Source organism: Anoplolepis gracilipes, chromosome 12 (genome assembly GCF_047496725.1).
Source record: "Anoplolepis gracilipes chromosome 12, ASM4749672v1, whole genome shotgun sequence".
Lineage (NCBI taxonomy): Eukaryota > Metazoa > Arthropoda > Insecta > Hymenoptera > Formicidae > Anoplolepis > Anoplolepis gracilipes.
In genome coordinates, this window is record NC_132981.1 from 2,190,566 (window position 1) to 2,420,542 (window position 229,977).

Consider the following 229,977-nt stretch of genomic DNA (forward strand, 5'->3'; position numbering starts at 1 on the left):
GAGATCTTCCTCACAGATATCCCTTTTCTCGCGCCATTTCTTTACATTACGAACTACGCCCGTGTGTATAAGAGCGAGCCACGACCGCAGGACACGAGTGGCCATGGAGGATACTGCCTGTCGATGGTCGACGGCCGTTGTAACATAGTATCCGGTAAAGCAGTCGGCGGCACCTCGGTGGTGAACTTCATGATCTACTCGAGAGGTTCGCCAGCTGACTTCGATGGTTGGGCGGCGTTGAATAATCCGGGCTGGAGTTACGAAGAAGTGCTGCCATATTTCATCAAGTCCGAGAAGTGCATGCTGATGAATGAAGACGCAAGGTATGTGTCTTCATAGATCAGAAATTACACAATTATCCCAATCTCTCTCGTGCTTGTGGGAAGTAGGAAGTTTTAGTGACACTTGTTATATAAGTTCTATTGTATTACGAAATTTTTTAGCAGTAATATTATTTCTTCTTTTCTTCATTTCCTTTTCTCTTGATCTCTTTATAGTTTCACCTTTTCAACTCTTCTTCTTTTCTTTTCTTCATCACTTCTTTCCTCAGATTCCATGGATATCATGGATACCTGGATGTCACGAATCTTTCTTACGCTACTACGTTGAAAGAACATTGGTTGGAGGCCGGCCAAGAGCTCGGTTACAATCTGATAGATTATAATAGTGACAGACTGGTAGGCTTCTCGACCCTGCAGGTAACTCTGCGAAATGGGCACAGAGTTAGCGCCAGCAAGGCCTTCCTCAGGCCGATCCGTGGCCGAGCAAACTTGTATTTATCCAAACTTTCGACGGTGACGAAAATTGTTATTAATCCAACGACGAAAAGAGCCGTGGGCGTTGAATTCGTAAAGAATGATAGAACGTACTTTGTCACTGTTTCTAAAGAGATCATACTCTCTGCAGGTATATATTTAAGATATCGTTATAGAATCGAAAAAAATGTGATTTTATCATCTACATAAAGTGAATGCACTTGAGAAACGAATTTAATATAATATTTAATAAAAAAAGTTATTTTAATAGATAAATTAGTTTGTTATTTGTACTTAAATAAATGCTTTCTTATTACACAGGTGCTCTCAGTTCACCGCAGTTATTAATGCTGTCCGGAATAGGTCCAAAGGATCACTTGAGCATCCGTGTAATCGAAGACCTTCCGGTAGGTTTTAATTTACAGGATCACGTGAGCATGTCAGGTTTAGTGTTTCTAGTCAACGAGAACGTGTCTACTTCCCAACAACGTTTAACTATCAGTCCGACTAGTTTCCTTGACTACCTGATACGTGGTAATGGTCCTTTGACGGTACCAAACATCGAAGGATTAGCTTTTATTAACACTAAGGCCAATTTGGAAAATGTACGCGAAAATAACAAACGACATGGTAAGTTTTTGATGACGATTATTTTGAAAAATTTCTACGTCGATATAAAAAATCGCTAGAATTTTTTGTCTTTAAAATATTTTGGCATTTAAATTGGTTAAGACTGGAACAAGAAATGCAGAGGTCACACATTATTTCTCGACGCTTGGATTGTTCTCAATGCAACTTTTGTCATCGTCAACCATGATATTCTTAAAATATATGCTAACAAGAACAAATCATTTACAGAAGACGACTATCCCGATATCGAGCTGCTGTTCAGCACAATCTCACTAGCAACCGATACTTTTGGAGTTTTTAACGATATATTCGCAATATCGAAAGAGTTTCACAAAGAAGTTTATAGCGGTTACGAGGACTTCGACTCGTTCACGATTATACCTGTGCTTTTGCGACCCAAAAGTCGAGGTAGAATCACTTTGAGGAACACCGATCCGTTGGATTCGCCGATCATCGATTTGAATTATTACGATGATGAGGACGACCTAAATACGATGGTGCAAGGTTTAAAAATGGTAAAAATCCTTATATATTAATATACAAAGTAATTTATTTTAATGTGAATAATAGTAGAAATATTTGGAAATCACGCAAAATATAGAGAAAAAATTTTCAAACAAAATTAACTGATAGTGGTTTGCAAGGTGAAAAAAAATTGAAGATTTTAAATTTTAATTTTTTTAAAATCATGTAAAAATTAATTAGTTTTTAAAATGGAACCACATTAATTTTTTTTATATAAAACAATTCTTCACATTATTTATATAAAAGAATTGATGTAAAATCATCGAAAATTGAATATTTTACAAGAAATTTCCTAATCTATCTAAAACTATATGTTAAATTAAAGTATAAAATCTCATAAACTATTTAAATTTTAATCATCTTTCGCATCACCTTTATAACGTTTTACACTGAAAATTACGAATAATCGATTTAAAAAAATTGGAATAGTATTCAAAAAAAATCTAAATTGATCTTCTTTTTTTCTTCAAAAGCCTATCAATTTTGTCTGAAATATTTTTTCTACAACTCTATAATTACCTAATATTTGACTCAAAAGATTAACTGAATCACTCTTATAAGCCACGTTAAACAATATATTTTTTTTTAATTTTATATTTACTTTAAATTGTATTCTTTATACTAATTAATTTTTTTATACATTTTTTTCCAGGCGATCAAAGTAGCCTCCACGGAAGCGTTCAAACGTTACAATACTACTCTGCTCTCGGTACCGTTACCGGGATGCAAACACATTGCCTTCAATAGCGATCCGTACTGGGCCTGCGTCGCCCGTCACATGTCGACGTGTATATTTCATTTCTCAGGTACGTGTAAGATGTCCACGCGGAAGAATTCGGGTGTGGTGGACCACAGATTACGAGTGCACGGGATCAGCGGTCTCAGGGTCGTGGATGCCAGTATCATGCCAACCATAATCGCCGGTCACACGACGGCGCCTACGTACATGATCGCCGAGAAAGCCAGCGACATGATAAAGGAGGACTGGAAAGTTTCTGCTCCGTGAATCACGTACACTTGTGAGAAGCAAAAAACTGGAGGATACAGGGTGTCTTGTAATTAATAGTAGAAAACCAGTTAATGACAGATTCTTGAGAGCATTTCGATTTTTTTTCAGCAAAAATGTCGAGGCATCAATAATTTACGATTGTTATGATTGAAAGAAAGGCGCCCTTCGCAAACTAAATTTTTTGGATTTTTAAAAGGTTACCAAAATTACATTCTTCAGTTAATTTATCGGATAGCGTTTACTCCAATAGAATTTTAATTTAAGGTTTAACACATTATATCGTAGAGGGACTTTAATTAAATGAAAATTATCTTTAGCAGGAAAGCGATAATAAAAGGATCTTTGTGTCACAAAAATTTGTAAAATTTTTGAGAAGACTTTTAAGGGATCATGCTCAATCAGAAATTTTGAAAAAAAAAATCGATATTTGGATTTTGACATTTTCTGTAGATATAATATTTAGAGAATATTTCCTGTAAATTTTTTTTTCAAGTTAATCCGAATAAAATTGAGGATTAACGGAGTTACTAGCGTTCAAAGTATACTTAATCGTTAGGAGCAAGTATAGTGTAAGTTTAGAGGCTTCTTCCGAAAATTTATTATATGGGCCTGAAATGATTCTATGTAAGTTAAAAAAATAAATATTTTACTTAAGTGTAAATCTGTCTTGAAATTTTAAACGTGTTTTTCTCAAAACCGCGTTTTTAAAATCGGTGACCAAGATAACTCAAGAACTATTGCATCATTTTATTTCAAACTTTATAGGCTTAGTTTAGATATAACAAGCTCGTCTTTGAAGGATTTTTTTTAATTGATATTAATGACGAAAAATGATCGACTTTTTCATCGAAAATCAGAAGTTGAACTTTAGACGTCCGTCATTTTGTTCCAAATCAATATTTCGATAAACTGTTCGTTCAAGGACCAGATACTTTAATTTATTAAATAATTCTTTACGAATTTTTTATTTCGGATGATCCAGAGCAGCAGTGGTCACCGTAAAACAAGTGTTTCAAAAGGACCTCCGAAAAAATTGTTATATCTTTTTTATTTATTAATATTTTTTAATAAAAAAATTATGTGAAATTTATAAAAACGTACTCTTTTCAAATATAAAAACTTTTTTTTTTAAGTTTTACGGTTTTTGAGGAAAAAATTCCCAAAAATCATGGTTTTTTCGGCTTTTTAACTGAGCAGAACCTCTATGAATGAAGAAAGCTATAGGTATTAGAATATTATATTAGAAGACAAACTTTTTAGAAAATTTGTATACTTTTTAAGTAGAATATTATATTATTCTCTATGATATAGAAATACAGAACATATATAATTACGTACAATTATTATACGTTTGATTTACATGCGTAGAGATGACGTTCTGCTAAAGTGTGTAAGCTAGTCAAATGACTATATTTTCTAGTTAGTACGTCTGAAAAATAGAACAGTACCGTTAAAATGATCTAACAGATTCGCTGCCTTCTCGACTTGAGAAAACGCGCTGATTCTCTTTGGCTGCTTATGGTTGAACTCTGCTAATTAAAATACTAAATTTACTTAATTAATCAAGCGCAGTTTAAATAAATATACAACGTTACACACATGTTTAAACTAAATAGATAAATTATTAAAGCTCTAAGACTATATATATTTAATCTTTCAATTAATAAATCGAGAAGTTTATCGAAAACACTGATCGTTATCATGTTTTTAGTACACAAGAAATTTCGCAATAAAAATGATAAAAAAAAGTGTTCCATACGCTTGCCATCCTGTTGCACCTACGGAAATAAAAAAAAAAAATATTGAAGTAAATAAATTTTAACATTAATAATTAAATCGATGAAAATAATAAGATTAATTTGAGACGGCGTCAACTCAAAATTTTAAATAAAATAGATACCGTTATCACTGAATTGAACACAATCCTGTAGCTCCTCCATTAATGTATAACCATCGGTACAAGTACAGAAACCTGCGAATAGACAAAATCCTTTAGGGCTGTCGAATTTTATTAAATACGATTATATCGTGTATTTAACATTACGTACCGTCAACACAATCCACTTTCGATTTCCACGTCGAATTGGAGTCCCTCAAACTTCCGGTGATACAATGATGATGAGTTTCGCAGCGACCGCCCAGTTCTAAAATTGTAAAATTTTTCATGCATTATTTTCGACGACGAAAATGCACATAATAAAACTTGCGTATGCAAATATATTTTTCTCGAATTTAACGATAATTCTAATTCTAAACTTGTCTTATCTCACACGAAAGATCTCAAGGAATTTATCATATAATCTGTCATTTAAAATAAAGATAATTAATAAATATCGAATTTTTACGTTTCTTATTTTTTTTATAAAGCAGATTGAAAAATGAATCAAAACAAAATAAAAATTTTTTTATTGTAGGAAAAAACATTGTAATTCATTCTAAAAATTCTTATTTAATTGTGCATATTTATATATATTTTATAAAGTTAGTGTTCTTTCTCAGATAAAACAATTTTCTCATCACAAATTTACAATCTCCAGTCTTGAGAAATTATTAGTTTTTTGTTATTATGCTTTAAATTGTAATTCTCGATAAAATTTTAAGAATTATATAAAATTTTAATCACTTTGTAATATTTTTCAAAAATTTTTTGATGAATATATAAATTTTCAAACTAATTGTGTTAATTTTATTAATTGCGTCAATATAAGTAAAATAATATTTAAAAAGAAAATACTTTAAAATGTATTTACTCAGTTCTAGAGATGAAAAACATTCATGTGTAGTAACATAAATAAATATTTTTAATAAAAAAGTTAATAAATATTTTTACCAAAAAACAATATTTTCACCTAAATATATCTTGCAAATTTAATGCATATTGTTTTACATATATTTTGTAGAAAATGCATATGTATTAATATAAATATGTTGGATATTATAAACAAGATAAAGATTGTAGTTATTAATTTTCTTTTTCCAATATGCTAAATTTTTGCATGAAAAATCCGATGTCTATTAATCAAAGCCGAAATCGTCGCGTCTGAGACATATATAATACTCGCCGACATCGACGTAACATTGACGGCCACGTTTGTGAGAACCAGCTACGCAATCGCACGTCCCGTTCGCGCCGCATTGGCTATGCTTCAAGATCATCTGGCATTGAGATTGCTGCTCGCACTCTTCGCCAATCCAGGAAGCGGCTTTCAAACATCGTTGGCCGCCCTCGGCCAGCACGTAGTCCACTTTGCAGTCGCATCTGCTGTGCATGCACTTCGAGTTTTCTACGATGCATTCATCGTCGCTGTGGCAGTATTCGTTCAGTTCTAAAAGAAAGAAATGCGTTATTAGATATATAATTTCAAATAAATACAGTGACTTTTTATTTCAGTAATCGACTGTCTTTTTCATATCTTATATATTTTATTTCATTTTATTTTATTTTAATTTTTTTAATTTTATTTTGTGCGTCATTGTTAAAGGTTCAGTTTATTTTTTTAGAGAGTCAAAAAATGGACTTTTTTATATTTTCTTAAAGGTATGATGTCTGAAAAATGTCTTTCAAATTTTATTAAAAATTTCGCAAAATTGACGGAATTACTATTTAAGCCTCAATAAAAATATATATGTCAAAAATGTCAAAAGAATCATTTTGTAATATTCTTTAAAAATTTTTTAATTATTAATTTTTTGTATTGGTAGAAAAAATATTAGATTTATATGGCAGTCTCTATCGATTGTTATGACACTTACTGGCGCTCGGTAGACAGCCGGTGTTGTCAGGATTCGCGTGATGACGCAAACCGCAAGTACAGAAACCGTATTCGCAGAAAGTATTCCTGATGTAGCAATTGCGATTCGAACGACACCGCTTGCCCAAACCTATAATCGAGTAGAAAATAACACCAATATTTTTAATTAATCGAATATATACTACGCAAAAAAATTAAAGAGCCACTTTCTGCCGTATAAAAAAAGGCCAGTCTTCAAGTAATTGCTACTTCCTTAAGGATAATCGGAATAAGATCAATAAAAAAGCGTTTCAAAGCTTGAAGTTTCTAGTTTCAGAATCTTTAAATAAATTTCAATTCTTTCTATTCGTCACAAAATTACATTGTAAGAAAGCGACGTCCGTCGATTGACCAAATGTTTTAAAAGTTTGTCGAAGAATATCGAATTAAAAAAAAATCCTAGCACAATTTCATTAATTGGATATTAAAGAATAGAGTTTTAGCTTTAATTCTTCGTTTAACGAATGTTTCATTATTTTTTTCGCCGAGATATTTATTATTAAAGCAAAATTAAACTATTGACGTTGAACGCTTACAACTAGTGAAAAAATGGTCATACAATAATCATTAATTTAAGTTTTCGAAATGTACAGAAAAAACTTAACACCCTTTGTACAAGTAACTGGAATGCCTCTTATTTGTAAATGTTGTAAAATGCATGAAAATTTTAGCGTCTTTTCGTTACCTTTCATTGATTTAAATAGAAAAGGATAAAAGTGCAATTTTTATTTAATTTTTAAATAACAATTACAATTTAAAAATAAATAATGATAAAAAAAGCGATAGCATTTTAAAGTGCTAACTTTTTATTTTAAATTGCTTTCCTAATGATTATTGTATGATCATTTTTTCACTAGTTGTAAGCGGTCAAAGTCAATAGCTCGATTTTGCTTTAATAATGAATATCTCGGCGAAGAAAAATCATAGAACATTCGATAAAAAAATAAATTAAAGCTAAAACTCTGCTTTTTAACATACAATTAATGAAATCGTGCTAGGATTTTTTTTTTAATTCGGTATTGTGTCTGTGAAGTTCGCACGACATTTTATTAATTTTTAAAAAATAATAGCAGTTCCAGTAGCACTTTTCATAGTTCTATAGTTCCTGATAAACATTAAAAAAAGTTCCGCATTTTTATATCAAAAATATCGAAAATAAAAAATTACGTGCTAACTTCACGTTCCAGCATGGCACATCCTCCTCTAAAGTACAAGAAAACATCGAAAATCAAGATGTTTATTAAGAGTTCTCGTTAGTTATGTACCAATTCTATAATTATATATCATTTAAAGGCAAAATTCCAACAAATTACCAAAAAAATCAAAAATAAAGAATGACGCGCTAACTTCGCGAATTTAGCATGACACTCTCCTCTCTAAGTACTAAAACGAATTAAAAATTCTTATTTTTTACAAAAGTTCCCGATAGTTCTGATTGAGAGTCGCATATATATATATATATATAATTTCAGATCAATATTCCACCAATTAACTTTTAAACAATTTACGTTTTAATTGCGTATTACGACACTTAGTAAAAATGTGTCGTGCTGATGATTTTCGGCAATTCTGACGATAGTTTTCGACAGGTCTGCAAGAGTTTTATGCATTAAAATCAGTTTTAAACAGAGTCCCGATCATTATTTATTTTAAAAACAATTTTTAACTATTACGTCCAGCACGCCACTTAGTAAAAATGTACTGTCAGAACTGCCGAAAATCATCAGCACATTTTTACTAAGTGGCGTGCTGGACGTAATTGTTAAAAATTGTTTTAAAAATAAATAATAATCGGAACTTTGTTTAAAACTGATTTTAATACATAGAACTCTTGCAGACCTGTCGAAAACTATCGTTAGAATTGCCGAAAATCATCAACACGACACATTTTTACAAAGTGTCGTAATACGCAATTAAAACGTAAATTGTTTAAAAGTTAATTGGTGGAACGTGAAGTTAGCACGTCATTTTTTATTTTCGATATTTTTGATATTAAAAATGCGGAACTTTTTTTAATGTTTATCAGGAACTATAGAACTATGAAAAGTGCTACTGGAATTGCCATTATTTTTTAAAAATTAATAAAATGTCGTGACTTCACAGACACTTCGATATTCTTGGGCAAACTTTTCAAAACTTTGTTCAATGGACGGACGTTGCTTTCTTACAATGTAATTTTGTAACGAAAAGAAAAAAATTGAAATCCATTTGAAGATTCTAAAACTAGAAACTTGAAGCTTTGAAATGCTTTTTAATTGAACTTATTCCGATTATTTTGAAGAAAGTTGCAACTACTTGACAATTGACCTTTTTTCATATGCAAGAAAGTGGTCCTTTAATTTTTTTACGTAGTGTATATATGTATATATCGATCAATTCTACACGTATGCATATTTATTTTCATCAATCCCTTGTTTGATTTTAATCACAATCCCTTGGTGGAAGATGCACAGACGTATCGTAAGCATAACAAACTGAATAAACTTTTCCATTGTGTCTCCTCCACTCTATTATTTCGCGGGATATTTATTTTTCCCATAAATATGCATAATGAAGAGGGCGACTTGAGACGTTTTCTCAGGAAAGCAACACTCACCGACGGACTCGTAACACCTTCCATCCGTGAAGTGAGAATCGTGGGCGCATTGACAAGTGCCTTCTCGACATTCCGACTGTGGTGTAAATGTAAACTCACACTGGATGTCTTCCTCGCATGGATCGCCGATGCGAGTGGCCACTGTCGAAATAACATTTCCCATGGGTAACCCGTTCACAAATTTACATCCGTACTTGTTATAGAAATTTCTTCTATTTTATTAATAGTTAAAAATATCAACGGCCAACCTTTTCCTATTTACTAACTTGATTTAATTAGGAGGTAATTTAACGAAAATTATTCGTTGGCGAACGAAATATCTGTAGGATATCTCGCGATGTTAGTTTTAACGGTCTGGAATATTTGATAAATTTTAGTCGACTTTATAATCCAATTTAAAAGTGTCTTTTATTGCGCGTCGAAAGGGCTGTATCTGAGGATTTACGGCGTTCTGACTCATTCATAGAAATTATATTATTCGTGATCTCTGTCGGCTCAACGAGCACGACGAACGACACGCTCCGGGTGAGACGGGATCGTGAGAAAGGAATAGGGATGGATGATTATCTCCTCGGGATCTCATTTCTCGAGGTCGACGACATCGATCTCTCGAATATTCAAAAGTAATTAGACTGAAATTTAGAGCGCGGTTTATCTCATCTCTTTCAACTTTTTCTTTAATTATAATTTTATACCTGTGGTAAAAAATTGCCGTATTAATATTAATAATTAATTGGATCAAGTACCTCTTAGACATCTGTAGTTGTTGTTAATCCTGAATTCGATGTGATTTTCTTTGCACGAGCAGGTTTGTTGATTTTTGCAAAACGCATTCGCAATACAGTCGACATCGTATTTACACAGTGAGAATGTTTCTGAAAAATATTCCTTTTGTTCGCGTGATTCGATATATTACTCTTTATACATTACAGAAAAAAAGTTTCTTAAAATTATAAAATATATGTATTTCTGTATACATTTTTAATTAAATTGAAAAAAAGCACTAGTAATTTACATATTCGTTGATCAAATTGACTGTGATATTCATCAATTAAAAGCGATCTGTGAAGAATGCACGGAAAAATCTTTGTGTTGTACTACGTCATTTTGTTATTTTTATTGTTAAGGGCTCAATCTACTCTGACAGTAAGAAAAATTGATGATTCTTTTTTTTAATAATACTAGAAATTAATATTTTTTGCGTTTTATTTAAATAGTTTGAATATTTACCCGAAATCAATTAGTATTTTTAAAACTTGAATATTTTTATATGAAATAAATCTGAATCTTTAGATATTTTATCTAAAATGAAAAAACTCGGTTTAGTTTTATTTTGTAGGATATTTTTGGAATAGTAAACCTAATTTTATAAAGAAATTGAAAACTAACAAAGTATCATTTAAAAATTTTAAAATTAGTGTCGTTTTAAAATTAAATATTTCAATTTTGCCGAAATTTTTTATTTCTTAAAAATAAGAAAAATATTAATTATTATTTTTTTCTGTTTATTTTAATTAAATTCAGTATCCTAAAAATATCCTACGGAATAAAATTAAACCGAGTGTTTTCATTTCAAACAATTAAAACAAAAAAAAGTTAAATATCTAAAATTTTAAAATATCAACGTACTATTTAACATCAATAAAACTATATATAAAACACCAAAAAAATTAATAAAATTTCTTTAAAAAAATAAAAAGTTGATGATTTTTAGAAATTTTTTTTTTTTAAGAATATTAGAAATCTTTTTGACGTTTTACATATATTTTTATAAATGTATAAATATGTAAATGTTTACGTCAGTATTTTTAAATCTTTTTGTAAATTTGAAATGTTCATTTTGAATAGTTTGTCTAAAATGAAAAAAATTCAATCTAGTTTTATTCCGTCTTAAGATACTGAACCTAATTTTATTAGAAAAGGGTGGAAAAATAATAAAGTGTCATTTTAAAATTAAATATTTAAATTTTGCTAATTTTTTTTCATTTCTTGAAAAAAAATAAGAAAAATCAATTATAACTAGCCCAATCCTTTATAAGTGTAAAAAAATATTAAATATTAATTTTTTAAATTCCAATTAACTTCAGTATCTCTAAAAATATCCTATGAATATCCTATGTTCTATAGGAATAAAATTAGACCGTGTTTTTTATTTCGGACAATTAAAACTAAAAAAGCTAAAAATCTAACATTTAAAAATAAATCAATAAAACTATATGTAAAGCACCAAAAATCAATTTCTTTAAAAAAAAATTCGTAAAAATCATTTTTCATGCTAGATTGGGTCCTTAATTCGCGTATAATGAAACGTGAATTGCGAGGTATCTTATTCGTAAAAATTGCTTACTATTGCTACTGCGATTATTATTACGATCGTTGCATCGCGACGGGTCCTCGTTGCTGTTGACGTAGGTGATCGTCGCGCAGACGGTAACGGGTACGAGGACGAGGAGCCCCGTGAAGCCGCTTACCGTCCACGTCTTCGTCATCCTCGCGATGACGGCGGGCAAACGCCGCGTCCAGAACGTTGTTTCATCACCAACAAAACCGCCGGTCGACTCGTTGTCATTTTCGGTCCCCGTCACGGGACAATCCGATCCGATTCGATCCGATCCGATCGGCTCGAAGGCCGCCACGTCACGATCGAGCACACAGCCGGGGCCCCGTTTAGTTCAACTTTTACGACGATGCTCTCATTGTTTCCTCTCGATGCCTAAGTTGCGCAATCGCAATATAGGCAGAAAACACGTACACGAGCTACACCCTCCAACGGATATCATCGAGGCGTATCCCGCATAATCATCCTCCGCCCATATGTATCCGCTTGGTGCGTCGATCACTTCTTCGCTCGCTCGAGGCGAGACATTAGTGAAAAAAGACTTATCGTTTAGAGTCGATCTTGGATGAATCAATCTGAAATTTTGTCCGAATCATCAGACGGTTATTATTATATAAACGTCCTCTACGAAATTATTTCAACGCTTGTTGCGATAAATTAACTTTTATTTTCTATATTATTCTTTTCAAATAAATATACTTTTTCAGATTTTTTTTCCCGATAATAAAAGAATTAATATAGTAAAAGAAATTAATATTTTAATTATATATTTTATATTAACTAACATATATATATATATATATTTTATATGTGTATTAATCAATTTATTTATTTGAATTAATTATGTTATATTTGTAAATTAATTATTAGTTAATTATAGATTTTTTATAAAGAATTTAAATTCGCTTTATGAACTTGATTAATTCGCTAGCAAAGAGATCTTTATTTCATTTCACGGTCAAAAGAATATTTACTTCTATTTCAAGTTTAAATTAAAGAGCACAATACGTGTGATATTTTTTAATTTTATTGTATTATTCTGGTATTTTTTTCCTTTAGTTAGTTACACGCACAAGCCTAGTTTGAGACGTTCTAGTTTACAAATGATCGCGTGCGAGCGAGCTCGTCGCTATAGAATCACCTTGTTTCGTCGATTTCTCGACGAAAGGAGGAAATTATAGTTGAGCACGCGCACCCCACAGAGAAATTGACTTTGATTTAAACAAAAAAAAAAAAAAAAAAAAAAAAGATGTGCACATTCATCGGCGGTAATCATCGCGAATAATTTTATACGCTGACTTGTCACCGGCAAACCAGTAGAACAGATGCTAAACCGTTCTAATGCACCTTGCGGTCCCGTTCGACTTCCTCCGACTTAAAATACCATCTAATTTAACTGCGACGTACTAATACTTATTATTACAGGGTGTTTAATTAAATTCAATAACATCTCTTTGATAGATCTAAAACCTGAAAATAATTTATACAGCTGCAAAAATCTAAAGTAGCTTTTTTAATTTTCTAAGATTATATAAATTTATTAATATATATATATATATAATTTTTTAAATTTTCTAAAAATATATTTATGATTTTCTTTCATTTTCAATTTAATTTATATATTTCTATAAATTTACATTTAAATCCATTTTAAATAAAATTTTTTCCAATTAAATTAAATGTAACTCTGTAAAACCTTAATTATTTTACATTTCTTGATTCGAATTTCAATGTTTTAGTTTTCTAGAAATATATAATGTGATTTCTTTTTTTTTAGTTTTCTAAGAATATACGTATATGAGGTCTGTGTGTAATTAATTTTCAAAATCTAATATCTTGTTGCAATATTTTATTTAGAATTGCTGTATTGATTTTTTTCAAACAATGATACAGCGCGATTTAAATCGAGTCAATATCATAAAATCGTGGGCGAAGTTCCCGCTTTGGATTTCAACGACGGTCCCGTAAATGCTCGAAGGTCGATCGTGGCAAACAAACACACACATACACATGAACGAACGAGTTTAGCGCCCTTTCTATAGTTTGAGTTTGTGTTGCGCAACACACGCGGTGCTGTAACAGCCAGAAGCCATTGTCGTATATGTCGATTTACAGTGCCGTATATTTAGGGAAAGCTATTCAAACTGGAATCGTAATCGAATGGTGTTTCCGAATCTCCGAAATTCGTCGAATACAAAGCGGAAAATAAGAATTGTCAATAAATAATCGTCTTCAAAGGAACATTGCTACGTTCACATAAGTCGCAATTAAATGCGGATTAAATTATGATAATGATTAGTGGAATGTAATTAAAATGTCATTTTAAATGGCAATCATGTCCGGCGTGATTATTTACAGAAAGAAGTTTGCGCAAGAGTATAAGGCTTTTTTAATGAAGACTCGGAATGTTGTAATATCCCTCGAGTCCAAAACGCATTGTTAAATCGGAATAGCAGGCGAGCGCGAAGGAAACGGGGCCCCCCTTTGTTCTTTAATTATGTGATCGCCGTATTCTCTACTCGACATTCACCTAACTGTGAGAACCAGGAGCGTAGATCCGGTCTCCGTGACTCGCCACGATCTTCGCCAAGATTCCCCACGAAGGAGAGGAAGACATTACTGGGTCATAAAAATGCTATCCTTAAAACATGTTGTCTTCTGATTGTCAAATTTGTCAAAACGCGAATTTTGTATTTTATATTTGCCCCGGCAGTCGAATCAATTAATCAATAGTCTAATTGAATAATCAATGCGTAATCGTGATTTGATCTTTTTTTAATTAAAGCGGTATTGAATATTATTATTATTATTAACTAATTTAATATTATTATTATTATCTTTATGCGTTTCTACAGAGCTTTACAATTTTATATTTGTCCAGCAATTACATTAGTTAATCAATAATCTGTAATTGAATATTCAACATATAATTGTGATTTTTTTTTAATTGATGTTATATTGAATATTATTACTAAACACTTTTGACACATCAACTAATGATTAGGAGAGAGAGTCTTATGACACTTTATTTTATAAAATAGTAGCTTAAATTATATATTTTATTAGTATGTTAAATTATATATGCTTAAATTATAATTTAAGTTACTAATATGATAAAACGCTATTTTTAATTTACATTTGTTATTAATAACGTAAAGTTACGTTAACGGACATTTTCATTAATTTTGGAAACGTTGGAATGACATCTCAATGAATTCTTCAAGCTCGCTTTAGAGTCGTGTGTGTGATTACGATTTTAATTTTAATCCGCATAATTTTCACTGAAAATTTCTTTCAATATTCAACATCACTCGGTTTACACACTCGCGACTATTGTATTATTAATAATCATTGTGCATTAAAGTGCAATCTAATTAGTTTCTCAAAGAAATACTTTCCTTGAGTTTTTTAAGCTTCTCAATGATTTTATTTTATTTTATTTTATTTTTTTTTTTTTTTGCTTAAGTAATCCTTAAGTTTTTTTTTTGGGCGCCTATTTTTATTCTACGATACTGCAGCTATTTTTCTTTAATCGATGTGTAATTTTCGCGTAAAAAATCTCGATATTTTCGAGCCTGCTTATTCGCAATACCCGTGCGTTGTACTTGACGTTTACACTCACGTCGACGAGACGGACGCTTGCGCTGGCCGTGCGCGTCGGCGACTGCGATCTGTAGAGCAAAGCAAAGCGAGATTGACAGTACAAGAGTCCGCAGCTCCCTCACCGGGAGGCCCTCCGTTCTCCCGCCATTTCTTCGAAGAATTTGTTGCTTATATTCCCGGACAAAAAATCTACCGTCTCATGAAAATTCGCTAGACACTCAGTCGTGATCGCTCTAGGCTTTTATCGCGTCTTCTCCTCAGCAATAATTTCTCTTATTTATTATCTCGGTGATTGAATGAATACCCGGATGTAATGATAGGAGCCAGAATTGGGCCTTCCGCCGATGGATGGTATTGTACAATAGATGTCTTCGCAAGATATTTCTTTTTTTGTGCGTCATTCTATTATTACGTTCTTTGTTTTTTCACCAAAATGCTGTGGGAATAATAATCAACAATTGTTGAGAAAACTCGTTTCTTTGGTCGAGTTTTCTATCGAAAATATATGACTTGCATATCTCTAAAAACAATGTTTTTTTTTTTTTTTAATTATGAGTCAAAGACGTAACGCAGAATATATGATAAATATATTTTTTACTGTAGTAATAGCGGTGGTATTTGATAATTGTATATTAATTATTATCGAATTTCGAGCTTATCAATTTTAAAACTTTGTAATATATATAATAATCATACTTAATTAAACAATATTGGCCATTTATTCGAACAAAAGAAGAGGAAAAATGAGATTCATACAAAAAGAGATTCATACAAATATGTAAAATGTAAAAAACTAAACGCTTTGAAAAATCACGCATCTGGAAAATTGCGCGTACTGTATAACATTTAAAAGTACAGATATATTAATTAGTTTTATAATAAAACATTTACTAAGAGCAATTTCACTCAATGAAAATTTCATCGAAAAAAATATTCTCATTCAAATAGCACAAGAATATCTCGATATCTATTGGATAAACGCAAAGAAAAACTTCAAAATTCATACATTTTTTACTTTAAAAAAGCCAATGCCAAATCTTCGTGATACACAATTTACATTATGTTCTTGTATGTGTATAAACAAAATTTATACAATCTACGATGTACAATATATTCCGTACGAAAATCTGGACATTGGACTTTTTACAGCCGAGTTACAGAGATATATACTTATACCTCATTAAAAGCATAGAAAGAAATTTTATTAGCGTTGAGATTTTATTTTCTTTAAATATATTCTTATTCTCATAATTTTTAATAAGCGCGAAAATAATGTAATAAAAAATTATTACGATATCTGTGGCTCAATAGAGCGGAAGAAAATTAAGGTCTCAAGCAGCAGTTGACTTTTTTACACGCGCTCGTGAATTTCATCCAGTTTAAGAGGCAGCGAGAACCGCTGTAAAGCTGTACTATCAACATCTGCATTTTAATAACCGCGTTAATTAAATGCACGCGAGAGTGGAAGGCTTTAAAACGCGCTAGTTAAAACTGTCGCCTTTGCTGTGAATTTTATTACGTAATTACACACAACGGCAATTTTAATATTGCAATTTCGTTTTCGCGCCAATTTCTTTTACCCTGTTTTTCCGCAATTGTTTCGAAAAATGAAGCCTTTGCGTTAAAAGATGAAAATAAAACTAACCATAGAAACGGCCAATTTTTATACAACATTTTGCGATTAAAGAAATATCGCGATTTATATATATAATTATAAATATATAAATATATTCTAAAAAATTATATCACAACTCATTACAAATACAAATCATCTAGATCCAATGTGCAACAGGATTCTTAATATCTTACCGAAAGAGTAATACCACGTACTGGTCTCTTTATTTTTTTTTTATATTTCTCACTCTTGAACTGTCATCGTGACAGACCTACGAACACGCATATATTTATATAGAAAGTCCATGCAACCGCATGCATCTTTGATTTGTGAAGTACTGTTTGTCTAAATTTCATGTTAAAGTAAATATTCCTATTGTTTGTGAAAAATTTCTGACTTCTTAAATTCAATTCTAAGAAGAATTCTCACAATAATGTAATAACACAAATACAGGATATCTGAGAACATATGGTGAAGTCTTGATTGATTTTATAAATAATACAAACTGAATATGAAAATTGGAATATTTTAATAATATAAATTATAAAATATGAATATTTTAATAATATAAATTATAAAATATGAGTATTTTAATAATATAAATTATAAAATTTTTAATAATATAATATTATATAAAATATGAATTTTTTTAATAATATAATTAACAAATCTATCAGTTTTATTCCTATTCAGTAAATTTCTATATATACTTCATTAATAGAGGCATATCAAATCTACTAATGGTAATAAAATTGTTTGAGTTATTGATTATTATTTAAAAAGAAGTCATACCAATATTCAGTATTATTTATAAAAATCGATCGAATCATTCATTCTCGAATATTCATTCGTTTTCTGTAATTGCAATCTCCCCGCAAGAAAATATTTACTTTTGACAACAGCACCTCTGATTGCGTTTTCTCCTTGAAATTTTCTTACAAATAATATATACATAATATTAGGATTAGCAAAAATTTACCTTTTGACTTGCAATGATCGTGTGTTTCTTCGCGGAAGAATAATATTTTACAATAATAAAGTGCTGCAAAGTAACGTTATCACAGAAACGATTATTGACGTCTCGAGCAATGACGAACCTGCAGATGAAAATTGCACTTGAATGAATAAAATCAAGGCGTTTCTTCTCTAATAAAATTATTAAGTTAATTAATAATTAATAATTGTAATTTTCATCTTAATATAATTAATATATATTAAATATAATATATTAATATAATTAACTTCATCTTAATGAGATACAAAAAATGGATTATTAAAGAAATATATATCATTTTCATCCACTTACCGGCGCTCACGCATTTGTCCTCTTGCCTGACAAAATTTTCGACACACGTGCATCTGTTAGCCTCGCACATGACAGACTTGATCGGCGAACTAAAATTATTCTCGTAATCCTCGGCTTGATAACAGTAGTAATTATTCGCACACTCGTCGTCGAGAGCTGTAAAATAATACTGACAGATGTAAACGATCCTTTGATATTTACACTGTAAGAAATTGTCTAAGAATTTAGATATATTTTTTATTTAAAGTTTCAGAATGTCAAAGTAATTTCAGACAATCTATTTTAATCATTAGAATTATTTTTCTGAAAGTTCAAAAGATTGTGTGAAAATTCGAACACTCCTCTGAAAATTGTCAATGTGTCTGTAAAGAACAGTTATTTTTGTACAGAGTACTAAATCACTTTTGTCACATTTTTGTCTGAATTTTCAGGCAATCAAATCTAAACAAAAATGCGTCTGAATGTTTAAGCAATTTTGTTACAGTGCATATATATTTTATTTTTTTCGACACTTAATATCATTTATCGCTCTTGCAATACAAAACGAATCTATGGATTTACCTTTGTTGGGGAAACATCTCGTCAATTCGTGCTCGTAATGATAACCCGATTCGCACTGGCATTTTTTGTCGAGACACAACGAGTTGGCGAACGTCGCCGAGCACTGGGCCGATTCCACGCAATCGTCCTCAATCTTCATCGCAGCTGTCAAACACTTCATGCCGTCCATATTCAACACCGTTCCGGATGCGCATTCGCATATCATATTCGCACAAATCACACCCTCGATATGCGAGCACTCCTGATTTTTCCTGCAAGGCCGCCTGTATCCTGCGAATATAATTACCCCAGAGAATTTCAGAGATTAATATATGTATATTACACTACGCAAAAAAATTAAAGAGCTTTCTTTAATATAAAAAAGGCCAATTTTCAAGTAGGGTCAACTTTCTTAAAACTAAACGGCATAAGATCAATAAAAAAGCGTTTCAAAGCTTGAAGAGTTTAGTTTCAGAATCTTTATAATTATATTAATTATATTAAATTTTTTTTTTTTAATTCGGTATTCTTGGACAAACTTTTGAAAAATTTGTTTAATCGACGGACGTTGCTTTCTTACAATGTAATTTTGTAACGTATAGAAAGAATTGATATTCATTTAAAGATTCTAAAACTAGAAACTTCAAGCTTTAAGGATGTTTAGTACCTATTTTTTAAAATATAGGAATTTAATAAAATTTGCACAGATTCTTCTGATATATGTTCAGAGATTTATAAAAAAACCTAGAGTTAATTCACTGAAGCAATCAAAAGTTATAAGGATTTTAATTTGTAATGAATTTACCCGTCGATATTATTATAAATATAATTATTTTGTGGATCTAATTATAAGTAAAAGTATTAATATAATTATAAATATAATTATTTATAAAAATAAGTATAAATATAATTATTTCTGTCCTTTTTAGCCCTTAAATTGATACGATTACAGATTTTCTATCTTATAAAAAAACCTGTGATCGTGTTGATTTAAGAGCTAAAATAGATAGAAATAATAATAGGAGTTTATTCAAAATTTGCAAAAGTATAGTATAAATATAGAGGAAATATTTAATCACATAATTTTGGTCAAATACTGACTAGTTCAAAAGATATTGAATATAATTTTCTCAATTTCCTCCTATTATCCGAGATGACATTATATTTATTGTGAAAACGTGGCAACATAGCATTCAGCTGAGCCTTCTTTTGACATTTTAAATAATCTATCTTTTCATCTGAAGCCTCTATATACAAACGTGTAAGCGAGAAGCGACTAGGCCTCATATGTCAATTTGCAATTTGACCAACTTATGAAAAATTACCATGTTGCCACACATTTCTTTCTTCTCGGAGAAATGACAAATTATTAAATTTATCAAAGAAATAGTTAAAAATCTTCTATATTTTGTCATTATTCATTATTATAATTTTTATTTTGACATTTTAAATTACTCTGTACGAGTAAATTCTTTTATTTTTATAATTCAAATTTTGTTCTGTAATGTTGAAATCGAGGTACCGTCAATGATAAAAGTTTCTCATTATAATTTAAGAAACACGAAAATTCTCCGAAAAAAAGCAACAGAAATTCGAAAATACATTTCTACACTCTAGCTATGAATAAATAAAAAGATTTTATGCAATCTTTATAATAATCATATATTCAGATATATGAGAAAAGTATATATTCGTCAATTTCGACTACTTTTTGCTCCGATTGTAGGTGCTAAACAAACGCTTTTTATTGATCTTATTTCAATTATTTTTAAGGAAGATGCAACTATTTGAAAATCGGCCTTTATTCATACGAAAGAAAGTGGCTCTTTAATTTTTTTGCGTAGTGTATTTAGCGAGAAAAAAAATTATAATTTATATTATTACTATAAATATATTATTACTCACCGGCTTTTCTCCAACATGCGTGCTCTACGTAATGATAACCAGATATGCAAACACATTTCTCATTCTCACAAGTGGTGTTCGCCAGAAACGTAGAACACTGATTTTCGTCTGTGCAAGCAGCGCCAATCGCTCGGACTTCTATAAATGTAAAAATCATACAAATCAATAATATATCAATGTACTAAAGCAAATAAAGTCCACTTTACACAGTCTTTGATTCGCGATAGAATTCAAGATAAATTTATATACATTTTCAGTGTATTTTAACATAGATTGTATATAGATATATTTTAATATGAATAACTTTACAGATGTATATATTTTAAATTTTCCAATGTTTTTATTAGAAATAGATTTTTTTCGTCGCAATTAAAAAGCGGACTCAATATCAAAATATATATATATATATATATATATATATATATAAAATATCTATTCAAATAAAAAGTGAAAAAAAAAATTAAAATAAAAATCATTTTTATTTTTATTTTAATTAATTAATTTATTTATTTAATTTTTTTAATTATTCACTTAATTTATTTTTTTCCAAAAACAAGCATTTTTGTGCAACCATTCTTCTGCACTTACTTCTGACACAGTGTTGCTTATCCGTCGCCGGCACATAATCCTTCACGCAATCGCATTGGCTAATAGTTTTATTGCAGAATCCGCCCATGTACTTACAATCCTGATGGAGTTTGCACGTTCGATAGAACAACGGACCTGAAAGAAAAACATTTTATCACTCGCGCGGTCGTTATCGGTAAATCTCCTAAAAATATTTAAATCATGTCGATTATGTCACCTGAAATTTTAGTCTCTTGCACGTGAAAGCTCGAGCAGAAATTAACTCCGTTATCTACATTCGGGCACATGCAATATCCATCCGTGCAAAAAGCGTCTACCTGAAGTTCTAGTTTTGTGCTCCTACAATCTGACGTGTTTCCGCAGGGGATAGGCGTGTCTGCAACCCGGATCGGTCGTTTCAGAAAGGACGCGTGTCATAAAATTTATAAAGGATAAAATGAAGATTTCATGAGTAAATTTGTCTCTATATTATATATTACATTCTTCTTTTTAAGAAAATTATTACAAACAAAGTACAAAATAAATATTCACACATTCGACAGACAACACATTTCTAGAAAGAGATAAATTAATTGCTTCGATTTTGATCGTAAGATTCTACGACAAAAATTCAATTCGAGATGAACTTAAAATTAATTTAATTTGTTTGTAATATAAATTATATAATATTTGTGTGAAATTTACGCGTGATCGCAAACTTGAAGAAGATAGATACTTTTGGAAGCAAAGATAAATAACATCGTCTTGACATTCGCAGGAAAAATATTTGTCTGAATATTCTACAAGTGTTGTCAAGTACGAAGTAATTAATTTTAAAGACACGTATAAATATTATAATAAACGATCGATTGTGTTATGTATAATTAATATATATACATAATAAAATACATGTGTCATAATAAAAATAATAAATTTAATAACATGTGACAATAATAAGTCTATCCTGTGACATATAATTAGTATCTACCTACGTGTAGAGAAAGCTAGTGATTTATTCAATGACTATGTTTTGCTTAATTAATAAGGAAATACAAAATTGGAAAGGTAAACGTACTTGACGGCGAGATGGAGAAAAAAAAATGATAAGATTAACGATAAGAAAATGCTATGTTATTATGATTCATATGCCGTAGTCATAACCGTTAAACATATCAAATATCATGCTCAGATGATTCAAATGTTATTAAAGATGACTAAAAATTTTTTCAGACATTAGTCAATTTGGAGTTGATTTTCCCGTAAATAAAGAAATTAAGGAAAACTCAATAACTTGACCCCGACAGCACACAATATTTATGATAAAGATTTATAAATATTTATGAAAATATATATTTTTAATATATTATATTATATATATATATTGTATACATATATTTTATACATATTTTATAAAAATCTTTATTCGACCTATTTTTAGAATATAGATGAAATATTTTATATAATATTTATGATAAATAAAAAATAAAAATTTATAGTAATTATTTTGTAAATATTTCTCAAATATTTACTAGGATATTTATGATAAATATTTATAATCTATTTAATCTAAAATCTTAAAAATATTTAAATAATAATTATAAATATTTTATGCTGTCTAGGATATAATGTAGACTTTTAATTATATACAAAAATATTATTATTATTATTACTTTTACATCATAATTCACTTAATCAGAATAAAAATTATTTATATTTTTAATTAATTAATCAGAATTATAATATGTTACGTATATTTCGTGCGACATATACTCATTAGATATAAAGAAAAAAAATACAAAATTCCACGAAATCTCTTTCGGAAGAAAAGGTCACCCGTGTCACTTTGGATGTTTACGTGGCAGCGTAAATGTTATTTCACCATTCCACATAATTATATACCAAGCGTGTCGAGAGACAGTGAGTCTTTCAAGAACCGTGCTGGCAAATTCAAATCAGCGAATTAATCGGCGGATTAATTAAAAGCGATTAGACTCACCGATCCTTTCCGCACTACTGAGATATCCGATCGTCAGCATCATGACCATCATGCTTGCTAATGGAAGCAGCTTCCCTCCTCTCGTCGAGATCGATACCATCTTGTAATACTTGTTCGTTCACCGAGTAGTCCTTAGTTCAGTCTTATCTTCTGGACTGGACGTGGATCATCAGTCCCTCCCCACGATCAGCTTATGTTGGAGCCTTCGCGCGCGACTGACGAAGGCGAAACCAAAGACGTCCCGTTTGTTGTCACTCAACCCCGCTCGCAAACATACATTCTGTATGTTTGTCCCTCTCTAAGTCTCTGTCTCTGCACTCTCCCTCCACTTACGATGTTAGTTAATTTTGTCCCGACTTCGAAACCAAGTCCAGTGAATTCGATCGGGCCTTTTCATAAAAATATTCAATTGAATTATTTTATTGAACCCTCTGACATCACAAGGCCGCTGTTGAACAACTGCGTCGTTTTATAACGTCTTTATTCTTTCTTCGTGCCTAACTATCCTAACTCGTTAAGCCATATGTTTCACAAGAAGCTAAATAAATAGTTTTCAAGTAAAAACCTCAAGCAAAAATGTAACGGTATATTTGTACAAAAAATCGCTTTTTATTGGAAAATATTCCTCCATGAAATTATTAATAGTACAAAATTTTATGATAATTTTTGGCTAATGTTTTTTATCATTTTTTTAATCATTTCTAATAATTATGATTTAACTCTCTTTCTTCACATATTTATTCATTTCATTTATGTTCATTAATTCACTTACTTACTATATCGTTTATTTTGAACATACGTATTCATTCATTTGCTTACTTCGTCGTTTGCGGCTCTTCTCTTTTAATTAATTTTAATTCTTGTTAACGCGAAAACCAGACAAAACCAGAAATTTTAATAAAACTTTAAACTTCTACGCTTCGCGATTGTCATATGTGTTACTAATTAAAATTTAATAATTATGACCTACAGTGTCGCAAAATCTTGAAATTTGTCTTCGGGTTTTCTGGCTTTTCTTGGAAACAATTTTGAGTAAAAATATCGAGAAAGATCATCATTTTTTACAAGCTTTCAATTTTTATTGGTATATCTCTTTGTAATTAAGCCTCTTAAATTAAAAGTTTCCTAAAGTAAACCTGAAATTAACTAAAGAATATAATTAATTGTCTGTTAATCTTTCAACTCTACAAAATTTATTTTTTTTTTTAGGAAGAGCTTATAACATTTTCATCTTTAAGAAATAATTCGCCTTTAAAAGAAAATTCAAAGATTTTAGAACATCCTATATATTTTAAACATGCATGTTATTTATTTATTGTATCTTATATTTCCTCGTAATTTTCACATTTTAACAGGAAGTATTTGGTGTGCATTGAATTCTACGATTTGTCAATAGGAAGCGCAATTCGTGGAAAGATAAAAGCGTAAACTTTACGTGCGCACGAGTGTGAATGAATATATAAGGCCACGTCTCACATTGTAAACATAATGATAATGAAGAATAATATATGTAACACGATAAAGTTGAATTTGCAAAATTATTGCTATCACGGCAGGAACTTTCGTTGAATGAACTTGATCAATCGCTTTATTATAGAATTAACGTGTTACTCGCCCGTATATCTTATCACACCTCATTTTGTTAAAAATATTTTCTTTATCTAATCGACACCAGGAAAAGTTCCATTTAAATTTTTTTAATTAGAAAAAGTAATAATTCTAATAACATTATGACAGTAATACTACTTCTACATAAATTCTTATATAAAAAATAAATAACGTTAATTAAACGCGAATACCTTTCGCTGTTTTCAGCTTCATTATACCTACGTGTCGTCGGAAATTCATAAATCGATGATCGATATGTTTGGTGTTTTTCTTTTACACAGTAATAACGAGAAACGTGAGACAAGAGGTTTCGAGTCTGCAATTTATCGCGGTTTGAAAGGTATTCAGTTGTTTGAATTATTTCTGTTTCTGTCGCGAAATATAAATTATTGGCGCAGAAATCGCAAGTAAGAGATGTGGAGAGCATCGTTCCTCGCTTGAATAAAGTAAATCAATCTATCAAGCGTTCGCCAAATGAAACCTCTGATTCATTTCAGAGGAGATAGCGCTATAGGTACGCCTAAGAGATAAGACGTTTATCTGTAGACGAGGGCGTACGTCGCAACACGAAACGTGTGATGTTTTCGATCTCGTCTCCAGTCACCTGGATATGTTTCACGTTCGCATCTGATTTTGGATCTCCAATGACGACTCTTCTTGTCCGCATCTCGCTCGTCCTGCGCGCGTTCGCCGGTTATTCCCGCTGTCAGCAGACTCGTGAGTGTTCCCTCTTCATAATTTATCGCCTTCACAAATATTCCCCGACGTAGCAGAGCCGTAAAAGATAACGTTGCACTCGACGACACAAGACAGAAAAATGTCTGAAGAACAGAGACCTAATTTGTGTATTAGATTCTCATTCTTCTCAGATGTCACTTGGAGATATTTAGAAGATATATATTATATTTTGGATCATTTTTTTTCTCGCTAAACATGCTTAAAATGTTTTAAAATGCGTCGACGTAGCAGAGCCGTAAGAGATAACGTTGCATTCGACGACACAAGACAGAAAAATGTCTGAAGAACAGAGACCTAATTTGTGTATTAGATTCTCATTCTTCTCAGATGTCACTTGGAGATATTGAAAAGATATATATTATATTTTGGATTATTTTTTTCTCGCTAAACATGTTTAAAAAGTCTTAACCTTTTCAATTTTTCAGATATCCCTCAAACATTCTAATCTAATGGAGATTCTTTAAAATATCCTTTAGACCCAGGTAGAACATAAAACTCATAATGATATCATTATGACGTCATCATGATTTTATTTATTACTTAAAAGTTACCTAAACAAAAATGATTAAAAAATGAGTTAAAAATGACCAAAAGGATCATGAATTTTTAAGTTCAATAATCGCACATATAATTTTAAAAAGATTATGTTGGTTAAATATAATTAAAATATACATGAATAATTAAATAAACTAGTAATTGCGTAATATATATATAAAAAATGATATTATAATATCAGAAATAAGTCACCAAAACATTACCAAAAGTATATCAAATGAGATCATTATGATTTTTCTAAAATGACTTTTAGGTGACGTCATAATGATGTCATTATGAGTTTTTATGTTCTACCTGGGTACTCTTTTTTAGAATATTAAAATTATATAGAATTTGTCGCGTCAAAGTATCTGTTACTTATCAATATATTGGATAAAGCTCCACCGTTTCACTTTTCAATAATTCGTGATCCATTTTTTCCTGCATAATTAATCGATTCTTATTTCCTACTAATTTATTGCTCGTTTTAGAAGAGCACGTGAACGTGCACATCGGTGGTAACTGTGAGAGGGACGCCGAATGTATCCAGAATGGATTTTGCCGATGGCAACAAAATTGTCTGTGCAATCCGTATTACTCGCCGAGTCCCGATAAATCGAGGTGCATCGCCAGTGAGTGTTTGTGCTAGAAAATCTTTGTCGCACGTGGGACAAAACGGTGGTTACGCGAAAAGCGCGTTATGTATATTGTTCGTCAAGAAGTAGCTTCTACGAGTAAATTAACTTCGAGATGCTGATGGCATGATAATTCGTGTTTTTCATATTCTCCACATGTTTGCATAAAATCAGAGACAGCATTAGACCCACAAGCTCTGCGTCTACTAAATATGCTTGCACTTTTTTCATATTTATTTTGACGCTTTGCCAATGCTTATTTCACGTTTTCCTGAATAACAAGAGTGCTTTTTTTCTTCTTTTCTTCTTTTTCTAGCCATCGGACTGAGCTGCGACGATCATATAACGTGTCAAACTATAGCGAATAGCGAATGCAGGCAAGGTAAATGTGCCTGCAAAGACGATTTCTTCTTAGACAGCAGTAATTCGTCAAACTGCATTCCCAGTGAGTAATCGCATGATTTTGATCGTTGAACGAAGAGATGTCGAAAGTTACATCTTGTAACTTTGAGTTCCGCAAGCGGTTAAAAAAAAAGGAAAAAAAAATTATTACAGGACCTATGAAGATGGGCGATCGCTGTCAAATAACGACGATATGCCAGGAGAGTTTCGACTATTCGTTATGCGTCAACGAACAATGCCAGTGTTACACTGGCTATCATTTTGTAAATGCGACGCACGCTTGCGTTCCGAATAAAGGTAATATGCAGATTCTTTTCATATTTTGTATTAAAATACTAAAAAAAAAAAAAAAAAAATATATATACATATATTAAAGTGAGAAATATATACATTAATAGTGTATATTGTTTCAGACTTATACACCGCTTGTAATTATGACTACGAGTGTTATGTGGACGAGAAGTCCCCGGACATCTTGGAGTGTAAGAATGGTCAATGCGTGTGCAAGGAAGGAGAACCGCGATGTGCCAAAGGTTAATTGCGCTTAATTATATCGTTACAAGCTAATTCGGCCAAGTCCGAGACTCTATTTCCAGACTATTTGTTTTTACCTCCTTTTCTTCTTCTCGCAGGCTCGCTTTTCACAGCTGCCGGAACGATCGTAACAATCTCGTTGTTGCTGCAACGAATCGCTCAATAGCGACTAATATAATATATATCTATAGATATTTCATTCGTTTAATTTTACAATGCCATTATTTAACGCGTAAAATGAACAAATCCGCGTAAGTCATTAAACTATGCTTTCGAATTTATATGTATAAAGATTTCTTAAAGATTTTATCATATCCCATTTTTGTATTTGTATTGCATTTGTACCTCTAATAAATGTATTTAACAAGAGAAAGAAAGAAAGAGAGAGACACGTAATAGAATTTCATAAAAATTCTGGGATGGTTTTTGAAACAAGAAAAAGTAATCACGTGTAAATATTTGTTTGGCAATTATCTCTTTCAATTGTATTCTTTTCTTATAGTTTTTCCATCATCTAAATTTCAACGATTCTGCATATTTCTAATTTCAAATATTAAAGAAAAAAGATACAAATTATCTACAATAATTTCTAAAGTAAAAAAAAAATAAATAAATAAAAGCTTTGCATTCTTTCTTACATTTAAGATGAAAGATACACGTTTAGATTTTGATGAAAAAAAACTTGTGTTTCACAATTTCAGATAGCACACAATATTCATAAAATACATACCACATATTCAAATAATTACTCGAATATTTTATAAACATCTATCAAAATATTTCATAAATATTTTTGTAATCTTAAATTAAACACATTATATAAAATTTATAAATACTAGGAAATATTTGAGAAAAAGAAAAACTTACAAAATATTACTATATAAATATATATTTTTTTACTGACCATAAAATATTATAAAAATATTTAATCTATATATATTTTAAACATGTTAAATACGATTCGTATTTTTTTCTCTGTAAATATATGTATTAAAATATTTATGTAATATTAAAAAAAATAAATAATAAAAATATTTATGAATAGTTTTCATATGTTTTTAAATATCATGTGTTCTCTAACAATAAGATAAATAGCTGTCACGATAAAAATTATTAATATGCGCATATGTACATTCAAATGTACGTCATCATTGATACTGTCAATTAAACGACCGAAGTAAATGCTAAATGCGTAGAGCGCAAACGCATTTAACTACGCACGCGCGACTTTTGCTTTACTGCTAATCAGCTGATGGCGGTGACTTAACCGTGCTGATTGTATTTTTCAAAGTCGGAACTCCGATTGTATCTCACATAAATAACGAATTCTAGTGCATGTGATACGTAATAAAGGAAGGTAAGCTTTATCAGCGTTTAATTAATAAAGCAAGAAATAATATGCAATCTATACTTAACGAAAAGTATATGATGTAAAAAAAGGCTTAGGTTATGTTTGATATAAATTGTACATATTTTTCTGTTATTACTTCAAGTTTCTATATCGCAATTGAGAGAAATCACATGACAGATTATCTGTCAAAGTTTAAGTTTTGTCAGTTTAATGTTTAATTAATAAATTAGCAAGCAATGTATAATATAATCTGTACCTAGAGTATCTAATGTGAAAGGCTGAGGTTATGTTTGATATAAAATGTTTATATTTATTACAAATTATATATATTTATTTTACGTCAAGTTTCCTTATCATAATCGAGACGAATCATCTGACAGATCACCTGTCAAAGTTGCTTCATCGTCAGTTTAATGTCTCTCATTCTCTCTCCTCAGCTTCATGTCTTGGATCGTGAATTCCGTGCGAGCCATTGTAAACACATGGACGCCAAGAGTGACCCCGGTGCGATTTCGCTATCACGCGGACAAGGTAGCCAGAGGCCCGCTGATAAGGCGATACGGATACAAGGATCCCATAGACATGCGAGGGCTTCTACCACGCGTGAGCGATAAACGAATACTGCAGATGCCGATCTATCGGCCAAAAGATTGCTGGTCCGAAAAGAGAGCCTTGTTCGGACAGAACGACTACATCGACATCCTGGGCTCCGACAAACTCCATCCGACGAGAATTCTCTACAACGTGCCCGCGTGGTTGCGTGGTGTCAAGGGCAACGAGTATCAAGTCCTGTTGAGGAAGAAAAAGATATGGAAGAAGGGGATATTTCCAATTGCGAGACCAACAAAGTGGAACGACCTGCAGAAGAGACTACGTTACTTGTACAAATTCCTAAATCGTAAGACGAAACAATAATAAAACAATTAGCTTGAACCTGTGCGATGTAACTGTGTAATTAAATTTTAATTTAAAATATAGCTGTACTGCGTTTCCAGTACTCCAACAGAGTATTTTGTCGACTTCTTTTGTGTGCGCAATATTAATTATAGATACAATTCACTTCTTTCAGTAATTTTCAGTAATGTGGTTATGGAAAATATAAAATAATGAATTTATTTATTGACAAATTATCCATCGGATATACGATTATTTCACAACATTGAAGAACGCAAATATTTTTTTATGCTGATTTTCGCCGTAGAAAGATAAGAGAGAGAAGTACGTAATTATTTTATCAGTAATCACGCACGTTATATGTACATAGTCACAGTTGGGGTATTCATGTTTAATGGTTCAACATATATTGCGAAATGATCGCGAAACAGAAACACGCCATCTCCGAACAGTAATCTTTCTGGTACACTATTGTCAATAAATTGAGTATTTTGTCCATTCCCCTAAAAATTATTCAAAAGTAATCAATATTATCACGATTGTAAATCTCAACAATAATTGATTTTAAAAAATGTTACTTCGAATGTATGTTTTTACGCGCGTTTCATGATATTTTCAAATTAACTTTGCATAGTCGGCATATATGTGTATAAATCACACATTATAAATTCCTTGCTAGAAGTTCGTCTTGGTATTAATTATATGCAATATGTCATACGCAATACATTGCGTTATTGCGAATACCCTTTGCATTGAAAATGTAATACTATCTTAAAAGCCCCTTAGAGAGAGGCACACATTTTTTTGTACAGAAATTAATACAGATACTTGATGAGATGTTGTTCAGATGTCTGAACAGAGAGTATCTGATGATCTGACTATTTAAAAGTATCTTATGTTTTCTTGTGTGTACATAAATTAATGGCAGTAAACTCTCGTTTGAACAAACTACTACCAAACAATGTAAGAAACACAAGAGAACGTCGGTTCATAAATGATTTTGCAAAAAGGACAGCAAGGTTGTCTCGTAGTGCTTGCTGGCGTCCAGGCTTCTTAGGCTGTGCCTCTCATTGGGATAAACTTGCAACTGATACGGTTTACCGATTTTTACGAGGGCGTTGATCAACTGACTCGTGTGAAAGAAATGTACATTCTCGTCTATAAGACCGTGAATGATCAACAATCTGTTCTCCTCGTCGGGGAATTTGTTTACGTATGTCAGGATTGATCCGGCCATGTAACCGTGAAGATTGTTCTGTGGCAGATCCATATAACGCTCGGTATATCCGGTGTCGTAAAAATTCCACGAAGTAACCGGAGCACCAGCAATGGCCAGCTGTGACGTAAAGATATTTTTGTGAATACGTTTTTAAAAAAATATACAATGAAGTATCGCACACAATACGTACCTTGAAAACATCAGGATACTGTATCAGGCCCATCAGACTTAAGTATCCGCCGTAAGACCAGCCGTGAAGGGCCACGCGATTCAGATCTATGTATCCGGTAGTTTCTGCAAGCCATCTCAGTACTTCGACTTGATCGTTTAGCTCTACCGTTCCCATTCTACGTCGCAAGTGGCTCTCGAACATCAGACCTCTATGCTGCGATCCGCGAGAATCGATTAAAACTACGCAATAGCCTTGAGCAGCTAACATGTGCATTCGTAAGTGCCTTAACCCCTGCAAGAAGCGTGAAATTAAATCTATTTGTTTTTTTATAAATTTCGTGCATCTATATTCATATATTGAATTGAAGAAGAGTATCTTAAATTGCTTTAAATTGCATTTACCTTAAATGTGTTTGATACAAGTTGGACTTCAGGTCCTCCATAAACGTTCAATATTGTAGGATATTTGACCCCAGCTTGAAAATTATGAGGCTTGAATATCATTGAATAGATTGTGTCGCCTGACTTAATTTTATGCGTACAAATCTTCGGCGTGAACAACTCGGACTCCGGTGTCGACGGTTCTAGAAGGTAACCTACAGGTGTGAGCGATATACTTTCCACTGTCCAGTCGGTTTGCAATATTTTGAATACCTGCAACAATAAAGAGAATAATTATCGACAATCGTACAAGTTTTAAAAATTAATCGTGTAAAATCAGCGAAAATTCGTTGGATGGAAGAACGTACTTGACAAGTGGGCAGGGTTTTAATGGAACTATAAACGGTGACCAACATCGTGCACTCCTTGTTAAAATATACATTGTTGTAACTGTAACCCGGCCGCGTCAAGAGTCGTATCTCTAGTGGTCGTCGCAAGGAAACTGCGTAAACATGTTGTTCCAACGGTCCTTCTTGTAATCCGCAAAAATACACGATGGAATTGACCTCGTCGACCCAGATTTTCTTCCCCAGCACTTCCCAATCGCCCTGCGTCAGGGCCACCTTGGAAGTGATGCGTGGTCGAAGGAATATGCTGTCCATTCGATCCAAAGGCTCTTCCACTCCATTACTCAAACCTTTTATGAGAAAAATATATTAGACAAAAAGAATATCGGACAACGAATAACGGTAAATTCATTTTACAAACCTGCTATACTGGATGTTATAAGATACAAATGTCGAAACTCGGATTCCTCGCTACCCCAGATAAATTTGACCTCGTTCGCGTCATCAGACTTGAGAAAGTACAACAGATCGTTCACGTTGATCCAAGTCGGATTCTGTTCCGAGTATATCACTTGAACGCTCGCTGACGCGGGCGTAAAATGATTTTCCGTGTTGTACGTGTTGGGTGGTGGTTCGCAAAAGTTGTCTATGGATAATAGGACCAGCTCGAGTCTCTGTTGTTTCCTATCTAGCAGTTGCACCCAGACACTACGCATCAAATGAAGTAGCACATTACCATCTTTTATTAATTAATATACAACGTGTTTTACATATGTAGTTTCCAACTTACTACTGAGCGTCCGGAGTCCAGCCGACTCTTACCATGTACTCCATCCAAGGAAACATTATGTGAAGAGGATATTGAAGCTCTAGTATTTCGATATCGACAATCTGCAATGATTCCGTCAGACGGAACTGCACCATCTTCAAGTTACTCCTAGCATTCGGCATACCTGCTCTAGGAAATCTAAATTCGTCCACTTCGTAGGAATTTGCCGAGGGAAAGCAATATACCTTGACATCGCTTTCATCCACTTCTTCATATACTATTCTGTAGATTCCGTCGTACATGGACTTTGGCTGCCACCAATAGCCGATATATCTAAGACAGGGGAAATAAATTTTCTAATTTTTTCATATGTTTTTAGTATACAAATATCCAATAATAAAGGGACCAACCTTGTAAATTCCTCCTGCATGACGTAAGAAGGAGTGCCAGCCGTGAGTGGATCATCCACCAGACTTCTGCCACCTTTCTTAGCATGAGTCAATCGAACTGAGGAGCCTGTGATGCTGTGAGAGAGGTATAGATCTCCGGAACATGTATGCGCAATCAATGCATTGTTCCAGGGACAGATCTGAGGACACAGTTTCGCTCCAGTGGTAGACATTCTGATTTCTGATGGAAAGAGCGGTCCAGGCTGGTGGAAAGATTGTATACATTTAGACACTTTGTCCCATTATAATCACAATGATATCTCAATAACCACATGTTACCATGAATCCAGTATCCACGCATTGATAAAGGCTGCTAGCAGCTGGAAAGACTAATTTTCCACTCTCTGCATGGATCTCGTAACTGGTTATACCCCAGGTAGCAAGTCTCTTTCTCTCCCACAATAATTGCTCCTCCTTTGACAGTCTGTTTGTGCTCGATACACTAAAATCATTGCATGACAGATCCTGTTGTCTCTATTGACGGATAATACAAAAGCATATTGAATGTTTTAATCTACACAGCGGTGCATACCTCTGGAAATTTGCCTCTATGACAGGTTGCCAGTGTAGACGATAGCCATTAGCATGATCTGCATGCGCAATGTCTACATACAAGAGCGTGGTCTCCCATCCGTTACTCGGTGTACTGAGAAAATAAATTCTGGTTCTGAAAGAGAAGGGGAAAAAGAAGAATATAAACACATGTTAAAACTCGACACAATATTCGACTTACAGTACGAATGACAAGTTTGCTTACCGGCCGTCCGGGAGTGAACGGAAAGTTATGGAACCGGGCACGGAACCGGCGGACACGCCGGACAGCTTCCTCCTGAGATCGCTGACGACGGCGCGGAGCTCGGACCAGGATTTCCGCGGTACCGTGCTGTCAGGTGTAGCCTGCTGCTCCAAGGGGCTCGCCTCGTTGCCACTCGTCGTGGTCTCCATATTTTCCATACGACCCTACCGCCAAATCATTCAACGTCGTTCTAGCCAACGTGTCGTCCGCGGTCTCATGTCGAGAGAGTGCTCGACAACCAAGAGAGGCAATGACGGGAGGAAACTTGAACTTGAAGCGATGACGGATATCCTGCCGCGCCGATCACGCAGACTTGAGGGGGCTCTATTTTGAGGTTAGGTAGCTGCCGTGGTTGCCGCCGCGAAGCCGTGACAAAAACCTAACTTTCACCTTCTCCTTCTCCCTAGAGTTCCTCGACGGCCTCCTCGCAGCACCTCGGCGGTCTCTCTCCCACCTCCCGGTTCCACGCGCGACGTTGTAAATTCCCGAAACCGCGTACTTACACGTCCACCACCACGACCGCCATCACCACCACCACCACCACCACCAGCAGCAGCAGCAGCATCACCACCACCACCACCACCACTACCACCAGCATCACTGCCGCCGCCGCCGCCGCGCGATTCCTCGTGCCAAGAAAAGATTTCTCGCGAAGAGGAATCGCCAAAGTTCGACCTGTCATCCGAGCGCTCGCACATGACAGTAATAACCCACGTTGCCGTCACCGTCCTCGGCGGGATTCGGGCATCGGTCCGTGATGCGTCGTTCCCGATTCGCAGCTGATTCGTATCGCGTGCGGCGAAGCACGTGAGACGGCCAAACACGTGAGGAGGCAAAGCATGTGAGAGAGACGTGTGTGTGTATGTGTGTGTATGTATATATATGTGTTTGTATGTATGTACGTGTGTATCGTACACATGCGCGGAGACGGTAACGCGTCGACCTGGTCGCACGCAACCTTTTTATGAATCATTTTGAGAGAAATTTTGACAGATGTAAAATTATATTTTGACAGGTGTGAAATTATTCCGATGTCCATCCACGAAGAAAAAAATCTTTCTTTTTCCATCCAACTGTGTCATCTCTTTCCCACCTGCTGCTTTTTTCTCAAAAGCTGTTTTCTGGTTAATAAATCGTATTATAATTTTTTTGTTGGCTATCCATTCATGTTATTGATTTGTGGTCACTCAACGAGTTATTAACTCGCGTGTTGATTTATCGCAAATAATTGCATATCAGCATGTTTTAATAGAAAGTGTAGAAAAATATTTTGTTTGCCAATATCAATATACTTATACTTAATTATATAAATGCCTTTGAAGATCATGCAAATGTGCGCTTACACGAGAATAATGATGTTTAAAAGGAATCGTGTTTATAAAAGTGTTTTAATTAACGTTGGACTGTGAAAAAAGAGAAGATAAAATGCAGTCGAGGATATTTTTTGAATCAGAATTTAATGAATTCTGTCTTCCACGAGATGATAGAGAAATTTGTATAAAGACAGATATTTATTTAACTGAATTGAATTAATTTTATTTTATTTATTCAATGTCTGTGACGGTTATCTTGATTAAATTTATATTAAAATCTAGAAGCTCTGATATTACATCTAATATAAAATTAAAAGAAGATAAAGTGCAGTGAAGACATTTCTTAATCAAATTAAATAAAGAATTTTATCTTCCACGAAATATCGGAAATTTACGTAAATGATTGTTTTATCTAATTGAAATGAATTGATTTAATTTAATCTTATTTTATTTAGTTTTATTTATTTAATGTGACTGTTATCTTGTTTGTAAAATCTTGAGACTCTGATAATATATTTAATATAAGATTGAAAAAAAGAGCAGTAGTACCTACTTTTTTCCTGATGTAACACAATGTAATATAAGATGTCACGAATTCATGACGTATGTACGGTTTAAAGGAAGAAATTCCCTCGAACAAATTTCGACCATACGTGTGCAACCACGTTGGCGTTGTACTTACATATTTTAATCCATAGCTCCACTCGGTCGTGACAGCCTTATTTCGTCCCGACGTGTTCCTGAATAATTTTCTTCATCGTCGGCGGCAGCGCGATTACGTAAAAAAATCCAGCCGCTATAATATAAGAATTTTTTCCTCGAGGAAAAATCGTGGAACTTTAACGATTCGATGATTTATCCGACTGATATTCGCGAGAGAGAAAACTCGTTTCCTATAAATCTATCCAGGTCGCTATTTGTGGACTACTTCGACCCGAGTACAGCGATAAATACTGCCGAGTCGTCTGATAAATGATGGTCGAGATGTACATACACGTGTGTGCACGTTTTTCGTTTCATGGAATATTCACGTCTCCAAATGTGTGTGTGTGTGTGCGTATGTATCCTTATGTATTTTAATATTTGATTCCCAAATCTCTCTATTTTATTTTAAATAATAAAAGAAAAAATTATTATTTTAAATAATAAAATTATTAATAATGAAAATATTTATTTCAAATAATGGAGAAAAACATGGATAATATATTTCATATCCTCTCTCTTGAGAATTTTTTTCTCCATTATTTGAAATAAATAATTTTATTATTTAAAATAAAATTTTTATTACATTTCTTTTTGTTTAAATTGCAAAAAAAAGAATTTTTACATTTATTTTTTATCCCAGAAAACTGCTGCGTTTTTGTCTTCTTTCCTGTTTGACGAAGGTCCTGAATAACAAAATATATTTATGTTCGAGAAATAGATGCGGAATAATCGAGCAAATTCCTTTCGTTCCTGCAATCAAGGATTTACTTCGACCATGTAATGCGGTTTCATTTTAACATACCTATTACTATACAGTCATTATCGTAAACGTGCACAAGTTATGCACGTACGCCGCGAACACGTGCGATTTGAGGATAACCGCGACAGAAGAGAGTCACGATTAACAAACGAGGAATGCGCAATTTCTCTGACAAGGCACGTACTGACAGCATTCGCGTATATCAATTTATCGAAATTCGTTCTAGCCACGTCATCACGCAAGAGTACAAACGTACAAAGAGTACAACGTTACAACCCACAAATAACTCATTCCGGGTAAGCAAAAGATTATATTTTTATTTCTCATCACTTTACATCACAGAAAATTATTATCTTTCTTGGCAAAACTTCTCTTTATAAGATACAAAAGTACTTTATTGAATAAAAATTACGCTCAATTAAACTTTGAAGCGATTGTAATCAAATTTTTATTATAAAATAATATTTAAAAATAAAATGCTGTTATCGAATGATATTTAAAATTGAAAAATAATTTTGTAAAATGTTTAAAAATAAAATGATATTTAAAAATTGAATTAGAGATTTAACACAATTAATAATCGCATGTCGATTTAAATTTTTAAATGTCAGTGAATATGTTTAATAGATTGATCTGTGCTTCATTTCTTTTATAAAGATTTCTTTACAGTCTCTCTTACAAAGACATTGTGAAATGTTCGGTGGCTCGGGATTATTGGGATATGGTCGTAAAGCTGTTAAATCCAAATTCCTGTTTACACTCGAGAGTTTCAAGAGAAATTGGGAGGTGAGCCGCGTTAATACGATTTACTGTTAATTTAAGAATAGAAATTGGATATTTAATTGAGCGATTCAATTATATTGAAGGCATCCAACTCTAAAATCTCTTATCCATTTTCTCTTTCTTTGCCAAAGATGTACCCATTCAAAACAAATTTTAATATATATATATATATATATATATATATATATATATATATATATATATATATATATTTAAATATATATAAATTTAATCTTAATTTTTCGAAAATTTCCTTTCATGAAAGTATATTCTTAACGTTAATTGATTGAATTTTAATTCACATTCACGTCGAAAATTAACAGAATATTCACTTACCTTTTAATCTTCCTTCCTTGGGAGACTAATTGGATTATCGGGAGATTTACCTAAAAGGGGATTTAATCACTCAAATACAGACATATATATTGGTTGCTCGTCGCGCAAAACTGTCTTTCCCTCCGAAATTTTTATCCCTGAATTAAACTTTTATTTTATAGAATTGTTTCATTCTATACTCTGCACGTAACGGGGATCGAATGTCCACACGTAGGTAGAATTTTCCGACGGAAAACACCAACCACCCTCCTCGGCCGACCCCCTTCGACCGCTCCCTTCGCTCGCGTCTGCACGAGGGCCCCGTATCTTTCCTGAGATACGTTCCAGCAGTGCCGAGCATCGTCCAAAATTCTCACGGGATAGAGACCGAATCCCTTTTTCCCCCGTGTCCTTTAAGTATTAACGTGGCGAATTTTGTAGGCGGTTCGGTAAAATTTTCATGAATTAATTCGATATGATTCTCCGAATCTTCGATTTAATATAGCGTATAATGGATGATAAATAAAGCTTTGCCATGGATCTTTTTTTATCAAACGAAAAAGATAATACAATTATTTTTTTATATGTAATTATTTCAGGAAGTTCGGATCAGTTGAATTGTAGGTAAAGTATTGATGGCTTGGGACAAGATGTCGGCTGTATTTCTCGATTGAAACCCATCAAATATTTAGTATGCGTATTTCGCTACCTTGTCGCGCGTATTCTTCACCCACGGAGAAAAAATCACTTGACGTTTCAGTATCCTTTTTTTTTTTTTTTTTATTTCGTTTTCCATCGTAGAAATCGTGGAGCGAACCGTTCGACAGAAATACGAGGAAAATTACAGCGATGTTGTTTGTTTGAAAAATAGAAAGGTTTTTAAAAGCAATATTTATATCGTTCTAAAGAATCAGTATTTACGAGATAATCCGATAAAACCAGCAAATCTAAAAAATGTCGAAGCAGAAAGAAAGAAAGGGAGGATATTGTTAATCGCAAAAAAATCTTACAGGCAAAATATAATATTAGTCATAAAAAAGAAAGGGGGGAGAGAAATTAGTAGTAGTCACTTTCCGATTCCGATTACATCCGCGTGTTTTATACCCCCTTTGGTACAAGACCGAGGAATGTGCTCGCAGTCACTCGGAATCACTGACACCACCTGGGAAGAGGGAGTCAGGTATCACGTAGTAGTTGGCATGCAGAGCCGAGCTCGCGGGCGTACTTTACTCACTTCAACTTTCCCCCCCCCCCTCCCTCTTTCCTCCCCTCGCTCCAACACCCTGTCCGAACTCCCGCCATGTAATGCAGCCGGAGCGCACTTTATTGAATATTTCGCCGCGGTAAAATGATAAAGAAATCCTCAGCAAGCTTCCTCGGACTTATGTGGATATAGAGAGCTGGCTTTCTTCCGAAACGAAGAGGTAGAGCGTGCTTTCCCTTGGTGTCGACAACCACCAACAAACGGCCATTGTTGAGGGTTGGTCATTGATTTCAAGCCTAAGAGAAAATTGTGCACGCGTTGTGCGTATCGCTGAGAACTTTTCTCAGAATCCATTTCTACGTCCTTCAAATTCGAGATGAATAATTTAATCAGAACCGTTTTATTATTTGAATGTAAAAATGATTTTTCTTCGTCATTAAATTTTTTTTGTATTTTCATTGAAAGTGTTTGAAAAAAAATTTTTTCTTAAGGTATACGCGATTTAAAAATTAACTTAACACGTTTTATCATCCGATTATAAAAGTATTTTCTCTCTGTTGTTAAATTTTTTATATCTGTAATATGCATGTTCACTTTTTGCGTAAATAATATTTATGTGGACTCTACTCGTCCTGTTATTGGCACGGTATCTGCAGCTATTGATAAATTTCATCTCTCTCTCTCTCTCTCGCGTTCCATAAATGTATAAATAATATTCTTTGCACAGGTAATGTTCTCCTCATACCTTCTAAGACGTAACGCGAGCGGAATAATAGCAAAGGGAATTCCTCCTAAAAGCCTTTACGATCGTGGCTACAGGACCATTCACGTGACGTGGCTGTTCAAATTTTCCTCGTAAATGTGACGTTGTCAATGTAATATTTAATATTATTCTCAAAGCTATATCTGTTTTTAGTGCTTTGCATGTCGCATATCAATTAATTATTTCTGGATACAAAAGTAATTAATAATTACGATATTACAACACATATGACATGTATAATATCATACATCACATATATGTACGTCGGAAACGAACTGTCAAATTTTAATACCCCTTACTCAATATGAAAAAGATTATTGCCGTTCGTACTTTCATGATTGAAACAATCTCAAATACAAAATACAGAAGAACAAGTGTACTATATTTTCGCATTACGTAATATGTTAATTATATGCATGAGTACTTAGAATCGGTCTAATTATTCTAATGAGCCAGCCACTCGCTGCCTAGCAATGTCAGTATACGTCCAAAGAGAATATATTACGTGAAAATTTCAAGGGTCTGGACGATGCTATATAGAGAAAGACATTTTCCACAGCACAGCGAGACATTTAAAGCGTCCCGAGTCCCAACGGTATCCGCTTCAAGTATAGCGTATAGTCTCACGGTATAGAGCCATTTCAATATTGAAAGACCGAATGACACCCCTTAGAGGATAAAGAACACTCGTGTGAAAAATTAGAAATTTTCTCCGTCCTTCTCTTACGAGATGTCTCTCCTCAATCTGTAACTTTTTTCCTCGCAAAAGGACAAAAAAAATCGGATTTTTGCTCGCTGCACATTTTATAACTTTTTTAATAGTTCAATCTTGACATAATTAATTGACATTCTTGGAATTTATTTTTCGCTGAAGATGAACCAAAAAACAGCCGTAATTAATGCATACTTTGTGAATAATTTATATTTTTAATCGTACTTTTACTATTAAAGAAACTTATTATTTTTATTAGTAAAAAAAAAAAAAAAGAACAAATCGGAAAGAATTTCAAGTGACGCGAACAATTGGATAAGGGAGTCGATAAGTGTCGATTTTCTTTTTGAAAGGGAGGGAAAAACGAAAAGGCTACGGAATTTCCGGAACAGCTTTTGAGCACGGAATAGGGTAGGAGCTGCACTTTAGTTGACACGGGCGTACGTAACGCGTGCCCCTAGGGGGTCACAATATCGATCTCCTCTCTTTCCCTCCCCCCCCCCTCCTCCTCCGCGTCACCCTCCACCTCTGTGTCCATTCGCGTTTTGCGGCATATCAACAGCGGACAGCTCGAATTGTACAAACCTAATGGAATATATGCCTTCCGCATAGAAGCCTGTCGTCCTTCCGGTGAGAGTTCAGAGTTGAAGCTGGAAATCCGCGCATCCGACGATAAAATATTCAAATCTAAATGTCGAAATAAAAAAAAGAGAACATTTTTGAAGGAGCGTTGGATGCGATCGTTCGAATCTCTATTTTTTATTTCTGATACTTTTTTTTGGGGGGGGGGGGACAATATAATGAAAGGGAAATTAGGATTTTTTAAACTGGAATCTGGTTCTATATCTTGATTTCTTAAACGTCTCAAGCTCTGAAAAAAATCGAGTATATCTATCTTTAAAATAATGTGAAAAAAATGATACAATTTCATTTAATCATTCAAAGGAGCGGGGAAGCGTATACGAAGAAAGGTTTAGACACGACATGTGTTGATTAAAATATATGTATATGTATATATGTACATATTATATAGCGGTAATAATAATAATATTATTAGTAATAAAGTTAATATTATATGATATATAATGAGAGATGTCAAGTGATTCCCTCGCGAGAAGGGAACAGTTGACGATTCGTTGCTACCGTGACACCTCCCGAGGATGATTTATAGACACCCCTGCTCTTCTCTCGTTGTTCACCTCTTCTCGGTCGCGTTGTAGAATCCTTGGGAAGGGTGGATGTCTTTTTTTTTTTTTTTGCGACACTTTACGGCTTCTCCGCGACGTACGCTGTTACGATTTTGAAAAAAGCCCTTGATCATCCAGCCAGCTAAAACTTGGATTAAACTTGCAAAGGGTATCGATCTCTCGCCGGCGATATATATTACTAAGAGAATTAAATATCACTATATTATAGAGCCCAAGACCTCGCAGGGTTCGATTATGCCGTGATCTGTGCAGTCTTAACACGTCGACTATCGAATCGCAATTTACGGGAGAATATTTCTCCCCCTTTCTTATAGTCGATATATCTTGAGATCACATGACACATGTCAATGAAATAGTCGACATGTTAATAGACAACCACGCGCGCACAAGCAAAGACTACTATTACGTAATACAGTCTATCATTACAATTACTTTCCGTCGTTTTAGGGCCAACGACCTCGGAATTTCTGTTTTAGTTTCAGTTTTAATTGTTAGTATAATTCTAATCTAAAATCATCCCATTCTCATGTGTGAGTCACTTACGAGTATATATACTATATGCACACGATTTGTACTTGGAGTAATATAATATATCAAAGCGTTCATCTATATCGCTAGCTCCCCTAGTGCTGGTGAACATAATGCACGTGTCGGGTGCACAAGAAAATAATATTTAAGATCCTTGGAGGTCGTTCTTTTTTTTTTTTTATCTCTGTTGGCGTCATCTTTATCCGTGGAGGTACACAATCGAGTGATACATCGAGTTTCTATCTGTTGGTTCGCTTTACTTGTTCCCCTAAGCGTGATTCGATAGAAAATGTAATTAATGCAATTCCTGTGACAGGCATCGTAATATGTGATTAGTAAAAGAATAGGATTACTAGAGTACAAAGTATCCGACTACACTAGAGTATTCATTGATATCTCGCTGGTTCTATCACAGGCAAAGACACCGAGACGCGTCTTTAATTTTTATTCGACATCTTGACTTGAAAATGCCGGATAGAGATGTAAAAGAAATTATTTTCTTTTCCAATTAAGAAGAAAATAATGTTTCATTGGAAAAAAAAACAAATTTTTTATTTTTTTTTTAAATATATCGATATATTTCTTTTTTCTTATTGTAAAAAATATAATAAAAAAAAATTAAATTAAAAAAACTTCTTATACTTTTAGTTTATCTTTTTTTCGAAAGTAATTTTGATGGATAATAAAACTTTTGCAACAAATTACACCAAACATGACACAATTAACATTATTATTTTCAATTAAATATACAAATTTTTAATAAAAATTTTTATTAAACTAATATAAATTCATCTAACTAAAAATTATACGAATTATATCGTGTTTAATATTATTTTTAAAAAATTTCACAAAATTTTCGCAAAAATCTCTTTAATCCATTAAAATTTCTTTTGAAAAACAATTAATTAAAAATATAAGAACTTTAGTTTTTTTAGTGATGTAAAATTTTTAAATTACATAAGTATATTAAATATGTACATAACTAGTCAATTGGAATGCGATCTAAATTTAAAATAGTGCTGGTTAGTTAAAACTTTTTATCTGAATAGTTAAAAATAATTTTTAAAAATCAACTTATATATAATAATCAAAATATAAAAATAATAAATATTTGGGAAAAAAATTCCATAAAACAAACGAGGTTCTTTTTTTCACAAAAAATCATATTTTACGAAAAAAAAAAATTAACCTTTTTTTTCTATTCACATCTCCATCATCGGATAAAAACCTCAAACCTCGTTATATAATTTTTAAGTAACCAGGTATAATTTGTGTGATCATTTTTTCAATTATAATTTTCGATATTGAAAATTAAGCCCAGTTGAAAAATTTGTAGTCAGAGTTAAGGGCGATCGTCATAAATATCTGCCGAAAACATTTTAGCGTCGTATGGTTTCTCGATTTTTTTATATGTATATGTATATTTGTATATATATCACATAAAGTTTTTTGTTTGTCTCACTTCCCCCAATAAGAATTCCTCAAACATGCGATTCCCGCTCAATTTACGATATTTCTAATTGTCTACTAATTAACTACTAATCTACTATTGAAAAAAGTTTTATCAAACTTTTACAGAAAATTCTACTGATTCGTCCTAATATCGGGAATTCTTGTTTTGCATTAGGCCATACATCATGAATGATGATATCGGTGATATTAAGTCTCGACCGATAGTTTGATATAATTGATTAAACTTTCCCATTCTGGTCTCGTTAACAAAATTCTCTCTCATCTGTCAATTCCTGACGCTTCGTTGACAAATTTCGCAATATTATGCAAATTCTCATTCTATTCTATATCGCAATAAAAATCATCTCCCAATATCCTACATATATTATCATAATTTTCGATCGATAATCTCACGCCGAGATTCGTCATCTTACAACGCGCAAACGCTGATACACGAAAATCGATATATACGATAGCGTAAAAAGGTGCTGGTCGTCGACGAAGGGATTATTTCATCAACATTAATTAAACATCGAGTCGCATCGAATATCGCGATATCACGCGTGATACTGTCAAGCTTCTGACACGTTGGGCTGTCAACGTTATTAACGGTATATTATATCGATATAAACGGAAGAATGAAAATTATACATACATACACGCAATGAGGTATCGCGTCGCGAGAAAATAATTCCAGATTATACAGGTCAGCCATTAATGGAAATTGCGCGTGTCAAAGAATGTCGCGTCATGAATCCATCCGTGACAAATGACTTTCACGACGCGAGTATCCGTGACTTCTCGAAAGACTTCCGAAACTATATATATAATACACAATTAATCGATTATGCGAATTATTTTCTGTGAGAGAGCAATTTGCGTGTGTGTTCGATCGATTTTAACGACGAGCGCAAGGAGGGGAAAATTGTGATGAGGGGAAAAAATTATTCCTAAAAAAAAAAAAAAGATTACAATCAATCCCCCTCCCCCCCCCCTCCACCCTGACAGTCGACACTCACCTCTGACGTTCTTCGCTGCTTCGGAGCACCCGCGACAGTATATATGTACTCTCTTTTCTATTTATACTTTCGTATGTATATCAATTATAATATAAATATATCTCTACTAATATCATAAATCTACTTTAATATATATATATATATATACTTGTTAAAAAAATTAAGAATAATTACGTTAAGAGAGACATGCTCCTCGAATGATTACTCCGAATGATTAGTTCGGATTTCGCAGGAAAGGAAGGGAGAAGGGGATAATAATACGATATACGGGTTAATTAGCTACTACAGCAAGAGATACTGATATTTATATATATATATATATATATATATATATATGTGTGTGTGTGTATGTACATATACATACGCGCGCATACGTGGTTGCGAATCGATCGATCCACACGTGTTGCTGAATGCGAATTCCACGCGTGATGAGATCGCAGCTTTGTTTAAATTTAACTCCCCTTTTCTCTCCTTTTCTCGGAATAAAATCCAACAATCTTGTCCCCCAAAGATATTTTTTTTCTTCTCGGAGAAAGTTCCCTGCGTAATATTATACAATATCTAATACATATACAAATTTGATAGGCACCATTTCAAAGATATAGGTAAACTAGATGTAAAGATACTATATGTTAGTATATCTTACTTTAGGTAAAATTGTTTTAAAAATCTATATAGGATTTATATAAATATATAATCACTGTCTACTTGTCTACGAAGAATACTCTCTACAATACTTCGGATTCACGAGATAAACGCGTCGAAAGAACCGACACACTATATATATTTTTTTTTTTTTTGTATTGCTCAGCTGAGATCAGAGAAAGTTGTAGAATTTTTTATTTATGCATTAAAATAAATTTTCTTTTATTTTATATTTAATATAAAAATCTTTTCTCTAATAGAAATTTTTATTTATATATTAAAATAAAGTTTATTTGTACATTTTAAAGATTATAAAATATAGAAAAAAAAAGTTTGCCAAGTATTTTATATTTAATATAAAAATTCTTTTTTTTTTAATTTATTTTTTTTTTTAGTATTTTTTATCAGCAAAGTTTTGCTTTAATGAGTTGCTAACAAATCTAGGTTAAATCTAAGTATAATATAATATCGCGTAGCGACGTGAAAAATTATGTAGGAAAATTTTTTTCCCAAAAGATTTATTATTATTATTATTTCTCGGGAAATTATTCCCGAGTTAATTCACTCGCATTTATTTCGTGACCCGATTGTTCGAGACTGATTTCAATTATAGGACAATCACTTTTATATAGATTTGTGGTGACAGGGGGGGGGGGGCGGGGGCAGGGAGATGGAAACAAAGTTTTAGTAAAGCGATTATAGCGTGGAATAAGAGTATTTTTAATGATTTTCAACAACAACAGGTACAGTAACCAGTGTTTACCTGTAGTAAATACGTTGGTAATTATTTTGTTTCTCTCACAATTCTCTCTCTCCCTCTCTCTTTCTCTCTTCTCACGGTGTTTTTTTCTTTGTCTCGCAATTATATTCCTACTGTCGCTTAAATCTAATCTTTATTACCGTCTTTTGCGCTTACCCATCTATATATATATATATATATATATATATATATATATATATATATATATATGTATATGGATAACCAAATTATTTACGTGATTAACTACTAATATTTTTACTAGTCGGCTGTCTAGCTAGCTAACTATTCTAGTTGTGTGTGTGTATGTGTGTGTATGTGTGTGTGTTTGTGTGTGTGTTGCATAGTTCGGGTTTTTCTACTGGCAATGATTTTATCATTTTTCTTATCGTCCTCCTGTTGTTTTATGAGTACGTCGGTGAAGATGTATTTTCCAAGAGAGATTAAAGTTAAATAAAGTTCGAAATAAGATGAGTGTAGTTAGTACCATGCGGATCAATACTGTGTGTCTTATCATTTTTGCATTAGCGTCTCGCGTTTTTTTTTTTTTTTTTTTTTTTTTTACGAACTTTGCGAAAGAAAATAATGAAATCATTGTCAGTGAACTGGGCGAAATAGAGAATTGCTACATCAAAGTTTCTCCGAAGGGAAAAAGAAAACGGAAGAAATATATCAGTCGCAACTTTGTTTCTCTCTGCATTAATTAATTAATTAATTTACTACGGCATTCGATACTCTCGAGTCCTCTCTCTCTCTCTCTCTCTCTCTCTCTCTCTCTCTCTCAAATTAAATAAATGATTATAAAATGATCATCACAAATATATACGACACTCTCTTCGTACACATCATGTGACCTCCTCACTTCTCGAGATAAATAATAATACTAATAATAATCAACGAATATAAATCGGAAGAATATGTACTGGAAGCGAATCCGAATTTCGAAACGTCTTCCGGTCAACCTACATTTTTTTTTTTCGAGGAAGAAGAAAAAAGCCTTCCCTCTGCAAGTATAATTTTGCGACGAGAATTTTCGAAGATTCGGATTTCGCTCCCCGATCATTTTCTGTCATCCGCTGTCAAAGTTGTCGGCTCCTCCGACACAATGTTTGCATCTCATATTCGTTTAATATGCATGACTATATATTGCTGACTATACCGTCTGACTATATTCGTCTCTTAAGAAGACTCTTCTTTCAAAATTGCGTGTAATCGCAATAATCGTTCGATATCCTGACGGAATTAAAAATAAAAAAGAGAAGAAAATTGACGTAGAGCGAGCAGCGGCTCGCGAAAGCCGACTGCTATTTATCACGTTTTTTTATAACGCTTTATATGAAATTAACGAACCTACTAACGCTCTCTTAGTTCATTTTCTCACTCTCAATTCTAATAAATATTGTTCGATATCTCGAGAGAAAAATATTTACATCTCGTATAATATTCGAAGAGAAAAAGAGTATTTACAAGTGTGAATCATATAAAAGAATAAAATACTTCTCTCTCTCTCTCTCTCTCTCGCTATAATCATGCTCTCTATAATCACGTACGAAAATTCAACGTGTGAAAGTTAAGGCGGTGCGATAAGATTTCAACGTAAAGCCGCTCTTGTCGTGCGAAAGATACACGAGTACATTATTTTTTTATTTTCTTTTTTTTTTGGAAGACCGCGTTTTTGATTGATTTCCGAATATTGCGAGTTTGGACGAATCGTCCTGACTCGTCGTTCGATAAAAGTATTGTTTGACATTTTATAATAAATGTTTATTACACACTACACTCTTATGACGTAGGATACACGATTCGCAAGGAGAAATCACGGTAAAAAAAATCGAAACTAAATTGTCAAAGTGACAAGTAGGTGGATTGTCGCGTAAAGATTGGAGTTTACCGTAATAATTAAAATATAAATGGAATTAAATAATTGTGTAAATTACGCAGTAATCTTATGTGCGAGCGCAAGAGTGTCAATAAATATTTCTTAAACCCGCAATTATTTATGCGCGTCGCGTCGTATTGATCGTATCAAATATCAATATGTATCGTCTTTTTTAAGTAAACAACGTGTGTGAAAAAATTTATTTAAGTAATATTATAAAAAAAAGATTGTTATCGTACTTAATATAATTGCGAGAAATTTCATGTTTATTTCGCGTTGATTTTATGAAATTTTTCGCGACAGTAGATAATAAATGAAAAAAGACATCGCTCGCGAGAAAATTATTCTTCAGAATTTGTTACCCGTTTTTTTTTTTTTTTTTTTTTTTTTTTTTTTCTTCAAAATTATGAGACAACTCGAGTTAAAAGTTATGATTCCGAACGAATTATTTATCGCGTTCAGGAAACTAATGAGCTTGAGTTATCTAGTTGACAGATTGAGTAGACGGGCAAGTATCGAAAATCATAAAATTTGTAATTTTTAAAATATCGCGAGCTTCGTTAAAATCACACGCGACGCTTCGTCAATTAAATTACGACACGTCTATAACACTTTTATCTCGCTTATTAAAATTTCTTCCGCTCCAAGTATCTACGATGCGTTTTTTATCTATCGACATATTTATCGTTATATGAAATGCTAAATATGTATATTCAATATTACGTGATAACGATGATATCGACATTCGCGTAAGAATATATTATCACAATATTACATATCATTAATATCGACCTCGATTTATATTTATAAGACACATATCTACGCGTATATAACAGAACAGCTGATTTGAATATAAATATGTCAATTGGTAAAATTCAAAAATGATCGAAATTTTTCTCAGAAAACATGCAATCTCAAAATACGTAGCAATTACTTGGCAAGAAATTCTCGCGTAAAGAGTATTCAATATCTTTCGAACGACGTGATAAAATATTGCACGCTTTTGAAATATTCTTATCGGTCGATTAATGCTTAGTATCATCGAACTAGTTTTATGAGACACAATGAACAAAGAGGCACGATGTCGATTCGTTGGCGAAGCGTCGCGTAACAAGACGATGACACTTTTTCCTTGGATGAAGAATCAAACGCTTTTTCGTTAAATCTACGTTTATCTTAACGCACGCTCGGCTTCTTTGCCCTTATTAACCGTAAAACTGTTATATACGCATAAAAGTATATGTATATATGTATAATATATATATATATATATATATATATATATATGTATAGATCAATTTTTATAATATAATATCTATATACTTTATATAATTTTGTTTTTATATAATTATTTATATAATTGCGTGTGTACATAATATGTAAATGTCAATGTCTATGTGTGCATGCATATGCAGATATGTGTATATGTGTGTGTGTATAATATATACGTATATATTGGAAGAACAAGACGCCGTCGCACGACGCTTAATCGTGTCCGGCCTTAAAAAAGCGCTATGAAAAACGCGTGGGTCCCTTTTTCGAAAAAGTCACTCGAAAAGTAAAAGAGCAGTCATGGTGCACGTCTTTTACGTCTTACACGATGCATGATATCGTTTCGATGCTCCTTCTTGCGATTTATTGTCGTGTCGCGCGACAATACGTCTTCTCGTCTTCGGTCTCGCCGAAAAAAATTTTTTTTTTTTTTTTATAAAAAAAAAACTTTTGATTCGCGCATCGTTCTTCACAGGGTGATTCGTCAAAGGAATTTTTTTTCTCTCGCGCGAACCGATGGAGATCCATCACGAATTTTTTCTCACGTCGTTCGAATTTCCAACGCGTCTCGCAATTATTTTCCGCAACCTACGCACCTTCAAGTATCATTGAAGTACTTTAAAATGAAGAAAATTATCTTGGGGGAAAAAAAAGGAGATTAAATCATGTTCGATCACCCGTGTAAAAATCGATGTGTGAGTGCACCACGTGAGTCTTTCACGCGAGACTTTAAAATCGACAATCTCTTTTGCTGGTAAATGTAACAATGTGATGAGAGATTGACGACGATGATGGTGAGAGTGTTAGATAACGAGATGATTACAGATATTTAATGATATATATTCTTGTTTAAATCACACATGCGACTATGTAAGGCCTCATTGCCTCTTATGACGCGACTGTCTCGCAACAGTAATGCATCACAATTATGCTACATATTCGTGGATTTTTTTTTCAGATAAATAAAAATATATAAATTAAATATAAATTCAAATAAATTAATAATAAAAATTTCAAGTAAATTAATAATAATAGTACTAACGCAAAAAATTCGTGAGACTTTGACAATTGCACTTTGTAATATATAGTGATAGAAGATGAAAAATGACAAATATAAATAATTCTCTAAGTTGGTCAAAAATTATTTCGGCAAAATGCAAACAGGTTCCCCAATCAAACTTTCGAGACAATATTGCGACACGAAAAAAATACAGTATTGATTATATACGTTGACAGGTTAATCGCGAACGCGAGACAGCCGCTCAAAAATATGTTAATATATACAAATCGTTACGCATGCACGATGCATTCTCGTAGCCTCGATATAAACGTTTCCCCGTCAACGAGAAGATAACTTCCCCGACACTGGTATTTTATAATAGTAGACACTATCGGAAGCGTAGGAACGATACGTCTCCATTGACTATCGTATATGAATCACAAAATCACTCTCGAATCATACTGATAAATAGGACAAAAAAAATGTGGTTGTAAATACAAATCTTTTTCCGATTGAAATCTAATGCCCTTCCTTGACTTTTTGCCCGCATAAAAGAACGGAAAATGTTGTGTTGTGGGAAATTTAAAAAATGTACCTAATTATATATAGTCACGATTGAAACGCAGTCGTCTCCACGTGGTATCAGTCAATAATGTAATGCCAGAATCGGATTCGAAAAAACGTCGGATATTTTCCAAATGTCACACGCTTTTACCTCTTTGACAGATCTCTACTTTGACAAATCTCACACACACACTAAATATTTGTTGACAGAGATTCCCGAAAGTCTTCTCCGACGAGTCCTTCGAGTCCGGTCTCGCCGAATTACTCTCAAATTTTATGCACATAACTACGCCTACATCACCGACTCGATTCTCTATCGCTAGTACTACGAACGACATTTATATATTTATATATTATACAATACGTGATACATCTTCTTTTCTCGTGTTAACAGCGAGGAGTAGTAAGGTACACTGGAAACGATATTGTTATTCGATAACACCAATGCTCGCTATCAGAGGCCCGCGTGCATCGCATCCATCTTTACGGAATATATACGCATATATTTTAAAAATATACTAGACACCCGTTGATCAATGCCAATCCAAAAGGTTGGCAAAACACGATAACTGTAGCACAGTTCAATATCAACCTTTCCTTTTTTATCAGCCAAGAAAGGTTTAAAGCGTACAATTATAATTATTTATTTCGTTAATAATTATGATAAAACATCAAATCGATATGTACGTTGGAGATATATTCGTTTACAATTCTAGTATAGGGAAATTTATGAAAAATTGCAGGAGATTAAAAATGTTATTCGAAAATTACATTAGTCCGGGGCTCTTTGTCTTTACACATGAAAAATCGTGATAAAATGCGTATGCGAGACCGCCTCCGGCGAACACGTACCGTACTGACGGATGCAATGTTTCTTCAAAACTCCAAACATACATATTAGTTACGTAATGTCCGAACGCAGTGTTTTTCAAATACTATTCCCTCGCTCCGGGAACTCTTCATTCAAGTAGTCTCGGTGGATAACAATTCCGCCGCTCGTTCATTTCGTTTTACATTCAAACAAAACATGTGATGTTTTAAATTAAATCCGTTATATTTATATATAAATAAGGTATGCTAAATATTAAGTATATTTTAAAAACAAATCAACTTTTTTTTTGGATTTAAGACTGTTTGAAAGTAAGCTTTCTCGACTCGATCGAGGATGTTCTACCGCGCGGTAGACTATGGGAAAAGTGTTCCAATTGAAAAACACCAGCTCGACGTGTCTAGATAAGATCTACAAGGGTAATATCGAGGTATAAGATGTAAAACACAAAACAAACAAAGAGTTAGAGAAAAAGAATGAAGGAAAAAAAGAATCAAAAAGTAGTCCTTACCTGGATCCCGCCGTTTGCGCGCCCTTTTGGGTCCTCTCCTTCAGGGGAACAGTCCTCTCGCCAGCCTCGTGTTCTCGCGCGTTCTCTCTAGCAATCGACACTCAATTCTACTGCCTATAGAAATTAATATGCGTCTAAATCGCGGGTGTTTCGAAGCTTTCCCTTCCATTTCTCTTCTCTCGTTAGTCGTGTATACGTGTGTATGTGTGTAAATGTCCGTGTGGAGAGCAAGATGGGCAATAGAGATCGGATTTAAGGCACTCGGGTTATATCGAATCGATTATTCCAACCGGGGAGAGTACACACTGTAAAAAACAACTGCAGACAAAAATGTCTGCAATTTTCATACAGACACACCCTATCCGAATTTTCAGAAAAATGATGATTAAGACAGATTGTCTGAAATCACTTTCAGACACGCAGATCTGAAACTTCAGACAGCAAATGTGTCTGAATTCTTAGAACAATTTCTTACAGCGTAGGAAGGAAGAAGAAGAGGGTTAATAATGAGGGTGAAGTTTGCACGGAGAAAGTGGTCAAAGTGAAACGAGCGTGGTGGTACAAGATGTTGTATAGGTGGAGGATGTTGTATACTTTCGTTTTTTATTTCTCTTTCCGGGTACACTTCTCCAAAAGATCACACGAGGAGGGAGAGTGTAAAGGGGAGGAGGAAATGACGATCGTGGGAGAGTGTAACCGCTTCCTCGATTTTTCAAAACATACCTCCTTTTCGGCGAATAACGAATCTTTCTTTTTTCCTCCCTTCGGACGAAGAAGTGAATCGGGGTCGATAAAAGAGCAGTACGGATATAAAGCAATCGCTTTAATCCTCGGCTCGCTGCCTTCGGCTCTCGCTTTTTATTGCTTCTATACAACGTCCGTCGAAGAGAAGAGACTCACTCTACTATCACATTTAGCGAGAATATTCTTGGCTCTCGCGTGCCGTACCCCTATTAGCGGGGGAGGGAGGGGGGAGGGGGAAGAAAGGGGTGGAAAGAAGTGATACAGAGTAGGCGCGTGTATCGTCGTGCTGCCGACACACGCGTGTGTAAAAAATTCACTACAATCTATTTAGAGTATTCCCGGTTCGACTAATTACTTCTTCTCTCACTCTCTCTTTCTCTCTCTCTCTTTTTCACTACTGGTTGTTTTACTTACGATTAACAAGATTGACGAGATCGCGATGTACGCGTGAGATCACTTTTTTTTCTTTTTTTTTTTTTCTTTTTTTTTTTTAATTTAATTTAAAGGCAAGACAATATATGTCATACGATCTCTGTCGGATATATTGGGAATATAAATTTGCAATGTAACACTACCGGTCGCTGTTTGAACTAATCAAGATGGCCGTCGCTTACTTACATTTAGGTTATTACATAAATGATTTAGCTAATTTATTGAAATTTATTTAAAATAAAATGAAAATTTGATGCAACGCCTAAAAGTATAAAGTGACAATAATTTTTAAAATAAGTTTTACGTGAGAGCAATGGAGTTTTCACCACACATAGAAAAAAAAAAAAAAAGGTGATAGAGGAAAGTGGTGAAGACTAAATAACGTGTACATAATGTATCTAACCGCGGTAAAAGTATATCTTTTGATTTTTTTTTTTTTTTCAGTACAATTGCATTTCTTGTTAATTTTGTCCATAAGAGTATATGTAAAATGTGGGTACGCGTCGGCCATGTTTGTTTTCCTACACTAGCGCCTCTCTATCCGCGGTGTTAATTTTTTATCCCAATATCGTGTCTCTCGATTGCCAGGACACGCGAGTAAAGTACCGTGACAACGGAAGGAAAAGCGCAATCGCTTCGCGACTATTTATTAGATTGTTTCCTTTTGCGTTCGGAAAACTGTTTGGGTGCTCTCTCATTTCTGTGTTTTCTTCAAAGTGACACTTCGGGACTTGGAGGAGTTTTTCTTTCTCCGTGCTGTGGTGGAGCCGATACGCCTCGCATCAAAGCAAAGCGCATCTACCGATGGGCGAATTCATCATCTTCTCTCGCGCTCAGCCAACAATGAATCATTTATATCCGCTGGTCTTTTCGATTCAAACCGTTCTAAGGATTGCAATTGCACTTTCATCTTAAACAGCTAATCGATTACCTTCTCTGTCGCGTAAAAAAGTCAAAAGGTTTCATCGTATTTTCTCTTCATAAATGCAATAAATATTTTATTAACAAAATATATATATATATATATATATATATATATATATATAAATTATCCGTAAGAAATATCTAAATTTTCGATCAGCAGGGAACTTTTAATATCGAAAAAAAATTAATATTTTTGCAGAGATTCGCTCATCGATAGACACGCTTTTCTGATCGAGCGAGTAAGTAAAAGAATCGATGGTTTGAGGGAGTGGAAATATATATATCAGGAATAATCTCTGGCTTTTTCATACAACGAAAATACGCCTACGCGCCTCCAAAAGCTAGTAGAACACACATCTACTTTGATATATAAATGTAGCAAAATTGTACGCGGATTGTCCGGCTATACCGGACACGTATATTATTTATACCCGTCAGGGGAGAAAATAGGAAAAGGAGAGGTACTACGGACAAAAAACTGGGACAGGGTAGAAGGACAATGTGTGAGGAACGCGTATAGCTGCGTATATAGCGTAAATCGATTATTTCTGTATTTTCTATACAGAACTCTCTGCGCGCATATTTTTATGAAACACGCAAAGTAGATTTGTTATGTATCGTTACACAAATTCGCGCTAATAATCGCCCTTTTTTTTCTTTCCAAATGTTAATTCTACATTTATTATAAATCCATTTGTTCCGCTGTGATTTAATTTTTATCAAAGTTTTATTAACGCTTTATTCTTTGGGCAATTTTTTTGCGCAGGATTTAATTAAATCCGTAAAATTTAATTAAATCGTTTTTACATGATAAAGACAATTTCATATATACACGTATCCTGCTTTTCCTCTACTATTAAAATTTTACAAAATTTTGAAATAGATATGTAAACAATTAGCACTATACCTCGTTGCAGCTATATCGTTTTTCTTTTTTTCTTTTTTTTTTTTTTTTTTTAGAAAAGGATGATTCTTTGCTCGCAATCGGTATTAATGTTACAAAAGAGCGAGATGAAAACTAGTTAACTGCGTTATTTTTACGCGGGAACTAATGGGAAATCAAGAAGGGGGATGTCAATAAAAATACGTCGAGAGATATATACTCTTACTTGCCGATTAGAGTGCGCCAGAGGTGGTCTAACTAAGATGCATGCGCTACAACAAATTCGCCGACTGTTTTAAACCATTTAAAAAGCATATGGGGTGGCAAGGGAACGGGAGACATAATCATCAAGATGGTACTACCTAGAGAAAAAAATGGGCGATACTCTCTGGTCGGTTGAAACAGACATGGGAAAGTTTTCGAGCAATTTGTCTCTTCGATCGAGTTTCTTTAATCATTTTTCAATTATCGTATAACTTTTTTCTTTCACCCCCAAAATTCTTCAAAACACCAATTTCAAGGAAAAATTAAAAAGGTGGCACTTTTAATTTTTCCACATCTTAACTGAACGAAAATGACTTCTAGTAAAATAAACTTCAGCGAAAATAAATAATAAAATCATATATTCAAATATCAGACTTTGGCAGTATTTTAAACTTGAAATTTAATTAAAAAGACTTATAATATTAAAAAATGTAAAATTGTACACGAGGGAGAAAATAATTTTTTCTCGTTGTCACCGGTAGCGGAAAAAGTCTTAAAAAAGAAGCTGTGGTTGAAAGACATCTGACATTTCCAGAACACGCTGTATAGCGTGCACGTCAGTAAGTAATCCTCTTTACACACGGAAGAGCAAATAGAGCAACAAGTGATATCAAAGTTGAAAGTCGAGCGGCGTTACCAAAGTAAATGTAATATTCTTCTTTACGAGATTTGCAAGGGTTTTTGATATTTCTCATATATTTGAGAGGTACAAACTTTGTCAGAAGGAAAAGTCACGATTGAAAATTCTAGAAGAGATGTACCTTCGAAAGTCTAACATTTTAAAGGTACCACGGCGTGACATGATAAATTCAGTTATTAAAAAAAAAATCTTACATCCTCTCACCATACATTGGACTCGTATAAATTTATTATATTATTATGTATTTTGATAGGAAACAATTTAAACTATTTTTTGCTTATGACATAAGAATTATTAAATTTTTTATTTAATTAATTTAAGGAGTAATAGTACTATATTTGGGAGCAAATTCAAAAATTTTTAAAAATTAATTAAATTAGACTCACATAATTCACACGTAAAGAATTATTTTTGCAACATAACAAAACTACATAAAAATTATCTATTCGTCCATTTTAGCCGCTTTAGAAATTTGATGTATCTTGTTTTGCTCCAGATTCCGGAGAAACAATTTTTATCCCTCGGCGTCCTCTCGTACCTCTCGACGAGAACGCGACGCGAAATGTGCCACGAGAGTTTGGACCAATCAGAGAGCGGCTCGAAACGAGCGCCCAGCGGGGTTAACGAGACTATAATTACGATTTAATATTAATTAGCCAATTTAGGGCGGGTTGCCACCCCCGCGGGGCGCGCATGTTCTACCGGGGCGTAAAACACAGGCGTTTGATTGAGCGTTAGTGATAAGAGAATTCAAAACAATGATTATTACTGAGGAATAGTAATAAGAAGGCCGATATATTATACAATATTTATATGCTAAGTATATATACATACATACATATATATATATATATATATATATATATATATATATGTATGTATGTATATATAATGTACTATATATGTATATTTGACTAAATAGACAGTAGAAAGGAACAAATAAACATACTATACGTAATAAATAAGATAGAATAATCAAGTATATATATAGTACGTAAATTACTTTTTGCCAACAAGTTAGGCAAGAAAGATACGAGGGGGTTTATCAATAATAAATTACAAGGGGTGGATCGCAAATATATGAACTGGGAATTCCTGGGAAGGAAATCTATAGCTATAAATGATTGAAGGATATGGGGGACAGAGGGGGAGTGGCGGGGGCGGGAGGGGATGGGGGACCAAGTGAGAAAATACAAAGGAGAGATACACAAATAGATGGTTAGCTACAAGTTTTAAACGACTACTTTATTGGCAATTTTTTTTCTAGGCATCAACCTATACTAATTTTACGTTACGTTTTTCGTTTCGTGTTGTTGTCATACTTGGCGTGCGCCATCGAGCGTACTCTTGCGTTAACGTCATACATTTTTCTGTCCTCGTGTATGCGTGTGTGTGTGTGTGTGTGTGTGTGTGTATGTCGATACACACGTGTTCATCGCGCGCGTGCTCTGACGTAAACGTAAAAAAATCATTACCGGATAACCGTTTTTTTTCTTTTTTTTTTTTTTTTTCTTCTTCTTTTGTCCAATCGAGATAACTCAAAATAAGCGAATCGAGCAGAGCAAAAGGAGAAACTAAACTAAAGGACAAACAAAATGGAAACGCGAATAGAAAATGAAAGAGAGCTCGAACGTCGCGTTTACATTGGCCTCGCAATTACAATTGATCTGAGAGGGGAGGGGAAGGAGAGAAAAGAAAACGAGAGAGTTTGGTGACGTTGGTTAAATAAACGGAGGGGTGTGAGAGCCCCCATCATCGATCATTGTCTTCATCCCCGGGTGACTTTACATCTCTCTCTCTCTCTCTCTCTCTCTCTCTCTCTCTCTCTCTCTCGCACACCCTCTTTCCTTCGCTTTTCTTTTCCCTTTCACTCTCTTTTCGAGAAACGAATCGGGTTGCGACGCGTTTTGTCAATATCAGCCCATCTATCAATTATCTCCTTTATGGCACGCACGTGTGTGGCTGACACTAAGAATCTAATAACGACAACGCAAAGTAACGGTAAATAAGGGAACATTTTTGAGGAAACTGCGATTCGCGGGCACGCACGTGATGTTGTCACGTGTCGATATGAATATAAGAAACTTTGTGTGTATGTGTGTGTACGTGTTTTGTATTTATGTAAGAGTCACTAATAATAATGATAATAATCATAATAATCGTAATAATAATGACAAGCACAATAATGATGCTGAATAATAATAATAATAATAATAATAATAGTAATAATTGATAATAATAGTAATAATAATAAGAATTATGAGAGATAATGGCGGTAATGATAATGAGTAGTAGTAATAATAGTAATGCGATTCGAGCATCGAGTATCAGCGCTTACGCAATTAAGACGTCGGGAGATTTCAGGGGGGGGGGGGGCGTGCGTATGTTGTACCCATACATGACAGTTTGGTTTCGTTCTCCGTCTTCATCTCTCCCTCTCTCTCTCTCTCTCTCTCTCTCTCTCTCTTCTCCCTCGGATTCTTCCCGCATATATTTTATATCAATCTCTAAGACAATTTCTCGGTTTTTGTCCGTAACGTTCCACAGTCGGGCAGAAGTTGCTTGGATCGGGGAAGGGGAAATTAAGTAACTAGGTGAAAACCGGAAGTGAAAAGATTGTTAAACTACTCGCGTTTAGATATCCGGATCTTTTCGACATTGTTCGTTCGCTCGTCAACGAAAAATCCGAAAAATTCTATACCAGAGACAAGAAAGATTTACGAACGCTCGTAATATCTATCAGAATTATCGTAATCGCGATTTAAACGATTAAGAACAAGCAATTAATCAGTAAAAAATTATAAAGCTTAAATACTGAAAGAGTACGTTATCTTTTTTTTTTGTTTTTTATTTTTTTCCTTCTTTATTTCATCTTTTTGTTCTATTCTCTCTTGAATAATATTCGAGCGATGACGTTCGTTATCGACGGGAAAGCGGAAACGCAAACGAATCGTAATAAGAAGAGTGGAAGACGGGGAGGAAGAGATTTCGGAGGAGGGTCCAAAAAGGTGGATGAGACGATTAGGAGGAAAGATATTTCAACCAGCATGCTTCACCTACATTTCATACACAACTAGTGATGGTTAGAGCGCTCATCAAAAAATACCAGCTACGCTAATAATTACTAACAACATTCGCAATATATATATATATAATATGTATATGAGATACACAATTGTCAGACTGAGATACAAAATATATATATGTATATATAATAAATATTTTATATATATATATATATATATATATATATATATATAAAATGTATGTATATATACTAAGGAGTATTACGTGGAACTGGAAAAAATCGGGGGAGATCGAAAAGGAAGAAGGGTGAGTGTTAATCGGAAGAGAGAGGTGGTGACATTTCTTTTCTTTTCCTCGACAATGACAATGTTATCTTTGCCATTGTAGATATCAGATATCAGATGGTGAAAACACCAGACAAGACGAGAGAGACTCGATCAGATCCCGATATTATTGATGTGGATTTTTCGCCGCGCGTGCGAAAATCGTGAAACTTATTTGTCACCGTTTGTCGACGCGATAACGATTTCACACGTCGGTGAAAATTGCAACAAAATTACCGGAGAACGAAAATACGCGACGACCCGCGATTTACGAGACGAGATTATCGGCAGACACGAGTCTCCAACCCTTTATAGGGCATCGATATATAATTGTAATTAATTAATTAAGTACAATTATATAATAATTAACAATATGTAATTTATATAATTATGAAATAATATAATTTATATATTAATTAAGTAATATATAATTGTATTTAATTGCAAGTGTGATGTGTTTGATAATTGAAAAAAAAAAAAGAAAGGGAAAAATGTGTACTAAAAAATTAGCATTTTACATTCCCCAAATAAAATAGTATTTTGCTATTTGTTAATATTAATTATAGTTTAAAAAAAATTATTCTCGATTTTCTGCCCTGTAAAGAGTTACATTACTAAAGCTACGATCGATCTCGTCTCTAGTGTTTGACGCCCCCAGATTTGTTTGCGATGCATCTCTCAACGACGTTACAGTACATCGTATGTCATGGGCTATAATGGATTAGACACTACTAGTATCGATCGTACGATTATGACTCGATTAGACTTATGAATTAATTATAATTGCATATTCGAAATGCAAGGAATAATTAGCGGAACGAATTGACATGTGCGCGATGTTAACTTGTCGCGAGTTTATGCAAAATCGTTACAGGGAGCGCTCGGTGAAATTATCACGTTTCTTTTTCTCTCTCTCTCTCTCTCTCTCGTTGGGATACATTTTTTTCCGAAATGAACAAATCAGGGAAACGTCGGACTCTGACGCTTCGCGACGCGACTCGTACGGCTAAATTTATTGCTGAGAAATTTTTTTTTTTTTTACGAGTAACCATCCTGCTTTGTCGAGCCGAGAAGAGTAGAGCGAAGTTCCGAGATACGCGAGAAACAGTCTCGATGACGATCCGACCCGGAAGTAATCGCTTGAGGCTTGATTCGAATCGTAATGGAACGTAGGCGAGAAACACTCGACTTTTTTTTCCAACCGGAAGTTTTGTTAAAAAAAAAAAAAAAAAAAACTCGAGGCAAGGATTTCGGCGAGGTCAAAAAAATCTCCGAAAATACACTGTAAAAAAGAAACTGTTACAGAATTACAGGACACGCGCTATCCGAACCTTCGGACAGAACCTTTCAAGAGGGTGTGTCTGAATTTTCAGAAAAATGACAGAGACAGATTGTCTAAAATTACTTTCGGACATCCAGATCTGAAAATTCGGACAGAAACGCGTCTGAATTCTTAGGCAATTTTTTACAATGACTATTCTCGACGAGTTTCCCCGTCGAAAAAGATTGACCTCACGGAAATCACTCTCCCGATTTCTCGCATTTCGAGTGAGTTTCGCGATATCGTCGAGCGTCCGTCTCGGGATTTCTTCGCTTCCAGAAGGCAACTTTGAAAATAAATACAGATCGGGAGGACGCGTCGACGACACCGGCTCGAAAGACCTCCTCGGGAAAACACCCCCAAATAGAGTGCCCTCTCTCTCTTTCTTTCTCTCTCTCTCTCTCTCTCTCTATTTCTTTATCCTTTTCATGCTGTCAAAGAAACACTATAATACTCGACCAGATGTTTTCGAAATTTTTTGCGAGCAAAAAAAGAGAGAGAAAGAGAGAGAGAGAGAGAGAGAGAGAGAGAGAGAGAGAGAGAAAGAATGATGGAAGAAGAGGATGGACCAAAGACGGAGGAGGAAAGCGGGGTCCGCGGGGGTGTCTTATCCATTCGGGAGAGAGGTTCGTTAAATACGTCCCCATTCCCGCATGTTATTGACATTACACAGAGAGTTATCGGGAATGAAAAATGCGACAAGACCTGCGTACAAGACCTCGTCTTCTCGCTCGCGTTACTTTGTCTCCTCGTCCCTTGTTCTCGTTTCGTCCATTTTCTTTCACTTAACGTTACTCTCGTCTCCTCTAACTTTTCCTCTACGGTTTTCGTATTCTTACTTTTTTGTATAATATCCCCTTAATACGTCATAAATATCACTCGCGAGTTTTGTTATCCTTAGCGTTACGGTGTACGTATATAATTATATATTTTTTTTTTTTTGTTCATATATATATGTATATTAAAGTATATATATATATGTAGTATCACTAGAGAATATTACTTGTTTCGGAAGGATCGGCTCCTTCCAAATTTCCAACGCTCTCGGATCCTTCCATCGCTCGTTTTATTATTATCCAAATCCTTTCGCATTTCGAATATTCATTCGCTTTATCTATATATACATATATATATATATATATATATATATATATATATATATATATATATATATATGCCTAGGAGATTATCTTCTCTATCGATTACGCGCGCAAATAAAAGCGCCGACGCATTTTGTATTTTCGTAATAATAATACTCGTAATAATAGTGTAGTTTAAAGTTTGAGTCAATCGCTTATTGCTCGAAATTTCTCACATCCTTCAATAACTGACTCCTCGGGTCGAAGAAACGCCCCGGGTTCGTCTCGCCGACAATCCGATCTGAATTTTCCATTTTTCCCCAGAAAAAAAGAGACTATTGAAAGTTATATCATTCGCGCGGAGATATATTCGGGATACTTCGTCGATACCGATCGGCGAAAAATGAGATCATCATTCGGGCGGTATATGCCCCCTCCCCTGCACTTGACACCCTTACAAACTATCGATATAATAAAGAAAATAAATTAAGCGAATATAATCCGCGTGGCGATAATCTACGGTCGCGTGACACAACACTTGGAAAGTTCCTTACAGACTAAGACACAAAATCGACAATTTAAATAATAAAAGCGAAAAAAAAAAAAAAAAAATATGTAAAAGTAATAGATTGAAGGAAACTTGACGTATTTACACGAGAACTTGACAGATGACAGATGACAGATACGCCAACTTATAGTATAAAAAAAAGTCGCGGCGAGTCGACCTCGGGGCGTAATAAATTAAATATCCATCTCTCTCTCTCTCTCTCTCTCTCTCTCTCTCTCTCTCTCTCTCTCTCTTTCTCCCTTCTTTCACGAATATCTTTATAATAATACCTTCCTAACGAATGCCTTAACTTACGACTTAATTCCTAATTTATAGCTTGAGTTTTACGTGAGCTAATCTCAATCTTGAATTCCCGTTTTTTCTCGCAGTTTAATTAAACGCACAGTCGCACAAATTCTCTTAAGTGTATTTATAAAGATGCGTAATATAATAATAATATCTCTTAAGTATCTGTCTCTCTCTCGCGCGCGCGTCCAGGGGGAGGGCGCCTCCTCCCCCCTTGTATTCCTTATTGTTACGAGTTATTCACTTAAGTATCTATATCCGCTATCATCAATAATGCTATCTGTGTATGTGTACGTGTGTATGTGTATGCTTAAAATTAACTTAAATAAAACTGCCGACTCGCTCTTTCTTAGGAGCTCATTAAGTGACGCCGATATCGCTCGTGACATAACTTATGTCGCGAACATATGATACTGTCAATTAATTTCTTAACAACTATTACGATTACAATCGCATTACACTCGTGTGTTGCTAAAAGTCTTATTTGTTTAACGCGATTTGAATTTCATCAAATTACGTGCGCATGTTTTGTGTGTACGTGTTTATACGTGTGTATGTGTGTGCTAGTCTTATTTAACGCGATGGAGAGCGGAGAAATATTGTCTTCCATTATTTGAAGAAAAATATATATATATATTTATATATATATATATGCGTGTATATATACGTGTGTATATGTATCTATACATTATACATATAGTTATATATACGTGTGTCTCTCGTGTTGTTGCTCATGTACGTACATATGTAATCTCGAAGGAGAGTCTGCTCGCTCGCGCGAAATGGATTGTATGTGTCGTGACCTGTTGCCTCTGGAAAAGCGAGAGCCCGCCGAGAAAACGACGAGTTTGGAAGCGCGATGCGACGAAGAGGGATGATCGGTGAAGGTGTCCGTCGTCGAGTCGTTGTCATCATCGTCATCATCGCTCGGACCTCGGAAAAAGACGCGAGAAAGTTAAATGCCTCCCTTCCGTTACGTTCGTTTGGCACTTGACGCGAATCTAGTCTTTCTAACATTAGTTTTTCGTTATTCGACTCGCGTTGTCGAGGAAAAGAGTCCGAGCAAATGTGTGTGTGTGAGTGAGTGAGTGAGTGAGTGAGTGTGTGTAGGTGTTTTACTTTGAAGATTCCTTCAAGACTCTAAGAGCGACATATTCGATATTCCGTTTATTTTCTCGTTCGACGCATCGCACATTCGTAGTTTGAGTTAGTCTCTGGTGAAGGCAACTCGACACCATGTATTTTGGCGGAATATGGTATACATATATGTATATCATCATCAATAAGAGGTGTATGTAAAAAAAAAAAAAAAAAAAAGGTAGATGTAACGAGAGGCAAGAAGAACGGAAGGAGGGAAACGAGCGAAATTTTTGTCTCGAACTTTGCGGCGTAAATCGTTCACCGCCTCCCCGGTTTGTCTCTTTTTATTGCTTCGTGGGCCGAGGAAACGGCCGTGGTGAGAACAAGTAGGAAACTAACAGACTATCGCGAACGTCGCTAATGGATCGCGTTAATTAATCGCGGTGATTAACGTGACGGGCGCGGCGACGTAGATGATGACTTTTCGCGATTCGTCCAAGTCTTATATAATGCGCACGCGTTAATCTAAATAGGAACCAAAGTATGCTGAAACGTAATTGATGACTCGTGATGACATGAGAAAAAAAAATGGTATAAATCGAAGATCACGATCACGAAAGACGAATGGGACTTGAAACATTAACATATGCAATGAGCTTCATTAGCCTCGATCCTGCGACGCTCGTAAATAAATTAAGTAATTAAGTATGATGTAAGTTAAACTCACAGATATGTTCGACTTTAGGAAAATGATCCAACAGAATATACGATTATACACGGATGACTCTGAGCTTTCGAGTTTTGCCTCGCGAGCCTAATCCTATTCATCATTCGCTGGATTTCCACACGTCAAAGAAACCTTTTATTCCCTTGACAATCTTTACTCTTCGCTCGAAGACGAATCGATTGGAATTTCAGCTTTCTTCATTGGATCCGTTCCGCTTGTACGCTTTTCCGTGTGTATATATGTACGTGTATGTATCTACGTGTATGTGTTTGTTTGTGTGTGTGTGTGTGTGTGTGTGTGTGTGTGTGTGTGTGTGAGATTCCATTCCGTAACAAAAGTATCGAAGAATCCATCTCTACTAAAATCGTTTCTCGGTGACGCGAGAACGACCGGTGAAATGGCGATCGGAAGCATCAAGTCGGAAGTTGTCTTCGTCGAGTATCATCATCATCATAATCATCTATCGTATTTTGCAGTGCGAGCGGTGGGCCATTTTTCTCCAGAGACACTTTGAACTCCCCCGTATCGGGAGAATGGAAAGGCAGGGGCCATGATGAACCTCGGGAGAGAGAAAGAAACTCCTCCTCCCTGGTGTTCGATGGCGATGTGTCCTCCTGTTTAAACGTACATTCCCATTCCGTACATGGATCCCCAGTCGACGCCCTGGAAGCTCGACATGTCGACGTTGGTGAGCGAGTAGCCCTGATAGGGATTGCCGGGCGCGGCGGCAGCGGCAGCGGCCGGTGACGTGGCCGCCGCCGCGGCTGCGGCCGCGGCCGCGGCTGCACCGTGTGTCGGCGCGGGTGCCGCGGGTGCTGCCGGCGCTGCGGCTGCCGCGGCCGCGGCTACCGCGGCCGGTATCGGATACGGCGCATATCGATACGCTGAGAGAGTCGGGTAAGCGCCAGTGGCGGCGAACAGCTTGCCGTAACCCGCGACCGCGTTCTGCACCTGCGCCGCCGCTGCCGCGGCTGCGGCTGCCTGCACCTGCGCGGCCTGCGCTTGCGCGGCCACCAGCTGCGAGGCGGCCGCCGCGACCGGCAACGGCGGTTGCGGCGCGAGCCGCACGCCCAGGGCGCCTAGAACCACCCGTTTGCCGAGGGCGAGCGCGCCCGGTTGTACGGCCTCCTTGGGCTGCGCCTTCTTGCACTCGACCTTCTTGTTCTTGATGGTGTGGAAGTGTATCTCGCACACGCGGTCCACCACGTCCTCGTTCTCGAACGTGACGAAGCCGAAGCCGCGATGCCGCTTGGTCTGCTGATCCATCAGCATCACCGTCTCCTCGACCTTGCCGAACTGATTGAAGTAGGCCTTGACCTCGTCGCTGCTCGTGTCCTGACTGACACCGCCCACAAAGATCTTCTTGGTGCGATTGGCCTGTTTCGCGCGATTCTTTGGCGTCGCGTGCTTCGGATCGATCTTCTTGCCATCCAGGGTGTGGATGGGACACTTGAGGACTTTGTCGACGCTGCCGGGCTCGGCGAACGTGATGAAGCCGAAACCGCGGCTACGCTGCAACCGAACAAGCCGAGAACCGGCACGATGCACATGGACCGTCTTTCTTGCGACTGTTTTTCTCTCTCGCTCTCGCGATCAAACAACGCTCCGACGTTCCGACTCTCATCGAGGGGATACCGCGTCTCCTATCTCCACCTTCGCTTCGCTTATCGCAAAAGCCTCACGCGACTTTAGGATGAGTTTTCGTGACCACGTAAAAAATCATCCAGACGCGTTAACACGACTAAATTATCCATTATTAAAAACAAGTAACGGAATATCATTCTCATAAATAATTCTCATTATGCATTTATTTATTTATTTATTTACAGTTTGCTAGAATGATCACCAAAACTGATCCGTTCTCTTCATCCTCTCCTAACGAATCGTTCTCGATCCGAATGTAAGATCGCTTCCTGATTCATTGCAAAATTATCCTGCTCTTTACCCTGTCGTTGGTGATCTCGTAGCTCTTGTTATAAACGGTTAACTAGTGCTACCAAACTACCATTTGCATGCAAGACACTGTCCAAGCCAATGTTTAAGACAAACATTCTAATGTTACGTGAAACAAAGACTGCGATAAGACTCAAATCCATTACGAACGTTAAGGAGCTACTAATATATAATATATATACATGTAAATGTATATACGTATTACATCTTTCTCTGCCCCACCCTCTCGTACGCGAAATATCCGTTATTCTACCCACATTCGATATTTTCTCCCGCCTGCAAGTCCGACAAGAAAAAGAAAAAAAAAAAAAAGAAAAAAAAAAAAATAGCAACTGCTGCCTTTCCCCACCTTCTTTCAATATAAATGCGATTAATAATACCTAATACAATCTACTCTCTTCTCTTGATACTTTATATCAGCAATTAATTACACCGATTAGTACAACTTCTCATCTACTACGGTCTACTACGTATATAGTTTCGTGCAAAAAGTGGAAGGAGAGATTGCTTGGTGCATCGAATCCTGTCGAGGTAAAACTCCTTTCTCTCGCGACTTCTTCGCGGCCGTACCCCGCGATGCACGAGAGTCGGGGTGGGCCCGAAAACCGGCAAAATAATAAACTGGCGCGGTTTGATAGAAACGCGATTTGGAAACGCGTGGGCAACTCGTGTATACGAGGCTGTTTTCGCAATAATTGAATAATGCAAACTTGATTATCCCGAAAGTAACGCGCATTTCGTTATCATCAATCATCAAAATGTTACCCCCTACATTAAAAAAAAAATCAAGGCATCGCATGGAAATTGTGTCTGAGATATTAAAAAAGCTTTCTAATAAATATTAAATGAATTTAAACATTTCAAATAATTCCCTCAAAAAAGTCTACGCTTGCCTTTTCTCAGTCGATTGGTCTCGAAACCATTTGACGCGATCGGTGAAGACGTTAATGAGGCGTTAATCGTTAGCGGCGAATTAACAATAAGTGTCAAACAGCCTCGTACGACAAGACAATAAAACCGGTAATTGATCGGGCGAGCAAGCCGAGAGTTATGCTCAGGATTAGGTAGACCGACCTGCGTGACCGGATCCTTCATGATGAGAACGTCGGTGACGGTACCAAACATGCCAAAGTACTCCCGCAGCTTCTCGCTGCTCGTCTGCCAAGAGAGGCCGCCCACGAAGAGCTTGCCCGGCGCCGGGTCGCCGCCGTTCGGCGTACTCCTACCGGAGCTGCCCGAATGGCTACCGTTTATCGGCACCAGCGTGTTGTGAAAGTCGTGCTCGATCGCGCCGTTCGTCGCCTCCATGCCGGCGCTGTGAACAATCCAAGATAGATCGATCGTTAGGAAACATGAGATACGAGTCGTGGTCTTGTTGACACACTCGACTGACAAGGAGACCCTACCAACCCCCAGAAGAACTCTCATTTTCATAAAACTTTACACGCGCGTAAGGAGAAAGGGGTAAATAGATGAATTTAGAGTTGTGCCGCTCGAAAAAAGTGAAAGGCTTTTTTTGCTTTTCTCGATATTAATAATTTTGATTAATAAAAAAATTCAAATTGAAAAATTATTTTTTCAAACTTTTATTATAATATAGTTAAATCGAGGTGTTTTTTTTATCGTGAGAAACTTTTGTATAAAATATTCCGTTACATCTCGAATAATTTTCGAAATATATTGAGAAAAGACAAAAATCGTTGTAATAAAAAAATTTCTAAATTCATTTATTTACTTTTCCCCCTGTGACACGTGTGCAAAGTTTCATCGAGATCAAAATTATCGATCTTTATTTTAGAGAGTTAGATTTTTTTTTTTTTTTACATTTTCTAAAAAGATGATGTCAAAAAATATGTTTTTTATCGAAAAATTTACAAACTTATAAGATGTCAAATAAAATAACGTGCAAATCTTTAAATAGGCTTGCGAAACTTTAAACGTGTTTTTCTCAAAATACTGTTTTTTTTAGTAACAAACATCTTAAAAATTAATGGACCGAATAATTCTTCTTTTTTTACTTTTTTATTTTTTTTTTTTTTTTATAATGAAAGAACACTTTTCAGGATATTGAACCTAAATAGAATTAAAACAATTGTATACATACAATCTTAAAGAAATAAATAATTTTCAGCAAAATTAAAATATAATTTTAAAATGACGCTACTTTAATATTTTTCAACTTCCTCTAATAAAATTAGATTCAGTAGCCCATATTTTATAGAATAAAAGATCGTTTATTCATTTCAGATAATTACACGAGAATCAACAAGTCAACTATACATTTTTTGCTACTCGAGTAGAGGTTTAGAGGTGTAGAGATTTAAAAGTGTACTAATGTACTGTTTAAACATCAATAAAAACATACATAAAACACAAAAAACCGATCAACTTCTATTAGTATTTTTTACAAAAAATTTTTAAAAATTATTAATATTACTAGAGCAGATTGGGCCCTTCATTTTACAGGAATATTTGCTGTAAACGTACTTTTACTATTTTTCCTATTTCGTGTAACAAACATTTTAAACTGCGTGCCCAATTTTATGCAGAGATTTACGTTTAATTTAACAAAGTACTTGCGTTAGTAATTGATATGTGTGAGCTAAACAATATTCGTGCGCGATTACATCGCACTCCACAATAGCTGTGACAACCCTCTACTTATCATGTTGTAACTAGTTTGTGAGAGAAAAGCATTCGTGCAGATGGCGATAAGCATCTGACAAATATCGACAGCTTTATTAAAAGTTTGCCCGCTCACGCTTTTTTTTCCTCTTTCAGTTAATACCGCTAGCCTTCGTATCAACTTGCGCGGCGCTCGCTGTACCTTTCATGACATACCATAGATTGTTCGTTTCCACGATTGACGTCCAGTAAGTTTCTCATAATGTTTTTCTACTACCAAGTTTTCTCGGTAAAGTAAAAAAAAAAAAAAAAAAAAATAAAATTTTTTACCTCGCGCGATGAGATGTAGAAATAATATGTGTCGTTTCGCAAAAATAAACGTCAAACTCGAAAATAGCACTGTGTCCCGACCTGTTTTTCTATTTCTGAAAACAAATCCATGTACAACGATAATGTGCTAAGGTCACCGGGAGTTGACGGCCTTGAATTTCTGTTTTACATCCGCCAACTTTTACTCACGCCGTGTCACGGGCGGCCGCCCGTTTGCTAAAAAAACGCGAATAAATTTTGCAGTAAAAACGAGAGAGCGGTTACGAAAAACAATATTGTTTCTCGAATATCGTATACATGCTTTCGTTAAATAAGCACGGAAAAAGAATTTCTCGTCATTTCTAGGATGACCGATTATCAGAGATTCGAAATTCCGTCCGTACCGAGATTTTACGATCTGCGAAACCCACGTTCCTTAAAGGTAAGACGCTTCCTTTATTCGTAAAAATTATTTAAAAAATAATTTTTATTTATATCAAGAAATATCTATTTTTATATTAAATAGAATTTTTCATGTCCAATACGAATCATAAAAATTCCAAAAAAATATTTTTTTAAATAGAATTTTTTTATGTCTATAATAATCATAAAAATTCCAAAAAAATATTTTTAAAATTTTTATGATTATTATAGACATAAAAAAATTCTATTTCTTAAGATTAGATCCTACACACTCTTCTGCTTGCGTCCTATAATTTCATGAAAAAAAAAAAATAATATACTTATGTCTTTTACGATATTAATAAATATCCGATCAGTTATTGTGATTCTAAATACGCTTATATTTAATTAGCAGGGACAGGAATATAAACGCCAATGTCTGATTAATTATTGCGCACGATGCAAAATATTCGTTTAAAACAATTAATTAAAAGTAACATTGATAATTGATACGTAGTTTTTAAACGAGTCAAGGAAGAGGCAATCCTGACGACGTCCTATACCATATCGTCCTTAACCTGTATTAATTATTTTTACAATTATATTGATTATCGCGTTATCGTTGCCTTGCCTACTACGTTCGTTTATATTTGGCTTGGTCGCTAAATAATTCACGTTGCAACTGCGTTTTGCGAATGCGCCAGGTGTGTATGTCGAAAAATCCGCTGCAAATATATTTTCGAGAGTATCTTTCCTGTAAATCGGTAAATAAATTGCAAAAGCTTTCGCTGCAATTTTCCAAATCAAAAGGCAAAATTAGAAACTCGAACGTCAAACGACTTTATCAATGACAATAATAAACAAATGCTATATATTATACATGTCGCGTTGCTACCCCCGTCATAAAGCGACAGACAAAATTCTCGCGCGCGTCGGATGTGGATCGTACACATCCTCCTTTCTCGGTCAGAGATCTCATATCGTGCAGGGAGGAGAGCGGGCGGCAACAAACCAATACCACCACCAGCCCAAGGTGGTTGGATCTTCGCAAACGTAACGTAAGAGAGAACCTACGGTCGTTTCGTCCGTGTATATATCTAACCGGAGATGTATATATATATATATATATATATATATATATATATATACCCGTCGCGATACCTTTTCCCTCAGGATTCCGCACAACGCGTCGTACATTCACCAGCACCGGCGGCGATGGCCGTACGCCGGGTGTACGCGGGGTGGATGGCGAGGTGGATGAGACGAGTAGCAAAAAGCGAGAGAGAGAGAGAGAGAGAGAGAGAGAGAGAGAGAGAGAGAGAGAGAGAGAGAGAGAGAGAAAGAGAGACGGTTGCGCGTTAGCCCGGTTCGGATATATCGCCGCGAGCGGCATGGTCGACATGCGCGTTGCAAAGAGGGTGCTGCGGGTGTTGGGAGGGTTGGAGCGGGATGGAGAAGGCAAGGTGGCAGGGAAGGTTTCAAATACGCGAGAGAGAGAGAGAGAGGGCCGGGAGGGTCGAAGCGAAACTAGCGAGTCGTGTGGGGTTGGGAGTGGCGCGGTGGAGGGATGAAGTGGTGGGGGGGGCAGGGGGTGAGAAGGAGGGAGCGACGCCGACGAGAACAGCTGGTGGATCAATACACCCACCCCTCCGCGGGCGCGCAGATCCTCTCGCTCGGCTCCGCTCCGCTCCGCTTTGCTCCGCTCGGCTCGGCTCGGCTCGGTCATGTTTTGTCGGCCATCCCCCTCCCTCTTCGCGATCTCTCGCTTCTTTCTTCCCCCTTTACTCTCTGTCTGCCTCACAACTTTCTGCTCCGCGAGAGCTCGGAGCGGAAAACGTCTTACGACCACCGTCCGTCGGCAAGTCTCTTCCTCCTCGAGTCGTTTTCCTTTCTCTCGCCTTTTCCGACGTGATTATTAAACTCCTTCTTTCTATTCTGCCCCTCTTCATTTCCTCCGTCAGCCCTTCACCAGAGACGTTTATTGCCGCCGATATCGGAATTCTCGCAGACAGTTTTTCTTTTTCCCCTAGATCCGCGAGGAAGATGCAGGTCGGAGGAAAATGAGTTCGAGGACGCGGGATATATCGAGTTTGAGTTTTTTTTTTCCCCTCCCTTGCACCGTTAAATGATGCTCGTCTCTTAATCACCTCAAAATGTCGTTTCTTAAAGCAGAATATTTTCAAGACGCGATGGTGTCTTTTGTTTAGTCCGGAAGAAAAATTGATCGCATTTGAATTACAAAAATCCCCGGGAAATATCTCGACGAAATGCCATGAAATAAAGCTAAAGAGGTTCGTGGATTCACATCGTTTCATCGACGAAAGCTATATCGATCCTTAGAGTTTCCGCGATTTTCGCGTTTTCAGCGAATTTCCTTCGAACGACATTTTATGCATTGTGCTTGCGGTTGTTATCGGCTCGTTATCTCGTTGTTTTGCGAATTTAAATTCTCGCGTTGCAAAGTAATAATTCCGCGTTGCGCAGATTTAATTTTCCTGCTGTGCGCTTCGCGGTTATCGAACGTTCGCGAAATTGAGATATTACCCCCCTCCTCCCCCGTAAACTGTGAGATTAAAAAACGTTTAACGCGGCAGCAATGAATTCCGCGATTGAACAATCAGCTGGCATGATGTGGCTCGCTGATTGTTTAATCAGGGGCCGCATCGTTATCGAGAAATCGGTATATACATATATGTATATTCATCTGGATAAATATATCGGTCCCCTGGGATAATACGTGATCGTAGTTGATTCGATGGAAACGATCAAACGCGCGTTATCAAATTCGCAAGCGTCCACAATAGGCGAGGAGGCAAACAAGTATCCTCTTTCTCCACCGATGACCTCGATCGTCTTACACATTACAACGACGAGGACGAAGCGTACAGGTGTAAAAGCAAACGATGGAGACAAAAAAAGAAAAAGCATAAAGAAAGAAAAAGGAGAGAGGGAGAAAGAGAGAGAGAGAGAGAGAAAGAGAGAAGGGGGTAATACATACGCGCGCAAACACACACGGGAGGGCTGGACAGGGGGATGGCGGCTGGTACAGTGAAAGAGCGTGTGTAGTTTCAGTATTTTCAGTATCGCCAGACATCCCAGCAGCAGCAGCAGCAGCAGCAGCAGCAGCAGCAGCAGCAGCAGCAGCAGCAGCAGCAGCAGCAGTCTCCGCGTCCGCCCCCAGCAACGTCGAGGGGTTGTACTCTCGCGTTCCCCTCTCGCGCCAGTGCTATTCTTCTCCGCGCCCTAAACCCCCCTTATTTCTCCCGTTGTGCCGATATAGGTACACATATACAAATACACACACACACACACACCATATACACGCGCAAGTTTTCTCCCCGTCTCTCGCGCATGCGTGAGTACGTACACGTTCATATCGAAGACGAAGGGGGCGAATTTCCCCCACGGTAGGAGAGGCTCCAAGAGCCCAGTCCTAGTGGGGGTGGGTGGGTGGTGGACGGGGAGAGGGTGCGGAGGCGCCGCCGCCACCGAGCGACGCAGTGCCGTCGGGACGCTCGACCGAATGATACGGCCTTCGCAAAGGGGTGTTTTTCGCCGGCCGCCATATCTCGCTCGGCAACCCGCTCGACCCGGTCGCAGCCGAGAATCATCACCACGGGAAGAGGGAAAGAGAGAGATAGGATAGGGAAAGAGATAGAGAGAGAGAGAGAGAGAGAGAGAGAGAGAGAAAGAGAAAGAGAGAGAGAGAGAGCGCACCAAAAGGATCGAGGAAGGAAGATATCCGGCGAGAAATCAGCCCATCGGCCGGGGATATTGTCCTGTCACAGCAGTACGCCTTTAAAGAGTTACTGGTGTGATGGGACATTGTCCTCGTCCTGGTGGTCCACTTCCCATTTTCCTCATCGTCGTCGATTCCCATCAATGCTACAGGATGTGGAAAGTGTGTCCCGGTTATATATGTATATATGTATATGTATCTGTATGTTGTCGATCGGTGTCGCTTCGACATTCGTCGCGATCGCAGGGAGAGGGCGGAGAGGGTGAAGAACCCAGTGGGGCGACACGGACGAGGGATTTTTACAAACGACGACGACGACGACGACGACGACGACGAAACGACGACAACGACGACGACGACGACGACGACGACGACGACAACGACGGTGGATTATCGCACGCGGTGGAAACGCCCGGTCCCAACTCTTATTGTGCCTCGACATTTTCAGAGAAAGGATTACGAAAAATTCGCGAGTCGCCAGCGTGGATACGCCATGGTGTTTCCAGTCGATAAAGCAGCCTCCAAGAGGCGCGGCTGGTGGTCGATTGAAGGACTCTCTTTTTCACGTCGCCAGCTCTTCATCTCTCGTCGACGACTTTTTTTTCTTGGATTTTCTCTTCCTCCCTCCCTATAACTTAAAAACGCGGGAATCTCCCTGTCGAAAAATTCGCGAGGTCGTTCTCGCAACTTGCTTGACGTGGACCGTTCAACCTGTCAGGAGTAACAAAATCACGGCGATTCGGAATGACAGAGGCGTCCCGTTATCGGGACGCATCTACGTTGTGCCTATAGCCCGCAAAATGGCCGGAGCGCGTTCGCGGATATTCCTGCGCGTTATCGTCGCGCAGTGACCCCCCTCGTCGAGCATATAATAACGTATCGCGTGTTAAAAAAAATGAGAAAAAAACGTACGTGGATTCGTCGTGAACCTCCCAACGTTATTCGGAAATTCTCTCGACCGTCATCGATCATCGGCGTGGACAAAAAAAAGTCCGATCGAAAGTCGAAATTGGAGAAAGGTCACAAGTTCCTGTAATACAGTTTCGGTAGAGGTCGAATGTGTCTACTCGCCTCGTGTGAGATCGATACCCAAATAGAGACAGAGAGAACTAACGAGGGACATATATTTTGCCAACCGACTAGTGTGATTTGCGTGAAAAATAGACTCTGCAAAGAAAAAACAAGGACGGTAATAACATGTAAAATTCATGGAAATTTATTTTCGCTATTGTTACGCGTTATACTTTCTGTGTCTCTTTCATTATGTACGCGTTCGATATTCCCTACTAATTGCGATTAAAAAGGCAGCATGGCCTATAGTTTGCCCGTAGTTGTTTATTTTCTTCTATTAATTCTGCGCCTACAATAACCGCGCGGGGCCATTTACTGAAGTAATGAATCGGCCTTGTTTCCGTTTACGACTTAGCACACGGAATTAGAGCGACGCTACGAAGGGGTGGCAACAACGGGGTCGATGAAAAGGTTAACGCTGGGTTGAGGTCGATCGGTAGGCCTTCTATCTCTTCTCCTCCTCCCTTGTCTCTCTTTCTTCTCTGTTTATTATCTTTTTTTTTCTCTTAATTGAATTATTTCAATTTTGACGAGGAGAAGTGTTAGTTTTTATCAAAGCCATCTATCTCTTCGATCTAGTTTTTCTAAAGCCCGTAGTCTATTTATCCTCCAAGTGTTTCACATTGCTCCATATAGCATCGTAAAAAAAAGAAAAAAAAAGAAAAATTCGAGAATCTCATCAGACACTGTAAACAAATGAGCCTTGGCACAGGTTTCTGGTGAAACCAAAGCGTACCATCTTCTCGCTTTCCTATTTTCTGTTGTGAACGTGTTCGTGAAAAAGAATCGAAATATTTTTTGTCGTCAAGCCGGAAATATCATTGATTATCCAATTTAGTCCGTAACGTTTCAGTGCTCCAGAAAGTTTCCGTCGATCGAGTTAGTTAGAAGGCAGTAAATATCGATTGTTACATTTCCATAAGCGTGAACGTATGAAATGGATTGGCGGAGAAAAATATTGTTCTTTAATAATGTACGACACGAAAATATCGTCTGCTCGCGTTAGAATTTATCGCATTTTATTCAATCGGATGAAGAGAGTTTAAGAAGAAAGTTTGTCGCGTGTGATCCATTTGACGAAACTTTGAAGAAATATCAAAGATCAAAGAGGAAGCCTCGCTGCTGCTCATAAATTCCAATATTTGCATAAATTACTTCAGCTTCTGTCGCGAGAATTTAACGTAATATTCTTCCATGATCATCAATCTTGCTTTATATAATCCATAACATCACCGTGTTCTTTATGCAATATATTTTTACGATAATTCAAAAGCACTCGGAGATTGTCGGATCTGTATCTGATCTCATCTTTTATTCAGTAGCGTTAAAGTGCACAACCATCGTGTGTCTCGAGAATCACGTTCCTAGGAAATCGAACGAAAAGTTGCGAGATAAGATCGGTGATAAACCAAGAGAACCGATGTGTATTCGAAATGAAATAGCAAGTTGAAAGGAGGCAAATCCGAAGACAAAGCGACGGCGCCAAGCCCTCGTTCGATTTGAACATTATTATTCCTTGATTAGTCATTAATCGGACAAAGCATGTCAGCGGGTCGAAGGAGTCGAGCAACCCGTCATCGTCGTCGTCGTCGTCGTCGTCGTCGTCGTCGTCGTCGTGACGCGCCGGTGGAGCTAAATTTCACACGGTCGGTGGTGGTGACGCGATAGTGTGTTCGTTCATGATGCAAGTGGGGGTCGCGGACGGAGGGAGCGACGGGGTGGATTTACAACCCTCCTAGTCCGCAGGGGAAAGGTGACTCAGGGCACCGCCACCAGACGGCGACACTGCCTGCCTTCAAGAAGGGAACGCGTTGCTCCTCGCGTGGAGCAACTCCAGGAACCTCCAGCAATTGCCCGCTCTCGTCGCAGAAGAAGGATACATTCGCGGAATGGCAATTCCACGGATTTCTTTAGGCGGATTCTTTGAGCTTTGAGGAAAAGGAGAAATGGTGGAGGATCGAGAAGGACTCTCTGGACCGGCATCGCTCACATCGGCAGGAAAAGAAAGACAGGGGGAGAAGGGGAAAAGCCTCGCCATGTTTAAATCCCCGTGAGAGCCTTTAGATAGAGAATCCTATAAGTGTGTAGCGTATAGAGTATACACTATCTGGCACTCGCAGATGTGTGTTTTTGTGTAGTCTCTTAGATTATTATATATTAGATATTCTCCGCTGTATAAAAAAAAAAAAAAAAAAAGGGAAAAAAAACAGTTCTGTACTATTATATTGAATAAATTTTAATCGATCGGAATTTTTGTTGCTTACTAAAGCGCTTTTTATAACCGCTCCAATTCCGCTTTCGATTAGACTCGATCGAATTATCGATAACTTGAATTATCTCTCAACTCGATTTGCCAATCAGGCTGACCCGTTACTAAAAAAATGTCTCATTTCGTTAACTTTAATTTTTAAAATATAGGTAATTTTAAGTAATATATATCACACAACTTTCTGTGAAAATTTTCCAAAGATTTATGTTTCTCCAAAAGTTCATCCATAATAAAAGTATCGTAAGATCGAAGATAAAGGTAATAAATTATAAAGACGTTAGAAAGATTAATATGTTCTCCTTCGAGCAATGCATGCTTTGCACGTTGCGATTAAAGTTGCAATTAGACTGTGCACATATTCCATAAATATGTTGGACACCATATATTATAAAGCAATGCACATATCCCTCTCTCGTTTTTTACTCTACACTTCTTACCTGCATTTCGCTAAACGTCCTTCTACTCGTAAAAAAATAATTACTGCGGACGGAGGGGGGGGGGGGGGGAGGATTAAGGGGAAAGTAGTCGGTCCGTTCAAATGTCACAAAAAACCGGCAAAATTTCAATAAAGGAAAAAAAAGGGAAAAGGGTAAGATCGAGAAAAAAATTCCGGAGTGATCTTCGAAGCGTGAAAAAAATTAGAGCAAAAGCGATTACAGACTAACGTACATCTCTTCCTTTCTCTCTCGTGTGACAACTCGCGCGTGAAAACGTCATGTACCTGTTCTTTTAGCGCCAGTCTTTTAAAGACGGTCCTTAAAAAAAAAAATGGACGACACCGAGTGCCAGCGGAACCGTGTGGAGCGAAGGGTCGCCGGCGGCGCGCGTCTCAATTTATTTTAATTTGGAATGATATTAGTTTTAATTACGGCGCGAAATTAACGCGAAACACGTTGGCCTGGCTCGCGACACGACACGCGGGAAAAGCGAGAGACAAAAATAATTCCAGAATTACGGAAGAGCTTGGAGGGATGAGTCGCGTCCGAGAGTGTAAATACTAATTGCATATTCGTTGAGGAAAAAAAAAAAATGACTCGTTCGTGATTTTTATATCATATTAATACTCGACTATTGGAATTTGCGCGACAATTATCGACATAATGTAGAAAAAATCGGCACACGTGTATGAAACAAGGACACAGAGTTTGTTAGAAGGACGTGTCGATTAATATCTCGCTGTGAAATTCAATATGACAGGACACAATAAACGCGGGAAAAAAATCGATAAGAAAAATTGGATCAGGATTTTTTCCTTCAAAAAAATTTTTTTCTTGCCATCGAGTCTCTCTTGCAAGACTCTCTTCACCTTCGAAATTTAATATTATATCATTTCGTTTGTATTTTCACTTATACCTAATTTATTTTCCTTTTCTTACGTAACTCGTAATAACACGGTAACGTCGAAAACTCGCTCCGAAGAGTTTTCCGTATCTTTTTTCCACCTCTTTCTCCCGGGTATCGCTCTTCCCAAGTTTTTCCCTCTCTCATGTATCCGGCACTCACGTTATTGGATCAATACGCGAGGTTCCAATTAATCCACAGGGGGTATTCCCCTCGACAGATGGCCAACGGAAAACATTATGGCTTGCCATACCGACCCTCCCAAAACCGCATCATCGTCTTACGCGTTATTCTCAACGCACGGTAAATGTCTCGAAAAAATATATCCTCATGTCGAGAGTATAATTGATACATACGGGTAGCTTAGTGCACGATATGTATTATTACACTTCATTTTTTTGTCTTAAACAGCGAAGTAGAGCGTAACGTTCGACGGCAAAAAGTCAATTTATTGCAAAGTAATATATTACTTGTATGATTGGTGTTCTTCGTTTGATGTTTTTTTATTCTCTCTATTTTTGTATAAAAAATGTTTAAAAATTGCCTCGAGAAATGTTTAGACACTGTGATGTGCGCGGCTGAAGCAATGGAATCGCATAAAAGAAATTGTCACTTAAATAAATAGAGCGAGAGAAGGTCACAATTGAAATGTCAAAGATATTATTCGCCTTTTTAATTTTTTTTAAAATACCTATTTTTTCTTTTAAAAGGATAAAATTTGTGATAAAGATCTCTCTTTCTCTCTCGATAGACGCTGTGAAATTTTATAATATATTACGAGCGTAGATTTTGGTTATTATGTGACTGGCGCGAATGCAAATTGCGGGAAATACTTTCGTCCTTTTTTTCAACCGAGATTGGCAACAGTCTCGTGCTAATGGCATCATTAAGCAGATCGATCGGAGACGATTTTCATCCGTAATTCCCCGCAATTCACCCTCCTATTAATGGCGCTTCCATCATGAAGCGAAAACCTCATGGTCGACTAATCTAACATTTTTACTTTTCCTTTTAACCGAATCTATCATCGAGATGAATTCTTCAGAATATCGTCCATGACGTTCGTTTAATGAGAACTTTTCCTCCCCCCCCCCCTCTCTCTCTCTCTCTCTCTCTCTTTATAATTTCCCGATCAATTTCATATAAATCTTTTTGCAGAGTCTAGTTAAAATTTCACGTTATCATCCCTCGTTTAAACGTCCGCGAGTCTTCATTAACGGCGAGGGTGTGTATTTTAAGATTGATAGCCGGCAAAAAAGGGAAAGTCACTCCCTCCAAATGACAGGATGCCGGCCTACATTTGCCGCGAGATCACGCGTGTCCCTCGGAGAATCGCGGTGGCATCACGTGTCGCTGAGCAGTTAATATGATGACCGCGCCACCGGTTACATGTATATTCGCCCACCTCGCGCTTCCCCGAACGTGGGCGTGGCAGTGTTTGCATTTAATTAATCATCTTGGCGCGGCACAATACCACCAGGGTAATTCTATCGATCCACGCCGCGTCTGTCTCGAAATCATTTATTATCTGGCATTATGTACGTCGCATTCCGCCGGATATTTTGCGCGACCTACAGTTAAATTTAATTTGCCACGAATCTCGCGTACACAAATAACTCTTAAATAACTATTTGCAAGTAATAACTTTGAAAACTTATATATATTCGCACACACACACACACAAAAACGTAATGGAATTAATTAAAATAATAATTACGTGTGCTGTGATTATTTCCAGTAACATAATTGATAAGGCACTTCTTCGAAATTTTACAACGTTTATTAAATAAACATTAATATTAAATAAATAAATAATTAATCATAATTAAATAAATAATTAATTAATTAATAAAATAAATTGTATTCTTTCGGAAGTTTTTTTTTTTTTTTTTTTTTTTTTTTGCTATCGAAAAATATTCGTGTCGAATGTCATATATTTATTCCATCTTATTTAAACTATCCCAATCGGTTTTCTAAAAGTAGAAGTTAATATAAATATATCAACGCATCAAAATAGATCTCTGTCCATTTTATATTAATATACTTCGCACCTTGAATCATGCACTAATTATACCATCGAGTCGCAACGAGCGATTTGTGGTAAAAAGAAATGGACATTCGATAAATGCACGCGTTTTACGTACGAGAGAAAGAAACGCGCGACAGGAAGCTGGTGTGATGAAATTATCCGTGGCAGGTAAGGTAAAGGTATAAGGCCGGCAATGTTACTACAGTCTTCCTACGTTGCCGACACGCGCGTTTTTGTTCCGTTTATATACCTACCGATGGATGCTGATAAACATCGAACGATATCAAAGTTTTGGATACGCACACTCGCATATATATATATATATACATATAATAATATAACACAGTGTATTTATCACATTATTAGAATATTATTTTAATTATCAATTTATTTTTGCATTAATGTTGTGAATTAATGTTTCAATTAATTTTACACACAATAGATACATTAATGACTATGTAAATTAACTGATTAAAAATTTTATATATATATATATATATATATATATATTCGATTAAAAATTATGTTAAATAACAGAATTCTGGGAATGGCTAATAAACACCCAAAACACGCAGTAGCAGGGGATTAATACAAGTTATTCGAAATAGTTTCCCTCAAAGGAGATTAATAGCGGATACCAGTGCGGGAAACTGTAAGCTACTATAAGCTATTCAATAGTCATTCGACTATTTTGGTTGTATCGATCAGTTATAGGGCATTCTTCGGCTATTATCGACAAGAGAATTACGAGAATGCAATTTGATTAAGACTCGCGATTCGAGCTGAAAAATGCCGCATTAAATAATAAATCTAATTTATTAAAAAAATTTTCTGTAGTATTTTACGTTATTTATTAAAGAAAAAGAGTGTTCTCTCTTTCTTTTTTCTGAAAGAAAACTTATTTAACTAACCCAAATTGGCTGTGAGTGATATTTTTATTTAGACCATTGCATCGTTGATAAAAAATTCTTTTCATTTCTACAAAGAAATAAAATTATACTAAATATGTAATACCAAAGTGTTATACTAAATTGGCTAGCGTCAATTTTTCAAACTCTTGATATGTGTAAATTTTATATAAACTACATTTTTGTTTTTTGCAAGAAAAAAATTCTTACATTTATTTAACAGCTTTTAGATATTTTTCGAAAGATTTTTTTTCTTTATAATAAAAACCTCTATATTTTCAGAGTCTTTGTTATTATATTATATTAGCACTGTGTCATTGAAGACAAATATTTACGCAACTCCCAGGGAAGAACCCGGGCACCAAAAAGGGTAATCTCAAGTGTTCTAATTAAATGTGTAAACATTTGCATTCCTCGGGATATCATAATCATCGATGGGTTAATAAAAATAACAAATCGTTAAAACAGAGGTCTTACTATGTAGATTTATAAATGTGCGATTCACTTTTCAGACATAAACAATAAAATACTAATATTAATTAACGCGACTTGATCACGATTGCATTTATCTAGACACACATGCACCTGTTTCTCCCTTGTCGCTATTAATTGATATTATTTTTAATGTTTAAATTTTATTAAATGTGTAAAATGTTTATTTTCTTTTCTAACATTGTTCATTAAATAATTAATTTCAGAAACACGCATTTATAATTATTATTATTAATTTGAGAATATTCATTAATTAATATTTTCAACTTAATTCATTTCCGCAATCAAATTAAAATGAAATTTCTTTTTACGATAACTAAAAAGTTTCTTCGCGAAGTAATAAAATGTTAAGATTAAGTTGAAATTAAGAAAACGTTAAGATCTCAAACAAGCTACTCATTCATCATAAAGTATATATAATTATTTCTATCTAACCATCTAATTTCTAAATAAACTTTCGTTGGCTAATTCAATTAACGATCTAAGAGAACCAATGGATTCTTCGAGATTCGTCAAAAGATATTCGCTACGAAACCTACATCAACTTTGTAACGAATAATAAGGAAATGACAATTAAATGCGCTACTGCAACGTTCCTCTTATCGTATATGAAAATTCAACCTACTGCAATACGATATTCGATAATCGAAGAAAGAGAGGAAGCTAATAAAAAAAAATTAAAAAGAGAAAGTTAGAAAGAAAGTAAACGCTGGTATTAAAACCACTCACAAAATCACAAACGATGCAAACAGACACATATACAGAGAAAGGAACGAGATACACTAATCTCTGTGTGTGTGTGTGTGTGTGTACGATATTATAATTAGTCTATGGAAATCGATAGAGCTACTGTTAAATGAAAAATCCAGGGAGGTCTGCGAAAGAAAGAAAGAAAGGGAGAATCTACAACTGTCAGTCACTTTGCTAATGCTTTTACTGACCTACCCGAAGACACTCTCTCAGCCAATCGGAGGCGGATAATACGAGTGTATTGACACCATCGTCCTCTTCATCTCTACCACGTGGTCATCTCCGACTCGATCGAGTGTGCAAAAAATATCTTTCTTTCGAAGATCGCGGGGTGTCTGCTCAATCTCTCGTGGATCTCCCGCCGATCGTTTTCGCGTCTTATCACGTCGATCGCCCCCTTTCTTCACTCGAGATCTCGAATTTGCTCGGGCTATTTCGTGCGTGTCGAGGAGGCTCCAACTTGGTTTTTTCCTTCCCTCTTTCTTTCACAGACACGGTGAAGCCAAGTATAAAAGTCGCGAGAGAGAAGAAAGAGAGGAGAGGAGGCCTTGTGTGTGTCAACCCTCTTACGGGGAGTGGAAGGAAATGAGTCGCCCTCACAAACACCTTTGAGCATCTCTCTCTCTCTCTCTTTCTTTTTCTTACAACGGGCTTTGTGCTCGCTCTTTCAGTGTGCGTCAAGTCCTGCATCAAGTCCAAATAGAAAATCACTTTACAGTAGGATACTACAAGTTGACAGCTAATTTATTCCGCAAAAACTTGGTTGGTTTTTCAAAGGAATGAGAATCGCACGATAAATATATTATGAAATTGTTTTCATAGAGAGATTTAGAAGAGTCATTTTTCGATAACACCTGTACGCTTCGATCTACGTATAGTGTAAACGGGGCGTTTAAATGTGAAACACCTGCGTGTATGTTCGTGTTACTTATATTATAAATATAAACGTTTATAAAAAGCTGCTCGGGAAAAGAGTTGAAGCGCTCAAAGAGATAATTATAGCGATGGGAAAATCTTGCCGAGCATTACACAACTTATTTCAAGAACACGTTTCTTATAAAGTCTATATAGAAAATTAACCGTAAAATTATAAAGATACGTGACGTTGGAAAATTGGAACGATTGTGCGCGACAACAAATGATGTCGATTTCAGATCGACTGATCGAACAACGTCATTAAATAAAATGTCTACTGAAATCTTGTTAAAAAATTCCCTGATCTTTCAGATATTTTTATTCAGAATTCCAGGTAAAGGGAATATTTGAATAATTTTTCTTTGGTGCATTTATCTCTAAAATAAAATTTTTTATTGTATGCATTTTCTTTTCACTCTAGCTAAGTTTCAAGTGCTAGATTTGCGAATGTGCTGCAAAAAAAAACTGAATCGCGTTTTTCATGAAATATTTTTCACTTAAATAAAATTTTTATTTTTCACTTAAATAAAAATCTTAATTTTCTTAAAATAGGAAAATTTTAATTTTCACTTAAATAAAATTTTTATTTTACAGAGACATAAATATATATTTATAATATTTTCAAAACAATTCACTTGGCTTACCGACTGTTTATATAATAATAATATTATATAAGAGAGAGAGGAAAATTATAAGAGAATATTTTTAAAAATTTCATCAGTCCCAATAAAAATTCCACGAGAATTCTCCGATCTTTCCAAGTGCAAAAGAAATCCCTGAGAATTTCACCAGGTTTTTCATGTCTTTTTCCAGGGTGTAGACATCCTGTTAAGTAATCTAAATGAAGCACCATAGTTGAACTACCGAACGTGAAAATAATTCTCACGCGTCTAAAGAAAATTGTAATAGTCTCAGTTTCCTGCTTGAAACACGAGAAACTGATTATCGGTTTAAATCGCCCGGATCGAAGCAGGTCGAGCGCGGAAATCGTGCGACTTTCTACGATCTCAGCAATATTTCCCGCCGCGTATTTCCCTTGGTCTTTCTTTGCTGGCGATAGTCGACGTGCAACGCAATTGTGGCCTTTGAAAAGAGAGAGAGAGAGAGAGCAACAGGGCTTATCGTTACGATCTAATTGCTCGGAACGAAGGAATCGATTCTCAAAGGGAATATACAAGACATATATAACGCTAAATGGGAGATTAGAGAAAGAAAAAATCAATTTACACGAGGATATCTCGACGCGCGAATATGGAAAATTACATTCTCAGTTTCTTCCTCGACGGATGAAAATAAAAATCGACGAACAAAGTTAAACAAAAATAGTTTATAAAATAGCAGTATAAACAATTGATGGTTTTTAGGAATTTAAAAAAAAATATTAGAAATTAATCCTTTTGACGTTTCACTTTTAATGTTTTTGCAGTTAGCTTTTTTTTTTTTTTTGTTTAACACAAGTCTTTGTATTAAAAAATGAGGATGTGAAAGGTTGTTCCTCGTGTAATTATCTGAAATAAAAAAAACTCAGTCTATTTTTATTTCGTAGGATATTTTTAAAATGCTGTATCTAATTAAAATTAATATTTAATGTTCTTCTAATGTTCAAGAAATAAAAAAATTTGAAAAATTGAAATTTTTAAATAACACTGCTTTGTTATTTTTTAATTTTTCATAATAAAATTATGATTAAAAAATACTTACTGTAAACATCAAAGAACTCAGTCCACTTTTATTTCGTAGGATATTTTTAAGATCCTGAACCTAATTGGAATTAATAAAATTAATCTTTTCCTGGTGTTTAAAAAATAAAAAAAAATGCAAAATTGAAATATCTAATTTTTAAGTAACACTGCTTTGTTACTTTTTAATTTTTTAATAATAAAATTAGATTTAAAAATACGCACTGTTGTAAACATCAATAAAAACATGTAAAAATTTCTAATATTCTTAAAAAAAAAGAAAAAAATTCCAAAAAATCTTTACTTTTTCCTACTAACAAGGTAGACTGACAATGAGCTCTTACATGCGAATTAATAATATCGGTAGCTAAAAAAGAGGCACACTATTATATTCCGTTACGCTTTGGTAAGGAACGCACGGTACTAATCCGCTTTGAAAGTCGCTTAGGGAGGATTAACTCCTCCCGTGCGTTAATTCAGAAATAACGTTTGCAAAAGTCGGGGACGCATCGCGCCGGAAACTCTCGCCGCGTACAGTTTCCCCGTTCGTGGATATTGTAGATAGACAAACTCGTTATCGGGAAGCCAATTAAACATGCTTCCTCTCTCTCTCTTTCTCTCTCTCTCTTGCGCGCGCGCGCACGTGTATTTTGTGTGTGTATGTCATAAATGTTTGCGCTAACACCAACACATACAGCGGACAATGTACCACACATACGCGCTGTTCGACCAGATCTAACGGTCCATAATCTAGGTCACTCCAAGATGATTCTCATCGCTATTTTATGTACACGGTGTCCCGGACCTATCAAGCCTGATCTAATATATATTTACGGGCTCCTTAATTAATTGGAGGTCGCGAGTGAATCAGAGTCGGAGGATCAAGAGTTCTTTTCAGTGATAAAATTGCGATTAAAATGGATTAGACTTGAGTTTCTAGAATCTTTTAAGATGGTAAAGGTCATTCCAAGATGATTCGCATCGCTATTTTACGTACAAGGTGTCCCGAACCTATCAAGCCTGATCTGATATATATTTACGGACTCTTTAATTATATGGAAGTCGCGAGTGGATCAGGAGTTTTTTCAGAATGATGAAATTGCAATTAAAATTGCATGGTCCTGACTCTCTGGAGTCTTTTAGAATGATAAAAACTATCGATTATTTTTGAATTTAGTGCATTTTATTAAGGTAGAGTTAAAATTTAATTTTATTAAAATAATTTATATGTTTTGCGATAAACCTTCGTAGAAACTATCGCCGAGAGATTTTGGTCCGTAGATAAAAATTATCTTGCTCGATCTAAAACACTCTATATATCCAGTACTCGTAATTTCTTCTAGTTTATCAAAGCATTACCCTACTTTAATAATCGTGGCAAAGAGACAAAAAGGAGAAAGGGGAGCCAGGTGAAAGAAAAAAAAAAAAAAAAAAAAAGAGATAAAAAGGGAGCAAGGAAATTTAGTGCACGTACACACTAAACACGAATTTGTGTGAGAGCCAAAGATACAACTGCGACGAACAAGAAAGCAGATGAAGAGAGAAAGGCAAAGAAGAAAGATAAAGAGAGAACAGAGACGAATGTGAAAGCGATCGATAAGAGCAACTTGGAATCCTGATATCGCCCAACCAGCCATTATAGAAAAATTGCACTAATCAAATCCGGTAATCGAGCGTGTCAGATCATCGAAGCGAGAGATGCCCTATACTTTATTTAAGTATAATTAACGCGAAAAACTTCAAACTCGTATTCATCGCCGAGCGAAAATAATTAACAGATAATTCCTCCCTTTTACTCGCACTTTCAACGTGTGATAACGCAATAATATACTTTAGAACGCATCTATAAAGATCTATAAAGATCTGCGATTCGATAAAGCATACAAATTTCTTCAACCGCGCGCGTATAAAATGAAAATTCTCATTAATTTCAAAATTAATTTATCGCTTAAATTATTGATATTTAACGACAGCATTCTCTCTCTCTCTCTCTCTCTCTCTCTCTCTCTCTCTCTCGCTCTCTCTTGTAATCATAAAGGAACCGGCTATAAAATATTAATAAAATCCAACACATATCCTCGATACGTGCCTGCCTGCGTGTATAATAACGGTATATAAAACACACACATACGCGAAAGCGATTCGACGCACGCGACGAGAAACACCGATAACAAATAACAGCAAATTACAATGTTGCATAGAACGAGATTTGAATCCGCAGCGGTCAAAGGGTTACGCGCGTGTGTATGATAATCAGGCTGCAATTTCAGCCACGAGCGAATTCGTTTGCATCTAATTTTCTTGCGAGGAAAAGGGGAAAGAGACACGACGTGTCTCACACCATTTGACGTTTGCGACGACCCTGCCTGCCTGCCTGCCTGCCTGCCGCCGCCCCTCCCCCCCTCCCCCTCGCCTTCTGCGCGCACCCTCCCTGCCCTCTTGCCTTTCTCTCTTTACCTGGAATATATCAAGAGTCCGGGGGGGTCTCTTGGCACACAATGTGATTAGGAGGGAACTCACGAGAGTTAATGCACCGCGTCCCGATGGTCACCGATGATCCGTCGCCCGTCGCCGCACCTGGTGGTCCACCGGCGCGACTTTACCACCAGCAGACCCGGCGAATCGTACCTGCATCCTTGAAAAAAAGAGACAACAGGGATTCTCAGCCTCACTTTTTTGCAGTGGGTGCCTTGTGGGGTGGTGGTAGTAGTAGTAGTAGTAGTAGTAGTAGTAATAGTAGTAGTAATAGTAGTAGTAATAGTAGTAGTAGTAGTAGTAGTAGTAGTAGTAGTAGTAGTAGTAGTAGTAGTAGTAGTAGTAGTAGTAGTAGTAGCAGTAGCAGTAGTAGTAGTAGTAGCAGTAGCAGTAGCAGTAGTAGTAGTAGTAGTAGTAGTAGTAGTAGTAGTAGTAGTAGTAGTAGTAGTAGTAGTAGTAGTAGTAGTAGTAGTAGTAGTAGTAGTAGTAGTAGTAGTAGTAGTAGTAGTAGTAGTAGTAGTAGTAGTAGTAGTAGTAGTAGTAGTAGTAGTAGTAGTAGTAGTAGTAGTAGTAGTAGTAGTAGTAGTAGTAGTAGTAGTAGTAGTAGTAGTAGTAGTAGTAGTAGTAGTAGTAGTAGTAGTAGTAGTAGTAGTAGTAGTAGTAGTAGTAGTAGTAGTAGTAGTAGTAGTAGTAGTAGTAGTAGTAGTAGTAGTAGTAGTAGTAGTAGTAGTAGTAGTAGTAGTAGTAGTAGTAGTAGTAGTAGTAGTAGTAGTAGTAGTAGTAGTAGTAGTAGTAGTAGTAGTAGTAGTAGTAGTAGTAGTAGTAGTAGTAGTAGTAGTAGTAGTAGTAGTAGTAGTAGTAGTAGTAGTAGTAGTAGTAGTAGTAGTAGTAGTAGTAGTAGTAGTAGTAGTAGTAGTAGTAGTAGTAGTAGTAGTAGTAGTAGTAGTAGTAGTAGTAGTAGTAGTAGTAGTAGTAGTAGTAGTAGTAGTAGTAGTAGTAGTAGTAGTAGTAGTAGTAGTAGTAGTAGTAGTAGTAGTAGTAGTAGTAGTAGTAGTAGTAGTAGTAGTAGTAGTAGTAGTAGTAGTAGTAGTAGTAGTAGTAGTAGTAGTAGTAGTAGTAGTAGTAGTAGTAGTAGTAGTAGTAGTAGTAGTAGTAGTAGTAGTAGTAGTAGTAGTAGTAGTAGTAGTAGTAGTAGTAGTAGTAGTAGTAGTAGTAGTAGTAGTAGTAGTAGTAGTAGTAGTAGTAGTAGTAGTAGTAGTAGTAGTAGTAGTAGTAGTAGTAGTAGTAGTAGTAGTAGTAGTAGTAGTAGTAGTAGTAGTAGTAGTAGTAGTAGTAGTAGTAGTAGTAGTAGTAGTAGTAGTAGTAGTAGTAGTAGTAGTAGTAGTAGTAGTAGTAGTAGTAGTAGTAGTAGTAGTAGTAGTAGTAGTAGTAGTAGTAGTAGTAGTAGTAGTAGTAGTAGTAGTAGTAGTAGTAGTAGTAGTAGTAGTAGTAGTAGTAGTAGTAGTAGTAGTAGTAGTAGTAGTAGTAGTAGTAGTAGTAGTAGTAGTAGTAGTAGTAGTAGTAGTAGTAGTAGTAGTAGTAGTAGTAGTAGTAGTAGTAGTAGTAGTAGTAGTAGTAGTAGTAGTAGTAGTAGTAGTAGTAGTAGTAGTAGTAGTAGTAGTGGTCTTCTAAGTCGCGTATCTCCTCTCTTTTCGCCGAAAGGAATCATCTCTCGCGCGAAAGACAAATAATCGCGCCGGAGAAAAACGAGTTACGCGATCGTCGAAAAGAGTGTGTGACTCTATACATACATATATATATAATATATATAATGTGAGAAAAAGAGAGAGAAACAGAGAGAGAAAAAGAGAGAGAGAGAGAGAGAGAGAGATGCTAATAAAATGGCGGCGCTGAATGAATAAACACATCGATCACTAATCAACTACTAAATATTTAGGGCGCGTATATTATCACTATCACGCGAAAATAATAGCTCCAATGCAAGCGATATTGTTTCTCTATACCATTTCGCCAGCACTACCAGACACATAATGTTTGTGTGTGTGTGTGTGTGTGTGTGTGTGTGTGTTTGTGCATATATTGCGTCAATACTAAATTACCAAGAAGACTCGCAGATCAAAGTAAAACATAGTTCTCTCAGCTACAAGCGGTATTAATCTACAACAGCGATTGTCGTTTGTATCCTCATCAGTTTACAGTCACACCGAAACGTTTCCCAACTCGCTATAGTTTTCGTCATAGTCGGTCTTTTCGTCGTACAAAGCTGACAGATCGATACTAAACACTCGCAGCACGCAGTTGCAAACTAATCAGCGTTTCTACAAGGAGGAATTTTCGTCAAAATCACTAATACTAATGGACCTATTTCTAGAACCACGCCTCCTCGCCTTCCCCTGGCAATCGTTCAACTCGATATACATATATCGATTTTTCTTTGCGTGTGTGTAATCTGTGTGTATACACCCAAAATTATACTACGAAAAAATTTTTACCTAATCTCTAAGCTACTCCATCAAAAAAAAAAAAAAAAAAAAAAAAAAAACCAAATAATCTATAATTATAAAGATTAGAGAAAAAAAAAAAAGAGAAAGAGAAAGAGGGAGCAGGGAAAAAGATATTAAAATATTTTCTATCAAAATGTTTGTCTAAAATGAAGGCAAATTAAATTTATATATTAAAGGTCAACTGATCACGTTGCCAAATCTCTGAAACGTGTAAAGCGTCAAACGAATGTATAACAAGAGCGGGATGAAATCAATATATTGTAATAAGGCTACGCGGCGATAGAGGAGCAATGAAGCAAATTACGGCGAAATAAATCGCGCGATCGCGTTCGTTTCGGCCGACCCGGGGATAACGTCGTTGGCGGGAAAATCGGGGTCATCCGGGGGCGAAGGATTTCCCCGGAAAATCTGCGCCGCGCCTCCGATGCAAGGTCGGAGGAGGCGAATAATGCACGTGGAGAGCGGCAAACCCACGCGCCGCTGCCTACGCGGCTACCGGTTATTCCCGGTGATGGCGACGAGAGAGGGTGGACGGGAGAAGGGAGTTTAGACCGCACCGGTTGGGTCGATACTCCTCCTCAGGATCGAGGAAATTCCAGTCCGTGACTTGGCTAATCCGACCGACCGACGGAACCGACTTCTGGCCTCCCGACAGTGTCCGTCAAACGACTAAAAGGGCTTCCGATTAACTGACATCGGACGTCACGTGTCTCGCGCGATCTACTCGACACAATCTTGATTAAACGATCATGTGGATTTGAAGCTGTTTAAGTATCGCGAGGATTGAATCCTAGTCCAGAGTGCTCAAATTTGATTAAAATTCCCTGATCTTCCCAGGTATTTTTATTCAAAATTCTAGGCAAAGGGAATATTTTGAAAATTTTTTTATACAACTTTTTTTCTAAATTTTCTAATCTTTTTTACTCGTACAAAGGAAAAACACAAATTTCAAGTCGGGATGTCTACTCAAATTTTGTAAAAAATTCCCTGAAAATTCCCTGATCTTTTAAGTATTTTTGTTCAAAATTCCAGGTAAAGAAAATATTTTCACCATTTTTTTCGGACAATTTTCTAAAATTTTTTTATTGTACGCGTTTTCTAATACTTTTCACTTATACGAAAGAAAAACACAAAATCATTTAAGTGCTATTTACAAATGTAATACAAAAACTGAACAGCTTTCGTTGAGATCAAAATTTTTAACTTTTGTAACATTTTAATTTTTTATCATGTAAAATTAAAATAAATAAAATATATTGCATATTCAATATTTTGTTAAGACATTTAATATATGCAAATTGAATATATAAACAAGAAATAGATAAAATTAAAAAAAGAACTTGTTTTCAAATTAAGTCCCGATAAAATCTCATAATTGCCTGACATTTGCAGGTATAAAAAATTTCCTGAGAATTCCAAGTTTTTCATGTTTGTCTAAAAAGTATACACCGTGCAAGTAGATTTGTAAATCTACTGAAAAAACTGAATAACTTTCATTAAATAAATCATTAAAAATCACAAAAAATATATATTGCACAGATTCAATATCTTGACCATTTAATATATAAACAAAAATAGATATGTATTTATAATATATTTTAAACGCAGAATTTGCTTGATTTATGACTGTTTACAATATGACAGCAAAATTATTAAAGAGCAAGATTTCTTTAAATTCCCTGAATGCCAATAAATTTCCATGAGAATTCCCCGATTTTTCCAGGTAAAAGAAATTCTTGAGAATTTTAGGTTTTCTAGAGAGTAGACACTTTATATTCACGACTAGATCTCAAAAGCGAAATGTAACATCTTGTAATAATATATTAAATTCTACTTAAAAAAATAATAAAAATAAAATTTTATTTGCAATATATGCATAATTAGAGAGAGATAAAAAGAGAGCTCTTACTGAAAAAAACACAGACATGGTTAAGCCGTTATAAAATTGAATGAAAGGACGTCGAGATAAGTTTTTATCTGTCTATAGTAGAACATTTATTGAACGCTAAATCACCTTATAGGCAAATTTCCGAGTGATAAAATTCCATTCACACTCAATGACGTCGGTCATTCCCTCGCTACATGTTAACGAATCTCATAAACTTGCAAACGAGTATATGCGCGCGCGTTTAAAATTATTTTATATAGAAAGAAAGAATTTAATTATCTCTAACATTAGGATGAAAAAGGACTTGTGCAAAATAATTAAATTTTAAACCCCTATTATACTTTTTGCTGCACGTTATTTTATTTTATTTTTTTTAAGGAAATAAATGTATATAAAATAAGATGTACCATCAGATATTAATCTAAACCGTGTATAACGTTCGCGGAGAAAAATTTTGCGAGAAAACATTTTCCACGATACAATGTATATTTTTCATCGACACACTCGACTACAAATAATTACGTTCGCGCATGTATAGTTAATGCGCAAGCTGGTAAAGGTAATTTGCGAGTCTCATCGTAATCGGAAAAATATCCAATTTAATGAAATGAATAAACATAATTTAATGGTACGTGTAATTAAAAATTTACGTAACGAGAGTGCAGAATAAATTATATGCTGTTTAACATGTCGATTACAACACAAGAGGCGATATATCAGATGGATATATCGCGTAAACAAACTTTCGCGGGTTCATTTGCAACGATATCCCCTTTTTTTATCGGCTTCTTCGAGAAGCGAGTCGAAAACGCAAATGCAGTTACCAAGATAGTACTTGGGTGGATCTCCTCAAAAGCGATTCAAAACGTGACGTACGCGAGGCCGACGGTGGATTGAGAACCACCTGCGGATCTGTCTGATTCCAGACCACCACCCTCCCCCCTCCCCCGCCCATCGCCACCACCAGCACCACCATCACCATCGGCAGCACCCTCTCGCAACCTCGCTCTCTCTCCTCCCCCTCCCCTTCGCCCTCCGGCCACGAAATGTTTCCACTCCCTCGCCGGCGTGCTTCCTTCCAAGGAGAAGGTGAATACATGTGAACCCCTCTCCCCCCCCACACACACACATATACATATACAGTTGTGAACGAACCGCCATGCAAAAGGGAACGGCGACTGTATTGCAGATCTGTAATACTCCTACCCCTTCTGAGAGAACAGAGCGGGCGAACTCGGTTTGCTACCTCTTCGTCTTCGCCCTCCTCCCCCTCCTCGTCCCTCCCTCTCCTCCCCCCCCGGCTACGGTTTCGAACCACCGTCGTCGTCTCTCGACACCGCCTCTTTCCACCCTCCAACCTCCTGACGAGAAGCCGACTTCCTGGTCAATAACCTCGGTCGGCTACATAATCGTCAACGTTCACGATCGGGGTAAATATTCCCTTCGGAAGCACCCCCTCCCTCCTGCCACCACCACTCCCCCCCTCCGGCGTTAATCCGGTAGCCTTCGAACGATGCTCGTTTGCACCTTTTACCCTGCGAATAAACACGAGGAGAAGGGGGCTCTGTGTGTAATATTTTACAATGCTCTCTTTCTCACGCGGAGATCGTTCATCAGATCTCTTGGCATCAAGTTCTCAGCATCTGATGCTGCTGCTGCTGCAAAAAAAAAAGAATACATATCTCTTCATCAGAGAGTTGTCAGTGTAAATAAACGCATAAAGGATTACTCTTGGCTGTTTATAACATCGAGGTATGAACTTGCCGGTCGTGTTTCACGAGCGTCGTTGTTTTTCTCTCTGTCTCTCTTTCCCTCTCCATATTTTTATCGTACGACGTATACAATAAGGACCTCTCCTCGGAACTTTGTAATATCGTGCCATGCGAGAAGATAATAAAAACGGCTTCCCGCAAGGTGAGCTTTCGAAAGTTTTGCGCGGTACATCCGGAAAGTTTTCTTATTTATGTCTGTCTCTTATTAATTATTATGGAATGTAAGCACGAAGTTAATACAAAGTTGGGGCCGCGGGTAGCTTGTAGTAAAGCGCCGGCGAGAATTTTATACAAGATAAACACTTTTCGTTTTTACTCCAAAGTACAAAGTGCCATCGTGCTCCCCGCAAATCCGATATAAGGGATATAAACTCCATCCACGTAGAATTGCGATCAATTAGAAACGCGATAAGAGAGACAGAGAGAGAGAGAGAGAGAGAAAGAGAGAGAGAGAGAGAGAGAGAGAGATATTCGCGTTGAAAAATATATTTTAATTTCTTCAAAAATATCGATAAATTAGGTTTTAATATTTTCATACTTAAATGTGTATATAATAATTTTTCAGAGATTTCAGACATTCTTCAATTTTTCTGTTGTGTTTAATAATTTTATAAATATATTTCGAGTAAATAAAAATGAAAAAAAAAAAAAAAAAAAGAGAGATAAAATAATTTTGTCTGACTTCAATAAATTCGGTTTCTGTGAAGAGGCCAGGCTATTATTTATTTACACGATATTCACACGCGAAATATGTGCAACATTTCGAGTCAGTGGTACGCAATAAATTCGAGGAGAGCTCTCGTCGAGGTTGCAAGGTGATGCCATCTATGGCACTTGGCGCGAAACTCGTCTTAAAAATCATCCCCCCCTGAGATCAATACGCCGTAGGGGTAGACAGCAGGTCTGCGAAATACAACGTACTGCTCTCCAGAAATTTAGACGCTCGCGCGTTTAATCCCTCGCTCGATCTAAGAAGGGGGTTGGGGGGAGAGGGCGACATGCGGGGGAGGGAAGAAGGAGCGCAAAATATCGCCCTCCTCCCTCTTTATATTATTTATTAAATTATAAATACTCCCTACGGCCAAATATTTTCTCTTCTCCTCCCCCGTTCTTTTCTTGGTGCGATCGCGTGTCGTTAACTTTCCGCGAAATACGTTTGAATTATTATTGCTGTACCGTAAATGAACCCTGTGTATTTTTCGAAGCTCCCTCCGGAGATTAAAAACTCGATAGAGCAGTTTGACAGGCGTTGGAAAGTCTTAATATACGTCAAGTTTTAATACACGTCGCACGTGTATTATAGAGCGACGCGACTTATGGCGAAGGGGCGGGAGAGGGTTTAGAGGGGGTGCACACTTACGGGGCACACTTGGGAATCCACGAAAGTTACACAGGTCTCGTACCTTGGCTCTTCTCTCTCGCCGGATATTAGATATTTAGTTTAAAGTCTATTGGAATCTGATCAGCTGATCCGAGACACACGTATACGAGGAACTCTACCAAGGTGCGCGTGTGGGGTGACTTTATACGGTGGATAAATAACGAACCAACACGTGCATACGCTATGTGTGTTTAGTGTATATATGATTTACAGAATACCTACAATTCTCCGCATAATGCTTTTTAGATGAAATAGAAAAAGGAAAGAAATTTCTCTCTCTCTCTCTCTCTCATTCTTTCTTTCTCTTTCCCTATTGTTTGCACGTCTTTGAATATGCCGTTCTCATAAATATTAATTAACGCTAATCATTTCACCGACTTTCCGCTTGAATATAAACGGAAACCAGACGGAGGATTGATTAAATCTCGATTAACTTTAACTAAAATTTATGGAAAAGGCGAGAGGTAAAATAAGCGGGAAAGTCGCGATTTGCGAGTATTATACTTTAGCGCGAGCCTTTAAGACTTTAATTACGAAAACAGATTAAGTGCAAGGTTACGCAATCAACGAGAATCAATTGAGAGACCTGTTTCCAAACAAATATGCTAATTCTCGCGACACTTTGCGGACATGTTGTCATTGATTTAATGAGATGGCAAAATAAAATTTGTCCACGATTTCATTCTACGAAAGAAAAATATAATTTAAATCGTATTATTCAATATTTGTAATTTAGATTGCGTAGAATAGTTCGATCGTGAAAGAAACCATAAAAAATTTTTTAAAAAAAGGGGAAAACGGCGATCGAATGACCCGGCGAAGACCCGGGTGTGTATTCGGGTCAGGCATTTGGCTTACCGGCAAGGGTTTTGCAAAGGTTTCCACACGAATGGTGGGTGTCTCTTTTGCGGCTTCTAATGAGATAATTCGATTTCCGTCCTGCCGCATTAAATCCATATTCGGCCAAGTTGCGCGTGCGCGCGCCTTTCGCCACACATGCTCTCTCTCTCTCTCTCTCTCTCTCTCTCTCTCTCTCTCTCTCTCTCTCTCTCTCTCTCTCTCTCTTTTAAGGAAGAACTAGACGGATTAACTAATAAATGTCAAAAGTTAATAAACTAATTAATTTCGAACTTCATTTCAATTTCATGTTTTTTTTTTCAGAATATAAAATTAAATAATTAATTTGTAGGTTAAAGTAAAGATTTGAAATTTTAATTTCCATGAATATTTTTGCGTACAGTCATATAAAAGTAAAAAGGACGAAATTTATGATTGTCTAAGAATTCTGATATATTTTTGTCTGAATTTTCAAATCTGGCTATCTGAAAGTAATTTCGGACAATTTATTTTAATCATCAGAGTTATTTTTCTGAACCGGAAAAAAAAAAAAAAAAAAAAAAAAAAAAAACTACTGAACTTTGATGATTTAAAATAGATTGTTTAAAATTACTTTAGAGAGATCGGAAAATTACGATTTTGACATTCATAAAATTTTGACATTTATTAAATTATATCCTACACACTAAGCAATTATTAATATTATTAAATTCATATCTTAAAAGACTAAAAGAGTACTTTATGTCAGCTTTACGAATCTCGAAATGTAATTATTACTAACTTTTAATGTAGCTTTTGATTCGTTCAGTTCCTCCTTAAACTTCCTCACCTTTCACCAAACGATTTCGCATTCACGCAAATATCCCCGTTGCCAATCGACGTTACTACCGATCTACGATCGCGTTTCTGACTAGGATTTCGTAAACGATCGTCGTCACGCTTTCTACTCGTAGCGAAAAAATTCCATTCTCTGTCCAAAAAAAAAAAAAAAAAAAAAAAAAAAAGTAGGCCGCGCTTCGATCGCTCCGTTCCTCTTGATTTGCGCCCAAGTAAACTTCGCGAAATTAATTAACGCTCGCAAAAACGGCAATCTCGCCCTCTCTCTCTCTCTCTCTATCTATCTCTTTTTCTCTTCGAAGGCGCGCCCGGAGAGCTTCGACGACTGTCATTATTTTAAACAATAAAGACAAGCCTTTTCGCGACGACAAAACTCGACGATGAGAGAGCTACAACGAATCTCGTTTAGTGAGGGGTCCCTGGCGCGCGAAGTCGGCGGCCATTGCTCCGACTCCGGGGATGGCTTTTGTGCTTTTTGTTCGACCAAGCCCTCACCCTCCCCCCTCTCACCCCTTTCACATCGCGCCATCCCTCCGCGCACACAAAAGAACTCGAGTAAATACGAGAAACGGCGCGCAGGCACGTCGCTCGCACGTCCAACTCGAAAAAATCTCTTATCGATAACGAATGTCGATGCTTTAAAAGAGAGCTGTGACCCCTCGTTCATGCGATCGCGAGATAAACAGGACCCTCGACGGTGTAACAAAGTGTGTGTGTGTGAGAGAGAGAGAGAGAGAGAGAGAGAACCTTCGTTCGCGATATAGATAAAAAAAAAATATATAAAAAAATATGTCAGCGCATCTATAACAGCTTCTGCCCTTCACAAACAACTATCCGTTTATCACGCGATATTTCGACGACCGGACGACGATTTAATACGCACGAGAGACTAGACGACGAGAGAGAATCGCGATATTTTTTATCCCCGCGACTGTTGGAACGATTAATGTCGCCGAGGTCATAATGGCCCTCGTAACTATTGTCACCATCGGTAGACGAGACGTAGGTCGGTTTAATATTGACAGCCGCAACAACGAGAAAGTTCATAGCCTGGAGGGATAGAGACGGCTCGCGAGGGAGGAGGGGAAGTACACGAGGTAAGCGGCTTATTGCGAGCGACGTCGTCGGGATTTTCGGTAACGAAACTGCATGATTGTCACGTCGGCTTTTCAACGATAATGCACCGTCGCTGTTCTTTTCTGTCTTTCATTAAGAACCTTGTGTCATAAATGGAGACTGTAAGATGTGTTCAGGGAGTTCACTTAACACATTTCAGGGATAATTTATCGACAGCCGAGCCAATTATTTAGCAACAATTATTTAGAAAATAAAATTTCGCAATAGTAATTTAAAACATAAAATTTCCAATCGATCGGCAAAATTATTTAGCTTCTTGTCCCGCTATTACGATCGTATTTTTGTGCGCAATTTTACGTTAAATGATGTGAAATATCGTATATTATTGTTGGGATATGATAATACACAAAGTTGACATGTAAATAATAATATTAAATTTGTATACATATATATACATATATTGCTGCTAGAAGCATTTGCTCTCTTGCTGATAATTATTTCATTGTTAACAATATCAAATAAATCTTTTGCGAGTTAAACGCTCGTAAAAATATGTTCATTTTCTATGTTCTCTGTTTCAGCTGATAACATTTACCGAGTACAAACCGGCCATCCATTTGGACAATCGATACAGATTAATGAGACATGAACCGATGTTGGACGCCGAAGGCAAGGAGACCAATAAAATTGGAGAAGATCATTAATCGTGAGAAACGTGAAAAAAATTGCAAGCCAAAGGAAGGCCTCGAAATTAAATATATATGTGTAATTGTTGGCTATTCGATTAATGACATTTAACAAAAATATGTGATTAATATGTGGGGAGGGGGGGGCAGGACTTTTTTTTTTTTAAATGAATAAAACGAGAATCGCAACCTATTATATGAGTTTGTCTCTCGTTCTACGCGTATCGAATATTATTTCCAAAGGACGTCAATCGAACGCGATACCACGTGAGTCGTCTCTTTGACTACCGTTCAGGTTTATTTATGAATCGATCCGTCCCCTACCCTTGGCCGTTCTTCCCTCCTCCTGCAGAAGTGATGCGATGCAAAAATACCGCATATCACTTTCAGGATACTACGAATTTTAGCGATCGCTCGCTCTCGTAAGCGGATAAAGCGCTAATTTCGCGGGTAATTGTGCGAATAATAGCGCGCATACAACGTATATATAATACTTGTTTTAGTATTTAAACTGACATATTTTAACCTCCATATTTATCCTCTCATACACTTAATGCGAAATATTATTTCTGTATCCTGCAGCTTGACACATGTATACGTGTAACGTGTTTTATTTTTAACGTGTGTATGTATATATATATATATATATATATATATATTTTAATAAAGGTTCTCTCTCTTTGGGGAAAATTCGCACTAAATCCGTTTTAAAACTAAAACTGAAAAATTGAGAATTTTATCTCTGAAAAAAAAAAAAAAAAAAAAAAAAACTCTATATAATTCGCTGTTATTGCTCGGAAAATAACGACGACGTTGCTCGGTTTTCCAGTTGATATACACGTTATACGTACGTTATACTCTTTCCTAATGGTCCTCCCTGTATAATATATAGCGTCGAGAGAAAAGGAGAGGCGCGCGAAAGCACGAGAGTACCGAGGATCGAATCGAATCTCCGACGATAAACCGCCACGTGGTAATGGAAGGCCTGGTGGTCTGTGTCAGGAGGAGGAAAGGAGGGGAAGGGGGGAGGGGAGGGAGGGCCAGGTGGGTAAAGTTCGTGCGGATCCAGAGAGTCGACCCTTACCCACTCTACCCTATAATACACGGCAGCCACGCGACAGCTGTTGATCGTCATTCAACAGCTAGACTGTATTCGATGCAGACTTGTAGAAAGACAATGATAGAGAGAGAGAGAGAGAGAGAGAGAGAGAGAGAGAGAGGGGGGGGGTCGGGATACCAGTCTCCGGGGTGGGTTCTTCTCCAACTACTACGACTATAACGACTCGCTCTCCGAAATCCTTCTTCCCTGACCCCCCTCCACCCCTCCTTCTGCCGATACACGGAGGTTCCATGAGAGTGTTTGGGAGCCGGTGTCGACGCCATCATCGCGCGCGGTGTTCATCGAACGGGCCGACACAAAGGGCCCATTCAATTCGACGTACAACGATCCTCTCTGGGGACTGTGCCCCGATGCCAGGCCACCGCCTCAGGTTCTTGCCCGGCCACAATACGGCCTTTGGCAGATGCAGTGCGCGACGTGCATGCGCGGCTTGGAATGCAATTTCTACAAAACTCGCCGCGTCGCTTTTTCTCGCGAAAGTTGAGTAAGGAAAGAGACCAAAAGAGAAAGCTCGTATAAAAATAAGCAATTATTACTTATTAAAATAAATCTTATACCGATATGTATCTTTTACATATGAATATAAAATTAAATGTTCAATATTAAAAGGAGAGAGATTAAGTATAGAGTCAAATATTTTTCTCTTATCATAACTTTCACGAATACTAATCGTTAAAAAAAAAAATTTTAATCTGGTAAAATAAAATTAGCATTCTATATATTTTTTAAAAGTATTTAAAAGTTTATAAAATTGTACAATTTAAAAAAAAAAAGAGATCCAAGTATTCAGTAAAAGTAAGATATATTTTTTCTTCGTGATTTACGCGAGTATGACTGATTTTGTTTGCTCGACGCATAATTATCAGAGATTCGATAACAAAACGAATGTCACGTAATTTTTAAAATTATCCAATTATCAAGCGCATAGTAAACATTTGTACGCGGTAAAAACAGTGCTAATGATTAATTACGCAAAATTCTTGAGGCTGAAGAAAAAAAAATTCCCCTTTAGAAAGAAGTTTCTCAAGGATAATTTGCGGTGAATATATTTGCAGAAAGTGAGAGCGGAGGAAGAAGGAGAGATGAAAAAAGAGAGCCCTGCGAGTGAGAAAGTGACCAATTTAACTGCGGATTGGACGGATTAAATGCAGCCGATGTGTCGGCTTAATCAGTGACACTGCTGAATAGAATCGCGGCTGCAAGTTGCATACCGTGCAGAAAACAAAATAGCCGGGAAAAAAGAGCGCGCCTCTCTTTCTCGTGTTGCGTAAATTTTTATCGCACGATTTTATTCAACGTTAAATTGCCAGACATTTTGGTAATTTGATTTAGCCGATCGATTTAGTTCAATTATTATTCGGTCAACTATTTTTATTAATTAGTTACTCTGCATTAATCGATCGATGCAATTACACACACAGGATACTAGGGTAGGAGGAAATTAGGATAGGTATATTCCTGTTTTCCCTTAATCATGTAATCGATTCGATTTACAACGATTTCCTTCGGAGTCGTCGCAATAGCGTTCGACAGACACGATTAGGCACTTTCCGGAGCAACCGTACGTTCCTGCACCGGAAGAGACCGTGCCAGCTGGTAAACGAAGCAAGTACCTACGCGGGTCGTGTTCGACGTCGGAGATCAGCAGGACTTTCCTTGTAATATGTTCGTGTAGTTTATTAGATTTTGAAATATTCCTTCAACAAAAAAAGATACTATAGTATTTTTTTTTTATATTAAATTTTTTAATAAACTAGAAAAAAATTTCAAAAGCTAAATCAATGTATTCCCTGCTCATTGATTTAAAAAAATAACAAAATTTATCAATACACTAAAATATTTTTAATAAAATAAAGAGCGTTAAAAATAAATCTTATTAAAAATTTGATATCTTTCATAAATATTTTATATGTAATTTAAAAAATATTAAATACTCAATAGAGTTTACTATTTTTTTTTTTTTTTTCTTATTACATTGCACGACAAAAATATAAAGCGTTGACAAAATTTTAAACAAAATTCTTATCTTTTATATATATTTTCATAAATATATTTTATATATTTTTATAAATATTTTATATATATTTTCACAAACATTTTTAATAAAAAGAAAAATTGAGAGAACCTTAGTGTTCAGTAGAGTAAGATATTTTTGTTCTTCGTGATTTACGCGTCGCAATGACTGTATCATTACGTTCGGATAAGAAGAAGGAGAAAACGGCTGTGGCGAAGTGCGGCTTGGTAGGGCGATAAATCTATTTCGCATTCGTCATCTTTAAATAAAATGCATCTCGTGCCAGCGAGTGTAGAAAGAAGTTTTGCACGTATCCCCAACGCGGCGAGAGAGAGCAGCTGTTCCCGCACACCTGGCAGAGATTTTGGAGCCCCCGGGACCACGGGTCGGCTGCTCGTAATTCCTCCGGAAACCCACTGCCGAAATTCTGCACAAGCCTTGAACCTCGAGCTTCCAGAGGAGCAAATCGCGATCTCCATCTAATCACGGCGCATAATGTATATATTTAATCGGATATATTGATAAACATTTCCTTGCTTAGTCTGTGATGACCTAAAGCGATTCGATCAATACAATTTACGTATGATTCGTCGCAGTTTTAGTAATAATATATACCATTTTATTATATTATTCATTCTAAATAGCAGAAAAATTGATAAATCGTAGATTTTTTTTTAATGTTAGAAATTGATTTTTCTTTTTCACGTTTTACACATTAATTTTATCGATGTTTGAATAGTATCTGAAATTAAAACACTCGGACTAATTTTGTTCTGTAGAATATTTTTGAGATACTCAACCTAATAACAATTTAAAAAATTAATATTTAATACTTTTCTAAACTTTAAGAAATAAAAAAATTTCAAGCCAAATGAAAATATTTAATTTTATTATTTAAATTTTTTCCAATTAGGTTTTTACTATCCTAAAAATATCCTACGAAATAAGACCGTTTTCATATCAGGCAACATATTTAAAGATCATTTCAGAGTTATTTCATCAGATATAAAATACCCATTAAAAATACTGATGTACTATTTAAACATCAATAAAAATATGGTAATATAAGTAAGATTCCAAAAAGATCAATTTCTAATATTCTTGAAAAAAATCCTAAAAATCATTAATTTTTCCCTATTGCTAGACTGAACTCTTAAAGAGGATAAAAAATGTATTAATATTTCTGCGGATAAAAAATTGATCACATCGGCTATTTCAGAGATATATATAGTCTCCGAATAAACTTATAACTCGTCCCTACGTATTCTATTTTAATAATTAAAGTTCTAAAAAGGACAAACAATTTATACTGTCTTAAAATTGCCAAAAATATAATATTCAAAGTCTCATAGGGGTGAAAATTTTTATCGGAAATCGATACTTTTGTTGAAAGTTTTAGTAACCCTCCAAAGAGTTCTAACAATTAACCTTCATAACTTGAAATTGATAACAAAAAAGTTACTTTTTAAAACTGATAAAGAATTCTTAGATTAGGGCAATCCTAATAATTTTTAAAAATTTTTGACAATAAAAATAATGGGTCAATTTCACATACGTCTCGTTCTCCAAAAATCGATTATTCTGCATCGCAGGCGTAAAAGAGACTCCCCAAATTATTAACAAAGCGCATAAATAATACGCAATTAATCTACGGTAATTAAGAATACTTCATAAACGCGAATCCGGATAGTTCGTTTCGACGTTCGCGTGCGAACTTAATCCACATCGAAGTGAATAATTCATTATAATTGGCAGCCATCACAATCGAGAAATCGGATTAGTGTTAATTACCAGGGTATAATTGACACAAAGCGATTGGACGAATATAATTTCTTTGACGACAACAACGTTAAGATACTTATTGATATTCGCTCTTATCGGATTAAGTAATTGCCGATCGCTCGCAGCAAAGAAACTTATGTAAATGGTTTGTATAAATTTAATGAAAGATTATCATTTATTAGGATTCGAAAATAGTAATCGAATCCAAAATGTCTCTTTAATGCGGATTTAATATATATGCTCGTTCAAAAAATAGAGAAGAGATTCAATTTCGACTTTTAATTAATATATTATTCTCAATATTAATTTCACGATAATATATAATAGTTAGAAGATGAAATTATTCTATGCAAGAATAATTTGCGTCACACTCGAATTAATCTCTTCTCTCTTTCAACAAAGTTTTCGTCTTTGTTAGAGGAACGAGGCGAGATCTCATTGTTTCGGCTATCGATTCTGCAGAAACGCGGCTCGAGAGGAAAGCAGAAGGCACAGCCGAAGAGCCACTAAATAAAGGAAGAAATCGGCGAGGACCGTCGTGCGGTGAATCGGACAGAGAGATGGGGAAAGAAACGAAAAAGAGAAAAGAGAGGGAGGAGACGGACAAAGGAAAGAGAGATGAGAGAAACCGGTGGGGCCAAAGAGGCAAATAAAGAAGCAAAAATCGAGCGAGGTGAAGGAATGCTCGACCTTGGCGTCTCGTTCGCGAAGACTGTGGCACCTTTTCTCAATGAGAGGCTGGATGAAAAGTCGAGAAAGAGGGAAAGAGAGAAAGAGAGAGAGAGAGAGAGAGAGAGAAACTCTGGATGCTTTTATCGCAGCGTTATCTTTTATTGATATACCACGTTTTCGAGCATTTTACGATTGTCAAGTACCGATTGCATTAAAGATCTACAAGTTTCTTACTTATTCAAGCAAACACATTTCTTTTTCTGAAGCAGCAAGCACGTGTACATTATAGATAAAACAATATATTTTTCTGAAAAGAGCGATGTAGGGTGCCTACTGAAAGCTTGTAAAAAAAAAAAGCCTATGAAAATTACTTAATCTTTCAAGTATTTTTGTTCAAAATTCCAGGTGAACGGAATATTTTTAAGATTCTTTTTCTTGCAACTTTCTAAAATAAATTTAATGTTTTGCACAAAACACGAAGCCACGTTAAGTTTCAAGTTCTAGATTTACAAATGTACTACTAAAGGAAAAAAAAAAAAAGCTGAATATCTTTCGTTAAGAAAAATTTTTAATTTTTATAACATTTTTTTATCACTAAAAATTAAAATAAAGAATATACTGCATATTCAACATTTTATTAAAACATAAAATATATAAACAGAGACAGATAAGAAGAAAATTATCAAAGGAAAAAATTATTTTTAAATTTCCCTGAGTCTTAATAAAATTCCATGAGAATTTCTCCCATGTAAAAAAATTCTCTGCAAATTCCATGTTTTTCTAGGAATTATGTACACTCTAGATATCGAGACCAGATCCCTCGGCAGTTTTAAATTTTGTCAAACTTTTACCTATCTCTCTTTCTCTCTATCATATATGAGAGGCATAATTTTATCCATTTTTTCCATTAATTAGAACATTTTTGTTTATGCCACACGGAGTCTGCTGCGAGTTAATTAAAACTGTTGATGCTAACTAAGTTAAATTCCAACGAGAGGAACAGTATGTTTTCTCGTCCAGCAGCTTGTTTTTCCATTTTAGGTATATAATGTACACAGTAGCGACGAATCAAGATATTTCGAGGCTACAGAGGCGGAAATTCGATAACAATAAAATTTCAACGCGCTGTTGATGCGAAATACATATCGACGCGTATGGCAAGCGATCGCGAACGACGAACAAAGTGTGACGAAATGTAGAATGTAACGCGCGCATGTGCGTACGTGTGCGTGTACGCGTACGTATATACGCATGAATGCATGCGATCGGTGCACGTGTAGCTTTTGACCGGCTGTACGCATCTCTCGCTCCGCGAATCTCCAGTAATCTCTCTCTTTCTCTCTCTCTCTCTCTCTTGCGCGCAAGTGGATGCAGGAAAAAAACGCGTTTGTTTCATAAATCATTCGGCATACGCGGGGGGGGGGGGGGGAGGAAAAACGCTACGAATATCGGCCACGAAGGGGGGCTCTCTTCACCCAGTTGGCTAGAATGTCCGTTGAAACGGCACACATTTTTTTGCGACGAATGCAGATTTTGCGTCGTCATTGAAAACCGTGGGGGAAAAAAATGAACGCAAAGAAAACACGGCCGAAAATTGCCTCGCAGCGATATGTATGTATTTAACGTAGATACTCGGACTTTCCTCAAAGAGTATCGATCGCGCGATTTTCACTTTGTGCCGTAAAAAAAAGAAAAAAATAAAAAAAAAATAGGAGCCTCTCGCACAGAGGGCTCGCTCGACGTAGAAACGCCATTGTCGTCGTTGATTTCAAGAGCGCACAATTCAGAAAGATAAAAGAGAATGCGAGAGAAACGACGCATCGTAGATACGCGACATTATTCGGATAAGAATGTGTAAGTACTTGTCGAATGATGTAAATATCGGGAAAAAGCTTCTTTGTTACTTTAAGGAGAAAGGCTGGATTCAGCTATGTGAAAAATTAATAAATGTAGTACGTTTTCATGTATTTCATCATTTTTTCATAATATAAAATTAATTTGTGAGTTAACGTAAAGATTTGCCCGTAATATATATACTTTAATCTCCTAATCATTAATATCATATTAAACTTTTTTTTTTATGATGATTGTAGCACGAAAATTTTAATTCTTTACTTCAACTCACAAATTAATTATTAATTTTAAAGGTTCATCAAAGGTAATTTCAAACTATTAATTTTAAAGGGCTAAGAATTATATCTGGAAAAATGAGAGAATTTTCATAGAATTTTATTGAAGCTCAGGAAAATTTAAAAAAAATTTTTCTCTTTGATAATTTTACTCTTTTAAATTATAAATGTATACTTATCTCTGTTTATATATCCAATGTCTTAATAAAATATTGGAGATGCAGTATATTCTTTATTTTAATTTTTAATTTAATTTTTTATAAGAAATGAAAACGTTATGAAAGTGAAATATTTTTATCTTAACGAAAGCTATGCAATTTTTCTAGTACATTTAAATGTTAGATTTATAAATATACTGAGAGCTTTAATAAGGCTTTGTTTTGCCTTCAGTGAAAAGCATTAAAATTATTTTGTTTTGAACAATGTCAAATTCGCGAATCTCAAAATGTATTATATTCATTAACTTTTGACGTAGCTGACCCGTGCTCATTAATTTATGTAATAACGCGAGAAACATTTGTCAATTATTAACTCCGCTATTGTCGCTTCCAACACGATTAATTTATTATAATGAGTTGATAATTATTAATTCCTTTCAATTGAATCATTTCTTGGTAAACCGTTGATTAAAAGACAAATTCGATCGCGCGCTTTGAAAGAAACAATAGTAAAGAAAGGATGGAAGGGAAATATGATGCAATTCCGCGAAATAAATGAGAATGCGAAAACGCCCAAGGAATTTTGCAGTACGAAACAGTGCTCGTCACGTGATTGCATAATATCGATCTGCAGCGAGTACAAGATTGTGGAACGTGGTGTGTGCAGGTTTACCGAAGCCGTGCCGAGTAACCCGATCCTCGGGTAAAGGTACCACCATCGAGTCACGTTTCCAAGTAGCATTACGCAAGAGGCAAATGTCGTCGCCATAACAGCTTTATGATCGATAAAACGGATTCGATCAAATAAGTATTCAAACTATACCTCCTGATCCTGAAAATTAATTTCAACTAGTTCCACGAGCAAAAGCTTTTACATCATGGAGAAGCATTATCAATACCGGTCGCGAGGAGAAGTGACTAGAAAGAACTACGAGCCTCGGTTGAATGACGATAAATCTCCGTTAATCGATCACGATTGCAGACATTTTTATATCGAAACGTAGTTTCGATGGAGAAAAACTTTTCAACGCGTGACTTTTACACTGACGCAAGGTAAGCTAATAAATAAATGTGTGGATAGAGCAACGTATTATTTCCACGCACCATGTATCATTAATCTTATAACGTATAAATCAACTTTGTGAAACGTGAGAAATTAAAAAAAAAGAAAATTTGCATCATTTATATTAAGACTTTTAATCCTTAAAGATCACGTCATTTTAATCTTATCAATATTTTAACAACAGAATATGTAAATAATTATTTTAAAAAATATTTAAAATTTATTTCTTGACATTATTATATAAGGAAATGTAAAAATTTCTGTAGATTCCTTTTTCAAGCGTTTTGAGCCAGCTGAAACTGCGACAAGATATTGTGACCTATACATGACTAGAAAAACAAAACTAAAATGTGCGACTTCAATGGATTAAGAATTTACATTAAAATACACATTTTCTCGTATTTTTACCAATACCTATTTTTTTCAATATTTTATTTCCAGATTAATTTAAATAAATGACGGTAATGAATATAATTATGTAAATCTTAATGAGATGAGATACATTGTACAAAAACCGTTGAGCTGGTATTTGGTATTTAAAAAAGTCTACATGTACATACCTTTTTCCCGCAATTATTAGAATCACAAATAAAACGATAAAACATGTAGTTTTTAGCGGATAGACACGTTCGACATTTTGCTGAGCGCGTTACAACTCCAATTAGTCACGCGGTGTCCTATGACTAAAATACAATTATAGATTAACCGCACGATTGTAACGTTATATGTAACATCGACGCATATAAGCCGATTAAATGACAAAATCTCATATGTCAATTATAATTTAACGCTCTTGATATACAACAACGCAATTTCAATGTCACATGCGTACATCAGGTGTAAATGCGTTACAACTCTTCCACAGTACTCGGAGTATTAACCGCCAGCTCCTCGCAAATTCACTTAATCATACAGTCTACTAAAATCTTCTAAAGAAAAAAATCCCTGAAAATTCCCTAATCTTCCAGGCATTTTTATTCAAAATTCTAGGTAAAGAGAATATTTTCAAGGTTTCTTCTGCAATTCTTTTAAATAAGTTTTTTATTGCATTTCTAATGCCTTTCACTCATCTATAAAAAAAAAAAAAAAATACAAAGCTACTGAAAAAATTGAATAGCTTTCGTTAAGATAAAAATTTTTAATTTGCATAAAAATTTCATTTTTCATCGCAAAAATTAAAATCAAAATATACTGCATATTCAATATTTTATTAATGGTAAGACACCGAATATATAAATAGATATTTATAATGTAGATAGAATATTTTACAGTATAAGAGCAAAATTATCAGAGAGAATTTATTTTAAACTCCCTGAATTCCAATAAAATTCCATGAGAATTTCCTGATTTTTCCAAATGCAAAAAAAATTCGTATCACATAACGTGTAAAGTTTAAGGTGTACAAATGATGGTACTTTTTATACGAGATACTGTTATTCAATTTATTTATGGAGAATTGTTTTCTATTCGCGCAGAGATCTTATAGGACACACAAAAAAGGAGGAAGGAAAGCAATCAGCGAAAAAAGCGAAGAGAGTAGAAGCGAAACTCTCGAAGATAAAAGAGGAGGGAGAAGGGGGGAGGGGAGATGGAAAGCGCCGCGGAAAGAGAAGCCCCGATAATGTTGCACATCGACCAAGGTCTATGTCATTGGAAACTGACGGGATCGATTTCCTCGCCCTGTTTTTCCGCTTTCTATCTCTTTTCTTTTCTTTTTTTTTTTTTTTTTTTACATGAATATTCTCTCTCTCTCTCTCTCTCTCTCTCTCTCTCTCTCTCTCTCTCTCTATCGAGAATAGCCGGGGTATCGCGTTTCGAAGGACTCTTCGATACGGATGTCGGGCAAAAGTCATCGAGAAACGAGGGGCGCCTTTTGTCGTGCGCGCAGAATATCGCTCGCATTCAATTTTTAGAATATCTATACACACGTTTTTATAAATCACATACACGCGAAACTCTATCGACAGCTGAAGTCGTGAAAAATGCAAAACATTTTCTGCGAGATTTATATAAATTGCTCATATCTCGCTGCATTCAATGCATCTCTCTCTCTTTCAGAATTACTAGAAACTTTTTTTTTCCCACCCGCACGTAAAAGAGACCCTACATTATTTTTATATATCGTTATATTACTTGTAATTAGAGAAAATAGATTAGACATTCGTTATGGACATTAAAAATTTATAACAAGCTCGATAAAAAAAACCCATCTGATTTAAATCACCACAGTAGAAAAAGGAATTAAAAAATAGAAAAAAAAAATATATTAGGTTTTACAAACTGACGAATGAATCTATTGCAAGATTGACGAAATATTTTCGTGTAGAGTCAGCGTCAAAATTCTTCTCGCTTATTACTACTGAATATTCCGTGTCGAGACACCTTGTTTTGACATCGCCATGACGACCCGATCTCATAGGAGAGAGAGAGAAAGAGAGAAAAGGAAGAATGAAGGAGCTACCGACCTAACCTAACCCAACGTGATCGTGACAGCTCGTCGTCTCGTGCTCTCTCCCCGCCATCGCGCGACATCGCGTTCCCATGACAACCAAGAAAGCTTTCAACGAAAAGTAGCGAGAAGAGAGCGATCGCCGTCGTCCGGCGGAAAAGAAAAAAGATAGCGTGCGTCATACTTTTTCTTCCTTCTTCCCTCTTTTTTCGCACAGAGATCAGCATGACGACCGACGACCATTTGATCCCTGTCGAATCGACTCAATCGTAATTCGCTTACGAAGCGCGATTCCTCGAGGAAGAGCATCGTCGAGGAAACGAGTCAACGCGCGTGGAAAAAAAAAAAAAAAAAAAAAAAAGAAGCTAAAGAAGTAACAGACGAATACTGTTCGAGATGAAGGAGAGACTGGCAGAGAAGCAAGGACATGGGTCATACATATCGGGTGTTATAAATACACTAATTAGACTATGTAAAGAAACGTATTATTTTGTAAATTGATGAACATTATTTTTATATATATTTTTCCAACCTCTCGGCGATAATTTTCGATAGCTGGGATTTAAATGATTGTAATAAAAATGTTAAATATTTATATTTGAAAATTAGAACGAGCAGAAATTCTTCGAGTATGTACAATAAATGTAATACGATAATAAATATACATTCTGATTTTAAATGTGATGGATTTGTTAAGGCTTATTGTTAGTAACGGAACATGCTTATGATTACGTGCCTCTCGAAGGAAATAAACTGTTTAAGCGAAATACGCCGACAATGAGCGGATACGTAAACAAAGCCGCGATTTCAGAGCGTGACAACGCGATAAAAACAAAGCGAAGAAAGGTCGAGGGAATTTCAAGGAAAGCAGGCGCGACTACGTCTCACGGATTTACAACATAAATATGTACGTGCTCGAAGATTTTTTTTTTTAAACTGTCGTATTTGACCAGTGTCTTTCTCTCTGTTATCTTATTCGTGTACTGACCACCATCTCGTCAGAGGGGAGTGGTTTTCATTGTTTCCAAACAAAATAGAAACGCACCGCCGGAACGCGGATGTTTTCATGGAAAGAATCATTCCCGAAAGCTATGAATCCTTGACAAAATTTCGTATTTTTGGAATAAAATTCATATCAGTGGTAAAAACTGGTTTCTAGCAAAAACTAGTTTTTCAACTAAAAATGTTAAAATAACTCGATGCATTTTTATCAATTTTTTTCAATTGAGAAAAATTATGAATCGGCGCAGCAAAAAGTTTTTTTTTTTTTTTTTTTTGTTAAAAGATGTTGAAAAGTAAACATGAATTAAATTTATATTGATGAAAATTATTCTTATTGAATTAAAAATTAATGTAGAATTCAGTAACATGAAAGTTTTCGTTTTAAAAATTTCACATATTAATTTGAATTAACAAAGACTTTATTACTATATTGATTTCATCTGTTTAAATTATAGCGATTTATTAATTAGAGTAAAAATACATTTTTTTATTAGTAATTTTTATAGTTTATTCCCCATTCAATAAAGCCTGAGAAAAAGCAGGATTTGTCATGGTTTTTTTTCCATTCACTAAACCTTTCCCAGTCAATCTTGATCCTCGAAAATCCTCAAAAATGTTTACAAAATTCACGATCGGTTCACGCGCGTGATAACCGACATAAAAGACGGGAAAACAAAATGATAACATTTTTCAGAATCGCTCGATCGGCAGAATCGTCGAGCTCGCCGGCCGAGGAAACCCGGGCCGGAGAACACCTGGCCCTGTCGTCGACGCGATAAAAAAACGCGCCATCGGATGTTTCCACAGGCGGCATGAAAACACAAGCACTCCCGAAAAATATCCGTACGGAAAATATAATATCCGGAAGAACCGGAATTCATACACATTCTAGACGAACAATACAAATCACGGATATAAGAAAAAAAAAAACTTGCGTGAGAGAGACTGCTTACCCCACTGGAAAGGGTGCGTATGAAAACATCCTTGTTCACATCCAGGATCCCGACGTCGCACCCGACACTCTCTCTCTCTCTCTCTCTCTCCCTCTTCTTCTCCCTTGTTCTCCCACCCTCGATGTCGTCTCTCGAGGAGAGGGCGATCGGCCGTGGAATAAGCGCGCACACACACACACACAAACACACACACGCACAAGTTCAAGGTCACAATAGGATAAGTAAACGATCCGGCAGCTCGCACGCACAATACTGGAAAAATATCACGTGTCAGAGACAAAGAGCACTCCGATCATCGCAATCCGTGACAAGGAAAAAATCCGCCGACGCGAGGCGACGGCGTCGGCAGAGAAACGCGCGCGCCAAACAAAGGAACAGTTTCGGCAACGAAGGGCAGCAGTAGCAGCAGCAGCACCAGCAGCAGCAGCAGCACCACCACCACCACCACCACCACCACCACCACCGGCGAGACGCACCGCGTTAGACGCCGGGTCGCGGCACCCACGCCGGCACCTCGGGGCGTCTCGGTGATTTTTAGGTTAGCGGCCCGACCGGCCAGACACACGGGGAAACGACGACAACGAGGCGTCGATGCGCGGTCTCGCGTCTCTTCACGACGGGCTTCGCGCACTCGGCTGTAGCGGCAGCTGTAACGCTCTCTCCAGACGTCCGTACGGCACGATGGTGGGGCGGCGACTGAGGGGAGTGGTGGGGATAGCGGGGATCAGCCGGCCGCGCCGCGCCGCGGCCGCGTGGTGGGGATAGGCTGGGAAGAGAAGACCGGCGCGCCCCCTTGGCGGCGGCCGGGCGTACTACTTGCCGTCTCTCACGGCGAGCGGCACGTGTGTGTAGGTAGGAAGGTAGGATTTGTTGCATGCGCTTCTTGTGCATGCGGATGACGTATCTGTATGGGTATCGCGTAAACGGAATAGAATGTGTGCCGATAATGCCTATACCACCGGTTTCGCGTGCTCTGCCCTTCGCTCCGTTAAAAGACTGGCGTGCCATATGCGCGCGCGAACACCCAAGGAGTCCTCATAAAGCAGTGATGCTCATCTGTCAATGTCGCCTAATCTCGCAATTTCGTGTTTAAAGGATGTTAAAAATAGGCAGAAAAATAATTCACAAAATGGGGACATAATTGGAGAAAATTATTCCGAGTCTCCTTGATTTCTGCGAGATTTTTTTATTGTTGATAGAAAGGAATATATATAATCCCCTTTTTTAAAATATACATAGTTTTTTTTAATACTATTTGGATTTAATAAACCACACACGCGTCAAATATATCGATTGCATCATCAATCAATTTACTTCTTTCTTAATATCGCGCGCTTTTGTAAGATCGTAAAATGTTGCGGCATTCCTGCGTAAAAACATAACAAATATATCTCATATTTGCTAATTAATAGCAAGCTTCAATTAACCGGTCTGCGACCACACCTGCCTTCTTCCCCCTTTCTGCTCGATTACATACTAGAAAATTGATAGTGGATAAAATCTCCAATACCGCGCCTAGAGTATAATCAATTTTACAATATCGAATGCTTAATTAGGGCGAGCGAATCTATAGGATATTTTAAAGTTATCAAAGATTTAATTTAAGAAAAAAAAATACTCTCAATACTGTACTTAACTCGTACGGTACAATTTAATTATGTTTAATTTAGCTGTTTTAAAAATCTAATTGCAAGTTGGATAATTTATAATATATTCGCTACTATATTTTCCGTTATATAGTTCACGCTTGCAGTCGGCGACAATTTCCACAAGAAACGACTCGAGAAAATTGCCGCTTCGGTATTGTTGCAAATCCGGATATGTGCGTGCAGACACAAAGGGACGTGGGCTTGACGAGTATAAGAAACCAGTATGGAAACCATGAAGCGAAAGGATATTGCTAGCTTGACACCATTCGTTATGCAACTATGAATGTACATATTGCACTATAATATAGGTATACGACAAACGCACAAGAAATATTATTCGAATGAGAGTTATTCCATTATGTCAGATCGAAATATTCAAAAATTATTTACTTTCTTGTCGGGTTTAATCTTTTTATTTATTTATTTTTAATAAATAAAAATTATTAATAATTTAATATATAATAAATATTATAATTTATAATATCAATAACATATTAACGATAAATAATAATATGTATTAAACAATAATTCTTCATACTAATTAATTTAAAAACTGTCGGCTCGTTGAGTATTTTCGACTCCTATCTTCGCAATCTTTGTCCAATCCCTGGCTTCGATAAGGACCATATCCGTATCCTCTTAATTCGTATAAACAAGTTTGAAAAACTCCACCGCAAGTTTCTCGAGAGATAAGAAAGGTATACCCGCATAAGAGAGTCGTCCGTTTAGGAAAATGTCACTTTGCTCGCTAGGATTTTGCATAACCAAGACCGTAAGAACCGGAGCGGGTGGGAAGGAGAGGGAGGCTGATAGCGCGCAGCACGAACGTGTTTGGGATGCGGAACAACAATGGCTTTATGCGAACAGTCGGCTTGTCGTTGCAGACAGGCGGTTATATCGGTCCGACTGCCCGTTTTTCCGCAAAACACACCCACGTAATCGCTTTCACGCGTTCCCGCTCTCTCTCTCTCTCTCTCTCTCTCTCTCTCTCTCTCTCTCTCTCTCTGTCTGTCTCTCTCTCTCTCTCTCTCTCTCTCTCTCTCTCTCTCTCTCTCTCTTTCTCGAGCAAACTCGCGTGGCACGAGATCGTACGGGAATGTAACGTAGGAAATGTATATCGCGCACTATACGGGAACAGGTCAGGATTCAGCCCGTGTTGGCTCCTGTCCAAATCGCCGAGCCGATCAGATTCCGGACGTGAATGTAGACTAAGAAACCTGGGGAGCAAATAAGCCACCCTCGTTAAACGAATGTGTATATAGTCGGGGCAAAAACGCTTATTTTTTCCCCCCTCTCTCTTTCTTTCTCTCTCTTTCGTAAATAACGTTTACGAATGTATATTTCTATGAGTTCGTAAATGAAATGAAAAGACGACGAGACTAGTCATTGAGTAGTATAGTGACACTTCTGTTTCTGAAGAATACTAATGAAGTAGTATTCAGCAGGTCTCGTTTTTTGACTTGCTAAATAGAAAGTGGCTTGATTATTCAGACGTCAATTTCGTAACTATGGCTATTTCTCGAGAAAATATCCTTCTTGCAAAATAACATTTTGCAAACGTCGTTACGACAAACGCGATCAAGTGTCTTGTAATAACGACACTTTTACAACTTTGTGAGAAACATTATATACAAAATACACTAAAAACGTTTATAAAAAGAGAGAGAAAGAGAGAGAGAGAGAGAGCCTCTCTCAGGAAAGACATTTCCCTCGTATTAAGATTGACGTTCGCCTGCACGTGTATGAATCTTTGAACGCGCTTTTGCCTCTGACTTTCCGCAATTTTACATCTCCGGCGAGAATAAGAGATCGCGGAAGACGATTTCACCCCCAGACGAGGGCGGGGTCCGCCGCGAAAGGATTTCGCGGATCGTATCACGCGGCTATAACAGACTCGCGAACAACACGCATACACTCGGCGGTGTTCGCTCTCGCGAGCGATTTCCGCGCGAATCGTTCAAGACAAAGAGCCGGAAATGCTGCTGCTCTCTCTCCGGCAGCCCCCTCGTGTAACTCGACGCTAGTCGTGAGAGATGAGACAGACACCTGGGGATTTACCTCTAGCACTCGTGGCGCTTCCACGCTTCTCGTTCGAGAGGGCAGAATAGGAGAGAGGTGGGGGTGGGGGGAAAAGTTTGCAGCGCAACGTGGAGAAGGTCCGCTTCCGTAAAGGGGGACAGAGACTCTCTTGCCGAGTTGCGAGTTCCGAGCTCTGAGCTCCGGAATCGCTCGATTTTATTACGTAAATTCAATTTGCATAGCGCGACGGTACGAATAGATAGCTCCTCCTCTCCGAAGGGGTTCCCGATGCATGTTGTCGCTTTATAACAACCGTTTCTTTCCTCTGGGAGATAACAACGCGCGTCGCACTAACGAACTATATTCAAATTGATTTTACCCAAACGAGAAGTATGACAATGAAAGAGAAAGAGAGGATGAGTCTCATTATAAAGGTATCGAATTGCCAGCCACGAAGAGAACGCGGTTTTAAAATCCTTATCCAATATACATGTTATTTTTAACAGTGTATGTATACAATGTTAAAAAATTACCTAAGAATTCCCACACATTTTGCTCTGCATTTTTAGATATGGATGTATAATTTTCTAAAAAAAATTTCACACAATCTATTATCATCAACAGACACTTCTTCTGAAAATTCTGTCTAAATATTCAAACAGTGTGTAAGAAAACTTCAGAATTCTTTTAAGCTTTGGAAAAAAATGACTCTGATGATTAAGACAGATTGTCTGAAAATTCAAACGTCAAATGTTAAAAAATATAAAAATTCTAATGTCAAAAAATTATCTAAGATCTCCGACACATTTTGGTCTGAATTTTCAAATATGGATGTATAATTTTCTAGAAAAAATTTCACACAATCTATTATCATCTGGACGTTCAGACATTCTTCTGAAAATTCTGTCTAAACAGTATGTGAGAAAACTTCAAACACTTGTCTGCAGTTATTTTTTACAGTGTCAATTTCTTACAGACACGCTGTCTGAATTTTCAGACAGAATATTCAAACATTCTTCTAAGCTTTGAAAAAAATTATTCTGATGATTAAGACAGATTGTCTGAAAATTCAAATGTCAAAAAATACATCTGACATGAATTCTGACAATTTCTTATAGTATATTTCTGTAAAATATATACCATCTGCGAATAAAAATATTTCGAATAATTTCCTTTAATCACATAACTTTCAGACGGAATATTCAAACATTCTTCTAAACTTCCGGAAAAATGACTCTGATGATTAAGACAGATTGTCTGAAAAGTCAAATGTCAAGAAATATATTTGACAAGAATTCTAACAATTTCTCATAGTGAATTTTTGCAAAATATATACTGCGAATAAAAATATTTCCAATAATTAACTTTAATCACACATCACATACACACACACACACACACACACACACACACTGTTCTAATGATGTATATATTGTGTGTATGTATATATTTGAAATATACATATGTATACGGAATATATGTATAAAGTTGGTTTAAATTAATATTCCACCGTTCTCCAAGCACAAGTAACAGGCGTATGTATATTTGGCAGGGATTGTGCGCTGTGTATTGTGTACGTACTCGTCTCGTGAAAACTCCATCGAGATCGTTTCTAGGACGCGCACAGTCCGGGCTACAATGTTTTGATAAATATCACGACCCGTGCGCGAACGACGGAGAAAAGCGACAAAATTATCAAAGATATACAACAAAACTGTATCGTGAAAATGAAACTGAATTAGTAAACATTCATTTGTGTTTTAATTCTTTGTAGTGATGAATATTTGTACATCCGTGCAGATGTTTAAAAAAAATGCGAATGAAATTCACGCGATTTAAAATCATTATTCAATAACAGAAACTGTAGGGTGGAAAAAATTTTTTTTATTATTAATTGTATTCAGACCGGTATGTATACGCGTGATTTTCTAGATTTTCATAGTTTGCATAACCAATTAGAATGCACCAACAATGGGCATAGTTATTTTATTATTGTCCGCGCTTTGGAATAATAAAAAAAATATCTGCGAAAATTCTCGTGCCTGTACGCAAGCGAGCATTTGGACTGGCGGGTGGCGAGGATTTTAGCCGACGTCGAGTCGTTTAAATATCGCGGAAATTGAACCTATAAATTTCTAAATGCCATAAATTGGCCGACTTACCGGCAGTAAATGGCGACCCTCTCTCTTTCATCCTCCTATACCTACGTTTCCTACCTTCGAAAACAGATCGCAAGATGCCGAGATATCGAGGCGAGAAATACGAAGTTGGTGGTGTATACATCGCTTCCAGAATACAGGAAAGCAAATAAGAACCTCATAAGTAAAGTAACAATTACGAGGTTGACATTGAAATAAATATACGTGCAATACTTGAAAGTGTTAATTATTTAATTATCCTTTGCATTTTTTTTTTTATTATCTTTTTTGTTTCTGTCAAGTTACGTTGCAACGTTTATATTTCACAAAATTCGATTTTTTTTAAGTCTTTCAGGTTCAATAAAATATATATATACATATATAAAATATATAGAAATAATAAAACGTGCGTAGAAAAATATTATGTTTTTTTTAACATTTTTCAAAATAATTTAAAAAATATTGTCAACACATTTTAACGAAAAATCGTTAAAATTTGTTCACCACTTTGAAATACGAGCGACGGTGAAATAACCAAAAAGTAGGAAGACGTTACACGCGAAGGCATAAACTGGTTGTAAGAAAAGAGCTTTTACTAAAGAGAAAGACAGGGGCTGGGGGTTAAAGTGTACACCATCGTATTCGAAGAAAAAAAAAACCGTGCTTTAACCCCTCGGCAAAAATACTCTCTCGTAAAAAACGGAGTTTTTCCCTTATTGTCTCTAATTAAAAAGTATTTTTATGAAAAACAAAACTTGCTGCAAAAATTATCATCTTCTTCATTAGTAAATATAAATTCCAATTTATAATTCATATTTTTAATTATTTTATTATTTTATATCTATACTTTATATTTTATAATTTATATAAATTATAATTTAAACTTATTGTATAATTTTTAAAGAGCCTTACGCGGAATAAAAACCAGTATGATTGCGATAAATTTATACATATACATATATAATAACTGGTCTGTTATTTTTTTATATAAATACGTGGCTTTAATATATAATATATTTAATAATAGTTTCTAGATTACGAGGGATCGTTTTCAATTTTTTGAAGCAGAAACGAGTACAAATATGATGAAATAAACAAGTTCTCGCGATTTCTAGAGCATATCCGTACGTATCGTTTTACATTAAATTGGACTTGATACATTGGGTTTTGCGAAACTCCCCAAATTTAAATGGCACTCATATTCTGGAGAACCGGACGCAATAACGATCCGTGACATCTCGCGATATAACTAGGCTAGAATTAGTTGGCAGGGGTTTGATATTACGCGTCGTCATAATCAATTTAACGGCTCGCTCGCAGCGTGAAATACTTACGTACACGTTCACGTTAAAGCGCAGCCCATTTGTATAGTATTAAGAGAGTCGTAATTTTTTTTGTCGTATTTTTACTCTACTCTCTAGTTAAACGCAAAAGTGAAACGTAATAATGGATGTTTGATACGAAGTGAAAAGAAACGGTCGCAAGAGCGAGAGGAGATTCTCGCAAGTAGTACAACCAGCCATGTGCCTGGCGTGCCAGCTGGTACACGTCGCGGTGAGTTTTCCCTTAGGGACAGCTATTCACCACGCTCTGGTATCTTCATTGTATAAAGCAATGAAAGAAACATATAATTATAGTGTCGTGACGCGAAATAAATAGACGATTTACGTTTAAATGGAAAACATTTTTAGCCAACTGTAATTATACCATTCGAGACGTTTAATAATACGTCAATTAAAAATCGATAACCGATGCTAAACATCAAGTGGCAACGAAATTCTCGAAATACTCTTGAATTTATCCTGTAGAAAATAAGAGACAACTAAATTTATACTGTTATACTTAGGCTTCAAATTATTCAATAAAAAATAATATATAATAAAATAATAAATAAAAATTAATAATAATATAATAAAATATATAATATAATGTAATAAATAATAATATATAAATAAATTATACAATAAAAGTTTAACAATACATTAGACAACAAGTCTCTTTAAATTACAATTTATATTTAATGATGAAAAAGATAATATTTTAATCACGCACATTAGAAACAGCGACATGATAAAAACAGATGACGCTCTTGTTTAATTAAGAGGCATCGTAGAATGCAAAAATATTTTCACATCTTACTTTTCGAATTCTTTTTTTTTTTTTTTTTTTTTTTTTTTTACGCGAGCTTTTATCAACAATGACATCAAGGACAAGCTGGCGGAAAAGGTGAAGTTAACAACGTGGATTATTCGCGTGTGTCGCAGCCGCCATCGGTTTTTGATATCCTGGCACCGATATCACTCGGCAAGTCGTTACCAAAAGCTCGTTGTAACACGGACTCCCCGCTTCAAGCTTGTCAAGCTTGATATCATATCGACCTGCGAGGTCACCGCAAAAAAGAAATCGAAACGGATATTTCTGGTACTTCCGTGAGACTTTCTTACAGGACGTGACACGAAAATCTCTAATTTATTTTTATTCCGTAAATTAATGCATCGCGTTTCCAGAGTTTAAGAGTCTTATAAAATGTAATGCAAAACTGGCTCTTATTTAATAGACAATTTTTGGAGATCAGAAATGTCATTTTATCACAAAGACATAATTTCAAAGCAAAGATCCCTAATATATTGTAATATTGTAAAAAAATAAAATACCTGAAGTTTTCTTGCAGACACACGAATTTCAAATTTTCAGAAGAATATCTCACAATCAAGCAAACTCGAAAATTCGAAATTTTGATCGACTTGGCAAAGTAAAGGGGGTCAATAGATAAATTTAGAAAGTTTTAGTTGCTGTTAAAAAACGGTTCTAAGGGATGAAACTAGCTCTCATATGTAGAACGATTTTTCGATTTTCTCGATATATCTCGAAAATTATTCAAAGTACAAAAAAAGTTTCAAAAAATTATTTTTTTTTCAAAAATGTTTGGAAATTAAAAAAAAAATGTTTAATTATATTTATGTGCTTAATATTCGAGATATAAAGAAATGTTTCATACAAAAGTTTTATGATAAAATCATCTCTATTTAACCACATAAATATAATTAAACATTTTTTTTTAATTTCCAAAAATTTTTGAAAAAAAAATAATTTTTTGAAACTTTTTTTGTACTTTGAAGAAGGTTACCCCTATAATTGTTTTTTTAGTAACAACTGAAATATTTTAAATTCATCCATTTACATGTGTGTAAAGTTACATTAAAAATCAAAATTATCGGGTTTGTGAGCTTCCCTTGTCAAACATTCTTCTAAAATTTCAAAAAAAAAAAAGACTCTAATGATTAAGACAAATTGCCTAAGGAAATTATCTTCCGATATTCAAGAAAATTCAGACAAAAATGTGAAATTCTTTCTCAATTTTTTTTACAATGTATGTGTACAACGATCCCCATTACGGTTATTTAATTCAATGTGTCAATAATGCATTATATCATATCAAGAGTCAATTAGGAACGTAATGGAATAAATGGTCGATAAATTACAGGATATATAATATACAGGATGGTCGTAATAAAACGTCGAAATAATATATCGGTTGCATCGATAGTTTATCGGTGGCGATTTTAGACACGGGGATATAATGCAGAACAGATTGCGGTGTCATGTGGTGTACCATGGGCAAAGGCGTTACCGGCCGTGGCAATCCTGCAACACCGGAAACTCGTGGGGTTTCTCGAACCACTTCCACCGAAACTCGTTTATACGACCCTGCCGTGCGGTATGTAGGGCCATCGCTGTGGTTTCCACCACAGCCAGCCGGGCGCTGGAACGAGAGTGCGAGCACGATACAAGAGAGGCCATTTCACCCTCCATCTTAAGCCACTAAGATAGTCCCGGGGATTGTCCCTCTGTGAGCACAGATTACTCAATAAAAGTGATTTCACGCAATTTACCCGCAGAGAGTCTTGATAAGACTATATAATATTTATTTATTGTCACTGTAGAGATCACGTGCTTCTGTTACCCAAGTTTTCCTTTTTATTTTCGATCGACAAAAACAAGATGTTTACTCAAATTTTGTAAAAAAAATTCCCTGATCTTCCAGATATTTTTGTTCAAAATTCTAGGCGAAGGAATTCTTTTTTGTACAATTTTTAAAATAATTTTTTATTGTATGTATTTTCTAAATGTTTTAACTCTCATACAAAGAGAAAAAAAACATAAAGAAATGCTAGGTCTATTTACAAACATACCGACTAAAAAAACTGAACAGATTTTGTTAAAATAAAAATTTTTAACTTTTGTAACAAATAAAAGATTAAAATAAAAAATATGTCTTCGATATTTTATTAAGACATTAAATACATAAACGTAGATAGATATATATTTATAATTGACAGTAATAAGAGTGAAATATCAAATCAAAGGGAGACATTAAATACATAAACGTAGATAGATATATATTTATAATTGACAGTAATACGAGTGAAATATCAAATCAAAGGGGGAATTTTCTTTTTAAATTCTCCGATAAAATTACATGAAAACTCCTTGATTTCTCCAGGTAGAAAAAAATTTCCTGAATATTGCAGGATTTTCATATTTTTGTCAAGGAGTATACACTCCTGAACAAGAATGGCTATATATATCTAACTAATTTTTACGATGGATTTTAATATTAATTGTTATAAATTGTAATCGTTCTGCGGACATGTTGAGCTATCAAGTGTAGTAGTACCTCCATTAAAAGATAGCTTTATTTTCACAGCAATAAATTTCTTCGACTAGTCAACGCGAGAGTGCTCTCCATTTGGCTACCGGGAATTCTTGTTCCGGATTTGCTTTCGCGCTTTTGAGGGATTACACGTGGGCGCATCGGCCTGTATAAAATTCAAGATAATAGTACTGCGATGTGCAAATCATAGTCGGGCGCGAATTAATCTCGTTCGCGCTAATAGAATTCCTGACGAAGATCTTATACCGCGATGGAACGGAAATCGATTGAGTGATAAAGGTTTTATCTTATTAAATTTTCTGGATATGGTATGAAAAAATCCTATCCTTTCAAAGATATTTTAAAATTATTAAATTCTTTATTTAATATTAATTATTAGACATTACTTTGCTTTCCAGAGAAATAAATCTTTTGTAATTTCAGCAAAAATACTCGTTGCATAAAATTGGTTTAGATAAATTAGTTAGATTAAATTATAAATAATTAAACAAATACTGAATATAAAAAAAATGGATCAGATAACATTAGTAAGTGATTAAATTATTTAATATTTTTACTTTGCAATATTAAATCTCCTACAGCATCAGAGCAGAAATAGTCGTTGGATAAAATTGGCAGCGAAAAAATGACATCGCGAGTAAAAAAAGAGGAAGCGGAAACAAATGTCTGTGTGTTGTACGTTTTATCGATACAATAGCCGTAATAGATTTAAATAAAAGAGAACGTACAAACGAGAAATACGGCGCGATATATATATATATATATATATATATGTCCGCGAATTTATCAAATATTTAAACTCGTTGAGAAGAGTTCCTCGACCGAGTTCGAGAGACCGACTGTCGAGCGCGCGGCTGACATCGCGATACGACTGTGACTGCCGCCACTTGCAGTCACCTCCGTCGATCCTCTGGAAAACTCGGCCACAGCAGATATTTCAATCTCCATTTCCGCCGTCGGTGCGCAAATTAATTCCGCAAGCCTCTAACAAAAAAAAAAAAAAAAAAAAAGAAAAAAGAAAAAAAAAATCCGCACGGTTTGTCACCCACCAAGCGCGTAAGTCCCGTTGGCGTAATATCAATTTATTATAGGTATATACATACGTATACGCACGCGCTAACATCGTCTTCTAATTGTGGACGCCACCCACTTTATCTCGTCGACCAATATACATCGCGTGGGCGACCTCGCACCTGCTGTCAGTTTCGCGCACACACACACACACACACACACACACACACACACACACACACACACACACACACACACACGCAAGGTGTCAAAGTCAGTCGCGAAGGAACCAAGTCAACGCACATGGCTGTCAGCGAGCGCGATTGCCCACCCTCCTCTGAATGAACTGTCCGAAAATATAAGCGCTATCTCTCGCATTCAACCAAGTACGCAATGTACGCAACGAGAGAACGAAACCCGCCCCGCGGCTTGTATATGTCATTTAATATCCGCTCATTACGCGTACGTTCATAACGAGAAAACGGCCAAATGCCAAATGTACCGACCAACGTGGGTGGAAAACCCGCTGTAAAAACACGCTCGCAAATGGACCGCTCTCTGTTTGAAATCTGAAGAATGTTTAAGCGAGATAACATTTAAACGCCAAAATTTTACGAAATGTAACATGACTCAAAATACATTATAATATTGTGAAAATATAGATTATCAGAAATTGTCTAGAAAAGTATACGAATAAGAACCGCGTTAAAATACGTCCGAAAATTTTTTTCCTCCGATTTTGAATGGTAAATATAACTGCGAAGCATGTTACGCAAAATCCATCTATTATTAAATTCTTTTAACGAGAGATCAACGTAGTAAGTATATATACCCGAATATTCGAATCACCGCGAATCAATGGCGATGAATGATATAATCCTTCACGTTAATACCGCTAATCGACATTCGACCGATCGCCATGTGGCATTTAATCGCCATAATGAAAAGCGAAGCGGCCCGATTGCACGTATAATTATAAATAAAATCGCGAATATTTCACGATTGTACATCATCACATAATGTGTATCCAGATTTACATACAATTATAAATACAACTTCTCAATCCCTATTTCAGGACTTTAAAATTGGATCCAAAGTGTTATGACATTTCATGCGTAATATCGCGACGTCTCCTGTTTAGCGATCAGTAATATAATCAGACACATAGCAATAATTCATATATGTATATGTGCCTGTTGTGAGAGTAAATTAGCGTACAATTTTAGCTGAAGAGCTCAGACTATTCTAACAGTATGAAAAATTGATAATTTTAAGTAATTTTTTGAAGAATTGGAAATTAATTTTATTAGCTTTTTATACATGGTTCTATTAATGTTTAAATAATACGTCAGTATTTTAAAATTTTGGATATTAGCTTTTTCTGTTCAACGAGCTTTTGCGCGGAGCAGCATCAAAAATGCATGATTCGACGGCATGCTATTGTGCTTGTGTTTAATTGTCTAAAATGAAAAAAGTCTAATTTTAAAGGATATTTTTGGAGATAATAAATCTAATTTCGTTAGAAAAAATTTAAAAAATTACAAATGTGATTTTAAAATTAGATATTTCCATTTTGTTGAAATTTTTGTATTTCTTGAAGTTTAAAAAAATATTAGTTTTTTAAATTTTAATTAAATTCAGTAAAATCCCAAAAATATCATAGGCCGAGAATTTTCATTTCAGACAATTATACGAGAGACAACACGTCACATCGTCATTTTTTAATACTTTTATTAAATAAAACAAATATTCAGGATTTTAAAGTACTGTTTAAACATTAATAAAAACATGTACTATGTAAAACGCTAAAAAAAGATTTACAATTATATAAAGTATATAAAAACACAATTTATAATAAAAAAAATCAATTTATAATTTATATTTATTAAAGTCATTTTTTTTTCATTTTTACACTCTTAAAAAAAATCATGCATTTTTCATTTACATTTTCCAAAAAAATTCCTAGAAACCTATTTTTCATACTGCTAGAGTAGACTGGGCCAGTTCTCGAGAAAACACACAAAACGATCCTTCCTGATTACTATTCTCCTTCGATCTTAGGCGTGCGAGGTTCGCGGGTCAGGAACAAAGAAGGGCGCGCCGCACAAAAAGGACCTAATCACGGGCTTGCCTTGTTTCCCTTTTGGCTAGAGAATCGCGGGAGAATACGGGTAAAGAAAGGGGAGTAATGCGAAAGTACGTGCGTGGCGCACGAATTTTCATCTCGGTATGCATAATATGAATGTACGTATGTATGGCGGAAAGAATCTCTATGTTCGTTCTCTTCCTAAAAGGAACTTTAATCAAAACTGGAAAATAGAAGAAACCTACTTTTCATTCCCCGCCGCCGCCGCCGTCGCTGCTGCAACCCCATTCCAATCCACCTCCCCTCCCCCGCCCCGCGACGGGCGGACGATAATACGGCATCTGACCTTCCGTGTGCAAGATATCTTGCACGAAACTCGTGTATACAACAATGCCGTATTGTCTAAGCCACTTTATTGTGCCAGGTGACGTACAAATATCATGACCGAATCTCTCGGATACTCGGGGGATGATTTGCGACGACTAACGTATGCGGGGGAGGCGGTAGAGATTCCTTAATTAAGATTAAAACGGAATTAACGAGAAATGAGAATGAATTCTTGCGCGACTTTTTAAGACTGAAAATCAAGCGACAGAATATCATTCCCTCATTAAATTTGAATTGAATCTCGCATTTTAATTACCAGTTCAATTACCTATATACATTACGCAAAAAAGTTAAAGAGCCACTTTCTTCCATATAAAAATAAAAGGCCAATTTCCAAGCAGTTGCAACTTCCATAAAATAATCAATAAGATCAATAAAAAAGCATTTCAAAGCTTTCTAGTTTTAGAATCTCTGAATGAATTTCAATTCTTTCGATTTTTTTTTTTACAAAATTACATTGTAAGAAAGTGACGTCCGTCGATTGAACAAATTTGTCAAAAGTTTGTTCAAGAATACGGAATTTAAAAAAATCCTAGCACAATTTTATTAATTGAGTGTTAAAGAGTAAAAGTTTTAGATTATTAGACTATGATTTTTTTTTGCCGAGATATTTATTATTAAAGCAAAATTGAACTATTGACTTTAAAGCGCTTTATAAGTAGTGAAAAAATGATCGTACAATAATCATTGATTTAATTTTTTGACATGTACAAAAAACTTAACACTTTGGCCTTTTATACTAGTAACTGAATGTAACTTTTTACTTGTAAACGTTGTAGAGTGCATGGCAATTTTAGCGTTTTTTCTTCGTTAACTTTCATTGATTTAAATAAAAAAAGATAAAAGTGCAATTTTTACTTGATTTTTAAGTAACAATTACGCTTTAAAAATGAATAATGATTGAAAAATCGATAAGAGCATTTTAAAGCGCTAACTTTGTCCTTTAAGTTGCTTTTCTAATGATTATTGTACGATCATTTTTTCACTAATTATAAGCGTTCAAAGTCAATAGTTCGATTTTGCTTTAATAATGAATATCTCGGCAAAAAAAAATTATAGAACATTCGTTAAAAAAAGAAATTAAAGCTAAAACTTTGCTCTTTAACACGCAATTAATGAAATCGTGCTAGGATTTTTTTTTTAATTCGGTATTCTTGGACAAACTTTTGAAAAATTTGTTCAATCGACGGGCGTAGCTTTCTTACAATGTAATTTTGTAACGAATAGAAGGAATTGATATTTATTTAAAGATTCTAAAACTAGAAAGTTCAAGCTTCGAAATGCTTTTTTATTGATTTTATTCCGATTATTTTTAAGGAAGTTGCAACTACTTGAAAATTGGCCTTTTTTCATGTGGAAGAAATTGGCCGTTTAATTTTTTTGCGTAGTGTATTTAATATGTTCAAAGTTATATAGTTCCAATATATAAACAACGATGATTAATCATCTCTCGCAACATTCTTGGCAAAATGTCAAGAGCGATGGTTCACTCAATATTACAGATATAATTGATCGTTGTTCAATTAGGATATGATACATTTAATAGTACGAAAATGCAAATGAAATAATTTCGTTAAGCTGGTTGAGACTCTATATCGCCATCTGATCGTTGATGGGAATGTATAATATATTCTTACAGTGTGTCGAATCGTGCACTGTGTATACAACGATCGTGAAAGAGCTTGAGACAGGAAGTATACAGGTTTACGCATTACAGTGAATAACCGACATGCAATGAGACATAGCATAAGCCTACTCTATTTGCTTGATTAAAGCTCTGAGTTTTCATGCATTCGAATTTAATTATATCCTCGATGATCGCGTTTATTAAATATGTGTATTTCTAAAATCAATATTGTTAATTAAACGATGAGATATTTATAACCCAGCAATAACGGCAGTCTCGACAAATTTAACAGGTAAATTTATTGTAACTCTTGTTTTTTTTTTTTTTTTTTATCCAACGCTAATCAATTGAAAGCAATTTAATAAACGGAAAGCTGATTCAAGAACAAAAATCGGTTGTAATTTGATTCGATACAACTTCCGCTACATTTATCATTAATTACAATCAATTACTAAATTATTGATGTTTTGAAGGTCGATATTGTAAAAGTATTCATTTTATAAAATTGCATCGTAAATATTGATACACGTCGGAATAAGATCTCAAGCTTTTCCGATATTCACAGAAACAAACTCGATTTATATAATAAATATTATATATGTATAAAAAAAAATACACTTACCAATTCTCTAATACACCAACGTTCGAAAAGTTTGGAGGAAAACTCGCGGCCGCCATCGATGGTCGCGACTAATGCCCGCTAGTTCTGTCACTTTCGGATCTTTTTCACAGCCCTAACACGTCACTGAAACAGATAAAAAAGACGGATTAATAATTAAAATTAGTAAATTAAATCAAAGTTTAAAAAGAAGTCATATCGATTGACAAAGCTGAATTCAATTTCCTCGAAAAGATATTAATTATTAATTATTAAAATATTAATATTAATTGTTGAAATAATTTATATTAATTTATTCTATAATTAATTTATTTTATATTAATTTATAATTAAATAACAATTATAAATTTGCAAGATAATTAATCAAATTTTGGTCAAAAAAATACAAATATACAGTAATATAAATATACAAAGACAACATAGATTTCGTATTGAAAAAAACTAATATAAAATATAAAAATATAAATATATATATTTATTATAATAATAAAATATATATCAAAGAAAAAATATATATTTATATATATAATTATATGTATATAAATGTATAAAATAAGATAAATATATATATATATATATATATATATATAAATATAGATAAAATATAATATAATATATATGTATAATAAAAAAAAGGAATAAAAATAAGAATAAGAATGAAAATATAATTATATCCGTCTCTCTCGCACGTTGCAATGTTCGGTATTCGTTACTAATGATCCTTTGCACATCTATCGGTCTATGTTTTTTCAATATGTATGCATGATCGCTATGATTAAATTGTCGGAGCGATTTTAAAGTTAAAGCAATCGGGCGCGATTTCACCCGTAATTGTGATCTATGAAGCTCTGCTCTTCAAAGATATGGAGATCCGAAGCATAATGATAGCGTATCGACCATCTCTTTTAAAAATCACCGCCATTTCACGCCCGCCTTTCATATCCGTTATAAACGTGTTTGCGAGATGAAACACATACAAATACAACCCCACACGCACGTCTTACACCCCCTTTTTCACATCACTATCTTTCCTCTTTTCGGGCGCTCCGGTATCGGTAATGAACGATCTATTGTGTGCCGGTAGATGCTCTCTTTCAAGACGAAAAAAGAGAGAGAGAGCGAGACGCATAGTCAGCTAAGAGTGGATGCTGAGGATTGAAAGAGAGATAGCGAGAGTGCACGAGAACGTCTGGCATGGAAAAGGTTTGCAAACGGCACTCGTTAATGGATTCCCGGGTACTTCTTCACTGTCTTCTTCGTCTTCCTTTCCTCTGTCCCGTACTCTTTTTCGCTCTCCTCGGTTTTTAACTACTCTCGAAAGGGATGCAAAAGGGGAGGGCGGAGGAATTTGCTCGTTAGACACGTAAATCCTGAAAGCTAAATCCGGAATACATCGCGACTGATACACATTTGATCGGATAAATGGCCGAGTAATTCTTGACAAGCCATAGATCTCAATGCCGGGTATGACAGGGCGAATTATTCGGCCGTCTATTCCACCCTCCGCTGTATATAATAACGAGGAGATCATCTCTGCCGCGTGGAAATCTCGTCGAGGCTTCCCGGGGTGATTTCCTGGAGCAAAGGGTTAACTCTCTCTCGATTAGTGGATTAGTAGAGACTATTGTATGTATCTCCCGCGTGTGTGTATGTGTGTGTATACAGGATGTCTGAAAACTTCCGAATTTCCTTTCAACGGCAGATTCTCTGACCAATTTCGAGGCGATTTTTTTTCAGCGAAAATGTCAAGGGAGGTTATCACTTTTTCGTGAGTTTCCAATTTTTTCCATTATATATATTTGTAACTAAGCCCTTAAATTTATTAAAATAAACGTCATCTAAAATTAACTGAAAAATATAGTTAATCTTTTAATTTCACACAAATATACAGGATGTCCGAAAACTTCCGAATTTCCTTTCAACGGCAGATTCTCTGACCAATTTCGAGGCGATTTTTTTTTCAAGCAAAAATGTCAAGGGAGGTGACCACTTTTCGCGAATTTCGAATTTTTTCCATCGTATATATTTGTAACTAAGTCCTTAAATTTATTAAAATAAACGTCATCTAAAATTGATTGAAAAATACAGTTGATCTTTTAGTTTCACGCAATTTAATTTATGAAAAATCCTTTTCTTCAACTCGAAAATTATGAATCGCTCTGAAAAAAAATTGGGACACTTTATATATCACGAAGTAAGAAATAAAATATAAAAGATGAAATCGCCATGAAAAATTTAAATAGAATCGCGAAGGGAAATTTTCAAGCGAAGAAATTTTGAATTCGCTTTCGCGAAAGATGAAAAATTGCGTTCAACCTAATCATACAGAAACTCTTGGCGGGCTGAATGTCGAAGAGCGGGAAACGATGTATTATATCGCTAATTAGCGAGAATATATGAGTGCGGGCGACGAGAAAGAGAGAGAGAGAGAGAGAGAGAGACATCGCGTCGACAGACGGATTAGAGAATACGACAAAATCCATTGTCGTCGATCTAGGCACTGCCATTGTCCGCCACCATTGTTTGTCACAGCTCATACGGCAGTGATAAGGAGCACGATTCCGACGAGAGACGATGCCATTATCTCTACAAAATGTCTGACGGTAGAAGAGTGGGAGGGGGAAGAACCGTTGAAATATTTTCAACGACAAAACACATTTTGAAGATAAAATTGGCGATGCAAAAAATGACAAGAGGAGTCATATACAGGCTGAGGAAAAAGTATGGAAACCCGGAAGAATCTCGAAAAATATAAGTTTTACAGAAAAATATTTCAGGCAAAAGTTGTATGGTTTCGAGAGGGACATAAGATGGGTGTGTCATTGATTTGATCTTGAATAGTTGCTTGAAGGTCACCTTATTTTTAATTGCATAGTCTTGTTACCTTGAAAGCTTTCCAAAAGACTATAATAAAATTTCTTTTAGTTAAGAATTTCCTGAGATATTTTGAAGTTTATTATGATACTTTTTAATATAAAATATGAACGAAAAATGAAAAAATTAAACAGATCTTGCTTAGATTTTTTGTCTGTAAAACTTATGATTTTTCAGGATTTCCATACTTTTTCCTCACCCAGTATACGTTCATCTCGTTATACGTTCTCTCTCCGCAAATCAGCGCGAAATTGATTTCTTACAAATTGCAGGTGTAAAGAAAAATGGACGGATGATGGAGTTGATGTGTTTTTTGCCCTCAGGAAATTACAAGTACGAACACCCCTGGCGTTTTCGATTCCGGAAATGCAATATGCCGTGACGAAGGTCCGTTAAGGCGCGTTCTCCGCCAATGATAATTTCCAACCGCAATGATTATCCGCGTTAATATCAACTTGATATATATGGGGAACGGAAGCGTGATATTCGCCAAAGTTTACGATGCGAACTTTGCTTGGCGAACGGAAATCTCAACCGTATACATATGCGAAACGTACATGCGAGAAACATAAGCTGGGAGCGGTCTAATCAACATTGACAGGCTGGTCAAAGTGCTTTAATTAATGCAGCCGGTGCGCCACGTATGTATAATGAAAATACCTCTCTTGCATCAATTCGTCTCTCGAAATCAATTTCGATCCGTGTCAGTCTCGATCGCAAACGCGAAATAGTCGCGATACATTTGATCCCAGATACACATAGTGTTTACTCAAATCTTGCAAAAAAATTTCCTGAGCTTGCAGGTATTTTTATTCAATATTCCAGATAAAAAATATTTTTGAAGATTTTTAATACAACTTTCTCCAAAATCAATTTTTTTTATTCAATGCATTTTCTAATGTTTTTCACTCTCATATAAAGGAAAAAAATATAAAGAAAAACCTCTTAATTTTCAAATGCTAGATTTATAAACGTAATGAAAAAAAAAAACAAAAAAAAATTAAAAATACTTTTCTTAAGATAAACATTTCTCACTTGCATAAATTTTCATTTTTTTATCGCTAACAGTTACGTTAAAGAATATCTACTATATATTTAATATTCTGGTCAAAATTCCAACTAAAAAGAATATTTTTTTTTGGGTACATTTTTCTAAAATCATATTTTTTGTTGCATGGGCTTTCAAATGTTTTTTTTATACATACGAAGAAAAAACACTGAAAAAAACTAAAAATAACTTTCGTAAGATAAACATTTTCATCTTTTTATAACTAAAAATTAAAATAAAGAATATGTGCTGCATATTCAATATCTTGTTAAGATATTGAATATGCAGCACATATTCTTTATTTTAATTTTAGCTCTTAACAAGATATTGAATACGTGTATGTAAATAGAAATAGATATATATTTATAATATATTTTAAACGCGCATAATTCACTTGGAATGCTGACTTATAATACAAGAGCAAAAGTCTCTTAATTATAAAAATCTTAATTAGAATAAAAAGAGAAAGAATCTTAATTATAAATCTTAATTATAAAGGTAGAATTTAAAAAAAAATCTCAATAAAATTCCACGAGAATTCCCTGATTTTTCCGGGTACAAAGAAAATCTTTGAGAGACTCAGGTTTTCCATACTTTTTCCAAGAGTAAACACTCTAACGCAATGTCCTCTGATCGCGTAAAAATTCGACGGCGAATGGAAATGGAATTGTACACGGATTATAACGCTTTTCGCGCTTCAACGCGGTAGAATAAAATTAAATATTTCCCGCTTGACATCGTTTGCGAAAAAAAGCGCGATGTTATAGTCGTTAAGAAACGAAACAGCCATTACACGCCAGCGGGTCGCTCGCTTGACTATAAACGGAAGACGGTGCGCCCGCGTCTACTTTCTCCCATCTCCGGGACTTCGACTAGGAAGTCGTAAATCCTCCTTTACCATTTGCGCTAGACGCAGACATTTTATGCAGTGTATACCGCGGCAATAAAGCGAACGAATGCAATTCGAGAATCGGTGCCAGGACACGGACGCCGTTCCTTCTCCCTCTCTCCCCCCCCCTTTCTCTCTCGCGATCTCGTATATCGCGTGTCTCGCAACTTTTCCGTAGACAATAATAACGGACGGTAAGAAAAAAGGTACGATAAGTCGAGTGTGTTTGCGCGATCGAGTTTTCGCAATAGGGAGTTTGCATTAAAAAAAAAAAAATACTTTTTTTATATATGTAATTTAAATATATATTATTATAAATTTATTTATAAGAAAATTTTGAATTTTAATCAATAGGAAGGTATTAAAAAGTTAAATTAAATTTAATTTAATAAAATTTAAATTGTGAGAAAACGATTTTGATTGATTGGAGTGCGTGCAACGTCACAGTGCAATAGTTTCAAACGTTTGTTTTCTGTATTCTGTATTGCGATATTCGGTCATTCTTGATCTCGAGGTACAAAGAAAAACAATTTATCGGGTGTTTTTTTATTATTGATTTTCTCGCTTAATTTGCATTAAAAAATTACGAAAAAAATAATTACATTCAAAACTATATATAAATTATAAAATGTAATTGTTTTTCAAAATCATGCAAACTCCCTAGTCAGGGAAACCGGGGGTGAAATTTCGCGTCATCGCGATTTATCATCCCACGTGAGTAATATGTCAAAATTAAAATGTCAAAACGATCATGAGAATTTATATATAGCACGAACACGAGGTTGCAGCCGCGAAGGCGCGAAGCTGCGGCAAATCGTAAATGATCCCTTTCGAAAAATCCTGCTGACTATAAATAACGAATATAGTGGTGGGAAGAATCCGCCGCGATTTACGGGCCCTTTTCACCGGACTATAAAACTCGCCAATGCATTATCGGACAAACGACAAAATTGATTTTATTTCACGTAGACTGGAGATTCCTTGAGACCCCTATAGTTCCATGAAGTTTTCATCGATACGAATGGTCCCCCTCGGCATTTTCATCTCCATCCATCGGCGGGGATCGACGTATCGAGGGCTCCGAGAGGCCCGCCAGATCGCCCATTGCTCCGAATTAGCGTAGCGAGTATATTTGGATTTAATCTTCTGTGCTGTTTGAACGAAATCGAGTGCCGCCGCTGTCGGCGATCCATCATTGGCGTCGCGAAAGTCAACGACAGACCCGTGCCAGAATCATCATCGTCGTCGTCGCCGTCTTTGTCACGTGGGCGAACCAGAATGGGCACGGTTTCTCGTTGGTCATGGTCCACGTACCACGCGGCCCGATTAAACGTCATTCGCGGTCGAAAGACACGCTCTCTCTCTCTCTCTCGCCAAGCTTCCCCCTCCTTCCCCTTCTACCCTCATCTTTTCTCGTCTAATATATTTATTTCAACTGCAGCTTTCAATTTTCCAGTTATACCGTATAGCATTGTTAATACGGTTACGTATAGGTAATAATCGAATACATAATTAATATCATTTAGAAATAATTAGGATGCTTTCAATTAATCGCGTATAAATTGTTTTAATTAACGTGAATATTAATATTATAATATAGGAATTTCTGCATATTATTATGACATTTATGCTTTATTTGTTTCGCTTTCCGACGCGCCAAAGAGATCGAAATCGTATTTTTAATGAAAAAACATAAATAATAAATAAAATAGAAATTCTTTAAATAAATTATCTAAATAAAAATTTTAATAAAAGGCGAAATAAAAATTCTTTTAAATAAAAAAAAATCTAAACACATCGAGGAAGACGTATATGTCGTTGGAAAAAAAATTGCAGAATTATACTTGCGAATAAATTCTAGCACAACACGTGGAAAACTCGCGGCTGAGGGGAGAAGGGGTGGGGGGACTGAGAGAATCGTGTGAGTAATATTTAATTTTAGAAAATTTGAAAAGCCGCAGGAACTTTAATGGATTTCCCGGGTGCCGCGTGTACTTTCGCCTGCCGTTTTACCTCCGCAAATTGGGTTAGTCTCCTCGGTCGCTCGCGCGAGCAGCTCCCCCGAGTCCCACCTGTCGTCTTCGCGACGACGTTCGACGACGATGTAACGAAGCGGAAGACGCGGGAAAAAGGGAACTCGGAGGGGAAAGAGAGAACGGCCCCGGCGATCGAGCGCCGATCTTTTAATCCGACCCCGGTTACCTTATAGACCGCGAAGTCTATTAAAGGTGAACGATTAAGATCTCTTAACGGGCTTAAATAAATGACGAGGAAAGAGTGAACTGTCCCTGCGATTTTCTCCTCCGACCATCTCGGTTTTAGTAATTGACACGTCCGTCGTGTCCGGATCCTTCTTGAATCTTCGCGAACTTGAAATGTCGATGGACTTTCCTCTCCAAGCTAATATCTTGATCTCATCTCGCGCGAATTAATCAGATTCGACAAAATGATGATTTTGGCAAACAATTAAATAATTTTAGTTCCTCCCTCAAAGAGGAAAAAAATGAAATTAAACATACGAGGCGATCCGTACACCGTAAGCAATTGCGTAAAAATTCACTTCAAATTTTTGTCTGAATTTTCAGATTGATTTGTTTTAATCGTCAGAGTCATTTCTCTCAAAGTTTAGAAGAATGCTTGAACATTCAAACGCCCTTTTAAAAATCTTCAAACAGTAAGAAAACTTTTAAGACCCTTTGCGCTCTGCACTTATTTTTTACAATACAATTTTTTATCTAAATTTTCTGATCCGGGTGTCTGAAAGTAATTGCAGACGATCTATCTTAATCATTTGAAAAGTAATTTCAAATTTTAGTTTTCTGAAAGTTCAGAAAACTCGGACAAAAATGTGTCCGGATTCTTAAACAATGTTTTACAACACTATAAAAAAAAAATAACAAAAAGTTTCTGAAGTTTTTCTTACAAGTACCCCATCTACATTTTTCGAGGCAGAGAATATAAATTTTCATAAATTTTTTAAACTGTCAGAAAAATGACTTTGATAATTAAGAGAGATTATCCGAAGTTACTTCCACATCTGAAAATTTAAGCAAAAATGTACCTGAATTCTTAGTCAATTTCTTACAGTGTAAATTAATTGCTGATAAAGCGATAAAGCCTGAATTTATGAAACATCTCGTTCAGGGTGAGACGCTCAAGTGGAGATAAATAAGAAATTGGCAAGAACGACAACGCCGCATAAATTTTTCACCTCGGCATCGTATCGTAGCGTCAAATGCTATAAAGCTCTTGGAGCCATTAAACGCGGATGATAATTATGAAACGGGGACGTCGATCGAAAATGACACCGACGGTATCGATCGTTTGTTCGCGTCTCCATTCTTATCGGAGTATCATCCGGATAACAAATGGTGTCTCCTGATACCTACCTCGCGATATTCATGTTCGGATCGAGTTCTCCATTTATGAATACGTTTCTCGATTTATCGTTTTAATGGTAAAGAAATTCGGACAGATTTATCGCGGATCTCGTGAGCAAGGAGCTGGAGAAAAAAATTGGCACAAGCCAAGAAAACGTTCAAATCTACCAGGTCGAACTGGATAATCCCGTCGCTTTTGAATATCTGCCAAATCTTTCCCGTGCACGTGCATTTAATTTCTACAGATTAAAAAACAAGATAGCCACTCTCTCTTTCTCTTTCTTTCTCTCTTTCTGCCCTCAATATTTACCCTATTATTCTTCCCGCAAAGATATCGAAAGAGATACGGGCTTATGATACGGGTCTTTGTGGCTGGCTACTATTTAATTTAGACCTCATCAGTTCGCGAAATCTCTCTCTGTTCGGCGACGAAGTGACGCGACCGCACGAAACTCCACGTCCTAAGGTAGGAAACAAGACAAGGCAGGAACCTGATGACGTAATATTGACACTTTGTAACCTCGTTTTAGTTGTGTTCTCAATCTCGACACGAGAGTGAGAAAGAGAGAGAGAGAGAGATATGACCGAACGGCGGAGGAAGCACAAGAGGGAGGAGGGAGGAAGGAGGGGAATGAGCACAACGAGAGGCGAAAAAAGGGACAACTGTTCCCTTTTTCCAAGAATCTGCGACGAAAAAGTCATCGAGCATTGTCGGTACTCATCGCGAAACAATCGCGATAATGAGAAAGCTACGCAGCCGAAGATTGTTTCGCTTCCGTTCCCTCCTCCCCCCCCAAACCCCTTTTTTTCCACCTCCTCCCACCCCAACTTTTTCACTCGAGCTGCACTCCAGCAACTCTCTTGCATCGCATTTGTCCTCGAAAACCGACGACAACTTTCATTGTCGCGTATATGTCATTGAAAACTGCAAGAAACTAAACCATTAACGTTATCGTGGCTCGCATTTTGTGACATTAACGTAAAAACGCAACAATTCGCGAGCAGGTTTCTTATTTTTAACCCTTTGAGTCACAGCAGGTTACCCAGAGATCCACCTTTTTTTTCGTAATTTTTTATTGTTTTAACTACTTTTTTTATCAATAAATACCGGATTTTTTGTTTCTACAGAGTCTCTAGAACATCAATAAGTGTAAAAAAAAAATATGAACAGTCATTAATTGTTAATTGCAAAAATACCATATATAAACAAACAGTCAAAATTAATACTTTTTTACGAAAAAATGCAAATTTTCTACTAATCTATTATGATAATAAATACGGCAATTTTTTTATAATCTTAGTACACTCTAAAGTATTTTTCAGAATTTTTTTTAGAATTTTCCACCGTGTTGTTTTTGTTAAATCCTCCTTTTTTGATAAAAAATATATAAAAAAACAATATTTTCTGTTTTAAATTAAAAGTGACAGTTGTATTCTTTTTTAAATTTTTTCTCTGAAGATTTTTTAGATCGCAGAATCTGAATCTAAAGAAAAAAAAATTTAATTTCCAAAATTTAATATAGGGATCCAATATAGCGGAAGTAAAATTTTAAAAATCTCGTCTGCCATATTGGATCCGCCATCTTAAATTTTGAAAATCTGACAATGGATTGGCAATCAGCGACCCCAAAAATCCTTATGTATCAAATTTTATAAAATATTGACAATTAGAAAAATTCGTGACTCAAAGGGTTAATACAACGTCACATTTCGACGATATTCAGGGGTACAAATGTAGCAAGCTTGATAAGATCAAAAAATTACCCCTCGGACAATTAAAAATTCATATGTAAAATTGCATAAAGTGCCTTAAATAATTAACAACAATAATCCTACAATTATACAATATGTAGAATTTGCCTTCAAATGAATATATATTATGAGAAATACTTGCTTTGACAAAAATAAATGTGTATAGTCGTCAAGTTAATTATAATATTTTGGTCTCTAGTCGCCTTCGTGAAAAATGATCCAGTTAGGTATCTTCTGACACATCCTTGTCATGATCGTATTTCGAAAGATAATGCGACAGTCACGACCTTTCCCCTCCATGTCTCACCAAGCGAATGACAGCGAGGCGTGTGTACAGTATTGACAATAATTCACCGGAAAATTCGGCGTGCCTTTTTTTAACATTATCATCCACGATTAACTTTCATGATAAAGATATCAAGATAATATGACTCTACTTATTTTAAAGCAAATATTTAAGCTGCGAATTTTTCGCTGATTTAAATGTAATTTGCCTGTCACTTTTGCAATCGTACACACGAATCGCCGAATCGAATAAAAGAAAATCGGGAAACGGTCGTCAATCGTTTATTAACAATTAATTTGAAATTTAACAAGATAAAATATTCCATATAAATTTATGTCATACAAAATCATGTTTAAATATTTCATGCAAACGACGAATTAACTGTTATACAATTTCCGATCTTCGTAAACATTCGTACAATTTTAATATTCACGCACGCGTATACGCGTGTTCATTTCAAATAAACATACATGTATTGTGAGAAAAATATTTGCTCTCAGAGAGATAATGCGACATTTTTCACTCGTAAACATTAGCGAGCTGCCTGTTTACATGCCTTGGTTTTGTTATCATTCGAACGGCAAAGCCACGACATATCGAACTCTATCGAATTATCCTTCGAAAGGCGATCGTGATAAGTATAAAAAAAAAATGCCGTATATTTATTATCAATTATATCGATTGGCGGATTAATTAATTCCCAACTAACAACTCGAAGCGGCGTCCTTTGTATGTATACATTATCAGTAAAAATTGAAGCGACAGGGAATAGAAATTGCAAGTTATCGTTTTATTGCAATCTTTATACGGGCAATGTGTATTATTTATTAATAACGAAAGAGTAACGTCGCGGCCAGCGACGCGTGAATTTCGTAGAAATTATATAGCTTTGTAACAATCATAATTTGCCACGACAATGCAATAAGATTCGCGTCATGTGTGATCCATGTCGATATAATGCAGTGCAAAGTCTCGTATTCTGCTAATTAGAGTGCGCGATCGTAATTAACTATGTTTTCGCGAGTGAGTGTCGAGTGTCATCAAAAAACAGCAAAGGACGAAGAGAGGAACCAAGAGAGAGAGAGAGAGAGAGAGAGAGAGAGAGAAGGGGGGGTGGCATCGGAAAGGGAGCAGATGACGTTGGAGCAACTGTGAAGGTAAGTAATTATTAATTTATTCAATTCATTATTTGCGAAATTAATTACTCGCGGTAATGATTCATTTATATAATATAATATATGTAAAATATATTCTAGGTTTTTATTATAAAATATACATTATAAAGTATATTCGAAGCATTTATAAAATAATAAATATTTTTATATAAATATGTGCATGAAATATTTCAACATATTATATTTAAGATTTATATGTACGATATTATCTGCATTTTTTACGTAACAATTAAATTTCTGTTTATCGTATTTCATAAAATGTTTACAAATTTTATTTCTAAAAAAAAAAGAAAAAAAAAAAAAAACCTTTTTTCGGGACTTATGTAATTTTCATATCAAATATCTATTTAAACAGTAAATGAAAAAAAAAATAAATAAATAAAATAAAATAAAATTCAATTGAGGATATTTTTTTTTAATATATTAATTATTATTGTAAACACACTTTCTCTCTATGCTTTATAATTTGAATATAATTGGATTTCGCACATTTTACATTGTAGCTCATATCGCGTGAGTTTAAATAATTCTTTATTTTAATCTCGAGTAAAGTCCAAAGTGATTGGTCGCTCCGTAAACTTGAACGTTCGATTCGGTCAGTTTTATCGATAAAACCGAAACGACAATAGATCGTCTCTCAGGTTGGCATCCAAGGCAAGATTCGGCCCGGGATTGGCTGCCTCGTACGTACGTATAAATATCTAGGAAACAAAATCGCGGCGAGCCTTTCGTTACTCTTTGTTTTCCGTTCTCTCTAAGCTTTACAAAGGTCCGGCCTTTCAACGAAAGATAAATGTATTTGAACAAGTGGAATACAGACGATACAGTGAGCATTTACAATTTGCACGCGCAAAAGGTAAAAAAAACTCACAAATATCATATATCGAATTACTTTGCTATATTGTTTTTATTCGCATCTTGCGCGAGTGAATAAATATATAACAAACAAATAAATAAATAACGAAATAAATAAATAAAATTTTTCTCCAAAATAAATAAAAAAATTCTACATTTAATGGAGTTATTTTAACGATCCTTTTAACTCGTTAAAGGTAAATTGAAAAGGTTGAACATGTAGGTCACGTCAAGTCTTCCAATGAAAGGTACATAATGACATACGCACAATGTGTCAACAACAGTAATCGAAATTTCGTGTATGTAGTTTCCGTTCCCTCGAAAGAGCCGGTAAAAATTTCGAGACAGGCTGGTGTAACATAAAGATCGTCGATTCCTTCACAACCTTCGAATCCCTCCGAAACTCAATCATTTCGAAACGGAGATTCGAGCGCGCGTCTCTCAACCGCTCTAAGAAATGCTTCTTATGCCACTTGACGTTCCGCCAGAAATATACACGCGCTGTCCGTCGTCACCGCACGCGCGCGGATTTACATTGCAAATGCGGCGAATAAGCAATGAGATGAAGCGCGATAGATCCGTCAGAATCCACAATGACGCTGTTATTATTCCTTTAAGGAGGATCTGGACGGATCAGCCGCGTCAAAAGTTAATAACATTTCGAGATTTATGAATTTGACATTGCACACTTTAGCCTTTTAAAATATAAAATTAATAATTAATTTGTGAGTTAAAGAATTTGCTCTGTAAAATTAAAATTTTTATTTTCATCAACTTTTTGTGTACAGTTTCTTTCTCTATAAAATTTTCATGATGTAATCACTGTAAGAAAACAGACTTTAGTGTTCGATATAATATATTTACAATTTTTTAAGATAAAATATTCTACAGGGCAAATTTTTATTTTAATTTGTACATTAATTATTAATTAATTATTCCTTTAAGGAGGATCTGAACGAATCAGACACGTCCAAAGTTAATAAATCTAATACGGTTCGAGATTCATGAATTTGATTATTGCACACTTTACCTTTTAAAATATAAAATTAATAATTAATTTGTTGCTGAGTTAAAATAAAGATTTGCTATAGAATTAAAATTTTTATTTTTATGGATTTTTTTGTTTACAGTTACTTTATAAAATTTTCGTGATGTAATCGCTGTAAGGGTAAAGAGAGTTTAGTTCGATATAACGATACATTTACAATTTTTTTAGATGAAATTATATCCTAAAAAGTAAGTTTTTATTTTGAATTTGACATTACACCCTTTAGCCTTTTGAAATATAAAATTAATAATTAATTTGTCAGTTAAAGATTTGCTCTGTAAAATTAAAATTTATATTTTCATGAATTTTTTGTTTACAGTTATTCTATAAAATTTTCGTTACGTAATCGCTGTAAGAAAAGAGAGTTCAGTTCGATATAATATATTTACAATCTTTTAAGATGAAATTATATCCTACAGAGCAAATTTTTATTTTAAATTAATTATTAAGTAAGTATTGCTTTAAGAAGGATCTGAACGGATCAACCACGTCAAAAGTTAATAAATCTAATATGTTTCGAGGTTCATGAATTTTGACATTACACACTTTAGCCTTTTAAAGTATAAAATTAATAATTGCTTTGTGAGTTAAAGGATTTGCTCTGTAAAATTAAAATTTATATTTTCATGAATTTTTTGTTTACAGTTATTCTATACAATTTTCGTGATGTAATCGCTGTAAGAAAAGAGAGTTTAGTTCGATATAATATATTTACAATTTTTTAAGATGAATTTATATCCTACAAGGCAAATTTTTATTTTACTTTATAAATTAATTATTAATCAAACTTTTCTTTTTATATTTACATTGTCAACAATTTAAGAAAAAAAAAAAAAGATAAAATTGGTATAAAATTGTAAAGTTCGCTCTCTTTTGTTCCGTAAAAATCTTGAAAGATCTTATCGATACACACATCTTAGTTTAGACAGAAGGATAGGAATGTGGATGTGTTTCGACGGTGTGTTTTGACGGTGACAGAGCAATTGGAGTAGCGGTAATAGTAGTAGGGATAGAAAATGGCGTTGCATGGTGGTGTACCGAGAAACGAGAAGGCGGAGGGAGGGGGAGGGCGAGAGGGAAAGATCCATGTCGGCGGATGGTACGGATTTAGACAACATCTGGTCCAGTCTGTTTCGCCGGTTCGGCGGGCAAAAGCACCACCGATCGGATTCGAAATAACTATCATCTCGTCTCCGTGTGTCTCGCGATTCCGACGTCTTCACCGTGTGCATGTATGTATATTGTACGCGTGCAAAACCAATCCAATAAGACACGTCCGTCTCAGGAGAGGATACACTTCCTTAATCGGGAATACAGAATGCACATCGAAGCTTCCCTCCCGATCGATCGATCAAAGCGACAAGAATTCGAGATTTTGTCAGCTCGCGTCTCTTTGACATTATAAAAATATATTTTTTCGTCGCTAAACAAAACTGCCGGGATTTTTATATAAATAAATATGTGTTTTATATACTTAAATAAATAAATACATATATATATATATATATATATATATATATATATTATATAAAATTATTTCCTAAAAATTTGCAATCAAACAATCGCGCGTTGCAAAATTGAATCTCTATCGAAAGATCCACGTGTGCGCGCGGATAACATCGGGTGGATTATGTAAATTTATTATGTACTGGGATATACCTACATAGAGCTGATAGAACGATGTTAAAACAACGTTGATCGATGGCGAGTTTCGGAGATGCATCGGTGCAATTGGGATTGCACCTCGGGTTATGGTCTCTCTGTATGCGCTGTATATGCTTCTCTTTCTCTCGCTCTCTCTCTCTCTCTCTCTTCCTTTCTTGTGAGCCTCAGTTATGCGCAGCGATCGCCATTCCTGGGAAATCACACGCTTTTCTGTTTTATCTTCCTCTCGTTTCCAACCTGTATTTTCTATTCATCATTCAACGGCGCGTAAACGGATTAGTGATCTACACGATCGAACGCACGTGCGAACTTCGTTAACCTATGTCAATCGGGAGAGGCACGTGACTCCGTTCTCTCTTTCTCGCTTTACGATGATGCGACAAAGACCGAAGGCAATTTAGCGTGTCACAACGAAGCCGAGATTTGCATAGTGTCGAGCCATCGGACGATGAGGTTGATTTTTTAGTCTTTACATAATTACCTGTTGTATAGTGATACGACAATTACGTGATAATCGATCGAAAGACAAAACGATATATATATCGGTAAATCGCGCGCTTCACCCTTAAATTTAATGTAATCTTTTTCATACATATAAAGTTTCCAAAACAAAATTGTTGAATTCTGAAATGACAATATTCAATTGATGCAAGTTGATTAATATAATATAAATAATGCATGAAATTATATAAAATTAATTAATGCAAATAATACGTGCAACCATACAACGTGTGTATTAATAATTATAATCGCTTGAAACAGAGACGTAAAATATATATAAAATGGGAAGAAATATAAATCTTTATTTAAAATCTCTGAAATATATACACGCAGAAAAAGAGAGAGAGAAAGAGAGAGAGAGAGAGAGAGAGAGAGAGAGACAGGAATGAATAAATATTCCAGTGGCATCTTCCAAGTCCCATCTGCTCTTGACATCCTCAAATATTAGAATTCTCATTAGAAATTTAAGAGTTAAACGTATACGTTACAACGATCCGGTGGCGTCGCGTCGCATCTGCCAGAACGTTTCGTGTGCCTGCTCTCTCCCTCTCCCCTTTTCCTTCTCCCTCCCTCCTTCCCCTCCCCCCACCCCGGGTTATCGATTTCGGCTCACGCACGTATACGAATCTTCCGGTATATCCCGGTATATCAGATTGGGAAAGGACGAAAGCGTTTTCTCTCGTCAAGAGAATTCAGCTGGATCACCGATATCGGTGAGGAAGAGAAGGGAAGGGGGGGATACTTCAAAGTTCCATGAGCAAGGTATACATATTACATGGACACGGACACACACACACACACACACACACCCCCCCCCCCCCACATCCACACACGAGGAAATCGCGATACATACAACGTCGAGATAACGCGAGAAAATCCGTTATCGGCGGGTAAGAATGCAACAAAAATATGCACGATTCCGCGAAAAAAAAAAAAGGAGACGAGAATATTTTTAGGAGGGATGAGAGACGAACCTGACATGCCTCTCCCTCCCTCTCTCTCTCTCTCTCTCTCTCTCTCTCTCTCTCTCTCTCTGTTTTTCTTGCCCCTTGTCTTATCGTATCGCGCGACGTGTCACGTCAATAACAACAACAATAACAACAACAACGAAACAACGATAAGCGCGCACGAGCGCTACACGATATTCGGCTCGCGACTGAGTTTGACATCAGCGTCGCCGTCGCCGTCGAGGGTGTCCCACGAAGAAGAGAGAGAAAGAGAAAGAGAGAGAGAGAGAGGGGGGAGGGGGAAGAGAGAAAGAGAGAGGGGGAGGGGGAAGAGAGAAAGAGAGAGCGAGAGAGCTCAACCCCCACCGTTGCACCGCTCAGGCGCCACATGGACCCTGGCGCTGGGGGGATGGAGTGCCGGGAACCCCCTCTCGATAGAGAGAGAGTAGTACGTACAAAGCCCCCCCCTCTCCCCTCTCAACCCCTTCGCCCTCTATCACCCCGTCGAGAGAGAGAGAGAGAGAGAGATATAACGTTAGTGCGCCTGCGTCCTCTCGCTCTCGTGCGTACTCTCGCACACACGTCCTCTTCTCCCCTCCCCCCCCCCCGCCCCGGTCTCTCCTCTCACTCTGCTAGCTTTGCTACAAAGTGGCAACCGGTGGGTAACGGGCTGCAAAACGTCGCCGGGTATTTATGTACAGACGATGCACATCGACGTCACGCTAATGGGCCAGGAGCCCGCAAGCAAGCCTGAGAGATACACGACGTAGTCGCGAGGCTCTTCTCCCCCTTTTGTGTAGCTCTGCGAGCATCGACGATGCACTTCCTCCCCTCTTTCACTCTCTCTCTTCCGCCCTTTCCTTCCCTCGGAGGGAAGACGCCGCGATGCTACGTACTTAACCCTTTATTCGATGAAACGTCGCACCGTCTTTCTCTTTCTCGTGAGTTTTCTTATCTATCCTCTGCCTACACCGCAAGCTGTCGCGGTCGAATTTTGATTCCATGTTGTTGCCAAGTTACAAGCTATTACAAGCATAACCTACGGGCTCTCGGCACAGTCAGTTTTCTAGATCGGAAAATAGTGTTTTCAGGTCGGCTATACATCATATTTTTCTGTATATAATTAACAGTTGCGATAAATCGAGGTGAGAATTTTGACGAATCTCTAAGGATGCCAAAGCAGCAACATTATATATCACCCTTTAATCCCAGAGTGAATTCCAGCGAAATTATGTATGATATTGAAAAACAGTATTAATGTAGGAATAATATACATATATTATATAACATAAAATATAATATATAATAAAAAAATGTATATGAATGACTCTGATACAAACCCAAAGTCGATTTCGAGTTATTAAAAGATTGAGATACAGACAATGCAATCTACCATCCACCCATCATAACTATGTATTACACTGAATTCGCTCACTTTCATGATCAATCAGATTGCATAATTAAATTATTTTTATGTACACTGCTGCTAATGAAAAAAACGAACGCAAAGGTCCTTATTTCTCAAATTTTTTTGCTTTTTAAACTCGTACAACTTGACACATTTGAGCCACTCATATTATAATATATAAAATTAACACATAAGAAATATATATTTATATTTTATTATTTATATAAAAAATAATATATTTGTTGGAAAGACTCGAGAAAAAATGTTCGAGGCAAAAGATATAAAGAAGAAATTAGCGAAGGAAAAATTATTTCAGTTTTCGCACACCTATTAGTGGGCAGTCCATATATCAATATGCTGAGAGCGAGTATGACGTTACCACATGGCATGTACCGTATTAATAAATCAATGCGCGGGCATCGATTCGCTCGCTGTCTCCGTCTAGCTGCCAACGACGTGCAATACGACGTTAGCTTCACGTTAGCATAACGACTCATTCGTTACTTTGACGAGAGGAATGCGACTTGGACAGAGAAAGAGAAAGAGAGAGAGAGAGAGACAGATATAAAATAACGAAGATAAGCGCGAACATTTGACGCTGCCAACACGTGGAACGTCAAATAGTATGGGAGAGATCGACTGGGGTTTGGCACGTCTCGTCGTCGACGTCATTGTGGTCGTATAAATAATAAGAACAGGATACATCAACACTTTGACTATCGCGTCACACGCGAGCAGATGACACTACTCAATATTGTAAAAAAATTTCCCGATTTTTCTCAGGTATTTTTGTTCAAAATTCCAGATAAAGAGATCTTTTTTTTTTTTTTAAAGACTTTTTCATGAAACTTTCTAAAATATTTTTTTACTCGCGCTTTATTTCTTTATATTAAAAATTATTAAATTTTATTATTAAAAATTAAAATAAAGAATATATGCTACATATTCCATGTTTTATTAAGACATTGAATATACATGTAAACAGAAATAGATAGATATTTATAATATGATATATTTTAGAAACATAATTTACATATATGCTTGGCTTGCCCCGAATGTTTATAATGTGAGGATAAAATAATCAAGAGAGAATTTTTGAAAAAAATTTCCTCATAAAATCTCACGAGAGTTTCTTGATTTTTTTCCAGATGTAAAAGAAATCTCTCTGAGAATTCCGCTTATTTTCCCGAGACTCGCGACACCTCGAGTGTATTTTATCCCTTAGTTTGCATTCGTCGTTTTTATGATAGACACAACGCGAGGCAAAACCATTTACAAATCCCAAGAAAACGCAGCTGCAATTTACAGCAGATTGGAGTGTCCGTCGAGTGAAATTGTAGCCAATCATCGCGCAGAAATTTCATTCCCTCCCCCGTATAGTACATACGTCGTTTCTCTCGATGCAACGCCAATAATATCCCTATACATGCCACGTCCGTATTCCCGATTATGTCGTTATCGCGGGTGCATTTCGTCGTTGCAGCCCGATGTTGCATCGAGGGCGGGCTTCTCGGCCGCCGTTATCGGTCTTCCACTCAATAACACCGCTCGCGTGAATCGCACGTGTGCGTGCGATATTATATAAGCGAGTCTCGTCAAGTGTTAAAAGGCTTATCTGTCGCGCAATGGATACACGCACTTAACGATCGCGACAAAAAACCGTGTCGACGTACGGGACGCGATCGATACACGCGAATAACCCGCGGAAATACTTCACTATATTTTTAGACTTACTTGTCGCACAGTCTATTATTTCTCATAATGATTTTCACAATAATTTAATTGCGAAACTCGGGAATCAAATCTGTTAGAGCGACATCTAAAGTCTTTTCAATTTTAATATTGTATTAGGAGTGCAATTTTGTCGTATCTTACACCCTGTGTAGACTTATATAAATAAATTTTTCATCCTATTTCCATTTCGAATAAAAAAAAAAAAAAAAAAACAGGTAATATTAAAAATAAATTGTAATTAATTAATATTTAAAATCAAGAAAATTTGTTTTAAATACATGTGCGAGAAATTTTTCTTTATCGCGAATATCTAACAAAGTGAAAGAGAGTATATATGAGTTTTATTTTTGTATCAGTAAATGAAATAATCAACAGTTCCTTTTAATTACCAATCTGTGCCGGGACTATATCGTTGAAAGATATTCGAGGCACGTAATTTTTTCCTCGCTTTTTGCGAGAGATTTTCCAGATGATCTTCCGAGCCAGCAATGGTGCAATAAAGGTGAATACTCTTTCTGGGTTGACGATCGTGTAAAGTACCCTACGAGCCGTGTACATAAGTTGCCGCGTTGTTGCAACAGGTGCACTCAATTTGTAACCCTTCGCGACCTGCTTTTATATATACATATAATTTCTATACAACATGCTCGCCGCACCTTGAGAGAAAATTCCTAAGCGCGAGCTTCGTTTTGAAAAGTAATCCTGAAGACAAAATTCACTTTTCTTTTTTCCACCGCCAGAGGCCGCGACGCGACGTGCGAAATCACATCTCTCGCTCTTATTCCGAGGGAAGCCCGGAAATATTATAATAAAATGATAAAGCAAGCCGGCTTTCGGTATCGCATTTGTCGCTCCTGTATTATAAATTCCGCATTCCGGTTGGCGGCGTTAAAATTCTCGCAAAGATGCGAGAACGAAACGAAGCGGGAAGGGTGGCGCGCGTAAAAGCGGGAGGAGACAGAGAAGCGGAAAAGAGAAAGAGAAAGAGAAAGAGAAAGAGAAAGAGAGAGAGAGAGAGAGAGAAAGAGAGAGAGAGAGAGAGAGAGAGAGAGAGAGACCACCTGAATACCGCATACATCACGCATATTCTTACGTACGCAGCGCGTGCCAGTAATTCCGTGATTCGGCGGGGACGCAGGAACCCGCCCGCGTCCGGGTATTGTTGCCGCGTTAATTTACGAGCCAATTAATTAGCGCCGCCGCCGTGCTTGAGATATTTCGGAACGCGCGTTATAGAACGCGTGCGAATGCGGGCGAGGCTGCATTTTCCTCTGAATCCGCCATATATATATTTTAATACTCTAGGATAATATCGACGTTTCGGCCAGTAATTCTTGGAAAGTTTCTCGGAAGGCGGAAGCCTATAATATCGCTTGCACGTGTGTAAAGTTAACATTTTGATTAATCAATTCCCTCCTCCCTCTATATCATCGAGAGAGTAATACAATCTAGAAGAAAATAGCAAAATTCCAGCTTATTTTATTCACATCTCGCGGCAATTATTCTTACGTCGAAAGAACGTCGCGCAAAAAAAAAAAAAAAAGTTTCTTCCTCCGAGAAGACCGAGGTAAAATTCTTTCGTGCGCTGGGGGTGCAAATGTCACTCGTGCTCGTTGCGGACATTATGGATGACACTGTCAGCGGCAGAGGGTCGGCACGGTAGACAGGATAACGTGGCGTCAGTGTCCAGAGGGTGCAGAGTGCAAGAGACAACGAATAATTCATCCCTTTTCCCATCCCCCTCCCCCGCATCCGCCCCTCCCCCAACCACCTCTTCCCGGCCCCACCTCCACTCTCGTCTCTTTATCTCGAAAAATGTGCTGCACATGCCGTCGCGGTGATGTAGCACGCATCGTGGCGTGTCCATCACGGCACATGCAACCGTATTAAAGTACAATCAGTCGCGCCGCGATTTTTTTCAAACCCGGAATTTTAATCGACTGCTTTATTTAAGATCCTTTTTCGCGCAGAATTAGCCGATACATTATAAGAAATTGCCTAAAAGTACATTTTTGCTTCAATTTTCAGATCTGGATGTCTAAAAGTAATTACAGATAATTTGTTTTGATCATCAGAATCAGTTTCTGAAAGTTTAAAAGATTATCTGAAAAGTCAGACACTCTTCTAAAAACTCGGATAGTATGTTTGTAAGAAAATTTGAGATACTTTATCTGTAGTTACAATTTTTTATATTGTCATAAAAAATTGCCTAAGAAAATAAGACACATTTTTGTCTGAACTTTTAGATCTCGAGGTCTGAAAGTAATTTCAGATAAATTTGTCTTTACCAACAGTTTTCTGAAAGTTTAAAAAAATTCAGATTACTCTTCTGAAAATTCGGACAGTGTGTCCATAAGAAAATTTCAGATACTTTATCTGTAGTTACAATTTTTTATATTGTTATAAAAAATTGCCTAAGAAAATAAGACACATTTTTGTCTGAACTTTTAGATCTCGAGGTCTAAAAGTAATTTTAGACAATTTGTCTTAATCATTAGTTCTCTGAAAGTTCAAAAATATTCAGATTACGCTACTGAAAATTTGAACAGTGTAAGAAAACTTCAATTTATCTGCAGTTTATTTTTTACAGTAAATGAGTACGTTTTTCTTTTCTTTTAACGTTTTATTATTAATTTTATTCAATCATATGTGTTTTGACAGATAGATTTTCTTCAACAAACATGTGTCATATACTTTTGAAGAAAATAAATTCTCATGATCCATCGATCAAAAAATTATTGAATTATAAATTATTAGTATTAATTAAATTATTATAAAAAGGTTGGCAAATCGGATCGTTTTGACTATTCAAGAGGCGGAGGCGCGTACGCGATTCGAATAAATCCTGAGCCATAATTCTCTCTCTCTCTCTCTTTTCCAATCCACCCCCTCTTCTTTCTGCCCTAACGAATTAATTTCCGACAATGGGACGGTCGAGCGCGTCGAAAGTCGTAGCGTGAGCAGATAAGCGGAAGACAGCGATAACGGTCGCGCGCGCCGATAACGACGCGGCCGGCGAGCGCGATTATTAATCATGTGCAGGTTGCGCGTGCAACTGTCAGCGCTGCGTAGGGTGATCTGACTAATCGTTTCGCCATTACGGAATAATATACTCGCTCGCCGATCCTGGTCCTTTTACTCGCGTCTCCCCCGCATTCGTCGAGTCTAATCGACGCGAGAGAGGCGACGTGCGTCATTTTGCACGTCGCTGCCCACGAGAATCATTTTATCTCGTTCCATGAAAATTGCGTCGTCGCTCTTGCATATGTGACGAGTGCGTAATGAAAAATGGAGACGGAGAATTTCAGGCGAAAATTTTGAAAACAGTTTAAATTTTCTCGTGCGCAAATGATATCGCGTAAACCGCTGTAATTACACAAATATATTAACATGCTTTTTTTCAAGCAGATTCCGAGATTTTTATGTTAGAGATTGTGTTTGCTCGATAAACCTGAGCATGAAACAATAGCTCGATTACAAATGCTGTCGTTTTAAATTTTGAAATGTCATTGAATTGAATTTTTTGACAAAGATTTCTCCATAAGCAATAAAGTATATTAAATTTATTTATTTTATTAATATTAATAATAAATTAATTAGAGCTATTTAATTAATCTATTAATGTATTATAAATAATAATAATAATAATAATCTATAATGATTATTTCACCTATTAATTAAATATAATTAATTAATAACTTATATTTTTGAATATTAAAATACATATATATATATAATATTACATAATAAATATAATAGTGCTTTTATTTATAAATATAATAAACACAATAATGCTTATTATTTATAAATATAATATATATATATATATATATATATATATATATTAATAGAGCTCTAATTAATAGTAGTATTATTAACAGCAACTTTAAGTGGAAAATAGAATTTTCCTGTTTTCATTTCTTGCAGCAGAAATAGCATTTCGAAAACAGCACAAGTCTTTTCGCATAATTGAATCGATAATATCATATGAGTGCATTTGCAGAAATCTACCGACGCTAAGATGCTAGATAATATTCAGCTGCTCTCACAAAAATCGAAATGTTGCGAAAGGAAAGAAAAAATAACACAGACAGACCGTGAGAAAGAAAATGGAAGAAGTTCATGCCTAGGAGGGTTCGTTCTCGGTCGTTTCCGGTAATGTGAAAATGCGAACGACGAGAGCAGATCCTCGAGACAGAATATTTTGCGGAAAAAGAGAGAGAGAGAGAGAAAGAGAGAGAGAGAGTACAGAATCCTCCGGTAAACCAACAGAATCCAACCCCGGCACCTTTGGTACGGGAAGTACGTATATGTTTGTGTATATGTATGGCAGTTTCTACCCCCTCCTATGCATTGTTCCCTACTAATGCGGCAATAAACATGCATCTACATGAGGCACGGGGCTGTAAACTGCACGCCGCCATTTCCTCGACGATGGAAAGAGAAAACGACACGTGGTGCGAGGCAACCACGAGGAGACTTTGTGTCGTATTCGTAAGCCTCCTCGAAACCCGCACCCGACATTGAAAATAAGAACAATATATTAATAGCGAAAGTGAGATTAATTGAAGAAAAATTAAAGCCAAGGTGAAGAGAGGAAGAAAAAAATTACCTAAAAGAAAAATTTATTATTGAATTTACAGCTGGAGTCTTGTTTTATACGGGATGGCTCTAAATAGGTGCGAAAAATTTTTCAAAATCATTCTTTGTTGAAAATTAAGAGAGTCTTTCACATAAACTACTATATCCTTCCTTGAGCAGTTATACTTCTTCAAAAAAGCAGGTAAAAATTAAGTTTTTATTTTTTTCTCAAATTTGCACAAGTTGAGAAAATTAATTTCGGTGAACATTTTCCACTAAAAGAAAGAATACTTATTTTATTTTTTTTTCTAAAATTCAACTTCTCATAATTCGAAATCATTTAGCATCGTGTTGTGCATGATAATATATTTCATTTCTTTACTTAAAAAATATTAATTTTACGCAAAAAAAAAATTCTAAATTAATCAAATATTATCATATTATATATACTTTAGATGATCACATCCCGGCACGTTAAAAAGTTCTAATAAAAAATTAAATAGAGGTTGCTAGTTTTATCCCTTTATAATGATAATGAGGGAAGATTAAAAAAACATTAATAAGTATCCTTTTTATTAATGAAAAATTTCCTTCAAATTTCATTTTTGAACCTGTTACCAAAATTTAAAAAAGAAAATAAAAACCTAGTTTTCCTGTCCCTTTAAGGAATGTAACTTCTCAAAAGGGATGTTTATATAAAAGATAACTTTTAATTTATATTTAATTTAATTTTAATTTTAATGTCCTGCTTAATTTTTTACAAAAAATAATTTCTTAAAATTTTTCGTAGTGATTTAGAGTCACCCTGTATGTAAGGGAAATAGAAGGAAAATATGTCGTCAGCTTGATACATAAGATTGCAGACACTTTCGTGATGCAACGCACTTGTGCCGATAATGGCGGCCGCTTTAATATAAAAATTGCTTTCGCGTGGCGTCGGAATCGGGCTCTGTTCCCTTCCGCTCGACGGACTTTGTCGAGCCCGGGGATGCCTGCGTGCCGGGCATTTCAATCCGAAAACACGACTTGCAAAACGCGACTGAGTTGCAGACAGCGATGGGCACGTCCCGTCCGCTCCTCTTGCAAATTACACGCGGACGCGCGGTTATTTTAAAAGACTGTCTTCTCCAGAGCTTCCCAGACGTCTTTAATCTCGTGATGCGAGAGTACCCGTTCCTTTACTTACGAAGCCCTCCTTCCTCTCTCGCATGAGAATCCGGAAACCACCCATATCCTTGTTTTCCTTCAGTAACAACTGTCATCTTGGATACATTGGTATTAAAATTAAAACGTAAAGAAAAAACTGTTAGAGAGCTAAAAGTATCTAATAATTATATTTCAAGATCATCGAAATATTGTATTTGATTATATTATTATACAATTTTATATTAATTGTATATTAATATTTAATTACATATTAGAAAAATTATATTAAGATATATAATATTATAATATATACATGTCTATATATTAAATAAATTTTCTGCAATCAACACGAATGACGTGAATAAACGAAGACACGAGAAAGTTTAACAAATCGTGAAAAGACTAATGGACATCAATCTGATACGGTTATCGGACAATGTGCTGTCGCGCTCGATTTCGTTAATTCCGCGTTAAACGACAAACTGCCATGCCGTTAGGTTTCTTGTTGCTTTCTTTTTGCGGTTTGTCACGAATCCCCCGTCCGGTCGCGAGTAGCTACCAAACGCGAGATCTCTCCATCGGCGTCGTGTGGCGAACCGTGGCACTGCGTCCGACAGGCGTGTAATTCACCTACCTCGAAAAGTCATCACACCGGAAAAAAAAAAAAAGAAAAAACCTCGCGGCGAGAGTTGCCGCGAAACTGGTGAAAGAAGAGAGAGAGAGAGAGAGAGAGAGAGAGAAGAACAACGAGTATTTTCGCCCGATTTCACGAACATTATTAGAACGACGGGGAAATCGCTCTCTGTCGCATAAAGTCGTTTATTTCAGGCGTAATAACGGTTGAAAGTACCCGTCGAAAATACTCGATATTATATTAATTAAAGAAAAAAAATTCTTAAAAGTGTAGGGGTTGCTTTACTAATCTTTTTTCAGGATCTTAAATACCTAACTTTTACGCGTCTCTCGATATTATATTAATTCTTAAAAAAGAATTCATGAAAGTATAAATTTAACCCTTACTCCGTACTGTTATTTTTACCACCCTCAACGCGTACAGGTAGGTCAATGTATATTTGACGTGTTTATCAATAGGTAAAAGTGTTTAAAAAAGTCTGAAAAAATTTATATATCTTTTTTGATTTTTTCAATAAAATTAAATAAAGACTAAAAATAATAAATTTGAAAAGTAATTATATATATTTTTTTAGGACAATTTGTTTTCAAAAAATTGATACTGATATTAGAAATTGTACGGACAAAATGACAAAAATGATCTATCAGTACGGAATAATAATAATATATCTACGTATATATTTTTCAGGCTCTTAATCAGCTGATATTTTTTTGCTTTGTAGTACAATAAAATAACGAGCTAAGGAGTTAGCATCGTGTGATGTTTTATCGCAGAACAATATTTGCGAAATTTTTATGGATGATTAAGGTTTTGATAGTACCTTTAATGGCACTGACTAATCTTCGCATAACACTCGGTTTCCCTAATAGATAGATTCATATTCCCCGTTATATACCAAAATTAATCTAGCGAAAAGCTGAGAGCTGCGGGCAAAGGGTCCGCTTCCGGCGAGGTTAATATAAGTTGCGGCCTCCCACGCCGCGGAAAAACGAGCACCTGCGGCTACGCCGAGAAATTCCGTCGAGATGGAATTGGATCTAGATGCGAGTGCTGCATATCCAGGCGTATACATGTAGCTATCCATTCCCCTCCTCCTCCTCCCCTCTACCTCTATCGCGTTTAACGTTCCTCAATATATATATATACATATATACACATCTAATTTCATGGTAACCAGCACCAAAAGTTGTATAAAGTGCATTACAAATGTAATGCGAATACAAATATAATTTTGCATATTTTTATTTTTAAAGACAACATTTTATTATAATTATTAATTTAGCTCTCAGCGTTAATAATTTTGGCATCTGCAACATTTTTGCATTTTAAACAATAATACAATTATTAATATAATGTATTAATATAATTAATTATTAATTTTTCTAACTGCAACTTTTGCAACTGTCTAAAGTTTACGATAACGCGCAATTTTTTAATTGAACTTAAATCGCCTAAATATACGATATGGTACAAGATTGATTAACGCGATTCTGCGTAAACACCATTTTTAATTTGAAAATGGAACAGTGACTATTGTATCTAATTATCAGAATGACGGTCTTTTCTCCGTGAAAAGAGACTACGATTCCTGCTCTTACTTGAAGTTGCGGTCTCCCATAACAGATCCCATTTAACAGTACGGAACAATCTTCGTTTCCACCTCGATCATTAAAATGTGCCCATTAAAATTCGCTTCATTGACGTCTCAACGCGACATTCTGGGAAGAAATAACCGTTTTGGATCTCAATTTATCCGAATAGTATATAATTTATCCGAATGATCCTCTTTTAAAAGCACATTCCCATTCGTTCGCCTTTTTTAAAAAATTACGCGTGTGAAATAAAAAAAAGAAGCACTCTCGCTTCACACGACTGTGTCGTTTATCAAAAACAGGACGTCTACTCGAATCTTGTAAAAAAAATTCCCTGAAAATTCTCTAATCTTCTAGGCATTTTTGTTCAAAAGTCCAGGTGAAGAGAATATTAAAAAAAAAATTTTTTTGACGCAATTTTTTAAAATAAATTTTTTTATCGTAGCTGTTTTCTAACGCTTTTCACTTATACAAAGAAAAAAATAAAGCCACTTAAACTTCAAGTTAGATTTATAAATGTACTGAATAAAACCGAACAGTTTTCGTCAAGATAAAAATTTGTAATTTTCATTTTTCATCCACTAAAAATTAAAATAAACAATATATACTGCATATTCAATATTTTGTTCAAACGTTGAATACATGAACAGAGATAGATATATATTTATTATTTATATTACAAGAGCAAAATTACAAAAATAAGAATTATATTTTAAGTTTTTCCTAAGTCCCGATACAATTCCACGAGAATTCCCTGATTTCTTCAAAAAGGCTTTCAGCTTTCTCAAGGAGTATACATCCTGAAAAATTAAATTTCCCGAGTGTGCTAAAATCCAAAATGCAGAGCCCTATGAACAAAAACTGTGAAACTTTGATCCGCTACTCGCTCAAGATTTCTTGACGCAAGCCTCGAATCACCTCGAGGGAGAAATGGTAAAGCCATTATTTCTATTCGAAGTATCCGCTGACCCGAATTCTCGCTCGCGAAGTCAACCGCAAATTGGCTAGCGGCTTTTCGCGTTTTTCCGCTAGTCGATATCGGTTTCTCTCAATCTCTTCTCTCTCCCTCTCCCCCCCCTCTTCCCCCCCTTTTCTTGCAATATTTCATACCGCAACGCCCTAACGACCATCCTTGACCATGTGTCCAATATCCGTGGACGGGTGAAACGGAGGAAAAAAAATAGAAGCCCTGAAAAAGTAAGGCCTGAGCTTGACAGCTTCTCGCACACAGCTGATTGAGCCGGATAGCTCGTACGATTTAACGGACGACACAAAAAATTATCGTCGCTTTTCGCAGCCGCGTGGCTCCTCATTGTGTTACCGGAAGGCCGGAAATTTATCGGTCGGATCGAGTAGCTACATCAAGGTAAATAGATAAATGCGTTCTCGTGCTATAGTGAAAGAGACTTCGATTTTCGATGCACTCGCGCTATCTCTCTCTCTCTCTCTCTCTCTCTCGCGAGCTAACAAATATTTTTCGATTCCACCATCCGTAATCTACTTACGGTTAACGTCGTTTCGCTCGTTCGCTTTGAACAAAGCTTTGTAAAATAGATGGTTACGCGCGTTAAATTGCAAATGTAAATGTTTCCATTCGGGACGTTAGAGCGCACGTTAATTATTAAATTCTTCGTGGCGAATGAAAATCATTGTGGAATTTCACGGGTGAAATTACGGGACGAGATTGCGAGGCTCGCGTCGGCGAGATGTCATCTGTGACACTCGCGACACGTTCGCGCGCGCCGGAAAAACCGCATTTTTTTTTCTTCCTTTTTTTTTTTTTTCGGAATGAAAGACCGGCACAGGTCCACCGCACACGCACGGTAGATTGCAACTTTGCCAGGAACAAATAATCCGCGCGCGCGATAGCTTTGTAACGCGAGTGATTTTCGGTATTCGAGAACATTGTACGGCGCCTCTTTTGGCCGCCCGCGGCCCTGCAAGTTCCGCAAGCTTCGCCCTGGTATACACCTACTACCCGTACGTTCCCTCACAAAGCTGCAACAGCAGCATGCAAATTGCATTTCCCCGCCGTTTCGCGGAAAACACACGACAACACGCGCGTATCGCTCGTGAATGGCTTTTATGGGTGGCCCAATAATTGAAACAGAATGTTTCATTACAGAATAAGAATTGATTAACGTTATAATCACGGACAAAACTGGCGTGCGAAAATTTTCCACCAAACCGAATGTCACCATCTTTTTTGCAGTATAAGTTTAAATTATATTAAAAAAATATTAAATTATTGTAAAGCTGGAATGAAAAAAAGTATTTAAAAAAAAGTATTAATTATGCACTTATTATTTAATTCTATTTTAAAATATATATATTATATATTATATTATATATATTTTAAAATAGAATTAAATAATAAGTGCATAATTAATACTTTTTTATATAATATAATATATAATATATATATTTTAAAATAGAATTAAATAATAAGTGCATAATTAATACTTTTTTTTAAATACTTTTTCTCATTCCAGCTTTACAATAATTTAATATTTTTTTAATATAATTTAAACTTATACTGCAAAAAAGATGGTGACATTCGGTTTGATGGAAAATTTTCACACGCCAGTTTTGTCCGTGATTATATAATATTATTGAATAAAAATCGCCTGCATAACTTCTCTTATATATTTTCTCTGTAATCTATCATTTCGAATAAGATACTCGATAAACGTTAATTCGATGGCGTGAAAATATTCTCTATCATCATCCCTTTCTATTATTGTTGCTATACCAATGTAATAGAATCTTTCTTGTTCTTTTTACATACAACACGCAAAAAAGCTAGACGAACCATTTTAGACATTTTCATTCTTTTGTAAAAATTCAGTCAATTATTTCCACATACATTGCCCATCAGAAAGTTTGCGATTAAAAAAAACAAGAAATCCGATATTTTCAGTATATTAATAACTATTATCTCTCTAGTATTTTCCAATTGAAAAGAAAGAGCGATGATAAGAGTTCCACAGTACTTGGTTTGTGGTAATCTAACTAAATGGTCCTTCGCAATTGGCCATTTTTTTATCCCACGTGACAAATAAAGAAGTGTCGAAAATTTTCAAACATTCGCCACGAGTGGATTTAAAAATGCTGGGAGAGAATAGAAGAGGCGAGAAAACCGTGCCTAATCTACAAGCACGATAATGGCAAGCGTGTTAAAGGCGAGAGCCATTCCCGCGAAAACTCACGAAGCGCAAACAGAGATCGGTTACGTCGGTATCTAACTATTCTTTACAAACGATGAAGAGTAGGAAAAGCAAGAAGAAGAAAAAGCTGTGAAGTACAAGAGGAAGAGGAGAAAAAGGAAAAAGAGAGTCGTGCACCGAAAAGCTTCGTGAAATTGCTCGTAAAAATCGACTGTTTCGTCGCGTCAGAATTTATGTACACCTATACGTGCGATACTCTTTTTACGAGCGTCAAATTTTACGGCATCCATGCGACACGTTATAGAATTTGGGGGCACGTATCTATCAGAGACTGGATGGAAAATGTAATTCCCTGCGAGATACCATGATTGAAAACTTGACGTAACATAACTGCTTCAAATATGATCTTTGGAAATTTTTCCCGATGAAAATATTAGCAAAGTCATAATGCAAGGATAATATTTGTTGAGATATTTATGCGCTCGAGAAAATATATATGTGAGGTAAACGGTTACCAGTCTACTTAAATCTTGAAAAAGTTTTCTAAAAATTCCCCGTTCTTTCAGATATTGTTGTACAAAATTCTAGAATATTTTAAAGCTTATTTAGTAAGTTTTTAAAATAAATTTTCTTATACTGTATACATGCGTTTTCACATGCGAAGGAAAAAAACACAATAATAAAGTCACTTAATTAAATGCAAATGTACTGAAAGAAACTGGATAGCTTTTGTAAGATAAACATTTTAATTCTTGCATAACATTTTCATTTTTTCTAGCACTAAAAGTTGCAATCAAAAATATGTGCTCTACAAATTTTGTTGAGACCTTTAATATATACATATATAAACATATATAATATATATTTTAAACGTATAATTTATAATTTGGCTTAATAAGAATTTTTTTTTAAATTTCTCGAGTCCCAATAAAATTCCATGAAAATTCTCTAATGTTTACGGGTATAAAAGGAATTGTCGGCAACTATGGGCTTTACATGGTTTTTCCAGGAAATAAACACCCTGGTAACTTCATGCGAAACTTTTGAAAATGGTTGTTGCGAGTAGTGGGCCATATTTCGGGGGCCAGGCATTTCAGAGAAGAACGCTGGTTTTTTTGCGAGTCTCGCAAACATAACAATTTCTCACGGCAATTCAGCAAAATTGCTACGCGACGTGCGTTCTCTCTCCCTTTCCTTCCCTCTTCTTTAATGCATCGCGCGGACGAGATACGACGTAGTACCGAGTCGAGGACCTCCCGGCCGGAAGGAAGGAAAAGAAAAAAAAAAAAAAGGAAGCACCGTGTAAAGAGCCTTTGTGGATGACGTAATAAAATCTTCCTGTCTCCTCGAGTATAATGAGAACGACGTTCCGGGAAGGGGGAGTATAAGAAAGAACGAGAGACGAGGATGACGCGACCGAGAATTAGATTTAGCGCGCGCGCTCTCCCCCTTCCCCCTGGACCACCCCTGGAGAGATAAAGGACCCCGACCCGGAGCGGAGGGGTTTTATCTCCTCGCGTGATTAAGCCGCGAGGTAGTATATCATCGATTATATTCTCGTTAGACTAAGTAGTCTAACGGGCGGGTTTACCCTCCCCCCTCCCCCCTTTCCCCTCCTCCTCCCCCCTCGCCCGGGGAGATGCAGACGAGATCTCCTGGAGCGGAGATTCGCCTTTTCCTTCCGCGCGTGTTCACGCGGAAAGATACGCGTCTCCTCTTCGCACCCTTCGCACAAACAGAGCTGGCTGCATATCATATCTCGATTTACGGATAATCGATAACCGAGAGAAAGAGACTCGCGGGACAGCATTTATTTAGTCGTTTATTACGCGTCCTCCCGGTATCTCCGAAGGAAAATACTATAAACTCTTTCCGATCCTCCCCTTCGACCTAAAAATTGATATTAAATGGCCTCTCTCTCTCTCTCTCTCTCTCTCTCTGTTTAAAATATCCGCTGAAATGTAACTAGATTTTTTTTAAGCCTGGAGGAGCAATGCCAGGTATTTTTAATAATTTTGTAATAAATGTGTGAACGTGTGGGAATTATTATTATTTTTTTTTTTTTTTTGTCAAATTTTTCACCCAAAAATATTTCTTCTTTTTGAACATGCAAGATCGAATCCATCCATTATAATACATAACGTTGATGAAATTTTGTTCGTGTACGTGTCACGGAAGTCGATTGAATTTTATGCGAGTAAAGATTCGACCGATGATACGACGCGTTGCGGGAAAGCAAAGAGAGAAAATCGCGAGAGAACCCTTCGAGATTTAAGCCCTTCTCCCTCAATGCCTATGGTACTCATGAAACCCATAGCTCAGCGTTTTCAGCGCTACAGCTTTACTTTTTTTCGAGGCTGAAGAGTCGTTCAACGGTGAATAACGAAATGGTGGTTGACATATTTAATATCTGATATATTAATACCGTGAAATATTTTGAGAATTTTTCGAAAAACCTATGAAGCTTAATAATTACAAATAATTTCAATCAGCACGTCAGTTATTTATAAATTTATTTCCACCGATCATCAATTCATATTTCTCATAATATTCAAGATCTAGCAATAAAACGGACTTTGCTTTAGCTTTTCGCGAGAAGCCGAGCTAAAGAATAAGGGAAACTTTTTTATCTGTGTACGTGTACACTTTTTTTTTCGCTTACGATACAACCGGCATCGTTTATCTGTCTTCTCAGAAAGACGAAGTTGCGTCGGGACAAGTTTCTCAACTGGATTAGTCGCGAGACGGATTAAGTGGCGAAGTCTATTGTATGACAAGATTTACTCTGGGAGAGTGGCAGAACCATCTGGAAAGAAGCGAAGGAGAAGGCAAAATTCACGCACGACGATTAGAACTGCACTTTGTCATTTATTATCACGTTTTATGTCATTTATTATAATAATGATAGAAAATATTAACAGGGTGTGTACTCAAATTCTGTAAAAAAATTCCCTGAGAATTCCACGATCTTCCAGGTATTTTTGTTCAAAATTCCAGGTAAAATTAAAATATTTTCAGATGCAATTTTAAAATAAGTTTATTTATTTTAGCGTATCATTTTTTCACATAAAAAAAACATATATTTTAAACAATTTTATATAGACATAAACAAAAAATATATATTTTAAACTTAAAATATTTTAAATTTTTTAAATAAGTACTTCCTTGACATTTTTTTAAATTTCCAAAATCCTAACGAAATTCCATGAGAACTCCATGATTTTTCAAGGTGTAATAAAATTCCCTGAGAATACCAGGTTTTCCAGATTTTTCCCCGAAGTATACACCCTGATTAACAATCAATCCTAGTTTTTGAATTTGAATAAAATCGCTTTTTTAGAAAGATTTTCACTATAATAAACATCTTTTTCGCGAGATCATTTATATTCTTCTCGTATAAATCTGTGTTGAGCAAAATTCTCTATATTTTTCGCCAGTTTATTTGCAAAGAGACAATGTCTCCTGCAAAATTCTGTCCCGCGAAGATATGACCTTTGCGATACATTCGTTAGAGACATTCTTGAATCGTGTCGAATCGCATAACGGAATGCAGAGGACGCCTTCAAGATAAATCAGGTGACGAGAACAGAACGAGCGCTCGATGAAAGCGACGAGGGTTCGCGTGCTTCATATAAATTCTCCTTCTGTTGCTTTTTCTGTCGTCGAGAGCGGACATCGAACGCGAAAGGGGCGGCGATAAACTTCACAAACAGATTGCACGCACGATCGTTTGTGATATACACACGTAGTAGCGGCGCCAATAAACGCGATACGACAGAAAATTGATGTCTACGGCTGCATTATATACTGTAATTTTGCGCGCTTATCAAAACGATCTGCCCGGCCGATAGGCTCGTCAAGTGAAATTAATTATTCGTCACGCGTTCGTTGGATAACGCGATCGCGATCTTGTATCGATATCATCATCGTAAATCGGAGACAATGCCAATTATTTATTCGTCGCTGGCAATTCATAATCTAAAATTTTTACGAATTCTCATTTTTCTCTCTCAGAAAACGCGTAAGCTTTATTTTGAACATCAGCTGATCAATGTCATCGATAATTAGGGATGCTCGGGATAATAATAAAGGCATTGGATAAATTCCATCGTATATTTGTTATAACAATATGCACGAATACAAATTTAATGCAGCCGAGAATATTCTCGAAATTATATCCGTGATTAGCTGGAAATGGAAATTCTAATCGCGCTCATTTATGTTTTAAATTAAAACACAGTCGTCGCGAACACAGAGAGTAGAATTTAGACAGGCCACGTGTGTGACTTAACTCGGCGAACCTCTAACTATTTTTCAACAGTCCAAGTGACAGTTCGCGGACCGTTATATATAATCGGCGCTCTCCGTGCTTTTAATAACATTTTTTCCCTAGATATGGAGCCGGTATATCCGCCACCCTCTCCACCCGTCCGTCCCTCACTCAACCGCTTCCCACTTTTTACATATTTTCCCAACGGCTCTGGAATTTTTATGAAAGTAAGTCGAAGGGCTTTTATATACGGCCTTCGTACTATAAATTGTTATATTAATTACAAGAGTATATATCGATCCCGGCTTTTTTTCCCCCCGAAAAAGAGAGAAAGAGAGAGAGAGAGAGAGAAAGAGACAAAATCGCCGAACGTTTCTTTCGAAATATTTTAATTTTTTTTTTCTCGCTCTTGTATATGTAAAATGCGATGATAAATCCCAATTAATTTACCGCTATTTAATTCACTATCGCGAAGATGTAGCGAAAGTATACGATATCGTTTCAACGCGACACGACAAACTCTCGATAGACACCGACTGACGGACACTCGCTGCCGCGAGTTTGCGTGTAAGCTGAGCTTGCCAGCTGATTACGCACCGATTACCCTAATCTCGCACGCTAATCACCTGCGGCGCGAAATCGCATGTCGCACGCATGTCGACTCGCGAGACGATTATTTCTACCACTGTAATAGGCGATTGCCTGACGATGATTTGTCGATACACACATCGAGAGACCAGGAAGGGCTAGATAAATCGGGATGAGAGGGAGAAGGATGATGGTGGGAATATATATCCGACGCTTAGAAAGGAAACTTGGTGATTCTCAATTTGCGAAGCTTATAGAGCTTCTCTCCGCCAGAGTAGCGGCCAAAGACACCTGGGTACCCCTCGGTAAACGCTGAAAACTTTGCCCAACTTCCGTTCTGTGTACTCAACAGAGAGAACAATCGAGACGCATAATATCTACATTGGCGCGTGTATATATATATATATATATATATATATATATATATATATATACGGGATGTATTCTCAAAAATACGCGGAAAGACGGTACAAACTCGGAAAATCGCGAGGAATTTATCGGGCAAGACTTGCCGCGTTGTGAGAGTTATTCGCCGCGAGCGACGCCGGAAATGCTAGCGAGAGAGAGAGAGAGAGAGAGGGGAAGAGAAGGAAATTCGGTACCAAATCCGTTATATATCACGATGATGGAGTTCTCTCTTGGAGCGTGCATTTTATCGATGTAACTCAATATATATACGGTGTGTTACTCGCGTCTCGCTGCGTCAAAGTAAACTCTATACCCGTCCAAGAAGTATGTACCAACTACGTACTTGACACGCTGTATATATCCTGTCTCCCTCGTGTTTTAACGTCAAACAAGCTTGTCTTGATTCCTCGGCCCGAGTCTTCACCCGGCCAAAAGTGTTAAGAGAGACAGTAAACTCTCTCCCTCTCCCTCCCTCTCTTTCTCTCCTACCTTGTTGCAGTTTATATACAACGTGAGATGAACGTTTCTCGTCGTTTTACGTCGAAACTCATATCCTCCTTCACGGATCCTTCCTCTCGATCTCCCAAGATCCTCCTTCGCGTTTCATTGTTTCTGCTCCCTCCTCCGTCCTGACGTTTCTTCCCCTTTTTGTTTCTTTTTTTTTTTTTTCTTCACACCGTTACGTTTTATGTACCGACATTACGTAACTTACAACGTATACAAGCAAGGGAGTCTCGCGACGCTATTTTTCCCCGAAGAACCACGTAGCCTGGCGGCTTCCTCGAAAAGAGAGTTTGGCTCGTGAAGAGGGAAACGCGTGGAAATAAGTCGGCGCGGATACGTCCTAGGCGACGCCGTAACTCACGATTTCGCGAGGATTCGCGGATCGGTAAGCCCCCGATAAGATCCGCCCTGGTAATACTCTGGAGGATCGAACGCGAGAAGGGAATATATGTGTAAAACCATATGTGGGACAAGTCGGAGGATTTAAACGCCCCCGCGCGCCCCTGCGCTTCGAGGCCTACCCTCTTCTCATTTTTGTTCTTCTTTTCTCTTCATATATATATATATATATATATATATTTTTTTTTTCTTTCTCTTTTTTTACCTTTCTCTCTCTCTCTCTCTCTCTCTCTCTCTCTCTCTCTCTCTCTCTCTCTCTCTCTCTCTCTCTCTCTCTCTCTCTCTCTCTTGATAACGCGACAGTTCTTTTCGATCGATATATGTTTCCAGATACTACGTTGTAGACTGACGTTCATCGCGCGGAATAAGATGCAATCAAGACAAGAAGAAATCGGGGAAAATGTAATTCTTTCAAGAAGAAATATCGCGTTGCCTCGTCGTAAAAAATATATATCTCCTGCATAGTTATTTACGGTGATGAATAATACGCTGTCGACAAAATGCGATATTTATTAATATAAGAAATTTTGTCATTGACATATTGACAAGAATATACCGAATTTTCTTTTCTCTCTTTTACATGAGATATCGTTTATATATATATATATATATATATATATTCCTTCTGTTTTTTTTTGCTTAAAAGTGCTTTCTCGAAAGTATAATTTTATATCATATTTTTATACATTCTTTATTATTAAATTTATACTATTAAAATTATTAATAAAATAAATGCAACGGTCGTGATAAAAAAATTAAAACATATAAATTATTATTATAAAATTAAATTAAAAATTAAAATTGAAGTAAAAACTATTTTTAATAAAGTGAAAGCAATGATCGCGATGGAGATTAAAAAATATAAATTGGGTTAGAAAATGAGGAACGACGAATCGAAGCAGACCCAATTTGCTAGATTCATTCGAGAGGCGAGAGTTGGATACAGTGACTGATTAAGAATGCCTGCGAGGTGCCAGCCGTCCATAAAGACTACGGTGGAAAATTAATCTCACACGCCCGCCACGATAGGGAAGGAAACTCGACTCAATTACGAGGGTCAAGCCCCATAGGGGATGATCGGACGGTGAATATGTCACGATCGAGTCCGGCCTGCAAATTGTTTCCCGCCAATTGAATCTTCTTCCTTATCCTGCTGCGATTCTCAGCCGAAAGCTCTTATTCCGTAACATCGAGATATCTATTTCGCGGCTGACTTGAAAGTGGAAAAATATTCTTCCTATTAAAAGCTATGTTGTCGATCAGATTGTATTTTTATTCAAACAGAATGTTGGTTTTTCAAGTTTGACAAAATATAATATTAATCTCGGTCATTTAATTTATATTAATTCTCTCCCTAAAAAAAAAAAAAAAAAAAATGAAATAAATAAAGAATGACATATACGAATAAATATTATCGTTAAATTCGTTAGCGAATTTATAGCTGAATGCGAAAAAAGACAAGACGTAACAACTGTGTCGGGTCGTTTTGCTACAATTATGGACGAAAGCGTCCCGGTTGCCGTCGAGGAAGCGAGGTGGGCGCGAGGGCAGATGGTTTTAACGACAGCTCGAGTTACTAAAGGGTTTGGGTTTTAGCGTCGTCGTCGACCTTTCGCCCTGTCGCATCATCGTGCGCGGCTCTCTAAACGATAAAGTAGCCGACTAATCGCTCCTACGCGACCGTACCGTATCTCGTGCAGAAAGGAGATAATGCACCGATGTTGCATACAGAATAACTAGGTGTAGTAACCAAATACAAGATATTCGAGAGCCGCGAGCACGTACCTCGCAATATATTTGGATTCTGCGCTCCTATCGGTAACAGAGATATTAATCTCTTTTGTAATACGATTCATCGGTAAATTTAAGATAATTTCAGAGGGAGAATAATTAATAAAATGTCTGTAATTTTCATTTAATCCGAAGTAGGTTATTTTAATCATATTCTACATTGGAATTATTGATGAGAAATCGAATTTATTTTGAGATTTAATTTGACATGAAATTTGCAAGAATTTCAGAGCAAAGAAGTGGCCTTAATTTTTGTCAAAAATATCGCTATATATGCCCCAATTCTGAAACAGTTTATACAGGATGCCCCGAAATTAAACGTTCAAAAAAATATTTTACCAATGTAGATAGATTTCTAGATGTCTCAATTAAAATTTATCGCTACTTTTTGTATCTGTTAGAATATCGTTTGTCACATATAGAATTTATAGCTGCAATATTCTAGCAATATCTCTAGAAAATTTAGATCCTATTGCCAAATATTAATAACAAATATAATTGTCCTTGACAATAGCCCTTAAAGATAGGCATCACAGAAAAATTCTCTGTCTAAATTACACTAATAGTACAGATATAAATTCTGTTTCTGTCATTTAAATTGATTAAGTGCAAAATATATGCAGTATCACCGTATCTGCTAATAATTTATCTGTTTCAGTTAATTTTTACACGTAGAAAATTTTTGTTGAAGTTGCAAGATCATTTTTTTGAGTAAATGTCAAAACTTGGGATCAATAAATTAATATAAGAAAAAAGTTTTTTTAAAAAATTACTCATTTTTCGTTTTGATTAAAAAATGCAAAAAATCATATTGATATATATTTAACGTTAAAATACGTATGCGGCATATTGTGACACATGTAATTAATTCATTTGTAGACTTTTGATGAGTAATTCATAAGAGAAAGGCAAAAATATAAACATAAATCAAAACATGCTCCCGAGATTTTGACATTTAAATTCGGAACACCCATGTATAAAATTTCAAATACGTATCGCGTTTAGTTATCGAAAATTTTATTTCAAAATTGGGTATAAAATATAGATGAGAAATGTATTTAGAGAAAAAAATAACATTCACAATGTATTTGAAATTCGCACAAATGGCGTTTTAGTCGCGCTTTTAACGCGATTGCGCTTTGCTCTTTTGTGGGAAAAAAAACACAAGCATTCCTATATTTGGAAACTTTTACAATAGCCTCGTACAGGGGGGGGGGTGGAAGACGAAATTTACCGTATCGTGGATTTCCAACCCTTCATATGCGCAGCATCGAAAACGCATTCTCTACAAGCGATGCTTGGTGCTCGCCCCAAACTTTCCCGACCCGAAATGCTATAATTTAGAACCGCAGAGAAAGAGAGAGAGAGAGAGAGAGAGAAAGAGAGAACAGTTTACCGGCACGCGGACTTTCCGTCGCCATCGGCGGCGAAGAAAAATCGATTGCACTCTCTGAGACGGTGGTTCTTTCCGACTCAACAACTGATTTTGCTGGAAATATAATAGCCGTTTAAAATAGAGTGAAGCAAAATTTAACAGGTAACAGAGTAATACTTCGCCTGACACGAAAATAAGACCAACTGTGCCAAAAAAGGCAAGATATAAATACAATCAATTATTATAAAATTTTTATTTTCTTCACGTTCACTAATAAATGCTATTCACGTCTCCAGAGTATGCAAAAGAAATTTTTTATAAAAAAATGCATAATTAAAAATTCAGTCATACCTTTCTTTAACAAAAAAAAAAAAAAAAAAGTCATACACATTTTTTTTGCAATTTTTAAAAATTTATCAGTTTTTTGAAGTTAAACTATTAGTTGTAGAAGAAAATAATCATTTTTTTTCATTAATTAAACTTTCTAAAAATATTTTTTCCAAATTGATAAAACCTTTTTTATATATCTTGCTTAAAAAATATTTTTATAAATAATTTGCGTTTCCAGATAAATTTTTTTCACCATATTCTGGTATCATACTCTTTCTAATTTTGACCCCGCAAACTTATATTTAGCGGGTTAAAAAAACGAATTTCATAGAAATCCGACAATTTATAGAATTTTTAAAATTTTATCCGTCATATTGAATTAACCATTTCAAATTTTGACACCAAAATCATATTCAACGATCCAAAAAAAAAAAAAAAAAAAAAAAACCCTCAAGTTTCATGAAAATCTGACTGGTTGAAGAAAAATAAAACAATGTGCGCCATACATGTCAGTCAAAGAATTAACGTACGTACTTAAATCTCGTCTTCCATTTCGAGTTCGCTTCTCTTTTAATGTACGACAATCACATATATTCATCGACAAGGCATTAAACTGAAGCCCCGGAGTCGTAACAAGATTGAAACAGTGGCAGGTAAAATCGTTTGACAGCCGCGACAGGCGAGGGAGCGAGAATGGAAGAGAGAACGGGTTACGGAGGGAGAGAGAAAGTTGTAGCCATTAACGTTCCTTGTAATTTGACATTAGCTGTCTGCCATCAGCAACGCTAGCTTAATTACATTCCACAATGCTCTGGCCGCTTATTGTATTCTTGGACGGAGTTATGTTTCCAACCAACGTCGCCGACAATGACGCGTGCGGACCCGACATTACATACATACGTAGATACAAATATGGCATCCAAAGGGGAAAATCCACAAATGAATTGTATATACTTAGCAGACATTGAACGGCAAAGTTGAAACGTGTATAACTCACGTTAAATGGCCTTAAGAAACGCTAGTCTGTCATCTCCTATTAAATTTGTATCTCTAAGAATAGCAAAAGCCAACGGTTTCTCGTTAGATTAGATTATGTAATGGACGAATTTGGCTAATACACAACAACTCTACGTAACTTTTCTGGGAAGCAGTTTGTAAAATAAAATATATTATATAATAAACAAGCATATATATATATATATATATATATATATATATATTTTACATATGTGTATAAAACAGGTAGTATTATTATATTGAAAATATATTGTTTCACTTTATTGATATAAAGAAATATTAAAAGGAAAGAACAGGGTAATGAGAGTCGCAGCTCTATAATTAACGCGCACAAATAAAATAATATATATTCGAAACAAAAATCGTTATCGAATGTTTCGACTCCAATTCGGAACTAATTACCAAGCAGCTTTTAGCCGGTCAATCTTTTTGGTTTTTGATATAAATAATTATAATCACTAAAAAAATTCTTTCCTTTAGCGCGCATTTTTTTCACATAAATCTTTAGTCACAATTAAAGCAATCACATTGAAAATAAAATCGCTTTCACGGAATCAATAAAGAAACGGAATCCTCGATCAGTATAATTCAATTTTCTTCGACATATACAGGATACTATAAGTTAGCTTCGTAAGTTTGATTAAAAAAATGTCACGAAAGCTTTAGCTCGTCTCGCCAAATTGCCTGATAATGTAGAAAAGGAGAAAGATAGAGGGGGGAGGGGGCCAGAAAAAAAATGACACGCAGCGGAGAGAGAAACGGATAGATCGGATCGGTAGCGTCGTCGATCTAATTTTATCCGTGTCACGGTGGACCGAACCTGAAGAGGGAAGATTTCTCTTTCTCTCTCTCTCTCTCTCTCTCTCTCTCTCTCTCTCTCTCTCTCTCGCCTACACCGTGAAAAGGGAAAACCTGTCGTGCTTTTGCACAATCTGCCCACAACGGATGGAAAAAGCTGCTCATCGAAGCTTGCGACGACGACGGAAAACAGAAGCGATCGACGTCATCCAGAGGCTCGTTAGGCCTCTGGAAGGCTTTGATCGCTCGGCCATCTCTCACCGAAGAGAGACAAAGAGATGCCGCATACGTTGTGTTATGTACACAGCGTCATCATCCGTGTATTGGACGACGAGAGGAATGTGAAACACAAAATTTAAATTCGGTCAAAATTTCCTGCAAATAATTACCCGTATAAATCTCGCCTCTCGTTATATTTAGTGCAATTTAATGTTTTGTCTCGCGCATAAGAAACTAGAGAGGAGTTGTAAAATTAATTAATCTCGTTCGAAAAATAAATGATTATTGTGGCTTCCTCGTACGAGTACTTCACCCGCCTAAAATGAATCTTATTCCAGTTCTGTCAAACTCCACTGATTGCACAGATCTTAAATGCAAAAAATGAGAGACAACTAATGACTAAAAGTACACGAGGCATCGCGATAAATTTCCCGTTCCATTCCTCCTTTTTGTCCACGAAATGTCAGATCGTTTTCCGTGACCGCACAAATGCTTTTTGCGACGCTTAGGATGATTAGGACCAGAGATAGGAGGAGTTCCAGGATGGATGCGATAAACGCAAAGACGGTTCTTCCTCCCGTAATCTAGCAAAAACCTCTCACGAGTTATACGAACAGAAAAGAAAAAAAAAAAAAAAACGGATCGCGGTCGCGATGTGAGTAATCGAAAAATGCGTTACGACGAATTCCGCGAAATTGTCAACTGGCCTTGAGCTATTCTCCATTTACATATTAAATGTATGCGGCTCTCTGAGTCAGTCGCTTCATTGTCGGAAAAACTACACGTACGACAGTCATCGGAGAGCAATGTTTTCGCGGCAGCGAAATTGTGCAGTTGAATTTGAAAATCACGCAAAATTATAAACATATAATATGCGACGAAAGGATGAAAGCTGGACGAGAAAATCTCGCTTCGCGCGAAGCCTTTCTACGTGAATTCATGAAGCTGTTCTACGATTTCCCGGTAAAAAAAAAAAAAAAAAAATTGCGTCCGAAACGACCGATTTGCATGAGAAAATCTCGCAGACGCTCGCAACGCACGAGTGTCGGTTGTCAAAACGACACGCTCCTTTTAATCGTCACCGACGCATTTCCACGGCTACGCGAATCGCATGACCAGCATGTAATTAGCCCGTCTGTAATTTCGTCTCGCATAACGCGCATAAAGACCGTGAACGAAGGGCCAGATGGTGGCCCTAAAATAGAGAGAGAGAGAGAGAGAGAGAGAGAAAAAGGAAGAAAAAAAAACGACGAAGGTGCGGGCGGGAAAAGGAGGCTGGCATGATGCTGTAATTACACTCGAGCTATGTGAGTATCACACAATGTTAGACTGACGAATGCGATTCTTTCAGCGTCGCAAACCGCACTAGTTCCTCGTGCGACGGTAAACATGACCATTTAATGTTCGTCCTGCGAGAATTAAAACGGCGAAATGATGCGAAATATATAATGATGATGCGGGTTCATCTTCGATGCTACTCGAGTGCGAGGGATTTTATTCTTTTTCATACCGTGTCATTTCATGTGCGATGTGAACATTTTATTATCCCCGACTCTTACTGGAGTGTTGTTTGCAGGGTTGGCAAAATTCCACATTTTTTTGGGGGAATGAAATTCATACCAACAATAAAAACCGGTAAAATTCTACTAAAAATGTTAAAAAAAAAAAATAAATACTCGTCGATTGAGAAAGTGTTTCCTAATTTAAGCTTTATCCAAAATAAAATCCATAATAGATAGAAATCGACGTAACAAATAAATTTGTTTCTAGTTAAAAAATATTTAAAAATAAACGCGAACCAGATCTAAATAAATTGAAATTTCTCTAATTCTTTACTTACTGTTACATTTTTTATATTAACCTAAAAATGAATGTAAAAATTTAGAAACATTTACATGCTCAAAGTTTTTGTTCAAAAAATTTCACATATTAATATGAATTAAAAAAGACTTGATTATTATATTAATTTCATTCTTTTAAACTATAGTGATGATTATAGTATGATTTATTAATTAAAGCAAAAATATATTTTGCATAAAATTAAATATAAATACTTGTTATTCTTACATATTAATTATCTTTATTTTCGTTTTTGTCAGTTTATTTATTTCAGGCTAAAATTCGGGACGATAAAAAATCAAAATTTACCATTGTTCTTTTTCACTCGCTGGATTTTCCTGACCAACCCTGGTTGTTTAAGAGGAATTTCGATCGCGAACAAATGATAGAGAGGATGTTTACCTCGCGCTTTCAAGAAAACCGTGGATCATCGAGAGAACCGGTCACGATTGCCTCTTAGAATTTTTAATAAGCGATATCGGCGACGTTCATTCGCGGAGATTTTCGTAATAGGGAGATAGTAAATCTGATTGTTTGCTCGATTTGAACACAGGAATAGGGGAAGAAAAAAAAATAGTCGCTCGCAATGTCGGCATTAAAATTGCAAAGCGCGGAAGCAGGGAGATATCTTGCACTCATCTTCGATCTTTTCTCTCTCTCTCTCTCTCTCTCTCTCTGTCTCTCGACATTATGTTGGTCGTGATTGTCCCCAGAGATCCGCTTCGATAAGTAGCACTAAATGAAAAACCCGTCGTCCGTCGTTAAAACGCGTTTGCGTTCGCGGATGCGTTATATTAAAATCTACCATTGTTCGACAATGGCATCGGATACGTGAGAGATGGAGAACGGAAGGGAAGAATATTTCTTTATACTGGCGAATCCGCCTCTCCGGGACTCGCGCGGGTGCGAGAAACTCGCAGACTCGCAGTAATAAAGATAATGAAGACCGATAAGTCGATAAAACCGAAAAGACTGATAAAGGCCAAAGCGCCGTGGACGGCAGAGTTATTCGGCGGAATAAAGTTTCACTTTGAAATTTCCTTAGGAACTGCTCGAGATATATACCTATCTCTAACGCCGCGCCGGTCCCTTCAAGTGAATTGATTATAATAGTTAGGAGGAATTGTGCGAGTGACTGACTACTCGACTTCCGGCAGAAGTTAGGAATACAAGAAGAAAAATGCAAGGAGCAGAGAGTAGAGTCCATGTAATTTGTGTAAAGACTCTCTTTCAGATATATCTACATATTTAAAGTAAGCTTCACCAATTTGGAAGTTGCTTCGCTCTTGCTTCCAACTAGTCGAGAATAACTCGAATATTATGTCGACATTATATATGCGCTTCATGTTTACATATTTATGAATATGATGTAATTAAAGATTGCCAAGCAGACATAAAAATTTCAAAATTCAGATATCTTAATGGAAAAAAAAAAAAAATTACGTTATAAAAAAAAACAAATAAATTTTGTTGCTATTAAAGAGGATAATAAATTCGAAAAGATAAAAGGTACCGTATAAACGAATCATTCGGATCGTAAAACAATCATAATCAAGTGAAAGTAGTCCTTGTAAAATCGTCGCAAAGAATAATAGTGATTGTTTCTACCAGTTCGTTAATTCCTTCCAGAAGGAATTACGTTTTCTGGAATAAAATATGAAAGCTGCTTTTTATCAAATGTTTTTATTAAAATTAAAATCTGATTTTTGCGCGATATATATTTTAGCCCACATTCCTGCGATATCTCAGTAATCTTTCCCGATCACCAGAGTGTTTGAACCTCTCTCGGCCCGCGATACTTAGGCGTTGGACCCGCTGAAAGATGGATGAAATTTCGCGCACCGAGTTCCAACATACCGAGTACGCGAAACGGATGAGCCATTGCGTATTTCGGATAGTATCGGCGATCGAAATTTATGGCACGCTTAGAATTGGACCGCGAATCGATCGGCGACACCGAGAGAGACGAGATGAAATCGCTAAACAAATCTGTCCACATTTTATTTCGACCAAAGATACGTCTAATCTGCGTGTCAAATCAATTTACTATTTATTTCAAGCTTATTCGTATTACATAACATCATTTATTTATTATTTTTTACTTTTATTATTTATTTTATTATTATTATTTATTATTATTGATATTATTCATGACTATATTATCTCTTTTAGCCCAAAAGATAAACCAACTAATTTATCATTATTAATTATCATTAAATGAATAAATAATTCTAAATACTGGTAAACTAAATTATTAGTACGATTGGTACTAATGTGTTTAATAATTAATCTGAAGTTAATTAATATGCCTTTTCTCTATGGTACAGACAGAATTAAAATATGAAAAGGTAGGTAACACATACGTACAAGTTGCTAACCTAGCGTTAATTAATTCGCATTGTTAGTGCACCAACGCGTTAATTACCTTCCTCGTTCGTTCAAATATATAATGAAGGTAGAATATTATATTAGTCGAATTTAAAAAGTAAGAAGTACGTAGCGGAAAGTAAATGTGACAATGCGCGCGCACGCATTTATGCGTCTTAATTAAAATTCCGCAAGATTATATATATGTATATTATTACGAAAGATAAATAGTAAAAGGACGAGAGAGAGAGAGAGAGAGAGAGAGAGAGAGAGAAAATACGCGGTGCAAGTCACTTGACATTTTGCGCTATCAGTTTCCCCGCAACGTTATCTGGGGGCAGCTAAACGGTCAATAAAATCGAACTAAACTAGCAAATTCAGAACTTGAGGCTTGTTGTCATCGCGTATAATTGACGAATCGATGGCAATCGACTGTCGAATGTGCTCGCGACAGGAGAGTCGCGTGAAGAGATTTAAATCTGTCCATTCCAGTTACACTTCTATGCCACTCTCCGTCTCTCTCTCTCTCTCTCTCTCTCTCTCTCTCTCTCTCTCTCTCTCTCTCTCTCTCCCTCTCGCCACCTATTTTTTGCTTTGCATGTAGAAACTGTATTACACGTATGTGCATGCGCCACGCGAAGTTGAGGGATGATACGTATGTATATATACGTTATCTTACCTGAGTGGACATTCGTCCCCGGGAGGCGCGGATCCCAGGCGAACCGCCTGTCGAGAGGATCGACGGACGAGCCGAGGGATCAGTTGGAGGGAACAAGCGGCGACAGCGGGTTCATAGCAGCAGCCCTGATGACAGCGCGCGGGATGACGCGACGACGCAGGTGGACGCAGACGAGCCGGTAGGCCAGACAGCCGCGCACCAACTGCAACAATCGTGGCAGAGGCAGCGACATCCTCTCGCGATATTCCTCCGGTGTTCCTCTAATCGTGTGTCACTCGCGACTCGCCGATATAGGCTCCATCGATATACGCGAGAATTTTCGCGCGCGGCATCTCGGCCGATAACTGCAGGTACCGTCATTACCGACGGCGAGACGTTCGACAAAGTATTTTCAAAATTTCGCAGATTTTCCACGTGATTTGACACGCTTTTTTAGAATGTTTAAGAGAGTAAAAAATAACGACGTCTCTCGACATTTTATTCACTGAGGAAAATTCAACTCCAAATAATGATCTCAAAAAATCTGCCATTAGCAGGTTTTTCGCCAATTACAGCACACCCGCCTGTATATTTTTAATAAAATTTCTGAAACATTTTCATATAGTCATATATATATATAAATTCACGACTTATCAATTTTTATTTTTTTTGCTTTGTTTTTGAACGCATTTTGTGTAGCGACAAGAATAGCATATCTTATTTATTTTTCATTGAATATCGAACGAATGAAGAATTACATATTATAATGGATGTCAATACGTGTTTCATCTTTATTTGATATCCAGTAGAAATAATAGAAAAATAACCTGACGCTTGCATTAATTTGTATTCCTAAAAACCTATAATAATTACACTAATATTTTATATTTTGGTTTTAAGCAAGAATTAAACATATATGTGTCTATTTCTGTATCTTCCTTTCTAAATAAATAAAGACAGATATATATTTAACAATAAATCTCCCTTCAAAAAATAACATTGATATAATATTAGACCTAAGTGAAATGCATTCAAAGCTAGAGCAAATATAAAAGTTGATAAATCGTGGATTTTTCAGAAATACTCTGCTAAATAAAATATATATATTAAAATTCTTTATATAAATATATTCTAAATATAATAATATGAAAATATTTGATATTTTTATCGTAAATAAATTTTATAAGAACTTCCTATATGTATAAACGTAAAATATTCTCCGAGTTTTTCTTACTCTATAATTTTCTTAAAAAATAAAACTTGAATAAATCTGATATTTTTTCAGAAATCTTTTCAGAATTCTTCATAAATTTATGAAATAAAGTTATGAAATTTTAAAAAATTTTTTAAGAAATTATGAGATTTTTTTATCAGAGGAGATTGATGTCTAAAGTCTCTCGAGAAAATATAATGGAAGAATGCGAAAAGTAAAATATACCAATTATATGGATCAGCTATATGTCAAAAGTTAATACATCCGATACATTTCAAGATTCATGAATTTCTTGACATTGTGCCCTTCTAGTCTTTTACAATTAATAATTAATTTGTGAGAAATTTGTCTTATAGAAAATGTACTTTAATTTCAAAATTGTAAATATTATCTTATATTGAATTTTTATAGTGTACCATGAAAATTTTATAGAAACTGTACACAAAAATTCATAAAAATAAAAATTAATAAAATTTAGTTCTATGATGACATTAATCATTTTCTCTATAACATTCAATGTTGCACGATTTTGCTCCTAAATATTTATTTATTTTAAGAAAGAGAGCAATTCTTTCAAAAACAATGATTTCGTAGACATAATATGATAATAATGAGACAGTATGATGTTTTTGTGTCGACAAGTCCGATATCATTTAATAATAAATAATTCTTATATAAATTCAAATAAAAATTTATAAATGTGTTTATCATAATTTATAAAAATAACATCTTGTCTATGCTTTAATTGCTAAAAATTTCTTCGTTTTTATTCTTCGTTTTCATAATTAAACTCCTTATTCATTTTGTAATGAATAATTAAATAAAGGAAAAGAGAAAAACTTTTTAGTAAATATATTAATAAGTATTATAAAAATGATTGAAATGTGAAAATTAATTGCAATATAATTTATTTAATATAATTCGAATATTGCATGAAAATACTTTAATATTTTAATATACTAGTATTTTAAAATATTAAAACGTGCAATATAAAATTAGAAAATTTATTATTTTACATATGTATTTCGAAAGTTTGAAATATTTGAAAAATGATAGTACATAACAAGAATAAGAAGTCTACATTTTTAATATATACACAAACGTGACCTTTCTTTCTTTCTGATTTTTATAATTATATTATTAAATTCTGCATTAAATTACTTACCATTCAAATAAAATAATAATTTTCAAAAATAATATAATTTTCTTATAGATTCTAAATATATTGCAGACTCTTTTTTTTATAAATTCAACCTTTTTACAAAAAGTTTAGACTGTTTATAAAAAGCTAGTCTATTAAGATTCAATGTTATATAAAGATTAATTTTACAGAAACCTGCAACATATATTATAGTGGATAATTGGTACAAAGTTTAAAATGGTAAAAAATGGTTATTATTATCAAAAAAGCTTGTTTTTTTTTATATTGGGTGACAGAATTTATTATAAGAATCTTATTTGAATCCATTAACGATTGCAAAGATTTACTTCCACAATACATTTTAAAAAGAAACTTAAGTTTAAGGAATATTAGCGAGATAATCTTTAACGTTGGAAGGATCCAACTTTCTGAATCCGTTTGCGTCGCAAATGCCAACTTCGATATTGTCCGCAGTCATTTGACCTTCGAAACCTTCTTTCAGCGTTAGAATAGCAGTGTGAACAGCGTCATCCAATTCCAGATCCTCGCTGTACCTCTTTTCGAGAAACGTTTTACCATTAATGAAATTTTTACCCATTGCAGTTGCTTTCCACGCGAAATACGTGCCGGACGGATCACATTGGAACAGATAGGGCCTGTCATTGTCCCAACCACAAATCAGAAGGGATACCCCAAACGGTCTGACACCTCTATAAAATAAATTACAAAAAATGGGTTCATATTATCTCCTCGTCAATATTTGTCCCTTCATTTTTTCATGATTCAGATATATCTTCAACGATTGAAAGTATGCAATAATTAATTGAATGAATAAATTAAATAAATAATAAAGATTTAAATAAGTTATCAAACTGCAGCGATCAAAGAAAACAACTCACCCAGATTGAGTGTACTCTTGCATGACCATCGCAACACGTTGCACGAGTTGCGCGGTCGGGATGGGTTCCCGATAAACCAGGAGATACTGTTGTGCCATTTTTCGCGCTTGCTTCACCAACAATCTATAGTCTGGACCCATGCCGCTGTAGACCATGCCGATGTGCTTTGTGATCATTTCGACCTTACTGACACTGTGCTCATCGTAGAGAATAGATTTATGCTTGTTCTCGGTGGCGAGGACGACGCCGTTCAACGCCTTGATACCCACGCTTGGGGCCCCGGCAGCTACCGCAGCCAAGGCATATTCTATCTGCACTAGCTTGCCTGACGGACTGAAAAAGACGATTATATTAATTGACATGTCGATCGAGTTATGCAAATGTCCAGGTAAATTATGATAAATAATATATAGTATTTTTACGCGCGCATTTTGACACTTGACACATCAGACCTGTCAGAGAATTTGACGAGTCATCCTATCATACGCGTTGTTCAACACCATACGTTTTTCGGATTACTCAGTCGTGATTATTTACATATTTATTGATAAAGTATTATTATTAATAGAATATTGTTGATTGAAGTAAAAATTTTCATTCACAATAATGGATAAATATGTATACGAGTGTACGATTAGAGGTTAGATTATTGTTATATTCACTTCCAACAAAATTCATCTCTTATTACAAGCCCAAAATATCGTTTCAAGGTTTCTACTGAATTACAGGATTGTTATGTAACTGTAAATATATTTACCTAAAAGTCGTTAATGAAAAACTGTATCGTTCCGAAGCCATGACAATTACTTTTGCAACGATATACCAGCATGAAAAGTGCACCGACAAATATCGAGAAGCTTGCCGGAAGGATCGACAACTTGTGAAAATTAGATACGAAATGTTCCTAGGGCTGAGAAGTCTGTGTTTGGAACTATGTGACACTCCACTTTTGATAAAACAGTGAATGATAAAATGAATGTACCAACCGATTATATGTGCTTATATATTATATATATTTTTCTATTCAACAAAATAATTAATAAAATAGAGAATTATTAATAATAGATATTATATTAATTGTTATATAGATATATAATTATTATAATACTAATTAATATGATTACGAACAAGTGATTTATAAAAATTAAAAACTATTTCAGAATGATAAATTTTATAGGATTAAATTAAATAATTAAAATCAAAATATTTTAATTTGACCATCGGCATCGTCACCACTAGAATTACTTTTATTTTATTATTTATTTCGTTATATGCAATATTATTTCATTCAAATTTATTTCATTTTAATTATATTTATTTTATTTTATTATAGATTTTAAAACATTTTCTTTTCTTTTATATTTTATTATTGTGAATCTATTTTATTACACCCCTACAGCACAATATATATTCTTGGAATATTGCAAGTTACAGCGTTGTAAAATAAATTATGATTACAATTATGAAAAATAAATCACGATATTTTTAACATAAAAGTAGCTATAACTCGGAAACCACTTATTTCCGGATCTATGTTTATATAGCTTTTTTGTTTCTTTTTTTGGTCCTAATTACCTCCCGAAGTACTGCGGGCGATTTCCCAAACACCCTGTACATTACTTATAAGATCGGACCATGAATACTTTAGAAAATGTATAGAGATGCATAGGAAAGTCACGTGTTTTCAACAAAACGTGGCACAATATGATATGACGTTTACCTCTCGAAGTTTGATTTTCTTAAAATTCTCTTTCGACTAACGATTGATTCACAACTTCAGTAAATTAAAAAATAAAGGAAGATTTTCGTAGGTCGATTTTATCGCAGATTTTGCAACGCAAGAGAAATCGGATGACAGCATGATATTTGAAATTTATTCATATTGATCATCCGTGCATCGGAACGTGAGAAATAATTATATTGAGAATATGATTGACGATCGTTGATAAAGGAAAAGGAAAAAAAAAAATGATCGGCGACACGTCGCAGAATCAAACGGACAAGGAGCTGGTCGCATGGGTCGACAGCATTCCTGTCTCGAAACCCGCGAGAAACTTGACGAGGGATTTTTCGGACGCAGGTAATTATCGACTTCTCTCTTTGAGCATTTACTGTCATATTTCTTTCTTTTTTTCTAATTAATAATTCGAATAATTTAAATTGTAATAATTCCGGGTGAATTATTAGTCCTTATGGCGGAGATTTTAAAAGTCCACTATCCTCGATACGTTGAACTTCATAATTATGTACCGGCGAGTAACTTGAACACAAAGAAGGAGAATTGGAACACGTTGAATCGGAAGGTGCTCGCGAAAATCGATATGAAATTGAGCAAGGAGACAATCCATCATTTAGCGAACGCCTCGCAAGGTGCGATCGAGAAGCTCTTGCTGGAGCTGAAAATGAAAATTCTGAAAGACGACGAAGAAATGCTGAAATCCAAAAATAATGTGAAAGGTATCCGCACATTGAGTAATGTTTATCTAGCGACAGTTAAAGAATAACTGCATGGATCAGCTGATTTACGTCAAAACATAATAAACCTAATATATTTCAAGATTCATATATGAATTTGATATTACGCATTTTTAAAAGCCTTTTAAAATATAAAAATTAATAATTAATTTATGAGTTAAAGTGAAGTCTTATAGAATTAAAATTTTTATCTTCAAGGCTATAGCCGGATAAGCATACAAAAAATGCCCCCAACGAGTTTTCAAATAATGGCCTGTCATTTCTTCATTGTAAAAAAAAATTTTCTTCAAAATTTCAGCTCCTTAACTTTATTATTTCCGAAGTTATCGAGAAAAATGTCATTTTCAGTTTTTATTTTTCTTTTCTGCAAATATTTGAGATAATCGCATATCGATTTTTTTCTGAATACTTATCAACAAAAGACATTAAAAAAATATTTTTTTATTAATCTCGAGAAAAGAACTCTAAATTTTAAGTTAAAATAACTCATTTATTGTGTGTTACTTATTGACAAACTAGAAATATTAAATAATTGACTCTTTACATTTATTTTTGTTATTGTGACTTTAAATGTGATGTAAAAATAACATACAAATTAATTAAAATTTACATGAAAAAGTAGTTATAATTTGTAAAAAAATGTTGATAGAACATTTTAAAGTTTATGATTAGTCGAAGATTTATTTTAACTTTTCTTAGAATATTAAATTGATTTTGAAACATGTTGATTGTTTAAAATGATTGTTAATGATGTGTTAAAAACACTCAAAATAATATTCCATTTTTAGACATACACAAAATATTAAATTATGAAATGACATAAATGTAACACATGACATAGCTAATCCATATAATTCCTTCGTAATAAATCTAATGCATACATAGTAAAATGTTAATTTTTTGCATGTCCCAGAAAATCCACTCTAAATTTTAAGTTAAAGTAACTCATTTATTGTGCGTTACTTATTGACGAATTAGAAATGTTAAGTAATTGACATAAAACTTTACATTTACTTTTGTTATTGTGATTTTAAGTGTGATGTAAAAATAACATACAATGTAATTAAAAACTACATGAAAGAGTAGTTACAATAATTTGTAAGAAATGTTGATAGAACATTTTAAAGTTTATGATTACTCCAAGATTTATTTTAATTTTTCTATATTTTAATCTTTCTTATTAATGATGTGTTAAAAGCACTCAAAATAATATTTCATTTCTAGACATACACAAAATATTAAATTATCAAGTGACGTAAATGTAACACATGAAAATGTTATAAAAATAATATTTTTTACTGTGTATATATATATATATAAATTTGTATTTATTACGCGCAGAAGAAAAAATTGGAGACTCGCCAGCGGATAACCAGTTTAATTTATCGGCAGAAAATTCAAACAAACTTGAGACCGATCAGAAAATTACTGAAATTAATCCGTCGAAATTTGCGCGTCTCAAACGAGGACTCTTCTTCATCTTCAGTTGGATTATCTGCCCCTTTCGCATATGGAATTTATTTAGCTACTGCAAACTTCCTCGTTTAGGCGGATACAAGCGTGAGATATTTAAATGAGATAATTTACGTGATGGATTTCCCGCGTAAAACTGACAAGTTTTCAAACGCGTTTATATAGGCAACGAGCTCGTGGACGCCGCAACAGAGCGAATGAAGGACGTAAATGATGAAACCATTCATCGTGCAATTTATACAGAGCTGAAGAAGGAACTGCGTGAAAAAGAAGAGATAATATGCACCTTGAATCATAAGGTTGCATATCTAGAGAGCTCGATGAAGCTCAAGGATCTACGCATTTCCAGTTTAACTACGCAAATCTTGCAAAACGCTGTCGAGATGGATAAATCGATGTTATCGAGCGACGACTCTCGCATTAAATTACGCTCGCGATCTCACAATTTTCACGAGACCAAAACCAATTAGAGATTCATAAAATTTGCACGAAAAATTGCATATGAAACCAGAAATGAAAAATTGTGTATCACGTCATTTATTCTATCGCATGTACCTACTATTACTTTCTTTTCTTTCTCATCGCGTTATAATTAATAGCTGAAATTTAAGTATCAAATTTCACTCAATTTCTTTACTCGTACTTAAATTTGTCAAACAGTCATTTTCTAAATAAATAAACGATTTTATAATGAAACTTGTTCTCTGATTAATCGAAAATTGTATCTTTTAATGGAGCAAAAGCTTACGTTGTCCTTTGTATTTTTCGTCACGCATCAAATCCTCGTTTCCCAACAATTTTTTGATTAAAAAGAAATTTAATTAAGAAGAAAAATAGTTAATTGATTTAATTAATTAATTCCTTCGGTCCAGAGAAGATTGCATAAGTGCACTCTATAGTGTAAACACTCTATACTAAGACAAACTTTTTAAACATTCTGTTTCATTATTCTTCGCATCATGTAGGTATTGACTCTATCCTTTCTAGAGTTTAAAGATTGCAATTAGATAATAAATATTTTACGCTAATATAAAAATGTTATTTTTAAGAAGGCAAAAGATCACACAGTCTTGCTGAATTTACATTGGACAAAAATAAAATTGGCCATTACATCAAGGCCACTTTCTGATCATCATTCCTCATCGCGAAAAGTGGGGAGGTCAGTTGTTGTCCGCTCACTCACATGGAAGACTGAAAAGAGTAGAAAGCCGACACATCAGTAGTGCATCGGTATGTTGATCGTAACGGCACGCGGGAGCTAGTAATAAGGCCGTTCGTGTACGTGAGTAATAAACATATGAATTTGATTAATTAATTCTTTTATAATTTATCTTTGCATCATTACTGGATTTATGGACATTTGTATTGTGCCTAATTAAGAAGATACAATTTCTTTTATTAAACAATTTAACGATTTTTATTATTGTGATTTAAAATATATAATTAATTAACTTAAATAAATTTAAAAAAATATCCGAGGAAGGTAGAATATTATTAATCGCCAGTAGTATTTTTAAACAACGAAAAAAAAAACTTTAACCGCCTTGAAAAATGTTACATTGTAATGTAACATTTCTTAAATATTCAAATAAATATTCTCTGCCAGTCAGGTCGACGGTTAGAGTTTTTTTTTTCATTGTTTAAAAAAATATATTTTCTTTATTACGACAATAAAAATCGTAATTATTAAAGTTGTATCTGCGATATGCGTTTAATCGTGAAATTTAAAAATAAAGAAGTATTGTAAGCAATTTCGTAAAAAGTAGCATCGGAAATTAAAATTGTGAATGATATATGCGCAAAAAAAATTGCTTCTATTTTTAGATCAACGTACAAATTGTAGTTTATTTTGTAGTAGAACTATCTGATTAGAAATAATTACTGATCTGAAAGAAAAATATTTGCGGTTATTAAGTTGGGGATTGGAGTACAAGGTGGGAGAAATTCCGCCAGAGACGAGCCAGACTGGTCCAAATAGTCCAGAGACCTTCCAGTCTCAAGTTTAGCAAGGTCGTGTTTGATCCTGTCTGCTTTGCAGTTCGGCTGTATAGTGTTCCTACAATAAGATTAACATATTCACAGTTGAGTTTTTATTTCACTTACATATATTGGTCGATAAGTCTGTCTCTGTAGACAAACAACACGTGTGATACGAAGAAAATCGGTTCAGTACATCAATATTATTGACACTTCATCCGACAATCATCGACGTAATAAAATTAGTTTTTTCACGAAACTTATACGCAAGTACGTAATATTAGATCAATTAGAATAATTATTATTGCCTTCTACAATACTAACTTTAATTCTACTAGTACTAACTTTAATTACGTTGTTAGTATTCATATTATAATGTAAGGTTTATCACAATCTTATCATTATTTATTATCAATTTGTTTTATCGTGAAAATATACTATAGATTACGCGAAAGAATTAATTGTTCTTGATAAAATTATATTTGAAAATATCAGGACTCAATTTTAATTTTATGCATACATACTTGTGATTTAAATACAAGCGTTTTAACTCGTTTGCCTGGTTTTTAACGAAACTTTCGGATAAAGCACGCTGTAAAGAGCAAGTTCAATATCTTCAATAAACGGTATGTATGATGGTCAATGACCTTTGTGCACGCTTCAGTCGTCGGAGAATCCGGACATCAGACTTTCGAGCTCTCTCGGTTGAAAAAATGTAAAAGTGTACAGGTGCATCTTCTTGAAAGAAAGAAAATTTATACATTAAAGAAGCGCACTTTATGAATTATTTTTTCTAAACAAATAAAGTTTATCAATCAAAGGATTAATATACTACAAAAGTTAGCAGAAATAATTCATTTTAATTGTATTGTTATTTATATTAATATTATATATTAATTATTATTATTATATATTTATATATTATATATTAATTGTTTCGTTAATCATTTTATAGATGTATATTTTTCTTTGTTTTCATTATTTTTCCCCTTTTTCATCTTTTTTTTTTTTTATTTAATTTTATTTAAAAAAAACACTTTTAAGTAATATCATATATTTTAGATGATGTAAGTCACGTTCGAATTTCAATATCGCACACGCTCTTTTATTTATTTTTTTACTACAACAATAAAAATCGTTATTATTAAAGTTATATTTACGATACGACTTTGATCGTGAAATTGAAAAATAAAGTAATTTTGTTAATTTTATTCAGATAATATGATAAGTGTCCACTGTACGACGTTGCTTTATTTGGCTGTGGCAGTTGTGCTCGGCGGTGCGATTTTACTTTTTGCCGGCCTTCGTCTCTACATTTTCTGCACTTTGGGCATTTGTAAAAGCAAAAATAAAATGAACGGGAAAACAGTGATAATCACTGGCTGCACGTCCGGTATCGGCAAGGAAACCGCGAGGGACCTCGCCAAGAGAGGCGCGAGGGTCATCATGGCTTGCAGAAACACGGATACCGCTAATCGCCTGAAAGGTTTTGCCACTATAATAAATTGTTTCTGAAGTACAAGACAATTACATTTTATTCTCCATTGTGATGATTTAATGACTATATTACGTACACATCTCGTTAATATTAAAACTATCTAGGACATAGTTCACGCATAGTTCTTATAACATATCGTTCTTATAAGATCGTTTATAATTGCAAATGTTATTACGTATTGTCAGTAGGACGTTAAGTAAGGCGTTTCTATGACTAATATAATATACGTTTGTTATGTACTTTTTTCTAGACTTGCATTATTCTTCAAACTATGCACGTCTTCAATCATCGATGCATCTTATATAATAATAAATCAAATGATTCATAAAAATGATATTTAATTTAAATAATACAAATCTATATATATATATATATACACGTTTTATATTTGTTAATCATTTGATTATAATATTATATAAAATGCGTTGACGATCGAAAAAGTTCATGTATGATAAAGTTTATGCATATCACATTTATTAATATTAAAATTTATTTGAAACAAAAACGATCTTGCAATTAATCTCTAGTCGAAAAAATTTCTGAAACATAACATCATTTTTTTATCGTTCTTCAATTCGAATATTAAAAACGTTTGAACAATAAAGTGTTCCACATTTTTCGCAAAGATATATATGCGTCTATATTTTTTGTTTTATTTTCATCTAATGTACAAATATTCTTCATGCGCAGACGAGATTGTGAAAGAGTCGAACAACAACAATATCGCAGTCCGAAAATTGGATTTATCATCGTTGCAATCAATCAGAGAGTTTGCGCGACAGATAAATCAAGAGGAAAGCAGATTGGACGTGTTGATTCATAATGCTGGGACTGCGGAGACTTTCAGGAAAAAGGTCACGGAAGATGGATTAGAAATGACTATGGCTACCAATTATTTTGGTCCATTTTTGCTGACGCATCTTTTAATCGGTAAGAAATTGTAATGTGCCAAGCTGTATGCTAATTAATTTATAATATCTGTTACGAACGCATAGGACAAAGATAGATTATCTTGTTCAGTCCGTTGGTGTTGGCAGATTTAATGTAGATGAATTAATGTTCAAAATAGCACAATATTAAGTAAATAAAACAAAAGAGTTTTGAATATGATTTTTAATTTAATCTCGAAATAATATTTAACTCATTAACTTGATTTATATGCGCCTATATCCGCTCTTAACAAGTGGATGACGTGTATAAGATGATTATTGATGTTAATACGTAATAACATTGAATTTTTTTTCTGTGCTTACTCAAGGTTTGAATAAATAATTAAAAAATTTTAATTATGATATATGTTAAATTGTGATATATGAATTGTAAGCATAATTAAGGTTGTTTAGTATCTATTTTTAAAAATATAAGAATTTAATAAAATTTGCACAGATTGTTCTGATACATATTCAGAAACTTATAATAAAACCTGAAGTTGATTCACTGAAGCACTCAAAAGTTATAAGGATTTAATTTGCAATGAATTTACCCGTCGATATTATTGTAAATATAATTATTTTATCCTTTTTAGCCCTTAAATTGATACGATTACAGATTTTCTATCTTATAAAAAACCTGTGATCGTGTTGATTTAAGAGCTAAAATAGATAGAAATAATAATAGGAATTCAAAATTTGCAAAAGTATAGTTTAAATATAGAGGAAATATTTGATCACATAATTTTGGTCAAGTACTGACTAAAGATATTGAATATAATTTTCTCAATTTCGTCCTATTATCCAAGATGACATATTATTTATTGTGAAAACGTGGCAACATAGCATTCAGCTGAGCCTTCTTTTGACATTTTAAATAATTTATCTTTTCATCTGAAGCCTCTATATACAAACGTGTAAGTGAGAAGCGACTAGGCCTCATATGTCAATTTGCAATTTGACCAACTTATGAAAAATTACCATGATGCCACACATTTCTTTCTTCTCGGAGAATCGACAAATTATTAAATTTATCAAAGAAATAGTTAAAAATCTTCTATATTTTGTCATTATTCACTATTATAATTTTTATTCTGACATTTGAAATTACTCTGTACGAGTAAATTCTTTTATTTTAATAATTCAAATTTTGTGCTGTAATGTTGAAATCGAGGTACCGTAAATGATAAATGTTTCTCATTATAATTTAAAAAACACGAAAATTCTGCGAAAAAAAGCAACAAAAGTTGGAAAATACATTTCGACATTCTAGCTATGAATAAATAATAAGATTTTATACAATTTTTATAATAATCATATATTAAGATATATGAGAAAAGTATATATTCGTCAATTTTGACTACTTTTTGCTTCGATTGTAGGTGCTAAACATCCTTAATGTGAATCATGAAATTTTTTTTCTGTATTTACAGGTTTACTAAAACGATCGAGACCGAGCCGTATCGTAGTAGTTGCATCAGAGCTCTATCGAATAGCAAGTTTAAATCTCAACAACATCAATCCTACGTCGACACTACCGGCATATTTGTATTACGTGTCAAAGTATGCGGATATAGTCTTCACGTTGGAGCTGGCGCGACGATTGGAGGGCTCGGGAGTGACAGCAAATTGCCTGCATCCTGGAATGATCGACAGCGAAATCTGGCGAAACGTGCCCGTTCCGTTATCTTGGATTTTGCACCTAATAACCAAGACCTTCTTCAAGACACCCGCGCAAGGTGCACAGACGACAATTCATCTTGCGGTTTCCGACGAGCTTAACGGGATCTCGGGAAAGTATTTCATGGATTGTGCTGTAAGAACCATCTTTAATCTTTTTCAAAATTCAGACTTGATTAAATTTTATTCCTTTTTTTTTTTAATTTTAATTATATATTGCATGTTTTAGGAACGTGGCCTAACAAACGCCATAAAAGATCCTGCTAAGGGCAAAAAGTTATGGGAATTGAGCGAGCCTCTGGTGAAGTTGGAACCATCAGATCCGAAGATCTGAACACACGTATTCTCTTTTAAAACTTTGGTTTTTTTTTTTGTTATACATGTGATGGCATTTTTTACAATTAACATTTAATTATAATTTTATAACTCACCCTTAATAGAGACTCCATCGATCTCAGTATTGAAAAAAAATTTTTGCAAATATTGTAAGTCGAAGAAATCTTTTTTTACTAGAAAAAAGAAATTTTTTTTTATAAATATGCATATAATTGTTTGCATTTACTCGAGTAGTAAGTTCGATATACGAACATAAATCTTTTGCTTAATCACCTGACATGGTCAACGTACTTATAGTATAGCTTACGGTATCGGTTTTAGATATTAAAACGATTACTATTTTGAATTCAAAGGGAATAGGCTCTCCCATTTTTGCATTCTATCGGGACAAAGTCTTGCCTTCATTCTCGGTGTGTCGGAAATTTCTAAGTAGTTGTTGGTTTCTAATAAGTATGGTTCCCTCGTGAGATTGTTCGCCAAAGTCGATGATACTGTTGTCCAGTTTCAGCAAAATTCGACCACATACTTATCGTAATAATTCCACCGTTAGGTATTTCCGGAGCGTTGTCCTCGAAGAAGAGAAATATAATCCTCATAAAGAAAAGGTATTGCAAATTGTCACAGTGCAACCCTCATAAAATGATACAGTAAATAACGGATTAGTTATAATTTATTCGAATATTTATGAGCTTCCAATCTTGTGATGTGAAATAATTTTTTGAACAATCAAAAAATGCAAGTAGTATAAGAAAAGCCATCCCGTACGGCGAGGTTTCGTTCCACGTGACGAAACTATATCGTTCTTGATAAAAAGATGGGTAAAAATAGATTGATTGATCAGTATTGTCTGCGAACACACAATTTTAAAGCGCGATGCAATGGAAATATAACTAGACTATCGGATTTAATCTGCAACAGAATTATACGAGAATCACAATAATTTTATGTGCACTGTATCAATACTTTACAATATTTGACATTGTCTCAAATCTGTTAATAATTAATATACTTATTTATTATAAGATTTAATATGTTTCTTTTACAATACTTTTCCAGAATAATTTTTACGAACATGTGTGCGAGACCTTCATATGTGTTCGGGCCGATCGATTGGTTGTTAAAGTAAAATTGACGTAGTTCGGTGCTTATGTACCCAGTGTTTTCTGTTATCTAGATGAAGTTATCTAGATAATCATTTAGATGAAACAATTACTTTAACCCATCTTTATCTCGATAATAAAATGGAATGTATTATCTTTATCTTAGATGATAAAATGGAATATCCGCTTTAAATTATTTAAGATAATTCTGCAATCAACAAAACTTCCTTAATAAGCACTTTTTAATATATAAATTTGGTTTTTAGATTTAATTCGAAAGCAACATACTGCTAGTGTTTTGTATTATACGATTATAATGTTTTTATTTTTTTCTTAATTATATTTTTTAAAGCAACGTTCTAAATTTGACATTGTGACCCTTGTGCAATCAGGAAAAAAATGTGCAAAGACAAGAATAATTAAATGGAAAATAATAGATTTTTTACTCGTCCTTGGTGACCTCCGCGATCAGCGGAACCTTGTGAACCTTTCCTTTTCTAATAAGATCAACAGGTTGTTCGGGCAAGAATCTCTCCACAACATGAACCTCGAATTCTACTACGGATGTCCACAACAATATCGGATTATCATACCCTTCCTGAAACGTGTGTTTAACATGTTCTTTTATTAAATTTCTATTTTTTTTATCTAATGATTAGAAATAAAAATTTCAATTGTTTTGCAAAGATTCCTCATCTATCTTCTATTCAATTTTCTATCAAATAATTTTCTACATATTTGTTTATTAATAATTGTTTGCCATGCTCACAAAGAACTTGGATATAGCGTCTGTAAAGTTCTCCACCAGTTTAGATTTCAAGCAGATCAGTATAGCGTCGGTGGTGTTGGTCGGACAGTTTAATAGCTCAGCTTGCTTCTTCGCCAAGTGTAATTGCTCGGTTGGATATGGGTCTAACGTCATCGAGTCGCTCATCATGATCGCGCGATGAAACAATCCCTTGGACATTGGCGAAACCATGTGTAGCATCACGCTGAATCCACCGACGCTGTAGCCGCATATCGTAACGCTATCAGGATCACCGCCGAAGGCAGCTATGTTCCTCTGTACCCATCGAAGCGCCACGACTTGATCTTTCAAGCCCAAATTGCCTGGTGCTTTCGAGTCGCCGGTGCTTAGAAAACCTGATAAGCATCATATTTTTTAAGAAAATATTTTATTATCTGTGAACCACGAGCAATAAAATGCTTTGATATCATGCTGTGTTTAGCTTGTATATTTTCTTTCAAGTTTCAAGCGAAATTTATCTCTTTTGACTTAAATTGTCTGAGAAATAATTAAAATGGCTAGGGATTCACCTAGAGTCGCGAGACGATTATTAACGGTGACGAGAACGATATTTTTGTCCAGCAAGTATTCGGGTCCAAAGTTGGAGCTTTGGCCTGAGAATAGATAAAAAGCACCAGGGTGGAAGAAAACCAGCACGGACCTTTTTACGTAATCACTCGCCGAAGGTATAACTGCAGTTGAGACAATTATTTAATTAATAACTTTATTCTTTTCAGTGAGAATATGAATCACCTGTTAGTAAAGCTCACTTTCGTCGTGTAGACATTCACACGAAGACAATCTTCCATTATATTCTCCACGTACAATGCTGGACAAGCCGGTCCTTCCTTGGATGCATCAAAGACATTCCAATCCGTCGCTGGAGTAAGAATTTACGAGAAATAAAATTAAATGGAGAAAAATGACATTTACATCGTGCAAGGACTCGTCCTATAACAAATCTCGTTTTATTCTTGATACAAATATTTTATGGTGCTAAAATAATTATGAAATAATTTTTGCATTGTTGGTTTCGTGAACCGATTTTAACGTATGATAAAACATATCGTAAGAATAAATGACTGATTGAAAATTCAAACAAAAGTTTTTTAACTTAATTAATTTAATTTTATAATAAGTTTTTTTTACAGACACATGGTTTGAATTTTCAAAGGGCTTCAAAATTTTTTGAATTTTCAGGCATTTCTAAATTTTTAGAAAAACCATTTTAATAATTAAGACAAATGATTTGAAATTACTTTCAGACATTCAAATCTGAAAATTCAGACAAATATGTTTGAATTTTTAGCCAGTTTCTTACAGTGAACTTTAGTAATGACATTATTATCTTTTATTTAGTTACCTGGAAACGTTGCTGCTCAATCGGTGGTTCAGCATATCTCACACCACGAAAGGAATAGATCCTTTTGCCTTTTATCTTGAGGTCAAAATGAAACCTCGAATTCGTCCGATTCGTACGGTCACCTCGAGATCACCGCTGGCGAACGCAAGGACGACGCTCAGAAGGAATATACATTTCATGACAGCGAGAGGATAGCTTAACGAAAGCTGGTTTCTTATGTGAAACCATTTAGGCACGTATGCATATATACGTGCATTGCACCGGCAATTATTAAAAATCTCAAGAGCGATAAGAGGCCTTTTATGCTCAGTTGTTAAAAGGAGGACCTGCATAAGGGGTTCTACTTTCACAAGGAAACCTGAGTGTGTATACACAAGTTTATTTCTCATTGTCAGACGAATAAGATGACGCGTGTAAAATTACATGCGCAGTTTTAGAATTTAAATTTGCACATGAATTTTTGAACCAAGACGAGGCAACGCATGAACGTTTATTATTTAATAAGAAATACCTGATGTATTTAAAGCGCGAGTTTTACAAAAACTTTACTACTTTCAATAGTCGTGATTCATAAATTTTCTTTTTTCCGTCTATATATTTTGATGTAGGTCATAGTTTCCTCATTGTGAGAAAAACACGAGACTTGCTGCAAATAAGATCTCTTTAATGTAGCAACTTTTTTCATAAATGAAAAGAGAAATATAATATTTTTATATTTCATAGAAAAAAGATTCAAATGTTATTTACAAAAAATTGTTTATAAAATTCTATAATTTTTTAGATACTATTTGGACACATCTTTCTAAATATTTTTCTGAATTTTCTTTACAATCGTAATAACAATTCCAAAAAAAATTTATACAATATTCCTTGTTAATATGATAAACCAAGCTATTTCTTTTTCGTCTCTCTTAAGCTGCGTCTGATTTCAGTTATGTAAATTTTAGTTGCATAATTATACTTTAGAAATTCACTAGTCATTCTTCATACATTTTAATTGTAAAATATTATTTGTTTTGTTAATCATGACATTTTAAATATACATTTTTTTGCTTTTATTATTTTTCTATCTTTTTTTATTTAATTTTATAAAAAAGCTATACTTTTGAATAATATTATACATAATGTTCTATAAAGTAATTTAATTTATTTTATTTTGCTTTTGATTAACCTTTGTTTCTCTTTCTTTCTTTCTAGATTTTCTGCACTTTGAAAGAACAAAAAGAGATTAGATGGAAAAATAGTGATAATTACTGAATGCACTTCTGATATCACAAAAAATCTCACCAAGAGAGCTACGAAAGATCATTATGACTTACAGAAACATGGATAACACATATCACTAATAATCTTCTGAAAGGTTTTGACACTATAATATATTATTATTAACATAACTCACAATCAATTATATTTTATTCTCGACTGATAATTTTTAATAATTTGATTACGTATATTTCGTTAACATTAAAATAATTTAAAACTTGGTTTCTTAAAGTATAATTCTTCACGACGTAGTTCTTTATAATTGGTATAGTTCGTTCTAGTCCTTTGTATGGTTTTTATAGTTATGGCGCTAATGTAAAATAAACGTTGTAAAATAGGGATTTTAAATAGAGGATATGTAAGTGAACATAAACAAGGAAGGTACCTATGGATGGATGATAGATGATAAAAAAGATTATGTAAACCAAGTCCTTTTTTGTTGAAATAAATTTACATATATTATTAAAGTATAGTTTATATAACATATAATTATAAGCAATAAGATCAATTATAATTGCAAATGTCCGTCTTCCATGTTTAATCGCCTGGCATGATCAGCGTATTTACGATCGATTTTAGATATTAAACCGATTATTATTTTGAAATAGTATAATTCAAAGGAAATAAGCTCTCCCATTTTTGCATTCTGTCGGGAAAAAGTCTCATCTTCATTGTCGGTTTTTCAGAAATTTCCAAGTAGTTATCGCTTTCTAATAAGTATGGTTCCCATGTGACGTTGTTCGCTAAAGTCGGCGGTACCGGCTGTCCAGTTTCAGCAAAGTTTGACCACATACTTGTCATAAGTTCCACCGTAGGTATTTCCGGAGCATCGTTCTCAAAGAAGGGAAATTTGATCTTAATAAAGAATAGATATTGCAAATCGTCATGATGCAATACTCCTAAAATGATATACAATCGATTAGTCATAACTTTATTCGGATGAGGATCAGATCTCGTGGTGTTGTTACGTGCTATAAAATAACTTTTTGGACAATCAAGGAATTTATAAGAATAAAATATAAGAATAAAAGTCATACCGTACGGCGAGGTTTCGTTCCACATAACGAAACTGTATCGTCCTTGATAAGAAGATACGTAAAAGTAGATTGGTTGATCAGTGTTTTCTGCGAACAATTTTACAGCGCGATGCAATGGAAATGTAATTAAACTGTCGGCTTTAATCTGTAACAGAATTGTACAAGAATTACGCATAGTTATGCAATTAATTTTATTTGCATCACCCCAGACAGCAGAAAATATTTATAAAATATTTATAAAATATTTAGAACAATTATTTAAATATTTTATAAATATTTTAAAATTTTAGAGATTGATTAGATTATAAATATCTTAGCAAATATTTAAGAAACATTTACAAAATAATTACTATAAATGTTTATTTTTTACTTATTATAAATATTGTATAAAATATTTCATCTATATTTTAAAAATATGTCGAATAAAGATTTTTATAAAATATGTATCAAATAGTCATATAATATTTCAAAAAATACATTTTTATAATATTTAGAAATATTTATAATAATTTATCATAAATATTGTGTGCTGTCTGCGACTATATTTTACAATATTTAATATCGTCTCAAATCTATTAATAATTAATGTGCTTATTTATTATTATAATATTCAAAATGTATCTGTATATAATATTTTTCAGAATAATTTTTACGAACATGTGCGAGGCCGTCATATGTGTTCGGGCCGATTGACTGGTTGTCAAAGTAAAATTGACGTAGTTCGGTGCTTATGTATCTGGAACGGGGTGTATTCCGTTCGTATAAAAATGCAATAGGTGCGATTCTGTACCAGTCATTGTTTAAATCGTCCAAGATCGAAGTGTTCCCGAGCCTACGCTGATTTTCAACGGCTAGAATCGAAACGTAAGAATGCATTAACGCATTATATTTTGTATGATTTCAGTATTTATTTTTAACTCTGATATTTTAACAACAGAATATCCTAAAATGTCCTTAATCAATAAAAAAAAATGTTTAAAATTTATTTTTTAACTTTTATTATATATAAATATATCTTCTATAAAATATGTCAAAAAATTTATATAAAATCTTTTAGATTTTTTTCAAGTACTTTGAAACAGTTAAAAATGCCACAAGACATTGTGACCGAGAATAGAGCAAAAAATGTGTGATCTACAAGGGTGAATTAAATAGAAAATTGATTTTTTTACCAACAACCACGCCACCGAACTCGTCCTTGGTAACTCCTGCCATCAAAGGAACTTTGTGGAACTTTCCTTTTCTAATAAGATCAACAGGCTGTTCGGGCAAAAATCTTTCTACACCGGGAATCTCGGGTTCCACTACGGGTGACCACAACAATATGGGATTACCATTCCATTCCTGAAATATGTGTTTAAAATATTCTCTTTTGAATCTTAAATTTCTGTTTAAATTTTATCTTAAATTTATCCAATTTTTTAAAAACAAAAATCTCAAATTGTATTATTTATAAGATTCCTCTTCCGTTCAATTTCTGTCATTTAAAAGGAAAGTTATTTCCTACATATTTATTTATTTATTATACATCTAGTTATTTTTTAATTACTGAGTCAAGTCTGGTTTTATAAAGAAAGGCCATGTACTCACCAATTCTTGTAAAAATTTTTTATAAGCAACTGTCTAATAAAATTTCTTTGCAAAACCATTTGATGCACTTCTTGGAATTTGCAGAGAAAAAAATATAACGCAAATGTACGCGTAATATAAATACTCATGAAGAAAAACGAAAGAAATAATTTTATAATTTAATTAATAATTAATAATTGTAAACATTTAAAAAAGTTGATTATGAATGAGTATGAAGGATATTTTTATAAGGCAAGTTAAAAGCTTGATAAAACGTACATTCATATAACAGTACATATTTATTAGAAAATAATAAAGAGAAAATAAAGTTATAAAATAAATTAAATAAATGGCGCACACATTTACATTAATTTTTTCTTAATTTAAAAATTCTTTTCTCTGCAAATTTCAAGAAGTGTATCAAATGACTTTGCAAGAAAACTTTATTGGGTGACAACTATTTATAAAAAAATTTATATTAAATTCAGTGAAATAGAATACGTGCCTCCCCTTGGTAAATATAGTATCTGTCATACTTACAAAGAACTTGGATATAGTGTCTGTGAAGTTCTCCACCGGCTTAGATTTCAAGCAGATCAGTATAGCGTCGGTGGTGTTGGTCGGACAGTTTAATAGCTCAGCTTGCTTCTTCGCCAAGTGTAATTGCTCGGTTGGATATGGGTCTAACGTCATCGAGCCGCTCATCATGATCGCGCGATGAAACAATCCCTTGGACATTGGCGAAACCATGTGTAGCATCACGCTGAATCCACCGACGCTGTAGCCGCATATCGTAACGCTATCAGGATCACCGCCGAAGGCAGCTATGTTCCTCTGTACCCATCGAAGCGCCACGACTTGATCTTTCAAGCCCAAATTGCCTGGTGCTTTCGAGTCGCCGGTGCTTAGAAAACCTGATAAGCATCATATTTTTTAAGAAAATGTTTTATTATCTTTGAACCACGAGCAATAAAATGCTTTGATATCATGCTGTGTTTAGCTTGTATATTTTCTTTCAAGTTTCAAGCGAAATTTATCTCTTTTGACTTAAATTGTCTGAGAAATAATTAAAATGGCTAGGGATTCACCTAGAGTCGCGAGACGATTATTAACGGTGACGAGAACGATATTTTTGTCCAGCAAGTATTCGGGTCCAAAGTTGGAGCTTTGGCCTGAGAATAGATAAAAAGCACCAGGGTGGAAGAAAACCAACACCGGCCTCTTTACGGGCTCACTCGCCGAAGGTAACTGCAGTTGAGACAATTATTTAATTAATAACTTTATTCTTTTCAGTGAGAATATGAATCACCTGTTAGTTAAAGCTCACTTTCGTCGTGTAGACATTCACACGAAGACAATCTTCCATTATATTCTCCACGTACAATGCTGGACAAGCTGGTCCTTCCTTAGTCGCATCAAAGACACCATTCCAATCTGCCGCTGGAATAGCAATCTACGAGAGATAAAATTCAACGGACAAAAATGACATTTACATTGTCCAAAGACTTATCCTATCTAGTTGTTTCACCTGAAAACGTTGTTGCCCGGTCGGTGGTTCCGCGTATCTTACACCACGGAAGGAATAGATGCTTTTGCCAAGTCTGGAGGTCAAAATGGAACCGCGAATTCGCCCGATCGGTGCGATGACTTCGGGTTGTTCACCAGCGGGATCGCCGCTGGCGAACGCAAGGACAACGCTCAGTAAGAATAGACGTCTCATGACTGTGAGAGGATAACTCTCGAGCTTAACACGAGAGCTGATGGTTTCTTACCTGAAACCAGTTAGGCACGTGTATATATATATATATATAATGTGTGCGTTTTGAATCAGCAAATATTATAAACATCTCAAGAGCAATACGGGCTTTTATATACCCAGTCGCTAGGGGGAAAGAACCACACAGTTGTCTTTAAGGGGAATTCCAAGCATGTCATTCGCAAGTTTATTTCTCAGACAAACAAAGTGTGTAAAGTCACGCGCGCAGATTCTTAATTTAAATCTGTACGTGCACGGAATTTTTTAATCAAAATGAGGCAACGCGTGAACATTTTTTTACTTGACAGGAAACATCTAATAATCTTATTTAAAAAAAGCGCGAGTCTTTTACAAAGAACTGTATTATTTTCAATGATCGTAAATTTTTCTTCTTTCTCTCGATACATTTTTCGAACGTCATATCAGTTAATGATGCAAACTTATCGCGCTGAGAAGTCATTTTCCTCATAATAGAGGATAACTTGAGACTTTCTGCAGACAAGATATCTCAAGAATGTAATAAAAATCCAGTTTTTTTTACTGCGGCAATTTTCTTTATAAATTTTATAAACGGAGAAAGATTTTATATTTCATAGAGAAAGAGATTCAAATGTTATTTATGAAAAATTATTTATAAAATTCTATAATTTTTCAGACATTGTTTTTATACATATATTTTTCAAAATATTTTTCTAGATTGTTTACATTCTTTAAAATCATAATAATAACGCTGGGAAATTATTTAGAGAATATTTCTTGTCAATATGATAAACCAAGCTATTTCTTCTTCTCTTTTAAGCTGTTTCTGATTTCATTCATGTAGGTTGCATGACCATAGTTTATATCGAAATTCGCTGAATAGTCATTCTGATCGCTACGAGCTTGTCTCTTCGGTTTAGCAAGTTCACGCAATCGTTTAGAACAACGTCTATTATTCTTAGCAACGATACGGGCATAAGTATCGAGAAAAAATGTCTTTTTATCAGACTGATGAAATGGTTCTGAGACTTGTTTGCTGTCCACTAATTTACGAATCTGATTTTTATCTGAAAATTTAACACATGTTTACACAGTTGAATATAATATTGTTTATATAAAAATTGTGAAATTATATTCGCCAGATCTCACCTGAACTAATATTTTTCATAGACGAAGGGGAATTATAAGACGTCGGCGCTAAACTAGAATTTGGTTTCTGTTCAATAGATTGATTTAGATTATCGGATTTTAATCGATGAGTGTTAGACGTTTCGCGAATCACCTGAGAAATATTATACAATCAATATTATATATAAATCTTAATTTTTCGTATTTTTAATATCCTGCAAAATTATAATATACCACCTGCTGATCGTCGGTATTATTATATTTATAGCTTTGTTCTTTTTTCAGATTTTTGTGTTTAAACGTGTTATTTTTCACTGTTTGGATGTCACTATTCATATCGTAATTGGACTAAATTTTTTTCCTTTAATAACAAACTATTTTCTTTGATTAATAGAAAAGTCTTAAAATTTCAATTAAAATTACATTATTCGAATTAAATTAAGAGTATTGTTAACTTTAAAAATTTTGATTCAGATTTAAGATTTGACGTGAATTTTTGAAAGCCAAAGCAATGATTTTTTTCTCGTTCGTTATTCAATTGTAATTTCGATCTTTCCTATTATCGTATGTATGTATGTATTACATACGTCACTATATTTGCGGTACTTCCCAGAAAGTAAGAAAATTATCACACTTATTGATCAATTTTTTATCAGAACAATTATATTTCATTACGCAAGACATTGGAATAATAGAAACGTGCATCGAATTTTATAAAGATTTATTTCTATAAAAATGTTAATGTGTGGACGGTATATTAAATATACAATATATCAAATTATTAAATATACAATAATTCTTAAAATTAAAAGATCGTTGAATATCTCATATTTGGACGGAAACATTTAGAGATAGGGCTCCGTTGGACGGACGCAAAAGGCAGCCATGAAATTTATTAATATATCTAACTCTATATCTCTCAGCCATTTGTACTGTTAAATATATAGACGTGTAAATTATTTATATAAAAACGATATTTAGAATAAATTTACGTAGCGATAAAATATGTATTGTCAATAACAAAGTGTAGTCTATCAGATCTCTTTTTTTTCCTTTTGTAATCTCTATGCAATTTATTCGTGTAAAAGTAAGTAAATTGTTTTTCTATTTATCTACCGAAAGCGAAAGTGAATACTATCATAACTATCGTAGCAAATAATGAATAGCTTATGGCTGACGCACCAGCGTTACAATCCACAATTCTCCTAGCTCTCATAAAATCTGGCCCTAGATACGCACTGTACTCTCGCTTCTCTGGCTCTATGACCTTTAACTGTTGAGTGGCGTCCTGAAAAATGAGATCGCTATAAGGAGACGCGCTGTAGTACATGCTGAAGCTAAACTCGTCCTGCTCCTTCCTGCCGTAAAACTGCTGCGCGTATATGAACAGATTTATATACGCGTTGATCTGCGTCTCGTTGTAACCGTAACCACCACGCGTGACTATAGCGTTGGCGGCGACCTTGCCCAGGTTACAGTTCTCATAATCCGTGGTCGGACGACGAGTACCGTCCGGACAGAGCAGCTCGAAGTCCTTGGTAAAGGTGTTGCGCGCCCAAAATTCTTTGCGCTTGCCGTCAGTGTTTTCCGCGACTGTCGTGTGTTTGACAAAAGATACGTCTCCGCCGCCCTCCACCAGACACCTGAAGGCACCCGTGTGCCCGAAATAATCTTCGGAAGCGTCTCTCCGGCAATATCTGTAGCTCACCCCATGACACAAGTCACACATGTTATCGTAAGGCACTCCTGTAATCAGATGAAAAGAGTTCTGTTAATTATTTCATCTTCATTAGTTGACTTTGGAATCGCTACCTAGACAGCACATAATATTTATGAAAATATATTTTTTCGAAATATATAAATATTTTATAAAAATCTTTATTTGACATATTTTTAAAATTTAGGTGAAATATTTTATATAATATTTATGATAAGTAAAAAAATAAATATGTTGTAGTAATTATTTTGTAAATGTTTCTCAAATATTTGCTAAGATATTTATGATCTAATTAATTTCTAAAATTTTTTAAAATATTTAAATTATTATTATAAATATTTTGTGCTGCCTGGGTAATTTAGAAATTTTTTTTGTGTTTTTCGAGCTACCTATATTGTATTCTGTACTAAGCGCGCCTGGTACGCAGGATTTGCTGAAATATTCGGCGGCGGCTCGCACGGAATCGCAACCATAGCCTCTGATCCACTTGTTGGAGATTAGATACGCCAGTGGATAGACCCAGCCCGCGGCGGTGTTAATACCAGTGTGACAGGTGTATTTGTTCTTCAGATATGTGAGATCCGTGTTGTCATCTTCCTCCTTAGCGACAGCAACGACGTAATAATCCGGCGTACCGAGATTATACACCTCGGATATAAACGGGATCAGATTGAAACGTAGTCCGGCAGTATAAACGTCACTGGCATCCAAGACAGTTACGTCAGCAATCCTATCGTGAAAAAAGGATATAAATGTGATTTCATTAAGAGAAACATATATGCATTTAAACATATTTTTATACATACCCGCTTTGTATCGATTGCATGCAATTTATTTGGCTGTGGCCTCTATGACAAAGCAATTCTGGTTTCAACAGTTGAGCTTTTAAAGCAATCTGTAACAAATAAATGAAAAATATTAAAATTCAACATGCGTATAAATAGATACCCAGACAGCACATATTTATGATAAATATTTATAAAAAAATATATTTTTAAATATTATATAAATATTTTATAAAAATCTTTATTCGATATACTTTTAAAATATAGATGAGATATTTTATATAATATTTGATAAGTAAAAAGTAATATTTATAATTATTTCGTAAATATTTCTCAAATATTTTTAGAATATTTATAGTAAATTTGTATTTATTCAACCTAAAACTTAAAAATATTTATAAAATAATTTGATAAATTTATAAAATATTTAAATTATTATAAATATTTTGTACTGTTTAAATTCTTTAAAAAATAGATGAGAGAATCATTTTTGCGTCAAATGTGTAGTATAATCGTACCTTCATCTTCACACATTTCTCCATTTCTGGTTCAGATGTAACGCATAATGTCATCCGATTTACAGGGCAATGACGCACTCCTAATATGTGATCTATGGATCTTCCCAAGTATCCCGTGTACGTTTGATCTTTCTCAGGTAATTGCACGAAATCGCGAGCAGAATCCTGGAAGAATAAGACGCAATATCAAGCATAAATGTAATATAATGGAAAATAAACAAATATACACATGTCTTACTGAAAATATTAAGTTATGGTGCATTCCATATCTGGGCGCCGACTCGTATAAATCGAATACTTCTATAGGCTGTACATTCGTAGGTTCAGTGTGATCTCTATTGTAATAATCGAATGTGTCGTTGATCGTAGGTCTATCCCACGAGTTGAATCCGTTGCCGCCACCACCGCCAAAACTTCGATCGTATCCATTGCGATCCCAGTTGTCCGTGCTATATTCGTTCGGATTGTTAACGCCATTTTCCCTATTAAAACCACCCTCACCGAATCTATTGTTATAGCCCGAACGATTTTCGTAATTCTTCTGATTATTGTCGAAACGATTCAAGGTCGATGTGTCATTTTTATTTTTGTGCAATATTCGCACCGCCTTCTCCAGAAATCTCTGGTACATTCGACGGGTTTCGAAATTGGTCGCTGAAGACGTGACTATTGCGCGCGAGGGTACAGTACCCCAATTGCAGATCCTGTACTCGTCCACGGATCTGCGGGTACCGTCCTTGCAGAGGAATTCGAACTGCTCCTTCTTCACAGAAGCTAAATAACAAAAATTAAACAATAAATAGTTTCTATCATCTTCTCTCTCTTACAGATTTCATTTATTAAGTGCGTACTAAAGTCAAATGTGGTAGAAGTCATCTCCTGTACAGTCGTGTGCACCAGGAAGGCAATTTCGCCCGCTTCGACCAAACATCGAAAAGCTCCCTCGTATCCTGCATAAGGATCTTGATATGTGCACTTGCCACCAGGTACTTTTCCAATGCACAAATTACATAAATGGTCAGAATTATCACCTGTAAATTATTCGTGAAAGATTAAACAATCATATTATGAAAAAATATACCTATACATTCTATTATTACTATTATAAGCTTACCAAGTGGATTATATTTGTCAATCAAAGAGTTTACTGCACAACTAGGCCCAAAGTATTTAATTGTCGATTTTACATGATTGTTACAGTCAATGACTTCCATTCCTCCATGCCGCATAAGCTGAATATGTAAGATATTTTTTTATCATATATAAATACATATTTGTAAGAAATTTATATATATAATTATTTATATAAAAATTCATAATAAAATTTTACTCACAGTGTTAATAGGAATAACCCAACCTGCTAATGTTCCAACACCAGCAAAACAGGCCTTCTTGTGTCTAAGCTCATGTAAACTTTGTACATCCGACAAAGAGCCTTTTTTAATCACTGCAACGGCATACTGATAATTTAAAGCACTTTCATATATTTCCTGCATTATTGGTACAAGACTATGGTATCGTCCAGCTATAAAGACTTCTCCGGCATCTAATGTTGTTATCTGAGCCTTTTCTTGGTCCAGCATAGTCATACATTCTTCCTTGTTAAAAGCTTGCTTGCAATGTATCGAAAAGTAGCTATAGCCAAAGGATGCTATTTCACGATCAACCGCCCTGGAAAAGGCTTTGCATTTATTCTGTTCGCCTTCGGAAACCGTACACCATGTGATTGTGTTGTTGAGATATTGGCCTGTCAAAAATTAATCAGTAACAATCATTAATTATATGTATTCTATAAATATTTAATTTTTGTAATTTATTAAAATTATATATAATTCTATTTTACTTATTATACTAATAATAAATATTTAATTTATTACAATTTAATAAATAATCAATGTAATAGTGCAACAAAACAAAAGTATACATCAGGTAAAGAGCAATATTAGATTATTTATAGCTGAAATTATATTATAATTGAAATATGATTTTATTTTATTTGCAATTATTTTAGACGTAATTGAAGTTTAATCTCGCGAAGAAGAAAAATTTAACGCGTGTTGTGCAAAACAAAGTTCTATTAATTTGACGGAAGTAAAAATATGCATTCATACCATGAATATGAGATAACGCAAAACTGCACAAGAATATCAATATCGTGTAATGCTGGAGCCACATTTTTCCTTCAAATATTTCTTTTTAGAGTCAATCGAAAACGGACAACACCCTTCTTGACATGATCGGATTGTAACCGACTACACCCAACAGAGAGAATAGTGCGTGACAACGCGTGACGTAATCCATTTGTTAAACAAGGATAGAATGAGTGAATAAACGCTACGGTCTGTTCGCTTTTCGATTGCACTTTCTTACATATTCGGTGTGTTTCTTCTATGGACTTTTTCTGAACGTATAACAAATTATACCGAGCGTCCTATCAACATCTATATCACACAATAAACAATAATAAAAATGAAATAATCTTTAATTATTATCTTATCATCTTTAATTTTTATTGTTACTTTTAATCTATAATTTTTATCCTTCGTATAAATTTTCAGTTTTTTTTAATTTTATAAACAGTTTTTTAATTTGTTTTTTTATTTTTAAATTTTATAAACAATTCGTTTTTTTTATTTTACAGAATTGATCGAGTGTCAGAAGTAAAAATAAAATATAATGTAATATGAAACAATAAGGTTTGTCACGTTATGCAGTTATTGAATTACAATATAATATTATTATTATTATTATTATATAATTATTTATTTTTCAACGAAACGTCAATCTTTAGCGGATATAACTACTAAGTAGATTTATTAATAATAATATAAAGAAAAAAATGATGTAGATACAAAGATTTTTCAGATTTAAATAAGGTAATTAAATTAATAAAAATTATATAAACATAACATCAAAGTAGAAAATTATAAATATAAAAGTCACAAAATTAAAGTGCAGGATTTATAGAAAAATTTTTTTAGTTAAAAATGATATGATAATACAGGGTTTATAGTAATTATAGGGTCTAGTTGAAAAATTAGAGCCTAAAACATCGTTCATATCATTTGAAAAAGATATCAGATAACCGAATCTTATGATACTGATAATTTAAAACAAAAATTTGTATCAATGAATGTTATTACATTAATTGTAAACCAATTTCAAGCAGTATATTATCTAAAGATTTTATAGCTAACATTAGATATAAAGATGTATCTACTTGAAATAATTAGTTTTGTTATATACATGCCTGAAATTTATTTATATGTAAAACAATATGTATCTAGGAATATTTTGTTTCAATATTAAATATACAAGTTATTAATAAATAATTTTAATACATGTAAATACAATTTTTGCTACATATAAAGAGATTTGTAATTAATTACAATAAATCTATTGCATAATTAATTACAAAAAATATTAATGCAATAAATCTACTGCATTACAAAAAATTTATGTAGCTGATATATATATATATATATATATATATATATATATATATATATATAAGCTACATGAATTTTTTGTAATATAGATATTGCATAATTAATTACAAATCCTTCTATTATTAATTACAAAAAATATTAATGCAATAAATCTATTGCATTACAATAAATTTATGTAATTGATATATATATATATATATATATATATATATATATATCATATAAATGATATAATTTACAGCTTAAAAAGACTTTCAATCACTTTTTCCGTGTTTATTTTTTCGTTTGTACCACTTATTTATAGCAAGCCTGAGCAATTCGTGATTTTCGTATATCCACGATGTAAGTACAATTATAAACATCGTTATTCCAATCAATAGATGCAATATTTTTTCAGTTGGAAAGAAGTAAGCCTGTAAGAAAGAGAGAAACAAATTTACGTTAAATTGAAATAAAATGATAGATGTGTATAAAAAACTAAAACAGATATTTTACATGTGATAAATTAGTAATGAATGCCGCAACGAGTAGAGATGAGGAAAACATGGGCTTCGGTACTAATCCGCGTAGAGGACGATATGTCGTATCTCGATGTCTTTTATTGATGAACATCGCTGAATATATGATTCTTAGGCTCATATTTACGCAATTGCCAAAGATAAAGCCAACCGGACCAAGCCAAGTGACGAATAGATACGATGCGCCCAAGAACGCAATAGATTCGTAGACCATGATGACATTACTCTTATTTATCGTTGCGCTGTCAGCTGTCGCGTTAGTGTAACATTCCGTTACGCCGTTAATTCCTAACAATAATACGGCAAGACAGTGAGCTCTCAATAGAAGAACAGGTAAAGGTAAGGTCAATTTTGAGCCACCATATAACCAGAGTAATGTACTCGAATAGGACTGACCGAATACTAGAACGATCAGACCAATAGACGTAACAAATGAACACAAATGTGTCAACACATTCACGCTCTCTTGCACCTCTGCCTGAAAATATCATAATTTATATATATTTGTTATAAATATATGTATATTATGATATATAAAAAAAATCATGACTCACTGGATTTTGATCAGATATCAGTTTATCCCTCTTTACTGTCTGCGTGAAATAAAAATATCCACTTTCTTCGATTGGACGGAAAATAAATCTAGCAGCTAACGAACCCAAATTATTCACAATCTCATAAGTACCCTTAAAGAAATAAAAATTTAAATCTATCTGTGATAATGATATTACAAGATATATATATATATAAACAATGTACCTGTTCTGTAAATGTCAATACTGGCATTATAGTCATAATCAACCTCTCGCCTTCTGTTAAAATTTGCTTCAGTATTCCTTGCCTAAAGAAGCTCCATGTAAGAATTGTTAACTTTTTATCAAAATAGGAGTCCTACGAAATAACTATTGTATTGTTCCTTAAAGAGTGACGACGACAAGATTAATAAAGTGATTACATATTTACATACATTATTCTCCAGCTGGCAAGGTAAAAAGTCCTTCACAGTGCGAAAGGGAAACTCTCTTACCACGTATTCATCACTACTGTCTTTCAAAGACATTCTTCGTTTTTGGGTGCATTTATTTAACTTGGTTGCGATGTAATAATGAAAATATACATAGTGACTAGTTGTATAAAACACTGCCGCAACAAGTTGAGCTATACCAAATGCAAGTAATGCATTTTCTGAATGGTACAATATTAGTGGGACAAATGTCATGGTGCGAATAGCAATCATGATTGTGTCCAGAATTATCTGAAAAGACAAACATGTGAAGCACTCAAATTGCCTGAAGATTTGCCGATTTTTTTCTTAAATGTCTTACTTTAAGCTTAACAAATAAAAATGCGATTGCGACTAATTGAACAGTTAAGGAAGACAGTTCTATGATGCATGACAGTCCAACTGCCCAAACTGCAAACGTATAGTGCGGTGGTAAAGCCTCCGTGGTAGAGAGCAGGAACAACCAAATATATCCAAATAGGAAAGACATCATGACACATATGGGTACTCTGGAAAACATTAATTAATCTGTATAATTCTATTGAATGGGAATAATTAGTACATGTGATAAACAAAATAGCAATGAACTAACGTTAGCCAGAGTAAATTCACAACTTGGGCCCAATTATGCTCCGCTGTATTAGTCAAACATGCTTTCATGAATGGTTCTCGTGACAAGAACAGTATCATAGATTCTAGTAATAACAGTCTCACGTTAATGACACCTAAGACAGCTTGGCCTACATGTCGGACGATAAACGCGTTCAAGAGAAATGTAACAAAGCGACAAAATATCTGAAAAAGAAAAAAGAAAGAGAATTACATAAATAAAGTTGTTAGAAAGGATTTCAAGACATAACAGATGTAACTTGGTTATAATCGTAGATACTCTCTCGGGATACGTTTTTGTTGACATACCTGAAATGCAATGCTAAAAGAAGCATTTTCCAAGCTGCTTTTCAGAACACTAGGTCGCATTTTCAGACTGATTTGACAGAAAAAGCATGAATATTTCGAGATTCCCGCCGGAAGATGAAACGTCAACGCAAGTGTAGAGAGGAATCAATAAAACGATATAATGTAAAACTATATTCGTCACTCATTTCTCCTTGATTTTAATCGTATCGTCGTTCGAAAATTTCATTCTGATTCCCAAAAAAATTAAGAGTGACAACAAAACTATCAGCTGATGTGATCTCCATACATATACATATATATGTGATGTAAAAAGATAAAGGCCAGTATTCATAGTACGTGCTTATAAGCCTTAAGAAATGAACCAATCACATTCGACTATTCTTTTCACATTCAACTGTGATTGGACGATTCCTTATGGCTAAAAGCTTACTATATCTATTGTAGATCCGGCCTTAGGTCATCTTAAGATTTTGTTCAACCAATCATATTAGATGGTCGAATGGAATCTTAATTTTAAATATAAGAATGGACTATGAATACTGACCTTCATTTTTTTATATTATTTTATAATAAAAAGAATAATTATTTCGCAGCTAAAAATAATAACCATGAATAAAGAGCTTTGACTATGTAGAGAAGAGGTTTCTCTCTGATAAATAACTTACACTATAATTGATATTTCTATTATTTTTTTTATTTCCTTTTCAAAATTCTTTTCTCTTTTCTTTTCAATATTTTCGATGTTTTGTATATTTTTTGTTAATTTTTCATTGTCCTTTACTTTATGTGTCTCTTTTAATTTATTTTGTTGAGTTAATTTTTCATTTAATAATCTTTTATACTTTTCCAAAAATTACAAAAAAAAAAAAAATAAAAAAGAAACATTAGGAAAAGGCAAAAAACATTGGAGAACGAATATAATGTAATATACACATACAATAATATATATAACGTAATACAGTATTAATATATTTAATATCTATAGCTAATATAAGTCTTAACATAATATTAAATCGACCGAACCAAAACCGATAATCTCTAACCATTTTTAGTCGGATCCAAACCGTAAATCGTATTAAAATTCTATAAGAATGATTAATCAGAATATCTCCTTACATATCAAACATTTTATCTTTGATTTTATCAAAGAAAAAATGAATTAACATAAAAATTTTTAAAACTTATTTATTAATTATTATTTTTAATCAAACAATTCTTAAAAAGCGTATTTTTTTTTAAATAGTGCCAAGTATCTTTTCGAAAGAAAATTAATTACAAGCAGAGCAAATTAAAAGTCAAAGTGGTTTAACCAAAGTAATTATATACTTCGAATTGATTAGACTGAGATTGTCACTATGATTTCAATTAATATGATCAATAAGATCATCAATCACACAACGCAAATACGTTATATATTACTCTACTGGAACCACATGATACACACATATAGTGCATATTTGTTTATGCCACAATCAGCGCAGTCATGTGCACTACCCAGTGAAAAATGACTATCAAATTGACATCAAATTGATATCGAATCGATGCAATTTACATCAATTCGACGTCAATTCGATGTCGACTCGATAGGTCCTTTCTCACTGAGTAGAATCCCTCCTTTTTTCTCTATATTAGTAGAAGAAAGATAAACTCTGAACCAGTGCTTATAGCGTCGTCAATCGCTGCATAAACGAAGGCACCCATACAGATCGTCAAGAAAAACAGACACGAATAGTAGGCTCTGAGAGCACGCATAGTATGTATGTACATAAAAGAGAATTGTCACAGTTGTAATTTTTAATCAAATAAAATATATAAAAAATATTTAAATAGATTAAAATTTTTACCATGAATAGTGGCAGTGAAGATCTGTAATTCTGTAATTTTCAGATTGTAATTCACTCAAGCAATAATTACAACATGTTTATTTTTATTTGATTGCTTATCTACTATTATATATTAACAGGAACTATAGAGAAGCGGACTGATAACATTTTTGGTTTCAATCGGATGTATACGTGTCAGTTCACAGTATTTTAATTGACTTTCATGGAAAAAAGTGAACATTTATTTATAAAAAGTTTTATAATTTAAACGTATAGAAAATGCTTTGTAATCGGTTATAAAGAAAAGTAACTTTGGAAAAATATCTCAAGATTGATATACTAATCCGATTTCAAAAAATAATATACGTAGAGAAAACATCAACTTGATTAGTACATTTCTACGGTTCAGAATATCGATAAAATTAATATTTACAGCTGAACTACCAAAAATTGCTTGAAAGAAAGCTGATTAAATGCAAGTATTACAAAAGGACAAAATTATTATGTTAAAAACAGTAATATGTGTCTTACTGGAAGTGTTAATGTTAGTAAGAGTGGTCATCTTGTCGAATTCGGAAGATAGTATAGCTCCGAACAGCTTTCAGGAAGAGTGTTCTATGTGTCCAAATCAAACCTTCACACAGGTAAAAAAGATTATTTTGTTAAATAAAATTAAATGTATTGTAAATAATGCAAGTTATTTATGTATATATAATTAAAATTATATAATGCGTAATCAAAATTGATATTTTGAGTAAGAATGTATAATGTAGTGTAGTGTTTGTCAATTTCTCATTTTGAAATTATCACATAGTAAAAATAGATATTATGTAATATTAAATTAAAGTAAATTTTGAAGCAGTTCATTACAATATAATCGTAATCCACGCTTTTGTAATTGATATATTTAAGAATAGCAATTTTTGACATTAATGATTCCGTTGATTCTGCTTACAGTCTTTGTTATATTTATAACATATGCTCTGATACTTTTTCTAATTTATATTTGTCTCATTTTTCTGTAATATCTAAAACAGTTTACTCTAAATATTTATTTATTTTTATATAGTAAAATTAGTACTAAATTATATTTAATATATTTACCAAATTAATATATAAAGAATTAATATTCTTTGAGTTAAGGATAGTTGTATGTGTACAGCTAAATATCGATATTGTAAAATATTAATATTTAAAACAGTTTTAAATGTCATCTTAATTTATATTTCAAGTATCAATTAACTTTGAGGTCAATAGTTAAATCATGTGCGCAAACCTAACCACTCTCTGCCACTCGAGTTTATGTGCAATTTATCATTCAATGTATATCAATATATATTTTGAACAAATATGAAAATCAAAAATATCTAACACCGTTTCTCATTAAGATTTCAATTTAAAAATATAATAAAAAGAAGAAATTTTGTAAAATTTTTAAATACTCAAATATTATTTTAAATATAAAATTAAATTTAGCTTTGTAACAGTACATTACAATTTAATCATAATGCATGCTCTGTAATTGATATATTTAAGAATAGGAATTTTTGACACTAATAATTTCGTTGATTCTGCTTATAATCTCTGTTACCTTTATGAAATATGCTCTGACATCTTTTCTAATTTATATTTCACTAATTTTTCTGTAATATCTAAAACAGTTTACTCTAAATATTTATTTTTGCATAATAAAATTAGTACTAAATTATATTTAATATTTAACAAAATCTATATATAAAGAATCAATATTTTTTTAGTTAAGGATAGTTGTATGTGTACAGCTAAATAACGATATTTGTAATATAGTATAATAATATGTAAAATAGATTTAGATGTTATTTCAATTTGTATTTCAAATATCATATAACTTTGAGGTCAATAGTTAAATCATGTGCGTAATAGCAGCCACTCTCTGCCACTCGATTTTATATGCAATTTATTATTCAATGTATATCAATATATGTATATTTTGAATAAATATAAGAATCAAAAATATCTAACTGCTTCTTATTAAAATTTGAATTAAAAATATAATGAAAAAAAAATTTAATAAAATTTTTAAATACATGAATATAATATGATTTTTATAGTTTCCATAAGATAAAAAGATGAAGATAAAATAATAATAATAAAAGACATACTTATATTTATTTTCAAAATATAAGCATTGTGGAAACTTTCAATTATATCAAATACACTTTAAAAAAAAAAAGTCAAGTAAAAGTGGAGTTGTTTATTTGAAAAAATTAAAACCAAAGTAATGAAATCAAATTATAAATTTAAAAAATTGAATTATTTATAAGCAAAAGTTTAAATACAGCAACAATTAGAAAATGTTAAACTTTTTATGAGTTATTTGCTAAAGAAATTTAATCATAAATTACTAGCTTTCTCATTAACCTATTCTTATGTAGTTTCTTTTTAATATATAAACAAATGTTTGATATATGTTATAATCAGACCAAGAAAGATAGTTGAAAGAAAAACGCAACTTATACTTACTTTTCGAAAAACAGATGCTTAAAGACGCGTTCTCGGATCGAAGTAAATTCGACTCGGAGTAAATTGACAAGCCTAAAAAACAGGTCAACGATCTTTCGCTGTTTCAAATATTCTTTCATTCTTAGTGGTTTTTTTTTAGTTAAAAAATTAAAGAACTAAATTACTATTACACAATCTATCTTATTTGATATTCCAAACTCAAAAGAATATTTTATATTAATGAAAAATTTGTACATAGCGTGTATGTTTTAGAAGAAATATAAGTAGATGTTTATTCTTTTACGAATGAAATTATTAATTATTTCATTTTCGTATACAAACATCATTTTGTAGCAAATCCTCTAACAGCAGTGTTATAGATTTGTATCTTTTCCACGTTTTTAAGGAACGCGCTGTTTTCCAATATGAATGTACTACTATATCTCCGCGGTTTATCAGAATTCATATTTATGAATAGTCGTATCCCAAGTAGTAAGCACATGTCATTTTGACGTTGAAAACTAGTCATTTCTGGTTCAATGATGTCACGTGACTAAATAATGTCTAATTTAAAACGTCTTTTTTGTAACGTCTTAATGATGGTGTAAAAGAACGTCATAATATCATGATTCTTAAATCATTATTATAAATTGCCTAAGTATTACTATTTTTTAACTAAAAACTCACTTAATTTTTTATAATATCTTAAATTATTCAAATAATTGTGTGTATAATTTTGATATTAAAAATTCTCTACAATTTGCCTCAGGGCCCTAACATGAATTTCTTCTATAACCTGGGACTTGATCATGACATTTGATCATAAATCTTTTCCTCTAGTGTGAACTCGTGAAAAGTGTAAAGTTTCATTAACGAATTCAATATTTGTGAATGAATTTTTCACTTTTCACGAGTTCACGCTAAAGGAAAAAATTCATGATCAAATATGTCATTAAAACGTCACTAATAGGTCTAAAGTAGCCATGAAGTCACGTCTTTTTAACGTCTTGAAATGTCGTCCTCGGTTTGTGACATTAGTCCGTCATTTTTCAGTCATTTTTACGTCATTACATCACGTCATATTTGATTCGAATTGACCATATTTTGACGTCAAAATGTCGTGTGCTTGCTACCTGGGATATATATATCCATGTCAAAATACCATTTGTTTCCAATAAACAACTGTCTTTTAATCTTTCTTACTTGAAGAGTTTCAGTTTTGAGTGAATAATTTTTCAAATATGACATACGCATGCGAATTAACAGTAATTGCTATGTATTTCGCCTTAGATCTCGTACTCGATTGATCTCGCGATCGAGATATCAGACAACCTAAACCAGAATGGCTCCTGGTACCGTTTAGATTACAATCCACCTGTTGGCTTTCCACCGCCAAATACGACTATAGCTGCCACCGAGATTGGTAATGTCATAAAGTTTAAGGGCTTGACTGGCACGAGATACAATTATTGGTTGTATTACAACAATAATACTCTTCATGACTGGCTGACGTGGACTTTCTCGATTACGACGCGTACGTAAATCGATGTTTCTCAATAAAATTATTTTTAGTAGCGCATTTTTTAACAGTACACTCTTGTATAGATATGGGCGATTTGTTTTCTTCACTGTTTTGCGAGTTAAACAATTTTCTCGTTAAAAATACAATTTATTTTCTAAAATTAACGATTAAAAAGCATGCGATATAGATTCTTAAGTAAAAAATCAATTAAAATACAATTTTGTTTTTTCATTAGCACCCGATTCGCCTTCAAACTTGACGGTATCGGTACCAAATGGAACAACTGCGATCGTATATTGGTCACCTCCGGTCCAAGGGAATTATTCCGGTTTCCTGTTGCGGACGCAGAGTTTCAACGATATTCGATATCTTAAGACCAAAGTCATCTCAGTTGACTCGGTGCCATATACATTCCGAGATCTCACTCCTGGTGCCACGTATTCGCTTCAGCTCTTCACTGTGTTGGACACCAAGAAGAGCATTGCTTACATCAGCAGCAACTTTACAACAAGTATATATAATTAAGAATAATGCCTAAACTTTTTTCCTGTAAATTTCGCAAGTATGTCGCATTGAATTATTTTTAGAACCGGGTACTCCGACAGAATTTTTGGTCTGGTCCAGCAACGAAACAACACTATTGGTGAAATGCCAGCATTTCTTTGCCAGAATATTCACGCACTACAAAGTTAATATAGATCCACCGGATACCATAGAATCTGTTCTCTATGTCAAGCCGAAAGAGTTTGGTGTGGCAGAAGCAATTTTTAAAGGACTCGTTCCAGGTCAGCTGTTTGCTGTCACGTAATTACATGTGCTAGGCATTATCAGATATATCAAATTAACAATATTATGTGTAATTTACGTAAACGTATTTTAAGACACACTCTTACGTTCTGTGAAAAATCAATTTTATTGAAACAGGAACTGCGTTTGTTTTTCTTTCTTTTAAGTTGCAATGTGTATATGTTACAAAATATTTATACGCGTTGAAATTGAATCGGGCTCATTGATTTCTTTTTCTGAATATACGAATCGAAATTATTCTAACAGTAAGCAAAATCGCGGAGAAAGTACGCATCTGCAGTTAAATAAAGTAGCTCATGAATTCCAAGACAAGTAAATTGTACAGTTGTATTAATATTTATTTTCTCTAAAATGACAAAAATCTATTTAATAGATCTAAAGCAGGCCTGTCAAAGAAAATTATATATGTTAGAGAACTTAATTGTTTCATTATATAAAACAAATAGCTAGAAAAGTATTCATTTAGGTCTAATCTAAATTGTGCAACGAATGTATCGTTTTCTATTTAGTTGCAGACGTTTAATTTACTTGATTATACAAATTCAATGAAATCTGTTATTACAACTGTTTTTATCTGCGGTATTTCTTAGAAAATTGTTTGTGTAATAAAAAAAGAGTGTGTTATGAAAATTTGAAGTAAAATTGTTTGGCTCTTAAAATTTAAATCAAATCAATACGCAATATTCTATTAATTTACATTCACGCGTTTTTCCAATTCTTAAATATGTTTAACGTAATCTAATAATACTAAAATAATAGTTATTAATTTAATTTGATGTCCTATGTATTAAATATTGAATATTAATAAACTTTAATATACAAAACTTGGAACAAATACATTTTGGACAATTAAAGTTATTTGGTTTAAAGCTTGTCATAAATCAAGCATTATTGGTAACTATTGAGGTTAAAAAAATGCAATATTTCTAAATTAATAAAACTCGCAATATTACATTTTAATTGATATTTAAACATAAATTGATAAATCATTTTTTATAAAAATAATAAAAACATAATTATAACAGTAAAATTCATCGATTTATTAAATTATTTTTCTAAATTTTTTTCATATTACAGGTAGAGCATACAACATTTCCGTGCAGACCGTTTCCGAGGACGAAACGTCCGCGCCCATCACAGTTCAGTATCACACTATGCCGTTGCCACCCTTCAATGTAACCTTCGATAAATCTTCCGTAACGTCGACTTCCTTCCGTATGTTTTGGAATCCGCCCAATGGAACTTCCGAGTTCGACATGTATGAAATATCGCTCGACAGTAACCGGAAGCTCGCGCCTATTAGGCGAAACCGACACGAAAAGAACAGATGGGAATTCAAGAATTTAGAGCCTGGCAAAACGTATGAAGTGGTCGTCAGGACGGTTTCTGGCAACACCGTCAGTTCGTCGGCTACAGGAAATGTCACTCTGAGTACGTTGTCGGCTTTGTATGTATTGCCTGTAAAAATGCCTGCTTCAATTAATGCACGCATGATTATTTAATAAATACATTGTTTCCTAATATTTTTTGTATATTTATTAGAGCCACTCCCTGTTTACGATCTTAGAGCGATCGATAAAGAAACTGGTCTGGTAGAGGTTTTCTGGACTCCGAAGAGTTCTAGTACACAAGACAGTTACAAGTTACAATACCACGAGGTGGAAACGACGATTGGTGGCGATAGTAACACTTTGACGACTAATAAAACAAAGGTTTTATAAATTATTAAATAAAATAATTTCTTTTAATCATTGCCTAATTAGTTTCAATGAAATAATTTTGATTTATTCTTTTGATGTAATTGTTAAATTTGCAGGTTACTCTGTCTCTGCTGCAGGGAGGAAATTATTCCATAATAGTACAAGCAATTAGCAATAAAGTCGAGTCAAACGAAACTGTCATATATCAAGCGACGTATCCTGCCTGTCCCGTGATCAACGATATAAATCATTTTGAAAACGGTTTAGATATTTCTTGGAAGAACAATATCAATTATAAGCATGCGAAATATGAAGTAATCTATCACAGGGTGGACATTGTGGAAAGTGCGAACACTTGGATTACAAAATTGAATAATATCGTCTTAAGAGATCTTTACCCTGGTGCATTATATAAAATCAAAATTTTCGCCCTTAGTCATGGACTTCGAAGCAAGCCGCGGGTTTTTATAATAAGTGTTCGTAAGTAATAATCATGATCTAAATCCTTTACACTTTATATTTTATTTAAATGCAATATTTGGTATTAAACACATAAGTTTGTTAGTCTTATTAATAATCAGAATTATTATTTAGGGCCTCATCCACCTCAGAATCTCAGTATTGAAGAAATCACTAACAATATTATTGTCATGTCCTGGGAAGCTCCGATGGATTCAATAGTTAGTAGCTATCTCGTCAGATATCGGACGCAAGACGACCATAGCTGGATCGAATCCTTAAACATCTATGCCACGGAAGTAAAAGTAGATATGACACCCGGTGAGAGATATATTATACAAGTAAACTCTGTTAATATCTTTCTAAGTCTGCATTCATTGCAAATGAATTACACAATCAGTAAGTATAATACATATACACCATAATTTTTAGTAATAGTTAATAGTATATTTAAATAATTAACAGCGCGACTTTGTTTTTGTCATTTTAGGGCCTAATCCAGTTTTAAATATCAATTCATATCAAATCATCAACTCTACCAACGTAATTCTCGAATGGCTGCGACCAAAAGGTCGTATCGAGGCTTATTTTATAAGATGGTGGCCAATAAAGAATCCAAAGGATATTAGAATGAAAAATGTCAGCGAAAGCAACGATATTAGTTTTAATGAGAATGCTGTGCAAATAAGAGAGGTCCTGGTACACAACCTAATGCCTGAAGAACAATACTTCTTCGTTGTTCATACGGTGTCTTATGGTCTAATTGGCGACATTCGTAATATAACTACAAGAATAAGTGAGTACCAGTCTTTTTCTGTCCATTTTTGATAACAGATTTGAAATGCTAACAAAAACCAAAATTATTTTACTTGATATTCTCAACGTCTAACAATAAGCGTTGTACGGACTCAGAAAGAGTACACTTAGAAAATAAAACAAAAAATAGTTGACGTCTTGCATTTCTTTTTATATAAATCGCATCGGAGTTTGGACTACGTAACGTGACGATTGACTGACCAGAAAGATTTGAGAGCAAATGCTGTGTCGAATGTTATCGATCGCATAACAGGTGTATAAGTTGTGACACTTTGCTGCATAATCGTGAAGTAATTACTGTCGTTAATGGCAGACTTAAAATGTTACAAACAATTCGTTAATTTCAATAATTTTATATTCAGTTATTAATATTAAAAATTTGTATATAATTGTATTAATATCCAAATATTTAAATTTGTAGAGTACATTCCAGAGTACATTTCAAGCAAGCCAACATCTCCCAGAGCATTCATGGAATTCCACAATGGATTTATAAGTAAAACAGACATTTCTGTGACATTCAGGTAACAAATATACATTTTTAGTATATATTTCTTTCTAATTTAACGATGATATAAAAACGTTAATTCTGTTATAAATTTACTAAATATAAAACCAATAAAATTTTGTTTTCTTGGACAGATGGAACCAACCTGAATTTACACATGACTTAATACAAGGTTATACCGTAAAGTGTTGGTTTATAAAGAATCAAGAAATGATTCCAATTTGCAACGAGAAAAGTATTCCCGCTACGAAATTGGAGAATACGGTGCAGAATTTAACATCTAACACGACATACTATTTTAGAGTACGAGCGCATACTAAAGTTGGTGTTAGTCCTTACACAGATTTAAATGTATCAACCACACATGAAAATCCAATACCACAATTATTGACAGTATCGAATGACAGTATCGATATATGGGACCTGGATTCAAAAATTAACAAAACTACTATACCCGTACAAAATGTGTTAGAAGTCGCTTATTCGATAGCGGAATATAAAATTTATTGGATCGACATCACAAGAAATTTAATGACATGGGAAATGAACGAAAATAATATCACAGAGATAGCTCGCCTTCAAAATAGTGCACATAATCTCTGCATCGACTGGGTAGCAAGAAATCTGTATTGGATGGAATTTGATATTGAGTTATATACAAGTGTTATTATGAAGCTCGACTTAACAATGTGGCAAAATGGCATAGTCAAATTTGATAAGATTAAAATCACAACAAATTTCCGTGAATTAACTGTATTGCCATTTATAGGGTACGTTAACTGTTATCTATCTAAGCAAATGAACAATTTTTTTCATTAAAGATTTATAATTTATTTATAAATTTATATGACTTTGTAATTAGGATCATTTCTCTTAAAAGTTACATAAATTAACACATATTTATATGAATTTTGAATATTTACTTTTTTACTATTCTTTAAATAATGTTCTATTTTCGAAAAAATGTATAATACAATAACTAAAATATTTATATTTTTTAGAATTGTATATTGGAATTTATATGGATCAAATTTAATGCACTTAGATTTTGATGGAAAAGCCACACAATTGTCTCACAAAAACGCATCCATATGCTTTTGTCCACTTGATGTATCAACGTTGTCAACGCGACATTTCTCTATGACAATTGACGACATGAATATTGAAAAGCCGCTAATTTATTGGACATCGATGAATTACGTGATTGTGACAGACATTAATATTTGTAGATGCAATATCATTTTAAATGCCACAAATATTAACTATATAACAAGTTTTAAACGTTTAACGTTTGACAAGACAAACATATACATTTCTTCATTCGACAATGATGACATCTATGTTTTGAGAAAAAAATATGCACATTTCGAGAGTGTGAATGCATTTAAATATATTCAAAAAATAAAAATATCTTATTCAATTACTGGATTTTATGCTTTCAGTCAATCTTTGCAATCATACCCTCCGACCAGATGTCTGACACCTAAAGAAAAAGTTTGCAACATTAAAGTAATGGAAGTAATGACAAACAGCATCATTGTAAATTTTACAGAACCGGTTCGCAAGAATGGATGCGAAAAATACAATTTACCTACTACTCTATATACTATACACATAAGCCATTGTTTAGACAATGGCCTTAATAAGTCTGAGAAATTCAATGTGCAGACGTATAATTCAAGTTACTACGAAATTCAGAATTTAACGCCGCTTACAGAGTACGAGTTGCAGTTAAAACTAAGCAATTTTTACGTAGATCAATTATCGATGAATCCTATATTGGGTTCGGATGACACACTATTTATTAGAACTAAGCCGGGCAAGCTTAATGCACCGGAAAACTTAACGGTTCAAACTCTGACATCTACTATAGTGGCAGTTCAATGGATGCCGCCCAAGAAACTGAACTGCGTGCCTGTTACCTACGAAGTGCATTGGTGGTCAGTTATTTTGATAGACGGACTACCATACACGGGCGAACAAGTAATTAAAATGCCTAAATATACGGCAGATGGCATGTTTTTTACAAAAATTCAGTTGCTATTTGCATATGAGTACTTGATATATGTGCGTGTATATCCAGTTAATTTCAGTGAGTTTTACAACGACAGTTCAAGTAAGACCATTCGCACATACTTGGAACCGAACAATATCACTTTGAGCGGAGTGAGCATAAACAGCATGAACATATCTTGGATTGCGAGTACCAATCTGACGGTTCTTTGTGCGTTAAAATACAAAAATGATTCGACAGAAAATTGGCAAACAACAAACAACATTAAGGGAAACTATAACGAAAAAGTAACATTCTACATAAAAAATTTACAACCGGAAACTTCATATCAGTTTCACTTGATACTGAGATATCTCGAATACGAGGAAAACATTACATGGCCGTCTGATGAAAGATTTACTTTTTCAACATTAGGTAAGCAAGAGAAGATACCATAACACATATTAAATGTTTATTTGAAATCTAAAAATGTTTATCAAATTTTAAAAATTAGAAATAATAAAGTTACAAGAAGTAGAAGTAAATTTTGAAACAAAAATATTAAAACCATATTTTTGCGTAATTAAGGTGATGATATTTCGAGCACTGCAACAGCAGTTATAGTTATTGTCGTTGTACTAATTTGCGTCTGCTGCTTTTACTATTGTAAGTATATTTGGTACGTTTCTGAAAAAGTTAACTTACTTATTGTTAGATGTAAATATATGCATATTGTTAGATAAGTACAATATATTGTAATTTTAATAGTGTATCGACAACGCAACGAAGGTAATGAGCAAGTTTTACCTTCTTTAATGACCAATGTCGAATTAGCGATTCTACATGAGATACCTAGCGGGAATATTCAGTTCAATGCATTATACAATCCTATGTTGCAGTATAATTCGGATGAATATACATTGATCAAAATCAAACGTGAGCAAATTACACTAACAAAACTTCTTGGTAGCGGCGCATTCGGAATGGTAAAAATTAATTTCTCATTGCAATGTTTTGCGCTATTTATTTTTAGATAACAAGAAATTGAAATAGATATGCGCATGTTTTTTAATAAAGATAATTATAATAATTTTCTCATAAATAACTTTTCATGAGAAATTAGGTAACACAAAATTTTAATGACACAACATACACATGCTCTACATTATATTTAACTAAATTATATTACTATATGAAATGAAATATACATTGTTACTTGTTATTAAAAATTATATTTTTTAACTATATATTTTTAATAATATATGTATTTAAATTAATGACAAACATTTTACAGGTGTTTCAAGGAAATGTGAAGAATTTAGAAAATCCGGGCATGGAGATGCCTGCTGCTATAAAAATGCTTCGAGAAGATGCTTCTTTGCAAGAGAAAAAGAAATTTTTACAGGAGGCTAGGCTTATGAATCGCTTTCAACATGAACATGTGCTAAGATTGTTGGGCGTTTGTTTAGACGAAGATTCTCCATTACTCGTGTTGGAATTGATGGAAATCGGTGATCTGCTAAAATATTTGAGAGAGAATCGAAAATTGCAACCATCAGATTCGCACGCTTTGCGTCTGCAAGATTTGCTCGTCATGTGCGAAGATATTGCGCGAGGCTGTTGCTATCTGGAAGAATTGCGTTTTGTACATAGAGATCTTGCATGTCGAAATTGTTTAGTATCGGCGCGAGATCGCGAGAATCGTGTCGTCAAAATTGGCGATTTTGGACTAGCTAGAGATGTTTACAAGGATGACTATTACCGCAAGGTTATACAAGTATTAAAATATGAATTTTTGAAAAAAATTAAATTGTTAAAATTATTTTTTTTCGTTTAATATCGTACACAATAATATTGTACATTTATACTTTAAATAGAAATTAAGGAACAATATATTGATTTTATTTACATAAAGAAATCAACGTTTTGGTATTTTAGCATACATGTTCTTAAAATAAACAACTTTATCAGAAAATTAACTTTGTTAAAATCATGTTTTAGGATGGAAGAGGTCTGCTTCCTGTTCGCTGGATGGCACCAGAATCTTTGGTCATCGGAATATTTACTTCCCAGAGCGACGTTTGGTCATTCGGGGTATTAATGTGGGAAATTACATCGTTGGGTGAGCAACCCTATACTGGCAGAACTAACGTCGAAGTGGTAGATTATGTACGCACGGGAGGCAGGTTGCCGATGCCCCTCAACTGTCCATCAGAATTATTTCAGTTGATGATGCATTGTTGGAATGCAGAGAATGCCAGACCGAATTTTAAACTTTGTTTGGAAAATATTATAGCATTGAGAAAGGACGTAGAAGATGCTCTACTGAGTCTAGTGGATATTACATAGTCAGCGCAATTATTAATTTTGTAAATAATGAAATTTTTATGTATGTATATCACTGCCAGTGAAAACAAATTTTGACACATCTATGATATATTAAAAATATCGCTATTGTTATGTGCATAAATGTTTTTTGAAGACATTCATACACTTTCATATTTCATTTTCAATTGTATGCATGTATACTTGTATACAAAATGTACATGTTATATTAAATAATGATAAATTAAATAAAATGATATGTAAATTATTAAATATATAAACAAATATGTCTGTAATTGTACTGAATATCTATAAGAATAATTAATTAGAATATCTTTTTACTAATCAAACGTGATATGTTTATGTCAAAGAATAAATTTATTAATAAATAAAGATGAAAGATTTAGCAAAATTTACATATTTATTAATTATAATTTTTGATCAAACAATTTTCAGAAAGCGAAACTCTTTTTGAAGTAGGGCCAAGTATCTTTCTTAAAGAAAATTACAAGCAGAACGAAAAAATCATAGTTCAATCAAAGTGTTTGCTTCAAATAGGTTACGCACATTGTCACTAATACGCTAATAATTCGAATAATATGCCCAATATAACCAGCAATCACAAAGCAATACAAGCCCGTTATACGTCACTGTCCTCGAATCGCAATATTCACATATTACAGACCGTCAAAAGCAACAGGCACGGATAGTGGGTCTTCAGAGCACGCATAAGGTGTATATAAGAGACACAATTGTCAAAAGCTATAAGTTTTAATAATATAATATAAAATACATAGAAAATATCTAAGTAAATTAAAATTTTGCGCGTGAATAGTGGTATGAGTGGTAATGGTAGTGAAAATCTGTAATTTTGGAAGTTTCAGATTGTCTGTAATTTATTAAAATAATAATTATATGTTTATTTGCATTTAATTATTTATCTATTATAGTAAAAGGAATTACAGAAGCGGACTAACATCTTTTCCCTTTCAGTCGAATATATATACATGTCAATTCACAGCATCTTCGTCAACTTTCGTGGAAAAAAGTAAACGTTTATTTACCAAAAGTTTTCTAATTTAAGCGTTCATAAGATGCATTGTAATCGGTAATAAAGAAAAATTTTGAAAAGTAACTTTGGAAAATATCTTACGATTAATATATCGAATAAATTTCAAAGAATAATATACGTAATAACATCATTTTGATTAGTACATTTGTATTATCCATAATATCGATAAAATTAATATTTATAGCTAAACCGCCAAGGATTATTTGCACGAAAGCTGATTAAATTCAAATGTTACAAAAGGACAAATCTATTAAGTTAAATATGATATTATGTGTTTTACTGAAAGTGTTAATGTTAGCAAGAGTGGCCATCTTATCGGATTCGAAAGATAGTATAGCTCCGAACAGCTTCCAGAAAGAGTGCTTTCCTATGTGTCCAAATCAAACTTTCACACAGGTAAAAGATTGCTTTGTTAATTAAAATTGAATGTATTATAAATAATACAAGTTATTTGTGTATATTTAATAGTACAAGTATATTATTTAAATTGGTATATTATAATATATTGTTATGTCCCCGGGTATAATGTTCAACGTCATGTCTTGCCGCTTGATGTAAAGAATGATTGAAAGTTGCCTCCGGGATTTCGCGCGAGTTTCTTGTCAATAACGACGGATTTCACAGATTTTCGAGATAACTGTCAAGCTGTGCGGCCATATCATTGACTGCTCCACTCTCTCTAATTCAAACGATTATTTATTCCGCATTGTGTTAGTGCATTGAACTGTGTTCTTATTAAAGTGATTATTTCTAATAAATCGCTTCTTCATTTGACGACTCGTGAGTGCCTTTCATACCGTGCGCGTTCGATATATATATCGATCCGGCGGACGTAACAATATTATAATATACATAATAATACAAGTTATTTGTGTATATATAATAACAATTATATAATACATAACGAAATCATTAATATCAAAAATTCCTATTCTTAAATACATCAATTACAAAAGCATATACATTACGATTAAGTTTTAATGTACTGTTTCAAAATTAAACATAATTTTATATTATATAATATCTAATTTTACTGTATCATAATTAAAATAAAAAAAACTTTGGTTTTGAAATTATGACATAGTAAGAATAGATATTATATAATATTAAATTATGTTTCATTTTGAGAAGCAGTACATTAAAACTTAATCGTAACGTATATGCTTTCGTAATTGATGTATTTAAGAATAGGAATTTTTGATATTAATGATTTCGTTGATTCTGCTTATAGTCTTTATTACATTTATGACACATTCTCTGACACTTTTTCTAATTTATATTTCACTAATTTGTCTGCAATATCTAAAACAATTTTCCAAATATTTATGTATTTATTTATTTACTTTTGTATAACAAATTTAGTATCAAATTATATTTAATATTTAACAAAATCAATATAGAAAATCAACACTTTTTTGAGTTACGGATAGTTGTATTTGTATAACTAAATATCGATATTTGTAAAATATTAACATTTAAAACAGTTTTATATCATTTCAATATTTATTTAATATAATATGACAAATTTCTATAATAACAGAATTATATTTAGTAAATATAATAAGCATAGGCAGTAAATTTGCACACATTTTTCATTATTAATTTATATTTAATTATTATACATATATAAATATATGCATGTATCTATAATATAGATTTCTATTATTTTTACTAATCAATGATATAATATTCAACAAATATAATAAAAAAATCGTTATACAGTTATACAGAAAAGACATAAGATTGGTTTCGTTAAAGTATTTTACAAATTTCGTATAATCGCGTTTCATGTATTTTAAATTTATTACGTTAAATCGAACAACAATATCATTTTAGTTAAGGAATTTTACATAGATTTTAGAATTATTTAATTGTACATATTTTAACGTGTAAAATTTTATTATGTAGTATAGTGCGTATTTGTCATTGTCTGGCGCGAGGAGAAAGAGAGAGAAAGAGCATATTCTCGACCTTCATCTTGACGTCACGCATTCCGTAGTAAGAGAGGGGAGACGGTGGCGTACGGCCCACGTAACTCATGACAGCCGTGAGTCATTCATTCTTACTCCGGCGGGCGTAGTAGTACGCACGTGCTTTTACTCCAGTGCCGGCGCCGGCATGTGCGTCTCGCGTTCGGTCACCTCGATGTCGAGCGCGCAGTACACATTTTTCGCAACGACAACATGTAATAATAATACGAATAATACGTAATAATATTACAATAAATCTTAACGTGTTAAAATACGTCTAAAATGATTCCGATATAAAATAATAACATTCGACCTTGGTGACATATAGCGCGCTATTGGTTTTGTCATCTCGGCTCTCGGTTTCGTCGCGATCGCGGTCGAGCGAACGATTCTCTCGATCTTTCGTCTTTTTTCGCTTCGGACTTAACTCTTGGAGTTTGAGCGTGCTTGACCTGTCGACTCCAAATGTGATTTTCGCGCGTGATGAAATGGGATTTTCAATCGTTCCGAAATTCGGGAGTGCCGTCAAACTATCGCGCGTTTTTACTTTTGTACGGTTTAAAATATTGCGCGATTTTACTTTTGTGCAATTTAAACAAATTAATAAAACTTCAAGGAGATCAGTGTCAAATTAATAAAAGTATACCGTGCGTATAAAACAGTAGTTCTTGACAATTCTGACATCTGAGAGGAGGAAGAGGCCTAGGAGAGGCATCCTGCACCGGCGGAGCAACCCTAGGGTAAATATTATTATTTATATATTAATTATTATAAATTATTTACACGAATTAATTTGAGTTATTTATTTAAATGATTTTAACAAGAGAGATTCAAAGAGAAAAACTTTTACATAAATCTTATCAAAATTTTTATTTAAAAAGTAGTTTTTTTTTAAATTTATAAAAGTATTTTATATTTATCTGCTTATTTATACATATCGAATATAAAATTGATGAGTACAATAATAATTTCTTGAATATAATTATTTTAAACTTTGTTATAATTTGGATTTTATATTTCTTTGTTACAGACAACGTAGCTTCAGTGTCGACAACTCCGCTGTTGCCCATCATTGTCGGTGAGTGATAAAAAGATTTTATTTTAAAGCGACGGATTTGTGTAAAGAGTCGTAAATTTCAGATGGAGACGTAAATTGTAGATAAATCCGTTACTTTAATCCTCAGACGACAGGATAACCGCGTGCATAACAAACTCCTTTCAATTTTAAATTATAAAAAAATTAATTTTTGTATCTTTTATCTTATTTCAAGATAAAATTTTATATTATATTTTTTATTCATATTTTTAACTTTTATTAAAATAGATATATAGATATATAGATAATGTAGACATATTATTTGTATACAAAAATTATTATTATTATCTTATTTATTAAGATCTCTCGTTACATTGACACAAATTATTAAATCAGAAATGTATTTTCGTGTTTGAACGAAGTCGATTCAGTGACATATAGTACACGCGTGGAAATCGCGGAATAGTTTTCTATCGTATAAGAGAGTTTTCAATCAATCATTATTTATCAATCAGCAGATGAGTAGACAACCAAACAACACAAGAATCTACTCTGCTGCTACTGTACGTATACAGGAGTGTATCAACGTCGATACATCTCGATAATCGATACATCTCGGCGACAGTTTTTTAAATAGATGAGGAGGAGAGAAGAAGAGGCATTGAATGAGGGAAATGAAAATTTCTGATTATACGATAAAACCACCGATAATCATACGAAGGGACGGACAAGGGGATACGTGAATCGCATAATTTGATCTTATATCTTTTCTATCCTTCTCTCTCTCTCTCTCTCTCTCTCTCTCTCTCTCTATTTATTCGAAAAACAAGACAAGCTTGCAAGCTCCTTTTGGAAGTTGCACTGTAATCGCGAGGCTTAAAGTTTCAGTCTGCAAAAGCTTCTTTTCATTCAAGAGGTAGTTTGCTTGGAACGTTACACGTATACTTATAAAACGCACTGTTGATCAAGTTCCCGAAGTATTTATTTCGTTGACAGGATATTGCCGTCAAGGTACGACACATCATATATATTTATGTATTTCTCTTCTCTTTGGAAATCTTCTCCCAAAGGTACATGTATATTTCTCTTCACAATTGAAAATTTAGGATTTCTCAAAGAAGTTCACGCGTTTCTCTTGCTCTCTTTGCTTTCCGCATTTCATTATCGCGCGTTTATTCCTCAGGTGTTCGTGCTATTTTTTTGAATTCTAAAAAGGATTGTTCTCCGTCAACGCATTAATATATCACTTTGCGATTGTTTGCTGAAAGACTATCTGTTTTTCGTGCAATCCTATAATTTTTTTCACCTTTTTGCGTTCGAAAATTATGAAAACGATAGCAAACATACGTGTGAATAAATAACTTTTAGTTGTTTTACGAAAAAGTTATACAAACAGCGAAATAGAATTATAATATTTTATTGATAAAAAAAAATTTGTATAGTATTTTTATTCATAAAATTGTTTATCATTTACAATAGAATAATAATATTGAAAAATGATTGAAATTGAAATTACCCAAATATGCAATTTTACAATACTTTTTATATATTGATGCTGCTAAATTATATCCAGAAGATTAATGGTTACACATTCATTTATAAATTATTCTTACAATCAACTTGAAGCGCATCAATTATTATTGCTTAAGATCGCAAATATTTGCCAATACGTCCTTGATTTTCTTTCATTTCTTTCAGTCTTTTGCACTTAGAACAAACATTTATTAATATATTCTATTATCTATTCTATTATGTATTATCTCAGTTAAATGTTTTGGATCTCATCTTATACAACTCGATTTCGCCATTCGCACATTTTCTTTATAAGTTTCCGTCTGAAACACGCATATTAAATTATTATAAATTATTAAATTATTGTAATTCCGCGCCGCAAAGTTTTTTTATTATTTTTACTCGATTGCACAATATATATGTATATATATCTGCGTTTTATACAACAAATAAATATAATTGTTGTCAATTTCCGCGACATTCATAATATTTTCCACGGACACTTAACTTTGTTTTAGCAAAGCATTACTTTCCACAAAATTCCCTTTGCCGGATATATTTTTTCGAAGAGAATATCACGATATGTTTTCCTCCGATAATCGTCCTCCTCGGATAATGCACGTTCTTCGTTAATCTGCACATCAGTCAGTCCTCGTTTTATATGCAGGAGCGATACGGTAATTTTTTTTTATCCAGTCCAAGGAGTGTTTTTTACGATTTTTGCGCCGTAATGTTTCTTACTCTTTCCGTTAAAATAAGCCGAGAATCAGATACATTCTCATTTGACACGGTCATTTGTGCGATGCCATCCTCCGTTTTTTTTTCGCTGGACAAATACTTGGTCCTACCGTTACTCGAATGAACGAGGAACGAGGGTCTACTCCTGTCCTGTAGCCGCGTGTCAGGACTAAGGACATCGCAGGATCTCTCTGCGTTGCAGTGACTCCCCTCGTAATCCTCGTCGGCGAACGAAGCAACATGTTGCATCTGAAAGAAAGCAAATATCACGATTATTTTAATTTCGATGGATTAATTATGAGATTACGCAAGGTTATTTGCTGAGGAGTCTCAAAAAGGATCGGTAGAATTGAACTTTAAAATTATAAATGCAACAAACACACATTTTAATTTTTATGTCTAAACACTGAACAATCTTTCTAAAAGATTTCAGAAAAATTTGCAGAAATATTGGAAAATTTTGCTCGACAAGCAAACGGTAAACTCGATAATGATAGGATTAACGTGGTAAATTATCGCACGTGTGCTTACTTAATGCTACGTTAATAATGTACTCTTACACGGACCACCTGGGATCCCCTTCTGGATCCGCAACCGCATGCCGTGCTATCTCTCATGCTGCTAAGATCGTCCCTCGTGACAGTAGGACTCGTCGGAGTAAAACAAAGTGTTTTCTTGAACGCCATCCTATACTTGGCGCTCATCACGTTATATAAGATCGGATTCACGGTTGTGCTGAAGTAGTACAAACAACCACCCAGTGGATATAACCACTCATTAATGTCGTTAAGGCCGACACCTGATACTCGTATAATAAGCGCTGAGCGTGGAAAGGTGCCCAGCAATAAAAAATGTTATCACGACAGCACCTGTGAAATAAAGTGCCATCGATATCTTTCACGTTTCACTGTTTTGCAAGGATGGGGGAATGCACAAGCATATTACGTAAAGAATGATCAAAAATAAAATAATATAAAAATATAAAAGCTACGACTTTGACTGATTAATTTCTTAAACTTAATTTTCAAATGTTTTATTCTATTAGAAATATAAATTAATAAATGTTTATTAAAGTGGTGCGATTTCTCTTAATTGAACAAAAATAGAGAAAATAAGAGCTCTTTTCTTCCAAACAATTTAATTTGCTAAAATTATTATTTATCAGAAGATTTTTCCATGAATCTGCAAATAATCTATTGTGACGGTAAAAATTATCACCCGCAATACCAACACATCAATTTTTATTTTCCCGATATTTGTCTATTTATACTGTTTAAAAGTAGCGAGATATTCAAGAAAACGTTGGAAATGGAAGAATTTGATGTTTGATCGATATCTTTTCAGTATTCCAAATTGTCCTAAATAAAAAGTAAGTAGGGTCAGATAAGATTTATAGGATATCTAAAATATAATTGTAGGTTGAATAGTTCAGGCTCGAGATTCAGAA

At 34.6% G+C, this 229,977-nt stretch overlaps 16 protein-coding genes across 45 annotated transcripts in view; 7 read left to right on the forward strand and 9 right to left on the reverse strand.

The window, feature by feature from the left end:
• Positions 1-2,916, forward strand: part of LOC140671656 (glucose dehydrogenase [FAD, quinone]-like) — a 3,180-nt gene extending 264 nt beyond the window's left edge. Inside the window, exons 1-5 of the mRNA XM_072903148.1 lie at positions 1-323; positions 551-906; positions 1,077-1,385; positions 1,488-1,900; positions 2,563-2,916. The exon at positions 1-323 is cut by the window's left edge and continues 264 nt beyond it. Of these exons, the coding sequence (XP_072759249.1) occupies positions 1-323; positions 551-906; positions 1,077-1,385; positions 1,488-1,900; positions 2,563-2,916 (1,755 nt within the window). The remainder of the gene's footprint in view (positions 324-550; positions 907-1,076; positions 1,386-1,487; positions 1,901-2,562) is intronic.
• A 1,273-nt stretch (positions 2,917-4,189) lies between these two features.
• On the reverse strand, positions 4,190-17,105 carry LOC140671657 (uncharacterized). 4 transcript variants are annotated; one of them, XM_072903150.1, is made up of 10 exons: positions 17,057-17,102; positions 15,237-15,315; positions 11,654-12,219; positions 10,053-10,181; positions 9,307-9,447; positions 6,673-6,801; positions 5,982-6,245; positions 4,968-5,063; positions 4,820-4,891; positions 4,190-4,697 (listed from the first exon to the last, which is right to left on the reverse strand). In XM_072903150.1, exons 3-10 carry the CDS (start codon positions 11,793-11,795, stop codon positions 4,627-4,629), a joined length of 1,044 nt encoding a protein of 347 aa, XP_072759251.1. In that variant the 5' UTR covers positions 11,796-12,219; positions 15,237-15,315; positions 17,057-17,102; the 3' UTR covers positions 4,190-4,626. The 4 variants fall into 4 exon arrangements, with proteins under 4 accessions (XP_072759251.1, XP_072759250.1, XP_072759252.1 ...); XM_072903149.1 differs by having other exon boundaries at positions 15,267-15,315; positions 17,057-17,074; XM_072903151.1 differs by lacking the exon at positions 15,237-15,315 and having other exon boundaries at positions 17,057-17,105.
• On the reverse strand, positions 15,944-23,424 carry LOC140671658 (uncharacterized). The gene is made up of 8 exons (XM_072903153.1): positions 23,177-23,424; positions 21,419-21,577; positions 21,202-21,336; positions 20,614-20,751; positions 18,730-18,999; positions 18,169-18,324; positions 17,842-17,959; positions 15,944-17,133 (listed from the first exon to the last, which is right to left on the reverse strand). Exons 1-7 carry the CDS (start codon positions 23,274-23,276, stop codon positions 17,889-17,891), a joined length of 1,029 nt encoding a protein of 342 aa, XP_072759254.1. The 5' UTR covers positions 23,277-23,424; the 3' UTR covers positions 15,944-17,133; positions 17,842-17,888.
• Positions 23,425-25,302: 1,878 nt separating this feature from the next.
• LOC140671659 (uncharacterized) lies at positions 25,303-28,394 on the forward strand. 2 transcript variants are annotated; one of them, XM_072903155.1, is made up of 6 exons: positions 25,303-25,501; positions 26,551-26,688; positions 27,008-27,136; positions 27,247-27,390; positions 27,507-27,626; positions 27,726-28,394. In XM_072903155.1, the coding sequence occupies exons 1-6, from the start codon at positions 25,363-25,365 to the stop codon at positions 27,791-27,793; spliced, it is 738 nt and encodes a 245-aa protein (XP_072759256.1). In that variant the 5' UTR covers positions 25,303-25,362; the 3' UTR covers positions 27,794-28,394. The 2 variants fall into 2 exon arrangements, with proteins under 2 accessions (XP_072759256.1, XP_072759255.1); XM_072903154.1 differs by having other exon boundaries at positions 25,306-25,501; positions 26,548-26,688; positions 27,726-28,388.
• Positions 28,395-28,824: 430 nt separating this feature from the next.
• Mrpl51 (mitochondrial ribosomal protein L51) lies at positions 28,825-31,008 on the forward strand. Its single transcript, XM_072903095.1, has 2 exons — positions 28,825-28,984; positions 29,416-31,008. Exon 2 carries the CDS (start codon positions 29,420-29,422, stop codon positions 29,891-29,893), a length of 474 nt encoding a protein of 157 aa, XP_072759196.1. The 5' UTR covers positions 28,825-28,984; positions 29,416-29,419; the 3' UTR covers positions 29,894-31,008.
• LOC140671630 (dipeptidyl peptidase 9) lies at positions 30,076-34,548 on the reverse strand. The gene is made up of 10 exons (XM_072903080.1): positions 33,966-34,548; positions 33,741-33,875; positions 33,488-33,650; positions 33,170-33,411; positions 32,781-33,092; positions 32,412-32,698; positions 32,012-32,340; positions 31,665-31,916; positions 31,282-31,554; positions 30,076-31,208 (listed from the first exon to the last, which is right to left on the reverse strand). Exons 1-10 carry the CDS (start codon positions 34,160-34,162, stop codon positions 30,861-30,863), a joined length of 2,538 nt encoding a protein of 845 aa, XP_072759181.1. The 5' UTR covers positions 34,163-34,548; the 3' UTR covers positions 30,076-30,860.
• A 47-nt stretch (positions 34,549-34,595) lies between these two features.
• On the forward strand, positions 34,596-99,229 carry LOC140671633 (uncharacterized). 7 transcript variants are annotated; one of them, XM_072903090.1, is made up of 6 exons: positions 34,596-34,874; positions 36,741-37,078; positions 37,452-37,568; positions 69,255-69,346; positions 69,774-69,849; positions 98,355-99,229. In XM_072903090.1, exons 2-6 carry the CDS (start codon positions 36,938-36,940, stop codon positions 98,475-98,477), a joined length of 549 nt encoding a protein of 182 aa, XP_072759191.1. In that variant the 5' UTR covers positions 34,596-34,874; positions 36,741-36,937; the 3' UTR covers positions 98,478-99,229. The 7 variants fall into 7 exon arrangements, 5 of the variants coding, with proteins under 5 accessions (XP_072759191.1, XP_072759190.1, XP_072759193.1 ...); XM_072903089.1 differs by having other exon boundaries at positions 34,596-34,845; XM_072903092.1 differs by having other exon boundaries at positions 34,596-34,845; positions 37,009-37,078.
• On the reverse strand, positions 42,460-175,556 carry Msi (RNA-binding protein musashi). Of its 8 annotated transcripts, none has more exons than XM_072903083.1 (5): positions 175,279-175,556; positions 142,983-143,174; positions 128,016-128,138; positions 67,548-67,788; positions 42,460-66,032 (listed from the first exon to the last, which is right to left on the reverse strand). In XM_072903083.1, the coding sequence occupies exons 3-5, from the start codon at positions 128,069-128,071 to the stop codon at positions 65,139-65,141; spliced, it is 1,191 nt and encodes a 396-aa protein (XP_072759184.1). In that variant the 5' UTR covers positions 128,072-128,138; positions 142,983-143,174; positions 175,279-175,556; the 3' UTR covers positions 42,460-65,138. The 8 variants fall into 8 exon arrangements, with proteins under 8 accessions (XP_072759184.1, XP_072759185.1, XP_072759183.1 ...); XM_072903084.1 differs by lacking the exon at positions 175,279-175,556 and adding an exon at positions 144,460-144,903; XM_072903082.1 differs by lacking the exon at positions 142,983-143,174.
• Positions 175,557-177,864: 2,308 nt separating this feature from the next.
• On the reverse strand, positions 177,865-179,382 carry Prosalpha2 (proteasome alpha2 subunit). Its single transcript, XM_072903214.1, has 3 exons — positions 179,268-179,382; positions 178,511-178,843; positions 177,865-178,321 (listed from the first exon to the last, which is right to left on the reverse strand). The coding sequence occupies exons 1-3, from the start codon at positions 179,306-179,308 to the stop codon at positions 177,991-177,993; spliced, it is 705 nt and encodes a 234-aa protein (XP_072759315.1). The 5' UTR covers positions 179,309-179,382; the 3' UTR covers positions 177,865-177,990.
• An 895-nt stretch (positions 179,383-180,277) lies between these two features.
• Positions 180,278-183,008, forward strand: LOC140672024 (uncharacterized). Its single transcript, XM_072903819.1, has 4 exons — positions 180,278-180,590; positions 180,698-180,982; positions 182,327-182,545; positions 182,624-183,008. The coding sequence occupies exons 1-4, from the start codon at positions 180,479-180,481 to the stop codon at positions 182,926-182,928; spliced, it is 921 nt and encodes a 306-aa protein (XP_072759920.1). The 5' UTR covers positions 180,278-180,478; the 3' UTR covers positions 182,929-183,008.
• A 630-nt stretch (positions 183,009-183,638) lies between these two features.
• On the forward strand, positions 183,639-190,413 carry LOC140671608 (retinol dehydrogenase 14). Of its 9 annotated transcripts, none has more exons than XM_072903036.1 (6): positions 183,661-183,736; positions 184,314-184,539; positions 185,652-185,921; positions 186,624-186,863; positions 188,296-188,678; positions 188,772-190,413. In XM_072903036.1, exons 3-6 carry the CDS (start codon positions 185,657-185,659, stop codon positions 188,874-188,876), a joined length of 993 nt encoding a protein of 330 aa, XP_072759137.1. In that variant the 5' UTR covers positions 183,661-183,736; positions 184,314-184,539; positions 185,652-185,656; the 3' UTR covers positions 188,877-190,413. The 9 variants fall into 9 exon arrangements, with proteins under 9 accessions (XP_072759132.1, XP_072759133.1, XP_072759137.1 ...); XM_072903033.1 differs by having other exon boundaries at positions 183,666-183,736; positions 184,283-184,539; XM_072903034.1 differs by having other exon boundaries at positions 183,709-183,740; positions 184,283-184,539.
• Positions 189,538-192,307, reverse strand: LOC140672028 (esterase FE4). The gene is given in 9 exon segments (XM_072903820.1): positions 189,538-189,732; positions 189,734-189,787; positions 189,847-189,868; positions 190,425-190,576; positions 190,748-191,121; positions 191,296-191,441; positions 191,519-191,650; positions 192,121-192,200; positions 192,203-192,307. Coding segments are annotated over 9 exon segments (1,260 nt in total).
• A 1,558-nt stretch (positions 192,308-193,865) lies between these two features.
• Positions 193,866-197,836, reverse strand: LOC140671607 (esterase FE4-like). The gene is made up of 8 exons (XM_072903030.1): positions 197,526-197,836; positions 197,325-197,450; positions 197,086-197,245; positions 196,538-196,911; positions 195,601-195,772; positions 195,086-195,279; positions 194,429-194,573; positions 193,866-194,290 (listed from the first exon to the last, which is right to left on the reverse strand). Exons 1-8 carry the CDS (start codon positions 197,715-197,717, stop codon positions 193,986-193,988), a joined length of 1,668 nt encoding a protein of 555 aa, XP_072759131.1. The 5' UTR covers positions 197,718-197,836; the 3' UTR covers positions 193,866-193,985.
• A 1,728-nt stretch (positions 197,837-199,564) lies between these two features.
• Tsf2 (transferrin 2) lies at positions 199,565-204,152 on the reverse strand. The gene is made up of 9 exons (XM_072903316.1): positions 203,992-204,152; positions 203,215-203,627; positions 202,995-203,112; positions 202,732-202,911; positions 202,119-202,654; positions 201,881-202,045; positions 201,384-201,472; positions 200,967-201,307; positions 199,565-200,606 (listed from the first exon to the last, which is right to left on the reverse strand). Exons 1-9 carry the CDS (start codon positions 204,053-204,055, stop codon positions 199,969-199,971), a joined length of 2,544 nt encoding a protein of 847 aa, XP_072759417.1. The 5' UTR covers positions 204,056-204,152; the 3' UTR covers positions 199,565-199,968.
• A 1,316-nt stretch (positions 204,153-205,468) lies between these two features.
• On the reverse strand, positions 205,469-208,063 carry LOC140671747 (man(5)GlcNAc(2)-PP-dolichol translocation protein RFT1). The gene is made up of 8 exons (XM_072903317.1): positions 207,769-208,063; positions 207,443-207,645; positions 207,173-207,359; positions 206,815-207,102; positions 206,607-206,738; positions 206,402-206,533; positions 205,825-206,325; positions 205,469-205,742 (listed from the first exon to the last, which is right to left on the reverse strand). Exons 1-8 carry the CDS (start codon positions 207,826-207,828, stop codon positions 205,584-205,586), a joined length of 1,662 nt encoding a protein of 553 aa, XP_072759418.1. The 5' UTR covers positions 207,829-208,063; the 3' UTR covers positions 205,469-205,583.
• A 1,376-nt stretch (positions 208,064-209,439) lies between these two features.
• LOC140671775 (proto-oncogene tyrosine-protein kinase ROS-like) lies at positions 209,440-222,379 on the forward strand. 5 transcript variants are annotated; one of them, XM_072903362.1, is made up of 17 exons: positions 209,440-209,525; positions 209,732-210,235; positions 213,363-213,606; positions 213,830-214,105; positions 214,182-214,379; positions 215,479-215,832; positions 215,944-216,113; positions 216,218-216,581; positions 216,696-216,959; positions 217,051-217,356; positions 217,798-217,900; positions 218,019-218,654; positions 218,886-220,312; positions 220,466-220,543; positions 220,646-220,863; positions 221,172-221,645; positions 221,879-222,379. In XM_072903362.1, the coding sequence occupies exons 2-17, from the start codon at positions 210,065-210,067 to the stop codon at positions 222,224-222,226; spliced, it is 5,631 nt and encodes a 1,876-aa protein (XP_072759463.1). In that variant the 5' UTR covers positions 209,440-209,525; positions 209,732-210,064; the 3' UTR covers positions 222,227-222,379. The 5 variants fall into 5 exon arrangements, with proteins under 5 accessions (XP_072759463.1, XP_072759464.1, XP_072759462.1 ...); XM_072903363.1 differs by having other exon boundaries at positions 209,449-209,521; XM_072903361.1 differs by having other exon boundaries at positions 209,451-210,235.
• The last annotated feature ends 7,598 nt before the right edge of the window (positions 222,380-229,977 follow it).

Excerpts from the sequence above, each read along its gene's own strand:
- LOC140671657 (XM_072903151.1), bottom strand. The coding sequence starts at position 11,795 with ATGACGAAGACGTGGACGGTAAGCGGCTTCACGGGGCTCCTCGTCCTC. Across the intron at positions 9,448-10,052 it reads CAACTACAGATGTCTAAGAG|TGGCCACTCGCATCGGCGAT; the intron begins GTACTTGATCCA and ends TTATTTCGACAG. Across the intron at positions 4,892-4,967 it reads GAAAGTGGATTGTGTTGACG|GTTTCTGTACTTGTACCGAT; the intron begins GTACGTAATGTT and ends GTCTATTCGCAG.
- LOC140671658 (XM_072903153.1), bottom strand. The coding sequence starts at position 23,276 with ATGGTATCGATCTCGACGAGAGGAGGGAAGCTGCTTCCATTAGCAAGC. Across the intron at positions 21,578-23,176 it reads CAGTAGTGCGGAAAGGATCG|ACACGCCTATCCCCTGCGGA; the intron begins GTGAGTCTAATC and ends TCCGGGTTGCAG. Across the intron at positions 20,752-21,201 it reads TAAGCAACACTGTGTCAGAA|AAGTCCGAGCGATTGGCGCT; the intron begins GTAAGTGCAGAA and ends TTACATTTATAG.
- LOC140671659 (XM_072903154.1), top strand. The coding sequence starts at position 25,363 with ATGTTTTCGATCTCGTCTCCAGTCACCTGGATATGTTTCACGTTCGCA. Across the intron at positions 25,502-26,547 it reads TTCCCGCTGTCAGCAGACTC|AAGAGCACGTGAACGTGCAC; the intron begins GTGAGTGTTCCC and ends TGCTCGTTTTAG. Across the intron at positions 26,689-27,007 it reads TAAATCGAGGTGCATCGCCA|CCATCGGACTGAGCTGCGAC; the intron begins GTGAGTGTTTGT and ends TTCTTTTTCTAG.
- Mrpl51 (XM_072903095.1), top strand. The coding sequence starts at position 29,420 with ATGTCTTGGATCGTGAATTCCGTGCGAGCCATTGTAAACACATGGACG.
- LOC140671630 (XM_072903080.1), bottom strand. The coding sequence starts at position 34,162 with ATGGAAAATATGGAGACCACGACGAGTGGCAACGAGGCGAGCCCCTTG. Across the intron at positions 33,876-33,965 it reads CGTTCACTCCCGGACGGCCG|AACCAGAATTTATTTTCTCA; the intron begins GTAAGCAAACTT and ends CTTCTCTTTCAG. Across the intron at positions 33,412-33,487 it reads GCGTGGATACTGGATTCATG|CCTGGACCGCTCTTTCCATC; the intron begins GTAACATGTGGT and ends TCTTTCCACCAG.
- LOC140671633 (XM_072903090.1), top strand. The coding sequence starts at position 36,938 with ATGCGCAATTTCTCTGACAAGGCACGTACTGACAGCATTCGCGTATAT. Across the intron at positions 37,569-69,254 it reads GTTTCAAGAGAAATTGGGAG|TTAATACCGCTAGCCTTCGT; the intron begins GTGAGCCGCGTT and ends TTCCTCTTTCAG. Across the intron at positions 69,850-98,354 it reads GAAACCCACGTTCCTTAAAG|CTGATAACATTTACCGAGTA; the intron begins GTAAGACGCTTC and ends TCTCTGTTTCAG.
- Msi (XM_072903081.1), bottom strand. The coding sequence starts at position 67,907 with ATGAAAATGAGAGTTCTTCTGGGGGTTGGTAGGGTCTCCTTGTCAGTC. Across the intron at positions 66,033-67,547 it reads TGAAGGATCCGGTCACGCAG|CGTAGCCGCGGTTTCGGCTT; the intron begins GTCGGTCTACCT and ends GTTCGGTTGCAG.
- Prosalpha2 (XM_072903214.1), bottom strand. The coding sequence starts at position 179,308 with ATGGCTTCGGAACGATACAGTTTTTCATTAACGACTTTTAG. Across the intron at positions 178,844-179,267 it reads TTTTCATTAACGACTTTTAG|TCCGTCAGGCAAGCTAGTGC; the intron begins GTAAATATATTT and ends CGTCTTTTTCAG. Across the intron at positions 178,322-178,510 it reads CAAGAGTACACTCAATCTGG|AGGTGTCAGACCGTTTGGGG; the intron begins GTGAGTTGTTTT and ends TTTATTTTATAG.
- LOC140672024 (XM_072903819.1), top strand. The coding sequence starts at position 180,479 with ATGATCGGCGACACGTCGCAGAATCAAACGGACAAGGAGCTGGTCGCA. Across the intron at positions 180,591-180,697 it reads GAGGGATTTTTCGGACGCAG|TCCTTATGGCGGAGATTTTA; the intron begins GTAATTATCGAC and ends GTGAATTATTAG. Across the intron at positions 182,546-182,623 it reads TCGTTTAGGCGGATACAAGC|GCAACGAGCTCGTGGACGCC; the intron begins GTGAGATATTTA and ends GCGTTTATATAG.
- LOC140671608 (XM_072903031.1), top strand. The coding sequence starts at position 185,657 with ATGATAAGTGTCCACTGTACGACGTTGCTTTATTTGGCTGTGGCAGTT. Across the intron at positions 185,922-186,623 it reads TACCGCTAATCGCCTGAAAG|ACGAGATTGTGAAAGAGTCG; the intron begins GTTTTGCCACTA and ends CTTCATGCGCAG. Across the intron at positions 188,679-188,771 it reads AGTATTTCATGGATTGTGCT|GAACGTGGCCTAACAAACGC; the intron begins GTAAGAACCATC and ends TGCATGTTTTAG.
- LOC140671607 (XM_072903030.1), bottom strand. The coding sequence starts at position 197,717 with ATGAGACGTCTATTCTTACTGAGCGTTGTCCTTGCGTTCGCCAGCGGC. Across the intron at positions 196,912-197,085 it reads TAATCGTCTCGCGACTCTAG|GTTTTCTAAGCACCGGCGAC; the intron begins GTGAATCCCTAG and ends GATGCTTATCAG. Across the intron at positions 194,574-195,085 it reads CATATGACGGCCTCGCACAT|ATTAAAGCCGACAGTTTAAT; the intron begins GTTCGTAAAAAT and ends ATTCTGTTACAG.
- Tsf2 (XM_072903316.1), bottom strand. The coding sequence starts at position 204,055 with ATGTGGCTCCAGCATTACACGATATTGATATTCTTGTGCAGTTTTGCG. Across the intron at positions 202,912-202,994 it reads TGACAAATATAATCCACTTG|GTGATAATTCTGACCATTTA; the intron begins GTAAGCTTATAA and ends AATAATTTACAG. Across the intron at positions 201,473-201,880 it reads AGAAATGTGTGAAGATGAAG|ATTGCTTTAAAAGCTCAACT; the intron begins GTACGATTATAC and ends TATTTGTTACAG.
- LOC140671747 (XM_072903317.1), bottom strand. The coding sequence starts at position 207,828 with ATGCGACCTAGTGTTCTGAAAAGCAGCTTGGAAAATGCTTCTTTTAGC. Across the intron at positions 207,646-207,768 it reads CTTTTAGCATTGCATTTCAG|ATATTTTGTCGCTTTGTTAC; the intron begins GTATGTCAACAA and ends TTTCTTTTTCAG. Across the intron at positions 206,326-206,401 it reads TGATATCTGATCAAAATCCA|GCAGAGGTGCAAGAGAGCGT; the intron begins GTGAGTCATGAT and ends TGATATTTTCAG.
- LOC140671775 (XM_072903362.1), top strand. The coding sequence starts at position 210,065 with ATGCAAGTATTACAAAAGGACAAAATTATTATGTTAAAAACAGTAATA. Across the intron at positions 214,106-214,181 it reads CAGCAGCAACTTTACAACAA|AACCGGGTACTCCGACAGAA; the intron begins GTATATATAATT and ends AATTATTTTTAG. Across the intron at positions 216,960-217,050 it reads GCAAATGAATTACACAATCA|GGCCTAATCCAGTTTTAAAT; the intron begins GTAAGTATAATA and ends TTGTCATTTTAG.